Source organism: Siphateles boraxobius, unplaced genomic scaffold (genome assembly GCF_051911475.1).
Source record: "Siphateles boraxobius isolate OS27281-9 unplaced genomic scaffold, OSU_SipBor_1 22, whole genome shotgun sequence".
Taxonomy (NCBI): domain Eukaryota; kingdom Metazoa; phylum Chordata; class Actinopteri; order Cypriniformes; family Leuciscidae; genus Siphateles; species Siphateles boraxobius.
The window spans coordinates 27,268,726-27,512,512 of NW_027508833.1; the positions used below are offsets into that span (position 1 = coordinate 27,268,726).

At 40.7% G+C, this 243,787-nt stretch overlaps 11 protein-coding genes and 1 pseudogene across 22 annotated transcripts; 5 read left to right on the top strand and 7 right to left on the bottom strand.

The window, feature by feature from the left end:
* Nucleotides 1-13,066: 13,066 nt before the first annotated feature.
* On the top strand, nucleotides 13,067-17,816 carry ikzf5 (IKAROS family zinc finger 5). 2 transcript variants are annotated; one of them, XM_077239399.1, is made up of 4 exons: nucleotides 13,067-13,440; nucleotides 13,770-13,950; nucleotides 15,610-15,783; nucleotides 15,900-17,816. In XM_077239399.1, exons 2-4 carry the CDS (start codon nucleotides 13,818-13,820, stop codon nucleotides 16,847-16,849), a joined length of 1,257 nt encoding a protein of 418 aa, XP_077095514.1. In that variant the 5' UTR covers nucleotides 13,067-13,440; nucleotides 13,770-13,817; the 3' UTR covers nucleotides 16,850-17,816. The 2 variants fall into 2 exon arrangements, with proteins under 2 accessions (XP_077095514.1, XP_077095515.1); XM_077239400.1 differs by having other exon boundaries at nucleotides 13,086-13,216.
* A 267-nt stretch (nucleotides 17,817-18,083) lies between these two features.
* ifi44e (interferon induced protein 44e) lies at nucleotides 18,084-20,648 on the bottom strand (the record flags this gene model as incomplete). The annotated part of the gene is given in 7 exon segments (XM_077238192.1): nucleotides 18,084-18,130; nucleotides 18,133-18,256; nucleotides 18,359-18,459; nucleotides 19,403-19,421; nucleotides 19,424-19,482; nucleotides 20,533-20,570; nucleotides 20,572-20,648. Coding segments are annotated over 7 exon segments (465 nt in total), but the record flags the coding sequence as incomplete, so codon positions are not given.
* A 3,000-nt stretch (nucleotides 20,649-23,648) lies between these two features.
* Nucleotides 23,649-30,506, bottom strand: LOC143746375 (CUB and zona pellucida-like domain-containing protein 1). Its single transcript, XM_077238193.1, has 13 exons — nucleotides 30,482-30,506; nucleotides 29,934-30,032; nucleotides 29,680-29,718; nucleotides 28,407-28,505; nucleotides 28,161-28,220; nucleotides 27,445-27,543; nucleotides 27,334-27,361; nucleotides 27,045-27,200; nucleotides 25,246-25,457; nucleotides 24,861-25,033; nucleotides 24,249-24,640; nucleotides 23,829-24,091; nucleotides 23,649-23,740 (listed from the first exon to the last, which is right to left on the bottom strand). The coding sequence occupies exons 1-13, from the start codon at nucleotides 30,504-30,506 to the stop codon at nucleotides 23,730-23,732; spliced, it is 1,656 nt and encodes a 551-aa protein (XP_077094308.1). The 3' UTR covers nucleotides 23,649-23,729.
* A 14,451-nt stretch (nucleotides 30,507-44,957) lies between these two features.
* On the bottom strand, nucleotides 44,958-56,329 carry LOC143746654 (CUB and zona pellucida-like domain-containing protein 1). The gene is made up of 8 exons (XM_077238612.1): nucleotides 56,251-56,329; nucleotides 55,144-55,268; nucleotides 46,954-47,111; nucleotides 46,390-46,601; nucleotides 46,075-46,250; nucleotides 45,559-45,950; nucleotides 45,138-45,400; nucleotides 44,958-45,049 (listed from the first exon to the last, which is right to left on the bottom strand). Exons 1-8 carry the CDS (start codon nucleotides 56,327-56,329, stop codon nucleotides 45,039-45,041), a joined length of 1,416 nt encoding a protein of 471 aa, XP_077094727.1. The 3' UTR covers nucleotides 44,958-45,038.
* A 27,197-nt stretch (nucleotides 56,330-83,526) lies between these two features.
* Nucleotides 83,527-89,072, bottom strand: LOC143746655 (CUB and zona pellucida-like domain-containing protein 1). The gene is made up of 13 exons (XM_077238613.1): nucleotides 89,061-89,072; nucleotides 87,938-88,034; nucleotides 87,789-87,830; nucleotides 87,593-87,691; nucleotides 87,083-87,127; nucleotides 86,803-86,901; nucleotides 86,522-86,563; nucleotides 86,256-86,412; nucleotides 85,010-85,221; nucleotides 84,641-84,816; nucleotides 84,125-84,516; nucleotides 83,665-83,915; nucleotides 83,527-83,573 (listed from the first exon to the last, which is right to left on the bottom strand). The coding sequence occupies exons 1-13, from the start codon at nucleotides 89,070-89,072 to the stop codon at nucleotides 83,527-83,529; spliced, it is 1,671 nt and encodes a 556-aa protein (XP_077094728.1).
* A 4,645-nt stretch (nucleotides 89,073-93,717) lies between these two features.
* plekha1a (pleckstrin homology domain containing, family A (phosphoinositide binding specific) member 1a) lies at nucleotides 93,718-110,237 on the top strand. 6 transcript variants are annotated; one of them, XM_077239414.1, is made up of 13 exons: nucleotides 93,726-93,832; nucleotides 98,519-98,711; nucleotides 98,799-98,855; nucleotides 98,942-98,987; nucleotides 101,109-101,206; nucleotides 102,689-102,811; nucleotides 103,280-103,420; nucleotides 104,010-104,078; nucleotides 104,652-104,716; nucleotides 105,465-105,528; nucleotides 105,785-105,874; nucleotides 106,745-106,815; nucleotides 108,907-110,237. In XM_077239414.1, exons 2-13 carry the CDS (start codon nucleotides 98,571-98,573, stop codon nucleotides 109,109-109,111), a joined length of 1,170 nt encoding a protein of 389 aa, XP_077095529.1. In that variant the 5' UTR covers nucleotides 93,726-93,832; nucleotides 98,519-98,570; the 3' UTR covers nucleotides 109,112-110,237. The 6 variants fall into 6 exon arrangements, 4 of the variants coding, with proteins under 4 accessions (XP_077095527.1, XP_077095529.1, XP_077095528.1 ...); XM_077239413.1 differs by having other exon boundaries at nucleotides 93,730-93,832; nucleotides 103,277-103,420; XR_013206647.1 differs by having other exon boundaries at nucleotides 93,738-93,832; nucleotides 103,277-103,420; nucleotides 106,745-108,708.
* Nucleotides 110,238-119,116: 8,879 nt separating this feature from the next.
* Nucleotides 119,117-156,556, top strand: htra1a (HtrA serine peptidase 1a). The gene is made up of 9 exons (XM_077239405.1): nucleotides 119,117-119,756; nucleotides 129,565-129,667; nucleotides 129,788-129,992; nucleotides 151,299-151,493; nucleotides 151,704-151,736; nucleotides 152,614-152,728; nucleotides 152,837-152,894; nucleotides 153,111-153,206; nucleotides 154,573-156,556. Exons 1-9 carry the CDS (start codon nucleotides 119,291-119,293, stop codon nucleotides 154,739-154,741), a joined length of 1,440 nt encoding a protein of 479 aa, XP_077095520.1. The 5' UTR covers nucleotides 119,117-119,290; the 3' UTR covers nucleotides 154,742-156,556.
* Nucleotides 156,557-158,362: 1,806 nt separating this feature from the next.
* Nucleotides 158,363-176,173, top strand: crip3 (cysteine-rich protein 3). Its single transcript, XM_077239406.1, has 7 exons — nucleotides 158,363-158,558; nucleotides 162,359-162,453; nucleotides 167,271-167,328; nucleotides 172,458-172,598; nucleotides 174,429-174,503; nucleotides 175,257-175,351; nucleotides 175,622-176,173. The coding sequence occupies exons 1-7, from the start codon at nucleotides 158,516-158,518 to the stop codon at nucleotides 175,754-175,756; spliced, it is 642 nt and encodes a 213-aa protein (XP_077095521.1). The 5' UTR covers nucleotides 158,363-158,515; the 3' UTR covers nucleotides 175,757-176,173.
* LOC143747002 (solute carrier family 22 member 7-like) lies at nucleotides 161,025-200,634 on the bottom strand. 4 transcript variants are annotated; one of them, XM_077239403.1, is made up of 10 exons: nucleotides 199,997-200,604; nucleotides 184,308-184,411; nucleotides 184,037-184,191; nucleotides 183,774-183,942; nucleotides 181,208-181,331; nucleotides 180,993-181,099; nucleotides 179,174-179,388; nucleotides 178,311-178,419; nucleotides 177,330-177,536; nucleotides 176,161-176,376 (listed from the first exon to the last, which is right to left on the bottom strand). In XM_077239403.1, exons 1-10 carry the CDS (start codon nucleotides 200,375-200,377, stop codon nucleotides 176,298-176,300), a joined length of 1,650 nt encoding a protein of 549 aa, XP_077095518.1. In that variant the 5' UTR covers nucleotides 200,378-200,604; the 3' UTR covers nucleotides 176,161-176,297. The 4 variants fall into 4 exon arrangements, with proteins under 4 accessions (XP_077095519.1, XP_077095518.1, XP_077095517.1 ...); XM_077239402.1 differs by lacking the exon at nucleotides 199,997-200,604 and adding an exon at nucleotides 190,750-191,280; XM_077239401.1 differs by lacking the exons at nucleotides 176,161-176,376; nucleotides 177,330-177,536; nucleotides 178,311-178,419; ... (4 more) ...; nucleotides 184,037-184,191; nucleotides 184,308-184,411 and adding exons at nucleotides 192,117-192,298; nucleotides 192,425-192,631; nucleotides 192,726-192,834; ... (4 more) ...; nucleotides 194,967-195,121; nucleotides 199,809-199,912 and having other exon boundaries at nucleotides 199,997-200,634.
* Nucleotides 200,635-201,790: 1,156 nt separating this feature from the next.
* Nucleotides 201,791-211,592, bottom strand: slc22a7b.1 (solute carrier family 22 member 7b, tandem duplicate 1). Of its 2 annotated transcripts, XM_077239409.1 has the most exons (11): nucleotides 211,156-211,592; nucleotides 210,608-210,711; nucleotides 205,819-205,973; nucleotides 204,895-205,063; nucleotides 204,705-204,828; nucleotides 204,514-204,626; nucleotides 204,366-204,391; nucleotides 204,177-204,251; nucleotides 202,416-202,524; nucleotides 202,094-202,300; nucleotides 201,791-201,908 (listed from the first exon to the last, which is right to left on the bottom strand). In XM_077239409.1, exons 1-11 carry the CDS (start codon nucleotides 211,534-211,536, stop codon nucleotides 201,842-201,844), a joined length of 1,530 nt encoding a protein of 509 aa, XP_077095524.1. In that variant the 5' UTR covers nucleotides 211,537-211,592; the 3' UTR covers nucleotides 201,791-201,841. The 2 variants fall into 2 exon arrangements, with proteins under 2 accessions (XP_077095524.1, XP_077095523.1); XM_077239408.1 differs by having other exon boundaries at nucleotides 204,177-204,391.
* Nucleotides 211,593-220,118: 8,526 nt separating this feature from the next.
* LOC143747007 (solute carrier family 22 member 7-like) lies at nucleotides 220,119-228,216 on the bottom strand (annotated as a pseudogene). The gene is made up of 10 exons (XR_013206646.1): nucleotides 228,098-228,216; nucleotides 224,637-225,015; nucleotides 224,424-224,546; nucleotides 224,121-224,279; nucleotides 223,732-223,896; nucleotides 223,328-223,451; nucleotides 223,119-223,228; nucleotides 222,797-223,011; nucleotides 220,425-220,520; nucleotides 220,119-220,305 (listed from the first exon to the last, which is right to left on the bottom strand). The product of XR_013206646.1 is annotated as a solute carrier family 22 member 7-like (transcript).
* Nucleotides 228,217-234,615: 6,399 nt separating this feature from the next.
* On the top strand, nucleotides 234,616-237,697 carry LOC143746408 (E3 SUMO-protein ligase ZBED1-like). Its single transcript, XM_077238215.1, has 2 exons — nucleotides 234,616-236,366; nucleotides 236,732-237,697. Exons 1-2 carry the CDS (start codon nucleotides 235,251-235,253, stop codon nucleotides 237,170-237,172), a joined length of 1,557 nt encoding a protein of 518 aa, XP_077094330.1. The 5' UTR covers nucleotides 234,616-235,250; the 3' UTR covers nucleotides 237,173-237,697.
* Nucleotides 237,698-243,787: the final 6,090 nt, after the last annotated feature.

Consider the following 243,787-nt stretch of genomic DNA (forward strand, 5'->3'; position numbering starts at 1 on the left):
TCACTAAAAAAACTATTAAAAGAACAATCACCGGAATTATGATTATTTTTTAAAGGTACATTTTGTTAATTGTGTGTACATTTAGGGAATAAACTCCAAATTTATCACATATATATATATATATATATATATATATATATATATATATATATATATATATATATATATATATATATTACGGATTGAAAAATGATTTCAATCCATTAAGATCTGTTGATCCATATGACCATTATTAGAGGTTTCAATAATGCCAGACTAATAAAGTGTAGGCCTTGAATGCACTACAAGTTGCTTTGAATAAAAATATATGCCAAATGCACAAATATAAATAGAGTAAGCTACAATGATTAGCATACACAGTTTAAATCTTCACTTTAAAATATCCTGATCTGTTTAACCGACTTGTACAAAATGACCACTGCATGCTCTTTCTCAGTGCATTAATGTCCGGCACTATTGAAACGAGGCATTAAAAGCTTGAAGGTCAGGCGGCTCGTCCCACTGTAATACACACAATGGATTTAAACATGGCATTTAAGTTGTAAAGGACTGACTGTGGCCTGGCCCTGACCTGGCCCACCTTAATTGGGATGGTGAAGCTATTGATTGGCAGAGAGATAGTTAGAGGCTCTGAGTTACAGCGTGATTAGCCAAGTATCAGTGAGCTGCTTTTATATGCTTATGGGGGCCACAGAGAAAAGAGCAGAATTCAATGTCACTTTGAGGGTGAGAAGAGGCTCTTGCTAAGTGGGTTACAGGTCAGTCCATGTCCGAACACTGGATTAACAATAGACCATCAGGACCAAGGTTGTCCATCTTGGCACATAAAACACTATCTGCAGAAGATGTTGTGGAAAGTGGGAAGAATTGAGTATAAATCTAATTCTAACCCCCCCCCCCCAGGGTTGTTCAGCTAAAAATGCAAATGCCATAATTTACTCACGCTCATTTCACTCCAAATCTGTTTGACTTTCTTTCTTCTGGGGAACACAAAGGAAAATATTTTGAAATGTCCAAGTTTCTATTTTTTCTTTTTTCCATCCATACAAAGCTGTTTTGGTCCGTCTGTCTTTCATTGTATGGACAAAACAATTAAAACATTCTTCTATTATAATTGTTTTGTGAACTAGCCTTTAAAAAAATGATAAAGAATTGAGAAGGCATGCATGTATACAGGAACTTAAATACTTGTAGGGTTAAATATATGCTCAATGATGATATATTGTCTATGTAATCATTCTCATTGTGCTAAAGTTATGAGTATTGAGAATGTTTGGTCTAATGTACCACCTTGGGAACCGTAAATGTTGCTTATAGGTACAGAGATGTCCAACAGATTCCCTGACCCTCAGTGTCCTACATTGATGCAATGATCTGTGTCTTCCTTGTGCCATCCAAGAACTAAAAGACCCCATTCATTCTTTCTGACATGGCTGAATCTGTGGAATGGCTTTGCAGCACCTGTCCAGGTTCTCACACACAGACCAACACACACACACACACACACACACACACACACACACACACACACACACACACACACACACACACACACACACACACACACACACACACACACACACACACACACACACACACACACAGGTGATGTCTTCCGTAGAATATAGCCAGGTGTGAGCGTTCTTGGGCCAAGCGTTCTGACCGTGTGTCATTACAGTGCTGTAATCGGGTTGAGGCAGCAGTGGCTTCTCATCAGTGTCTGAAGGGAGATAGAGATATGGAGCCCGTTACAAATGGCCAAATGCTCAGGCTCTGAGGAAGCCCATCAATAAAGCAATTTCTGGTGTCATAACAGCAGCGCTTTTGCTAAAGCTAACCTTTCAAAAAAACTTTTCCCTCTGCAAAGCACTGCAGCCCCACCATTAGAGTCCTGCCTTGTGAATTTAATGGATTCCGTACAAATAATATTCCACCATAATGGAAAAGGTTGAGGTGGCTGAAGACGGATGAAGTCATAAACACCTATAATTGAGAATCAAAGACCGATAAATTTTAAACTGCTATCCATTTTCCTCTTTTTTTACTCCAGATGATGATCTATGTCATTCTGGCTGCAGGAAAATGGAGGAGCTTATGGGTGGAAATTATAACAATAAATTTTCTAAACATACACCTTGATTATGCTTCGATTTTTTGGGAAGGAGAGCAAAGAGAGAAAGAGGGAGAGAGGGAGAGAAGGAGGGAGAGAGGGAGAGAGAGAGGGGGGGGGGGGCCTCATTGGCCTGGTTGGCTGAAAGCTTGCTGGCTAAATGGCGCCATAAAATAGCTTCTGTGTGCTGTTTCGCCCGGAGAGGCCAGGCATGCCTGGAGGTGTCATTTTCTTCCCCTAAATGGGGGGAAATGAATTGTGTAATTTATTGCAAACTGAAGCACAGTGAGATTAGATCAGCATATCCCATCAAAGGCTCAACAATCAATCTGCTCTGCTTTAACAGCTTGAGACGCATAAACCAGGGCACCTAATGGCTTTCCAATCTAACAGATTGATAGACTTATCTGCTCCCAGGGGATGTATTAAGAAAATCGGCTACTTTCACACTCTTCCCCACCACTTCTGACAGAACCCACTTTTTCTCTCCCTTTCTTTCCCCACTCACAGCCTCGATTGTAGATATAGAGATATAAATACATTTCTATGAGATGTGGTTCAAAGGAGGGGGGACGGAGAGGAGAAAAAGGCAGAATGGAGAGAGAGCCTGTTATTTGTTATTTAGATGAGCGTGGGGTATGAGGGGAGGAGGGAAGCTCTTTAATGAGCTGATTATTGCTCGTTGTTTGGAGCAGAGATGGTGAGCAGTCACTCAGGGCCACTTATGAACACATATAAATGTGGCCATAGCAACCGACTTTCCTGACTAAAGGAAACAGAGAGACGAGCTGTAATGGGGTGGATTAATCAAACAAACTGAGTACAGTAATTAATACAGGTCATTTATAGAAGCTTTAATTTCATTGTCATGTCCTCAGATATAAGCTTAAATACTTCAACATTATTCATTTAATAGCATTATATAATTTGTATCATTAGCTAAATTAAATATGCATTTTAATTAAAATGAGAACAAATGCAAATAGCAGCTGTCATGATCAGGAAAAGGATTTTTATGGTAGCCTACCTGTCAAAAGTTTGGAAACATTCATTTTTTTAAAATGTTTTTAAAAGAAGTCTCTTAAATACAGTAAAAACAGTAATATTATTACAATTTAAAATAACTGTAATACATTTAAAAATGTAATTTATTCCTGTTATGACAAAGCTGCATTTTCAGCATCATTACTCAGTAAATCAGTAATATTTGGTGCTCAAGAAACCTTTATTATTATGATTAATGTTGAAACCTTTTGCAGCTTAATGTTTTTTGTGCAAACAATGATAACAATATTCAGACAATTGTGGACAGATTGAAAAAAAAAGACAGAAATTAATACTTTTATATATATTCAATGTATGAATATATTATAAATATAAATATATTCAAAAAGAAAACAGTTAATTTATTTATGTAATAATATTTCCCAATAAATATATATATATTTTATAATGTGATAATTTGCAAGTATTCATTTAAATCTATTAAATATTAATTAATTGTATATTAGTTTATATATATATTTTTTTTTTTTATATTACTTTATAATTTATATTAATTTATAACTATATTAATTTCATATTTATATACATATGTGTGTGTGTGTAATATTGATTTATTTACAATTCTTCATTTAAATATATACATTTATTTTGAATTTAAAATAAATGTATACCAGTACGGGTTCCCAGTGCAGGTGTAGGATGACTCCTATTTGTCAGCCAGCCTGTCAAGATAAAATCTAAACCTCAAACACCGAGAGTGAATAAGATGCTATCAGCATGGACACAGAGAATAAAGATCTCCTACCTCCCTACATAATTAAGCAGCTACTGCCAGCGCAATGAGAGGGGGCTGTCTTAAAGCAGAGAAAGAGAGAAATAAAAGACAGAGATAGACTTCTATGAAAAAGTACTCATGACTGACATTCACAGAGATCTTATTCTAAAAATTAAACTGGCTAAATAAAGCCTACCACACTTTTACTCCTTAATAGAAAAATCGAATAGAGAATAGATAATTCAGGAGAGAAAAGAATTCATCTTGAATGAAAGATTAAAAGCCCTTGTTAGTGTCACCACACAAATCCATTTGAGATAAGACTCTTTTTATTCGCCTCACGTCATCCGTTCTTCATGACGGCCATATTGGATCTCACATCTGATTTGTACCAGAGTCCTGGGGGCAGAAGGGCATTTTCTCCCCATAAATATCAGTCTAGCCCCACATGGACCACAAATCAGTGGCAAACAAATTTAGATGCTGTTCACTCCCCCTACTACACTACACCTACAGACACACACACACACACACACACACACACACACACACACACACACACACACACACACACACACACACACACACACACACACACACACACACACACACACACACACACTCTGAAGAATGCGTTAACATTTTTATGAAAAACATGACATAGGTTATGCAGAGTATGCAAGCTTAAAATTAGCAAATAATGAGCACAGTGAGTGATTCCGATGCTACAGCCGTAGGTGTATTAATACGACACAGGCACTTATTTTAATTATCTTAAATTTGAATGGTAATAAATGGCGATAATAGCCCTGATGTAGGTGGCTATATCGATGACTCGCTGGATGATGATGATGACAATGAGCATAGATGACTATGACGATAATGAATCTTTGTAATTGTGTATTTTCTTACACTTAATTAAGTATTTCTGAAACAAAAACAACTCTACAGAAAGCAACATGAATAAAACAAATAAAGTGAATCCAGGCCATTTTCTGATATCTATCTGTTTGTATGTCAATTTCAAGCTGTCGGTGTCTCCAAATGAAAGTGTACTATACGAGGCACGATCTGTTGCAGTCAAAATGAAGCATTGATTATTTGTAAAAACATAAGTGCAAATCAAATCAGTGCTCCTAGGAAGAGATGTATGGCCACACACCTGCACACACATGAGAAGTGAGCCAATTATCGACCAATTGATTTTATGCACAGCACATATTTCCCCCTGCTTTAATTCTTTTTGTTCAATGTTAAGATCGTTTTTTTCTTTTCTATTTTCAACAGTGACTGTATCCTATGCTGCCATAAAGCCCCTATTCCCTGGTTACAAATGAAACCTTTCCCTCGACCTCTTATATATTTTGTTCTCTATTTCGCTTTAATAGCACTAAAATTGGTTACATATTCTTTTACAGTCCCCAGATGCCATTGCGCCCATGTTGTCATTCGATTATTTATAGAAAACTATTACATACATTAGCGGCTTACTTCCCCCATGCGGCCAACAACTTTTTTTTTCTTTTTTTTTTTAGAAAACCACAAAGACGATTCTTTAAAGGTCTACAGGCCTGATATTGTAGTTTTTACTGGACAAAAGATCAAGGTGAATAAAAGTGCATGTGTGTCTGATAGCAGAAAGATGTAAAAAAGAAGCAGAGTTGTGAAAGTGTAGGAAGTGATCTAGAAAAAAAAACAGTGTGATAGACCCATGCAAAGACAAGAAAAGAAGCCTCACAAGATAACAGAATAAAAAGAATAAGAGTAAAACAAAAGGGAGAAACATAGAAAGAGAGAAACAGAAAGAGTGAAAAAGACTGATGCTTATAAATTGGCAAAAAGATCTGTAAAAATTAAATGACACACACATATTACACAAAGAAGTCAGTATAAGCAAGGATGCATTACATTGATCAAAAGTGACATTAAAGACATTAATAATATGTTTTCTAAATAAATGCAGTTATTTTGAACTTTTTATACAGCAAAAAATCCTGAAAAAGAAAATCCTGAATATCCAGCAGAGTATTAAGCAGTACAACTGTTTTCAACATTGGTAGGAAAAATAAATGTTTTTGAGCACCACATCAACATACTAGAAGGATTTCTGAAGGATCATACGACACTGAAGACTGGAGTAATGATGCTGAAAATTCAGCATTACCATTCAGAACCGCATACTTGCATACTCCTCTTACTATTAGAAAAATATGGGGAAAATAGTAAGAGTAGTATGCTAGTACACTGTAAAAAAAAAGTTGAGAAAACTTAAAAGTTTAAGGCAACCAGCTGCAGGTTGGTTGTACATAAGTTGTACAAACTTTTTCATGTTAAATAGTTGAATAAACTTTAAAAACAGAATTTGTCAAACAAAATGTAAGTAGGATTTTTTACAGTGTTATGGTTCCGAATTTGAGTTCTGTCATGAAACTCTAGGTGGCACAGGCTGATGGGTCCTTAACGCAACCTGATGTTATTTACATTGTTTACATGGCACAAGCTGATAGGTTCCTGTCTCATTAACAGCCAATGAGCTTGCTTCTAAACATTTCAATAGATGGTTAGACCCTTCACCTTCCCCAGCTCCACCTGTAAAGGTCTACTTCAAGTAATTTATATATGTTATTTGTGCAGCAGTATATGTCTTACATACCACAGCAGCCTAGTGTTTGTATTGGCAGTAAGCAATAACAACAACAACAGAAATAGTCAACAGCAGCAGCATCATCAGCAGCAGCAACAGAGTAGCAGATCGATTGGGCCAAGATCAAATACATTCATATTAATCATTGATTTGTCATATCCATTACCATGCTAAAAATCTTCAGAGTCACACACACACACACACACACACACACACACACACACACACACACACACACACACACACACACACACACACACACACACACACACACACACACACACACACACACACACACACACACACACACACACACACACAAACACACACACACACACACACATATATATAATATTAATATAAGAGGATGGTCAAAAATTAAAGACACAACTGCTTAAACCAAACTACTCCTCTGATTAAGGTGAGCATGGCAGTTGAGGTTATTCAGTCTCAAATCCATGAGAATTCAGACAGACAGAAACATTGATTTATTGGGTTTTGTTTATCTACAGCTCTTTATCCATTCTTTTCAATGCTTCTTTATGTGAGCCCCAAGTTTGTGTTCATAAACTTGCTGCTTCTCTGTGCTCTGGTTGGTTTGTCACTGATGTACAGGTAAAATGCATGTTATTAATGATCTCCCCAACTGCACGCTGGCATGGTACAGTGAGTGTCGTGTTTAAACTCCTCCCCCTATGCACTGGAACACAGACTCACAGAGGCCCAGCTGCACTAGGCCCAGAGATCGATAAGAGGTCAAGGAGGTCGAGGGTCATTCCTCCCTCCCATTATGACACAGCCACTCACCTCATATAGTGACTAACGAGGCCTACTGGGTACAGAGCAAGATAAGAGCAGTGTTCAGGGAAAGTGAATAATACTAGAGGGCCTATTCACTCAGAAACAGAATACAGAGGTAATGGAGTACTTCCTTGTTACAGCGTCAACTTCTGTGGAGTATAAATAAAACATACTAAGTACTGTGATGTGGAAAGCAAACTGGACCTTTGTTTAAAAATGATAGAGACTGGGCTACAGAAAACACAGGGCTCAATGGTAAAATATCATGTGGTGCTATAGAAAACAGTTTCTAAAAGAGTAGTCACTGAAACCAAGAAGAATGGAAATGAACAGGTATGGAGGTTCAGAACATCTGCTCTCTAATGAATAGTTATAGTCTGAAAAAGAGATAAGGAGTCAATTAGACATGATTATACCAATGATCAGCTGTTATCAATAATCAATACTCTATTAGATCTCTTTAACCTGAGATGTCCTCTGTGCCACCTAATACAGACAGTCAACCACACAAACAGCATGTCCATACAATAATACATTAAGAGAGCTTCATTTTAGTTTTACTTCTGTTAAATCTTTTAGAAACTGTTTTTTTCTATAGCACCACGTGATATTCATGACCTGTATAATGATTTTCTTTCTTCTGCACTACCCAAAAAAAGATTTTGAAAAAAATGATTAGTGATTTAATTTAGTCAGTATTAAAGTAATTAGGGTTTAATGTTGTTTGGAACAACATTGGACCCCAACATTCTTAAAAGATTTTATTTTGTGGTCAGTAGAAAAAAGTCATGCAGGTTTGGAATGACATGAGGGTGAGTAAATGATGAACTGAGTGAACTGTTACTTTAATATAATGAGTACAAACATATACTTAATCTGCCAAGGTAGCCTACTTGCAAATTTCATGGAGAAAGCCATCTTCACTGTGAACACATTTACATAGCCTACACTTTTATATTTGCGCACAGGAAGACTAAAACGAAGCTAAACATTACCCAAATTCAGCATTAAATCAACTGATCCTCACCTACTTTTTGAGAATTCAAAAGCCATTTCACATGAATTTCCCTGGTTCAGTGCCCCAAAGTGGCAGGGGGGCGCAGGGGTCGTGCCGCTGGATGCACTCCACTGTATCCGCTGGCTTGTGTAGAGCCATGTGTTTTAAAGATTTGACAGAAGATGCTCTAAATTATCTGCCTTCAGACAGTACTATCCATTAGTTTCCCTCTCAGTGCCGAGCATGAAATGCGAGTATTGGGGCAACTGTGCGTTGGGAGATATCATTCAGTACTATGAGCTATTGCCAAGCGCTGACAGTCAGGATAAATGCCCCCACTTTTCAGGCTGTACAAATGGCATTTGGCCACAATAATTCAGCAAAGGACAGTTCATTCCCCATCCAGAGCGACTGGACCCAGTCAAAAGCTATTACAGCATCTTCTTTATTAGTGCCTATGGTTTTGGTGTAGAGATCCTCAGATAAATACAGCTAAAATGCCACTTCACTCAGAAATATTGGCCCATTCCTCTGTTGCCTGACTGGGCCCGAATGGCAGCCTGTTTCAGACATTATAAACCTTTCTAAAGTCACACATTGCTCCTGCCAGCTATCTGTCATGATGTAAGTACCATCATTTGCAGACCAATAGAAGTGATCAGTAGTTTTTCCCCCAGGCTCCAAGCGAGGCATCATAGTCAAAGGAATTGATTATCACTTTATCATTTAAGTATAGCTTGCTTTAAAGAATAATAACTCACATTTAAGGTGCCAAATGGCTTTGCATATAGCTCAAAACGCCAGCCATTTAAGAATAATTGTGTAATTCATCATTTGTGACGTTGCTTTATAGTTTTTTTGCATCTCGGCGGGGCTAAAGAGCTCGACGAAATAGAAGCGTGCTGTCACCTGTGACGTTTGAAAATCTCTCCAGCGAAGCTTTAATACTTTGCCAGAGGGACGCGCGCGCGTTCAGACTTCATAAGGTGACAGCGGTTTTATCGTGCGTCGCCTCGTAAAGGCACGTCATCTGTAGGACGAGCCCGACACTTTTATTAAACAGCTACACCGCGTGCGCGCCGAGAGATGTGCAAAGATAAATCCTCATGAATAACTGAACTGTCTGTTTGAGGTTCGGTGTGTCATACAAAAGTTAGAACGTGATCCAAGCAGCATATATGATGAGGTAAGCCTACAATAATAGCTTTTAGGATATTTGACTTTGTATTGTGCTATTTAAATTGATACAATGGCTATAAATAATAACCCATTCAGATAGATAGATAGATAGATAGATAATAGATAGATAGATAGATAGATAGATAGATAGATAGATAGATAGATAGATAGATAGATAGATAGATAGATAGATAGATAGATATACTTTTCTCAGATTTCATATAGGCTACATGTAAATTAAGCTATAAAAAACAGCATAATATGAACAGTCTTCTACTTGCACTTTTCTTAAGGGAATAAATAAAGTTTACTTTACTCGTTGATTTTGTACGGGCATTCCTTTTTATTCCCTTTAGGCCCTTTAGGCCATATTGCTTTGATTCCAATCCAATATTCCAATCAGCCAGATTGGCCCGGACTTTTAGAAAAGGAGATCTGGCATTCGACTAAATGAGAATTTCCTGTACAGAGACATTCATTGGTTCACGCAGGAAATTAATGATAAAAACGCCCATCTTTGTGTGTGGCGTGCGTATCGCTGCTAATCTGCGCCTTTGTGCAAATGTAACCAAGGCTGCTCTTTGGCAATCGAGCGCAACGCCACGGCTTTGAGAAAAAACACTTGTTCTGTCACATAATTAGAGATCTTATACCCGCTTTGTGAGGTGGGGGAGAGAGAGAGAGAGGATGGAGGGGGCCTTGTTTGCCCATTTAAAGTGTGATTCAGATAATAGTGTTCTCATCAAAGGTAGCAATTACATTCATTACAGAGGCGGCCACGAGGAAATTAAGTGGCAGGAAAATGAAAAGCTTAATATGTACTTCCTTTATCCTATTTCTTTCCCTTTCTCTGCTTCTACACACGCCCCGTGTCGCACAAGGGTGGGGGGTGTAAGATAGGGTCTCTCCAGAAATAAATAGTCTTGGGGGCGTGAAGAATAAATCCAGCAGTGATCCTCCTTCACCCTTTAGCAGTAATGATTTGGCGTTGGGGCAGCCGTTTCTATAGCTGCGCTCTTCAGGCAGGATTAAAAGCCTTTCTTCGAGGGCTAATGTCCACGGCAGCCTTTAAATGACTCCAGCATATGATTGGAGTCTTAAAAAAGTGCTCAGGGGCCTTCTCCAAATTAATACCCAATTCCTTTTCAGGAGAAAATGAATTGTTTCGCGTTCTATAAAACCACAAACAGCACATAAATCAAGCGCTTTGGAGGGGAGAAGGGGGTCCGCTCATTCAAAGGCTTTTAAATGTGAATTAGGGTGCAACGGGGGGACTTGGTCTGACTTACCCCCGAGCAGGTGTCGATGGAGCGGTTTCAGACACTCTGCAGATGCTAAATTAAAATGGAGAGTGAGAAGGGAGGAAACTAAGCCAGACAAACAAATTGAGCTGATACTCATTTGTGACCGAGTTACTTCAAGTCATGAAGTTTGTGCGGAGTTCGAATGTTGGCTATATAAAGGTGTAATCAAATATTTGGACACTATAAATGGTTGTCAAAACCAAAAGGAAAGAAAGAAAGAAAGAAAGAAAGAAAGAAAGAGAAAAAGAAATGTCATTGGCATTTATAAAACATATTGCAAAATCGTAAGATAGGCCTACTGAAACAATATTTTTCTAGATTTCCGGAATCTCTTAATCTGATGTCGACCAAGCTGATAGACAGCTAAGAAACAAATTAACTGTTATCAAAGCAACTAATTTTCGCCTGTAGGCCTACTGTTGCTCCCCGGCTTTGAAAACAATAACGCTTCATGAAAAGAAGCCCACTTGAAACCCCAATTAATCTTTTTCAACTGACAAATTACTGTCACCCTGCTTGAATTATTTAAGGGGAAGTGGCTTCACGGGAAACCTGAGCATAATTAAATTGCTATAAAATAACATTAGTGTGGACAGGCCATTAGGAAGTGTTGTAATTGACTGCTTCAGGGGTCGTAGTTCAACCCCACAAGGTCAGGCTGTCATGCTTGCCTTTTGATCAGTTTACTGCGCTTTTCACTCAAACCCACATACTGTAAATAGGCCTACTGCACCTAGTAACTGTCTAAAGTCTATTTATAATTCTCACTCAATAATGCTAATATAACAGTCCACTTTGCATCAAGACTTCTCAACTTATTCATAGGCAACAATCAAAATACTGACAACTCTCATTATGCTTTGTGCATAATAATAGAAAAAGAAAAGGTGTAAAAAAATACAGGCCTACCTTATTTCCCTACATGGTCATCACAACTTGACACCCTGCGCCATCTAGTGTCCTAACTGTGAAATAAAGCTGGATTTAGCCCTATTTACAGTAGAGTATAGACTTAGACATACAACAGCAAAGACATGCTTTTGGTAAGAAGAATTGTCTGTTTGAGATGCAGTTTCTGTGGAAAAGTCTAAAGAAAAACAGTGTAGAAATTAAATAATAAAAACGAACTATATATATATATATATATATATATATATATATATATATATATATATATATATATATATGTGTTAAGGCTATCTGAATATACAGTTTGTTAACATTTTAGTCTACTATGAAAGGCAAGTTGTTCTCTGGTCATCTGAACCATGATCACAGGGAATGAATAACCGCATGTTACACTAGAACCCTCTCATTACAACTCTGAAGAGTGTCATAAGGATCCAAAGCTCTTGCTTTAACTGGTCATTTGTCACACCCTCTTCAATGGTTTTCCTACAACCCTGACACAAATGGGGCAATGCGATCTTCGGCTAACTTCCCCTCTTGTTAAATATTAAACGCTATGAAACATAAATGAGCCAATCCTGCTATTTAAAGTAATGCAATTGGCTCAAGTACTCATCAAATTGGCCATGACATTTGAATATGGAAATTATCCATGTATTTAGCTAATCTGGTAAAAGGTGATGAATCATCAATGCACTTGATGCAGAACTCTAAAAGTTTATTTTTATTTTTTATGGATCAAGGCTTTTTTGCAGTAGGCTACCTTTTGGATATGCATATCAATTGATATGATTAAGATGTAATTTAAGAAAGTATTAAAAAGCAAAAATGGTACACAACACTTTCAGAAATAAGCTTTCAACTAAAACATAAAAAGAAAATGAACAGGGTGCCTAACAGGATGGAAATAAAGATAGTCATTGCTCAATGAGGGTTTGAGATTGAGAGTTAGGACTCAGTTACAAGTTGAGCATCAATTAAAACAATATTCAGAACAAAACATGATTTGATTAGAGGAAGGGAAAAGCTGAAAACGTCTTAATTGTTATACAGTTTGTTATTTTAACAATAGTGGGCTACATATAGGCTAACAACTAAAGACATGGCAAAATAGCAACACCTGCTCAAATCAAGAAATGGAAATTATGTAATTAAATACTGTATTCGCACATTTTAGGATACTGTGTTAGAATACATTAATTTTGAAAAGTCTAGTTTGCTCTGTGCAAAAGTCCTGTATAACCATAGACTGTAAAAAAAAATAGTTTATACCAGAGAATGTCTAATGAGGTGTGTATACTCACAGTGACACACAGGAACTAAATGTTAATTTATCGGAGCCAAGTCGGAATCATTTCAGCAGCGCACCTCATGTTTGAACTTTCACCCCTTCGTTTTCTTTTGTTTTGATGTCGCTGAGCATCATTTAGGCCACCAAACACCGGTTTTTACTATCTGTTTACTTATGGTACAGCCCTAATGGACACACTGAGTATGTTTCAAATACGTCGATTCTAACTGCTGCTCAAATGTAAAGCTCGTTTAAAATCTATTTTCAACTGAATCAGTCGCGCTAACTCGCTGACGTTAGCTACCCAGCTTCAACATGAAGCTTTATTTACTCCCATTTTTCTAATATCCCCTTTAAGAACGGGTCGACAGTCAATACATTCAACAACAGAGTGTGGTTTTAATTCCTCTAACGTCTTTGAGAAGGTAACTGTTTATTGTTGTTTTAATGATAGCGTAAATGTTGAGAATGCTTAGCAACGTCAACGTTCACTCGCTATCATAGCAACGCATGTTACCTTGTCAACTGTTTAATAGCTAGACTATACAACTGATTAGTACAACTGTCACAAGTTCCACTATAACTTAAGAGTTTAAGATTATGTTCACCGCCCCCGTTGGGCTGTGGTTGCATCTTATTGTAGAAGAATCGACTGGATTCACACTTTACATATTGCTTGAAAACTTGAATTTTGTTTCTGTTTAAAGTGGGTATCATGTTACATCTGTAAGATCTTCTGGTTGTATATTCACAGCCGGTTTCGTAGTTTAAGACAACAGAGCACGACGGTGTAGATCTTTCAATGGGCGAGGAGAAGCCAGAACCACTGGATTTTGTGAAGGACTTTCAGGAGTACCTGAGTCAACAGACCCAACATGTCAACATGATATCTGGCTCTGTCATCGGAGGGAAAGACAGCGAGGATCTCCAAGGGGGTAATGCTTAGATGACCTTCCAGTGTGTTGTTTTTAGACTTGACTAAATATAATGTTCCCAAAAAGAAAATTCTGTCATTACTCCCCCTTATGTCGTTTCAAAAATGTAAGACTTTCGTTCATCTTCAGAAAACAAAGAGAGATTTCTGTCCCTCCATTTACAGCTACGCATCTGAAACTTGGCCACTTCAAAAAGTTCATAAAGAAATTGTAAAACTAATCCATGTGAATTGAACGGGTTATTCCAAAATTCCTGAAGAGACTCGATCGCTTCATATTCTTCTATAAAATATTGAATTTAGGCTTTTATTCACAGAAAAACATTTACCAGCAAACATAAACAGAAGCTCAAAGGTGCTGCTGAGAATGAACCTCATTGGGTCTCGCATGTCAAGCGAACAGGTTTGAGCTTCAGTTTACCACAACTGATGTGTGAGTTGATACATGTTTAATATGCGAGTAAAAGCCTAAGTTTCATCTGTACATCATACAAGGCGATTGGGTCTCTTTAGAAAATTTGGACTAAACTGCTCAATTCACATGGATTAGTTTTATGATCTCTTTATAAACTTTTTGAAGCATCAAAGTGTCAGTTGCAAAGCTGTCAATGGACGGACAGAAAGCTCTCAGATTTGATTAAAAATATCTTCATTTGTGTTCTGTGTGTAAATAATGACAGAATTTGTTGGTGTCTTAAACCATCCCTTTAAGCTCTCATTCGGTAGGTGCTAGTTTGAGACCAAATGTTGGTTTGTAGTTATTTATAAACTTTTAAAGTTATTTATTTATTTTAAGTATTTAAATATTTATTTATTATTTTTTTTGAATTATTTGTCTCCTAGTTCAAACCATGCTGTAGGGATCCCAATGTTGTTACCTTTTTGTTATTTTGGAATGAATTAAACAATAAATTAAAGGTACAGTAAGTATGACATTTTTTGTTCAAAATTAATAACATTTTAATAATTTGTCAATACATCATCATTCCTTTCAAAACGTGTTTTTGTTTACCCTGATTCACTATGGTAAGGGCAGGATGGTTTTCACAGGAAATTGCATACATACGTCACTCTCCGTGGGCGTGTAGTCATATCCATAGACAGAGAAAAGTTTCTCCAGCTACTTTGGCATAGGTTAGTTTTCACAACGAGCGAGAAAGGATGACATGGAGCAGAATAGAATCTGCTGACCGTCGAAGAGCTTCTATTAAAATAAGAATCAACATTGGGTTGGCTTTTTGGAGATGGCGAGAACTCAGGGATTTGAAATGTTGTAAAAGTGAAGCGGGGATGGTGTTTTTTACTCAACAAGTAAGGCATTTTATTGAACAGATAAATTGCCATGTGTAGCTCTAACATAGTTCATTGTAAAGCATTATCTATTGTGAGCAATTTATTACAATTAAAATAAATACAAAAGTTACATAGTTTACCTTTAGGTTATTTTATTATAGATTAACATGTCCAACAGTTTTCTCAGCATTTGGATTTATGCCTCTAATTCTTAAAAAAAGTGGACCTTATTTGTGGAAAGTGTCTGCTGATTCTAGTGTGCTGAATGCAAACCTCTATTATAACTTATCTTTAAAGTTATAACTTTAATATCTTGATGTATGTCTTGATCTTAGTAATTTTCTGTTCTTGTTTTCTTACCTTAAAGAACTTGGCCAGAATGGCCTGGAGCACCCAGCAGTGGACATGTCCTTAGAGGATAGTTCAGGGATGTTAGTGGATGGCTTTGAGAGAACATATGATGGCAAACTCAAGTGCCGCTATTGCAACTACGCCACTAGAGGCACTGCAAGGTTAATCGAACACATTCGCATCCACACAGGTAAGACTGTAAACTGATCTTAAACTTTAGTTGCACTCTGACTACTTATATAGATGCTCTTTGGTCTTTTCATCAGCTTACCAAGTACATAAGATGCTCTCTCTCTCTTCCTCCAGGTGAAAAACCCCATAGATGCCACTTGTGTCCTTTCGCCTCAGCGTACGAGCGCCACCTGGAGGCACACATGCGCTCTCACACGGGTGAGAAGCCCTACAAATGTGAGCTGTGCTCTTTCCGCTGCAGCGATCGCAGTAACCTTTCTCATCACCGGCGTCGAAGACACAAACTCCTTCCCATGAAGGGCGCACGCTCTGCTATCTCACACCGAAAAATGCTCAGTGTCCTCCAGAAGAGAGGAAACTCTCTGGGTTATGGCCGTCGGCTGCTTATCAACCTCAGCCCGCCATCCATGGTATTGCAAAAGCCCAATTTAGAGCAGCATCACTTGGGTGACTTCGGTCATGATCTGCCTCCTCACGCCCATCTCCATCAGGAGGTCTTTAACAGTCTAGGAAAGGATGCGCAAGTTGGTGGAGCAATTGGAAGTGGCTCTAGGGAGGACCAGGACATGGTTTTGGACAACCCGCTGAACCAGCTTTCGACTTTGGCCGGTCAGCTTGCAAGCATCCCGTCTGAAGCCCAAGGTGCACCGGTATCTCCCGGAGCAGAATCTCTACCCGACGAAAAACCCACATTCCTCGTCCAGCAGCCTGTGATGGCACCCGCTGCCGTCTCTGTCAGCGCGGCTCAAGCTTCTTCTCCCATCACCCCCGAGCCCCGACCGGCAGCACACAGTGGCTGTAGCCCAGGGGTGGGACCCTGCAGCGAGAGAACCAGCACTCCCAGCGGTACCAACAGCCAGCCAGGGACGCCCACACCAGTACAGGACCCCCAGATGCTCCACCACTGCCCCCACTGTCACATATATTTCCCCGACAACATCCTCTACACCATCCACATGGGTTGCCATGGATACGAGAACCCTTTTCAGTGTAACATATGCGGACACAGATGCAGAAACAGCTATGACTTTGCCTGTCACTTTGCAAGAGGCCAGCACAAATAAGGACACATGGGTGTTGCTTGGCCCTGTTTTACATCATAATACAATTATAGTATCTGGAACCTTCCAAAGACAAAATTGGTTGACTATTTTATTGGAACTGTTATTGGTATGAAGAAGTCAGTAAGCCACATTTAGAGTGTACATTTCTTGGTCTTTGAAAAGGCAAGAAATGTGAATGCTAATGGTGTTCTCGCATCAAAAACTACCATCCCATTTTCCCAACTTCACAATCATTCAGAACACAGATTTTGCCTCAACTCTCTTTTATAAGTGCCAGAGTTCAGTAATCAGTGCCTACAGTTATTTTCTGAAAGTTGACACTTTACCTTTTTTTGTATTATTATTATTATTATTTTTACATTTGGAATTCAGTGACATGAACGACAGTAAATGTTATGGCTATTCTTACGCTTTAGTTTAAATGTTGTAACATGACATTGCCACATTTAATATTTCTTTCCTCTTAATTTATGATAAATTATCGCAAATTATTACTTGCTTATTGGTTGAGAGAGCTACATTATTTTGGCTTGACTTAAATCAAAAAGGTTGAGATTGAAAAGAAAATGTATAGCACAGATAGGTAACCTGGCTGTTTAGCAGTGAGAAATAGTGTCCTGTAGGGTTGTTGTTCAAATTGATCATTTTAGTGACCTGAGGTCTTCTTACTTAGCACCATAGCACATGGCTGTATACACTGTTTTTTTAAAGCAGTGTTAATGATTGTGTTTGAGCAGTGTGGGCACACTGTTCTCTCTTTCATTCTCTCGCCCTCATCGCTACCACCTGTGCCATGCTGTATTTGTTATTTGTAATGTTTTTGGAAATGTCTGTGGTGCTACTATTTAAACATTTCATATTTCTGTCTGCATAATGAACTAAATTATCAGAAAAGTATTGAATAACTTGTTTTGGTGGATTTGATGTTGAATGTCAATAAACCTGACTTATGCGACGTGTACTTTAATGATTGTTCGTTCTGTCATTTCATTCTCAAAACCAAAAAGGTAGGCCTTGCATTTCTTTCTGGTCCACATCTGACAAGTTGCCTAAATATCTTCCTGCTAATAAACCTTGAAAAGTCTATTGACTATCTTAGATCCACCCGAATATTTAGATTAAATCTCTAATTTAAATGTGTATAAAGAAAAACTGTAAATATAAAAACCTACATGTCTACAATGTATACAGTAAGGATGAAACAATTTTCTCGTTCACATCCCAGGTATGTGAATTATGACTGGTTAGCTGTATGGTCCATTACATTGTCATCAGCAACATAATTTGAGTTAATGGCTGTAAAATTAGAACGTCCATGTCATCATTGGTTTCAATGTCCTCGTGGTAGTTCTTCCCTGGAAAGATGTGACGCATTGGAACACCCACTGTAATACTGCACCATTCCATCTAAGAACAAATCATTTAGAAGGTCAAACTCAAATTTAAACTCAATGTGCAAGTCAGCAGCAGAATATGGAGCCTGGGGCTTATTTAAATATCATAATTTACCTTTTCGCTGATGTTTTTGCTGTAGAAGATCCTCCGTAAATTTGTTTTCACCAATGAACATGCTTGATCCACATTTTTCATGACAATGACCAGGGGCAACGCTGCAAAATATGCAGAAAATCAGGTTAGTAGGCTATATTCTGATTGATTTATTTCTATTTGGCAAGGATTAGGCAATAGTTTAATTAGGGCATTTAAGTAGCTTTTATAAACGTGGTTTAGGGTGAAAAAACACTGGTACTGTGCTTGTCCAACGCGTTCTCATCCCAATGCGTCATATACGACGCTTTTGCCAAAGCGTACATATCCTACGCACATGGCACCCTTTAGCGTAAATATAACACGCACAGAGTATGGGTAGGTTTAGGTCTGGGGTAGGGTTAGGGTTAGACCACTAGGAGGCGCCTTCGGCCCCATATATATCTGCGTCTCATATTTACGCTAAAGGGTGCCATGTTCGTATATATGTACGCTTTGGCAAATGGGTCGTATATGACGCCTTGGGATGAGGACGGGCTTCGCTTGTCGCTTGAGACAAAACAATCGGCACCGATATGTTATAAGATATTTCAGTGCAAATTGATTTCAGTTAAAATAGCTCAAACGTGCATTCTAGTTTGACTAGCTTAAACCTTGTCTGTGAAACCGGGGGATAAAGTTTCATATTAATCTGCTTTCATTTTCTAATTAATCTTTTTGAAATTTCATTTATTTGAAATGTTTGCACAGTGCCTTTTTTGTTTTGTACAGTTTTAACAGTTACTATAAATGTGCTTAAGATGATTAAATGACCTCAAAGGAAATGCAACATCTTAAATGCTCATGGCATATAGGTTATGTTGTAATTGTCTCTAAACTGCTAAATCTGGTTTTATTTCAAGATGATGTTTGAATTAATTTAATATTAACAGTAATAATAGTAGTAAATTTGGTTTTGATGTAAGTCTTTAGACTGTTGATGAAAGAGCAACCAATGTCTTAGACTTTTGACTTTCTAACGAATATTTTTTTTTTTTCCAAAAACACTTTAATCTGTGAGTTGGATTCTATCAACTATAATGTAGCCTACACTATACAGTAAACCTTATCAGAGAGTATTGGCTCCTTAATGTAGCATGTATCATCTGAGGATAATGGTTTTGTTTTTGTGAAGCTATTTTTTTTTTTAAATGCACCTTTTCATCTGACAGGGATTATGTTATAAATAAAACTGTGTAGAAGGCCGTCTAACTCGACCCATTTTAGTTAAATGCAATACATTTCTCATATGTATTTTCTCGTTATTTCATCTGACTCCATAAATGAAAAAAGGCTTTAATGATATCTGTGCATCATTAAATGTGAGCGAATGTTTTACTATTCTTCTAAACTCTTGAATGAAAATAATGTCAAAGTCAATTAGAATAATCAAATGTCACAATTTAATATGTCAGGTAAATGTATCATTATAATTTCATAATGAATTCAAGGATAATCAATGCAAAACATCAAATGCTCTAGATTAAAGAGGAAAAAGTTTACCCGACAAGAAATGCGTGAGGCTGAGAGTCTTGTAACTCTCAGCCTCACGGGCCGATCTCAGATACACAAAAGGCCCCGAGCTCTCGCTGCGTTTCATTATATACCCAGACCTCATTTCAAATCTAAACATCATCCACAGTGGTGAGTCACCATTTGCTAGCAGTTGAAAATTAGCATTCAGTCAAATGGTCAGAAGGTGTTAACTCAAAGACACACACTCCATTGTGGAAGATGTTTCTAAACTTCCTAAGAACTTTATTACCTTTTGGTTTACTTCTTTGGGAATGAGACATTTGTGCCAGGCGCAGCGAGACCTTTCAAATAATACCAAACATGTATAAAACTCGATGATAATCATTCACATTAAACCATTTAGATTCTTGTGTGGGTTTGGGAGATCTCTGCCAGGATGAAGAATGGGGGAGAGAAATGTAGATTAGGATGAGGGAGGTGAGACCTTCGTCTCAATAGTGCATGAGGGGGAGTTCAAATGTTAATTTCCTTTGTTTTCTCAGAGAGTGGCCCTCTCTTAAAGTCCTTCCAGGTTTTCCAGTCTTACAACTGCAAAATAAATATTTAGCTAGTCTTCTCTAATCACTCTGCAACTAAAACTATGGAAATATGATGTGAAATATAAACTTTGAAACTTTTACCACCAATTCTGTCACCCACACCACCAATTCTGTCACTCTTCACTGCTTGTTATCCATCATTTGAAGGCATTGTTAACAGAGTTTATGAAACTTGATTTACCTAAGCCATTTGGACCAATTCATATATTTTTGGCATGGATTGATTGCTTTTATGTCTTGTATTAAAGAGTCTTTTGAAAAGTCTATTTGCACTCTTCATCATCTTACCAAGTTCATGAGATGTTCTCTATTCTTCCAGGTAAAATCCCCATAGATGCCACTTGTGTCCTTTCGCACATGCGCTCTCACACTGGCGAGAATAGTACCATGCCTCCGCAATTGCAGTAACGTTTCATTAAGCCACATTTGAAGTGTAAAGATTGGACTTTGACAATGTTAGAAATGCTGATGCAATTTGTAACAGAGGTCAGTGTGTGAAGGCCAAGTAGGCCTATATTTTTTTAAATACATGTTTTCTTTTTTTTATCCAGTTGAACTCTTATGATTCAACAAACCAATGCCAGTGTCAAATATTCAACAACAAAAAATGTATTCAGTAAGAAGTGTAGTCTATTTTCTTATTTTCAATAAAATATTAGAAGAGTATAATCATGCTTTTAAATTCCGGTCAGGAATACTGTTGGGTAGATGCTTATTGTATCATATAGCTACTAATTCTGCAGAACCACGGCCCTATACGTGACAGCAGTTTCAGGCCAGCAGTTTCAGACCAGAATTTGGTTTTGCAGAACCATATATGACAGCTTTATTGTTACAGTTAAGCCTTTCTGGTGGAATAAAGTTGTTCAGAGTCAGAGCAACCACAAAACAGATTCAGTAAATTGCACATGATCCACATAATTGTAAATTCAAGATTTGTTAACTTAAATATCACAAAATGAGGAAGTCTCTGAACTTTGGGGGTCAAATGAGCAAATGAGGTTTACGGAATTTAGCTAACCAAAGTCTATTCAAAATTATAAATAAGCAATGATGTAAATAAAGAAACAATTTAAAACACTGCATATATTAAATTATAAGCTATAATAAATTAGGCCAAAATGAAACACAGATTATAAAGACATAATGTAAGAAATAAATTGCAGCCTGTGGCATCAAGTTGTTGCTGGTAGTAATTTGCAGAAACAAGTTTTCATTGAAATTTTTTTTTTTTTACATTTTATTTTTTTACATTTTTACTTTTACATTTTTCTGTTGTTTTTTATATTAAACATATTTTCTACCCTCTAAACCCTTTTGCAACTTTACATTTTAATTAAAACACAATTTAAGTCACTTTCCTCATTCATCAAACAGACTCCATGCACATTTTGTTTTGCTTTGTAAAATATATAACTGTAATTTCCTCATCCAACACTTGATTTAGAGCAGTGGTTCTCAAACTTTTTGGTCAGCTTGAGATGCGGTCCGCTGAAGGTTTGGCTTAAGAGGTGCTTATATATATATATATATATGGCGAAGATCTATGTCGGGCTTGTTCAGACGGTATGAAATTCAGAGGAACTGGCATTAAATCAAATTGTAAAACAGTCATTTTACCTCTTTCAATATCTGAAAATTATATCAAAGAAGAAATGGTCTTGTTGTTATTTTGTAACACGCGTTGTGTCCTATTGGACAATGCTGTTAAAATCCTGTTCTTGTTATATATCCACAAATGCTTTTGCTCTGAGTTAAATAATTTTACTGATTCCTTGTCTAAATTACAAACAAACTATCACGTTTAGTTAGTATTAATTTAATTTTCATGGACTTTTAGTTTGTTTCTCTTCAGTTTCCTGTTTCCTTTGTTCTGGTTTCCCGCCACTATCAGTTGTCATAGATATTAATTTAACGAAAACACCTGTTTGCAATTAAGTTTGTCACCTTGTGTATTTAAGTTTTTCAGTTTCTTGGGGTCATTGTCCGGTATTGTTTGTACCGGACAGTTGTTTTTATTGTTTTGCGCACTGCTTTGTTTGTGTTCTTGTTATTGCATTATCTAAGTTGTCCATGTAAATAAATCAAGTTATATATATGAGTCTACTTTGCTCACCTTCTTCATCCCTGGGATAAAACATGACACAAACAAAAAAACAAATCCCTTACATTTAGATAAGATATATGATTAAGGTGTCCATTACAATATAGCCAGTATTTTGGTTTAGTTATTTTTTTTCCTCTCTCTCTGTACCTTCATGTCATCCCTGCATCAATCCAGTACAGTCACACACTGGGTTGGTTTCACTTTAAGTTCAAATGAGTACAAGAACATATTTAAATTCTTAAAATCAGAATTCTTAATGATGTCGTAGATATCAATTAATTCCACTTTCACATATGATGCTGGAGGGCGTCGCATTTAAGAATTAAAAGGTCTCACCATTTCACACAGGTTTTAAAGATTTAAATATGGATATTTTTCTTACACAAAAGCATCGTTTCACTTCAGAAGGCCTTTATTAACCCCCTGGAGTTGCGTGGAGCACTTTTATGATAGATAGATGCACTTTTTGGATGGATGCATTTTGACGGAAAATATTCAGCAATTCACTGCCATTATAAAGCTTGGAAGAGCCAGGACATTTGTCCACGTAGAATCCGACTTCTGGGTTCTACGTCTGAATGGCGGCTCATTACTGGCCGGCATTACACGCATCACACACATGACCATGAGAATGACGTGGAAGAGAAGAGATTGTTGAATAATGTTGTTATTTTTTTATTTTTTATTTTTCGGACAAAAAGTATTCTCGTCGCTTCATAATATTAAGGTTGAACTACTGTAGTCACATGGACTATTTTAACAATGTTTTTACTACATTTCTGGGCCTTGACAAAACAATGGAGTTTTGTAAAAAAATAATAATAATAACTTGTGTGAGAGAGAAAGAAATAATTAAAAAAGTTTATGCTAAACTAAATGTATCTCCCTGATATATATATTTTTTTACTTCAATCTTCAAAAGTAAATAATTTAATACAGAAATAATTTTTATTGTCTTTTGTACCTTACATGATCTTGTTTCATTTCAAAGAGGCACAATGAATGCAGACAACAGTGACAAGAACAGCTGTTTAGAAATGCTTTATTGAATTGCAAAAATACAACTTGTCTTTAGATCCATTTGCTGATTGGTTAATAAAGATTGATTGGTAATGATTAAGGTGATGATGGAGAAGATGATCAGTTAATTCCTTTGACTTCTCAGACTTCTTCACACCAAGCCTTGAATGACAGTGACTGGACAGTTGTTAGTTAAAGGCTCCATGTTAATAAATCAAAAACTGGCAGATAAATTAATTCGAAAACATACCTGCTACTGGCCTCTGACCTTTGAGTTTGATTGGCCCCAGCGTCATAGTATTGGTGTGGTAGGTGCTGTCAAGGGATCTCTTGCGACGGAAGCGGCAACCTTTGCGGCAGCGAGAGTTGTAATCGTTATCGGGGCAGATGATCACTTTACACTGCAGGTACACGTAGGCATGAGTCCGGAGGAACTTGAAAGCCTGGAAACGGAACTGAGCATAATAGTGCTGACCGCTGGTGTAGGAATAATATGTGTTGTCTCTGGGACATCTACAAAAGATAAAATAAGAGAAATTACTTGGATTTGAAAGATAAATAAATTTGGACTACGGTCAAACTCAGTCACATTGAGTTAGTTTCACTATTAATGCAAAGAAGTACAAGAACTAAAGTAGGTAGAACATAATTCTTACTAATACTGTCTCACCCGTTACGCAGCAGGTCATAGGAACGATCTTTGAAGTCATTGGGATTTGGAGATGCTACACAGGTGTCCAAGAAGAGATCCAGGCTGTAGTCAGGCCTGTTTAGCTTCACTTGAACATACAGAAACTGGTTCAGGTTCACTTCATATGGAGAGTCATAAATTTGTTGGTAGAAACTGCTGGAGGTGTAGAAGGCTATGCTGGCATTGAAGCGGCCCGTTCCTGTGATGTTGGCATTGATGTTCTCCCTGGCCTTGTAGAATATCTGGACCATAGTGTCCGGCTCCATTCGGCAGCCCACATGTAGTAGGAACTGTGACTGACGAGTGATCTCACCCGACTGAGACTGAGATGCCCGCACATTGTTGGTGTAGGACACATAACCGTTCATCATCTAGGAGAGAGAGACAGAGAGCAGGTGATCTTGTGTGGTAAACATGCTACTCAATGATGCTTACATTTATGGTTTCTAACTAATCTGACACAGCATATTCAAGCATTAAAAGCTGACAGCTACTGACAAAATTTTTCAATTTTGGCAATAGAAAACAGAAGTAACGGCATTTATATCAGCACTGGAGCCATGCTGCATCTGACACACATATAGATCATACCTCTTTGGCGGTTCCACATGTATTGATATTGAAGCTGAACACAACCTCAGTACTGGTAATACTGGGTCTGCAAAGATGATCATCCACATAAATATCATTTCCACTGAATCCAAGTGAGTTCAGGTAAGACCGTTGAATGACAATGACCATATTGTCTGAGCAAGCCACACGACCTGCAAAGCAAAGAGTTTCATCCCATCAATGTAATTTTGCACTTTTAAAGTATTTATTTCATTTCGGGAATTACAAAAGGTGATTGTTTATACTTTTTAAAAATTATTTTGTTTAGCAAAAATGAAAAACAAATATGGTAACAGAAGGGATCAAATACAAGTTACAGTGTAGCTGTGTAACATAGTTATTTCAAAAAGAGACTTTGAAGTACCTTCATTTGCAGTCAGAGAGCTTGTGAAAAAGGCCTTAAAACCATGGCTGACACCAGAATAGTCACTTCTGAAGACAACAGTCAGGTAGCGTGAAGAAGAGTGAAACACCTGGTTGGTGGTGTCATTGAAGCAGACCTTTCCCAGCTGTGAATGACCAGTGGAAGAGCCGTCATGTACAGAGATGTAGTCACAGTTACAGCAGCGCTCCAATCTGAAAGAAACAGAAACAGACAAAATGTTAACCCAATCAGAAAAGAGGAACCCTATTGAACAATGTTGTTCATCATCCGTACTTCGGAGGACAACACCAACCCTACTCCAGTCCCAGAGCCCAGTCGCGGACAATGAGCCAGTAGAGCCATCTGAGCCTTACCCCGACCCGGAGCCTGAACCCAGCGATACATCTGACCAGGTGTGCGAGTCGGCAACATTGCCTGTCCCAGAGGGAGCACGAGGGCATGGAATGGAGCCCTCGTGCTCCATTCCAGCTGCTACTGGCCTCTGACTGTGAATTGGAGGTAATTGAGAAGGTGATACCCCTTTTTCTCCTGACCCTGCTGGTCCCTCCCAGCTTAAACTTCCTGTGTCCCTAGAGTTCCCTTCCAACCTCCCTCTCCAACCTCCTCTGCCTAAGCCAGCCAGTTCCCCGACCCTACCACTGCTTGTTCCTTTCAGTCCCTCGGTGCATCCTCAGTTGATTCCATCCAGTAGTGTGGATCTGCCTCGGACCAGCTCTGCCTAGGCTTGAGGATCCCCTGTCTCCGCCTCCTGCCACCGAGCCCCAAACTTCACCTCGGGCCTTCTACCCATTGGTTCCGCCTTGGCTCCATGCTCCCTCGTCTCACCGTGGCCTGTCATACCACCAGCTCCACCGGGCTCCCTTGTCCCTCTGGCTCCGCCTAGGTCATGCACAGTGGTGACTGCTGGTCTTTCAAAGAGGGGAAGCTCATTTTCAGCCTACATCATAAAAATTGTCTATTTATTTATAGCCTAGCTACCCTAGCCTACTGTATGAATGAATGAATGAATGAATGAATGAATGAATGAATGAACAAACAAGCTAAAAAAAAGTCAACGGACTCGACGGACGAAATGTGGGAATTAGGTTAAACTGAAACAAGGAATGTGGTGTATAATTATGTGAAATGTATGATGAAAATTGGCTAGCAATTTCTCCAAGCAAAAGACAAGAAATAGGTTGCAGCTGTTTGTCTTTCAACTACACTTGCAAAATCCGCGATGGGACTAAGCTTGAATAGCTTCAGCACCAGCGACTTTTTATGGTACAAAATCGCTCCCAATCAAAAGGAGATGCAGTCTTTCGACAAACCCTCCAATCATCACGCAGAAATCCGGAGTTCAGGCCAGCCCACTCCCACATTCACCCCCAGAGATGCTGAGCGTCCGTGGGCGGGACATAATCTCAGTATTTATCCAATCACTGTCTAGTTTTGAAGCACTGAAAAAAAAAACAGTTTGAAGCAGCCCTATTGAAGTCAATTGACGCTAGGCTTCAACAGGGAAATGCACTGTGATGGTATGGGAATGTGTGAGAAGGAAATCGAGTCAGCCGACCTGCTATATGTAGCTGATTCTGAACAAACTCGTCTTCGAGATGAACGTGGCCTAGGTTCCTGCCTGACTACTCCTGCTCCTGGCTCCCCCCACACTCCACTCCACACAATTTTTGAGATGTACTTTGGAATCAGTAGCCGGCTACAATTTGTAAGTAATCTACCCAGCATAAAGATACAGACTGATGTCTAGCTAGATAAAGAGATAGATGCCTCTCACTTACTGCACATCAGCAAATGACAGGAAGATCCTCTGTCCTTGCTGAGCAGAGATATACCACACACAGTAGGCATTGTCATGGTAATAGTTTGGGTAGTTTGGACTGGAAAACAGCCCAGAACCATAGAGGTGTCCTCCACACTGAGGGTGAGAAACTGGTAATCATGAAGAAACAAAATGTGCTCAATTTTACAGGTTACAAATAAGTTTCATAAGAATCAGATTATAATGTTATCTGAATTTAGCCTCAGACGTTACAAAAACTAGTGACAGTTGTACCTGCTGTCAAGTCTCTCCTCGTTGTATACGATGGACAATACCCTGATTGAAGGAAGGAAGATAAAACTGAATGAGTATGAACCAGAAGTGTCATGTCTGAGTCTTCAAGAGTGGTTTAGACTTACAGTGAAAGTCAGGGCAACACTTGCCATAGTACTGACAGTCGTGGGTGCATGAGCAGCTGCTGAAGTTGTGTCCACAGTTATACATGCAGGAGGAATATTCTGTATCAGAGGGAGGAACAGATTTTTACTCATAATGTCATCAATATATGGGTGTGATTACACACTATTGGGTCACATATTGGTGTGTATATTTAGTTAGAAAAGCAAAACTGATTACTGCTTTTAAGTAAATGGTATTACATTCAACTGATCAATTTCATGTCATTAATCTCATTAGTGTCCCTTAAATTCAACTAAATGGCTGCAGCACCTGTTGTATCTGACCAGTAAGTTGTTGCTGTTGTCAGTTCAGTTGTTGAGCACAAGCCTGTTTAAAGAGAATAGATAACCCTGAAAAGGTAAGAAACAACACTACGATTCTCCTTTGATTTAGCAAAATCCATTTTGTCACAAAAAATACACTGACCCATGTGCTCACTACAGGAAAGATTAGTATTTTTGTTTACAGTATTTTATCTTAAAGTGTCTGACAGATCAAAGGGAACTCACTTTTGTAGTCAGGGCAACAGTTGCCATAGTTATGACAGTTGTAGGTGCATGAACAGCTACCCAGGTTGTATCCACAGTTATATCTGCAGGAGGGAGCTAGAGAGAGGAACAGAGTTTACTCATGATGTCATTAATGTATGATTAATGTAACTGAATGGAAGCAGCACCTGTTGTATCAACCCAGTATGTTGTTTCTGTTGTTGTTGCTGTTGTAGTTGAGCAGTAGCCTGTGAAAAGAGAATTGATAAAACTGAAGAAAAAAAGTAATTCTACATTGCCCAATTTGGCTTACCAAAGTCCATTTCATCATAGTAGGCTAAATACAATGAATCATCTGATCATGGCAGGAAAGGTTTGAGTTTTTGTTTATAGTAGGCTATTTCAAATGAAATTGTCCTGATGGAGGAACTCACTGTCGTAGTCAGGGCAACAGTTGCCATAATGTTGACAGTGGTCGTCACATCCACAGAGAGGAAGACTTTGGCCACAGTTATTCTCACAGGAGTATACATCTGTTGTTGAATGTATAGATATATGTTTTTGAGAAATTATTGCACTTTTCAGATGATCATCCATTGGCATTATAATGTCATATAATTACAGGCAGGTCTTGACTGCTTTAGTTATTACTTCGCCAAACGATTTCAGTTATTTCAAAGGTCCTTACAGCCAACAACAGCAAAAGAACCGAAACCCACAACGACACTGAACAATCAAATAAATATAGTAAACATAGGATAAAAATGGCAAATTATTTCCATGCTTTTTTTACATTTTATTATGTACGGAAAGCATATGCTGTCTTCTCCCTCTGTCTCTTCCATTCAAATGCACACACATTCAGTAGCCTACAGACACACTCACACAGAAACGTGTAGTCAACTCCTGCTCTCAGTGGCTCAAGCCAAGCAGTAAACAAATTAGGCCACGTTTAGAGCTTACGGCTTGGGTTTAGATGCGTACACTCAATTGCGTTTTAAGGTCAAAAACCGGACTCAAAAATACATAATCTGAACATGTTTTGAGGTGTGGTAACCTTAGTAGCTAAGCGGAGTAATTGACTCCAGGCAGTTAAATTATTTGAAAATTAATGCACAATGTAAATTCGCATTACCACCTCGGGTACGTGCATTATTTTTCTAATAATTCAACGGCCTGTCGTTAATTATTCCTTACATAATGTCTGGTTAGAACTGAGCAAATAGAGAAAGGAGTTATCAAATAAGAGAGTCATTGGTGTACCTTCTGTAGGTGGCCATGTAGTTGACACAGAGCAGTAGTCTGTATAAAGGGAAAAGATGTGAAAATCAATTCAATATCTGGAAATACACTGCATTACCATATTTTCAAACCGTATACTCAGTATACAAGAGAGATTTGTGTATAGTATTTGTAACTATCTGATCAAGAGGAACTCACTGTCGTAGTCAGGGCAACAGTTGCCATAGTTATGACAGTTGTAGTTGCATGAGCAGCTGCCGAGGTTGTATCCACAGTTATACCTGCAGGAGGGGAAATCTAGCAGAGAGAGAGAAACAGATATTATCCATGAAGCCCTTAATACATGTATGACTACAATAGCCATATAAATGTGTGTGATCTTTGACTACAGGGACATCAGCATCTCTCAACCCAGGAAACCAGTAAAAGGTTTAAATCTGATAGACAGATTAGATGTAGGTGCACCTGTTGTAGTTGGCCAAGCCGTTGTCTGTGAGCAGTAGCCTGTATAAAGTAAAGTGATAGAGTTTTGTTGTACATTATTTATTGTAAATCTAAAGTTACATATGTGAACGCATGGATACAGAGCAGTAGTCTGTATAAAGGGAAAAGATGTGAAAATCAATTTAATATCTGGAAATACACAGCATTTGATATTTTCAAACCGTACACTCAGTATGCAAGAGAGATTTGTAACTATCTGATCAAGAGGAACTCACTGTCGTAGTCAGGGCAACAGTTGCCATATTTATGACAGTTGTAGTTGCATGAGCAGCTGCCGAGGTTGTATCCACAGTTATACCTGCAGGAGGGGAAATCTAGCAGAGAGGGAGAAACAGATATTATCCATGAAGCCCTTAATACATGTATGACTACAATAGCCATATATAAATGTGCGTGATGTTTGACTACTGGGACATCAGTCTCTCTCAACCCAGGAAACCAGTAAAAGGTTTAAATCTGATAGACAGATTAGATGTAGGTGCACCTGTTATAGTTGGCCAAGCCGTTGTCCGTGAGCAGTAGCCTGTATAAAGTAAAGTGATAGAGTTTTGTTGTACATTATGTATTGTAAATTTAAAGTTACATATATAAACGCATGGATACAAGAGAGATGTATGAATACTGATTGATCTGTAAGTGTCTGATCAGGAGGAACTCACTGTCGTAGTCATAACAACAGTTTGTATTGTCCTGGCAGGAATCATCACATGAACAAGTGCGAAAGGAGTATCCACAGTTATACCTGCATGAATTGGAATCTAACAAACAGAAAAGTAGATTTTAGCCATTAGATTATGAGTAGGAATGGGATTCGTAATGATTCAAACAATTCTGCTTTCTTAACTGTTATAACGATTCTTTAGTATTAGGAAACTAATTGTAAATTTATAAAAGGTGTTTACACAGGCTTTTAATGACATTAATGATAAAATACTACTGACAATATTCATATTTAGCCTATGAACCAGTCAGTAAGCACATTAAATTAAGCCTTAAATACATTTTAATATGTGCATCTGATTCAATAAACAGAAGCTGTTCATAAAAGTAATTCGTTTAGCAATTAGACTACACTAGTTGCGCTGTATATTTCTGAATCATTGCGCTAAATATTTTTGATTCAGTCTGGCATTGTATTAAAAATGAAATTCGTTTTATTCATTTTATTTAATTGCTTACCTACAAAGACCCAGCTTGCATGAAATCCTCTTCTTGATACACTGCTATCACTGTAGAAAAGCACAGTCAGATCATTGTTGCTGGAGTTGTAGCGTTTGTTCTTGTAGTCTCGTATTTCTTCAAGTAAGGGGTAGAGGGTAGAAGGACCATCATATACTCTGATGTAATCACAGCATGTTTCCAAACTAGCAAATAGAGAGGAGAGAGAAAACAAATGCAAATTAATATATTGTCTCAGAATATTTGAAAACATACATTTAGTGTTCACAAAATACTTCACAAAATCTTTATTTTTGCTTGAGAAGATGAAGGTACACACTTCAGGTGTTCTGTTTCATCTGATAAATTAAGAAATTAAATTACACAAATTCCTTTGACAAAGATAAAGTGACAACACGTAGAGAGATAATGGTAGATAACGAATGCTTACAAAACATCGGTGAAGGTCAGTTGCACAGTTGTCGCCCCTGTGCTATGAATGGTCCATATGCATCGTGCGTTATAAGGGTAGTTATTAGGGTAACGGGGGCTGAAAAATTCACCCATCCAGTCTGTCATAGAGCCACCACATGGTTCTGAATACAAAAGGGGAAACCAGAGAATAATAATAATAATTTTACAAAATCACAACAACTTAATGCAGAGACTTACTCCTGACAAAAACTATAGACAGACAGACAGACAGATACCTGGAGAACCTTCAGTGGAATACAGCCAGTCATCTTTAAAAACAAAATAAATATATCATGCAAATTGACGTTTCAACATTGTATAAAAAATGCATAAACACAAACAGCCATATTATACACTACATAATGTATAATGTTCATTGATTTACCTGTTGTCCATGACCATGACCCAATGGTATTTGCTGTAATATGACATATAGACATATCGTTTAATCTAATGCTTGTCTTTCCAATGTATGTGTATGTATGTATCAATACATGTATACATGGTTTTATCGATGATTACTGTCAGCATATGAACTAAGAAATTATATATAATTTAAGCTAAACATATGATGTTAAAGCAAGCAGATGATTTTCATATATTGTACAATTTTCTCCAGTGAATAATATTCTTACCTTGATAGACAGTTAGAAGTAGACAGAAAAGGAAATTCATAGCTTCCATCTTTCTCTTCTGATCAAGTTTGTCTTCCAACCTTCAGTCATGACTTTTATAGTCAAAACCATCCTAAGACGGATTTCCTTATGACACATCAATATCCTGGAGCCTGTGCTGAATAAAAAGTATGGCAACATAATCGTGGAAAAGACACAGCTGAATATTATGCAACTTTCATTATTACTATAGACCGTATGATTTTTTATAGATATATCTGTTGACACAAAGTTTAGCATTATGGAGTGATCATGTTAATGTTATATTGTACGCATACTTTAAAAAAAATGTAGCCTATGGGTTCACACTCCCATCCTCTGTTCTCTGATGCAAATGCCAAAGAAAGAAGAACATTGTTTCAGAATAAGTAGAGGAGATAAGTAAAGGAGTAGATTTCAAAATATATTTCTTGATATAAAAACAAAAATGTGTTTTGATGCAAAGTCGCATTGACACAGCACTATTTGAACAAAATAGTGTATTAAAAAGGTATAGGCTACATTATCTTTACTGCTGTCTGGGATCACACCACTATCACAAACGTTGTGTCTACAGATTTATCCATTGATAAACAATATCCAGCTGTGTCATTTCCACAGTTAGCCTACGTAATTTCAGGCTCAAGGATATTGATCTGTCACAAGGATATCCTCCTCTAGCTAACTGTTCTATTTATTTTGCTTCTAACAAAAATCTTATGAAGTATACTATCGTGAGCTTAGAATTATACAGTTCTATCTCCGTTTAGGGTAGTTCTGAGAAATTGAGCATCAAAGTTTTTACATCCCTGCTGTTTTGTGATATGGAACCTTTTTATTTTATTAATAACTACTAACAAAATATTTTTTTTTTACAAAAATAACCCCACCTAGGCATTAATAAACTCCCAGTGGATAAGATTATGTCAAAAACTCAATTTCGACCAAAAGTGGAGATAGAACCGTATAATTCTAAGCTCACGATATTTTTTATAAGAATAGAAACCTCTGCTCTAATTTTTGAATGCAATTAACAAATTACATTATTGGAAACTTATTGCATGGATCTATGTTTTAAAGTTGTCGATTCATATTTTGGTAGGGCTTTGCCCTGCCTGCCTATATAGCCTACACGAGCCCCACCTGCATATAATCACAATTTATTTCCATATATTTACCATAGTAAAAAGCTTTAGCAATAATTCGTGTATAAAATACTAGGGATTTTTGTTTGTTGTTGTTTCTGAATTTTGACCCATGTATACTGCTTCAAGGATGTTAGACACATTCTTGATATTAGGCTGTACCCATATTGCACCGACGGTTTGGAAAATGGATGGATGGATGATTCAGCTGCAGGCGCCATCTTCTGGCAAGACACGGGAATTAATTCAGTGCGACCCTCACAGCACATTATGGGTATTCTCCAGCCATTGTGTGTAGGGATGTTTGGATGCTTTCATTGTTAATACTGGCTGTTTACAAGAGTTTATAAAATTGAGAGCATATCTTTGGCATTCGTAAACACAGCTTGCCTCTTTTCCAACTGTAATCGCTGGTATCTGTGATGATTATATCACCCGTGTGGTGTGAGTTTTACCACTGTAACCACTGTACCACAGCCCAGCTTGAGGGCGTTTCCACTGAGGATCAGTGTAAAACCCACCTTTTATCGACCGGAGCGGGTCCATTCAATCGTAAGTCTTTGTCCCGTGTTATCTTGAAGTTCGTCTAATGAGGAACCATACCGGCCTACTCACCTCGTCTGGCTTGAGTGTGTCCATCCAGCTGTACGCCCCTGTCCTGTCACTTGAAGTTCGTCTAAAGAGGAACCATACCGGCCTACTCACCTCGTCTGGCTTGAGTGTGTCCATCTAGCTGTCCGCCCCTGTCCTGTCACTTGAAGTTCGTCTAAAGAGGAACCATACCGGCCTACTCACCTCGTCTGGCTTGAGTGTGTCCATCCAGCTGTGCGCCCCTGTCCCGTCACTTGAAGTTCGTCTAAAGAGGAACCATACCGGCCTACTCACCTTGTCTGGCTTGAGTGTGCCCATCCAGCTGTACGCCCCTGTCCTGTCACTTGAAGTTCGTTTAAAGAGGAACCATACCGGCCTACTCACCTCGTCTGGCTTGAGTGTTTCCATCCAGCTGTACGCCCCTGTCCTATCACTTGAAGTTCGTTTAAAGAGGAACCATACTGGCCTACTCACCTGGTCTGGCTTGAGTGTGGTACCGGCCTACTACCTCGTCTGGCCGAAGTAGGCCCATCCAGTTGTAAGCCTCGTCTACCATTATCTGGAATTACTCTAACGAGGAGACAGGCCCTTCGGACCGAGCTTATGAAGGACGTTCGGGAACAAATGGCGGAGATGTCTAAAACTCTCCTGGAGGAGTTCCGACGGGAGCGTATTCCTCCGTTGCCTTTACCTCGGGAAGGGGCTTATTCAGACGGGGGCCGGCTTCCCGAGCGAGTCCACCCCGGCCGGCTGGCCCACGATTTCAATGGGACAAACTGGGTCGCCCCATTTGTAATGGCTGTGGGGAGCCGGGGCATTATGTGCGCCAGTGTGGCTCTCGCCCCATCAATTGGCCCCTCTTCCTTGCCTGCCTCCCAAGATTGCCTGGTTGGACGTTGCCCTCTTGTGGTAGTCCAGGTGAATAGTATAAAAGTCCAATGCCTGTTGGACACCGGGTCCCAGGTCACCTTATTCTCCGAAAGTTTATCCAAGGAGTTGTTTGATGTTCAGAACTTACCAACAGCAGAAGCCCCCTGGCTGACTCTGCGAGGAGCCAACGGTCTTGACATCCCATATGTCGGTTACCTGGTCACGGATTTGGAGATCCATGGGATCACGGTACCCCAGAAAGGAGTGGTAGTCATCCGGGATGCTTGCTTGGGGACCCATCGAGCCCTTTTGGGCATGAATGTTATTGCCGACTGCTGGGAAGAGCTGTTTCAGGGCAGGCCCATTCGAACTGCCCTACCTTCGGAAAGGCGAGAGTGGGACCGCATCGTGGAAGATTGTCGACGGGTCCGTATGGCAGACGCCCGGGGAGATCGCGAAAGCATCGGGAGGGTCGCTTGTCGCTATGCTCTTTCCATTCCAGCTAGGAGCGAGACCATAATCTGGGCCCGATTGCCCCCACAGCTCTATGGGCCCGAGGAGTGGGTCCTAGTCGAGCCTCACCTCGATTGTCAGAAGGTGGAGGTGGCCCGAGGGCTGGCCCTTACTCGTTGGAGCCGGGTCTTGGTGAGATTATGGAACACAAACCCCTATCCTGTCAACCTATACCGCCACCAGCGACTGGCTCGAGTTACCTTGGTAAACCCCCAGCAAGTAAGAGAAAATGAGGAAGTTAGATTCTGTCAGGTGAGCCCGGCTGTGGTGGAAGTGGCCCTGGCACAAGCGAATCCGCCCACGGGCAGGTCGGAGGGGGGGATGCAAGCTCATCTCTTGGGGGAGACTTTGTGGGGCGAAGGGTTGAGAGGGGATCAGACCCAACAGCTCCAAGAATTCTTGGTCAAGTGGCAACATCTATTCTCTATGCATGACGAAGATAATGGACGCACGGATGCCGTGAAGCATCAAATTCCAACGGGGGAGGCCACGCCAAGCAGAGAGCGGTACCGTCCGGTGCTGCCCACCCTCTACTCCGAGGTCCCACCTTGCTACGTGGAATGCTGGATAAAGGCATTATCCGGGAAAGCTGCAGCCCCTGGGCGGCCCGAATCGTCTTGGTGCGGAAGAAGAATGGGGCTTGGAGGTTTTGTGTGGATTACCGAAAATTAAACCAAGTGACTAAAAGAGATGCCTTTCCGTTACCACGAGTGGAGGACTCCCTCACCAGCCTTACTCAAGCTGCCTGGTACTCCACCTTAGATCTGGCCAGCAGGTATTGGCAGGTGCAGGTGGAGGAGGGAGATCGGGAGAAGACCGCGTTTACCACCCCCTATGGGCACTTCGAATGGGACCGGATGCCGTTTGGCCTGTGCAACGCTCCTGCCACTTTCCAACGGCTGATGCAGCGCTGCCTGGGCGGCCAATTAATTGATACCACCTTGGTCTATTTGGAAACGTTATCGTGTACTCTCCTGACTTCGGGTCCCATCTACAACATCTGGAGCAAGTATTCCGGTCCCTAGAGAAGTATGGGCTGAAGCTCCAACCAGACAAGTGCCAACTGTTTAAGAAAGAGGTGAAGTTCCTGGGCCATTGTGTGAGCACCTCTGGGATCTCAGTAGATTCCGAGAAAGTGTCCGCCGTCCAAGGGTGGAGTGCACCGAAGACGGTGCGGCAAGTGAGGTCATTCTTGGGGTTCGTGGGTTACTACGGCTCTATATTTAGGACTTCTCCAAGATCGCTAAACCATTGAACCAGCTCCTTGGGGGTTCGGGACGTTCCCGGGGCCGTGGGTCCCCTTTCGGTTATCTGGGACTCTGCCTGTGAGGCGGCCTTCCAGAGGCTTAAACAAGAGTTGTTATAAGCCCCGATCCTGGCATATGCCAATTTCTCTCAGCCCTTCATTCTGTACACCGACATCAGTTACTTGGGACTAGGAGCGGTGCTAGCCCAGCGACAGCAAGGGGTAGAGCGGGTCATAGCCTATGCAAGCCGAAGTCTACACCCAACCGAGCGGAACGACTCCAATTATAGCTCCTTCAAGCTCGAACTACTGGCCATGAAGTGGGCGTTGAGTGAGAAGTTCAAGGACTACCTGTGGGGAGCTAAAATACTTGTGGTGACAGACAACAACCCTTTGGTCCATCTGCAGACTGCAAAATTGGGGGCGGTCGAGCAGCGATGGGTGGCCCAACTGGCAAACTACGATTACCAGCTCCAGTATCGACCAGGCCGAGAGCATACTAATGCTGATGTGTTGTCAAGACTCCCTGAGGCCTAAGCATAAGGTCCATCGCCGATGCCCATCTATGGGCGCGAAGGAGGGCTTATGGTGGGAATCGTGGAGGCACCCGGCCTTCAGCAGGAAGGAGTCCCCTCTAGCTGGGGTTGGGATCCACAGCGGTGGAAGGAGCGACAGGACAGAGATGCGGGTCTGGTCACATTGTGGTCCTCGTTGGCACAAGGAGTATGGCCCGAGGGCAGAGAACGCCGGGCCCAGACACAGGTGGTGAGAACGCTCTTCGGACAGTGGGAGAGGCTCTTTGTGAAAGAGGGAGCGGTCTGTCGGTTCATACGATCCAGCTCTGGGACAAAGGGTGTGTCAGGTGGTGGTGCCAGAAGGTCAGACTCAGGTCCTGTTACAGGCCTACCATACTCAGTTGGGACATCAAGAGCCTGAACGAATGGTATCCTTATTGCGGAGGCACTTCAATTGGCCAGGAATGGAACGGGCAGTGAAATCTTTCATCCGGGAGTGTCCGCGTTGTACCCTCTTTAAGACCAGGAAGGACGTGCGAGATCCGTTGGCCCCCATCCGAGCAAAGGCTCCGTTACACATCGTGGCTATGGATTATTTGACGTTGGGTCAATAGACCGCGTCCAGAACATCCTTGTGGTGACTGACTTGTTTTCCAAGTACACCTGGGCCATCCCAACTCTGGACCAAACCGCGGCCACCACTGCCCGCGCCTTATGGAGGACTGTATTCCAGCCGTTCGGGTGTCCCGAAACCCTCCATTCAGATCAAGGGCCGAATTTCGAGTCCAGGGTGATCCGCGAATTATGCCAGCTTTATGGGTGTAAGAAGACTCACACCACACCCTACCACCCGCAAGGGAATGGGGGGTGTGGGAGGTTTAATCAGACCTTGTTGGGCTTACTGGGGACCCTAGATGTGGATCGACAGGGCAACTGGGTGGATATCCTCCCCACTTTGGTCCAGGTCTATAATAATAGCGTGCATAGTACGACTGGATATGCCCCAACTTACTTGATGTTTGGGAGACATGTGTGTTTACCTACGGATCTGTTGCTGAGAGCAACTGTGGCAGAGGGAGGTTTGAGTTTGACGGAGTGGGTGGGTGTGCACCACCAGCGACTTCACTCGGCGTACGAACGAGTCTCCGATCGGATCAACCAAACAGCTGTTAAGAACAAGCGGTTGTTTGATCGGACGACACGGGAGGCCCTGCTACTACCGGGAGAGAGAGTATTGGTCAGGGGTAAACGACTCCAAGGAAAGGGAAAGTTGAGTGATCGGTGGGAGTCTCTAACCTATGTAGTGCAAGGTTAGCTACATTCGGACCAACCGGTCTATACCATCCGCCCGGAGGGAAGAGCGGGTGATACAACCTGATCCGCCCCTGTCCAAACAATCCACGGCTTACAGCAGACACTCCCCCTGCCGAGGTGACTCCGGGGCCTTCCTTGGTAGGATGGGCAGTGGTTCCAAGGGGCCCAGGTGTGGAGCCGAGAAGGGCAGACCCCCCTTCACCCCTGCGGCGGTCCCAGCGGGACAACCGGGGACGCCCCCGATAAGGTACGGAGACTGGGTCTCGGAGCCGCGTTCTAGGGACTAGAATGGTTTGGTGGGGGAGGATGTCACGGGGTGACCTGAAATAAGCGGAACTAAAATTTTGCGGTAAATGTTTCCCCATCGGAACGGCCCCGGTGTAACACCAGGCTGGTTCCGGCCACTTGCAAGTCATCGGGAGAGCGGCCACTGATGAGGAAATACACAACAGGGGTGCACGAGAACCCCGCGATCAATGATTGGGACACGTATGAGGAATCCGGCTGATAAAAAGGGATTGCTGAGACTGAAGAGGGTGTCGATGCGGCTGGAGAGAGAGGACGATACGGTCTGAGTTTTGTTCATGGGCTGGCTACTATTCATCGTCTCCAAGGAAGATCATTGAGGAGTGTTGCTCTAACTGGAGGGAGAGGAATTGGGTGAACTGGAAAACGTTGTTGCACTTTAGAAAGATAAGTACTCATTGACTTTATCTAAACCTTCAGTACTGCTGTTATATGGATAAGGGGAATGGAAGATGTGTTAATGGAGAAAGAAATACAGCGTAAAATTCAGTCTTGGGGATAACTGGCTCATGATCTTTTGCTCTCTTCTCCCAGTATTTTTGTGTGTGCATCACCTCTATCCCAGACCGCTGTCCCAGTGCGCTTGGACAAAGTGCTGTAAAGTAAACTGTAATTGTGTGTCTCCTGGGCCTCCAGTTCACCCCTTGTATACCCAGACCCCGTTCCGGATTGTGGCAGAGGAGTCAGGTTAGAGTGTGAGCGATGGCCTTATTTCACCCTGTGTGCGGATTGCAGTGTTGAAGTTGATGTGTGTCACGGAAGTTTTGTTGAAGTGGAAAGTTATTGAGTGTGGAACATAACCTTGCTGTTGCTCACAATTCTGACCCTCACGGTGCTGTCCAGTCAAAGGGGAATGGAGAAGATCAGCCCAGCTTGAGGGCGTTTCCACTGAGGATCAGTGTAAAACCCACCTTTTATCGATCGGAGCGGGTCCATTCAATCGTAAGTCTTTGTCCCGTGTTATCTTGAAGTTCGTCTAAAGAGGAACCATACCGGCCTACTCACCTTGTCTGGCTTGAGTGTGTCCATCCAGCTGTACGCCCCTGTCCTGTCACTTGAAGTTCGTCTAAAGAGGGACGATACCGGCCTACTCACCTCGTCTGGCTTGAGTGTGTCCATCCAGTTGTACGCCCCTGTCTCGTCACTTGAAGTTCGTCTAAAGAGGAACCATACCGGCCTACTCATCTGTCTGGCTTAAGTGTGTCCATCCAGCTGTACGCCCCTGTCCTGTCACTTGAAGTTCGTCTAAAGAAGAACCATACCGGCCTACTCACGTCGTCTAGCTTGAGTGTGTCCATCCAGCTGTCCGCCCCTGTCCTGTCACTTGAAGTTCGTCTAAAGAGGAACCATACCGGCCTACTCACCTCGTCTGGCTTGAGTGTGTTCATCCAGCTGTGCGCCCCAGTCCCGTCACTTGAAGTTCGTCTAAAGAGGAACCATTACGGCCTACTCTACTCGTCTGGCTTGAGTGTGTCCATCCAGCTGTACGCCTCTGTCCTGTCACTTGAAGTTCGTCTAAAGAGGAGCCATACCGGCCTACTCACCTCGTCTGGTTTGATTGTGTAGATCCAGCTGCATGCCCCTGTCCTGTTACTTGAAGTTCGTTTAAAGAGGAACCATACCAGCCTACTCACCTCGTCTGGCTTGAGTGTGTCCATCCAGCTGTACGCCCCTGTCCTGTCACTTGAAGTTTGTCTAAAGAGGAACCATACTGGCCTACTCACCTGGTCTGGCTTGAGTGTGTACATCCAGTTGTACGCCCCTGTCTTGTCACTTGAAGTTCGTCTAAAGAGGAACCATACCGGCCTACTCACCTCGGCAGCTTGAGTGTGTCCATCCAGCTGTACGCCCCTGTCCTGTTTTCTTGAAGTTCGTCTAAAGAGGAACCATACCGGCCTACTCACCTCTTCTGGCTTGAGTGTGTCCATCCAGCTGTATGCCCCTGTCCTGTCGCTTGAAGTTCGTCTGAAGAGGAACCATACCGATCTAACCACCTCGTCTGGCCGAAGTAGGCCCATCCAGTTGTAAGCCTCGTCTATCATTATCTGGAATTACTCTAACGAGGGGCTGAATTAGGCTTTTAACAGTAATCAGCGCACCCTGCTGAAAAATCCAGCATAAACCAGCATGGATTCCTGGCCCAGGCTGGTTTATGCTGGTATAGTGTCGGTCCAGGCTGGTTTATATGCTGGTACAGTGCTGGTCTAGCTGGTGGACAACCATATTCATGCTGTTCTCAAGCAAACTGGAGCTGGTGAAGCTGGTTCACCATGGTCTTGCGGGGTTGAGTGTGTGAAGGCCAGCTGTCCGTATGCAAGGAGTATTTTGGGTTTTGAATATTTCTATATTTAACACATTAATGATGTAAAGGGAAAACAATGTAAGGTTAAAACACAATTAAATTAATTATATAATTATAACTTTGTAATTTCTTTTGCACCCTCTGCTTAAAGCAGAACTGAACATTTTAATTGTTACATTATGTAAATTCCAATAGATTTCCTGACTCACATATACTTACCTACTTAACTTTAATCAGTAATATAAAATATATACTTCTTACTTTTTTTTCTCGATTGCAGGGTGAAAATAACAAGTTACTCAATTGTTTGAGTGACGCTTACTTTAAACAAGCAAGTAGCAACAAAGGATGCAAGGACGTAACTAAACCATAGAGGCAGCAGTGCATTAAAGTGTGCCTAACGTGCAGAAAAAACCTGGAATGCCTGAAAAGTTATTTAATTGTCCCAAATGTAATATGAATTATGGTTTTCTATTTTACCAGTTCACTGGTGCATTCTCCTCTGTTGGCATTGGTTAATAAATTATTAAGGTAACAAATCTGGTGAAATGGCGCACATTTACAGTTATAGGTAACGTTAACCTGTAGCTTATGCAGAGATTAAGTTTGTGATGATTTTTGACAGTATTTGTGATTTCACAACAGCATTATACTATTATTTTTAAATTTATTAAATTCAGAATGTTATGGAAGCCCGTTTCCGCCATAGTTGAGTAAAAAGTAAAAAGTTTATCTAAGTCATAATAATGAGAAACTTTCTCATAATTATTATGACTTAGTATCTCATTATATTGAGAAAGTTTCTCACAATAATGACTTAGTACCCTATCTCATTATAATGAGAACGTTTTTCGTAATTATGACTTAGTATCTCTTAATAATGAGAAACTTTCACATGATAATGAGAAATTTTCTTATAATAATGAGAAATTTTCTCATAATAATGACTTAACATCTCATATTAATAAAACTTTCTCGTAATAATGACTTAACATCTCGTAATAATGAGAAACTTTCTCGTAATAATGACTTAACATATCATAATAATGAGAAACTTTCTCGTAATGACTTATTTTCTCGCACTTCTACGCATGCGCAAAGCAGTGGAGCAGAAGGGAGTGCCACGCTAGCGACATCCGCTGGTCAAAGCCGTGTAAATGCATCACAGCAAACATGGCACGATCTGCAAACCAGTTGTTTTCATTAAAGTCAATGTGAACAAAGAAGTGCAATCTGTAGTATCATTAAATAACATCAATTAAAAACCATCAGTATCTTCCATACTTTTCCATGCCCATGAAAAGGTGTGGGCAGGAATGGGTGTAAATGCAGAGTGAAATGCAGGTGAAAGTGAAATGTTACGCCTGCTTGTGCACACCGATGGAAATTGTGTTACGTGAATTTACAAAATTTATCAGATTAAAGTTGGAATATTATGTTTATTCGTTAAGTTTAAGTGTAACATCTTCATAAAATATATGGGTATATGTGTTAATATATCACGTATTTTGCCGATGCGTCTAGGATATTTGATGTGCAGGTTAATCTGGAAGATATCAATACGATATCAATTAAGATGTTTATGACTTTGGGGGCATTTACACATAAGTGGGCTGTGGGCAGTGGAATGGGGAAAACGCAAGGTCTTGAGACGTGTTTCAATACGATATAAATAAGATATCAATAAGCTGCAACCTGTTAAACTGCAACCCCACTTTTGAAAAATCCCCAGAAATGGCATAGCCTACCCAAACTGAAACAGATACAGTTCATGAACCCTTTGCACTAAAAGCACAAGTATGATCTCATTTGAAAGCGGACACCTGACAGTTTATTGTAAATGTAGAATTAATTATTGTCATAATGAAAAAAATAGTTATAAATAGCTTCAAAGTTTTGTAAAGTTATTAATTTTTTTATGAAACATCTTCATGAAAATAAAATTGAAGTTGGCATTGTATCAATCTATAAATGCACTGAAACTGTATCACAAATTTGAAACTGTATCAAATGACCTTCTTGAAAAAAGAAACATTTTAGTAAGCATTCCTATTTAGAGAAATTCATAAAAATAACAGCTAGGTTGCAACCTGTTAAGCTGCAACCCCACTTTTGAAAAATAGCATCTGCTTCTGAGGTGCATCTGAGGGCTAGCTAGCATGTTAGCTTAGCACACCATCAATACACGACAATTTATGAGATTAAAACCATGTTTGTGCTCCAAACGTACTTTATAGCGCAAGTCGAGTGTTTTAAATAACCTTCTGGTTTGGCTTCAGATAAAAAAATCTCAATCTCAAGCTTGGGCCAGTTGTACTGTTAGAGGGGCCAGATTTAGACCTTATTGTTGTCATATAATTTTCTGCATTGCACTGCAGGCATTAACAGGCAAAATACCATGTTTATTATCATTCAACAATGTATTTGCATTTCCATTATATTTTTACATTTGCATTACATATTCAGTAGTCACATGTAACTGTAATTGACATGATGTCCTTCTTTCTCTTCATTTTGGAGAACTATAGAGCAAAAGAAGATTATTAATTAATTTACTGAAAATAACTGACTTGGTAACTACGTCTAACCGTTTACAGGGTTCCTGCACACTTTTTAAAATCAAATTTAAGGCTTTTTAAGACCTGAAGAAATCAAAATGAATACCGTACATTAGAGGTGTGCAATATTGACAAAAACATATCTTAATATTTTCAACGTTTTGTTGATAAAAATTAGATGATATTTTACTGATTGTGTTCTTGTGCTGGTGCCATGGCTGGTTTAGGCCTGTTGTTGACAGCTGACTCACGAAGATATTCATATTTTTCATATTCTATGCAGTGTTCAGTTCACAGCACTGACAGAAATTATTTTTTTAATTTAAGGTCAATATTTGCCACCTTAAATTGATTTCGAGGGGCATTTTCACCTATATATGGACATACTTTCTAAACTTATTTAGAGTTATGCATCACCTTTTATGTCAAATACTAATATTAAAATTATACAGTAATTATACTTATTTATAGAATAATACTTATTCATACAATAATTATACAGTACCACTGTTACCAGTCAAATTAATTAATTCAATCAAAATCCATCCTTGCAGTGCAGAGGTGAAATACTCCTTAATCTGTATTAATTCATCATGTGTCGGGTCGCGTCAGAACAATGAGCCAGTCCGAAAGTCATAATTTCGATTTTTAAAGTCATAATTTCGATTTGGCATGTCAAAATTTCGACTTTTTATCTCATACTTATGGCTTTTAAAGTCATAATTTCGATTTAGTAAGTCATCATTTCGATTTAGTAAGTCATAAATTCGACTTTTTATGTCATAATTATGCCTTAAGAATGCTCGATTTTTTTTTCTTATGTGGCGGGAATGGGCTTCCATAGAAACGGGCTTCCATGCACCACAGATCTGCAGACTACAGAGTAACTTTTACTTGCTGTGGATCGCTACACACCACGCTTTGTCACAATCTTCAAGTGTTCAAGAAGCATTGGAGAGATATTGGATGAGCTTATGCATCAAATTAATACTGGGGTGAGTTTACTGCAGCCTTCGTTTTTTATTATTATTCTGAGTTGATCATGGTTTTGCGTACAATCTATCTAGCTGTTGTCTAAAGTTTTGTGGGGTTTTGTTGATAAACCATTTAACTGTGGACTGTAATCAAAAATAATCATGTGCACAAAAAGTATTCTCGTCGCTTCATAATATGAAGGTTGAACTACTGTAGCCACTTGGAGTATTTTAACGATGTTTTTACTATCTTTCTGGGCCTTGACAAAACAATGGAGTTTAGTAAAAAAAAATAAAATAAAAAAAAAACTTAAGAAAGAAATAATTAAAAAAGTGTATGCTAAACTAAATGTATCTCCCTGATATATATATATATATATATATATATATATATATATATATATATATATACATATATATATAATTTTTTTTTACTTTATACCTTAAAAATATATATTTTAATACAGAAATAATTTTTTTATTGTCTTTTGTACCTTGCATTATCTTGTTTCATTTCAGAGAGGCACAATGAATGCAGACACCAGTAACAAGAACAACTGTTTAGAAATGCTTTATTGAATTGCAAAAATACAATTTGTCTTTAGATTAATTTGCTGATTGGTTAATAAAGATTGATTGGTAATGATTAAGGTGATGATGGAGAAGATGATCAGTTAATTCCTTTGACTTCTCAGACTCCTTCACACCAAGCCTTGAATGACAGTGACTGGACAGTCGTTAGTTAAAGGCTCCATGTTAATACATCAAAAACTGGCAGATAAATTAATTCGAAAACATACCTGTTACTGGCCTCTGACCTTTGAGTTTGATTGGCCCCATTGTCACAGTATTGGTGTGGTAGGTGCTGTCAAGGGATCTCTTGCGACGTAAGCGGCAACCTTTGCGGCAGCGAGAGTTGTAATCGTTATCGGGGCAGATGATCACTTTACACTGCAGGTACACGTAGGCATGAGTCCGAAGGAACTTGAAAGCCTGGAAACGGAACTGAGCATAATAGTGCTGACCGCTGGTGTAGGAATAATATGTGTTGTCTCTGGGACATCTACAAAAGATAAAATAAGAGAAATTACTTGAATTTGAAAGATAAATAAATTTGGACTACGGTCAAACTCAGTCACATTGAGTTAGTTTCACTATTAATGCAAATGAGTACAAGAACTATAGTAGGTAGCAACATAATTCTTACTATTACTGTCTCACCCGTTACGCAGCAGGTCATAGGAACGATCTTTGAAGTGATTGGGATTTGGAGATGCTACACAGGTGTCCAAGAAGAGATCCAGGCTGTAGTCAGGCCTGTTTAGCTTGACTTGAACATACAGAAACTGGTTCAGCTTCACTTCATATGGAGAGTCATAAATTTGTTGGTAGAAACTGCTGGAGGTGTAAAAGGCTATGCTGGCATTGTAGCGCCCCGTTCCTGTGATGTTGGCATTGATGTTCTCCCTGGCCTTGTAGAATATCTGGACCATAGTGTCCGGCTCCATTCGGCAGCCCACATGTAGTAGGAACTGTGACTGACGAGTGATCTCACCCGACTGAGACTGAGATGCCCGCACATTGTTGGTGTAGGACACATAACCGTTCTTCATCTAGGAGAGAGAGACAGAGAGCAGGTGATGTTGTGTGGTAAACATGCTATTCAATGATGCTTACTAACCTGACACAGAAAATTCAATCATTAAAAGCTGGATCTGACACACATGTAGATAATACCTCTTTGGCGGTTCCACATGTGTTGAGAGAGAAGCTGAACACAACCTCAGTACTGTTAATAGTGGGTCTGCAAAGATTATCATCCACATAAAGGTCATTTCCACTGTATCCAAATGAGTTCAAGTAAGTCCTTTGAATGACAATGACCATGTTGTCTGAGGAACAATTCACATGACCTGCAATACAAAGAATTTCATCCCCTTAATGTAATTTTTGTGCAAGTATATATGTTAAATCTGGGTATGACAAATGTGTTGAATAGTTATAGCTGTTTAGCATCAGTTGTAATATTTTAGTTATTTAACATGGTATTACCTTCATCTGCAGTCAGAGAGCTTGTGAAAAGGGCCTTAAAACCATGACTGACACCAGAGTAGTCACTCCTGAAGACAACAGTCAGGTATTCTGAAGAAGAGTGAAACACCTGGTTGGTGGTGTCATTGAAGCAGACCTTTCCCAGCTGTGAATGACCAGTGGAAGAGCCGTCGTGTATAGAGATGTAGTCACAGTTACAGCAGCGGTCCAATCTGGAAGAATCAGAAAAAGATCTTTAAAGACATTTAACCTAATTTGAATTAAACAAGCCATATAACTGGTCTCACCCACGGGTCATTAGTGGTACTGCACAAACTTAATAAACGCCAAATAATAACACTGGTCGTAACAGTACACAATAATTTTTGTAATAATACATTCAATTATAGACTATAAAAGTAAATTAAATTATTATATATGTAAAATATGGTATAAATATGATGTTTTCATCAATCAAAAGTTATGTTTGCTTAGATGCAAACATAAGTACCACTAGTAGTTCCACCAGAAAGATCCACCTACTTCCACCACAATTCAATCAATCACAGCTGATCTCTCACTTACTGCACATCAGCAAATGACAGGAAGATCCTCTGTCCTTGCTGAGCAGAGAGATACCACACACAGTAGGCATTGTCATGGTAATAGCTTGGGTAGTTTGGACTGGAAAACAGCCGAGATCCATACAGGTGTCCTCCACACTGAGGTTGAGAAACTGGAGATTATGATGCCCCAAAATACATGGCAAAGCAGTAATCATCAGTGCCAAGGCATGTAGGAAAAGAGGAGAAAAACACCAAAATTGGAACATTTTGCACAATAGATGCTGTGGAGAGAGTTGTTGATCAAATTTTAAAGGTTATGTGTGGCCTTGCACATATATTTTTAAAACCATATTTGTTAATTTGTCCTGGTGATATTTTACGAAATTTAACAAATCTGTTCCCTTTCGAAGGGAACTCAACAATACGTCAACGACGCTATGGGGAACGCCTCAGGCGTGACAGGTGTCTGAAATCACTATCAAATCACGTCAATCATATTGACCGGCGACAGCCCGTGAATCATTAGCGTGAATGATTAACATGCGACCTGGAAGTATAAAGGGGCGCCTTGCAAACATGACAAATCATCTCATCGTCTTCAGGGACTGTCTGTTTGAAAACGCTACTCAATGAAACGGTAAGAAAATGAAATGTACAGCACACGAGTGCGTTTTTTCCTGCCTGGGAGAAGAGCGCGCACGAGAGGTTCTCGAGGGAATCCTCTGTGTGAACTGTGAGCATTTTTCTCTTAAAACGCTCCGCTCTCGTCTGGCCCTCTTCTCGAGTGAAGGGGGTTCAACATCTGGTCCGCGTGGTCCCGCTCGTGCTGAGGCAGAGCGGCGACTTGCATCATGGGCTTCCAGATAGAGCTCATCGATCATCTTGAGAGTCCTGTAAACCTCTCAAATGATTCGACGGCTGACGAGGGCGAACTGCAGGCACCAATGGTTTCCTGCAGTTGCTGCTCTTCAGGACGAGCAGGAGATGGCTGAGGAGGTTTATAATCAGGTAGATCCTGAACCCTCTCAGCCACCCTGCCCCGTGTATGCAGACCTGGTGGATGTTGTGGAGCGCGCCGCCAACAGGCTGTAGCTGCCATGGCGACGCGCTAGAGGAGAGACCGGTCGCGGTAGGCTTGGCGATCGGTTTCTCCCCTGCCATACACACCAGCTCAGGTGAGCCTTCCATTCCTTCCTGATCTTCACACGGAGATCGAGAGGGCATGGAAGAGCCCATACTCTGCCCGTATTCACCGACATCAGCGGGTTAATTTCGCTGATGTTGAGGGGATCGCAGAGCATGGGTATGTGTCGATGCCGCCCATTTGACGAGTCGTTTGCGAACTATTTCGTGTCTGGGCAGGCGTCGACACTGAGAGCTCCAACCCTGCCATCCAAACCGCTAAAGTCAACAGCACGTTTGAATGGCAGAGCATACACGACAGCGGTTCAGGCTGGTGCTTCCCTGCACACTATGGCGGTGCTGCAGGCATATCAGGCCGACCTGCTGCAGGATCCTGCATACCGCTGAGATCCGGTTCCACACCCAGGCAGGCGGGAGGGCCTGGCCCTTCACGGTCCGAGGACCGTAGACAGGGCCAGAGAGCCAGTGTCGCCTCTCGTGCGCCCCCTCCGTGGAGGAACAGGGCGCAGAAGAGGCGTGACTCCCGCAAGAAGAGGGATCTGAGGGAGGTTATCCAGCACAAGCGCACACAGTGTCGCTGATGGATAATCTCCCCGGAGGGCTTCATTAAAAAGAAATCCAGCCCTCTCCTCTCTTCTGACTCCCCAGACGTTCATTACATCAGGCCTGGGGCTGGGCCTATGATAAGAACGATGTTCCAATGGCCCGCCTAGGCTTGGCTAGTAGAAACGCCTCTTTCAGGCATGTAAAGTGGTGGACCCCAGGGTCATAAAGAACTATCTGGCGAGTCTTCACTCCGCACGCCGCAGGTGAGCTGACTGGTCTTTTAAGAGTAATTTTTTTGTGAATTAAAATTCCGAGATGTATCTCTCTACAGACCTCGTTCCCTGTATAGAGCTACGGGGTCATGTCAAGGTAATAAGGTAAGAGAAGTTTCCTGGATCATTAGGGCCCTGAAGTTCCCCGTTAGGTGGCCAGAACGATAACTATGTTAGCCTTCGGGCTGTTAGCCACCTCAGGGTAGAGTAGTTGGTCTCTCTCTTAGAATTTTTTACTTAGAGTGTTGACTGACGCTAGAGCTTCAGATAGATCTTATGTCCGGCCCACGGGTCCGTTGACTTCTTCCTGAGTATTTCGCCCCTTGAGCTCTGTTTGGGTTTCATTAGGCTGAGCGATTCTGCAGCCCTTTGTATGGAATAATACAGACTATATTCTTTAGTAAGGCTGTGGCTCCTCCGAGCCCTCAGATTGATCTATGCTTGCAGGCTGGCCCTCACCAGGGCCGCCTCTGTAGCTGGCCTAGGCTGTGCCAGGGATAATAGAGGCGCTCTGCTAAAAATTTTAGCATTTCTTCCTCTGACCCTTCACTGTGTGAATGTTGGTTTCTAGCATCCCTGTATAAACAGCCTCCTCCCATGGGAGTCGTTAGGCCAAGGCCCGCCCCCTTCTCTGCATTCTGGGGTGCCTAGAGTAATGCAGCGTGGTGCTGAGGATGGTTTGTAAGGACATGGTAGGCCTCAAACAGGCCTCCGTGGTATATATGTCTTTATTGAGCAGGGTTAGGCCGTCTTTCGCTTCACGAAGAAGACTGGGTTTCCTGCCCGACTCTGCCATGCAGAACTGGCCTACGGATTTAGGCCGCCAGTTTAGGCTTCACTCACCTCGCTGAGCTACTGCTCGAGCGCTAGGTTGTAGGTGGTTGGCTTTCATTCAAGCCCCACTCCCCTAGGTTGGGCACAGATACATTTCTGTCACCCCTAGAGCCGCTGGCAGGCCCGCACCCTGGTAACCTCAGGGTGAGGTGTGAGTATTCCCCTGTGATACAGGGTAGGTCTGAGCACTTCACTCCCAGTTCTGTTTTATCCCACCTCGCACCACTATGGCTCGGGTCGAGTATGAAGTAAGCTTCACTTCTTCTTTGGTCGAAGTACGCTCCCCTGAAGCCAGAGCATTGCCCTGAGCTGACGCCCATGCATAGATGGTAGGCCCCTGACTAACTGGGGCCTCCGTTGAGGCAGAGTGGCGTATGTTGTACTCCCCTTGTTTTAAGGGTGCTGGCTTTCTTGCGGAGTACACTGCCATGGGCAATGTGATTAGGCACCAGGATGCTGTAGGCGCTGTGTAAACAGTTTTTCTGCCAACGAAGGCTGCGCCATTAGGTAGTAGGCCTCAGCAGGCCTCCTTGATTGGACAGCCCCCCAGAGGGCACTGTAGGCCAGCTCACTTTACGTGGTTGGCCTTGGTGGTTCGGGCAGTTGACTCACTGATGGGTAGTAGGCCTTAAACAGGCCTCCTCGGAGGTGAGTCCCAACATTGTGGGACATACCTTATAGCGCTACTGGAAGCCCATTAGTGAATTATGCTGTGTAGTATGGTTTCCAACAGTGTACTTTATGGCAGAATATGACTTGCTATTAGCTAGTAGGCCCGACCAGGCCTCCCTGATAGGCGAGTCCCCAGCTGGCTGGCCTTAGCAGGCCACCTTATACTTTCACCCGGACTCAGGGCTCAAAGCTACCAGTGGTTATCAGGTAGTAGGCCACTCAGGCCTCCCTGAAGGTGAATTCCCACTTAAGATGGTTATCAGGTAGTAGGCCTCACCCGGCCGCCCTGAAGGCGAATTCCCACTTACGTTGGCTATCAGGTAGTAGGCCTCTCTGGGCCTCCCTGAATGTGAGCTCCCAAATATTGTGGCTGTCAGGTAGTAGGCCGCTCTGGGCCTCCCTGGATGTGGGCTCCCAAATATTTTGGCTGTCAGGTAGTAGGCCTCACCAGGCCTCCCTGAAGGTGAGTTCCCACATGCTGTGATTATCAGGTAGTAGGCTCCTCCAGGCCTCCTTGAATGAGAACGGTCAGGTAGTAGGCCTCACCAGGCCTCCCTGAAGGTGAGTTCCCACAGATAGTGGTGACCAGGTAGTAGGCCTCACCAGGCCTCCCTGAAGGTGAGCTCCCCACATACTGTGGTTGTAAGGTAGCAGGCCTCACCGGGCCTCCCTGAAGGAGGAGTTCCCACGTACTGTGGTTATCAGGTAGTAGGCCTCTCTTGGCCTCTCTGAAGGTGAGCATCTCACATACTGGGGTTATCAGGTAGTAGGCTCCTCCAGGCCTCCTTGATTGAGAACGGTCAGGTAGTAGGCCTCACCAGGCCTCCCTGAAGGTGAGTTCCCACAGTTTGTGGTTACCAGGTAGTAGGCCTCTCCAGGCCTCCCTGAAGGTGAGCTCCCCACATACTGTGGTCGTAGGGTAGCAGGCCTCACCGGGCCTCCCTGAAGGTGAGTTCCCACGTACTGTGGTTATCAGGTAGTAGGCCTCACGTGCCTCCCTAAAGGATCAGGTAGTAGGCCTCTCCGGGCCTCCCTGTAACGCTCCCTAGTGGTGCTGGGTTTATGAAGCTAGTGGTCTCTTGCTATCAGTTTCAGCTAGCCTTAATAGGCAGCTGCTGAAGGCGAGCTTGCGCCCTGGCTCGCTAAAGTGTTCATTCTCTGCTAAAGGTTCCCTCCCGGAACCTTTTTTGCCTACAGCCTGGTTTGCCTACCAGGCAGACCTTGTGCTCCCCTCACGAGGGTCTCTTTGAGCATGCGGCTTCCTGAGTCTGGTCAGACGGTCGTAGGCCTCTCGTGAGGCCTCCCAGTTAGATCAGCCCTTAGGCCTTCACAGGCCTCCTCAGTGTTTTGAAACACAGACACTGGGTTGATCCGTGGATCGAGTAGAGAAACTCCCCTCACTAGCAAGGGTCGGAAAGCACTATGCTGAGTCATACTCTCCGGGATATCCCGTCTCTGAGATCCGGGCCGAGTGGTTCACTGCCAGCTTCGCAGTCCCTCGGGTTGGATGCCTTACTTAAGGCATTTGTCCAGAGGCTCTGTCTTCAGACAGACAGGATTTGGCCAGACTAAGTGTCTATGTACCGGCGCCAGATCAGGCCGTCCTGGTGGCATTTCGGGGTGAGTACGTTCCCCTGAATAGTGACTGGCTGGGGTTCCCTTGGGTTCCCTAGCCACATTCCCTAGAAGGGACCCCTTCTAATTGGAAGCTGAGGTTCCAGGCCCGGAGCCGGCCCAGGTAGACCTTTCATTTAACCATGTTTATGAAGGTTTTTCTGTGAGGCTGTAGCTTGGGCTATGACCGTAGGGAATGCTGTCACTGACAGCCCAGTGTGACCTGAGGGTGAGTGGTTCTAGCGTTTCATTTGAAGTTGCTGGTTCTGACAGTTGTCACTGCCACTTGGCATGCACTCCCCTTAGCATGGCGGCGTTGGTATATCGTTCCCCATAGCGTCGTTGACGTATTGTTGAGTTCCCTTCGAAAGGGAACGTCTCAGGTTACGACTGTAACCTATGTTCCCTGAGAACAGGGAACGAGACAATACGTCTCCCTGCCATGCCGCGGGGCTTGCCTACCGTACAGTCCCTTCAGACGATAAGGTGATTTGTCATGTTTGCAAGGCGCCCCTTTATACTTCCAGGTCGCACGTTAATCATTCACGCTAATGATTCACGGGCTGTCGCCGGTCAATATGATTGACGTGATTTGATAGTGATTTCAGACACCTGTCACGCCTGAGGCATTCCCCATAGCGTCGTTGACGTATTGTCTCGTTCCCTGTTCTCAGGGAACATAGGTTACAGTCGTAACCTGAGACGTTCTACAATAAATATGAAATAGCTTATTGAGACACTACCCATTCCAATTATCTATGGCACTTCACAGGTGATAATTAAAGATACTCTGCATGTGACACATTTCACCCATAATCTTTACCTAAAGGCACAAACACACTCATACACCTATTCAATGCTATGTTCTACTCATGCATGTATTAAGGTCACATTATAGACATTTATCTACACAGTAACCCAAATAACAGCTACTTGGCCCAACAAACTAGCATTCACGAGTTCGCACACAATCAGAATAGAAATGATAATGTGTGCATATTTGCCGTGCTGTCCAAGGGGAGGGCTCTGAGCTCGGAATTTGGCCCAAACCCAGAGTACTCTTCCCATCTTTGACGGGGATAGGAACCAGCCAAAGTGAGGTGTTGGGGTGGAGGAGGGATGCTGCAAAACTGTCATGGGACAGAGGTGAGGGACGGCTATATAGACAGGTCTCTTCTCGCGCTGATTGGATGGATTACCTGAATGTTCTAATAATTATAACGTGCTGATAATAATTGCCTGGACAGGCATTCATTATAACAGGAGAAGATTTAAAATGAGGAATTCAGGAGAATTATCTGTTCTGAAATCAGACTAAACTGGCAGTATATTTTTGTTCCATCTGTGTAAGAATCCAGTATTTTTGAATTTCGAATATATATGGTTTACCAAACATAATTATATGATAATATGAGAACCATAATTATATGAGAATGACTAGTAATATAACATTGATATTTTGTAGCAATGTTTCCTTGGAAAAGGAAAATCTAAAAGATAAACTGTTTCACATTTACACATTTTCAGCATCTCCAAAATTAAGAAATTCAAATAGTGAATTTCATGTCCTTTTCCCTGTGCTATGAATGGTCCACGTGCATTATTAATGTAGTTATTAGTGCAACAGATACTAGTTACTAGCCACCCCATGATTCTTCCCATAGAGATGGGAAACTGTAACAACAGTAATTATTAACTTTGACATAGCAAAAAAGGAGATGTTGAAATTCATAATATTATATAGTTCAAGTTCATGTCAGTATTTTGCTTGTGTACGTTTTGGCATCTATAGGTCCTCATTGTGCTCTCGTGTCCAGCTTACTCAACTTGTAATTAGTGTTAGTATTTTCACATGTGTCTCATTCAGCTGTGTTCATTTAAGTGACCCTGTCTCCTAATTTCTTTGCTTCGTGTTTAGTTGTTCTGAAGCCAGTTGCCTGAGTAGATGTTCTCAGCCAGTAAATGTATGGACTTATGTTTTGCTAAGAGTCTCCAGATCCCCACTGACTCACTCGCTACCCCTTTGGCAGTTACTGCACTGGATGGAAGACCTCTGGGTCCTGGGAAGGTAACCCTTCTTACCTTTGTCCTTCACCTCTCTATTCACCAACACCAGGAGGAGTTGTGTTTACATATGATACAGTCTCCAGAGTTCCCTTTTATCTATGATCATCCCTGGCTTCTTCACCATAACCCTCATCTTGACTTGTCCACGGGCACTATCCTCAATTAGGGTGCCACTTTTCATGTCACCTGTTTGATCCAGAGTTCCCCTGACCCTATTCTTGAGTCTCAAGAACCCTTACACCTATCTCAAGTCCCCACTCAGTACCTCCACCTCAAGGCAGTCTTCAGTAAAAAGAAAGTCGCCAGGTACCTGTCCCCCAGAGGCCGCATCTTCTCTTTGTCTTCTCCCGAGCGAGCAGCCATAGGCAATTACATTGAGGAGGCCCTCACGGCAGGGATCATTCGTCAGTTCATTTCTCCTGCTGTTGCTGTTTTATTCTTTGTGGCGAAAAAAGATGGATGCATGGATGCATAGATTACCAAGGCCACAACAAGATCACTATCCAAAACCGTTACCCATTGCTGCTTATGGCCACAGCTTTTGAGATACTGCAGGGAGCTTCCATCTTCACCAAACTTGACTTGCACAATGCGTACCATCTTGTGTGCATTAGACAAGGGGATGAGTGGAAGACTGCATTTAACCCATTGGGCACTATGAGTACCTTATGTCCTTCAGCCTTACCAATGCTCCCATGGTTTTTCATGCTCTGATAAATGATGTCCTTAGAGACATGCTTATGTCAAACCTGAGAAGTGTGAATTTCATGTGACCCACGTACAGTTCCTTGGATTCATCATTAAGCCTGGCCATTTTCAAATTGATCCCCGGAATGTTAAAGCAGTCACGGAGTGGTCCATCCCCTCGTCTGTGAAGGTGGTGCAGCGATTTCTTGGTTATGCCAACTTTTACCGCAAATTAATTCTGAACTTCAGCTCTGTGGTGGCTCCCCTATCAGCTCTCTCTAAAGGGAATAATGCTAAGTTTTGCTGAGGTCCTGAAGCAGAGTCGGCCTTCAGTGAATTCAAACTCCACTTTACTTTAAAGCACCCATTCTCACTCTCCCAGACCCAGACAAACTCTTCGTTGTTGGGATGGATGCTTCCGATGTGGGTGTTTGGAGCAGTGCTTTCCCAGATGGGGGAGGATAACCGATTTCATCCATTTGTATTCCTTTCATACTACCTTACACCAACAGAGAGGAATTACCATGTGGGAGTTACTGGCTGTTAAATTGGTGCTGGAAGAATAGAGACATTGGCTAGAGGGGGCCAAACACCAATTTCAGGTACTCACCACATAAATCTAGAGTACATTCAGCAGGTCAAGCGACTCCACCCTCATCAGGCACGCTGGTCTCTATTCTTCAACCAGTTTGTTTATTTTATCCTACCGCTCTGGCTCCAAAAATATTAAACCTAATGCACTGTTTTGAGTATACACAAGCAGTAATCAAAAAGATCCTATTTTACCCATTATCCCGAGCTGGCCCCTGCATGATGGGAACATGAAAATACAGTAATACAAGCACAGGCCCAGGAACCAGACAAGCCAGCCAACCCTCTTGTGTGTCCCTAAAGCTGTTCCAAGCACTACTCCCACCCTTGAATTCTTCCAGGGACAGTTTTGGTGATCGATCATCAAGGAGGATACCAAAATCTTTGTAAGCGCCTGTCCCACATACAGTCAGAAGGCCTCTCATTGCTCAATGTGGCGAGGGGGCGTGGTCTCGCGAAGTCTGTAGCTAGAGACGAGTCAGCGAGCTGTGCGATGAGTAAGTAGGTCAAGTGCAGATGATGAACACCTGTGTCTGATTGCAGTGATTGGTGTGGAGACCGCATATAAGCTGCCAGGAATGAGTGAGCGGGGAGAGAGAGGCTTGGGACTCGCACGCGACCTGCAGCACACGCAGCACACGCTGGCATCGGACTGAGTTTATTCAAGTGGAAAGAGTTGCAGATCAAACGGACTGAGTTTTGCTAAAGTGGAAAGAGTGGTCATCTGACTGAACTGTGAGAGCTGGAGACATACAGCGTGAGCTGGTACAGCAGGCAGAGTGTTTCATATATTGTGCTGTAGTGTTTCACTACGGTGAAGGCACACAAGCGCCCCTTTTTGTTTATTATATTTTGTTTCTAAATAAAGTGCGAGTCCCAATTCCGCCGACCCTGTCTTCTTCCTACACCCACGCTGAGTTTCACTACACTGGTGCCGAAACCCGGGAAGAAGAAGACTGCCGCCGCCATGCAGAACCCGCCAGGAACGCCATTTGCGGACCTCATCCAAACGCTCGCGGATCTTCACAGGGAGCAACACCACGCCCTGCTGGCCATAAAGGAGGAGCAAGAACAGCGGTTCCACATGCTTCTCCAAGGCCAGCAAGAAGACCGCGAGCTGTTCCGGAGCTGGCTCGACCGGGAGATTCGGGCCGTCCTCGATCCAGCTACGGCCTCGGCCCCGCCCCTGCCCCTCAATAAGATGGGACCCCAGGATGATCCGGAGGCATTCCTGGACCTTTTTCGGAGGTCGGCCGAGGGCCGGGGATGGCCCCGAGCGGACTGGCCAATGCAACTCATCCCACTGCTATCGGGAGAGTCGCAGATAGCCGCCGCCCAACTGCCAGTCCAGAATCTCCTGGTCTATAAAGACCTGAGGCGCGCCATTCTTCAGCGGGTCGGCCGGACCCCTGAACAACATCGCCAGCGGTTCAGATCCCTGAGCCTGGAAGAGTCCGGCCGGCCCTTCGTCATGGCGCAACAGCTCCAGGACTCCTGCCGCAGATGGCAGATGGCCGACGGAGGCGACGTCGAGGACGTTATGAACAAGGTGGTACTGGAACAATTCATCTCCAAACTGCCCAAGAAGACTGCCCAGTGGGTCCATTGCCACCGCCCGACGTCGCTGGACCAGGCCATCCACCTGGCGGAGGATCACATGGTGGCGTGCTCAGGGGTCGGCGAGCCCCTTCCATCTGTCTCTCTCTCTCCCTCTCTCTCTCTCTCTCTCTCTCTCTCTCATCCCCTTCTCTCCCCAAACCTGTTCCCCTTCCCAGGTCTTGTGGGGGGCTGATGCCCCGGCCGGCGCCGAGATGGAAAACTGGGGCTCCGGTGGAGCCTGTCCCCGCATTCAGGGCCCCACCCAGGGGGGCTGCGTCCGTCGACCACTCCGCTCCGATTCCGCCAATCCCTTCACCCGCTTCCTGCCACTGGGGCGGTGGGGAGGCCTGGGCCGGCCTGTTGCCGCTGCGGGGACCCGGGACACTTTATCGACCGGTGTTCGGTGATGGAGGTGGGGACACTGATTCGGGTTCCCGACGCGCCACAGGCTGCCCCCGATCGAGCTGGCCTGTACCAGATACCAGTGATTATCAAGGGCGGTACTTATCAGGTTTAGGTGGATTCAGGCTGCAACCAAACCTCCATTCATCAAAGCCTGATTCAACCTGGGGCATTGGATAACAGCCGCATGGTTAAGGTGCGGTGCGTGCACGGGGTGGTGGTAGGGTTTCCGTTGTCCGGTAATTACCGGACATTGGCCGGTAAAAAAATGAAATGTCCGACAAAATTAAATCTCCCCGGTCAAATTGTCCGATTAAAATTGCCTAATAATCCCGCCCCCCTAACACAATCTGAATTTGAGAATAAGCCTAAAAAGTATAAAGCAAAAATACACCGATCTTTGGCTATGTTATAAATATAAAGGAACAGGCTCTACCATTTTAAAGTTATGAAACAACATCGCATGCTGCATTTCAAATAAAGCGCACGCCTAAAACGGCTGTAATATAGGCCTAAACAACGAACGATTGATTGAGACGTTTAAAATATGGTCAGGCCCAGGCAGACTAGCCTTAAAAGCTTTTTTCCAGAGGCCTGACAATGGTGAATCAGAAACATCTCATTATAGCCAGTGGTTCTAATCCGCGCACTCGTACAGTTTTTTGTTTTTTTTCCTCTCTCATCAAAACTGAATAGCCTAAGCCTATTTTCACCAGTGGTTACAGTCTATATCAAGCAGGGACACGTTTGTGTGCATTTTATTTTGTGATTTCACCGGAATGAATAGAGAGTCTCCGCAACGGCGATAGATTGAAACGCGCGTCCGAGTGAAGATTGCGCAACCCGCGCGGCGCGTCGTCCATGCAACTGATAGCAGCGGACACGAGCGCTCAGCTTGATTTCAAAAACAACAGATTTTAGCGCTAGATCTCTTATTTAATAGCGAACTAAAGGTATGATCTGCTAGTTAACTGGATATGTTTTATTTATTTGTATTAGGTACATCCGTGCCTCAATGTTTCAAAAAGTGAATGTGTGTGAAACCATAGTAAAAAACAATTGGCGTTGATTGACGCCAATCGTCTATTTGAAAGTTAAGCTAATAATAACATGTCGCATTCTATACAGTCTGATTATGTATTTTTTTAAGTTACATAGACTGCCTCCAGTTTTCCTCAACTTGACTAATTAAGAGGCGATATTTGACCGGCATATCATCAAAATGTCCGTAAAACGAAACCTCTGCCGGTCCCTTTGACCGGCACCATTTTTTTCTAGCGGAAACTCTGGGTGGTGATAAGTTATCCTATAATGCCTGTGGTAATTCTATTTAGGGGACAAAAGCATAGCGTAGAGGTAGCAGTTAACCCGCACCTCCGGCATCCGCTAATTCTGGGAACGAATTGGCCTGCTTTTAGTAAATTATTGGGGTCTTTATGTGCAGATGCCCCTTGGGAAAAGAAAAGCGAGGGAAAGACAGAAGTTGTTCAGGTGGGAGATGCTGAGCCGGGACCTCTGGCGTCTGCTGCAGGGGAACGGAGTACTCTGGAGAGAACTATCCTCACAGAGCGCGATGATTTTCCCCTGGAGCAGTCCCAGGACGAGACGTTAAAACATGCGTTTAATCAGGTCCGTTCTATCGACGGCCAGGTACTCCACCCAGACCAACCACTCTCTTATCCCTATTGTGCTATTTTAAAAGATAAGTTGTATGGGGTGACCCAAGACACCCAGTCAAAAGAGGATACAGCGCAGTTGTTAGTTCCTAAAAGCCGCCGGGAAATGCTTTTTCAGGCGGCTCACTGTAATTCCATGGCCGGGCATTTAGGTCAAACGGCGACACTAAACCGTCTCATGGCCCGGTTCTTCTGGCCGGGGTGGAGGGAGGCTGCAGGCCGGACGGCTCCCCGGCCTGAGTCGGGCGATGGGGGTATGTGGCGAGGGGGGCGTGGTCTCGCGAAGTCTGTAGCGAGAGACGAGTCAGCGAGCTGTGCGATGAGTAAGTAGGTCAAGTGGAAAGAGTTGCAGATCAAACGGACTGAGTTTTGCTAAAGTGGACAGAGTCGACATCTGACTGAACTGTGAGAGCTGGAGACATACAGCGACATACTCTTGCCTTTGGATTATACCTTTCTCTGTTTATTTTTTGTGGACTTTCTCTAGAGTTTTTTTACTTTAAGATCTTTGAAATGTTGGAATATTTTTTGTGGAATGCCCTTTTTGGACCGGTTTTGTTATTTGAGAATTACATTTAGCTATTTTTTTGTTGTTGTTGTTGTTGTTGTTGTTGTTGTTTTTGTTCCAGCTGTGGAATTTTGATGCTTGAACTTTTATTTAAATGAATTATGCATCTCAACTTCTTCTAAGTGTATCTTACTAATGGGTTCACCATTCTCCAGTGGCTCAAGGATTGAGAGTTTGACTCTCATGCTATTATTTTAATCACATACCTACAAAGACCCAGTTTGCATGAAATCCTCTTCTTGTTACACTTGCATCACTGTAGAAAAGCACAGTCAGATCATTGTTGCTTGATTTAAAAGACTGGTTCCTGTACTCTCGAATTTCGTCCAGTAAAGGGTGAAGGGTAGAAGGACCATCATATACTCTGATGTAATCACAGCACTTTTCTAAACTAGCAGGTGGAAAAGAGAGAATGCAAATGTAAATATGGTTTGTCCACCATATTAGTATTTTGTAGCAATGTTTTCTTGGAAAAAGAAAATCTAAAAATGACAAATTTTTAGTATTATCTGTTCCAAAATTACGAAGTTCAAATAGTGTCTTACTCAACATCGGTGAAGGTCAGTGACACAGTCCTGTTCCCTGTGCTATGAATGGTCCATGTGCATTTTGAATAATCAGCGTAGTTATTGGGGTACCGGGGGCTAAACAATTCACCCATTGAATCTGTCAGATTGCCACCACACAATTCTTCACCTAGAGATTTAAAACAGTATAAAAAAGATAGTCACGGCTGTTATTATAAGAGAATGACTAGAAATATTACACAGCAAACTAGGAAAGATTGAAATTCAGGTTTCACTTTATTTTCATGGTCCCTTTATCACATTCTGTTGACTATAAGTAAAGTTGCACCTACAGTACATGTCTACAAACTCTCATTAAAGTGTCAGTAGAGTATTAGTAGACTGGTAGGGTTAGGGTTAAAATAAGTTGACATGTACTGTAGTTGCAAATTTACTCATAGTCAGTAGAATGTCTGTTAGAGGATAATCACAATAAAGAGTCGGCAGATATTAAGCAGACAGTCTTCTAATACTCTAATGAGAGTTAGTTGACATGTAGTTGCAAAGTTTCTTATAGTCAACAGAATGTTCAAAAGGGACCATCTAAATAAAGTGTTACTGAAATTCATAATATCATTGATCAAGTTCTATTCATCTCTTTGAATCACATACCTACAAAGACCCAGTTTGCATGAAATCCTCTACTTGTTATACTATGATCACTGTAGAAAAGCACAGTCAGATCATTGTAGCTGGATTTGAAAGACTGGTTCCTGTACTCTCGTATTTCTCCCAGTAAGGCGTGGAGGGTAGAAGGACCATCATATACTCTGATGTAATCACAGCACTTTTCTAAACTAGCAGGTGGAAAAGTGAAAACGCATGCAAATGTAATTATGGTTTGTTCACCCATATTAGTATTTTGAAGCAATATTTTCTTTGACAAAAGAAATCTGAAAGTTACACATTTTTAGAAAATTAAAATAGCCTAGTGTCCTACACAACATCAGTGAAGGTCAATGACACAGTCTTGTTCCCTGTGCTATGAATGGTCCACGTGCATCGTGCATTATTAATGTAGTTATTGGGGTAACGTGGGCTGAAAAATTCACCCATCGAATCTGTCAGATTGCCACCACATGATTCTTCACCTAGAGATTGAAAACAGGATAAAAAGTTAGTCACAACTGTATGAGATAATGAGTAGAAATTTCACATCGCAAACTGAAGAGGCTGAAATTCATGGTACAGTATATCATAGATCAAGTTTTATTAATTTATTTTAATTACTTACCCAAAAAAACCCAGTTTGCATGAAATCCTCTACTTGTTACACTAGCATCACTGTAGAAAATTACAGTCAGATCATTGTTGCTTGATTTGAAAGAATGGTTTCTGTACTCTCGTATTTCTCCCATTAAAGGGTGGAGGGTAGAAGGACCATCATATACTCTGATGTAATCACAGCACTTTTCTAAACTAGCAAGCAGAGAGCGAAAAACACAAACAAATGTATTACTTTCTCCACCATATTTATATAGTGTAGCAATGTTTTCTTGAAAAAAAGGGAAATCTGAAAGTTAAAGATTTTTTGGATTCTCAGTTCCAAAATTAAGAAAACCAAATAGTGTCCTACACAACATCGATGAAGGTCAATGACACGGTCCTGTTCCCTGTGCTATGAATGGTCCATGTGCATCGTGCATTATTAATGTAGTTATTAGGGTATCGGGGGCTGAAAAATTCACCTATCCAATCTGTCAGATTGCCACCACATGATTCTTCAAATAGAGATGGAAAATACAATGAAAAGACAGTTATGACTGTAACTATGAGAGAATGAGTAGAAATCTCACATCACAAACTAGGAGATATTGAAATTCATAATATTATAGATCAAGTCCTATTCATCTCTTTTAATCGCATACCTACAAAGATCCAGTTAGCATGAAATCCTCTATTTGTTACACTTGCATCACTGTAGAAAAGCACAGTCAGATCATCGTTGCTTGATTTGAAAGACTGGTTTCTGTACTCTCGCATTTCGTCCAGTAAAGGGTGAAGGGTAGAAGGACCATCATATACTCTGATGTAATCACAGCACTTTTCTAAACTAGCAGGTGGAAAAGTGAAAACGCATGCAAATGTAATTATGGTTTGTTCACCCATATTAGTATTTTGAAGCAAAGTTTTCTTTGACAAAAGAAATCTGAAAGTTACACATTTTTAGAAAATTAAAATAGCCTAGTGTCCTACACAACATCAATGAAGGTCAATGACACAGTCTTGTTCCCTGTGCTATGAATGGTCCACATGCATCGTGCATTATTAATGTAGTTATTGGGGTAACGGGGGCTGAAAAATTCACCCATCGAATCTGTCAGATTGCCACCACATGATTCTTCACCTAGAGATGGAAAACAGGATAAAAGGATAGTCACAACTGTATGAGATAATGAGTAGAAATTTCACATCGCAAACTGAGAGGCTGAAATTCATGGTACAGTATATCATAGATCAAGTTCTATTAATTTATTTTAATTACTTACCCAAAAAAACCCAGTTTGCATGAAATCCTCTATTTGTTACACTTGCATCACTGTAGAAAATTACAGTCAGATCATTGTTGCTTGATTTGAAAGAATGGTTTCTGTACTCTCGTATTTCTCCCATTAAAGGGTGGAGGGTAGAAGGACCATCATATACTCTGATGTAATCACAGCACTTTTCTAAACTAGCAAGCAGAGAGCGAAAAACACAAACAAATGTATTACTTTCTCCACCATATTTATATAGTGTAGCAATGTTTTCTTGAAAAAAAGGGAAATCTGAAAGTTAAACATTTTTTGGATTCTCAGTTCCAAAATTAAGAAAATCAAATAGTGTCCTACACAACATCGGTGAAGGTCAATGACACGGTCCTGTTCCCTGTGCTATGAATGGTCCATGTGCATCGTGCATTATTAATGTAGTTATTAGGGTATCGGGGGCTGAAAAATTCACCCATCCAATCTGTCAGATTGCCATCACATGATTCTTCAAATAGAGATGGAAAATACAATAAAAAGACAGTTATGACTGTAACTATGAGAGAATGAGTAGAAATTTCACATCACAAACTAGGAGATATTGAAATTCATAATATTATAGATCAAGTCCTATTCATCTCTTTTAATCGCATACCTACAAAGATCCAGTTAGCATGAAATCCTCTATTTGTTACACTTGCATCACTGTAGAAAAGCACAGTCAGATCATCGTTGCTTGATTTGAAAGACTGGTTCCTGTACTCTCGTATTTCTCCCAGTAAGGCGTGGAGGGTAGAAGGACCATCATATACTCTGATGTAATCACAGCACTTTTCTAAACTAGCAGGTGGAAAAGTGAAAACGCATGCAAAAGTAATTATGGTTTGTTCACCCATATTAGTATTTTGAAGCAATGTTTTCTTTGTCAAAAGAAATCTGAAAGTTACACATTTTTAGAAAATTAAAATAGCCCAGTGTCCTACACAACATCAGTGAAGGTCAATGACACAGTCTTGTTCCCTGTGCTATGAATGGTCCACGTGCATCGTGCATTATTAATGTAGTTATTGGGGTAACGTGGGCTGAAAAATTCACCCATCGAATCTGTCAGATTGCCACCACATGATTCTTCACCTAGAGATGGAAAACAGGATAAAAAGATAGTCACAACTGTATGAGATAATGAGTAGAAATTTCACATTGCAAACTAGGAGAGGCTGAAATTCATGGTACAGTATATCATAGATCAAGTTATATTCATTTATTTTAATCACTTACCCAAAAAGACCCAGTTTGCATGAAATCCTCTACTTGATACACTTGCATCACTGTAGAAAATCACAGTCAGATCATTGTTGCTTGATTTGAAGTCGCTTGATTTGTTCCTGTACTCTCGTATTTCTCCCAGTAAGGGGTAGAGGGTAGAAGGACCATCATATACTCTGATGTAATCACAGCATGTTTCCAAACTAGCAAGCAGATACGAGAGAGAAACACATGCAAATGTAATCTTTTTTTTTTAAATTAAGGATACAGTATTTAAGTGTTTACAAAATACTTCACAATAAAATTTTGAAACATTTTCACAATGCCAATGACAAATAAGAAAAAGGGAATATCGATGTCCTACGCAACATCGGCAAAGGTCAATCCCACGGTCCTGTTCCCTGTGCTATGAATTGTCCATGTGCATTGTACATTATTAGAGTAATTATTGGGGTACTGGGGGCTAAACAATTCACCCATCCAATCTGTCAGATTGCCACCACATGATTCTGAACATCAACATGGAAAACAAGAGAATAAAAGGACAGTCACAAATTAAAACATAATATTATCTAGAATGTTATATGATAGTACTCTGATAGTGATAGATAGATAGATATATAGATAGATAGATAGATAGATAGATAGATAGATAGATAGATAGATAGATAGATAGATAGATAGATAGATAGATAGATAGAAAGATAGATCGATTTACCTGATTTACTTGTTGTCCATGAACCAAATGTATCTGCTAGAATGTGACATATAGACATAACATTTAATGTAATGTAAAACTTGTCTTTCTGTACAGTATGTGCAATGTATTACATATATTCTCTGCAGAGCCAGCTCAACAAACTGAGAAGTTCTACATCTTTTAAGCAAAACACATGTTCAGGCAGGTGTTTTCCATAAAAAGATTTCTCCAGTGAATAATAATCGTACCTTGATAGGCAGTTAGAAACAGACAGAGAATGCGAGTCAGGGCTTCCATCTTTCTCTTCTGATCAAGTTTGTCTTCAAAATGTCAATCATGACTTTTATAGTCAAAACCATCCTAAAGGGAATTTCCTTATGACACATTTATATCCTAGAACCTGTGCTGCAATAAAGTCTATAGAGCAGCAACATCGTGGAAAAGACACACCTGAATATTATGCAACTTTAATTATTACTCTTGATTGTATTAATTTATGGATATTTCTGTTGACACAAAGTTTGAGATTATGGAGTGATCATGTTAAAGATATTATAAACATACTTTCAGTCAAAGTTTCCATTACCTTACAAAAATACTTACAGTTTTCCAAAAATATGAATAAGGAGATAAGTAAAGAAGTAGGTTTCAAAACATATTTCTGGTTATAAAAAAAAAATGTTTTGAACAGCAAAGAACTGCCACAGCACTATTTGAAGTAAATGCAATTTTGAATTATCTGTAAGGCCTATACTGCAATCTCTGATCACACCATCATCGCAAACTTTGTGTCAACAGATAGGCTATATCCATAAATTAATACAACTTTCAGCTGTGTCATTTCCACAATATGTAGTTTCAGGCTCCAGGATATTGATCCATCATAAAGATATTCTCCCATTACCATGTGTATTACAAATAGATACGTATACATAATAATTTTAGTTCGCGCCTGTTGTCACCATTATGTTCAGTTAGTTAGTTTCATTATCATGGAGGGCTTTAGTTTGTTTTCATGTTCATCATGTGTTCATTTGTTCAGTTTTCCTGCTCCTCATTATTAGTTCGTCTGTGTCAGCTGGGTTCTATTAATCATCCTCATTTGTTTTTGCTATAAGTTTATCCCTTACATTCATTCTCTGTCTGATAACTGTTACCCTAAGTGTGTCTCCCTACCTATTTGCATGCCTTTTGGATATTTGTGACCCTGGATGACAAAACCAGTCATATGGGTCATTATTTTGAAATTGAGATTTATACATCAAATGAAAATCGAAACATTGAGAAAATCACCTTTAAAGTTGTCCATTTATGTTTGCGATTGTGCTGCATTCACTCACAAAAATAAATATTTGATACATTTACGGTAGGAGATTTACAAAATATCTTCATGGAACATGATCTTTATTTAATATCCTAATGATTTTTGGCATAATTTTTTTTATAATTTTTACCCATACAATGTATTGTTGGCTATTCACACAAATATACCCGTGCTACTTAAGACTGGTTTTGTGATCCAGGGTCACATTTGTTGTTAAACAACTTCTTCTTCTTCTTCTTCTTCTTCTTCTTCTTCTTCTTCTTCTTCTTCTTCTTCTTCTTCTTCTTCTTCTTCTTCTTCTTCTTCTTCTCCTTCTTCTTCTCCTTCTTCTTCTTCTGTCTGCCTGAAACCACATGTGACACATGTAGAGGATTCCTCTCAAAAGCTGCGCCCGCTATTTATGATTGCAACATGCGGAACGATTACCGGTGACCGGTACGAGTAAAAACAAAGATATGATCAGTATTTTTAATGTCACATTTGTTTTACTTAGAGGAAGCTATAAATAAGGGAGGAGTCTAGGATTAACCTATTCACTAGAATGAATCAGATCAATATTATGCAGCGTCCAGCGCCGTCACTGATCCACACGGATAATCTGTCCACATTAGAGTGATGATTTCTTCCACGGTAATAACAACATAGCCTTGAGATCTGTGGGTAAAGAGCTTCTGCAAGATTCAGCTTGTGGTGTATAACACAAAACACTGTGACGGTGACACTGCAACCACATATAGATTTGAGAAGAGAAGCTTCTTTAAAAAACTGTTTTTAACAAGTTATCAAGCTACTTTTTGCAACGCTTAGTGTGTAGCGCAATGATCTTGAAAATGGAAATGAAAATGTTTTTTTTGCAATTGCTAACATCCTTTTGTCCAATCAGTCACATTTTTAAAACTCTAAACACAATTAAGCACAACATCCACCTGTTGTGACAATAACATTGAAACAATTCATGATTTTTCACACAATATGCAGTCAATTAACACGTTTCTAAAATATTTACATTTTCTTGAAGCTTACTCAATACCAAAATCATGATCTTTCTTGCCTTATTTACAAATTAGTCCCAATGTTCCAAACCCTAAATATAGTAGTTTTCAACAACAGCAGCTCAAAAGTATAAAAAACTTTAATATAAATATATAAAAACTTTTCAATACTGTGCATGCTGTCACACGACGAATACAGTCAGCCACGGGCGATCCACACAATCCGGCATTCTTCCTCCTCTGTCCTATCTAACTACTCTACCTCCATCAACTACTCCTCTCCCTCCATCAACTACTCCTCTCCCTCCATCAACTACTCCTCTCCCTCCATCAACTACTCCTCTCCCTCCATCAACTACTCCTCTCCCTCCATCAACTACTCCTCTACCTCCATCAACTACTCCTCTCCCTCAAACAACTACTCCTCTACCTCCATCAACTTCTCCTCTCCCTCCATCAAGTACTCCTCTCCCTTATCCATCTACTCCTCTCCCTCCATCAACTACTCCTCTCCCTCCATCAACTACTCCTCTCCCTCCATCAACTACTCGTCTCCCTTATCCATCTACTCCTCTCCCTCCATCAACTACTCCTCTCCCTCCATCAACTACTCCTCTCCCTCCATCAACTACTCCTCTACCTCCATCAACTACTCCTCTCCCTCCAACAACTACTCCTCTACCTCCATCAACTTCTCCTCTCCCTCCATCAAGTACTCCTCTCCCTTATCCATCTACTCCTCTCCCTCCATCAACTACTCCTCTCCCTCCATCAACTACTCCTCTCCCTCCATCAACTACTCCTCTACCTCCATCAACTACTCCTCTCCCTCCATCAACTACTCCTCTCCCTCCATCAACTATCACTCTCCCTTATCCATCTACTCCTCTCCCTCCATTAACTACTCCTCTCCGTCCTCCATCTACTCCTCTCCCTTCATCAACTACTCCTCTCCCTCCATCAACTACTCCTCTCCCTTCATCAACTACAGTTCTCCCTCCTCCATCTCCCTCCACCATCCACTCATCTCCCTCCATTAACTACCCCCCCCACCTCCATCTACTCATCTCTTTCCATTAACTACCCTTATCCATCTACTTATCTCCCTCCATCAACTACCCTTATCCATTTACTCCTCTCCCTCCTACAACTATTCCTCTCCCTCCCCAGATATATATTTTTTTAGTTGTTTGGTATCCACATTTTACAAAACCAATTCAAAGCCAATTCAAAACCAATGTCCATGTAATGAAAAGATCCTCAACACCTTACTATGCATCTGACTGAGATTGGAATCAGCTTTTTAATCCTCACAAGGATTAACAAGGATTTTTCTAACTCTGCTGCTCTGTGCTTCACTGAAACCTGGCTGAGTGAAGCCATACCGGACAACGCAATACATCTGCCGGGCTTCCAGCTGTTCCGAGCGGATCGCATCGCAGAGCTAACGGGGAAAACGAGAGGTGGTGGATTGTGTTTCTACATTAACGAAAATTGGTGTTCAGATATAACAACACTGAACAAGATATGCTCCCCTAACTTAGAGACCCATTTAATTAATTGCAAACCTTTCTACTCGCCACGGGAGTTTTCCTCTTTCATTCTCGTGAATGTTTACTTCCCTCCAGACGCGTGCGTGAGCGCGGCGCTACAACAGCTGGCTGAAGAAATATCTGAAACGGAACAAAGGCACCCGGAGTCGCTTCTAATAATTATTGGGGATTTTAACGAAGCAAATCTTTCACGTGAACTACCAAAATACAGACAGCACGTTACATGTCCCACCAGAGACATTAATATACTGGACCACTGTTACACCAAAATAAGGAATGCGTATCACTCCGTCTCACGGGCAGCTTTAGGGCTCTCTGATCACTATTTGGTTCATCTTATTCCGACCTACAGGCAGAAACTGAAATCAGCTAAACCTGTGTTAAGGACTGTTAAAAGATGGACTAATGAAGCAGAGCAGGATCTACAGGCCTGTTTTGATTGCACTGATTGGACTGTTTTTGAAGCTGCTACCAACGATCTGGATGAGCTCACAGATACTGTAACATCATATATAAGTTTCTGTGAGGATACATGCATTCCTACCAGGACATTCTTATCATTTACTAATGATAAACCATGGTTTACTGGGAAACTCAAACACCTTTGTCATGCCAAAGAGGATGCTTACAGAAGTGGGGATAAAATCTTGTATAACCAGGCCAGAAACAGACTGACAAAGGAGAACAGAGTTGCTAAAAGGAACTGCTCTGAAAAACTGAAAAACCAGTTCCCTTTCAAGGGAACTCGAGCTGCGTTTGAGACGCGGTGGGAACACTCTGCGTGATTACGTCGTGAAGCACGTGTAAAATCAGTCCAATGGAAGCCCGCTACGACATAGGTGACGTCATAGACCAGGAAACTATAAAGCAACCCTGAAATCAGACCGCGATAGCTTCTGCACCTTCAGCAAGCGCTCTCTGTATATCTGTCATTGTCTATTTATTGTTGTCTGTCAAGCCCCTTATATATATATATATATATATATATATATATATATATATATATATCACTATGGGGAGCAAGCAAAGTTATAAACCTTGTGTTGTGCCCTGCCCTCGTTATATCACGGGTGGGGACACACATCCTATGTGTATTGCTTGTTTGGGAGTGGAGCATGCCCAGTCAGTCCTCGAGGGGGCTGACTGTGAGCATTGCTTGAGTTTGTCTATGAAAACTCTCCGCTCTCGCCGAGCGTTCTTTGATGAGGACGGTTCGGTTCGCGCTCCCCGAGGTGCGGGTCCCGCTGCTGCCGAGGCACAGCGTCGAATTTCATCTTGGGGTTCGCAGATGGATCTAGTAGCGGGGTTTGAGACGGGCCCCGCCCTTTCTCAGCCCTTACCTACTGGATTCGGTGTCTTTGCCCAGGAAGGAGCCCGCTCTGCGGCTTCTCCTTCCCAGGCTGAGGCACCAATATTACGGCTATCCAGTTCTGAGGATCTGGATGTCGGTAGTATGGGAGATATTGAGTGTTCGCCAGCTCATACCCCTGCTGATGAGGAGCTTATGGAGGTTTTATCTTGTGCTGTTACTAAATTAAATATTGAGTGGCCAGCCGATGATTTCGATGTTGAATCTAGAAAGAGTCTTTTAGATGAACGTTATTTACCATCTAGATCACGACCTCCTCGTCGGGAAATCCAGTTTTTTCCCGATCTCCACGCCGAGGTTTCGAGATTGTGGATTAAACCGGCGTCTTTCAGAGTGCATAACCCACAAACTAAGAATTATAGTAAAGTTCAAGGGATTGATCATTATGGTTATTTGACTATGCCTCGTGCTGAAGACACACTAGCGAGCTATCTCTCCCCTGAGTCTTCTTCTTCTCTGAAAGCCCCGACGTTACCCACCAAACCAGTAAAAAATACATCTTTGTTGGTGGGTAAAGCGTATTCGGCAGCAGGTCAGGCCGCAGCATGTTTGCACACTATGTCGATTCTCCAAGCGTACCAGGCTGACCTGCTGAAGGACATAGACGATAGTGAGGAAGTTAGTGCTGACGCAATTCGAGAATTCTTCTGGACGCACCGCTGTCACCTACAAGTCTGTTCGGCGATGCTATAAATTGTGTCGTCGATAGGTTTCAAGAAAATAAGAAACAAGCGGCTGCGTTTCAGAGGTTTCTTCCTCGCCGGTCTATTGTCCCCGAGGCTGCTCGTAGTATAAAGTCTGAGCAGCCTCATCCGTCTACGAGCTCCGCTCACAGAGTTCAACAAAAACAGAGCGTCGCCGCTCGGGCACCTCCTCAATCTACGGTTCCTGAGTGGCGCTCGCAGCCCAGACCTGTTAGGGGTAGACAAGATCTGAGGACTGTTATCTCTAGGAGAGCTTGGGCTAAGAAGAAGTCCTGACGCCAAGGCTATCAGGCTTCTGAGGGTGGTCCCCTCCAGGGAGGAACGGTTCCGAGGAACCGTCCCTCCTTGGCACCCTCCGGGGGGCGACTCTCCGAGGAGAGCCGCAGCGCTGCCACTTCGGTTGTTCCCTGCCGGTTCGCCGCTTCAGGGCACCGAGGTGTCAGCGTCCCCGTGCAATCCTCTGAGGAGGGTTGTAGAACGGTCAGTTCGGTTGTTCCCTGCTGGTTCGCCGCTTCAGGGCGCCAAAACGATTGTTCAATCTAAACCAAGGGCCAGTCTCGAGAGACTGGTTCCCTTATCGGAATTTCTGGCAGCGTGGAAACTTCTGCCAAATATTTCTCTATGGGTCCTGCACATAATAGAAAAGGGTTACAGAATTCAGTTCGGTTCTCGTCCGCCCAGATTTCAAGGAGTCCTCCCCACGGTGGTGGACTCACAGCAGGCTCTGGTAATGGAGCAAGAAGTACTGACACTTCTTCGAAAGGGAGCTATAGAAAGGGTTTCTCCTCCCAGCAGAGAGTCAGGGTTTTACAGCCGTTACTTCATTGTTCCAAAGAAGGATGGAGGGCTGCGTCCTATTCTAGACCTGCGCCAGTTAAACAGCAGGGTTCAGAAACTCAAGTTCAGAATGCTTACACTCAAACAGATTGTATCACAAGTTCAATCCGAGGACTGGTTTGTCACAATAGACTTGAAGGACGCGTACTTCCATGTATCTATCCATCCTCATCACAGGAGGTTCCTGAGGTTCGCTTTCGGGGGCGAAGCATACCAATATCGGGTTCTTCCATTTGGCCTAGGTTTATCTGCCCGCACTTTTACAAAATGCGTGGATGCAGCTCTGGCTCCGTTGAGACTCCAGGGCATCCGCGTATTAAATTACATCGACGATTGGTTGATTTTAGCTCAGTCAGAGCAGGTGGCGGTTCAGCATCGAGATGCTGTTCTGTCCCACATAAAGAGTTTGGGGTTGCGGCTAAACACCAAAAAGAGTGTGCTCCTCCCTGCTCAGAGGACCACTTTTCTAGGTGTAATTTGGGATTCGACCACAATGCAGGCACGACTGTCTCCTGGTCGTATTTCTGCGATTCTCACAGCCGCAAAGAATGTGAAACTAGGCCAGTCACTCACTGTGAAACAGTTTCAGAGACTGTTGGGTCTCATGGCAGCTGCGTCCAACGTTATTACTTTTGGCCTTCTGTACATGAGACCCCTGCAGTGGTGGCTCAGGACCAAGGGGTTTTCTCCGAGGGGAAATCCGTTCCGCAAGATCAAGGTCACGCGGCTATGCCTTCGTGCCTTGGCCTTGTGGAAGAAACCTTGGTTCCTCGCCCAGGGCCCAGTGTTGCGGGCTCCTTGTCGACGCGTCACGCTTTCGACGGATGCTTCCCTCACGGGATGGGGGGCGGTCATGAGTGGCCGCTCGGCGCAAGGTCTGTGGCAGGACCATCAATGTTCCTGGCACATAAATCGTTTAGAGTTGATGGCGGTATTTCGAGCACTCAAATATTTCCTGCCAGACCTGAGAGGCCATCACGTGTTGGTCCGCACAGACAACACTTCGGTGGTCTCCTATATCAACCATCAGGGGGGTCTGAGGTCACGTCACCTTTGCAAATTGGCCCATCAGATCCTTCTATGGGCCCAGGGGAAGTTACTGTCGCTCAAGGCGGTATATATTCCGGGGCGTCAGAATGTGGGAGCAGATATTCTGTCGAGACAGGGGCTGAGGCCCGGGGAGTGGAGACTTCACCCAGAAGTGGTGGAGTTCCTGTGGGAAAAGTTCGGTCGTGCTCAGGTAGACCTTTTCGCATCATCAGATTCAACCCATTGTCCCATGTGGTTCTCTCTAACGCACCCAGCTCCTCTCGGTCTGGATGCTATGGTGCAGGTGTGGCCGAGGCTGCACCTGTACGCCTTTCCCCCGATATCTTTGCTTCCGGGGGTTCTGGAGAGGGTTCGCCGAGAAGGGGCTCGTCTGCTACTAGTAGCCCCTTGTTGGCCGACCCGAGTTTGGTTCTCGGACTTGGTGTCTCTTCTGGACGGCTCCCCCTTGGAGATCCCAATCAGGGTGGACCTCCTGTCTCAGGCCGGGGGCACGATATTTCACCCTCGGCCGGAGTTGTGGAAACTGTGGGCCTGGCCTCTGAGGGGGCCAGGCTCAGGGAGACCGGTCTTTCGACCGATGTTGTAGAAACCATTCTTCAATCCAGAGCTCCTTCCACGAGAAGGCTGTATGCGCTAAAATGGAAACTTTTCACCACGTGGTGTGTTGAACGTCAGTTAGATCCTGTTAACTGCCCTGTTGGTTCAATTCTTGATTTTCTGCAAGACCGTTTCTCGGCCAGGTTATCTCCTTCCACCCTAAAGGTTTACGTGGCGGCTATATCTGCCTACCACACCCCTCTGGGGGGTACTTCTATTGGGAGAAATCCTCTAATTACTCGCTTTCTCCGTGGTACATTGAGGTTGAGACCTGCACTGCACTCTAGAGCACCGGCTTGGGACTTGGCCATTGTACTCGAGGGTCTGGCTTTAGCTCCCTTTGAGCCCATCGAGGAGGTTTCTGAAAAGTTCCTCACTCTAAAGACTTTATTTCTCCTTGCTATCTCATCTATCAAGAGAATTGGTGATTTACATGCTTTGTCGGTTGCTCCTTCATGTCTGGAATTTGCACCTGGTATGGTGAAGGCATTTCTCTACCCCAGGCCGGGTTATATTCCTAAGGTCCCACTGAATGTTGGATGCCCAATAGTGCTGCAGGCCTTTTATCCTCCACCCTTTAATACCCCTGACCAGGAACAGCTTAACCTGTTATGTCCAGTCCGGGCTTTAGATGCCTACGTTCACAGAGCTGCCCTGTGGCGTAAATCTGAGCAACTATTTGTTTGTTTTGGGTCAGTCACGAGAGGATGCCCTGCATCTAAGCAGGTTATGAGTAAATGGATAGTCGAGGCTATTTCATTGGCTTATGAAGCGGCCGGACAGCCTTCACCTATGGCTGTGCGGGCCCATTCTACTCGGAGTATGGCTGCCTCTATGGCCTTAATTTCGGGAGTTTCCCTTCTTGACGTATGTAATGCGGCAGGATGGTCCTCTCCGCATACATTTGTCAGGTTTTATGACCTTGACCTCTCCACTCCTGGGGCGAGGTTGCTTGCTTCTTAGTGTGCGCAGGACCTCACACAGAACGGGCATTTGTCATTATGGCGTAGTGGGTATAGGGTTCCCACCGCGTCTCAAATGCAGCTCGAGTTCCCTTGAAAGGGAACGTCTCAGGTTACGTATGTAACCCTGGTTCCCTGATAGGGAACGAGACGCTGCGTTTGCCTGCCATACTTCCTACATGCCCTGATCGACTTGCTTCAGGTTTTTCAGAAGCTATCGCGTTCTGATTTCAGGGTTGCTTTATAGTTTCCTGGTCTATGACGTCACCTATGTCGTAGCGGGCTTCCATTGGACTGATTTTACACGTGCTTCACGACGTAATCACGCAGAGCGTTCCCACCGCGTCTCAAACGCAGCGTCTCGTTCCCTATCAGGGAACCAGGGTTACATACGTAACCTGAGACGTTTTCATCCAACGACCCATCATCAGTCTGGAATGGCCTGAGGAACATCACAAACTACAAGTCACCATCCCCCCGATCTGTGGACAATCAACACCTGGCTCACGATTTAAAATCATTTTTCTGCAGGTTTGAAAAGCCCTCATTCACACCACACAACGGCTCTAACCTGCACTTCACACATTCACCATCACCTCCTGCACTCCCATTACTCCCCCCTCCTGCCATCCAACCTGAGCTTAAGGTCTGTGTGGAGGACGTGAGCAGAGTCTTCAAAAAACAGAAGACTAGGAAAGCCTCAGGCCTAGACGGCATCTCATCTGCTTGTTTAAAAGTCTGTGCTGACCAACTGGCCACGGTCTTCACACAGATCTTCAATAGATCATTGGAGCAGGGTGTGAAGTTCCCTGCTGCTTCAAACGCTCCACTATCATTCCGGTCCCCAAAAAACCTAAAATCACTGGACTTAATGACTACAGACCTGTCGCTCTCACGTCTGTGGTCATGAAGTCGTTTGAAAGACTGGTGTTGGCCCACCTGAAGGACATCACTGGACCCCTGCTGGATCCCTTTCAGTTTGCTTACAGAGCAAACAGGTCTGTGGATGATGCAGTCAACATGGGACTGCATTATATCCTGCAACATCTCGACAGACCTGGGACTTATGCAAGGATCCTCTTTGTGGACTTCAGTTCGGCCTTCAATACCATCATGCCTGGTCTTCTCACAGCCAAACTGACCCAGCTCTCCATACCATCCTCGATCTGTTAGTGGATCTCCAGCTTCCGAACGGACCAGCAGCAGCGAGTGAGACTGGGGAAACACACATCCAGGACTCTCACCACCAGCACTGGCGCCCCCCAAGGGTGCTTTCTCTCCCCACTGCTCTTCTCCCTGTACACTAATGACTGCACTTCTAAAGACCCCTCTGTCAAGCTCCTGAAATTTGCCGACGACACCACTGTCATCGGTCTCATCCGGAATGGTGACGAGTCTGCTTACAGACTGGAGGTTGAACAGCTGGCTGTCTGGTGCAGTTATAACAACCTTGAGCTGAACACGCTCAAAACAGTGGAGATGATCGTGGACTTCAGGAGGAACAGCCCAGCACTCCCCCCACTCACCATCATGAACAGCACTGTGGAAGCAGTGGAGTCATTCAGGTTCCTGGGCACTATCATCTCTCAGGACCTGAAGTGGGACAATCACATTGACTCCATTGTAAAAAAAGCCCAGCAGAGACTGTACTTCCTTCTTCAACTGAGGAAGTTCAACTGCCACAGGAGCTGCTGATTCAGTACTACTCAGCCGTCATTGAGTCTGTCTTATGCACTTCCATCACTGTCTGGTTTGGTTCAGCTACCAAATCAGACATCAGGAGACTACAACAGACAGTCCGGACTGCGGAGAGGATTATTGGTGCCCCCCTACCATCCCTCTTCCAGACTCTTCCAGAGTGAGGAAGAGAGCAGGTAAAACCATCACAGACTCCACTCACCCTGGACACCACCTGTTTGAACTGTTACCCTCAAGACGGCGACTCAGATCACTGGCCACTAGAACATCTCGGCACAGGAACAGTTTCTTCCCACAGGCCATTTCCCTCCTGAACAGTTAACACTCCTCCCAAGGCATATGCCTTTAAGTGCAATACTCCCACTGTTTAGTGCAATATCCTACAGCTCAGGTGATACATATATTTAGATTGATTTATTTATAATATTCAAAACACTGTAAATATGTTCATAATCTGTAAACCTGGAAATGTCTATTCTGACTAAACCCAACTGTGATAGTTTTATTCTCATATATTTATATTTTTATTCTTTATTCTTATAAGTTGTAGTATTATGTTTCATGTTTCTTGTTGTATTTCTATATGTCCACTGGAAGCCTCAGCACCAAAACAAATTCCTTGTGTGTGGAAGCACACTTGGCAATAAAGCTCTTTCTGATTCTGATTCTTTTTCTCAAAATTTCAGTGATCTGTTACCCAAAAATGTTCAGTTGTTCAGATGTATCAGTTCTTTCAATATTTTAATATTTATTTTACAATACTTTTGAGCTGTTTTTGTTGCAGAAGTAGAGACTTTATGGTTTGGAATATTCGGGGCCCTATCATATACCTAGCGCAATGCAGTGCCAGGCACGAAGCAAGTATTTTTTGCTATTTTCAGACTGCCGCAGTTATCATTTTCACGTCCTGCGCCACGTTGTTTAAATAGCATATGCATTTGCGCCCATGGGCCAGTTGGTCTGAAAATGTCTATGGTTACGTATGTAACCCTCGTTCCCTGAGTAGGGAACGGAGACGTTACGTCGGATGACGACGAATGGGGTTTCGCTTAGAAAGCCTATCAACTTCGAGTATTACAAAACGAGCCAATGGCAAAGAAATGCCATGGGTCTGCAGAATTTGCATGGCGTAACTCCGCCCCACCTCGTGGGTATAAAAGGAGGAAGCCGGCAACATGCAGATATGTTTCTTCGCTGAGGAGCCAAGACTGAGCTCAGGCGATCCCCGCGGTACAGCGGAAAGTGGCAGGCAGACGTAACGTCTCCGTTCCCTACTCAGGGAACGAGGGTTACATACATAACCATAGATGTTCCCTTTCGTTGTCACTCCGAGTTACGTCGGATGACGACGAATGGGGTTACCTGTCTAATCACGCCACCTTCTCAGCTGTCTTCCAGTGCCCTGCGTAAATCGAGATCCCTGTCAAGACTGGACGAAGGACTCCATTTATCACAGGAATACCAAGGTACACTGTGAAGCATATCCCAAGCTTAGGGGAAGTATGCAATTAATGCCAACCCGGAGGGGGGGGGGGGGGGGGGGCTTAGAGAATACACATATGACCCGAAGGAAGCATATGGAAAAACACTGGGGTGTCAAGCCGCAGGTGGAATATTTCAACCCCAGGGGTGGCAAGGTGGCTTGCCAAGGGAAGACACATGCTCCGAGAGGCTTACAGTGGAAATACACATGTGGTGGTCACTCAGAGGAGGGACCAAGCACACGGGAGGCACCTAGCCGACACGCAGGCAATAGACACTGGCGCCGACGTCAGGAGTGCTGGAGGAGCTCAGGGCTTTCGGGGAAGCTCACCAGAGGAGAATATCGCACGTATCCAGTCCGTGGAGTGGAATGGCGAGCAAGCGAAGACACCTGAGCGGGTCCGGTACTAGCTGGTTGAAGCGATACATGAGAGGACACAGGCTCCACTCGGAGATTATAGAATCTGGTGAATGTGTTAGGTGTCGCCCAGCCTGCAGCTCTGCAGATGTCTGTTAGCGAGGCGCCATGCGCTAGAGCCCAAGAGGACGCCACACTCCGAGTGGAGTGGGCAGTCCCACCAAGGGGGCACGGTCAACCTTGCTGCTGGTATGCCAAAGCACCCACTATCCAGTGAGACAACCTTTGCTTGGAGAGAGCCTTTCCCTTCAGCTTCCCACCACAACAGACAAAGAGCTGGTCTGATGTCCTGAAACACTGCGTTCTGTCTACATAGGCGCGGAGAGCGGGTACTGGACAGAGCAGTGCCAAGGCTGGGTCTGCCTCCTCCAGGGGCAGCGCTTGCAGGTTCACCACCTGGTCCCGGAAGGGAGTGGTAGGAACCTTGGGCACATATCCAGGCGGGGTCTCAGGATCACGTGAGAGTAAGCCGGCCCGAATTCCAGGCACGCTTCGTCAACGGAGAATGCGTGCAGGTCCCCTACCCTCTTGATGGAGGCCAGTGCAACCAGGAGCGCTGTCTTCAAGACAGGAATTCAAGCTCGACTGATTGCAGGGGCTCAAACGGAGCACTCTTCAGGGCAGTTAGAACCACTGAGAGGTCCCAAGAGGGAAAGAGAGGAGGGCGAGGCGGATTTAGTCTCCTCGCTCCTCTCAGGAACCTGATGACCAGATCGTGCTTCCCCACCGACTTACCTTCGATGAGGTCATGGTGTGCGGCAATGGCGGCAACATAGACCTTCAGGGTGGAGGGAGACAGCCTTCGCTCCAACCCCTGTTGAAGGAAGGAAAGCACAACGCTGATCGAGCATCTCCGGGGGTCTTCTCGGTGAGAAGAGCACCAGCTGACGAAGAGGTTCCACTTCAACGCATAGACGTGTCTCGTGGACGACGCCCTAGCGGAAGTGATGGTAGCCACCACCGCTGGTGGTAGGGTACTCAAACCTGCCTCGTCCCATCCCGGAGCCACACGTGGAGGATAGGGTGCCCCGTCTCTGAGAAAGAAGGTTCTTCCTCAGAGGGATCGGCCAGGGAGGTGCTGTCGCGAGGAGTACTAGTTCGGGGAACCAGGTCCGGTTGGGCCAGTAAGGGGCAACCAGAATGACCTGCTCCTCGTCCTCCCTGACCTAGCGCGAGGTCTGCGCAAGAAGCCTCACTGGGGGAAACGCATTGCGGCCCTGCGGCCAGCTGTGCGCCAGAGCATCCGTGCCGAGCGTGCCCTCGGTCAGGGAATAAAACTGGGCGCAATGGGTCGAGTCGTGAGAGGCAAACAGATCTATCTGTGCGTCCCCGAACTGGTCCCAAATCAGCTGAACCGACTGGGGATGGAGTCGCCATTCTCCAGGGAGTGGCTGAAGCCGTGAGAGCTCGTCGGCTGCACAGCTCAGAGCTCCGGGAATGAAAATGGCTCGAAGCGACCTCAGATGCTTCTGACTCCATAGGAGGAGATGGCGAGCGAGTTGTGACATACGGCGGGAGCGTAGACCACCTTGATGGTTGATGTACGCTACAGTGGCGGTTTTGTCTGAACAGACTAGTACGTGTTGACCCCTGAGCAACGCCCGGAAGCGGTGCAGGGCAAGGCGTACTGCCAACAACTCGAGGCAATTGACATGCCATAGCCGCTGGGGTCCTGTCCAGGAGCACATGGCGCCCCAGCCCGTGGTGGAGGCATCTGTTGAGACAACAACATGCCGGGAAGCTCGTTCCAGGGGGACACCCGTCCTGAGAAAACTGAGGTTCGACCACGGGGTGAAGAACTGACCACAGTCGGAGTAACTGGTACTCGGAGCGTGCTGTGTTGCCATGCCCACCTCGGAACTCGGTCGCGAAGCCAAAGCTGAAGCGGTCTCAAATGAAGCAATCCGAGCGGCGTGACCGCGGCTGCAGATGCCATATGCCCCAGGAGCCTCTGAAAGAGTTTCAGTGGAACCGCACTCCTGCCCTCGAATTTGTCTCAGGCAAGTCAGCAGTGACTGCGCGCGCTCGCTCGTAAGCTGCGCGGACATGGCGACCGAGTCGATGTCCATACCGAGAAAAGAGATCCTCTGCAAGGGCAAAGTTTGCTCTTCTCCCAGTTGACCCGAAGGCCCAGACGAGCTAGGTGCCGAAGCACTAGGTCCCTGTGTTCGCAAACCTGAACTCGAGAGTGAGCTAGGATCAGCCAGTCGTCGATATAACTCAGGATGTAAACCCCGTGTTCCCGAAGGGGAACAAGGGCAGCCTCGACGACCTTCGTGAAGATGCGAGGAGACAGGGCTAGCCCGAAAGGGAGAACCGCGTACTGGTTTGCCTGCCCCTCGAAAGCAAACCGAAGGAACGGTCTGTTTCGAGGAAGAATGGAGACTTGAAAGTAGGTGTCCTTCAGGTCGATCGCTGCAAACCAATCTTCGGGCCGTATGCATTCGAAAACGCGTTTGGCGGTGAGCCTCTTGAACAGCATCCTGTGAAGGGAGCGGTTCAGCACGCGCAAGTCCAGGATTGGCCGTAACCCACCGGTTTTCTTGGGGACAATGAAGTAGGGGCTGTAGAAGCCGGACCTCATCTCGGCTGGAGGGACAGTCTCGATTGCACCCTTCGCCAGCAGGGTGGCAATCTCTGCTCTCATGATAGGGGCATATCCTCCGACCAAAGTGGAGCGGACTCCCCAAGCGGGGAGGAGACCGTGCGAACTGAATCGCATAGCCGAGCCCGATGGTCCGCGCGACCCAGCGGGACAGACGGGGAAGCTCTAACCAGGCTCCCAGGAACTGAACCAGCGGGATCATTTGAACCATAGGCGTCCCCCCGGAGGGGCAGCGAAGCTGAGTAACTGGCCCAGACGTGGACAGCATAGCGGCCCGGTGTGGGGGCACAGTTAGCAACCGTGCCCTGGCAGAGGGGGCCAGGGGAGGACCAGGCTGGTCGTCCCGCAAGGGGCCAGCTCTGCCAGGGTTGTGGCGACAGAGGGGGACAGGGGCGAAGCGGTCCGTGGACGGCACGCCGTGTCAACCAACTCTGGGACAGAGGGGGACGAGGAGAGCACGGCTTGTGGGCGGCGCTCTGTGACGTCCGAGAACTCTCTGTGCTCAGAGACGGGAGAGTCAGTTCTTTGGAAAATAAGGATTCTTCCCCGCCCCTACCCCGGGGAAAGGAGTGGTCCTGCTACCAACTCCTGGAAAGAACTGAGTCCCATCTCTGAGGAGCCCATCTCAAGAGCGCCGCTTAACCCGGCGTGTAGCGGGGGGCGGGGCTGGAGAGGACTGTGGCGTCCGACCGCGGCCTCCAGAGCCGGCCCGGGTGAACGGGCGGGGTGGGAGCCGCAGGGGGGCGCCCTCGGCGGTGGGCAGACTGAGGGATCAGAGCGGACAGCGGGGCCGTCTCCACCGAAGAGGCCGACCTGGGATATTGGAATGTCGGACAGACGGGTCCGCGCGACATCCAGTACATCAGACAGGTTCAGCCACAGAATGGTGAGCATCACCTGACCAAGGGAGCGTACGGCCACTTTCGTCGCTCTAGGAGCAAGGTCATTGGCGGCGCGCAGCTCAGTGAAGAGCCCTGGGTCAATCCCGCCCTCGTGCAGGTCCATGAGCATCTGGGTCAGGTGGACCAGCAGAATGACCATGGCATGCAGTGAGGCGGCTGCCAGTCCCGTGGTGCTATAGGATCTCGCCACAAGCGTAGACGAAAAACTACAGGCCATGGGCGGGTGCTTAGGATTGCGCCGAGAAGAAGCACTCTGAGGACACATAGCATCGCAACAGAGCGTTCAGCCGGGGGGACCCCATTGTACCCATGGGCAGCGGCCCCATTGAGGGGAGGAAAGGCGGATGAGATCAGCGAGCGGTCCCGAGAAGACAAGGGGGTCTTCTAGGACTTCGAGTTCTCATCATGCACGTCCGGGAAGAAAGGTATTGGGGTTTGCCGTGGACGAGGGTCGGCGGCCTTACCCAAAAACCAATCGTCCTGGGAAAGCATGGCCGTCATCTCTGGATCAGACTTAGGCACAGCCGTATGCACACCGGAAGGTGGCCGCTGTGACGAGCCCTCACTTCCAGAAGACTCAAACCCACCTTGTGATGCTGCAACAGACATGGCATCTTCCTCTGTAGCTTCAACTGAAACACGCGGGGGGATGAGGGGACTCTCACTCTTGCGAGTTCATGGAGTCTCGACCGTAATGACGCGATGGTCATGTTCCCACAGAGAGAACATGAGTCATCCACGAGCGCTGCTCTAGCATGATCAATGCCCAAACATACTATGCAACGCTCGTGCCCAACAGAGTCCGATACCAATCTGCCGCAACCAGAAGTACACGGGCGAAACATCTTTAAAAAGACGTGCCACGTGTAAGCTCTTTTAGTGAGAGAAAACTCAAGTGTTGAAGCACCCGGTGAGAAACGCACCGACTGGCAGACCACTGCAACAGATCAGCAGGAAGCACGCTCTCGCCGTAGATCGCCGTCACACCAACACTCGAGGTACTCGTTTGTGAAGCTGACAATTCAGAGATGGCTTGTGGAGAGAAGAATACACTTGGCTCCGAAGCGAAAACATATCTGCATGTTGCCGGCTTCCTCCTTTTATACCCACGAGGTGGGGCGGAGTTACGCCATGCAAATTCCGCAGACCCATGGCATTTCTTTGCCATTGGCTCGTTTTGTAATACTCGAAGTTGATAGGCTTTCTAAGCGAAACCCCATTCGTCGTCATCCGATGTAACTCAGAGTGACAACGAAAGGGAACTAGGTGTGTTCAGGTGCATTGTTGGCAGGTTACTATTTTGAGGCAACTGAAATAGACTGCGCCATTGACTAACAAAAACCTGGTCTAAATTCAGTGGCGCAATATTTTTTGGTTATTTATTGAGTGCATTAGTAATGTGCGCCTATAGGCGGGTCCAACACGAGTACACTCTGCTTATTACACACAGAGGGACGCACAGCAGCACACTAGCCAAATATTAAAAATGAAAGGATTACAATGTAAAAGATTAATATTGTGTACATAAAATATGGTTGAATCCGGCTTGTCCCGTAGATGGTCTGCTTGCACGCTTTTACCTTGCACACGAGCAGATCCATTTGCTCTCTGGAGAAGCCTTCAGTCTTTCCGCTTGCAAATTCTGCCATGTAAATAGCGAATCCGCCACGGCGCAAGCACAACTGGCTTTTAAAGGGAATGGGAAATTACACTCTGATTGTTTTTTTGCACATTACACCCTGAACTCATTAAAAGAATAGGGACAACCTTTTTAGACCATGTGCTGGGCACGCCAACCATTTTTCCAATCGTTAAAATAGCAAATGTGGATTCGGACACGCCCTAAGTGCACTTGTGCCGTGCGCTTTAGACCATGCGCTTAGATCGTTAAAATGCGGCCCTAGGTCTTCATTTCTGTCATGCTGTGTTTAAGTATTTGTAAATAAGACCAGAAAGATCCATGATTTTGGTATTTGGTAAGCTTTTGTGAAAAGAAAATTTAAATATTTTACAAAAGTGTTAATTGACTGTGTATTGTGTGTAAACAACATGATTTGTGTTAATGGTATGTTCACAACAGATGGATGCTGTGCTAATTCTGTTTACAGTTTTAAAATTGTGACAACAGATTGGATAAAAGTATGGTAGCAATTGAAAAAAAACTGTAATTATTTATTCGTGGCAGCAAGATAGGCTAATATGAAGGGTCCTTAGGTTTGCCATATCCCCAGTGCCCTTCCTTAATCCGGGCCTGACCTTGTTCATCTTTTGTTCATTTCAGAATGGAAAGTAAATATATAAACCATTGCAGACACCAGTGACAAAACCAGCTGTTTAGAAATGCTTTAATTGAATTGCAAAAATACAATTTGTATTTTGAATAATTTCCTGGGTGGTAATGATTGATTAATAGTAATGATTAATCAGTTCATTCCTTTGACTTCTCAGACTCCACATCATGCCTTCGACCTTGACAGGCAGAGAAATGAATGTCATTAGGAAAGGCTCAGTATTATTACATCAAAACCTAGAACGAAAATTCATTAGAACAAAACCTGCTACTGCCTCTGACCTTTGAGTTTGATTGGCCCCATTGTCACAGTATTGGTGTGGTAGGTGCTGTCAAGGGATCTCTTGCGACGGAAGCGGCAACCTTGGCGGCAGCGAGAGTTGTAATTTTTATCGGGGCAGATGATCACTTTACACTGCAGGTACACGTAGGCATGAGTCCGAAGGAACTTGAAAGCCTGGAAACTGAACTGAGCATAATAGTGCTGACCGCTGGTGTAGGAATAATATGTGCTGTCTCTGGGACATCTACAACCAAGGAAGGGAAATTGAGATAAAAATTTGAATTCGGAAAATAAATGAAGTACAGTCACAGTGAGTTGGTTTCACTATTACTTCAAATGAGTATAAGAATATATTTAAACTAAAAGCAACAGAATTCTTATCTCTGAACTCAATTAATTCCACAATTAATTCCATTCTGGAGGGCGTCACATTTAAAAATGAAAAGGTCTCACCCGTTACGCAGCAGGTCATAGGAACGATCTTTGAAGTCATTGGGATTTGGAGATGCTACACAGGTGTCCAAGAAGAGATCCAGGCTGTAGTCAGGCCAGTTTAGCTTGACTTGAACATACAGAAACTGGTTCAGCTTCACTTCATATGGAGAGTCATAAATTTGTTGGTACAAACTGCTGGAGGTGTAGAAGGCTATGCTGGCATTGAAGCGGCCCGTTCCTCTGATGTTGGCATTGATGTTCTCCCTGGCCTTGTAGAATATCTGGACCATAGTCTCCGGCTCCATTCGGCAGCCCACATGTAGTAGGAACTGTGACTGACGAGTGATCTCACCTGACTGAGACTGAGATGCCCGCACATTGTTGGTGTAGGACACATAACCGTTCATCATCTAGGAGAGAGATACAGAGAGCAGGTGATGTTGTATGGTAAACATGCTCCTCAATGATGCTAACTAATCCAACACAGCAAATTCAAGCATTAAAAGCTGGATCTGACACACATGTAGATCATACCTCTTTGGCGGTTCCACATGTGTTGAGAGAGAAGCTGAACACAACCTCAGTACTGGTAATACTGGGTCTGCAAAGATGATCATCCACATAAAGATCATTTCCACTGTATCCAAGTGAGTTCAGGTAAGACCGTTGAATGACAATGACCATGTTGTCTGAGGAGCAATCCACACGACCTGCAAAGCAAAGAGTTTCATCCCCTCAATGTCATTTTGCACTTTTAAAGAATTTATTTAAATTCATGGAAGACAAATGTGCTGCATGTTTTAACTTGCTTGTGTATATTTGTTTTTAAAGCACATTTAATTTTATGAAGAGAAAACTAATATGGTCAGAGAAGGGATGGAATGCATGTGACAGCTATTCAACCTTTATCTGCAGTCAAAGAGCTTGTGAAATGGGCCTTGAATCCATGGCTGACACCAGAGTAGTCACTTCTGAAGACAACAGTCAGGTATCGTGAAGAAGAGTGAAACACCTGGTTGTTGGTGTCATTGAAGCAGACCTTTCCCAGCTGTGAATGGCCAGTGGAAGAGCCGTCATGTATAGAGATGAAGTCACAGTTACAGCAGCGGTCCAATCTGGAAGAAACAGGGAGAATGGTACCTGATCTGAAAAAGAGGAACTTTTTAAACAACACTTAAAGGGATAGTTCACCCAGAAATGAAAATTCTGTCAGTATTTACTCACCCAAATGTTGTTCCAACCTCGTAAGACCTTCGTTCATCTTCGTAACACGAATTATGATATTTTTGATTAAATCTGAGAGCTGGATCACTCCTCCATAGGCTTCTTAAGGGATTGAAGCTTGCCAGCCCCTAAAAGTTATTAAAGATATCGTTAAAATAGTCCAAGTGACTACAGTGACTCAATCTTAAGTTTATCAAATGACGAGAATACTTTTTGTGGGCAAAAAATAAATAAATAACGACTTTATTTTAACTATTCATTTCCTTCTCAGTTGGCCTCGAGTCAGTTCACTAGTGATATAGCGCAGTTCTCCTGTTGTTGTACGTCACACGTATCACATACATGACCAGCGTCGGCCAATGAGCCTACGTGTGACGTAGCTCGACGCTATCACACTACGTTAACTGACTAGAGGCCCACAGAGAAGGAAATGATTAGTAGAAATAAAGTCGTTATTTTTGGGGGTTTTTTGCGCACAAAAAGTATTCTCGTCGCTTGATAAACTTAAGATTGAGCCACTGTAGTCACAAGTTTCAATCCCTTAGAAGCCTATGGAGGAGTGATCCAGCTCTCAGATTTCATCAAAAATATCTTAATTTGTGTTCCGAAGATGAACGAAGGTCTTACGGGGTTGGAAACAACATGAGGGTGAGTAAATACTGACAGAATTTTCATTTTTGGGTGAACTAACCCTTTAATTTAAAAGGGCCATTTGGAATTGGTTCCACCTGCAGGTTCTTAGTGGTTCTGCAGGAGAAAACTGCAAAAATTAAAAATTTCACATACCTTTTTTGTAAACATTTTTGGAATAAAAAATATGTACATTACTTTAAATCTTTACTAAACTCATCTACTTCTTATATAGCAAACATCAAATGCCAAATTTCATCAGCACTGGATTTATCACCGCTGATCTCTCACTTACTGCACATCAACAAATGACAGGAAGATCCTCTGTCCTTGCTGAGCAGAGAGATACCACACACAGTAGGCATTGTCATGATAATAGCTTGGGTAGTTTGGACTGGAAAACAGCCCAGACCCATACAGGTGTCCTCCACACTGAGGGTGAGAAACGGGATCTAAAGCAAGAAATGTGTCTTAAATCTTAAACGTTACAAACAAGTGTAATTAATATCAGATACAAGTGGTATGAGAATTTAGCCTAAGGCATTACAAAAACTACAATACCTGTTTTTATTTCTGGCCATGTTGTATACGATGGGCAATACCCTGAATAGAAGGGAGAAGTTATTACTATATGAGTACGAACCAGAAGTGCATTATTTGAGTATTATAATAATAATTTGCATGAAGCCTCACAGCCTCACAGTACAATCTGACTGTGCACTGAGCACTGTGAATATTCTTCAAAACATAATTCCTACATTAATGCATTATACATAATCTACTGTAGTATCTTATACTGGTCTGTGGTTGGGGGCTGATGCATCTGTTTTTGGAGAACTTACAGTGAAAGTCAGGGCAACACTTGACATAGTACTGACAGTCGTGGGTGCATGAGCAGCTGCTGAAGTTGTGTCCACAGTTATACATGCAGGAGGAATATTCTGTATCAGAGGGAGGAACAGATTTTTACTCATGATGTCATCAATATGTATGTGATGTACACATTGTTGGGTCCCAACTGGACTCAATGCCTTTTATGGAAATTGTTATACATTGAACTGATCCATTTCATGTCATTAATCTCATTAGTGTCTCTTAAATTCAACTGAATGGCAGCAGTACCTGTTGTATCCGGCAAGATTGTAATAGCTATTGTTGAGCAGTAGCCTGTTTAAAGAGAGGAGATAAGTAGGAGTAAAATTAATGTCACAATTCCATTTCATCAAAGGAAATACACTGACCCATCTCATGAAGGAAAGATTAATATTTGTGTTTACAGTATTTAATCTCGAAGTTTCAGTTGGTTGTTTCAGTTTGTTCTGGTGTTGTCGTAATTGAGGGTTGCCAGGCCTGCGTAACAAAACTAGCCCAATGGCCAATCAACAATATACCCCAAAAGTACCATATCCCAAATATCAAAATACAAAATCAACCCTTGGCAACAGTTTAAAAGTATCCCAACTTGGCAACCCTGATTGAGCAGTACCCTTTTTAAAGGGAAAATTGACTCAGCAAAATCAATTTAATCACAGGAAATGCAATGACCCATGTACTGACTATTGGAAAGTTTTGTATTTGTATATAGTAAGCCTATTTGATCTTGAAATATCTGTCTGATCAAGAGGAACTCACTGTCGTAGTCATGGCAACAGTTGCCATAGTTATGACAGTTGTAGTTGCATGAGCAGCTGCCGATGTTGTATCCACAGTTATACCTGCAGGAGGGAAAACCTAAAAGAGAGAAACAGGGAGATCAGCTTTCGTCTACACTCAGGAAATCAGAAAATGGTCTGAATCTGACAGAAAGATACAAATGATGTAGGTGCACCTGTTGTTTCATCTGGCCTGCTGGTGGTCATTGAGCAGTAGTCTATACAAAGGGAAGAGAAATAAACTTCAGTTCTGAAAATATGCTCACTACCGGAGAAGTTTTTTTATAGTATTTGATCTTGACATGTGAGATAAAGAGAAACTTACTGTCATAGTCATAGCAGCAGTTTCTATTGTCCTGACAGGAGTGTACATGTGCACGTGCCAAAATATTTTCCACAGTTATTCCAGCATGAATGGGCATCTAGAGAACAGAGAAAGGGATGTTAGCCATGATGCCATAATAATGCAGGGTGGAAATCATAATGATTTTAACAATTCCTTCTCTGGTTTCAATTCCTCTTAATGGTTCTATTTATTTAATGGTTAACTTTTATTACTGTAATGTGACATAGACATGACATGTAATATAAGTGTCCAATGTACTAAAGGTTTTAATATATGTCAGCTTAATGAACTGAGAAAGTAAATATAATTTAATCATAGATAGATGATAGATAGATAGATAGATAGATAGATAGATAGATAGATAGATAGATAGATAGATAGATAGATAGATAGATAGATAGATAGATAGATAGATAGATAGATAGATAGATAGATACATGAAGGATCCTCCGTTGAATACAGCCAGTCATCTATAAAAAAAATAAAATGAAAACAATTAAAATATATAATGTGAATTGCTGTTTCAACATTATATGAAAATATGAATAAACCCATGTCCCACAATAATGTTTACATACAAAGGATATTTACATGTTGTCCATGACCCAATGGTATTTGCTGTAATGTGACAAACATACATGACATTTAATGTAATGCAATGTATTAGAAAGTCAGCTCTTTGAACTGATCAATTATGTACGTATATCTGAGTGAAACATCTGATGTTCAAACTAACGGTTTTCCATAAATTGTAAATTTTCCAAAGAATTTCCATTTAATGATAATCTTACCTTGATAGGCAGTTAGAAACAGATAGAGAAGGAAATTCAGAACTTCCATCTTTTTCTTCTGATCAAGTTTGTCTTCAAATTTTTAAGTCGTCATTTATATAGTTAAAACTATCAAGGAGGATTTCCTTATGACGCATCAATATCCTGGAGCCTGTGCTGGGAAAAGCTTTAAAGCAGCTTAATTGTGGAAAAGACACAGCTGGATGTGTTTTATAACACTTTGTGTAATGTATGGACATATTTGTTGGCACAGTTGTTTGAGATGATCATAGATTGCAATAGAACCTAATTAAACATTTGCATATACTTACTCTCATTACCATTCCTTGCAGGATTAGGGAATGAGAATATGAAAACTTACTTATTGTACATGCTATGGTTAAGAGATTTTCCTCAACAAACCTGAGACGAAAGAATGTGGCTTACTTTCCTATCATAACACACATAAAGAAATTACACAAAGAGACATATGCAAATGTGTATATATAAAAAGAGACATGAAAATACAGCTTTATTATAGCGATAGGTAATTGATGGTCCAAGAATCCCAGCAGACATTCTCATGAACCTAGAGTTCTTGTACATGTATATATCTTTTAGCAGTATCATCTTTTGCTCACTAAGCATCGACACTTACTGAATTATAATATAATTTGGTCTTATAATCAAATTAAATCTTTTTTTTTTTTCATATAGCAGGGGAGGGGCACTGCATGATTTTTTGTCATAATTATAGTAATTATAACATAATTATATATAGCATCTTTAATAAAAGTCCAAGTTTTTTTATGCACTCATGGCACGTTATTAGGTATAGCTTGCTAGTACTGGGTTGGACCCCCTTTTGCCTTCAGAACTGCTTTAATTCTTCATGTCATATTCAAAAGGTGCTGGAAACATTACTCAGAGATTTTGGTCCATCACTGAAAAAAATGGGTCAATATATATTGGCATGATAGCATCGAGCAGTTGCTGCAGATTGCCCAAATCTTTGATTAAATTATGAGAGAGAAATAATTGAGTCTCTATAGCCCATACCCAAAGCCAGACTAGTGAGGACAACAGTTTAAAAATTCTGAATGACACATCATAAAAGTTTATACAACTAGGCACTGGTGTAAAAAAAAAAAAAAAAAATTTGACAAGAACATAAATGTAGAAGCGTGGAAAAGACACAGCTGATTATGTTGTAAAATAGGCTCCTGGTGACACATCAAATCTGATGCCAATTTGCATTAATGATGTGGCTAAAAGGACACGGCTGCACTTCCCTGTGTGCCCAGATCAGTTCTAACCTATTTTTTGTGTTTACATTCAAAATATTTATGTTCCTAGATCTAAGACACTTCCCAGTGCAAGAGTTTCAGAACGAATTACAAATGTTTTGATTAATTACTCATTCAATGTTAAACATCAGGTACCATTCTCCCTGTTTCTTCCAGATTGGAGCGCTGCTGTAACTGTGACTTCATCTCTATACATGACGGCTCTTCCACTGGCCATTCACAGCTGGGAAAGGTCTGCTTCAATGACAGCAACAACCAGGTGTTTCACTCTTCTTCACGATACCTGACTGTTGTCTTCAGAAGTGACTACTCTGGTGTCAGCCATGGATTAAAGGCCCATTTCACAAGCTCTCTGACTGCAGATAAAGGTTGAATAGCTGTCACATGCATTCCATAATTACTAATATATTATACAGTTGGAAAACACATATATGTAAATGAAACATTACAAATTCTCTAAATTCAAATAGCTAGTAAAAGAACATTCTGAACTTATATTATATATATATATGCTTATACTGTGTTCAGATCTGTGATCTGTCTCCATCGAATTATGGTTTACCTGTAGATCTGTGTAATCACTGTTTTTTCCTTAATTTTAAGTAGGCTGTGTTGCAACACCAGGAAAAAATGCCTATTGCCTTGAATGCCCATGTAAACATGTTTAAAAATGTATTCACAATAATTTGATACATAACCTTTTAATCAGGTTTGCAGCCTGTTTTGTCCCATGTTTCAAAAATCAATGCATTAAAAGCAGCACTAAAATAACTAGATTTAGAACATCTAATTTTAATGCTGAGGACATTTAAAGCCAACATCTAAAGAAATAAAAAGTGATTTTTCCACTTGATTTATCTTGGTGAGAGAATTAATAAACATTGAGAAGCCATTAAAATAAGCCTAATAGGCCCTATTAGTAGCTTAAACAAAATAAATATTATCAGTCATTTATTTTATTTATATTTGATTACCGTGGGGGCCAGGGACGTGCAGAGAGTTCCTCAGGGGCAGGGGCTCAAATGTAAAAAAGGGGCATATATATATATATATATATATATATATATATATTAGTATTAGTATTATAAGTATATACTACTATTTTTAATGTTGTTTAAAGAAGCCTTTTATGCTCACCAAGCCTGCATTTATTTGATCTAAAATAGTAATATTGTGAAATATTACAACAATATGAAATAATTGTTTTCTATTAATATACTTTATACTATTATAATATACTAACCTTTGATACTTTTTTCAGGATTCTTAGTTAAAAAAAAGAACAGCATCTTAAAATAGAAATATTTTGTACCAATGTAGCCTACACTACCGTTCAAAAGTTTGGGGTCAATCATTTTCTTTCTTTTTTTTTTATAAAAGAAATGAATACTTTTATTCAGCAAGGATGTGCTAAATTGATATAAAAAGTGACAATTAAGACTTATAAAATAATTTCTATTTCAATTTAGTGTTGTTCTATTTAACTTTTTATTCATCAATGAATCCTGATCCTGAAAGTATCACAGGTTCGATAAAAGAAAAATGTTTACAACATTGATAATAAATCAGCATATTAGAATGATTTCTGAAGAATCATGTGACACTAAAGACTGGAGTTATGGCTGTTAAAAATCCAGCTTTGCATCACAGAAATAAATTATATATATTTTTAAAGTATATTAAAATAGAAAACTATTATTTTAAATTGTAATATTTTTTAAATATAAGTAATTTTTACTACTTACCATTAATGCTACTTTTGGTGCTGTTTTGTGCAGTGCTTTGTAGTCAATTAGCATCCACTGTTTCAACGACGCAGATTCAGATCGCTTCATAAATGTAATTTTCAAACGAGCCCCTTTTGATGTCTATGTGTGCACGTGCCTGGTGGGGTCTAATATTCTATTATTGCTAAGTTCCCTTTAAAAATCCCCAGATAGCATGTATGGTGACATTGATACAATGTCAATGGTAATAGTATTGATTCAACATTACAAAGTGATATTTTATCAACATCACTTAATCACTGCTGTTGAATCAGCTCTGAAATTAACAAAAATAATCAATGGTAATATTGTTGAATCAACTTTACACTATGATGTTGAATCTAAACACTGCTGTTGAATTAACACTGAAATTAACAAAAATAATATTTGGTAATATGGTTTGATCAATGTTACAATGTTATGTAGAGTCTACATACATTTTGTTGAAACACTGAAAATACAACTGAAAAGGAATGTCAAACAATGTTGCCATCTGATGTACCCAGTTAATGTTGAAACAACATTAACATTTCAACTACACTTCAATGGTGTGTCAACAAATTCCTGACCATTTTAAAATTTGGCGAAAACCTTTTAAAATATAAATGACACCTTTCCAGTTGTTGAGTCAATTTATTTTATTCGATCAATCAATCAATAACAACAATATATTAAAAGATTATTCTTTAAAAAAGAAAGGGGGAGAAATAGGACAAAAGCATGTCAACCTTTAAAAATAAAATCTTATAAAAGCTTCAGAAGTCTGATGTCATAACTACGGGTGGTCCAACGGTTTAGGTTTTTAAAAATCTGTCTTGCATCAGACTACTTTTTTTATTGTCCATCTTCATCTGCCTTCACTACTAAAGGAGCAATGTGCTCTCCATGCAAGCACTGACGGATGCAAGACATGGGCTATGTTTGCAGTGTTACATTCTTGCTCATGTTCATGTCTCCTGCACTTCAAGAAATCTGTTAAATGATGTTAGAACTTTATTCAGGAAATTCCTAATAAACTTTACTTAAGCAAGATGCATCTTTTAAAAATGTAGAAAAATAGATGCTTTATTCAACTGTGAGTAACAACACAAATAAGCACGCAAAACATAGGAACAGAGAAATAAGGTAGATGCACCATTGTTTGAAACTGTGCTAGAGAAGTCATTTAAGTATGTCAGGTGCTTCAACAAACAAGAGGTCTGTATAGGATGCTTGCACCTATGTTTTCTATCTAATCAGGAAGCATTAGACTACTGAGAAGTGCACATGCAAAACCAAAATGGGCATTCACCAATCAATGGCCAATTTCAAACTACAATAAATGTTTTTCAACCATTTTTCAGACTTGCTAAAATCATGAAGGCCCACCACTAAACCAAGCCTCCAATGGATTAAAGCAAATCGGTTAAAGCGGTTGAAAATGCCCATTGTGGTTTGAAAACGCCCCACTAATTGAGAAACAGAAACAACCACTAGTGTTCTGCAGATACATGCCTGAATGATCTTGTGCTCATCAACTACAAATCACTGTTCAATGTCACTGTCTCCCACCCATGTGTGCTGTTGGCTTTCATCAAAATCTCAATGCTGATCCAGGCAGCGCACTTTAAACATTGAAATGTCAATCTCAACCAAAATTATGGTTTGGATCAAAACTCAACATTGTATCAATGTCATCATGCTATCTGGGTCCGCTATTTTGACGAAAACTATGGTTTCCATGGGAATTTTTCATAAGGTCATTTTGTACTGATGAAGATATTTCAACTTCAGGAATATGACAAAAATATAAAGATTACTATTTAAAAAGGTCCTATATGAAAGAATGAAAATGAGAGAGAGAGAGAGAGAGAGAGAGAGAGAGAGAGAGAGAGAGAGAGAGAGAGAGAGAGAGAGAGACGTTCGTTTAACCTGACGCAATGACGTATACAGCCACTTCCGCTCCTGCAGGAAAAACACTCGTGAAGTTTGTGAACGGGGACACGAGCTGGAGATGGGCTGAACCGAATCACTTCAGCGATAATAAACCGAGTGAGTAGTTTGAGAAATTAGCCCTTTTAGCACATCTGTCTCTATATGAGTGTGTTTATGGATATGGGGTTATGTTAAAATGTAAACACGGATCCTGCTGTAGAATGGCAGGATTAAATGGAGACAGGGCGAGGTTGGGCTTTTCCGCGCTGTTGCTAACTGACAGACGTGGATTTTACCCTTGTAATACAATTACAATGTTTATCTAAATAAAGATAATATACGAAGAGCATCATTTAGAGTTCATAACTGTGTCCACGCTTCCATCGCCACAATAATAATATCATATCATAAACGTTATTCTCTTCAATCAACGACACATTTGGTCTCGTAACGCTGTGTTGATGGGTTGATTGTCAGTTGTAGTTCTGTCTTATCAGTTGTAGTTCTGTCTTATCTGACTGATTGTGCCTTTTGTGACTTATCTCATTTAATCTGTATGTTTACATTCATTTTAACACTTAAAAGATGGCAGTTTATGTAAGTATTTGTAAAAATGAAGATTTTTTTGTTATGCTTGTATTGTATACATCTATTATGTAATATATTTGAATAAATTATAGGCTAATGTATTTCAGACATTTTATTGCTGTTTGTGACTACAGTTTCTGTTGAATATTTTACTAAAATCCTTATCCAGTAATCACAAACAACTGAAAATATGGTATATGAGAACTCAACCATTTAAATCAACTACTGTGGCAACATCTTCGATGTTGTACCGAGTTATGGTTTTGTGTTATTATAAGCATTCTGTTTTTGACTTGCCCTTACCGCAGGCCAACCAATGGACACCTGACCTAAAATGTGTTTAAATGTTGCATAACAGCAGGTCATTGTGTTTGGGGACATCACTTGTTGTTGGTGTGTTTGTAAACGGACATGATGAGTGGATCGGTCAGCAAACATTAAATTGACTTTGGTTTACAGACAATATGGTGAAGAGTGAAGACGTCCAACACGACTTTCCATGATCATGCTATTTTATAGATGGAGATTATTAGACATGACTTGTAGATGTATTTGTTAGGTGCATTAATTTTAAATTCATACTGTATAATGTGAGAAGCATTCTTTGGTTTCAGTATATTTTTACCACATTACTCTAGTCTTCATTTGTTTCCATTATATTAATGTTTGTTTGGTTAACCAGATAAATCAGGGAAAGAAAGAGAGATTATTTATCTTGTGCATTTCCTTGAGATATGTTTACTGTACAGATGAAATATGCACATGTTGGTATGTTTATGCCTGTTATGGTATACTATAATTTAAAAATTTATATTCGTAAACTGAAATAAAATTATGAATGGAAGCAACTAGAAAACTAAAATTGAACAAAAAAAAAAAGAAAAATACAACTTCTTATCCAAGAGCTTTTTCTGATTTTAGCAACTGTGTTAGTTCCTGAAACTTAAAGTATAAAATGCAATTGAAATGTAGGCTATCCATACCAAGAAATCGAATCTGAAACTGAAACTAACCAAAATGAAACTGGAATGTAAAGTCAGTTTTAAAACAGGATTAAAGGTGAGGGTGAGTAATTGATAAGTTTCATTTTTGCATGAACTATCTCTTTAAAATAATCCAATTTGAAAATGTAAAACTATGTGTGTGTGTGCGTGTGCATGTCTGCATTTGCTGAAACTAGCTCGAGGGCAAGAGCTTGGTGCAACCTCTCTGACAACTTTATCTGCTTCACAACAAATATTAGGTGTGTGTGCTTGTCTTTTTTTGCCTGAATCGCTGCACAAATATACCAACATATAGTTTCTAATAATACGAGACTGAATTGCATGTAAACACACAGTCTGTGTTAAACTGGTGTTTCGCCTGCCTTATCTAAGACGTTCGTCTTTGTCAGTGAAACAGCAGATTTGTTTTCTAATCAGAGATTCAAAGGAGGATATGTGCATGCAAACAAACCCTAAACTTAGTGTAGTAAGTTTCTTCCTGTGCGTGTGTCTGCTTGTTAAATTTCATAAACAAATTAAGATCAACATGTAATTCTAATCTTGTTAACAGACACTTAAGACACGTCTTAAGATCCAGAAATAAGGAGTTCTGTCATTGTGCGCGTGTGTGTGCGCGTGTGCGCGTGTGCGTGTGTGCGTGTGCGTGTGTGCGTGTGCGTGTGTGTGTGTGTGTGTGTGTGTGTGTGTGTGTGTGTGTGTGTGTGTGTGTGTGTGTGTGTGTGTGTGTGTGTGTGTGTGTGTGTGTGTGTGTGTGTGTTGTGTGTGATGCGATTGGCCTAGTCTAGAACAAAACGAATCCTGTCTAGAACGTGACCAGACCTGTCTTGACGATTATCTGCCCAATCTAAAATCAGGAGGAAGAGAGCAAGAATGAGGGATCTAAAGCTGCGTTTGCAAACTCTGATAAGCAGCAGATAGAAGCTCAGAATGTGATTTCTGTGTGCTTTTGTTCAAACCTAAATGCTGTATAGGTCATGTTTTGCTTTATGACAGTACGGTCCTGCATACTCTAAGACTTAGAAGAACAGTGCTCCTCTAGAACCTATGAGCATTGCAGAACAGAAGGCTGATTCTATGCTCTGGAACTCAGGGCGGGGCTGAACAGCGCTTCATGCTAATTGGTCAAGTGACTCATGGTCATTGTTGCCTCTGCTGACCGATGACACAGCAGGCCTTGTCTTCCTTCACAGCCTTTGTCTGTTTATGATTTACAATCACGCCGTTAATGCCCCGTCCTCAGAGTAGAAGAGGAGAATTGTGGATTTATTCTTGGTTTTGCCATTCCGGCACATTATGTCCCATATTCACATGTTGACTCAGAATATTTTTGAATGTTATATAATACTGCTCGAGAGTGCACGCTTCAAAAAAAATTAAAAAAGTAGTAGTTCTCTACTACACTACCATTCAAAAGTCTCTTATGTTCACTAAGGCTGTATTTATTTGATCAAACATAGTAAAAACATTAATATTGTTAAATCTGAAAACTGAATTTTCAGCATCATTACTACAGTCTTTAGTGTCACATAATCCTTCAGAAATTATTCTAATGATGATTTGGTGCTCAAGTAGGGATGGGCCGATATAATTCTTTATTTTTGAAAACCGATATATTGGCCGATAAATCTAAATCCAAATTTTTATATAATTTTTGAGAGCCTGATGACAAAACAAGTCTCACCATGAAAAGCCATGTCCTAAGTACACAACTATATACCAGTCATTAGAGTATTAGTAGACTGTCTGCTTAATATCTGCTAGCATTTTATTTTGATTCCCCAACAGACATTCTATTGACTATAAGTACCTTTGCCAGTACAGGTCAACTTAAGCCCAATTTATACTTCTGTGCCGAACTCACACCGTAGCTACGTCGTAGGCTGTGTGTAGCGCGCGTACCCTTCGGCGTACCCTGACGTGCACCTCTCCAAAAATGTAACAACGCATCATTTCTACGCGGACGCAAGCGCTGTGATTGGTCTGCTCAAACCGCTCCCTCGGGTTTCACATGCTCCCTCTGCGTGCGTCAACGCGGACAACGACACAGAAGTATAAATTAAAACCAATGCGTAGTCTACGGCGCAGAGGCTCCGGCGTAGGTCCGACGCAGAAGTATAAATCAGACTTTACTCTTCTAACTCTTACCCTAACCTAACAATCTTCTAATGTTCTAAGAGTTAGGCTGGCCACACACTTGAAGATTTTGAGCCCGATTTTGGGCCCGATTTGCAACCCCCAACGATCTGGGGGGTGTGGCCCGATTCTAGGCTGCTTTTTGTCCAAAAAAATCCTCAATTGTGTGGTGTCATTACGATTATTTGACTTTAAAAATGTTACTTTTACTTTAGTCTTGATTGTGCTGCCTCTGTTGGTATAGCCGCGATATAGCCAACGAGAGCGAGCAAGCTTCACTAGCCACAAACATGCCACGAAAGTGAAGTATTGAGAAATATCATCCATATTCTTTTTTTCACCTTTGTTTTTATACCTCTAAAACAAAACTCATGCCGGGAGAACCAGCTGACAACGTCCCTTGTCCTCCATTTGTTTTTCTTCTCATGTCTCAAGTCCAGAGATGGAAAGTCCAGGGGTCAGAAAGTAAAAGTCCTGTCATAAGTTTATTCCACCCATGAACTCAGCCATCTGATATCACTAATTAGTTCTACCTCCTGGCTTAAAAACTGCTAATTAACAAATCCATGTGATTGGAACAAACTACTGAGGAGAATTTTTACTTTCTGAACCTGGACTTTCCACCTCTGCTCAAGTCAAGACTGTGGTCTCGCGGTGCGGACGAATCTTCTAGTGTGTGCATTCGGAGGATTATAATGCTAAAAATCAGTCCTTTTGTCTGTGGTCTCCCAGTTTTAAAATAGTGTGTCCCAGGCCTTAGTTGACATATAGTTGCAAATTAATGAGAGTTAGTTGACATGTAGTTACTAAAGTCAGTTACTAATGCAGGGGAAACCGGTGATTCAGATCCTGTGCAGAAAACTGAGACATCAGAGAAAGAAAAATAGTTTCAGCTGAAAGAGCGCAAGAAAAGAAAGAGTTAGGGGGTCATCAAGGATAGAGGGGATTTTTACAACCACAAAACAGCATCAGCTCATTTACTGTTAGTCTGACTAACTCCTCTCTCTCTCTCTCTCTCTCTTAAATCTTTGTATCCTATCCCATGCTCCTCCCTTTCTATCTCTGTCTCTGTCCATAGAAGTTTCTCATATCAGAGAGAAGGGGAATGAGTAGTGTGAAGAGAGGGGGACATGCCTTACGTGGACCGGCAGAACCGCATATGCGGTTTCCTGGATATCGAAGATGTGGAGAACAGTGGCAAATTCCTGCGACGGTATTTCATCCTGGACACGCAACAGGGGAGTCTGGTCTGGTACATGGACAACCCTCAGGTAGCATCTACCTAAAGTGCAAATGCTTTCTGTGTAATGTAGTTCTGATTAGCTATCTGAGAGTGATATTGTTTCTTGGCCTCATAGAACCTGCCTGTAGATGCCAAACATGTGGGTTCCCTCAGTCTCACCTACATATCCAAGGTAAGCTTCCACCTTTCCACATGTTCTGCTATTTCTGCATCATTGCCTTTTGAGAAGTTACTACAAAGCCACCACTCTTCTTTTAGGTCAGTGATGCCACCAAACAGAGGCCAAAGGCTGAGTACTGCTTTGGTAAGACTTTTTCACATCTACACACACTATCAGTTCACAATCATTTTGATACAAAGTTATCAGATTTCTGATTATAGTATAAATTACCGTCTTTTGGAATGTCATGAGTTAGATGTAGTTTAGCTCATTTTTCTGTCCTTTTTGACTGGGTGTAATCCTGATATTTTTTTGTTTTATTTATTTTTTGTCTATACATAACTAAATGTTTTTTTCTTTTTTATATATTTTTATTTATTTGTTTTCAAATTGCTTAGAATTTGTGAAAAGCTTTCTGAGAAGGAAAATAATGTACATTTTACAGAATTTTTATAAAATATTTTATTTATATAACACTCACTTCATGTTATTTTGTACATATTACGTAGTGTAAACAGTACTTAAAGGGATAGTTCCCCCAAAGATGAAAATTCTGTCATCATTTACTCACTCCCAAGTTGCTCCAACCCTGTATGAATTTCTTTCTTCTGCTGAACACAAATATGTTTTTAAGAAAAGGAGTAAATTATGGCAGAATTTTCATTTGAGTAAACTATCCCTTTAAAGGAATAGCTCAAGCCTCAATTGTTGACTAAAAGGTTTGTGAGTTTAATCCTGGCTGGGCGCTATATAGAAAGCTTATAAGTTTGGTTTTAGGTCAAGTTTTCGCTTTAAGCACTGCTTTTGTACTTATGTGAATGGATTGTAATAGTATGTTGATGCAGTGAAAAGCAAAAAAGTATTTCCATTACTTTTTTTTCCAAGTACATTTTGAGATTATTTTGACTCGTTCTTACAGCTTATACACACACACTTCTGTGTTGCTTTGCATGTTTAGTTACTGCACTGCACATGGTAACCTTCTGCACAACATGAGTGGAAACAGGAAACGGTGGTCTGGTCACTTGATAGATGAGTGTTAGTGAGTTGGTGTGCGTTCTTTTTGCAGGATGCTTCTGTAGAAATCTGAACTTCATTTTGAAGTGTTTTTGAAATCCTGTTCATCATTTTCTTTTCTTCAAAAATAACCACCAGTGCTTCTTGGCAAAACATTTTCATTGCTTTTCATGCGTTTATCCAGATATAGGTTAAAGAATAGTTCACACATTATTTACTATGTAGGAGTTATTTATTTACCCTCTTGTTAAAACCCATATAACTTTATTTCTTCAGTGGCATGAAAAATTAGATAAAGAAAACAAGAAGTAAATACTTGCCACTCTGGGGCTGTCAAGCTCCAAAATGACAAAAATGCCTCATCAATGAACATAACTTATTTTGGGTCAGGTGAATCGGTTGATCCTAAACACAAAACCAGTCTGATCTGGTTTTCAGGTTCAACTCAGTTTTCCATTGGAAACATTTAACAACTGGAGATAAAGATTATTAGAGAACAATTACTTATATTTTGTTTTGAGTCGCAAGACACACAAACACACACACAAAGTAATAATTTTCAAATTCTCATTGACAGAAAAATTACATAAACACCCAGAAATATTTTAAATATAGTTTTAAAATGTTTAACCCCGAGGTGTTCAGTCCGGTTCTTGGAGGGCCACTGTCCTGCTGAGTTTAGTTCCTATCCCAATTGAACACTACTAGGAAGAAGCTTCCAGGCAGGTGTGTTAAGGCAAGTTTGAGCTAAACTCTGTAGGACAGTGGCCCTCCAGAACCCAGACCTCTTGGACACCCCTGTTTTAATACGAGGACACAATGCAACTTACATGAGTGAGAACTATTGGTGGAAGGCAGACCATTTCAGTACAGCTGCACATAATGAACATTGCACATGCACAATGGAGTTTATTGTGATGCAGTGATTTCTAGCATTCATCTTTTCATTCAAGAAATCTGAATTAACCGACATTGTGGGAAAAATGAGTCAAGCTCCATTTTGCTGTAGCTTTTTAGTCTGAAATTGATTTTGCACTGCCTTATTGACTTCATGAGCTGAGTATGGTAATCCATAAAGTCTACTAGGCTCAAATAAAGGCTATCTGTGTGCTTTTGGGATTAATTGCCAGTTTTAAAAGACACTGACACATTCCTTCTGATATACGGATAGTTCTCAGAATTACGCAGCAAAATTGCCATTGAATTATGGGAAATGGGGTTAAGCTTGTTCTCTCTGTCTGTGTACAGTCATCAATGCAGGAATGAGGAAATACTTTCTGCAGGCTAATGATCAGCAGGATCTTGTGGAATGGGTCAACGCGCTCAACAATGCAACCAAAATCACAGTGAGTACACGCATGCAAAATGCAAGTGTGAATGTCCTGTACGCAAGCATCTATATCCATTGAAACCCCATACAAAATGTTACCATTGTAACTCCCCCAAATTTCATGGATCTGGATGTTTTAATTATCAAGGTTGTTTTGTGTGCGTGTGTGTGTGTGTGTAATTCCCATCTTTCTCAAAGGTGATTCTCATTAGTGCGACACAATAGTATATTGTAACCAGTCACAGCTTGTTTTAGGTGAAACAAAATAAATGTATAATTATAATATATTTATAACATATTTTTACGGTATTGCAGTATAAATGTACTGTAATATAATAATTTAATTATATCAGAATAAATAAACAGTGCTAACAATCCTACCATGATGTTTGAATACTTATTGATACTACAGTTGAAGTACAATATTAGGCGTTATTTTTCTTTAAGCAAAATGTCATTTTCTCCTGTTGATTTTGGGATGAAAAACTTTAAAGTTGGTAAGATTTTTTTTTTAAACGTTTTTGAAAGAAGTTTTTCATGCTCACCAAGACATCCTTTTTTTTTAGGATCCTGGATTGTTTGCATTAGTTATCTAGCTATTAAACAAGCTCGCATGCTAATCTGATATCCCTGACTACTGCATACAGGAACAGTTAAAAAAACAATGAAAGCATTCACTGAGTTCATTCAGTCAGTGTCAGTGGTTCTGTCAACACTACAGATTTGTTCACTGAAGATAAATTATTGTTAGTGTTCTCTGCGAGTTTAACAATTGAAAGTAACCCAAATTACAAAGTACAAGCAGTTTATAAGCAAATTACCATAAGCAAATACACCCCCACAAAAAAAAGAGCAAGTTTCCTTATTGGAGTTGCAGTCTTCGTCCCCTCTCTGAGTACATGTGCAGTCAAACACATACAAACATACGCACGGGAAGTTGAAAGTTTCTCAAAAAAAAAACCTGTCCTGTTTAAGCCGTGTGTTCCTCTTCCTGATAGCTTTTTCCTTGTGCGAGTCACTTGGCTGACTAATGGGAAGTTGTATTGTTTGAACGACCTTCACCTCTGAGTCATCGGCGATTCAGAATGCCCTCACTCACATCGCATCACATGTACGCGTACAAAAACACACACACACACGTACCCTACAATGTCTCTGTCTCTCTTCTACTCTTTTTCACTCTCCCTTTATCACTAATATATCACACTTCCACATGCAATGGCAGGAAGTGCTCTGTCTGTAGGCCAGACACTCTTGGAGCATGGGCTGATGGATTGAAGGGCTACACAATAAGCCGTTGTTTTGTTATCCTGTGAGTCTCACAATCGATGGTTAATTTGTCTGTGCCTCATTCACTTTTTTTCCCCCCTCTATCTTTTCATTACGTTGCATTTTCAATCTTTTGCTGCTGCCCCAATTTTGTCTCTGAAAACCCCCTCTCAGTCTTTCCTGGTCATTACTTTCTCTCTTTTTTTGTCCCTCCCTTTCTCTCCCACAGGTTCCTAAGTCTTCTGATACCGTTCACTCTGAGAGTCAGAGGTTGGCTTCAAATGGCAACAAGAAACAGGTCCCATACAAGACCGAGATCATTGCAGGAGTGGCTGTCGTCACACAGACACAGGTATTAGGTGCTACAAATGTTTTCTTCACGCTGCGCATCAACAGAAAACCACACACTAAAAGATTTTAGATTCAAGAAACCATATCATTACTGATAAAATCGAAAAATGAATATTGTAAATATTAAATTTGGAAAAACGGTGTTATATAACTTTAATACAGCTTTTACAGCTGATATGCTAATAGTTCATGTTTTATTTGAAGAAAAAAAAAATATATATATAATGTATTAATTGTTATTTTAATAACAATGATAATAATAATATATCTATACAATTATATTAATAAAGGTTAATACATATTAACAAATTAAATGAAAACAATGGCATGTAGACTCCCAGTATTCCTCAATTAAGCAAGCTGTTGTATTAAGAACAGAGAAATTAAACATGGTCTAGTTTTTAATTTGCTGAGCTCTTTTTTTTCTGCATGTTTTTCTGCATTTACCCCTTTCTCCTTCTTTAAGCAGGATGGAGAGGTGGGACACAGTGTTGGAGGAGAGAAGGTGGGCTTGAGGAAGGCTCAGAACAATCCGCCATATTTGCACACTAGAGCAGGGCTGGATCAGACCGTTATTAAAGCAGGATACTGCGTCAAACAAGGGGCACTGGTAAGTCTGAGAGGCTGTTTTTAGCGTGGGGTTTTTTGTAACCCTGGTCAGGGTTCCCACTGGTCCTTGAAAGTTTGTGAATCTGAAAAAAAAGATTTCGAGGCCCTGGAATTTTTTTGAAAATAAACATCCATAGATGCAGGTCCTTGAAAGTGTTTGAATTTATTTTGTACAAGAAGTTTTCTGTAAAAAGTCCGGTCCGCTAATGTGTTATTTCGCCAACACTTCGTGGCCTATGCATACTAGCTTGCTTTATTTACATTAGTTATGCGCACTACGTGAGGTACTTTGTGTTGTACATTGCCATGAAGTTCACGCGCAAAACTGTAACAATGTATCTCACATGATAACATGATGTAACCTTGCTCTCACTTGAAATATGTTCCCACAGTAAGTTCTTGAATTTGAGGGTATTGGACCTGGAAAGTCCTTGAATTTGAAGTTAACCAATGTGTAGGAACCCTGCCTGGTTGTGCGTTCGAAAATGTCCCAAAAATATTATATTTAAAATCTAAATTGTAAAAATGTATGAAACTTTGTGTGACTACTGGAGAGAATTAATTACGTTACCGTTTTCCTCTTATATCAGATGAAGAACTGGAAACGGAGATATTTTGTTCTGGAGCAGAACTCGATGAGTTACTTCAAGTCTGATCTGGTATGTTGTATGTTAATTTGCCACTTATGCAGTAGTGATTTGTATTGAATGAACATCATCATCCCTGGTCAGTGGAGAATTCTGAAACAAAGATTCAGGTGCCCAATAAATCATGTTAAAAATGTGGGTTGAATGGTTGCATTCACTGAATTGATCCTATTTATTGGAGGAAAATATGGCTTTTTTTAATGCCAGATGACCTTGAATTGATATTTTATAGAAGAAAGAATATGAATTGAAAGGTTAATCACTTTTGCATTTTAAGGTTTTCTTTTTTTAAATCCGAACTAAAGATAAAGCAAATACCAGTGGTCTGTCTCAACATGAACGGCACTATACCTGTGAAATTCCAGGCGGCTACCTGTTGTGTGTGATTCTGCTGCATATGTACATGTGTGCCTGCTTGTTAGAGAGTGAAACAATATGTAAATCACTGCTCTTGCAGTGAGAAAAAAAGCATTCCTGTCCAGTCCAGGCCTGAATAAGATCCAAAGTGGACTGCACTCCATCCCAAAAGATCTGGCTCTGTGAGACTACCACTAATCTCTCTCTCTTCTTTCACTTCTCTTTCAGGAGAAGGAGCCTTTGAAGATTATTCTTCTGAAGGAGGTCCATAAGGTGCAAGAGTGCAAACACGGGTACAACAAACAGAATGTCTACCAATCATATGCTTTGAATTCTTGACTGAAAATTCCTATAAATAAGAATCATTCTGTACTTTTTTTTTCAATAAGAAATGATTACATTGTGCATTCACAATAGCGTTCAAAAGTTTGGGGTTGGTAAGTTTTTAAAAGAAATTTCTTATGCTCACCAAGGCTGGTTTATTTGTTCAAAAATACAGTTAAAACAGTGATATTGTGAAATATGATTACAATTCATAATAACTGTGTTATTTTTTTATACATTTTTAAAATGTAATTTATTCATGTGATTGCAAAGCTGAATTTTCAGCATCATTACTCCAGTCTTCAGTTTCACATGACCCTTCGCTGCTCAAAAAACATTTCTTGGTAGCATCAATGTTGAAAACTTTTGTTACTTCATTTTTTTTTTGATGGAAACTGTGAAACTGTGAACCTGTTTCTCAGGAGTCTGTTATTAATGAAAAATGTAAAGGAACCGCATTTATAGCCAGCAGCCATATCACCATGTAGCCCAAGACTGGTTGCCCACTGAAGCTAAGCAGGGTTGAGCCTGGTTAGTATCTGGATGGGAGACCTCCTGGGAAAACCTTTTTAAATAAAATTATTATTTTGTTTAAAAAATATTAATAAAATGACCCCAAACTTTTGAACGGTAGTGTATATTTAGATTTACAGTGGTGCATTTATTATAGTTATTGATTTAAATTACGACTTATTCTCTTCCCGGTTTCACTTTCAGTGAAATAATGATGCGAGACAACCTCTTTGAAGTCGTCACAACCTCCAGAACATTCTATGTCCAGGTGAGAGGTCAGGTCATGTCATGCATCAACATGCGCTTCTAATGTGGCCCCACAGTCCAAAAATCGAACTATTGAAAAGAGTGGTTGAAAATATTAGTTATTATATGTGAGTTTTTAGGCAACAATCTATCTCAGAACCATAAGATGTCAGTAGGCTCAGTTTGTGTGCATTTATTACCTTTGTAGCATTTTATCTCTTTATGTTTCTCTTAGAATATTTAAAAACTTTCCATTTCTTTCAACCATTCTGTTCCAGGCTGATAGTCCAGAGGAGATGCACAGCTGGATCAAGGCTATTTCAGGAGCCATTGTGGCTCAGAGGGGCCCAGGCCGGTCCGCAGCTTCTGTATGTACACACACGCACACATGCATTCAAAAGCACGTACCAGGAATTCTCAACCTCAGGAAAGACCTCAGGAGTTTATCTGTTCACATATATCCAATCATGTGCCTTTCTTTCTCTCTCACACGTGCACAAACAAACAAAAAGAGGAGTGAACAAAAATATGACTGCAGTGGTTTGGGTTTAAGATTGGTAATAGTTCAGAAGCGTTATAGCACTCTGGAATCAGAGTGCACTCATTTAAACGTGGGCAGCAATCTGTTCGTTTCATACTCTTTCTCCCACTCCCAATGAACCTAGTCACCTCAAAAGATATTTGGACACTTTAGTTGCACTTAATGTATGGTCGTCATTGCATTTAAGGACAAATGTCAAGTTAAGTAGCATTTATTTAAGATGGAAGAAGTCTAGATTTAAGGGAAGTAGTGACAGACCTTTTCTTTGTTATTGAGACATACATCTGAGTAAACAAATTATCGAAGAAGAAGAAAATAGAGCAGGGGGTTAATTCTATTCGTTGGTTGTTGATTAGATGTGAATGATCTGAATTCGAGTTTGCAGTCAATTGTAAGATAGAAGCGGCTTTAAGCGGACTGACTGATTGAAGAAGTCTATACATGATTTATGTTTGATTAACATATACATGAATTAATTATTTACATAAGATCAGTTATATAGATTTTTCATGCCGACTTTAAAATAATAAGACAATGTATGTTGGTGGATTTAAAAAAAAAAATTTTAGGTTTAATATTTTGTTATATATATTTAAATGAAATGACATTCTTATATTAAGTGTCCAAATACTTTTCGGGGCTCCTGTATCACTTTCTCCCTTTCTTCCACTAATGTAGCTTTGCACTGTTGTTTCAGATGCGTCAGGCCAGAAGGCATTCAAGCCCCTGTATTCAGAGATATACACCACGTGTCACTCAAGGCAGCACGTATGTGATCTCCGCCCCCTTTGACCCGCCCATTGTTTCCTCTTCTTCGCTTCGCTTAGAGTCGCTAACGCAAATACGCACACAAACGTACTTACCTAGCTTGATCTTTTCCATTTCGCATTTTGCTTTTCCAGAATAACTTCACACACAAATGCACACCTAACAGTTCGGATTCAAATGCAGAATATAAACGTATTCAACAGTTCATTAACGAGATGCATTCAGTTTTCCGCTGACCTGATGTTTTCCCCTAATTCTCTCATCTGTTTCTTCTCAACACTGTGGCTCCCTCATTTAAACTAATGGTTAATATCGATGCACTTCTCCATTTCTAATGCTTCTGCCTCTCTGCCAGCCCACTGCAGTCTCCTGCTACACACCCAAAAACGCATGTTTCACATGTTTCGATTTGTTCATCTGTTAATTATTCTTTACTGTTGTGTGTAGCATGGTTCATAAAGTTTTTTGACAAAGTATTTTTGTTTTACCATCCTAAATGGCGCAAACTTGTAATTACTAATTTAAAATAAACACAAAAGATTCCCCATAGTCAGCCCATTTTACTTAAAGGATAACTTTTAAAGGATATTTATTGATATAGAAGTTTAGAATAGAACTTGATCTTACACTTTGGAGATTGATTGTGTAGAATCAACGAATTTGATTATGTAATAAAGCAATGTTATTTTTCCAGCATGTTAATTGCTTTGTTGTTTACACATTTTCAAACCGTGTGTGTGTGTGTGTGTGTGTGTGTGTGTGTGCGTATTTACGTACATACGTACTTGGATAGTTGTCTTTGTGAGTACTTGTTTGAGTTTTAGACCATTAGAGTGAAGACCTTTTGGCCGGTCCTCACTTTCTGACACCCCTTTAACAGAGTTAGAGGGTTAAGATTTTGTAGCCATACAAACATGTTTGTGTCAATGTTATGTTTGTGTTATGATGAGGTTACACATGCTTTAATGTTTGAGAGTTGCATTGTTGTGCCTGTGTTTAAAAAAAAAACATTATCCACATTTCCCAGTACTGACTTGCAGTAAGGTTTTTGTTTTGTGAGGTGAACCCTCGAGTCTCCGACGTCAGGTCCTCAATCACTGCTGTTATTGGATTAGACATGTCTGTGCTTTCTTGCATGATTGTTAGGTAAAATGTTGTGGACATTCTGGAGCAGTGATTAAGATGCTTTTTTTTTTTTTTTTGGTTTTATTGCAGTTCTCAAACTAACGATAATATATTTTTATATTGTTGTAACAGTTGTAACTGTCACAATATTTGTCGTCTTTCCCTTACGTTCATTCTGGCGTTTAATATTCTCTCTCCACTCTTTTCTTTCATTATATTACTCTTTGCCTCTGTCTCCCATCTTCTACCTAGGGCTGGGCGATGTAGCTTAATAATAATGCTTCAGTATTTTTCAGGCTTTAACTTGATTTACCAGTAATAATATGCATCTTTATTTGTGTATTTCCTCTTAAATAGTTTAAGGGTCATTTTATTTTTTTAAATGATTGTTTATTTAAAGTCAGATCAATGATATTCCTGTGATGGCAAGGCTGAATTGTCAACAACCATTACTTCAGCACACATGATCCTTACTGAGAATCTTCCTGACACCAAACCTTACTTTTGACCAGAAGTACAAGTTTACTACAACATTATATGTAAACTATACGGTCTTTCAGAAACTTTTCCTCAGGGTTTCTTTTTTTTTTTATTGTCAGGTAAATATAAAATGAATATTTGATGTATCGTCCAGGCCTGCTTCTACCCCTCTCTCTCCTTCTCACGTTCTCTCTCATGTTGTGTTTTCCAGTGAGGGGCATAGCTGGGCTCTCTGAGTACTAACACTTCTGATCTGGTGATCTGGTGCTCTGCTGGCTCTGGTTTCTGGTACTTCTTATCTTCTACTGCTAAGCTCATCCAAAAAAACCTGTTTCTCAGATGTTCTTACTCACAGCTGAGACTGCTCTCCATCTTTACCGCACTGCATAAGTCTTAACGCTTTCCTGAAAAAACCAAAAAAACGCTTTATTCATACCAGAACTTTAAACATCTTTAAACTTTCTCTCCCTCTTTCTTCCCATTTAGGAGCACATTGTTGGCAGCTCCTGTTTCTACCGCCAGCTCACGAGTCACGCCATCCCCTGGACGCCCAGCCCTGCCGTGTCAGCCTACTCAGAATGCCGTGGTCCCACGAGGTCTGGCTTGGGACAGCGAGCACTTCATGAGCCTGCTGCCCCTGCCCCGCCCACATGCCCGCCTGTCACTGCAAGAGACCCGCCTCTCCAAGTGACTCACGAATCGCCTTGGCGGCGACGCAGCAGCTTTGGAATGTGCGATGCTCCTTTGCCCCAACTTGATCTGGATAGTGCAGATCTTCCTGTTAGTGAAGTGTGACTGTTTTACATTAAACTTTTACCTCTGACCCAGAAATATTAAGATGGGTATGCAGAGTTTAGGGGATGGAAGGATCTATGGAGGAAAGATAACCTGGACGTTCGGATCCAAACTGATTCGACCCGACCTGTCAAACAAATTTTGAACTTTTAAAAGAGCTTCAGTCTTGTTCATCTAGATCAGAAACTCTACTATGATTCCAAAGAATCTCCTAACCTCCTAACCTTTGAGCTTTTACCGAAAAGTGCAGAAAGAAACTCATGGAATATGGATTCAATGTTACCTAAACTCAAGTGGTTTCTGGGACTGTGTTGGAGGATGCAAAGTTTCGCCCTAACTCACGGACTGGAGTTGGAAAGGCTGTTCGAGTGCTTGTGAGAAGAAGTGATTCCTTTTTTAATATCCAAAAATTCCCCTACACTGAGAATTAGAACATACTTCATTTGTGTTTCTTTTTGTACAGTTTCCTATTTTTAAAAGGTTTCTATGTGCTGTTAATGTGACTAATTGATCCTGTGGACTAAGCCTGTGTATCCGCATGTATACATATGGGTGAATTTTTGATGCTGTAATATTGTTTTTTCTCTATTGCTCCACTAAATGACTGATCAAATCCACAGCTTAATAACTCAATGGTTTGGATACAGTAAAACTGAGCAGACTGTTGCTGTATAATCTGCATACATCCCTGTAATTTACTGGCATTCTTGGTATTACTGTATATGTCTGACCAGATAAGTGAGAGTTTGTTGTTGAATTGTTCCTTTTTCTTTTCTTTTTTTTTGCTTTTGGGATTTGTGAATGACTACTATGAAATGCTTTTCAGTGTGTTTGTTTTTACACGGATTCATTTTAGCCATATGTCTACAAAAAGTGCCTGCATCTTTTTCTTTTAAAAGTTCGGCAGTTTTAACCCTCAGTTGTTTCATTTTTTTGGTGTCATTTTGTGCTGTAACCATTTTTAATCTTGTTTGTTTATATTATTTATTATAAGAAAAAGCAATAAACCAAGTTTGAATTTATGCTGTTGATTGAATATCCCATTTTGGCTTTCCCATACAAGCTAGAAAATTATTTGGTATATGAAATGTTTTGGTATTGTTTTTTTGCTGGACCGTCAGTTACCAACAGAAAGCAGAGGCTTTATTGCCCTCTGTTGGACATTTAAAGTTACTGTCGAACTGCTAAATAGTTGTTTTGCTCATTGCGGCTCTGAAAACACCTGCTAAACTGATATAAATATCTTAACACATGACTCGCTAATTGTAATACTATTCAAACACATTAGGTAATTCACCCAATACATAAAAACTGTTAATCTTGGCTCTATAATATGTCCAGTTGTCAAAATACATCCATGGTTTTGCATGTTCTGTGTGTTTTGTCTCATGTAAATTTTCACTGACCTAAACTGAGACTGTCATATTAAGGATGTGATGTCACCAACTATTAGATCATGACATCATCTGGTATGGGTTTTTAAAGTAGAGCAGCAGTCCAAATAACAGTTAAAATGACTGTTCACCCAAAAATTTAAATTCTGTCATTATTTACTCATGTCGTTCCAAACCGACTCCTGTAATCTTCTCTGAAACTTTCTTCGTTGAACTATCCCTTTGAGTCACAATCATTGGCCTGAATTTGTAGTGTAAATGTAAATTGACAAATGAGAAGGTGTATTGAGTTATGGAAAGTTTTTTTTTATGACATCATGCGATATGCTCTTTAATTCTTTGTATTATTTTTGCAGGAACAAAACTGCGTCAGAAAACCAAAAACCAAGCTACACTGACACTGAAATTTAAAAAAAAAAAAACGGATTTGATGCTGTTTGTTGTTACTGTCAGGTTGTTTAAATTCATTTGCATGAGGTATAGCTTTTTGCAACATTTCAAAAATATCAAAAGATCTTTTGGTAGTTCCAGTGTTGTTATTGTTAACTAAAACTATTATATTTTGAAAAAATTTAATTAAAAAATTAAATATAAATATTAGATAAGCTTACAATAAACCTTCAAATTAGAACAATTGCCTGACCGAAAAAAATAAGTTGAAGTAGTAAAATTACTAAAACTAAAATGAAGCTAAATAGAAGTATAAAAAAAGCTATGATAAAAACAACAAAAGCACTAAATAACTAAAGCGTAAAATAAAAATTTGGAAAATACAAAGCTAATTCAAAATATGAACAAAGAGTATAAAAATAATAGAAGAATAACACTGGATGGTTTAAGCACTTTATGTTGTAATTATTTTAGAGGCTCATGCATAACAGTTACTATAAAACAACTGTTGAGTGAATCAACAGATTCACACAAAAAAATGATTGGGATATACAGGTAAAAAGTACAGGCAATATTTCTCTTCTTTACTCATCATCTGCAGACAAAGTCTTTTCAAGTTTCTTCAAGTTAGTTCAAGCTAGTATAGCGCTGACCTAACATTTTGTTTTTGTGATTGAAATTGAAAGGATAATTAAACCATTAGTCAGACCTGTCCAACTTAAAAGGTTTTGTTCATGAGGAAAACCATAAAATCACACACTTTGAGTTTCTCAGTTCCATTTAACCACAATAACAACCCAGCCCTAGTCCTCAGGCCTCACCCCTCATAAAGACACTAGCACTAAAACAGCCCAACAGTCTGGTCAGTCAAATTTAGAGTCAGTATTTAGTCTAATTATTTTTATTTTTTTTAATCAATTTTCTTTTCTTTTTTTGCATACAGCATCATAAATATATAGACCTACCACTAACATCTCAGACATGAAGTTTGTGTGCGAACAAGTTCTGTGAGACACATAGGCCTGTAAAATTCCTGGACTCACTCTCATCCATGAACGCTGCAGTCCGTGTTACCACAAAAATGTTTATCAGGCTTAATTCAAGCGCCTGTAAATTATGGCAGGAAGCTGAAACTCAGCACGGCCACAAGTAAGTGACTCTGTTTGATGCATGGTTTAATTATGGGTTCAATTAATTTGCTATTTGGATCATGGGGTCTGTTTACCATCAGATTCATAAATGTGATAGTTTTCCATAACAATGTAAATACATAGAAAGAGGCCCAAATACACATTCTTACTGTGTGTATGTGCTGGTTTGTGGTAGATAAGAATTAGTTTATTTGTCTTCCTGTGGGTTTTTATACACATTTAAATATAGTGGTACTTAAATGTTGAATCAGATGTCTCCTTTTACACATTTTTCAATATAGTTTTTTGTAGATGCTTAAAGTTTTGGGAGATTGCAAAGTTGAAAAACTTACTCCATTAAAAATTAAATTTTTGCTACTTTCTTTTAGCTACTCCACACTCTTTTCCTAAGTCTTCCTCTTTGTTCCCTCTGAAACATTTATTTTCTTAGTTTTATATAGCTGGTGAGAATTGGCAATATGTGAAGCAACTCTAAATAACAGCATCATAGTAGCTAATACTAGCCAGAGGTGGACAAACACAACTTTCTTACTTGAGTAAAAGTACAGATACTACTGGTCAAATATTACTCTGTTACAAGTAAAAGTTGTAAAGACTGATTTTTACTTAAGTAAAAGTACAGAAGTACTCGTTTTTAAAAGTACTTAAGTATCAAATGTAAAAAGTAAATGTCAATGCATTGTTTTATTATTGTTGTATGTAATACTTACAGTACCTTATGCCTCCAAAGCAACCTATAATACACCTACCAGTTAGTAGTATCTGTGGAATTAAGAGCTTTTAGAATGTTATAAAACCTATAGAAATTAACTAAACAACAGCCATAATCATCTTTTTTTAACACTCCTACTACCCCAACAAAAGAAGTACACATCTATGTAGTGCAGTAAAAAGTATGATATTTGTCTTTCAAATGTAGTTAAGTTAAAGTAAAAAGTTTCCAAAAAAAATTATAGATACTTTAACAGATACTTAAAAAGTGTACTTAAGTACAGTATTCAAGTAAATGCCTGGTTTTCTCAGTGACTCACTGCAAAGTTTTGTATCAGAATCAGAATCAAAATAAGAATCAGAAAGAGCTTTATTGCCAAGTGTGCTTGCACACACAAGGAATTTTCCTTGGTACTGAAGCTTCCAGTGCACATGTACAAATACAGATACAACAAGAAACATAGTAATACAAATTCTACAAATAAAATTATAAAAAACATGAAAATACTATAAAAATATATGGTCACAGTTGGGTTTTGTCAGAATAAACATTTACAGATTATGAACATATTTACAGTACTTTGTATAGTATGAATAAATATAAATATAAATATCACCTGAATTTTTAAGATATTGCACTAAATAGTGGGAGTATTCCACTTACAGGCATATGCCTTGGGAGATATGTTAACTGTTCAGAAGGGAGGCCTGTGGGAAGAAACTGTTCCTGTGCCGAGATGTTCTTGTGGCCAGTGATCTGAGTCTCCGTCTTGACGGTAACAGTTCAAACAGGAGGTGTCCAGGGTGAGTAGAGTCTGTGGTGATTTTACTTGCTCTCTTCCTCACTCTGGAAGAGTACAGGTCCTGGAGGGTTGGCAGGGGGGCACCAATATTCCTCTCCGCAGTCCGGACTGTCCGTTGTAGTCTCCTGATGTCTGATTTGGTAGCTGAACCAAACCAGACAGTGATGGAAGTGCATAAAACAGACTCAATAACGGCTGAGTAGAACTGAATCAGCAGCTCCTGTGGCAGGTTGAACTTCCTCAGCTGGCAAAGGAAGTACAGTCTCTGCTGGGCCTTTTTCACAGTGGAGTCAATGTGCTTATCCCACTTCAGGTCCTAAGAGATGGTAGTGCCCAGGAACCTGAATGACTCCACTGCTTCCACAGTGCTGTTCATGATTGTGAGTTGGGGAGTGCTGGGCTGTTCCTCCTGAAGTCCACGATCATCTCCACTGTTTTGAGCGTGTTCAGCTCAAGGTTGTTATAACTGCACCAGACAGCCAGCTGTTCAACCTCCAGTCTATAAGCAGACTCGTCACCGTTTTGGATGAGACCGATGACAGTGGTGTCGTCTGCAAATTTCAGGAGCTTGACAGTGGGGTCTTTAGAAGTAAAGTCATTAGTGTACAGGGAGAAGAGTAGTGGGGAGAGAATGCACCCTTGGGGTGCATCAGTGCTGATTGTGAGAGTCTTGGATGTGTCTTTCCCCAGTCTCACTCGCTGCTGCCGGTCCGTCAGGAAGCTGGTGATCCACTGACAGATTGAGGATGGTATGGAGAGCTGGGTCAGTTTGGCTGTGAGAAGATCAGGCATGATGGTATTGAAGACTGAACTGAAGTCCGCAAATAAGATCCTTGCATAAGTCCCAGGTCTGTCGAGATGTTGCAGGATATAATGCAGTCCCATGTTTACTGCATCATCCACAGACCTGTTTACTCTGTAAGCAAACTGAAAGGGATTCAGCAGGGGTCCAGTGATGTCCTTCAGGTGGGCCAACACCAGTTTTTCAAACGAATTCATGAGCAAAGACGTGAGAGCGACAGGTCTGTAGTCATTAAGTCCAGTGATTTGGGTTTTTTTGGGGACCGGAATGATAGTGGAGCGCTTGAAGCAGCAGGGAACTTCACACTGCTCCAATGATCTGTTGAAGATCTGCGTGAAGACCGGGGCCAGTTGGTCAGCGCAGGCTTTTAGACAAGCAGATGAGAGGGCCTGAGGCTTTCCTAGTCTTCTTTTTTTGAAGACTCTGCTCACGTCCTCCACACAGACCTTAAGCTCAGGTTGGATGCTTGGATGTTGTTGTGCTGCATTTCTGAACATTCTCCCTGGTTTCATTGTCTCTTGGTTCTTGGATTTTTGCCTCTGACACCTGCCTGCATCTGCCTGTATGTTTGGACTGCCTACCTGTGTTTTGACCTGTTGTCTGTACATTTGATAACGTGTCTGGATTGCCCCATTATTAAAAGCTGCATTTGGATCTCAACCTTGTGTCTCAGAGCAGTTCGTAACAGAAAACTTCACCATGCACAGATCCAGCAGCCGAGTAAGACCCAGACTCACGGTTGAACCAGCAGTTCAACTTATCTGTTTACAGCAAGGTAATAGACCACTCGAAGGACCACACCCGAGGCTTTCTGAATCTGGCTAGTCTCACAGACTTCCCTGATTTTGCACTCATTGACTTTTTTTTGTTATGGAAAAAATTAATGGTGGCCCACCACGGTCACCAGCATCTCCAGCCATAATGATCGTTAGTCCTGTGTTTCCATTGCCTTCCCGTCCTGAGGTTTCTACACCTGAGCTTCATGTTATGCCTGCCGAGACTGAGCTTCACGTTAGTCCTGCCGAGCCTGAGCTTCTTCATGTCAGTCCTGTCGAGCCTGAGCTTCTTCATGTCAGTCCTGTCGAGCCTGAGCTTCTTCATGTCAGTCCTGCCGAGCCTGAGCTTCTTCACGTCATGCCTGCCGAGCCTGAGCATCTTCACGTCGAGGCCGCCGTGCCTGAGTCAGCTCCGGATGATACAACGCTGATCAGCATGCCCACGGCTTTTTTGATGTGTGTGGGCAGAACACACACCAACTCCATCCCCTGACCCCCTCAGCCAAGATGGCCTCCGCCCTTCCAGAGTCTCGTCCCGTCCTGGCAGCCTTTCCAGAGTCTCGTCCCATCCTGGCCATCCTTCCAGAGTCTCGTCCCGTCCTGGTCGCCCTTCCAGAGTCTCGTCACGTCCTGGCCGCCCTTCCAGAGTCTCGTCGCTTTCTGGCCGCCCTTCCAGAGTCTCGTCACTTCCTGGCCGCACTTCCAGAGTCTCGTTGCGTCCTGACCGCCCTTCCAGAGTCTCGTCGCATCCTGGCCGCCCTTCCAGAGACTCGTTGCTTCCTGGCCGCACTTCCAGAGTCTCGTCACTTCCTGGCCGCCCTTCCAGAGTCTCGTCGCTTCCTGGCCGCACTTCCAGAGTCTCGCCGCTTCCTGGCCGCACTTCCAGAGTCTCGTCGCGTCCTGGCTGCCCTTCCAGAGTCTCGTCGCGTCCTGGCCGCCCTTCCAGAATCTCGTCGCGTTCTGGCCGCCCTTCTAGAGTCTCGTCGGATCCTCCCTGGACGCCCCTGCCCGGCCTACTCCGCCCTGAACTCATGCTCTGCCCCGGCCGACTGCTCAGCCTGCTCTGCCTCAGTCTCCAGGTCCGGTTCCGCTCCACGGGCCTGACCATCCATCCCGCCCCCGGGTCCGCCTCCGCTCCACCTCCCTCTTGGATAATTTTAGGGGGGCTACGTAATGGTCACCAGCTGGAGTGCCCTTGAGAGCCACCAGAGGACACTCCACATCTGACTGTTGTCAGTCCCGCACAAACTACATCTCCCATAACTCACTGCCTGGACTCTTCATCCATTATCACATTCGCCTGTGTCATTATCTTGTTTAGCGGTTTTCTCATTCACTCACTGCGAAGTTTTGTATGTTGCGCTGCATTTCTGAGCATTCTCCCTGGTTTCATTGTCTCTTGGATTTTTGCCTGTTTCGTGGATTCCCTTTTTAACTCTGACCCCTGCCTGTTTGTTTGTTTGTTTGTTTGGACTGCCTACCTGTGTTTTGACCTGTTGCCTATACATTGGATTACTTGTTGGGATTACTCCATTATTAAAAGCTGCATTTGGATCTCAACCTTGTGTCTCGGAGCAGTTCGTAACACCACCTCAGGGACCCCGTTGTAACATCCTACAAGGTAAAAAAAAATATTTTTTTTGCCATTTAGTATGAATATGTTAGCCTTACTGTTATCTATAAGCTTGTGTGCTCCAAAACAATGACAAAATTTGCATTTAGAAGAACAAACCCAAATTTGAAAATGAAAATCAGGTTGATGTCAGAATCCAACGTCAGATTGATGTTAATCTCCAACGTTGAACAGATGTTGTATTGTGGTAGAAAATGAAAATTGGGTCGACGTCAGAAAACCAACATCATTCGGGTCAACCCGACTTTCATTTCCAACCAAAATCATGTTGAGGTCAATCTGACGTCAACCCGATGTGGGTTTCAGACGTTAACCCAACGTCGGCTTCTGACATCAAACCTACGTTGGGTTCTGACGTCAATCTGACGTCGGGTTTGATGTCAACCCGACTTTCATTTCCAACCAAAATCCAACGTCTGCAACCAAAATCATCCCCTGACTGACGTTACTACTTTCTACTCAAGGACCTTGACAGAAATTTAGTGGAGTAAAAAGTACAATATTTGTCTTTCAAATGTAGTGAAGTTAAAGTAGAAAGTTTCCAGAAAAAATTATACTCAAGTAGCTAAAGTAGGTTACAGATAGGCTACAGATACTCAAAAAGTGTAGGCCTACTGTCACCCCCCCTTTTGATAATTGACATTAAAATGCACTATACAAACGTAAATGGTTGTAATTCAAGAATGCTTTGGAATACAGACCTAAGTTTGGTCTTGTTTTAAAGAAAACAATCAGCAGATTATTACTGAAGTGAAAGCACTTCAATAAATTAAAGTATGAAAAAGTTATGGAAGTTATAATTTACAGTAAATCAAATATACTTTATTAATATATTTCTTTTAATATAAAATAAATATTTTACAAAATATTTTTACTATAAAATTGCTATAAAATGAAAGCTATATATCTAACCAAGTGGTGTTCCAAATTTCAAGTTGATATCACAGAAATTGAAGTTCCCATGAGATTTTGTTTAGGCGTAGTACCAAAAATAGCCACCGGGTGCCATTGCATTCCATTGAATTTAATTGTATGCAATCTGCTGTAACAAATTCATAAATTTCTGTCCAAATATCACTTCTGTCACTAAATATGGAACCTTGAGACTCAGACCTTTCTGACAATATGTGTTTTGTCAATATTAGAAAAGATTTTGATAATAAATTATGAAAGATGATGCCCAAAAGGGGAGGGGCCTAATAAAAAAATACCATTCCTATGGTAACTCAACATCCAATTTCAAAACGGTTTTCGCAGGATGAATTCTGAGTTCTTAAGCTTTCAAATGATACCTAATTTATGATAACTACTGAAATATGTGATATAATAATAATAAAAAAAATATTTATATATATATAATATATATATATATATATATATATATATATATATATATATATATATATATATATATATATATATTATACTTTTTAGAGGACTACTTACTTTACTTTTTAAAATATAATTTTATCTTTTTTATTGACAAATACTAGATTCTGTTTTATGATGAACTTTTAGCATTAAAACCCAAAGTTTCAATTATTAAAAGTGTGTGCGTCGACTTTTTGTGACTAAGGTCCGAAACTCCTGTAATGACGTCGATTTTTTGAGGCGCACTCTTGTCAAAAATTCATATATTACTGTTCAAACATAATTTGCAAGAAAAAAAAATTAGGATTTAATAGTAGGCTAATATAGCGAAGTAAAGTTAGATATCCCGTATACGGGATCGTGACAGTAAGTAGCCTACAGTAGGCTAGTCAAGTAAATTTACTCTGCTACTGTTCACCTCCGATTCTAGCTAATATTAATACCACTGTTCTGTAATAGTAATAGTTAACTTACAGGTATTGAAACTGTTACAGCATTCCCTGGCCTCCCGAGTGCATTGCGTCATCAAACGCCTCATTTGTTTTAAACATTTAGCATGGTGATCATACTTTCCCATGTTGTAAAACTATGGCTAATTAGTAGGCTTATTAGACATCACAGTCGTCAAAAATGGCAAACACAATTACAGAAAAATCCTAATATATCCCATTATAATTTAAGTTTTTCATCGGAACTGTTAACATAGGCTAATGTACGTTTTTGTGAGAGGTAGCCTAGTTTCACTACAATTTCAAGATCTGAATCTGAGAGATCAGTCTGAGAGAGTTTCCCCACATCCAGACCAATCGCAGCGCTTGTTGTCATTGTGAAGTGTGCGCGTGGAATCCAGTGCGCTTTTATAAACGCTGCGCCAGCAGAAACTCAAGAGACGCGCATTGTACTAGCTCCCGCGACGCACCAAATTTACACAGCTCGGTCCAAAGATTATCTCCGCCAGGAGGCAGCTCGGTTGGTTTTAGAAGAAGACATTTAAAGCCGCATAATTCTCAATTGACATTCCTTATTTATTTAACGTTGACAAATATGATTTCGGTAACTCTGTTCTGCATCTGCGTCTTGGTTACATCGTTGCAAGCCGATGCGCGCCTCAGTAAACGGTATGTGGTCGGCGGATGTCCGAGTCACTGTGATAAGTCCATGTGTCCGACAATGCCGAAGGACTGTCCAACAGGGCAGACGATGGATCACTGTAACTGCTGCGTGGTGTGCGCATCCGGAGAGGGAGAGGCGTGCGGCGGGGTGGGTAAGCTGGGGGACCCGGTGTGTGGAGAGAGTTTGGAGTGCTCCGTTACCGGAGGAGTGGGCTACTCCGCTACCGTCAGGAGGAGAGGGAAACACGGAATCTGCGTGTGTAAAAGTAGCGACCCGGTGTGCGGCAGCGATGGAGTCTCCTATCAGAACATCTGCGAACTGAAGCGGGTCAGTAACCGAGCGCAGAGCCTGCAGCAGCCGCCGGTGCTCTTCATACAGCGGGGAGGGTGTGGGGCGGGTGAGTACATCATCAAATCTAACTGTGCACACTTTACATGTTCGTTTAAACTCTTTACATAGGTAGGCCTACATCATTTAAATGAGCAATGTCCACCTTAATATGTAGTTAATTTAACTTAGACAAAGATAGATAGATAGATAGATAGATAGATAGATAGATGGATAGATGGAATGATGAACTGATTGCATGAAAGAGAGAGTCCAGATGTTGGCAGCAGATGCAGATCTTTGCTGGATGTTATATTAATCATCGTCTGCAAAACACCCATTTTTATGATCGTGACTTATTCCTTTGTAAACCCTCTTGTTTGAGGATGTTGCAGTAACAGAAATTAGTTTGAGTCATGCATGGGTTTATTGAGCTATTCTTGCTACATTATTAAACTGAGTGCTCTTTTTTGTATACAGTATGTGTGTGTGTGCTCTCAGAATACAGTTACACCTCTTAAAATGAAGCCCCTCACATCTTACTTTGTGTTTGTGCATATTTGTGTTAGATAGGTTTTTAGAGTTGAATTTGAGCAGGTTGCAAGGGGTCTGCTTTTATGAGATAGCTCTTTAATGAAAAAGGTCCTTTTTTACGTTGAAATGTGGTCTCTCTTTATCTTTTTCCTAGCTTCTTCATTATTCCTACTGAAAGAGCCTCAATGTATTCATTTTGGCACACATTGAAACTTAAATTGTGGCTGAAAGTGGATAGTTGCCTTGATCTGGATAGAGGATTTGTGATAGTGAATCATCACACACTTTTTGGCTCACAAACACTTCTTGCGTCAGCTGTTGAGTATCAGCACTCCGAAGCCTCTTCTTTAGAAGTTTAAATATTAAGGATATGTTTGGCGTAACCAATGACATGTGTCCTGTCTCTGCATATTGGACTAATAAAGGCTCTAAGCAAAGTGCCAAGCTGTGAGAGGTCTGTGGCTTCCAAGTCCTGGCCTCACCTAAAGAAAACACACTGTGCTGCAGAGCTCATGATGTCATTTGCATCTGGATCTGAAGGCCTGCCTGCATCTCTGCACACTTTTCCTTCGTTGGCTGCAGATTTAGGTCATTATTGTGAGTCTTATGCATTCAGCAGGAAAAATATTTTTACTGAAGCAGAAAGAAAGTCATCTAGACCCTCCTGCAAGACCAATGTTTTAGCCTGTTTTGGGTTTTTCATAAATGTGATTGAAGGAAATGGCCTGCACACGGTTAACCCAATGAGAGGAATGGGACCTATGCCACCAAATGCTTTCTAGACTCACATTGCACCTTGAGCTATTATATTAGCACTGTTCTAAAACACTGTTCTGACATGATTTGAAACGCTCTGCAGAGGCAGCAACTCTACTCATGAACACCGCAGTACTTTAATAATCATTAAAATACATAGTACACATGCATATTGTGTAAAATAGCACATTTTAATTACACAGCTATTTTTTTAATCTAGTCTAATGTGAATTGAATAGAATGTTTAATTGACACTTCTCATGCTTTTTCTTCTTAGTCTGCAATCTTGGGTTTATTTGTTTGCTGCAATGTATTTAACAAATAACCTCACCTATCTCACCGCGAAGGATATATGCTTTAGACTTTGTCTGATATTAGGCATCTTAAAACATAGCATGATTAAGTTTTGTTGGCAAATCATTGGAACATTTTATATAAGGTGTGAGAAAAAGGAGTTAGAGTGAGAGGAAACATGTTTGTAAATGTGTGTTTTTGTGAGAAGTTTATTAATATTGGATCTTTGGGATCAGCTGTAATACTGAAATCTCTACACAGGCCCTGCCCTGAGCTGAAAAAACTAGTGGGCAGTGTGTGTGTTTAAGTTTATGTCACTGTGTTCTCTGTTCTTCTTTTGCATGGTTTTCATTAAAGCTCCAGTAGGTAGCTTTTGTAAACAAATATTTGTTAAAACTCTCATTATGTTCTGAAAGTAGAATATGAGACAGATAATCTGTGAAAAAAATCAAGCTCCTCTGGCTCCTCCCTGTGGTCCTACTGCCATTTGCAGAAATACACCGCTCCCGGTCAGAAACAACCAATCAGAGCCAGGAGGAATGTCTTAGCAGTGTCAATCACGCTCCTGTACGCGCTGATCACCCCTCTCTTGCACAGCGCGAGCGCGTACCGTCGTTCGTGACTCTCCTGTTCAAACTCGTTCATCCAAATGAACGAATCTTTTTTCGAGTCATTTCGTTCATTCAACGAACTAAATGACTCGAAAAAAGATTTGTTCATTTTCAACGAGTCTTTTTTGGAGTCATTTTGTTCATTCAACGAACAAATGACTCGAAAAAAGATTTGTTCATTTGGATGAACGAATTTGAACAGGATCACGAACGTGCATCACAGAACAGAGCAAGGCGAGCATTTGTGCTTATAAAACTTAAAGTTTTTTATTTATTTTTGAAATGACCGATCGTTTCACTAGATAAGACCCTTATTCATCGTCTGGTATCGTTTAAAACCCTTTGAAGCTGCGCTGAAACTGTCATTTGGTCCTCGAAACGTTTGTGTCCTATTGAAGTCTATTATATGGAGAAAAAGCCTGGAATGTTTTCATCAAAAAACTTAATTTCTTTTCGACTGAAGAAAGAAAGACATGGACATCTTGGATGACATGGGGGTGAGTAAATTATCAGCAAAAGTTTTTTTTTAAAGTGAACTAATCCTTTAACGTTATCTTAGTAGCTATAACTTATAGAAAGAGTGCAACCTTATAAAGTTACATGTATTGCAGAATTCATAATGATTTGAGGACCAAGTTTGTAGTCAAAGTATGGGCAGGCCATAGTCAATGTAAAGCATATTATTGATGTTTATTAGTGAATGTTCCATAACTGTTTATAATCCGCCGTCATCGGTGGTCCTGCTTACTAGCCTTCGCGTTCACGGCAGGCTCCGCTGTGGGGGAGGAGCTGTGGAGGGAGGGCTTTAGTGCAGCAGAGAGCAAGGGGGTTGGACCTGTACGTTGTGCTTGTTCAAATTTTCAGGCTAAGTCAACATTTTCTCAAAACTCCCTACTGCAGCTTTAAGGATTTAAGGATTTGTTTAAGATTTGTAAAAAATTTAAGGCTTGTTTCCCAGAGTGTTTTGTATGTTTTGTCTTGTGCGTTTGTTTGTTTTCTGCTGGCAATTTTACATTTGTTTTATCTTTGTTCTTGCTCACGCCAGTGTATTTGTGTGTATGAGGATCCAAGAATCACATAACCAGAGCATTACAATTCTCCCAGGATGCACACACTCAGCATATCAGGCTTTTAATTGCTCTTTGTGGTACGTCTGTGCAGTGATTAAAGTACTTTTATCTGTTTTTATATGTTGTTTGTGTTTGTTCCGTGGTTTTCATAGGCACCCAGAGGTTTGTCCTGTCCAGACTTCTGCAGATTTGTTCAGTAGCCTTACAAATGCTGATGAGGCACATATTTCTCGAGTCTCTGACTTCTCTTACATTCTCTTTCTCTTTCTCTTTCTCTTTCTCTTTCTCTTTCTCTTTCTCTTTCTCTTTCTCTTTCTCAAATCACATTTCACTTAAAAAAAAAATCATTAATAAAATAAAGCTTCTAGTAATGGGAATTTGACTTAATTTACATCAAGGTAATACACATTTTTTTACTATTGTTCACTGACTGAATTTTTCACTGACTTTTATGCTTTACTTCGTCTCTACTGTTTTATATTCCACTGTCACTGTCTCCACCAGTCTGATTTATGTTCACCCATCCCTATGTATATTTTCGGACTCTTTCCCTCACATCCTGCTGCTAACTGCAAAATAATGAATCACAGTCTCTCAAATCCTTTACTGATGACCTTTCTCCAAAACTCTAAACAGCAGTGATGGTATGCATGTTGAGGTTAAAGATCTCATCCTTTATTCGCCTCATTGTTCCACTAATGTGTATTGTTTAAATTCTGAGTAAGGTTTTGTTCTTTGTATTTATGTATGTGCACTCTGTTTGTGCAGAAGCGGTCTTTGTTTAACTCTTTTCAATTAGCATGTTATAAAAGGCATGTTTGTTTATGAGTCCAGTCAAGTGCTTGAACTCTTTTTACTTATATTTTACTTATACATACATGTGGATGTTCCGTCTAGGAATTAACATATCTGAGAACAAGAACAGACAGGCACGTAAGTATAAATGAATTCTGTTATGAACGAGAAGGGACTCATTATTAATGTTTCATGATTCGTCATATTAAGTGATGTCTTTCTCACTGCCCTGGAGCTTAGAGCTTCTAATTTTCCTTAAAATCCTGCCATCTCTTGCAAATACATTTTCTCCAGTTATCTTTCTCCAACAGCCACCTCTCCCATAATCTCTGTGCGTTTGTAGTGTAATATAGGCCAGTAAGACTTTCCCACAATAAGGACTCGTTTCCTTCTCTCTGCTCACCTATAGGCCTCGACTGAACTCAAATAAACACACTTCTCGAGTCTGAAGCCTTCACAAACCCCGCAGAGAGGCCTCAGACAGAGCTTGCACAACTGTAACTGGACACCATAACTAAAACTCGGAGCCACAGGCATGATCACTTCATGTTCACAAGGGTTTTTGTAAAGTTTTGTTAGCATTGTGGTAGCCATGATTGAGCTCTCCCTGAACAGAGCAGAAACTGTTTCAGAGAATAGAATAGAATAGAATAGAATAGAATAGAATAGAATAGAATAGAATAGAATAGGGCCGGTGTGCTGACATTTCATCCTATCGGTTAGATTGCCCTACTAGGGCTTACTGCGCATGCACACATCAATATTTAATATTTATTTTAAAAACATTTGCATTATTTTAATGGTAGGTTTAGGGTTGAGGTAGGTATGGATAAAGCCTCGAACCACATGAATATGATGGTGGTAGCACAATCTGATAGGTAGCATTTTTCGTTGTCGATTTGTGCTACTTACTGTTTTAATGGGAGGTAGCAAAATCTGAGAAGTTAGGACAAATCGACAGAACACCGGATTTACCTCATGTTGTGATGTAGGCAAAAAAAAAATTGGCCCCCCAATACCAACCTATATTGTTGCTGTTCAGCAGAAACCTCAAATGCCCAAAACCGATACTTTTTTAAGACATGAAAAAAGAATTTTTTTTAAAAATAATGAAACACTTTGTTTAATTATTTTTGACCAGTGAATGTTGGACATATATGTTTTATCCGCCATTGAAATGGACACACCAAGGCAGTAAGTGCATTGCATTGAGTTTGAATCAACTTACAGGTTAAAGTTTATGTAGCTATGTGGCCGCTCGTTTTTTTAAAATTTTGCCCAAAATCTTATGTTATAAAAGATAAAGTGCTATGCACAGGCTAAAATAAGCAGAGACTTCATTCATGATTTGACTGACAGTTTGAGGATCCAATGTAGTTACAAGGTTTAGTCACAAGCTCTTTATAACATTCCATTGGTTAAATATTTGCAAAACCCGCAGACAGATGTAAAGGGTGACCAATAGTAATGATGGGAATTATTTGTGCTGCAACAGTGTCTTGAGTTCACATGAGTATTATTGATATATTGAATGCAAACTCTTTGAACATCTGGGTTAAAGAATTATGCTCTTAGAGTCTTCCAAATTCAGATGAAGCTATTGGAACTTGTTCAATAAAATCAAACTGTTCACTGAACACTCTTAGATGGCATTTCATTTGTGTCCAAATGTCTTGCTATTTCTTTTTTTAAGTATGGAATATGAAGAGTTTTATGTATATGCTAAATTTCAAGATGACTTATTCTGAAAACAAGCTGAAAAGTGGTGCTATTGATGGTGTAACCTGCTTTCTTGTGTCTGTATGTCTCCACCCCCCAGGAGAGACACCCAGGATCTCTAGGACAAATGTAATTCAATTCACTCAGACCATATGCTGTAATCTGGCAGCGGTTCAGTAAAAAAACAAAGGCCTCATATTTCTGCAGTCTAAACGTAGACTTTGATGTATTTAGGTCAGAGCTTAGCAAATTCTTGGCAGGTTTGGATACCAGCCCATATAGTCTGTAAAACCGTAACTTTACTGATATTTTACTAAAGAAATTAGCCAGGTTGTGCATTACAATGATTGTACCACAGGAAAGGTGTGTAAGCATGTGGCTTTTTTAAATTAAATGTTAAATAAATATAAACATAAATAGTTACATTTATTATTGACAAAAATCAGGACAAACAATTGTTCTGCCATGTAATATAGTTCATTAGCCTAATTGCACTATGTTTATGTTTGCATGAAATGGAAGTTGCCATTAGTCTCGCCTAGCCAGACCTTCAGACTGACGGCAGAAGCCAACGGTTCAGCCAACGGTTCGTGGGCGTGACGTCTGAGGCTGAGACTAAGTTTCCACAGTCTGTTCTTTCGTATTGTGACGCATATCTATGTGAAACCGCTTCTCTAACAATAGAAAAATTAAGATGGGACTTGATTCTGTCCATCGGGAATTGATTGGATTGTTGAATTATTGTGGTTTGTGATTGGTTTGCAATAGTTATTTTGATTATGTTTATGAGTTTATGAGGGCAAATAAAATTCAGGGTGACTTTAAACAAATAGCTCGTTCAATCAGAATTTAGAGTCAGAGCTCTCCATTTTATAATAAGGTGTTTTGCATTATTGGATTACTGATTCATCTTTTTATACTGGCAACATGAAATCATCTTCATGTGAAAGGTATACTTTGTCCATCTTGACCATGAGCTTTTTTTTATTTTGTTTCATTTTGTTTTGAGCTTTTCTCAAAACATGTGATTATAGATTGAATGATGTCCCTTGTTTAATGTTGGTTTGGAGCTGGTCTGTCTCACCACACTGGATATTCTGTCACCATAAAATAAACTTTTGTTTCCTTTTCCTCTTGGTCTGAAGTGGATGGTTAGTTGTGATGGTTTAAATTTTGTGCTCAGTACTGTGTGTTCAAGCATATCATCAGATGAAAAGTCCAAAAGGACAAAACCATGCAGGTGTGAATGTCAACTGTGATTTTGGTTCTGTCAGGGTTGGTAATGTGATTAACTGTCAGATGTTTCAGTCTTACAGCACAGTGAGCAAAGGTTATGGAGTCTTAAACCATAAATGCATCAACAGTAGCACTAGTTAAATCATTTTGATGGTTATAGTAAAATTGTGGCCAGAATACACACTAATAATTCATCAAAATGTCCAGAAAGGTTTTGTTCTGTCAAAGATAAGAGGTTATGGATTTGTTTAAATCTTTGTGATCCTCTTGGGTTTCAGGACCTGAGCTTGGGCCAAGATGAGACAAGCATGTCTGATTCTATTGTCTCTGCCAGTGCGTTTGACCTAATCATAGGTCTGTCTTTCAAAGAGGAAAAAAAAACCCAAATGCCTTTCCATCGCATGGCTAAAGGGAGGATTTGTTTAGAATTCTTTGGCCTTTAACTTCCCAGAGTAAATTTCCAGTCCAGTCAGAGTGATATAAGGTAAATTTAGACAGTCAATGACAGAGAGTTTATTTGCAATCCGGTACATACAGTTGCCCTTCTACAGCACAATTTAGTGTCCTAAATTCTTTTTGGCAGAATATGATGGCATTTTATGATGTACATTTACTGTACAATTTTGAGGTCAAAAGTTTTGTTTTTGAAAAAGAATTTTAAGACATTTATTCAGCAAGCAGACAGTAAAGATGTTTTTAATGTTAAAAAGGTTTTTCATTCCCACAAAAGTATTAAAGGGATATTTCACCCAAAAATAAAAATTACCCCATGATTTACTCACCCTCAAGCCATCCTAGGTGTATATGACATTCTTCTTTCAGACGAATACAATCGGAGTTATATAAAAATATGTCCTCGCTCTTCCAAGCTTTATAATGGCAGTGAATGGCCGTTTATGTTTTGAAGTCAATCAAAGTGCATCTATCATGATAAAAGTGCTCAACGCAGCTCTGGTGGGTTAATAAAGGCCTTCTAAAGTGAAGTGATGCGTTCGTGTAAGAAAAATATCCATATTTAAAATTTTTGCGAGGGTTCCGGCAGATGGCCTACGCAAGTCAACTTGCGCCAAAAGAGTAACACTTGACAATGTATGATGTAGGATGTAGTAGCGTAAGCTTTGACGCCTCTACAAACAAACAGGGTTGGGCAAAAATCTCAAGCTCCTCCGACATTTCTCTTTAAAAATCCTCATTTTAGACTTCTTATTCATGACTGGTGTTTTGTTTTGCTCTATCTCTGTTTGTCAATGCGTCATGCGTCATGTCAAAGGTTACTCTTTCGCCGTAAATCGATGCGTACGTCCATCTGCCGGAAGCTAGTTATTTTGGTCGAGTCTATGAAGTTTTAAATATGGATATTTTTCTTACACGAGCGCATTGCTTCACTTCAGAAGGCCTTTATTAACCTGCCAGAGCAACGTGGAGCACCTTTATCATGGATAGATGCACTTTGATGGACTTCAAAACATAAACTTTTTTTAATAAAACTCTGATTGTATTCGTCTGAAAGAAGAATGCCATATACACCTAGAATGGCTTCAGGGTGAGTAAATCATGGGGTAATTTTCATTTTGGGGTGAACTATCCCTTTAAGCGGCGCAACAGTTTTCAACATCGATAATAATAATAAATGTTTCAGTATATTAGGATGATTTCTGAAGGATCATGTGATACTGAAGACTGGAGTAATGGCTGCTAAAAAAATAAGCTTTGCTATCACAGGAATAAATGAAATTTTACATGGAAAAATTATTAAAATAGGAAATAATAATAATAATAATGTAACAATTAGGTCAATATGATGATGAAAATGAATGCCAAAAGGATGAAAATAATACAAGGTCTATTAAATAATTCAATAATGAGGAACTAAAAACAGAGAGCATTATACTCAAGATAACGAATAACGATAAATTGTCAAACAGGTGTGATTGTTAAAAAGTGTCCATAATGGTGAGAAACTAAGGCTAAGGAAACAGGAAAGTCCATGAACAAACTAAATGTCCATAATGAAACAAAACGAACAAATAGCAGAGTATCCCTGACAAATATAATGTAATAAAAAATGTATCAAATAAACGCAGCATTGTTGAGCATAACAAACTTCTTTCAAAATCATTAAAAAGCTTACAGACTCTTTTGAATGGTGCTGTTTTTATACATATATATATTTATTTGAGGAAAGTGATCCGGAACATTGTCATCCCGCAAAACTGAGAAGACTTGGTGTTAACTATAATTAGGTTGAATTTCTCAGGTCAGAATGCATTGAAGTTCCACGCTGGATGTGACTTTAATTACACTTGAGCAAACAGCATAACTGTTCATAAACCACTCCACTCTTTAAAATTTAATGTCCCCTTAGCACAAACTCATCTGGTTTAATAAACTCTTTTGGTTGAGATGGAAAAGAATATCTCTCACTTCTTTTCCCTTCATGTTGAAATTACAGAGGACGAGAGTCAACATTTCCAGACATGTCCTCCAAGAGACTCATCAGATCTTGCTCCTCACGTGTGTGTGTGTGTGTGTGTGTGTGTGTGTGTGTGTGTGTGTGTGTGTGTGTGTGTGTGTGTGTGTGTGTGTGTGTGTGTGTGTGTGTGTGTGTGTGTGTGTGTGTGTGTGTGTGTGTGTGTGTGTGTGATGCTGACTTACGTAAGCAACAGAAGTCCCATATATACACAGAAAAATCCCACCACTTGTCTTTTTTTAGTTAATGACTAGTCTCATATTCCTTTCCGTGTCCAGTTTAAGTGATGTCATTTGATATTTTCAGATGTTTGTCCTCTACTGTCCATTTCTTCCATTATATTCCATTATATTCATCTAATTTTCTGTTTTTTTCTTTCTTATTTTTCTCCAGCTGTCCATGATAACCCCAACAGCCTGAGATACAAGTACAATTTCATTGCAGATGTTGTAGAGAAGATCGCCCCTGCCGTGGTTCATATTGAACTCTACCGAAAGTAAGGTTCTCATTTAAGCATTCATTAGTCCATAAGATTGACAGAGGAACATTTGACCAAATGTATTTTCTTTACCTCCATTTCCATCTCTCTTTCATGCCCTTTGCCTCTTTTTTTTAGGATGGCATACTCAAAGCGTGAGATGGCAGTGGCGAGCGGGTCAGGGTTTGTTGTGTCTGACGATGGCCTCATTGTGACAAACGCCCATGTGGTAGCCAATAAAAACCGTGTGAAGGTGGAGCTTAAAAACGGAGCCTCTTATGATGCTAAGATCAAAGATGTCGATGAAAAAGCAGACATCGCCCTTATAAAGATTGATCCACCGGTAAGAGGAATCAGCACAACACTGCTTTTAAGTCACCATCATTTTGCCCAGTAAGACACGTGTATAATATCAACATATTTTGTTGTTCCTGGAACAGCATTCCTGTCCAAAAATATAGAACTAACCCTATCCCTATCCCTACCCCTAAATCTAACCCTACCGATAACAATCAGAAAGAAATGACTGGTGAATAAGAATGATGCAGAAGCCCTAACTCTTGTTGTAAGCCTAAACTTGGCATAAACTGTAAACTTGTCTCTCTGATCTGATTCATTGATTGGAATGTTATTCCAGGATCAACAAAGATGTTGATCCAAGAACGGGTACTTCGTGAAATCACGTTCACCGATTTGGTCAGGCACTTTACGGTACACATTGCTTTTTTTAGCAGTAGAATGAGCATTAGAAGCACCAATCTCATGTTTGTTGTTGTTGTGAAAACTATTGTATATAACCTACTATTTTTTGTGCATTTTGAAATCTATTTAGTTAATAGTAATTTAGACACATTTTTTACCCTTTGTCCTTGCAAACCCTGTTACACATTCTTACGGAATTGTTTTTTATGTGTTTAATGTTTATTGCTAGTATTGCTAATATTTAATATTTATATAATATTTATTTATTTATTTTTAATATAAAATATTAAATTTTACCTACTGGGGTTGACAATCAATGTTTTCTGGAATCTCCTTTCACTAACAAAAAGTAAAGAGTTTCAGATCTTATTTTGTACTCTATTCATGGAAAGTGCCATACTGTATATTCTTCTACAACAAATCTAAACTTCTTACTGGCAACAATAATGGCAACATTCAGGTTGACTTCCCTTCAATAGCATCCTTTAGCTGTTCTCCCATTGTAGGTTGACCTGAGGGAACGGTAAACGAGGTTGAGGAAGGGTGACTTACAGAGAGAGGGAAAGTTTACTAGGCCTCAGGAACAGATGTTGTACTCTCTTCATTAGGCATAAAAGTGTTTTTAAGCACACACATTCACACAGAGACTCGAATGCTAAAGTAATGCTGCAGAAAGCAGTTTACTGTTTTAATGACCATTATTCTCTCAGCAGGCACTTAGCATGTTTAGCCTACCACAGACCAAACATCAGTGTGGTTTGTGTACTGAGGTGGACAGATTGAACAGCTTTATAATGTCTTTTTTACACAGGAAGCCACCTCACCGTGGTTTATAAATGAAAGCGAAGGTTTTATTTTTAATCCTGATTGTTTATACTGAAAAGGTTTCAAGAATGAATACGTACTGCACTGCAGCAAATACGCCAGGCTCTGTTTTAGAATATAGTTTCTATTAGTGCAACATCAAAAACCAAGTCAAAATAAACTAAGAGTGTTTCATTAACAGAAGAAAAAAACAGATGGGCAAGCTAGAGATTGCAGGAATTCAAACTTGACTATATATCAGCAATTACCACATTCACATAGCGTAGTAATATTTGGAAAGGAGACTTTTCATGTAACCAAAATAGGAATATTACTGACCCCATAAATACAGAATGACCAACGCAATCCTTATAAGGCGTCTTTGGCGAAATTTTCTATTACCCACAACCCCCGCTCACTCAGGTCAGTGCAGTGCACTGTGTAGACTCTGATAATATGTCAATGCGAGCTGATAGACACCAGGCAACATGTTTGGCTGACAATCCTAACCTCACAATCACTCAGGCTCTTAAACATATGTTCTCCAGAGAAATAAACCACAGTCAAGCCCAGACTGCAAGTTTAATCTGATCCGGTGTTCCCAAAGAATGCATACTGCTCCAAGATCAGATTTCTCGATTGCTTCTTATCCTGATCCCTGTAGTCAAAACTTATCCAATGGCAGTGCCTACAGTCTAAGAAGTTTTATGTAGCTCTATCTCTCTCTCTCAGCTGGTGTTTCGGATGCTGCTGGATTGAATCAGTGACTCCTTAACGACCAGCTGCTAAAGAGTTTGCCCCAGTTTGAGTGAGTGATCTTGAATGATATCATGGCCATGTGTGTATGTGTGAGCTACAGTGAAAGAGTTTAATAGAGACAGTTCGGTTCTTGTCTCTGATATAAGACTCTAACTAACAGGACATTGGGAAAAATAAAAAGAGGATCAAAAAAGGGCATTGGCTAGAATGGCACAACAAGTAAATTAGAGTTCATGCTCTGGAAAAGGATCAGGCACTGCAAAGATCCTGGGGAGACTGAGTTTGTGTGCGTGTGCGTGTGTGTGTGTGTGTGTGTGTGTGTGTGTGTGTGTGTGTGTGTGTGTGTGTGTGTGTGTGTGTGTGTGTGTGTGTGTGTGTGTGTGCGTGCGTGCGTGCGTGCGTGCGTGCGTGCGTGCGTGCGTGCGTGCGTGCGTGCGTGCGTGCGTGTGTGCGTGTGTGTTTGAGAGAACTTGTGTGTGCCTGCATCCCTGTAAGCAATTACTGCAATTTCTTCCCTTTTACTGATGCATGTTGTGAGGTTTTAAGTAGGTCACTACTTTCAGTAAGTATGCTTACATATGCTTTTATAATCAATTTTTTGAGTAGTCCAGCTACAGACTGCCTGCGTCTGATTAACGTGTATACATGTTGGATAAAGCTGAGCTATATCTATAGGTTTGGTAGTCTGTGTTGGAAAAAATTATGAGGATGTTGTAGAAGAACATCCAAATCTCAAACCTTTTTTACCCTGTTACAGTTTACCTCTCTTAATGTAAATGAAGCTGCTCCTGTTGCAACAGCTGTGTCATATGTTAATGAAGTTCTGATACCCCATTGTCTGAGATGGTTCTCTGTGTCCCACACCGATTCCCATTCTACAATTGATGATGACCATTTGCTCAGGATGTGATCAACCCAAATGGTTCAGAAACAATATAACTTGACTTTCTTCTTCTCTATGATAATTAAGCCATTTTAGGGATGAGCTCATACTAAAATATAATTGGAGTGGAATCTGAGTCGAGGCAAACTACAATTTCTTACACCTGACTGCATTGTTTTTCAGTTCAAGCATTCTCTGGGAATTGAACTCTTGACCTTGGTGTTGCTATATTATTTGAGCTACTGGAATGCTAGTTGGAAGTAGCAAACTACCTATGCTTTTGAAAAATATAACTACAAAAACTGAACAATTCAAATGAACTGATTCACAAATATAAATCAGGATACTAATTCATTTAATCGAGACAAAGAAACTGAGATTTGAGAGTTCGTATGAGTGAGAAAACAGAGAGTGTTGATTATTCCTCAGACAGCTCGGCTATAGCTCGGCAAAAAAAAAGCAGTGATGTAACATTCTGTCATGCTACTCCAATATTTGTTGTAGTTGTAGTTAAAATGTTTGTTCTATCAAAAAAAAATTCTAGTTACTACCAAACACTGCAAACTTCAGAGTCTAAAGTCACATTCACTAACATATAGTATGCTCATGCCTTGACTTGATGAGAAAAAATTAGCTTATATATCACACAACACAGTTTCACTTATGCAGAAAATGGGCAGCACATGGTGGATGAACTGAGAGGCGAGTCATCGAGCAGATTATTTATTTTCTTCCCAATCTTTTGTCCTCCACATAGTCTTTCTTCCTCCTTCTCTCTCCCTTTATTGGTGGCTGTCTGTCTCTTGGGAAATCATTACTCTGACTGCAGAAGCCAGACTTCAGAAACAGAAAAGAGGGGAAAGCTTGGTTCTGAAAATTTGGTCAGGGACTGAAAGTGAGTGTGTGTGTGTGTGTGTGTGTGTGTGTGTGTGTGTGTGTGTGTGTGTGTGTGTGTGTGTGTGTGTGTGTGTGTGTGTGTGTGTGTGTGTGTGTGTGTGTGTGTGTGTGTGTGTGTGTGTGTGTGTGTGTGTGTGTGTGTGTGTGTGTGTTTTGTACGGATGAGGAGCTCTGGAGGGTCCAACCTCCACACTCAGTTGAACTTCCCATCATTCCTGATACCGAACTCAGAAGCTCCAGGAAAATGAATCATTTTCATGTCTCAGACCATCACACATTTAATCAACTCATTTGTAAATCTCCCATTTGTCTTCCTTTCCATTCCTCTGCTCTGGTTGTGAGCCAAAGCAAAGAGAAAGGTTCCCGTTTAGCATAACAACATTAAGGCTAATACATGGTGTGCTTGCGCGCACACACAGTTTTCTTTGGATTATCGTTGTTCCAGTGGCCTAAAATGCAGTCCAGACTACTATAATGTGGCTGACTGCTGGTTGGGCCAATTGAGTCATTTAATATTACAGGGTAAGATGTGAATCACACGTGGGAAAAGAGCAGTAGTTTTGGGGTGGAAGTATGGAAAGGCATAGAGGATATACATGGTATAATCTACCATGTGTGACATTAACGTGGAAATAGAATGTCATTGAAACCCCTTTACCACCCCCTCCCCCCAAACACACACTCAGAAACTCAAAAGTCTGAACTCGTCTCAGGTTTGCAGTATACGGTATCCCATGGTCCCAGGCTGATATTTCCAGCTGCTCTGTGATTGAAAACACCAAAAACACATTGGAACATCGAGAGCAGCAAATTAAGCAAATAAGTCTCTAACTTCTCAGTTGGAGAAAAAGCCAGTTTAAGCATACATGTCTCCTATAGTTTTAAATAAGATCTTAACAGTCAGTATGTTTTTTGCATATAATAGACAGTCTTCATTTGTCCGAGTATACATTAGACAATACATATACGCCTACACAATATTAAAATTTGAAGCATTAAATACATAATGCACGTCTCCTGTCTTTCATCATACGATTCAGTGTGTGTGACCAGTTGTAGTTTGTGTAGGCCAGTTGTAGTCTGATTATCCTGTATACATGCTGGACAGTTAAATTATTGAGCTATTAATTGTCACAAAACAGGATTGTATGAATTCATATGGACTAAGCAGTATCTCAAACGTGAGCACAGTTTAGGAAATATTTGAGATTTCCAATTGAACAAAATCAATTTGATTCAAACATTTCTCATCATATTCTACCAACACCAAATTGAGTAAGTGAGCCAATAAAAGGGAAGCTATACTCTTTACTGTATGTCAGTAATTGTCTCATCTGTGCCTATTTTTATTACTCATAGGGACTTTTTGGAGAAATCTCAAAGACAAAGAGTGTGCTATACTTACATGAAACATAATTGCAACTCTATTAAGTCTACTGAGCTTTGATGGGGAGACCTCTGAGGTTTTCTTCTGGGAAGAACCTTCAATAGCTCACTCACTGAAAATATCTTGCAGCCACATCCAACACAAACCCACCAAGTGGAGAATCTGGTGCTTGCAATTAAACTGGCGCTTATCTTCTAAAGTCACTCACAACTCAGTAATTAGAGACACAACGTGGGAAGAGGTGCCTACTGAAGGGCACAATGATGACAGAGCGGGACGTTGATCTCAGTAACTCAGTTTTTACTGCATGAGTCTAATGGTGTATTTTGAATGCTTCTTTTTCTGCATTTGTTCAGAATGTGACTAACTGAAAACTGATGTTTAAAAGCAGACACACATGTTTAGTATACCTGTGGTAACTCTGTCACTCTAATAATGAACTAAACCTTCGTCAGACTGTTACCCATTTTGCACCTGCAGGTCTTATGGGGACAACAAAGTCTTATTTTTTCAAAGTTCTACTAGTGTTCCATTGGCATCGGGTGAGGGTGAGACTGTTTTTACATGTCCCAGATTGACTGGTATTTTCAGACTGCGGTATCATTAACAAAGACACCTGGGAAACTGGGTGCTTTTATAGGCCAGATGGATGCAGGTGTTTCTGCTGGTAAATGTTTATAAGGAACCGCTGACCTGTAGTCTCACATAGCAGAGCTTTATTAGAGTTCATGGCCTGTTATGGTAACCTCACAACCTGCTGAAATGACCAACGTAACTGGTCACCATCATATGTTGTATGTCAGAGTAGCTTGTCATGTAGACAAAATTATATAGGCTACTTGTCCTAAATATACACTTTTCATCTATGGAATCAGCAGAGGGTTAGTGACTTTTACGCACCATGCGCCTCACCACTCTGTAATCTCGCTCTGTGACTTTAAGTGGTATTCGGTTCCGCTTCGTGGCTGAGTGCTGCTGTCCCTAAATGCTTCCACTTTCCAATAATGGCACTTACCGAAGACTGTGGAATATCTAGCAGGGATGAAAATTGACTTATTACAAAGGTGCCATCCACATCACAGCTTGAATTCACTGAGCTCTTCAGAACAACCCTGTAGTGAAACTCAGCGTGGGTGTAGGAAGAAGAAGACAGGGTCGGCGGAATTGGGACTCGCACTTTATTTAGCAACAAAAATAAAGTAAACAAAAAGGTGCGCTCATGCGCCTTCACCGTAGTGAAACTCTACAGCAATGTCCAAACACTCTTCTCTGGTGGAAACAACTCAGTCCGTTTGCCAGTGTGCTCTGTTGCAGTCGCGTGCGAGTCCCAGGCCTCTCTCACTCCTCTCTCATTCCCGGCAGCTTATATGCGGTCTCCACGCTAATCACTGCAATCAGAAACAGGTGTTCATCATCTGCACTTGACCCACTTACTCACTGCACAGCTCGCTGACTCGTCTCTCACTACAGACTTCGCAAAACCACGCCCCCCTCGCCACATACCCCCACCGCCCGACTCAGGCCGGGGAGCCGTCCGGCCTGTAGCCTCCCCCTCCTCCCTCCCCCTCCTGGAGAGGAAGTCAGCCACAGCCATCTGTGCACCCGGCCTGTGGACCACCTGGAATTCAAAAGGCTGAAAAGCTAGATACCAACGGGTGATCCGCGCGTTGGTATCCTTCATGCGGTGGAGCCACTGCAGGGGAGCGTGGTCTGAACAGAGGGTGAACTCCCGCCCCAGGAGGTAGTAGCGGAGGGTGAGAACAGCCCACCTGATGGCTAAACATTCTTTTTCGATGGTGCTGTACATCGTCTCTCTCTTAGAGAGCTTCCGACTGATGTACAGCACCGGCCGCTCTTCACCCTCCACCTCCTGGGACAGGACCACGCCCAGCCCCCTGTCCGATGCGTCCGTCTGTAGGATGAAAGGGAGAGAGAAGTCAGGAGCATGTAAAAGCGGCCCGCCACACAGAGCAGCCTTTATCTGGGTGAAAGCCTGCTGACACTGCTCCGTCCACTGGACCGTATCTGGTGCTTCCTTTTTAGTTAGATCAGTCAGCGGGCTAGCGAGGTCCAAATAATTAGGTACAAACCTCCTGTAATATCCCGCTAGCCCCAGGAACTGTCTAACCTCCTTTTTGGTTTTAGGCCTCGGACAGGTCGCAACCGCTGCCGTCTTATCAATTTGGGGACGCACCTGTCCGTGACCCAAGTGGAAGCCCAGATACCTTACTTCCACATGCCCAACCGCACACTTCTTTGGGTTGGCCGTGAGCCCAACCCTTCTCAGCGTCTTCAGGACAGCCCGCAAATGCTGCATATGACGCTGCCAATCGTTACTATAGATGATAATATCATCCAAGTAGGCAGCGGCATATGCAGCATGCGGCCGGAGAATTTTGTCCATCAGACGCTGAAAAGTCGCCGGAGCCCCGAACAAGCCGAAAGGAAGGGTGACAAATTGGTGTAATCCAAACGGCGTTGTAAAAGCTGACTTTTCTTTGGACATGGGAGACAAGGGGATCTGCCAATAACCCTTTGTTAAGTCCAGTGTCGAATAAAAACGAGCAGTACCCAGCCGATCAAGCAATTCGTCAACCCTCGGCATTGGATAAGCATCAAACTTAGACACCGCGTTTACCTTTCTGTAGTCCACACAGAAGCGGACCGAGCCGTCGGTTTTAGGAACTAAAACTATCGGGCTCGCCCAGTCACTGCTGGACTCTTCTATTACCCCCATATCCAGCATAGCCTCTAATTTGTTCTGAACTACCTTTTTTTTGTGTTCAGGTAAACGATACGGGCGGCAGCGCACCACCACCCCCGGATCCGTCTCAATGTGGTGCTGAATGAGGTCCGTTCGACCAGGCAGGGGAGAGAACACATCAGCAAATTCAGCTTGTAAATTTTTTAATGTCAGTGAGCTGGGAGGGTGAGAGGTGATCTCCGCCAAGAGCCAGCACGAGAGATTGTGGTTTTGTGTTCGCTTCTGGCCCGAGATCCTCCTCTCCGCTCACTACCGTCGCCAGCATCACTGACTCTGCCTCAACCCACTTTTTGAGGAGGTTGAGGTGATAAATTTGATGTGCCCCGCCCCTATCTGTTCGAACTACCTCATAGTTGAGATTGTTAACCCGCCGTGTGACCTCAAAGGGTCCTTGCCACTTTGCGAGTAATTTAGAGCTAGAAGTAGGGAGTAATACAAGCACCTTATCTCCCGGTGCAAATTGCCGAAGTCTAGTCCCCCTGTTGTACAGCTGGCTCTGTCTGTCCTGGGCCCGTAACAAATTCTCCATTGACAGCCGCCCCAAAGTGTGGAGTTTTGTTCTCAGGTCCAAGACATACTGAATTTCGTTCTTACTAGCGGACGGTCCGTCCTCCCAAGTTTCTCTAAGAATGTCTAACACCCCGCGGGGCTGACGCCCATAGAGAAGCTCGAAGGGGGAAAACCCCGTGGAGGCTTGGGGAACCTCGCGTACAGCGAACAAGAGGGGTTCTAGCCACTTATCCCAATTTTTGGCGTCTTCGTGAACGAACTTTCGAATCATGGACTTCAAAGTGCGATTAAACCGTTCCACTAATCCGTCTGTCTGTGGGTGGTAGACGCTAGTGCGAATCGATTTAATGCCCAATAATTCATAGAGTTCGCGAATAGTTCGTGACATAAACGCCGTGCCCTGATCGGTGAGAACCTCCTTGGGGATTCCCACCCGGGAGATTAACGAAAAGAGCGCGCTCGCAACACTTTTAGCAGAAATGTTACGGAGCGGGACTGCTTCAGGATACCGCGTTGCGTAATCCACCAGGACTAACGCAAAGCGGTGCCCACGTGCTGACCGTTCCAATGGCCCGATGAGGTCCACACCAATTCGTTCGAAGGGGACCTGCATTAGCGGAAGGGGGCACAATGGTGCTTTTGGATTGGCCGGTGGATTCACCAACTGACATTCACGACAAGACGCGGACCACTTGCGCACATTCTCGTGAATGCCCGGCCAGAAGAACCGGGCCATGAGACGGTTTAGTGTCGCCGTTTGACCTAAATGCCCGGCCATTGGATTACAGTGAGCCGCCTGAAAAAGCATTTCCCGGCGGCTTTTAGGAACTAACAACTGCGTTGTATCCTCTTTTGACTGGGTGTCTTGGGTCACCCGATACAACTTATCTTTTAAAATAGCAAAATAGGGATAAGAGAGCGGTTGGTCTGGGTGGAGTACCTGGCCGTCGATAGAACGGATCTGATTAAACGCATGTTTTAACGTCTCGTCCTGGGACTGCTCCAGGGGAAAATCATCGCGCTCTGTGAGGATAGTTCTCTCTAGAGTACTCCGTTCCCCTTGAGCTGATGCCAGAGGTCCCGGCTCAGCATCTCCCACCTGAACAACCGCTGTCTTTCCCTTGCTTTTCTTTTCCCAAGAGGCATCCGCACATAAAGACCCCAATAATTTACTAAAAGCAGGCCAATTCGTTCCCAGAATTAGCGGATGCCGGAGGTGCGGGTTAACTGCTACCTCTATGCTATGCTTTTGTCCCCTAAATTGAATTACCACAGGCATTATAGGATAACTTACCACCACCCGTGCACACACCGCACCTTAACTATGCGGCTGTTATCCAATGCCCCAGGTTGAATCAGGCTTTGATGAATGGAGGTTTGGTTGCAGCCTGAATCCACCAAAGCCTGATAAGTACCCCCCTTGATACTCACTGGTATCTGGTACAGGCCAGCTTGATCGGGGGCAGCCTGTGGCGTGTCGGGAACCCGGATCAGCGTCCCCACCTCCATCACCGGACACCGGTCAATAAAGTGTCCCGGGTCCCCGCAGCGCCAACAGGCCGGCCCAGGCCTCCCCGCCGCCCCAGTGGCGGGAAGCGGGTCAAGGGATTGGCGTGGAGAGCGCAGGGCTGCCGGAAACGGGGTGGAGTGGTCGACGGACACAAGCCCCCTGGGTGGGGCCCTGAATGCGGGGACAGGCTCCGCCGGAGCCCCCGTTTTCCACCTCGGCGCCGGCCGGGGCATCAGCCCCCCACGAGACCTGGGAAGGGGGACAGGTTTGGGGAGAGAAGGGGACGGGAGAGAGAGAGAGGGAGAGAGAGAGACAGATGGAAGGGGCTCGCCGACTCCTGGTCACGCCACCTTGTGATCCTCCGCCAGGTGGATGGCCTGGGCCAGCGACGTCGGGCGGTGGCACTGGACCCACTGGGCGGTCTTCTTGGGCAGTTTGGAGATGAATTGTTCCAGTACCACCTTGTTGATCACGTCCTCGAAGTCGCCTCCGTCGGCCATCAGCCATCTGCGGCAAGAGTCCCGGAGCTGTTGCGCCATAACGAAGGGTCGGCCGGACTCTTCCAGGGTCAGGGACCTGAACCGCTGGCGATGTTGTTCAGGGGTCCGGCCAACCCGCTGAAGAATGGCGCGCCTCAGGTCTTCATAGACCAGGAGGTTCTGGACTGGCAGTTGGTGGGCGGCTATCTGCGACTCTCCCGGTAGCAGTGGGATGAGTCGCATGGGCCAGTCCGCTCGGGGCCATCCCCGGGCCTCGGCCGACCTCTCAAAAAGGTCCAGGAATGCCTCCGGATCATACTGGGGTCCCATCTTATTGAGAGGCAGGGGCGGGGCCGAGGCCGTAGCTGGATCGGGGACGGCCCGAATCTCGCGGTCGAGCCAGCTCCGGAACAGCTCGCGGTCTTCTTGCTGGCCTTGGAGAAGCGTTTGGAACCGCTGGTCTTGCTCCTCCTTTACGGCCAGCAGGGCGTGGTGTTGTTCCCTGTGAAGACCCGCGAGCGTTTGAATGAGGTCCGCAAATGGCGTTCCTGGCGGGGTCTGCATGGCGGCGGCAGTCTTCTTCTTCCCGGGTTTCGGCACCAGTGTAGTGAAACTCAGCGTGGGTGTAGGAAGAAGAAGACAGGGTCGGCGGAATTGGGACTCGCACTTTATTTAGCAACAAAAATAAAGTAAACAAAAAGGTGCGCTCGTGCGCCTTCACCGTAGTGAAACTCTACAGCAATGTCCAAACACTCTTCTCTGGTGGAAACAACTCAGTCCGTTTGCCAGTGTGCTCTGTTGCAGTCGCGTAAGAGTCCCAGGCCTCTCTCACTCCTCTCTCATTCCCGGCAGCTTATATGCGGTCTCCACGCCAATCACTGCAATCAGACACAGGTGTTCATCATCTGCACTTGACCCACTTACTCACCGCACAGCTCGCTGACTCGTCTCTCACTACAGACTTCGCAAAACCACGCCCCCCTCGCCACAAACCCATTTTTTTCGATGTTTGTAAATGCAGACTGCATTGCAGTACACTTAATTAGGCAATTTATGTAATAATGTGGACAATTTTATTTATAAATATATAATACATTCATACAAGCTTATATATATGTATATAAAGTATTAAAATATATTCAATTAGAAAAAAGTTATTTTAAAATGTAATAATATTTAACAATATTACTATTTTTGTTGTTGTTGTATTTTTAATCAAATAAATGCAGCCTTGGTGAGCATAAGAGACTTCCTTTAAAAACATTTTTAAAAAATCTTACCGATCCCAAATGTTTGAACGGCAGTGTATGTGTCACAGTTGTGGTGAGGGTCGAAGAAAAGACTGAGTCAAAGGCTCCAATTCAAACATTTACTGAATTCCACAAAAACAACAAACAGGTACAGGCAGGCAAACGAGCAAAGGGTACACACAGAGTTAACATTCACAAGAACACTGTAACATTAACAAGAACCGACCAAGACTGACTGAACTGAAGCAAACTAAATACAAGCACAAATCAAACATAACAAGATGATCACAGGTGACATGGATGATGAAGACGAGGAACAGGTGGGTAATTGAGGGAGTGAGTTCAGGTGTGGAGACAAGGAGGATACTGGGAAGTGTAGTGCAGACGAAGACAGACTGGTGCAGACGATGACTATGACATAACGCCCCCCTTCAAAAAGGTGACCTCACGCCATAGAACATCAACAGGGGTGGGGGTGGGTGGGTGCCCTGAAGGCTGATTATGGCGTGGCCAAACAGGGGCAGGAAGCCTTCAGGGCGGAGCAGGCTCCAGGGGTGACCAAGGCGGAGCAGGCTGTGCAGACGGGCAGGGCGGAGCAGACTGTGCAGGTGGCCAAGGCGGAGCAAGGCGGTGAAGACCCTTCGGGCGGCCATGGCGGTGAAGACCCTTCGGACGCCCATGGCGGTGAAGACCCTTTGGTCGGCCATGGTGGAGATGATTTTTCATGGCGTGGGCCTTTGGGTGGCCGCGGCAAGGACCTATGCCCCCCCCAAAACAATTCTTGGGGAGAGTGTCAGAGTCAGGAAAATGACCTGGGATAGGCTCTGGGACAGTCTCCAGCTGGGCAGTCGGGACGTGAACAGTAAGGCTCGGGGCTGGACGAGACCAGCGGTGAAGGCTCGGGGCTGGAGAGGGCCAGCGGAGAAGGCTCGGGGCTGGAAAGGACCAGGGATGAAGGCTCGGGGCTGGACGGGACCAGCGGTGAGGGCTCGGGGCTGGATGGGACCAGCGGTGAGGGCTCGGGGCTGGACGTCACGCCAGGATGAGACTCTGGGCTCTCGACGACTCCCACAGTGAGGGAGGATCCACAAACTCACAAGGTGTGGTCGATGAACTCTACAAAAGAGAGATGAATATCTCCCAACAGCAGCATCTGGGCGAGTAGATCGTCCATCCCGCTCCAGAGCTGCTGTTTGAGCGCTTCCTTATCCCAGCTCACGTCCAGATAAAGGTTGAGGTAAACCTCCACATATTCTTCCAACGAGCGACCGTTTTGGGATATCCAGTCTTCCACCTTCATATTAAATTGGTCAGTTCTTCTGTCACGGTTGTGGTGCGGGTCAAAGAACAGACTGAGTCAAAGGCTCCAATTCAAACATTTTACTGAATTCCACAAAAACAACAAACAGGTACAGGCAGGCAAAGGGTACACACAAAGGTAACATTCACAAGAACACTGAAACATTAACAAGAACCAACCAAGACTGACTGAACTGAAGCAAACTAAATCAAAGCACAAAACAAACATAACAAGGTGATCACAGATGACACGGATGATGAAGACCCTCGTCAACAAGTGGGTAATTTAGGGAGTGAGTTCAGGTGTGGAGACAAGGAGGATACAGGGAAGTGTAGTGCAGACGAAGACAGACTGGTGCAGACGAAGAAAAGTGATAGCTAATTTGAGTTATTTTTTTAAATGTTTGTTTATTTGTTTGCTTGCAGCTTTAGTTACATATGTATATATAGATACACACACACACACATTAATTACAAAGCTTGTTTAGCTCTTGCACCATTTGTGATATCCTGCCAATGAATAATCACTGCTCTAATATACTGATAATAGCCTAGTTTGAGTTAGGACATGATCACTGAGTCATCTTTGTGGTGAGGAGAAAGAGTGAAAAATAAAGAGAAAAAGCTTTCATGGTGGTTTTATCCAGTAGAATAGATGTTAAATGGAAACTATAATTTCACACAGACACAAAATGGTTGACCAAAATGCCACATTGACACAAAAGGGCTGACTTAACTTCATTGTGGCTAATAACTGGTGTGAGTTCTAATGTGACCTTTGGGTCTGAAGCATGATCTCATCTTTTTGCAATGGTAACCCAATAGAGCTCTGATGGGCAGTGTTTGGCTGATCTTTGATTCCGGCACACGCACATATTCATATGGATATATATTGTGCCCTTCTTCATTGGGGCGGTACACAATGTTGATTAGGATTGCTTTTTAAAATTGTACAGTTTATATTAAACTCTCTTTTGCAGTTTTTTAATATAAACTGTACAATAAGTGCAATAAACAACTATAAACTATATTTAATTGTTTTATATAACTTTATACTTATGCTTGCTTGAAAAGGAAATTAAGAGTATAAGGTTATGAATTAAAATTTCAAGAACACAGGATCATATTGTCATGCCATTAATTTAGCCCATTGATGTGCATCATTTTGTGCCTCTAGGGAGGAGGGAGCAAGTAATACATTTCTTTGTCTAGTTTGCCAGTCATCATCATCTTTATCCTCTTCTATTTTTAAAACCCCGGTAGCACAGGTCGAGTTCGCTGAGAGTTCACCTCGTGATAAATGCTCAGGATCAGTTTACTACCCTGGACTTCCTGTACACTGTAAAAATAAAAGGTGCCTGGAGAAACTTTTTGGGGTTCTTCACTTTGCCACACCGGTGGAACCGTCTGTAGATCCTCTAGGCACCCTTTAAAAAGGGGCTGTTCTCTGAGGAACCACCCAGTTTTCCTGAGGAACTCCTATATTAGGCACTGTGTGGAACCGCTTTGGGTGCCTCCGGGAACCAAATTTCAATTTATTTTTATTTAATTTCATGTTGTTACTACGGTTTCCATTAACTTCTATTATAATAAACAAACTGAACCAAATACAAAATAAGAATTGTTTATTACATATTTTTGATCCATTTTAATACATACACATCCATGCAAAAAAAGCTAGTAATAGATTAATATCAATGAATACACAAAAAATAAACAGTGTAATACATAAGCAATATGAATAATCATGTATATACAATAGGCTATACAATTAAAGACATCTCAACAAAATGCATTGAAACACATATGTTCCATGTAATAAATCAATGTAGAAAATTTAAATTTTGACTAATTAAAAATGTCCATCTTCACTCAACTTTAAAACATTTGTGTTACAGTCCGTTTGTTACGTCTGACGTCACTGTGCATGAAAAGTCCAAAAGCTCTATCAGATGCCAAAAACAAACAACAATCGGTGCTAATACACAATCATTGTGCTGTAATATTCCTGGAAAATATGATCCTAACCTTTATTTCTATACCGAAATCTCAGATGGTTAGTTATTCAGCTATTTTGAATTATAAAATGCTGAAGTCTGGGATGCCGTGAGACTGGAGACTGTAATGTACACTATGGCTTTTGAAAAGCTTCAAAATCAAAGATTCAAAGTGCTCTTGAATGGTTGTTGAGTATTCTCACTAGAAACAAGATAGAAGAAGTAGAAGTAGAGGCTTCGAACCGGAAACAGTATTCCTTATGTCACAACAAGCAGAGTTAAGGTGCAGTAAAACTATCTGTTGTTCTGTGAATTTTCACTGGTGAAATCCTGGTCGTTTCTATAATAATCCACACAATCAGCAATTTCGTATGTGGTCAAAAAATTCACTATGGGACCAAGTTGGTCGCTGGAATTCGCTGGATTTGACCAACAGAAAGCTGCTTGAAAGTGACTCCTGTGTGAGCTGTGCTTGATATATTACGTCGCTACACTGCTGACAATGGTCAATGGACTTTTTTGCCTGTGAAATTACACAGTTGTACAGAACACATTGAATTGAATGACTAAAACAATCTAAAACAATAAGTCAATGATTTCCATTAGTTCATTATTACAACCCCAAATCAGAAAAAGTTGGGACATTTTGTAAAATGCAATACAATCAAGAATCTGTTATTTGTTCATTCTTTTTAACCTTTTTTTTTAACTGACAAAAGTACAAAGAAAAGTTTTCCAATGTTTTCACTGACCAACATAATTGTATTTTGTAATTATGAACAAATTTTGATTTTGATGGCTGCAACACACCCCAAAAAAGTTGGGACAGAGACATGTTTACCTCTGTGTCACATCACCTTTCCTTTTCATCACACTTTTTTAATCATTTGGGAGTTGAGGATACTAATTGTTGGAGTTTTGCTAGTGGAATATTTGCCCAATCTTGTCTGATACAAGACAGCCGCTCAACAGTCTGTGGTCATCATTGCCTGATTCTCCTTTTCATGATGGGTCATACATTTTCCATGAGAGACATATCTGGACTGCAGTAAACAGGCAGGCACATCCCTTCTATGGTGCAGAGTGTCTAGAAACCACTCAGTTTTAGCACGTGCAGAATGAGGCCTGGCATTGTCTTGCTTCCCAGGAAAGATGTCATCTTGATGGCATTTTATGTCTGTAATGAACTCAGGCTGGGCGTTAGTTGAGAATCCATATGCAGAAGTTTTATTGAGGCAGAAAATCCAAATCGACAGGCAAAGCAATGGTCAAAGACACAGGCTGGGTTCAGTGAACAAAAATAGGCAGTCCAAGTAAGCAACCAAGGCAAAAACAGTAATCCAAAAACGTGATATCCAAAAGGCAGGCAAAAGGTCATAACAAGAGGCAAAAACAATAGCAATGGATAGAACACACAGTAAGGCATGGAAAACTGGCAATACTTCGCAAAGTGTTAGTGGAAAGCATGGCTCTTTATATATACCAAACAGGAAGTAACTGTAGAAGAAATTGAGTGATGTCAGTATTCAGGTGAGGGCTCCTTCTGTTGGTTGGAGGGAGCAGATGTTACAAAATCTCCCCCTCTACTAACACCTCCAGGTGTTCTTCGATTGGGGCGTCCCCATGGTCTGGGTGCTGGGTGGTCAGGATGAGTTTGATGGAAATCATGGATAAGAGAGGGATCCAGAATGTCCTTGGCAGCTGCCCAGGATCTCTCCTCTGGTCCGTAGCCCTCGCAATCCACCAAATTTTGCACCTGGCTTCCTCTCCTCCTTGACTCAACGATTTCCTTTACCAAGTATGCTGGTTCTTCATTAATCTCCAAGGGTGGTGTAGGTTCAGGTTCCATGGTTTTGAGGCCACACGCAGGGTGGACCAGTTTTAGCAATGATACATGAAATGAAGGAGAGATTCGGTAATTAGCAGGAAGCTCAAGTCTATAGGTCACAGGATTTATCTTTCTGATTATACGAAATGGAACCAACGTACCTGGGACTGAGCTTCCTACTAGGTAGCCGTAGACGCAAGTCTCGTGTGGAAAGCCAGACCCTCTGGCCTGGCTGATAGTTAGGGTGGGGACGCCTCCGTCGATTCGCTTGGATTCTCTGAGAATGAATGGCACGTTGAAGCCTCACATGACCGCTGTCCCACACCCATTCACTACTTCTGATCCAGTCATCCACCGCTGGTACTGTAGATGGTTCACCAGACCAAGGGAACATAGGAGGTTGATAACCCAGTACGCATTGAAAGGGGGTGAGTCCAGTAGATGAATGGGTTAGTGAATTTTGGGCATATTCAGCCCATGGAAGAAATTCACTCCATCTCTGTTGTTCTCGACTACAGAATGACCTAAGGTAACGTCCGATCTCCTGGTTCAATCTCTCCACTTGTCCATTCGCCTGTGGGTGGTAGCCTGAGGTTAAACTAACATTAATGTCAAACAGTTTACAAAATTCCTGCCATACCCTCGACGTGAATTGAGGACCCCGGTCCGTGACAATGTCCTCTGGCAATCCATATATCCGGAACACATGATGGAACAAGGCAGTGGCTGTTTCCATGGCATTGGGAAGAGCCTTCAGTGGGACAAGACGACAAGCTTTAGAAAAGCGGTCAATGATTACCAGAATAGTGGTGAAATTGTTAGACTTGGGTAGATCTGTGACAAAGTCTACTGATAGATGGGACCAGGGCCTCTGAGCAATGGGTAGGGACTCCAGTAGTCCAGCAGGTAGTTCCTTGGGGGTCTTAGACTGAGCACATACAGGACATGATTTGACATATGAAGTAACATCCTTAATTAAGTCTGACCACCAGAATGAGTTGCGCATTAAGGCTACAGTTCGTTGAATACCGGGATGTCCAGCGCTGAGGGAAGAGTGCACCCATTGGATCACACGTTGTCGAAGGATGCGTGGGACGTACTGCTTGGTTGGTGGGCAAGAAGGTGGGGAAGGATCTGTTTGCTGTGCTTGTTGGATCTCATCCATGATGTCCCAGCGAATGGTGGCTACAATCAATGATGAGGGGAGAATAGGATCTTGGTTATTTTGAAAAGACATAGGTTCATACCTTCTATTCATAGACAGAGCGTCTGCTTTTCTGTTCTTGCTTCCAGGGCGGTAGGTAACTGTGAATCGGAATCTGGAAAAGAACAGAGACCAGCGGGCTTGTCGTGGATTGATTCTCTTAGCACTCTTGATGTACTCCAAGTTCTTATGGTCTGTGATAACTTGAAATGGATGCTCTGCTCCCTCTAACCAATGTCTCCATTCCTCCATTGCAGCTTTCATAGAGAGTAGTTCCTTAGTAGTTACCTACATCGTAATTTCTTTCAGCAACAGTGAGTTTTCTAGAATAGAAGGCACATGGGAACATTCGTCCTGGCATGCCATGCCTTTGAGAGAGAACAGCCCCAATCCCATTATCGGAAGCATCTACTTCAACGATGAAGGGCAACTTTGGATCAGGATGCTTGAGGATGGGTGCAGTAGTGAAGCATGTCTTGAGGGTATTAAAAGCAGTGTTAGCAGATTCGTTCCATGGAAGTTTCTTGGGTTTGTTCTTGAGTAATGATGTTAGAGGTGCTGTGATGATGCTGTAATTCCTAATAAATCTTCTGTAATAATTTGCAAAGCCAAGAAATCGCTGAAGTTCTTTGATAGTGGTAGGTTGTGGCCATTCAGTAACTGCTTTGATCTTGGATAGATCCATCTCCACACCATGATGACTGGTTATGTAACCAAAGAAACTAGTACTAGTGTTATGAAACTCACATTTTTCAGCTTTGATGTAGAGCTGGTTCTGTTGGAGCCGAGTTAGGACTGTCTTGACATGTTGAATATGCTCCTCCTTTGTTTGGGAATAGATAAGGATGTTGTCAATGTAAGCAATGACAAAATGATTCAAAAGGTCTCTGAAGATTTCATTAATAAAGGACTGGAAGACAGATGGTGCATTGACTAGACCATATGGCATAACTTGATATTCATAGTGCCCCCTAGTGGTGACGAAGGCAGTCGTCCATTCATCACCTTCTCTGATTCGAATAAGGTTGTAGGCACTTCGAAGATCTAGTTTGGTGAAGAAACATGCCTGTCGGAGTTGTTCCAGTGCTGAAGGAACAAGAGGAAGTGGATAGCTGTTCTTTATTGTGATTGCATTGAGACCTCGAAAATCTATGCATGGTCTAAGTCCGCCATCTTTTTTCTCTACAAAGAAGAACCCTGCAGCTCCTGGAGAGGTAGAGGGACATATAAAACCTGATGCCAAGGCTTCTTCAATGTAGTTCTCCATTGCCTGAGTTTCTGGAAGTGACAAAGGATAAACCTTGCTTTTAGGAGGTGTAGTATTTGAGAGGAGTTCAATGGCACAATCCCATGGACGATGAGGAGGTAGTTGGGTTGCATTTGCCTTGTTGAAGACATCTGAAAATTCTGAGTATTCAGATGGAATCACTGTCTCTGTGGAGGTATCTGGGCTTTCCACACTCGTGGTGAGACATGGGAAGGTTATCTTTGAGTTAAAACAATGCTCTTGAAAATGGAGAGACCATTTGGTGATTTCCCCTTGATTCCAGGAAATACTAGGATCATGGATAGCCAACCACGGATGACCGAGAATGATCTGGTTCTTGGGAGAAGTAATAACATAGAATGAGATCCTTTCAGTGTGAAACAGTCCAATGTTTAGAGTTATTGGGAAAGTTTGTTGCAAGATGCCCTGTCCTATGGGTTTGATGTCAACTGCTGTAATATCAATTAAACGGATGCATGGCAGAGTGGGGATTTTTAGTTCTTGGAGAAGATCTTCATGTATTAAATTGACTGCAGCCCCAGAATCCACTAGTGCTGAAACATAGTGTTCCTTATTAGAAACCTCAATGGATACAGATAGGGTGAAATTCTGACGATGAACAGTAAGGAAATTTTCAATACTCACTGTTTTCCTTGAGGTGTTGTTGGCTTGATTGGGACAGGTTTTACACTGATGATTTGGTTGACCACAGTAAAAACATAGATGTTCCTGCAGACGGCAATGTCGTTCCTCTGGTGACACTCTAGTATAGCCAATTTGAATGGGTTCTGTGGATTGGGGCATGGAGAGAGTAACAGCTTCAACTGGAACAGGAGCCACAGAAGTGTCAGAGTCCACACCACAGCTATAACAATAACGATATAGAGGAACGATACCGTTGGGATAACTTTCAGAACGACTTTTTTCCAGCGGTTGAACATGAAATCACTGACAGCCAATCAGAATCCATTCAGATTTAAGGGCTTGAGCATTTAAAATGGCAGACGACATTGCGTATGTCATGGGTTAGCTGTGATGAATGAATCGCACGACGACAGGAATACAATTACAACAAGCTTTAATATAACATGCAGGAAAACTCAGAAGAGTAAGGGTACACAGCTACTTGCATAAACGAGAACAGACAAGGAAACTCAGGGTATAAATGCATGAGGCAAACAAAGGAAAGTAATCAGGTTCACAGCTGAACAGAATAGCTAAGAATAAGATAACTTATGTTAGCTTATGAATAGCTAACATAAGTTAATGAGAACTCAAACGGATAGGCAAACGGAAAAAAATAATCAACAGTTAATAGCCAAGGTCAGCCGTGTATATGCTAAATGAACAGCAAAACATGTTTAATGGCATGTTGTACATATACTTTTAAACTGCAGTGCGCAAGCTTAGAATAAACTGACTGTCATCGTTTGATGGTGTGGACACAAATATAGTTATCATTATAGTTATCTTTATAGTCATCGTTCTTGGTGTGAACGGGCCTTTAGGAAGCTTAGACAGACATTACACGACGCTAAACAATCCAATATTGAAAATTTCCCTCATTAACCTTTCAATTATGTTTTCTCAAAAAAAGATCTCACATCGCTATCCTCAAAATAGCCGCAATTCATAAAAATCCCATATATGCGAGGCAAAATGAGAATGTGTGTGCATATAAAGCTCAGCGTGTCTGTTATCAATTCTCTGACTCTATTTTTACTGTCAGTAAACAAACTAGACACCAGGGCAGTAGCTAAACATGCATATTCTGTTGTCACGTTGATCGTCCTAGTCAAGCCCCTGTGATGAGAGGGGAGATTCCGTAAATGATTCCCTACAGTAAGGGCAAAACTGAAGGGTAGAATTATGGAACGCCTGCATAAGCATTTATCACATGACTGACTTTGCAATGTCATAAAGTTGCTAGAACGTCAAAAACAGCTGTGTTGGGTGGCCACTATTGGATATCAATTAAAGTTCTTTTATAAACTTTTGCAGGTTTTAAGATTGTGAAAGTTTGGATTATTCTTGTTTTATGGGCATATTCTGAAATAAAAGCTGCATTTCCAATGTAATAGTTTTTTTCCTTCCCTTTCTGGCCAACAGGGTAAGCTTCCTGTGCTTCTGCTCGGCCGATCGGCTGACCTCAGACCAGGAGAATTCGTGGTTGCCATTGGCAGCCCATTTTCCCTCCAGAATACGGTTACCACAGGGATAGTAAGCACCACGCAGAGAGGCGGGAAAGAGTTGGGTCTACGAAACTCAGATATGGATTACATTCAGACTGATGCCATCATTAATGTGAGTGAATAATTGCACTATTTCTAACTGCAAATTTTATTTATTGCTTTATTTTAAATTTAAGTAATTTATTACTTTTTTATTATTATTTTTATGTCTGTCTTTCCATCTGATGGCCTTAACATGAGGCTCACACATCATATGCACTTACAAATCAAGATATACACATAACCCAAGCATATCCTAACACATAAAATGTCTCTTTTACAGTATGGCAACTCAGGAGGACCATTAGTCAATCTGGTGAGAATTTTCTCATTCTAAAACTGTTCAATAAAATCCCATATATGAATAAACACTAATGTATTTGCACAGAGCATGGCTGTGTGGTAATCATCAGGAGGACCCCATTTTCATGAATGTGTCTGGTGTTACAGTAATGTTACCCAGTGAGACCCAGTGTAATTTGACATAGTGCAACTCTAACCCTCAGTCAAATTTAAAGGGCATTTTTTTTAAGTTCATGTCCCAAGGATTACAGTAAAGAGTGAATAATGGATAATGTACATTATCGAAAGATAAACCCTGATAAGGTGATCAGGACCTACGGTGGAGGGGTCTTGTATCATCCCAAAGGTGTTTTTTGTGATAATGACCATTTGAACATATTACTTATTAAATGGCTTACCAAATAAATAAATAATTATAAATGAAATACTTATTTGAGTCATTGTTACTTAAGTATTATTTATGTACTATTATACTATTTATTAGTACTTTCTTTTGACTTCTATTTTCAGATTTATTTTTTAATTTTGAGTAATTATGTTATGTGCTTTTGTGTGTAATTATAAATTAAAAATCATAAGGCATCATTTCTAATTTTCATTAGTTTCAGGTAGTTTCAACAATTTTTACTTTCAGCTAAATTTAAATGACAGAAAATAACTTTTAATAGTTTTGGTTAAAATAACAATACTGTTTTAGAATCTAAAATATTATGAGAGTCGTGTTCTTGATTGGTTTCCAGGGACAACTTGACTTGAATGAAACAAGTTTATTTAGGTGTTACTTACAACATGATGTACATCTCCTACATTTTTGGACATGAAAAGTCATTTTTAAAGTATGTCATCAGCAGGATAATCCTGTGCATACCTGATCATTCCTTTTCCTGTAGGATGGTGAAGTGATAGGAATCAACACATTGAAGGTGACAGCAGGAATCTCCTTTGCTATTCCGTCAGACAAGATACGTCAGTTTCTCGCTGAGTCGTATGACAGACTGGCCAGAGGTACGTCACAGCACATGCATATCCAGAACTGATATATGACATAGAGTAGCAGTGTGTTACTTTATTCTTTATACTAACTTACATTTTGTTCATCTGGCTGTTTTACAGGACGAGGAGTGACCAAGAAAAGATACATCGGTGTTCGTATGATGACCCTCACTCCTGCGTGAGTACATAACCACTTCCAAGCATCAAACTAATGAATACCTAAGGTTAATGTCATGACCGTATGAAAGATTTTACATGATTATGTAATCCTATGAGATCTCTGTTTTATACTCGGCATGATTTATAGTACCATATTACACAGAGTATTAGTTTTAATATTTTCTTTAATTCTTTGATGGCAATAGATCTGATGTAGTTCTATTCCCGCTTGCAGACTGTCCAAAGAGCTGAAAGGTCGACTGCGAGACTTCCCTGACATCACGTCAGGAGCCTATGTGACTGAGGTCATCTCCAAAACCCCAGCTGCAGCGTGAGTCACCAAAACTCGAAGTCCCATAATGCCAAGCAGGTCAAGAGCACAGGTCAACTCGTTTGGCAGCACTCGCATGCTGTTTTTACTGGCCACATGCTCTCTGTCGTCATGCTTGGAGGGATATTGTCTTTGGCTCCATCTGTCTCCACATGTTTTAAATTTATGTTTGAGCCCCATCAAAACACACTCACACAAAAACCTGCTGATGTTCATCATTTCAGCCTGAGATGTTTATTGACTCTCACAAAAAAACTCTTCTTCAGTTTTGAAGAGCATTATGTGCGTAAGAGCGAGAGAGGCATCTAAAGTGCTGAAAATGCAAATGAATTAAAGGCATAGTTCACCTAAAAATGAAAACTTGTTCCAAACTTGCATGACTTCCTTTTTTTTCGGTGAAACTTTCTTTAGAAAGAAAAAAACAGCTAAAATATTCCTACAGAACCAAAAAAATATATATAAATATATATTATGGAACAACATGAGGATGAGTAGATGATGACAGATTTTTATTTTCGTGTGAACAATCCCTTTAAATTCGACTAACAACTTCCAGTTAGTCACCCAAATCATGTGACTCAGGTCCTGTTACTGCCACATCACATCCATTAGCATTTTTAGTGCATCTTGTCTTCAATACATTTCTGTTAAAAACAAAAGCAAACATACAAAAAGGCAAATTTATGGTCTGCAGGTTCATGTGATGAAATTCTTTGTGCATGAAACACTGTTTTGTTATAATTCCACAACCACAGTCCAATCCACTGCCCACCACATCCTGATCCAGGACAATTTTAGTTTTCCTGAAAGCTTGGACATGTTAAGAACAAACTCAGGTGGCACCCAGACACACAAACAACTGCTTCTTTCCTCTCTGTGCGACATCACTACGGTTATGATTCACAATTGAATAACAGATGATCACCAAATGTCACACTTGCAGTCCAACAAACAGGAAGTACTTGTGAAGTCTAGTATATAACCTTGGTGGTTACTCTGTCAGAGCATGTGGATACGATCTCAGTGTGTTTGGTTTGACCTAATCTAGATGTAGGAGTATAAATCTGTAATATGGCTTAAAAAGCCATTTGAAGTTATAAGGTCTGAATTATAGAGCCATTACGCTTTTGAATGTTGATGTTTTGATGAAGCGTACAGTTCTACAACAACTGTAAAAATATATTACGTACACCCTTCAGCGTTGGTTTTGGAAGCTTTTTTGGAGTAATTCTGGGAAATCCAGCAATATTAGATTTTTACTGGAGAGGTTTCAGTCTTTGTGATGTAAATTCTCTTAAGATGAAGAAACCTTCATCAAGTCATCCTCCTCAAATACTTTTCCCCTCTTCTCTTGTCTCTTCTGCAGAGGTGGACTTAAGGAACACGACGTCATTATTTCCATCAATGGTCATCGCATCTCTACAGCAACGGATGTGAGCGCGACCATCAAAAAGGACACCAGTTTACGTGTGGTGGTCCGACGTGGCAACGAGGACGTCATCCTCACTATCATTCCCATGGAGATTGACCCTTGAGCTGGTGCTCATCGACCCCACCAATAAACTTTCCGGGTGTGTCCTCTGCCCCGCCCCTACGAGGGACGTCTGGCCAATTGTCCGTGCTCTTGAAATGACGGGCATGGTGAAAGCTCAGCCTGAGATTGATGTAGACTCACATTTATTAATGTTTTTATTTTAATCATAATGAATGATTTAGGATGCTACTACTGTTTATTGTTTGACATAAGCCATTGGATAGGGTTAGATTTTCGAGAATACACATTTTCTCTTCCATTACCCAACAATTTAGTGCACAGCGGCTTAAAGAGTTTTATTGGACTTGTATGGAATTTTTGGAATATAAATTTTAATTTTTGTTGTTTAAATGATTAAAAACTTTTTTATATTGCGCTTCTAGAGCAAAATTGTTTCAAATGTTTTTTTAATAAAAGTTTTACTGGATAATTTGAAGACTACAATTGCACCTAAAACCATTAATGGCAGTTACTAGTGGTACTTTTAACATCTACATCTCAATATTAGATTCTGTTGAAGTCTATATACTACCATTAAACAGTTTGGGGTTGGTAAGATTAAAATAATAATAATTGTTATTTTATTCAGCAAGGATGCATTCAACTGATCAGAAATGACAGTATAGACATTTATAATTATTCAGAAGATTTCAGTTTGAAATAAGTACTGTTCTTTTGAACTTTGCATTCATCAAAGAATCCTGAAAGAAATATCACGGTTTCCACAAAAATATTAACCAGCACAACTATTTGTAACTTTGATAATAATACAAAATGTTTCTTGAGCACTACATCAGCATATTAGATAGTGACACTGAAGACTGATTAATGGAAATTCAGCTTTGCTGTCACAGGAATAAATTACATTTTAAACTATCTTATAAAACAGTTGTTTTTAAATTGTAATAATATTTCACAATATTACTGTTTTACTGTATTTATGATCAAATAAATGCAACCTTAGTGAGCAGAAGTGACTTCTTACAAAAACAGTAAAAAATCTCAAAAACATTTGAACAGTTGTGTACATGTATTTGCACATCCAAGATACACGGCAAAGAAAACACAAAGTCATTCTTTTTTCAGACAATAAAATTATTTTGTCAATATTTTTTTTTTTACTGTTTACAGTTCCAGCTGTTTTAGCCAAGCTCAAACTGTTTAAATGAAGAAAAAAAAAAATCAAATACCATCATGTTGTTCTTTTTTTTGCTGTGCATCTTACAGAATTGGCCGAAATCATGAACTTTCAGTGTGTCATGCATGGCACACAGCTTTCAGCTGGCACTAACAGGTGCCAAAAAAAAAGAGTCAGGAATAACAAGCCAGAACCCAAGACAATACTTCCAGATTGTTCACTCTACAGCATGAGAAAATAATTGAAAGGTTTTTATTAAGCTACAGTTTGTTTTATAACAATCACTCATAAGTAAACCAGCACTACTCTAAGTTGTCACGACAGTGTTGTGAAAACTGATGTAGAAATCACAGATTTTGTATACACAAAATATAATATATGCAGTGATTGGATATTTACCATGACATTAAAAAGAGGTGAGAACCACTGGCAAACCTCAGCTTTGTTTTTCCATAAATGAGCTAACTGGACCAGCGACCTTTTGACCTTATTGCCCTGTATATAGTAAACTCCAATGAACACACGCCATCTAGTGGTGATGGTGTGTAACAATACTCACATAAACAACAGGCATAAACAACAACAACATAATAAAAGTGAACTCCATGTGAATTTAATAATGATGTTGATGAGAATTTTGTGTGATAATCAGACAAATAATAAATAGTAAATAATAAATAGTGTGCTCTTTATTATTCCAACAACAAAATGATATAAAAAAAATACCAAGATAAATAAGGTAAGGGCAAACCCCCCCCCCCCCCCCCCTGCATGCAGGTAACATGATTCTGAATAGATACTGAAGTCATTTTACATATATTTGAGGGTATAAGGCCCATGGACCTTGAGACACAGTTATGTAATAGACCATATGAGATTTAGTTGTATCGTAGTTGGCACCATGGATGGCTGTCTCTCATTCGGTGACCTATAACCCCATCTAAGGATGTCTGTGTGAGATCATCTATTATCTCAGTGGTGATGCCAGTGCTGCAAGTGCATTTACTGAGGTCTCCATCATTCACAGCCATCTGTTTAGACTGTACTAATATACAATATCTTTACAGTAAACAGTCAGAAGAATGAACGAGAGCACTGGAAAGGCTTTCTGGTCTAGTAGACACTAGCATAACAAAGTTTTGATTCAACAGAGTCCATCCATAAATTAAGATTCTGTCATTATTTATTTATCCTTGTGATGTTCCAAACACGTGTCTTTCTTTGTTTGGTGGAACACAAAAGGAGATGTTAGGTGGAATGACAGCCTTTCACAGAATGGCACCATTCATTGTATGAAAAATAAAAAGATGCAATGAAAGTGAATGTTGCCCGAGGTTGTCGGCCCATAACATTTTGCCTTTAATATATCCTTTTGTATTCCATAGAAGAAAGAAATACACACGTTTGAAACAACGTGTGTTTTAATGTGGTTCATTTTATAAAGAACCTCATAATGTATCAAGACAGCACAGGTGAATATGGTAAAGTAAACATTTTAATAGATATTACCAACCTTTCCCAGTTGGTTAATCACATTTCATTAAAACAAACGCTTTATTTGCCAAGTTTTTTTGAAATGTTATGTTTAAATATGCAAATGATGCACTATCCCATTAAATGTGCAAATCATTTAAAAAGATTTTTTAACAACTTAAAATTAAACAAGATTTTGAACCTGGCTTTATCTACTGGTCAGATTTCATATGTGCAAAATAGTGCACATTTAATTGGATAGTGCATCATTTGCAAATGATGCACTATATGCACTATCCAATAAAATGTGCACTATTTTGCACATATTTCCGTGAAAGAAATCTGACCAGTAGATAAAGCCAGGTTCAAAATCTTGTTTAATTTTAAGTTGTTAAAAAATCTTTTCAAATTAAAAGCTCTGCCAGTTCTATCAGTGCTGTTTTGATTTAAAACACCAGGAGGCAGTATGAAACCTTTATCGAGATGATGAAAATAGAATTTAAAAAAACACACATTAAGACTCCTATCGTATTTTGTAACGAATATTAACGAACTCCTAACGAATATAATTTTTTGAGACATAACTCTTATATACTGTTTTTAATGGTAATCCCAGGAATTCATACGAAAAAAAAATTAATAGACTTATAACACCTTTTTAATTTTTGAAAAGAAACTATTCGGGAATAAAAAGCTTTGTACGTTTTTGTTTTGATTGACGAGTAAGAAACATATCTCATTGGTCAAGCAGGGGGCGTGGTGTAACGGTGCCACGCAGCTCTAGGCGAAATAACCATGGAAATAACGGATCCTACTATGGCGAAGGCAATGAATATTAATGAGGTCAAGCTAACGTTGCTTGGTAACCTTGGAGCGTACCTTACAGTCTATGGAGCGTACAGTCACGTTTCCTAATTAATATTTACAAGTCTTCCTTCGCCATAGTAGGATTAGCTTGCTTTCAGTAAATCAATTTACTGGTCGTCTGAACGTCACGCAACTTATTCATTATTCATGAGACAAGCACCGAGGCTTTTTAAAGTTAAATAAACGCCGCGGCGCGACTTGTGTTGCAGTTGCACACAGTGTGCAGAGGCGCTGAGAGACAGACAGAACCGAGACGAACAGACCAGAACCTGCGTGGCAAAAAGACTCTTCTAGAGAATGACGTCCATTTGTCCAAGATGCGATAAGACTGTGTTTTTCGGTGAGAGTTTTCCACTAGAATTATTATTTAAGTTAGCAGAAGTCTAAGCCAAGTTCATTTCATTGTTATCATATCATTGGATTGGACTAAAGTTAATTGACTCAAATTGCAGGGCATTTAAATTATGTTCTGAAAGGTCAAAGTCTTTTTTTTTTAAGGAATAAACTTCTGCAAATCTTGGCAGAGTTACATAACAAGTGTTTGGAAAGTGTATTTATTGGTTTTGGAGTCATTGGGTTAAAAGCAGTGGGAATTGAACACTTTGGCTATGTTTTCTTTTTGTGATATTGAAGACCTCATATCCAGTTTTATAGTTCCAAATATTTCATGGTGTAGCATCGGATAGATACTTTATGATGTGTGTGTGTGTGTGTGTGTGTGTGTGTGTGTGTGTGTGTGTGTGTGTGTGTGTGTAACTACTTATAACGAATTATGTTTTATAAGTAGCCTGCTTCATTGTTGTTCTTCGTCTGTTTGGGATTTATGTGAATAAATGCAATGTATTTCATATAGCCTACTAATATTATTACCTGTGCACGTCAGTACTTCAGCCCCTAACATTATGTGTCTGCTTTGTAAACGGTTAAATTAATGTCTAGTAGTTTTAACTTGGTCTGAGGAAAAGATGTAGGGTAAAATAATAGGTTAATTTCAAAATTGTTATTATAAATTTTCCCACATACGGCATAGAGATATATTGGACCCCAAACTGTCAGTCTCAAGAAGTTGTCTAATCTTGCAGCCTGTGCAGAACTAAGTATTGTTATTAATAGGTCAAGCACAAGTGACCCAGACGCTCCCACAACCGCATTGGAGGATGTTCTCTAGTCTGTCCCGTTTTTGTCACGTTATATGCTCCTGTTTAGTATTCTGTCCCGAAATCCAGTAGTCACAGGGTTAGTAAATGCTTTAGCCAATGCAAAGAGAATTGGGTGACAGTGTTATGTAAGAATTTGGCAAGGGACTCTTGAACAAAGTGAGAGGATCCGTTGTGCTACTGTTGCAGGTTAGCGGATGGAGTAACTGTCTTTCTGGCTGCGCAGAAGACGAGATGTCAGCTTGATGATTTGATATCCCCATTGAGCCTAGACTTCTGAAAATGTCTGACTCGGTGTGCTCTCTGTTTGACCTGACTAGTTTTGTGTGGTGGAATGTGTGTGTGAGAAAGACAGACCCTAGGAATGTTCGCTGGTTAGTGTGTAAGGTTCTGCGATGGTGGGTTTAGTCCTCCATATGCACAATGCACAATGTCAACCTGACAAATGTTTTTTGTATCATATTATAACTCTTTCGCTTGGTATTTTATCACTACAATCTTAAAAATGTCAGATGTTTTCGCAGCGAAGCCATAGAAGAACCATTTTTGTTTCCCCAAAGAATCTTTCAGTCAACAGTTTCTAAAAACCTTTTTTCTTAGTGTGAAGAGCAATCTTAATCTTAAAAGTATAGGATAGGCAGTTTTGTTATTTTGGTTTAAATTCTCTTCACATTCTGATAGCAATCAATAATGGAAATGGTCTACATATTAAAAATGTATGTATATCTTCTGTGAAAGTCTCAGAAACTTAAAATGTTGCGTTCACACCATATAGTAACCGTAATTACGAGATGGCAACCTGTGACGTTCTATCTGGAGCTATTCACGTTGTGCTGTGCTGCTTTGAAACGATATGTGTTGTGAAAAGCACTCTTTGAAAGGTGGAATTGAAAGGTTCAATGGATGTTAAAGGTTCTCCATTGAACCATCAATGCCAATATAGAACCTTTATTTTTAAGATGGCTGAAGATATAAAAGATATGCTTTTATTTATTTAAATTTTTTGTGGAATGCTGACGTGTGTCTTTCTCTAAATCACTTGTATTTCTCATTCCTGTGCTCCAAAGTCCATGGCTGTTTACTGTGTATTTGCTCATAGCAAACTATTGATTTTTTTTTTTTTTTGTAGTTATGTTAAATTTCGGAGTTGATAGACAAATGAGAGAACCGACTCAAGCAGTTTTGTGTTTCGGGTCCTTAAGAGGCTGCATATATATAATCAAAAATACAGTAAAAACAGTAATATTGTGAAATAATATTAAAATTCAAAATAACTGTTTTCAATTGAAATACTCTTTAAAATATTATTTATTCCTCTGATGGCATTGCTGAATTTTCATCAGCCATTTCTCCAGTCACATGATCCTTCAGAAATCATTCTAATATGCTGATTTTGCTGCTCAAGAAACATTTATTATTACTATGAATGTTGAAAATTGTTGTGCTGCTTAATATTTATGTGAAACCATTTTTAAAGATTTATTAATAAATAGAAAGTTTAAAAGGACGTTTAAAGTATTAAGTAAAAAAAAAAAAAAATCTAACTGACCCCAAACTTTTAAATGGTAGTGTTTCTACTTTTTCATTGCTTAGTTTCTTTTGAAATATCAGTTAAATGCTTGTTCATTTTGATTATGCACAATAACTGCTTGTGAAGATCAGAAGGTCAGAGATGAGATGCACTTTTCAACATCCTATTGATAGGAGCAGATCTGACTCAGCAGGGTTTGCGTTGTAACAGGATCTCTCTTTGGAGCTTTTCTTCAGATGGTCCAGTTTGTACTTCCTCTCCTTTGATGCTGCATTGTTCAGCTGCAAACACACACAGACCCCACCCATTAGAATTAGTATTTTGTGTGGAAAGTCTTTTTTCAGAGATCTTGTAAGTACTGTTTATTGATATCTCGACAGATATAAATGCTCAAACACGCACACAATTGTAGTTGTTGTGTTAAGCTGCATTTCAGCCTTTGCTGAGCTGGGCACACCTGAAAAGAACTATGAATTTATAGTAACAGTAATTATAAAAGTTATATAAATAAAGATTTTAAAGACCTGCTGTAGTCAATAATTATATTTTTGTAAACTCACCTTTGATCACCAAAATGAAAAAAAAAAAAAGATTCCGTCATGACTTGAATGTAACTCTACACACTTGCCTCATTTAGTATGCGGTTCTATGATTATGCAAATTAGCCCCACCTCCACTCACTCTCACCAGCTCAGAGATCCACTCGTTGTCGTGATTGGTTACAGTTGGTGACATCAGAAACAGCAGTGATTTCAAACCGCGTTTTTGAGACTGTCTTTGGTTCACTGCAGTTTTAAGGAGAAAATACTCAGCAATGGTGATGACTTATGAATTTGAACATGGTTTGTCTTAAAGCATATTAAAAACACCAGATTGACATATAAACAACATTTAAAAGCTTGATTTTTACCACAGGAGAACTTTAAGTACACTACCATTGAAAAATTTGGGGTCAGAAGATTTTTTTGAAAGATTTCTCTTATGCTCACTTGGTTGCTTTTATTTGATCAAAAATAGAGTAAAATAGTTATATTGTGAAATATTTGTACAATTTAAAAATAACTTTATATTTTGATTAATTATTTAATTCAAATATGCTGATTTGGTGCTCAAGAAACATTTCTTATTATCAATGTTGAAAAAAGTTTCCGCTTAATATATTTGCGGAAACCGTGATCAACTTCTTCTTCTTCAGGCTTTTGACTATTGACATCTAGTCAAGTCGACTTAGCAGTGTTTTTGGCCAAAAAACACTCACTTAGAAAGAACAATGTCATTTGACTGAGCTGTAATGTGGCCAAACATAGAAATATATCACTACAGGACGATTGTGATCTTATTAATTGTGTGTAATGTAGATATACATCATTGCAGTTAAAGCTGTTACCCTCAGTTATATATACGGTATCATACACTGTTCAGATAACACATTACACTCTCTCCCTGTTCTAGCTGAGAAAGTGAGCTCTGTGGGGAAAAACTGGCACCGCTTCTGTCTGAAATGTGAACGATGTAGTAAGATTCTGTCTCCTGGAGGCCATGCAGAGGTAAGCAGAACTAAAGTTGATACTGCAGGCTGAGATGCCATTAAAGGGTTAGTTCACCCAAAAATGAAAAATCTGTCAGTACAATAATTACTAACCCTCATGTTGTTCCAACCCCGTAAGACTTTAGTTCATCTTCAGAACACAAATTAAGATATTTTGGATGAAATCTGAGAGCTGTCTCACTCCTTCATAGGCTTCTATGTAATTTCATCTGCCGGCCCAGAAAAGTCTGTAAAAACATAGTTAAAATAGTCCAAGTGACTACAGTGGCTCAACCTTAAGTTTATCTAGCGACGAGAATAATTTTTGTGCACAAAAAAACCCCAAAATAACGACTTTATTCAACAATTCATTTTCTTCTGTCTAGGCCTCTGACGTGAGTCGACGAGAGCGCCACGACGCATGCGCGAGAACTGAGAATATGACACAGATGGGTCTCGATGTAGTGTTTAAAATAGTTCTATAGTGTGCATTTCCTGGAAGTCCGAATCGTGAGAAACCAATGAGAAAACGTAAAAGTTCCCTACCAATGCAGCAAAATGAATGGCTTCCCTTTCACACTTTCCCATCAAATGATCGTGAGCATCATCTTCTCAGTTGTTGCGCATGCGTCGTGGCGTTCTCGTGCTCACGTCAGAGGCCCACACAGAAGAGAATGAATAGTAGAATAAAGTAGTTATTTTTGGGGGGTTTTTGCGCACAAGTATTCTCGTAGCTTGATAAACTTATGGTTGAGCCACTGTAGTCACTTGGACTATTTTAACAATGTTTTTACTAACTTTTCTGGGCCGGCAGAATGAAATTACATAGAAGCCTATGAAGGAGTAAGACAGCTCTCAGATTTCATCAAAAATATCTTAATTTGTCTTAATGTTGTCTTACGGGTTGGATCAACATGAGGGTGAGTAATTACTGACAGAATTTTCATTTTTGAGTGAACTAACCCTTTATCTTTCTTTCTTTCTTTCTTTCTTTCCGTCTTAAAAAAGAACCCTAAAGAACTTTAGGTTCTTTCTTTCTTTCTTTCTTTCTTTCTTTCCTTCCTTCCTTCTCCTTTGATCAGACAGCACAGACATGATCCCTGATGACAGATACACGGGATTTTGGATGTCCTACTTCTTGGTCTGTATGTATGTTGGTCTGTAGAGTTTCAGGCTTGCACAACCTCCATGTCATAGTTTAGCAGGAGATCACACAACCGACTCTAAAAAAGCTCATTCCATTGGGCTGACACTGATTCTAGGTCATCCATGTGCTTGCCTATTTCAGTGCCCCTCACTGTACTTTCTTCTTCCTTTCTTCTTTTCTCTCTCCTTCTTATTGTCCTGACATGTTCGATGGTCTTGTCTGATACATTAGGAGACATTTTCTAGTTCAGTGATCTGAGTTGTCTTTTGTCCCTGTTTGGGTTAAATGATTGTTCATCCATCCCTCTGTAAGTCTACACTCCACCCGTAGACTTGTCACTCATCAGGAGTAGACGTTTATGGAGGAATTGAAAGTCTTACAATGACTGTAAGCACAGATGATCAGTATTTATAGTAGCCTCATTGGATCTGTCTGGAATGCTCTCTGACTGTCAGGGAGAGATTACAATTACATTTACTATTTATCTATTTAAAATTGAATGGAAAAAATGTAGCATGTTTGTTTTCTTGAAACGGTTACATAAAGCCATTCCCATACTCATTTGAACCCTAAACATCAAAATAGCTAAGAACGAAAAGGATAAGGAATAAATATCCTCGGTACTCCTTACTAAAAGCATTTGATTTTGCTTTATTCTGTCTTTTTTTTTTTTTTTTAACAGTATGAACAGAAAAGAGATTGACAGACACAGCAGGGTGAAGAATGACTGACTGTTAACAGGAAGCGAAACAAATTCTTTTATTCTTGGGCTGTACTAGCCTACTACTTGCCTCTTACAGGAAATGTAAATCATAATAAATTCATGGAGAAATGGCAGTAATCTGTAATTTTCAAATGTATGCTCAGTCCGGTACAGCTGCTACATTTCAAATAACTTTACTGAACATGTAGGTATCTGAAGCCTATGCACTTTCTCTCCCTCACAGTGTTACTGTGGGTCTTTACCAGAACTATTACAAGGACAATGTAGGGACAAAGATAGTGTTCATTCAAATCAGAAAACAATTGTCTGCTTTTCTGCTTCTCTTCCTTTCTTCCTTCTCCCCCCTTCTCTCTCTTGCATCACGCTTACGCTTGCACGCACACAAACACAACAGTCACAGACAGCTTTAGTTTAATTATAAGGTGAGTTTGGACTGGAGGAGGGTTTTTTTCTTTTCTATTGCTTTTTCATTTGTGTTGATAAAAATGGATGGACAAAAAGCTCTTCATTGTCTTACTGAAAGATATATTTAGTCTCGTTACTCTTCTATTATAGTTATTGTTTCCCCTTCTTTTGAGAACTGTGTGTGCTCTTTTTCTCTTATTGTGTTCAAAACAGCTGGAGGTTGTGTTGTTGGCACTCTCTGCAGGTGTCGACTGCCTTTTTTTCCTAACTCTATTCTTTGGGAAATGGCTCTCAGTGGGAACGCAAACTGTATTTTTAGCTTGTCACAACAGAGACACTGAGATGTGCTTTTAATATATATACAGGTCCTTCTCAAAAAATTAGCATATTGTGATAAAGTTCATTATTTTCCATAATGTAATGATAAAAATTAAACTTTCATATATTTTAGATTCATTGCACACCAACTGAAATATTTCAGGTCTTTTATTGTTTTAATACTGATGATTTTGGCATACAGCTCATGAAAACCCAAAATTCCTATCTCAAAAAATTAGCATATCATGAAAAGGGTCTCTAAACGAGCTATTAACCTAATCATCTGAATCAACTAATTAACTCTAAACACTTGCAAAAGATTCCTGAGGCTTTTAAAAACTCCCAGCCTGTTTCATTACTCAAAACCGCAATCATGGGTAAGACTGCTGACCTGACTGCTGTCCAGAAGGCCATCATTGACACCCTCAAGCAAGAGGGTAAGACACAGAAAGAAATTTCTGAACAAATAGGCTGTTCCCAGAGTGCTGTATCAAGGCACCTCAGTGGGAAGTCTGTGGGAAGGAAAAAGTGTGGCAAAAAACGCTGCACAACGAGAAGAGGTGACCGGACCCTGAGGAAGATTGTGGAGAAGGACCGATTCCAGACCTTGGGGGACCAGCGGAAGCAGTGGACTGAGTCTGGAGTAGAAACATCCAGAGCCACCGTGCACAGGCGTGTGCAGGAAATGGGCTACAGGTGCCGCATTACCCAGGTCAAGCCACTTTTGAACCAGAAACAGTGGCAGAATCGCCTGACCTGGACTGTTGCTCAGTGGTCCAAAGTATTTTTTTCGGATGAAAGCAAATTTTGCATGTCATTCGTAAATCAAGGTGCCAGAGTCTGGAGGAAGACTGGGGAGAAGGAAATGCCAAAATGCCTGAAGTCCAGTGCTGCTTCTCTGTAGCCCAGGTCAGGCGCTTCTGCCGCTGTTTCTGGTTCAAAAGTGGCTTGACCTGGGTAATGCGGCACCTGTAGCCCATTTCCTGCACACGCCTGTGCACGGTGGCTCTGGATGTTTCTACTCCAGACTCAGTCCACTGCTTCTGCAGGTCCCCCAAGGTCTGGAATCGGTCCTTCTCCACAATCTTCCTCAGGGTCCGGTCACCTCTTCTCGTTGTGCAGCGTTTTTTGCCACACTTTTTCCTTCCCACAGACTTCCCACTGAGGTGCCTTGATACAGCACTCTGGGAACAGCCTATTTGTTCAGAAATGTCTTTCTGTGTCTTGATGATGTTGGCCTTCAATGATGTGTCAATGATGGCCTTCTGGACAGCAGTCAGGTCGGCAGTCTTACCCATGATTGCGGTTTTGAGTAATGAAACAGGCTGGGAGTTTTTAAAAGCCTCAGGAATCTTTTGCAGGTGTTTAGAGTTAATTAGTTGATTCAGATGATTAGGTTAATAGCTCGTTTAGAGACCCTTTTCATGATATGCTAATTTTTTGAGATAGGAATTTTGGGTTTTCATGAGCTGTATGCCAAAATCATCAGTATTAAAACAATAAAAGACCTGAAATATTTCAGTTGGTGTGCAATGAATCTAAAATATATGAAAGTTTAATTTTTATCATTACATTATGGAAAATAATGAATTTTATCACAATATGCTAATTTTTTGAGAAGGACCTGTATATGAAAGGTTTATGAATGAAAGGTTTAATATATATATATATATATATATATATATATATATATATATATATATATATATATATATATAATATGCCTGATTAAGATGGTAATAAAAATAAGTAAATATCTGTTTGCTCAGTTTAGCATGTTATTTCAGAATTAATGGTGCGTGTGTGTGCGTGTGTGTGCGTGTGTGTGTGTGCGTGTGTGTGTGTGTGTGTGTGTGTGTGTGTGTGTGTGTGTGTGTGTGTGTGTGTGTGTGTGTGTGTGTGGGCTTGAATTTCAGTCTGATTTGAGCCTGACTGGGTCTTTTTATGCAGTCTGGGAGGAGCAGGAAGGAACAGAAGGATAAACAATGACCTCTAATGAATCCAGCACAACACAAGCCTCTTTCTCTCTTTCATTCTGTCTCCCACACACACTACTGAAAATATTATTTTGCTGGAAAATGTAGGTTTTAGTAGAAGAGTGTCTGGCACAAATTTAAATTTAATTTGCAAATACATGTTTTTATAGAAACAATTATTATTATTGGTAGTAAACTAAATATGTGTAAGCATATTAATGTGTAAGCAAGGACTAATAAAGATATTCTCTGTTTTTCTCTATCAGCATGATGGATTGCCTTACTGTCATAAACCTTGCTACGGAACTCTCTTTGGACCAAAAGGTATGTACAATAAATTGTATGTGGAGTTTGTAAGGTGTTTTGTGCGTACGTGTAAAAATGTGAGACATTAAATTTGAAATATAGTGTATTTTCATCTTCATACAAAGCTATGTAAGAATTTAGGTGGTAACAGGTATTTAATGGGTATTTGGATCTTTTGTTCTAGCTGCTCTCTGTGTTCATGTACAGGAAATAAAGGTTTGAATCAGGGCTCATTTTGAGACATCTGACTCTCAGTGACTTTTTTAGAATAACCTTCCAACCAAAGACCATTCACTCACCATTAGAAACCAGCTAGAAACCTAATCGTTTGTTTGTGTGTGTGTGTGTGTGTGTGTGTGTGTGTGTGTGTGTGTGTGTGTGTGTGTGTGTGTGTGTGTGTGTGTGTGTGTGTGTGTGTGTGTGTGTGTGTGTGTGTGTGTGTGTGTGTGTGTGTGTGTGTGTGAGAGAGAACAGAGAGGTCGTTTTTTTACCCTCATTTCAGCAGAGGTTGACCAGCTTTTTTGGTACTTTTTCTCCCTTTTGGAGCTTAACATCACTTGAAGAGATCCTCAAAAATATCATAAAGTCTTACAGGTTTGCAACAACAACAGTTAATGATGATTCAGTTTTGGTTTGTTTTCTGGGTGAACTATCATTTAAAGTCCCCATGAAATCAAAGTTGAAGTTTTTTGGCTTTTAGTATGAATAGGCTGTTGTCTATAAGCTAATGTTCTCCAAAACAATGACAAAATTAGCATTTAGTAGATATAAACATTCAAAACGTGCAGTCTCTCACTTCTGTCAATATGATTAATGATTTTGATGACATCACTCTGCACTTCAGCTTCTCATCAGATTTTCTGTCCAAACAAATGCTCTCTAGAATCTACAGTGTCCCACCCCCAAATAGACGCTGAAGCTGCAGTTGAAATCAGTCACTTGTTCACACATTTCCTATTTACTACTGAACAATTCAGACAGTCTAAATATGCTTTCCATTGGGGCGTATGAATGTGTAAGCCTGTTTATTGGTCCAATGAGGGTTTCCAATAATACAGGTGAAGGTCTCTGCGTGTTACTGTCTTTTCTCGTGGCAAAGTATTTTTGGTTAAATGCAATACATTTTCTCATATGTATTTACTCGTTACTTCATCTGACTCCATAAATGAAAGGTTTTAATAATATCTGTGCCTCACTAAAAGTGAGCGAATGTTTGACTATTCCGTTTAACTCTTCAATGAAAACAATGTCAGAGTCAGTTAAAATAATCAAATGTAACAATTTATTATGTCAGGTAAATGTATCATGCCAATTTCATAATCAATTCAAAGATAATCAATACAAAACATCAAATGCTCTGGAATAGAGAGAAGATGCAAACCCGACTTTAAGAAATACATGAGGCTGAGAGGTCTTCCTCTCAGCCTCACGGACCGATCTGAAGTACAGAAAAGGCCCTGAGCTCTCGCTGCGTTTCATTATATACCCAGACCTCATTTCAAATCTAAACATCATTCACAGTGGAAATTTACCTGTAAGTCACCATTTGCTAGCAGTGGAAAATTAGCATTCAGTCAAATGGTCGAAGGTGTTAACTCAAAGACACACCCTCCAGTATTGGAGGGTGTGGAAGATATTTCTTAACTTCCTAAGAACTTTATTACCTTTTGGGTTTACTTATTTGGAAATAGGACATTTGTACCAGTCGCACTGTGACATTTTAAATAATACTAAACATGAAAATACTCTGTGATAATCATTCACATTAAAACTACATTTTCTTGGGTGCATTCAGGTGGGGGTGAGGGGAGATGTAGATGAAGTTGGTTCGGAGGTGAGACTTTCGTCTCAATGGTGCATGAAGGCCAGTTCAAATGGTAATCTCCAGAGAGGTCCTTTTGTCCTCTCAGTGTCTGGTCACCCCCGAAACAGACTGTCTGGAATTTCCTAATTTATCAATTCTTACAAATGTCACGTGAACGTCTCAAGAAACTTCAGCTTTAACAAGCTCAATGGCTCTGGCCGAGCTGTAATATAAACAAAACGCTATTGGCTATTTTAAAAAAAGAGAGAAGGTGTTCGATATGTCCCACCCTGTCTTCCTCTTTCAGGCCCCATCCACACTACTACGTTTTAGTTTAGAATCGCAGACCTTTTGCTACGTTTTCACCTCCCGTCCACACTAAAACTGCAAAAACGAAGACCTAAAACGGACAAGTTTAGAAACGCTGCCTACCCCGTTTTGCGTTTTGAATCTCCGGAGGGTGTTTTAGTATAGACGGGTCAAAACGGAGGACTTTAGAAACGATGACGCAGAGGCTCATGCTCGGCTCTCTGATTGGATGTCATACAATGGAAGAAAACGCACAACAACAGCCTGGACTACCAGTTACGTTAGTGAAAGTAAATTCTGCATTTCACAATGCTATAACTGCCTACATGCGCCGGAGGCAAGCTATTATTCCAGCGATCTGTGACAGTTCCCGTGTGCAGCGGCGGTATCGACCGTACATGGAGCGTCGGTTTTGAGTTAAGCCGTGAAGAACCAGCGCATGGTGGGATAATTTTATCAATGAAGTTGTAGTTCCTGAAGAATGGTGCGAAAACTTTTGATTGTCCAGATCGGCACTTATCAACCTCAGCGAAATCTGAGGAATAGTCAATCCGTTTCCTGTTTACACCGGCACGTGCATGCCCAGTGTAGGTGAATGGTGACGTGATCCACGTTTTCAGTCGTTTTCATGTGGACGGAGATCAGTTCTAATACGCAGCTAAAACGCTGGTGTGGACGGAGATCGTATTCGTTTTAATTCTCCGTTTCTAAACTAAAACGCAGTAGTGTGTATGGGGCCTCAGTGTAAATTACGTCAACACATTGAATAATGCTGCGCATTTCAAAGCACTTCAGTGGCACTTTAAGGGGCCATTTACACAACTCCACTGAAAACGTTTTATGCATTTTGGCCGTTCATTTACATTTACATTGACATCGCCAATAACTGGCCTGCTTTTAGTCATTTTTGTGGATCCGTGTGAACGGCGATCGTTTTGACTACGTTGTCACCTGTATGCAAAAATCGCGTAGGAAAACTTTTTCTGTTTTTAGTAAATCGTTGTTGTGTAAACGTTCCCTTAATATCTGCTACTTTCTTGTTGATTTAAGCCAGATTAAAGCAGGTCTTCCAGGTTGGACCAGCAGATTATATCCGTAGATGGCGAAAAGTTGCTCCTGCTACTTTGTCGCGTATGGTATGTGAATGGCATAGGTTAGTTGGCCCAACGAGTGAGAAAGGTTGAGATGAAGCAACTAAATCTCGAACCTCCGGATAATCACCCGTTTTAAAAAGACCACGAACAGAGGAGAGTCTGCTGGCAAAAAGAGAACACAACAGAGCTCGTAATAAAACAAGAATCAATATTGGTTTGGCTTAAGGAGATGGCGAGAACTGAGGGATTTGAAATGTTGTAAAAGTAATGCGATGATTTTATACTGAACAAGTAAGGCATTTTATTGAATGAATACATTGCCATGTGTAGCTCTCTAACAGAGTTCATTGTAAAGCATTGTCTATTTTGAAGGGCAATTTCATTATGGTTGTTGTAGCGCTGTCAAGTCATCTTTATTCAGATAGCCTAACGCTTTTTACAGTACAGATTGTTTTAAAACAGCTTTATAGTGAAAACAGGAAAATAATCAACAACGTTTCTTTCGGCTGTACAGCAGCTCTAGAAGAAAATGGTGTCATTGTCCAGCTTAAGTAAGTTCAATGTTGATTAATTTCTGTTGTAAAAGTCATTAGTTATTAATTTAGTTTATTTATCTATTCAGCAGCTCTGGAGAAAACCGTGATGTCATCATCCAACTCAGTTCAGTTCTCATACAATAGTGTCAATGAAGTCAGATCAATAATATTGTTGTGTCCCCAACATAGCAACAGTTGTAAGGAACCCAAACTCCATCAGGTGACAGAATAGATTTTAAAAAAAACTTGGGAGAAACCAGGCTCAGTCGGGGGCCAGCTCTCCTCTGGCCAACAAACGAACAGTGTATGAAGCTGTGCTGGAATTTATTTTCAAGCAGGTACCGTGTCTATTAATGGGTGTAGCTACTGTAGTGTCTGTCAGCTTGAGATCCTTTCCATCCAAACTGGTTATATCTCTTAAGCTCAGTAGTGAATGTTTTTTGAGCAGTTGAATAATCTCTCTCTCTCTTTTGAAGTTATGAGAAAGAAACATATTCTGCTATACAGTCACACTGGGCCAAAGCACAGCCAAAACAATGTTCTTCTGCAAAATGCATGCAGTTTTGTTTTTTAACAATAGAGGGCCAAAAATTGCATAGTGTACTAAAAAAAAAATGTCACCCTGTCTACCTAAACACTTCAGACATCAGAAGAGTTAAAGCAGATTCTGTGACATCATAAGAGAGTCAAACAGACAAGAATGGCGTGTGTGTGTGTGCATGTGCGTGTGTGTGTGTGTGTGTGTGTGTGTGTGTGTGTGTGTGTGTGTGTGTGTGTGTGTGTGTGTGTGTGTGTGTGTGTGTGTGTGTGTGTGTGTGTGTGTGTGTGTGTGTGCGTGTGTGTGTGTGTGTGTGTGTGTGTGTGCGTGTGCGTGGCGTATTTTTATATCCAGGTGGGGATTTCCACATGGACTCGTGTCACTGTGGGGACATTAATTGAGGTTATAAATCATACAGAATTAGTTTTCTTGAAAATGTAAAAATGCAGAAAGTTTTGTGTGATTGGTAGGTTTAGGGGTTGGGTTAGTGTAAGGGGACAAAATATACAGTTTGGACTGTATAAAAACCATTACATCTATGGGGAATCCCCACAAAGATTGTGTGTGTCTGTCTGTCTGTCTGTCGCTCTATCTATTCGGTAAGATGCTAGGTTTTATTGTATAGCTTGTTAATGCACGTCCTGACTTTAGAATATGCTTGTTTCAGTTCGTATTATCGTATCCAAGTGATTGTGTAATTTGGAAGAGATACATTTTATCAGGATCTGAACAGGTTATTTTTGGCTTTTGTGTAATGCTATCTGCATTAGGAGATTCTGAACACTTAGATATGGGCTTTATCAACCACAAACACTCACTCACATACTAATGGAATGGTACTCACTGCTCTGCCCTCTCTTTGGTAGGTGTAAATATCGGAGGGGCGGGGTCTTACATATATGACACGCCTCCTCAAACACCGGTTGACAAATCATTTAACAGCCCTTCAGACGGAGCACCCACCACACCTTGGACCAACTCACAGATCAACTATAATCAACCCAAAGGTAATTTAGACACTACTGTTCAAAAGTTTTAAGTCAGTAATATATTATTATTTCATTTTTTGTTTTTTTTAATTAATACTTTTATTCCGTAAGGATGCATTCAATAAATCAAATGTGACAGTAAAGACATTTATAATGCTACAGAAGATATCGATTTTAAATGAATGAATACTGTTATTTTGAAAATTCTATTCATCAAAGAATCCGGAACTGGGATCTCAATGGCCACTTACACACTGCAGCTAAATTTGGCTGTCAACTCACCTGTGAGCGCTTAATCCTCTTCTGTAAACGCACAGTTCATTATTTTACAGGAGTGACACCCAACCGTATTCTACATCCAAATTAACTCCTGAAAAATGCAAGGTAGTGACAAACTCAAAACTTCTACACCATGTGTACAGAAGCGAACTGAGATTTTTGCATCACAAACACTCTTTTTAAGCAAACATATTACAAAACGATTATTGACAACTGCGAAAAAAGGTTAGAATAAAAGAGAAACATGAAAAAATTAATTATGAAATGGTTTAAAAGAAGAAAAAATTCACTTTGTGAGATCAATTGCGAAAAACAATGTCGCTCTTTTAAATTCATATCTCATTGTGATTATTATATCTCTATTATTAACTATTATTATAGTTTTGTTGTTTTATTATGTGTATCAATTTTGTAAATATTTTTTCCTGGTTTCCCTATTGAAGTTTTTATTATTTATTCTTTTACACTGAGGCTAAAATAGTTCCTGTAATATACTGTCAAAAATTAAAACAAGTATTTGAACACTTTTCGGTTGTCAAACGTTAGTGTAATATGTCATTAGATAATGTGGCTACTCTCCTAGGACATCAACTTGAGGGAAACCGACTTTATACATCTACTAAAATCTTGACATTAATTGGTTAAAAGTGAGGGAAATGGCTCATAAAAGTGAAGTTATTTCTGAGAAAAGTTTTAGCGTCATTTGACTGTAAATCCCACTTGGTTTGATATTTTGTCTTGTAATGAAATAACATTCAGACATGGTTAAGTGTGACTTAAGTGTCCATATGCTATTTTTAGCCACTGTATATATAGACACACTCTTCCAAGCTGCATTGTTCCACACATTCCTTTATATGTTAACACTTCCTCAGCACTTTTTAACACACACACACACACACACACACACACACACACACACACACACACACACACACACACACACACACACACACACACACACACACACACACACACACACACACACACACACACACACACACAGAGAGAGACACACACACAGAGATTCCCACACTGAGAGGGAGATAGAAATACTTAAATGTGTGTGTGTGTTGTAATGGAGGGGTGGGAGGATTTTTTTCTGAAGTGACCCCCTTGGGATTTTATGCAGTGGAATTTTAATGGCTTTAGTTGATTGGCTCCTTTCCTGAAATATTTCCCCTTAATAGGTGTTTTGCGACAGGCGGGACGTTGCAGGAATGTAAGGGGAGGGTTTTAAGGACTGCCGTGGAAACGTCTGGAGAAATGTCTCAGAATGTAACGTGTTTCCTGTGAGCCAAGCACCATGGGTTCACTTTGTTAAATATAACACAGGAGAAGACATTAGGATCTAAAACTGGTAACAGTCTGTCATCTTTGATGTGAGAGAGAAGTGTTGATTTAAAGATCCTTATCAAAGATGGATCATACAGAACAGATTTGGATCTGGCATTCAAAAGCAACAAAGCAGTCCTCCAACTATATTAAAATTTTAACATACATATACGAAAATAAAAGTTTAAACAAGTATGTATACAGAACCATAAAGTGTTTGCTTTTCATTTATAGCTTCCAATGCTCCTACACGAATGTTTGCTGGAGAAACTTATTCATGTCCTGGCTGTGGAAAGGCAGTATATTTCGGTGAGTCCAGTGAATCAAAACTATGACTTTTCAGACATTTGAGAACTTTCAGGAATGTCTGTGGTGTGTGTGAGTATTTGGAAGTGAGTGTTTCCTGGTATTCCCTACGTAATACCAGTAGTTGTTGGTCCCCATGAAGAAAACAGCTTATAAATCATACGAAATTAAATATTCTAAAAATGTAAAAATGCAGAGTTTTCTGTGATTGGTAGGTTTAGGTTTAGCGTTAGGGTATAAAATATTCACTTTTGTACAGTATGAAAGTCATTGTCTAGGGAATGTCCCCATAAAAAATGGAAACGTGAGTGCGTGTGTGGTTTTGTGCTTCTGTGGTAAATACTGTACGTGTGCAAGCGTTCTGTCTGACCATTCTGAGATTTTAAGTCTATTTAAAAGGAAACAGCAAGAATGTTTGATTTATGGTAGATACTTGTGCAACATTTGAACTTTTTGGTTCTTTCTAGTCATACATTTTTTGTCTCAAACACAAAGTGGCACTTACAAATTTTATTTAAAATTATATATTATTTTTTATTTATTACATTCATTTCAGATATATAATTTGATGTATAAAATAATATGTATATTTAAAATAAAAAATATTACAAATTGTAAATAATTTTTTATAATATTTGTTTTCTTTTTTTATAAAATGTACATATCTTATTTTGTTTTTAATGTATACTCGTTAAAAACAGCGCTGTGATAGATTGATATGATGTAATGTGGTGATGTCATGGTCTAATGCTGCAGCTGAGAAGGTGATGTCACTGGGTCGCAACTGGCACAGGCCTTGCCTTCGCTGTGTGAGGTGCAAGAAAACACTGACCCCTGGTGGTCATGCAGAGGTACTCATAAACGCATTGTTCAGCCTACTGCTTCAACTAAAGTGTGTTCAATTTTTTAAAGTTTATATTATTTCATATTAAATTCATATTCAAAATTTAAGTAGTAGCTAACGCTGGAATGTAACTCAAAGTTATGTGATCAATAGTTGAGTTCTTATATATAATGTTGATTGTGTAATATTTGTAGAATATTTACCATAATGTAATCATTAATTCTTCATTAATTCGGACTCCCTAATAATACTCTATTATTTTCTCTATTTTCTGCAGCATGAGGGCAGCCCATACTGCCATGTGCCCTGCTATGGGTACCTTTTTGGACCAAAAGGTGTGAACATTGGAAAGGTGGGCTGTTACATATACGAGAAAGAAAATGCAGAGAATGAAATCCCAAGTGAGCATTAAGTCATAAAGAAAAAGCTCTTTTTTAATTTGGTACTGAAGTGGGTTTTTTTTTCTTTCTATAAAATTGTAAGTTGTGAAGGTTCATTTATATGCAAATGTAATTGCATATGCATGTATTCTAATTGATAATCAGAAATGGCCACTGGCATCTTAAAAATGAATTCTTACTAAACAGTCCCCACACACACACACAGTATCTCTCTCTCTCTCTCTCTCTCTCTCTCTCTCTCTCTCTCTCTCTCTCTCTCAACTCATCTGTTTTTCTCTTTCACATCTCTTCCACAGATTCACAATTTCAGTGTATTCATTCACAACTCCATTTAATCTTATTTAGAAAATATCTAATTATTACATTGCACTGGAAAAATTTGTAAATCTTATAAAAAATATTTTTACCTAATAAAAAATATTTTCAAAGAACTTTAGAATTGTTCTTTCATTCTTGTGCACATTTACTGTCTTGCAACATGAACATGAGACTAAGCAACAGAACATCAGTCTGTATTATAAATTTGGTAAAAGGATTGAAACTACACAAATCTCAGTGGTCTTCAGTCGGTTCATTGATTTTCATTTTCTCCACGTCCTCCTGCTTGTCATGATGCGTAATGAGATTTTTCCTATTAAATATGATAAAAACACATGATTGATTTGGTTAATGAACACAACTTCAACTTTCCTTGTATGTTTCCTTTAAGTGTTTTTAATAGAGATTAAATGTACTGGTACCTATTGATCCTAATATTCAAGCTAATTCTCTTAAAGGTGCAGTGTGTGATTTTTAGCGGCATCTAGTGGAGAGGTTACGAATTGCAACAAACAAAAGTTACGGTGGCCGACAGGAAAATATGTCATCGTCTGAGACAGCAGAGAGTAGCCAGTTCAGCAACGAGGTTTCTTTACAAGGATAAATTAAGAAATTATGTTTACTTAATTATTCAGTAAAACTATATGTTATTGCGAATATTATTTTTAATTGTTCATCATTGTGTCAGTGTTTTATTCGCTGAACTAAGCTTGCTTCCTTGCACGAAGAGCAACATAGTAATGAAACGCGTTTGTCCATTTAGGGCTACTGTAGAAACATGTTGGCGCATTTCAATGTAAGGGGAGCCGCAGTGTATGTAGATAGAAACGGGTCATTCTAAGGTAATGCAAATATAACGGTTCATTAAGTAAGGTCTTTATACACCACTGAAAACGTTTTTTTCGAAGTAGTGACGAAACACGCTCTGTACCGCTGTTTGTTCTCTGTCAGCTACGGTAGAAACATGTCGACACAATATGTCGACCTCCATAGAAGGGGGTGCCCGCGGTTATGGAGATATAAATGTCTCATTCTAAGGTAATAAAAACATAACGGTTTATTATGCAAGGTCTTTATACACCACTGAAAACATAGTTATGGATCTTATATTGCATTTCTGCCAATAGATCATAAGAAATATTACACATTGCACCTTTAAAATAATTGAGAGGTTTGTGTTTTAAATGCTTGACTCGACAGAGTTACTCAAATGTTCAGCAGTGTGTCTTCTATAGCTGCTTTAACAAAATATAGGTTATGACTCACCCAGTACCCTCGACATCCTCTATAGTCTCGGGTAGACATCTGTCTCGTGTCTCAGGTAACTGCCAAGCCACCAGACAAGCGACGAATGCCACAGAACACAGGATGGTTTGAGAGAAGTGACCCCAGAAACTGTCCAATAGCAGGACTAGAGGAGCCACAGACACACCCAGACGGGCCAGGAACGAGTTATAGCCCATCCCATTTTGCCTATAGGACCCAATCAAATAAATTCTATATTTATATACTATGCATTGACATACATCTTGCACTTTGCGGTCAAAAGTTTGGAATAATAAATATAAATATATAGATATAATTTAATGTTGTTTAAAGAAGTCTCTTATGCTCACCAAGGTTGCATTTATTTAATTAAAAATAAAAACAGGAATATTCTGAAGTAGTATTACAATTTAAAAGAACTGACAAATTTAATTTGTCTCTGTGTTGGCAAAGCATTCATCTGTTTAGCATCATTACTCCACTTTTCAGTGTCACATGATCCTTCAGATATTATTCTAATTTGCTGCTCAAGAAACATTTGTTATTACTATCAATGTTGAAAACCGTTGTGCTGCTTAAGATTTTTTGATACAGTACCATTTAAAAGTTTGGGGTAAGAAAGATAAATAAATAAAAAAGCTATACTTTATTCAGCTCTGATAAAAAATTACAGTAAAGACATTTATAATGTTACACAATTTCTATTTCAAATAAATACTATTCTTTTAAATTTTATTACAGAAATTATTAAGCATCGAAAACTGTTTTCAACATTAATAATAAGAACCATTATTAAAAGGTAATTGAATATCAATATAAATAATGCAAAATAAAGTAGTGTGGTTATATTTATATCAAATAATGCAAATATGATTTCATTTTTAGATAATAATAGCCTAATAATAATAGTAATATAACAATTAAGTAATTTAAAGATTTTTGTTTGAAGTGTAAAATACATGTTTAATTATGTTCTGTTACCTGAGAACAGTGGGATAAAGCTCCGAGCTGTATAATACAATTGTAGAAAAAGCAGCAACTGCGAAACCTTTACCCAGTACTGCCACCACAGTACGACCAATCCACTGATCTGAGTGTGAAAGAGGTTATATTGAGCACAGTGTGTGTGTGACTGAAAAAACAAATGAAATCCTTCTAGTGGCCATACAAGTAAGTAGTTTCCCCAATGAGTTCAAGTTCTCCAGCTCTTATGCCGTTTCTACAGTGTCCATTAAACAATTACAGTGTTTTCGTAGGCTATACAGTTATATAATCTACTGAGCAGCGTACCATGTTTAGAATTTTTAAGTGACTGTCATTTAATTACATGTACATACTGTTCAAACGACTGTTGAAATTGCTGATTTATTCAGGAACAAAACAAGGTAATAATGAGTGAGGTTCATTTAAAAACGCTGATTCGTCGGCACAAATAGCCTCATGGGCAGCGCCGACATGTAGCGCCGTTGTGCTTTCCCAAACCAATCCCCTGTCTCACTCCCACCTCGCTTCCTGTCCACTCTATACTATTCTATCACAATAAAGGCAAAAATCACAAACAAAAAAAAACACTTTAAAAACGCTGATTCATTCAGGAACAAAACACCACTACTTTGCTCATGCGCAACATTTTACTTTGGCTTTGTTTGGAACTATTTTCGTTGGCGGAGCAAAAAACAACTAACTGTCAATATGGTGTCTAAAATATAGGCCTAATGCAATCTTGACGTCTTGTTTATTCATCTGTTGTATAAAACCAATCGTGCTGTTTTAGATATGCGAGAACAACAGGACTCTTGCTCGTATGATATTGTGCAATCATGGGTTGGCTTTGCTAGTCTCACCTTTGGGTATGAATATGTTGATCATAAGACTGATTCCAGCCAATAGATGAGCTCCTGCTTCAGTTTTACGTCTGCCAATCTTCTCCAGCAGGTAATATACGATCAGTTTAGATGGAACCTCAATGGCTCCATACACAAACTGAGTGAGGTATATATTTAGTCCAAAGCCTGTGATGTTGAGGCTTATACCATAGGTTATAGTGGCAACACAAAACCTGCAAGAGGTGAAAAGTCAATAAAGATCATTTATTATTCAAACAATAAAGTCTGTCCATGTTCTCTAACTTAGTGCGGCTGAAGGCTAATTGAGTTCAACAGCCAGGTCCCAGAAGTAAAAATCCAATTCTTTTTTTTTTTTTTTACAGGGAAATGGATTTTAAACAATTACTTATCAACTGCTTAAGGGTTAGTTCACCCATAAATGAAAAGTATCCCATAATTTACTCACCCTCAAGCCATCCTAGGTGTATATGACTTTCTTCTTTCAGCCAAACACAATCTGAGTTATATTAAAAAATATTCTGGCTCTTCCCAGCTTTATAATGGGAGTTAATGGTACCTTAGATTTTGAAGCACAAAACATTGCATCCATCCATCATAAAAGTAATCCATACGACTCCAGGGGGTTGATAAAGGCCTTCTGAAGCAAAGCAATGCATTTTTGTTAGAAAAATATCAATATTTATAACTTTATAAACTATAATCACTGGCTTCCAGTAACGGCCATACGCAAGTCGAGTTCCAGCAGAAGAGTGACCTCTGACCCAACGCATGACGTAGGATGTAGGAGTAGCTTAAGCTTAGGTGAGAGTAGACGCCTCTTTCAGTTCAAACAAATGGGGCTAGGCAACAAAAAACTCAAAACTGAGCTTAAGTTCCTCTTCTCTTATATCGAAATTTCCGACATTTCTTTCTAATTCATGGCCGGTGTTTTGTTTTGCTCTATACTCTGCGCTTCCGCGTTCATCAATACGTCATGCGTCGGGTCAGAGCTCACTCTTCCGCCGGAACTAGACTTGCGTACAGTCATTACCGAAAGCCAGTGATTATAGTTTATAAAGTTATAAATATGGATATTTTTCTTACAAAAATCCTTTGCTTAACTTCAGAAGGCCTTTATTAACCCCCTTGAGCCGTATGGATTACTTTTATGATGGATGGATGTGCTTTTTTGGGGCTTCAAAATCGAAGGTACCATTCACTCCCATTATAAAGCATGGAAGAGCCAGGATATTTTTAATATGACTCTTAATTGGCTGAAAGAATAAAGTCAAATACAAGGATGGCCTGAGGGTGAGTAAATTATGGGATAATTTTTGGGTGAACTATCCCTTTTAAAACAGACTTTCTGTGAACAACATGATGTTTTATTAACAAAGTTTGGGAGGAGCACGCACAGATAATTAACACGAGTGGACAGCACTCAGCAATCAACGATAAGAGGTGTATATATATTCAGCAGTCTCACCTCATTTCATTGACAGTTTAGCAGCATCCCTCCACCACCCCTTCTCCACACTTCTAGTCCTAACCATTTACTGGGGGGAGTACTCTGGGTTTGGGCTGAACTGCGAGCTCGGAGCCCCCCCCAAGGATAGCACGCCAAATACACAATAAACTTACTCCCTCTAATTGTATGTAAGTGTGAACTCGTTAACTGGTTGTTAATCGATGGTATATGCTTTGTGTTAACGGCGGATTCTATGGGCTTTTAAGGTAATCAGCTAACCTAGTTATTTTCATTGTTGGTGTTTTCTTCAATTTCAATATCCGAATTTTAGAATACAGAATACAGAAGTTTGTTGCACCAGTTACACACCAAATGGTTCCTGTGAGCATAGCCAGTCTCCTCATCTTAGGGGTTCTGACAAGGTCCAGGTATGAATAATTTTTCTTTCCTTGATCTGTTATCATGATAGAGAGAGCCTATAGAAGAAAGACAGAGCTATAGTTAGCCTACAGACAGTTGTTTTAAAGTGACCATTTGTCCATCCAGCATGTACTGTAAAATTGAAAATATATATTTCCTCTCACCTCAGGTTTGATTCTTGAGATAACTTCCTCCTTGCGATTCATGACAGCACATTTATGAAGATAAAAATGAGCTCTTTCTGCCTTCCCATTGGCTATAAGCCACCGAGCCGACTCTGGAACCCACCTATAACATTATTCACATTAATGATTATTTCATATTGAGAGTGTAGATAAGATAACATTTAGAAAAGAAACATTTGCTCTATAAAACATTGTTAGGGGTCGTTCAGACAGAATGCATTTTTTAATTACACTCCTCTGCTTTTTCATTGTTTTCTTAGTAAACATGCACTACTAGACAGAAGCTATGGAAGCTTGTTTCCGCCACTAAATAAATAAATAATAATAATAATTGCGACTTTTTATCTCACAATTCTGACTTTTTTTCTCACAATTTCGAGTTTACATCTCACAATTCTCACTTTATTTCTCAGAATTGCGAGATATAAATTCAAAATTATGAGATATAAAGTCAGAATTGCGTGATATAAAGTCAGAATTGCGAGATATAAAGTCGCAATTGCGTGTTATAAAGTCAGAATTGTGAGATATAAAGTCGCAATTGCGTGTTATAAAGTCAGAATTGTGAGATATAAAGTCGCAATTGCGTGATATAAAGTCAGAATTGTGAGATATAAAGTCGCAATTGCGTGTTATAAAGTCAGAATTGTGAGATATAAAGTCGCAATTGCGTGTTATAAAGTCAGAATTTACTGTCTAACACTTGATGGCTGCTCTGTCAAGTCTTTGTTGTTGGTTAGGAACCTGGGTGCGCTCTTTGATACCAATCTTTCATTTCAAAGTCACGTGTCTAGTATCTGTAAAACCGCATTTTTCCACCTTAAAAATATATCTAAATTGCGTCATATGCTCTCAATCACAAATGGGGAACAGTTAGTTCATGCGTTCATGATATCAAGGCTAGATTATTGTAATGCTCTACTGGGTGGTTGCCCTGCACGCTTAATAAACAAACTCCAGCTGGTCCAAAACGCAGCAGCAAGAGTTCTTACCAGAACCAGGAAGTATGACCATATTATCCAGGTTCTGTCAACAGTGCATTGGCTCCCTATTAAACATTGTATAAATTTTAAAATATTGCTGATTACTTACAAAGCACTAAATAGTTTAGCTCCCCAGTACTTGAGTGAGCTCTTAACGCATTATAGTCCGTCACGTCTATTGGGATCTTCTGTAATTATAGACTTATATACTTTTATAGACTTCTATAATTCAATGTTAGGCTGCATAGATTAGGTTAGCCGGACCCGGGAACATTTCCCATAAATCCTGATGTACTTGTTAGATCATAAGAAGGATGGTGTCTACGCTAATATTATCCTCTCTGTTTATCCCGAGGTATACCACAGTCCGCCGGATCCAGGCCGTATCCGGATCTGATGAAGGACCTGCGCCTAGACACGACGACAACGCAGTCCTTTAGTGTCAAATAGTCTCCCCCCTGTGAAAGCCTCCTTCCCTTTACCTCTGTACAGATAAAACGTTGTCAGGATAATTCCGGTTCACATGGCTACGCGGAAGAAGCGATAAAAAATTCTGTATTATACATTTTTCAATGCTTGTACCTTGGAACCTATTTAATGGTTTGCGTTCTCGAGCCACCAGGCACTGTTTTGTGCAAATGAGCGGCCGGATCTCATTGATGTGATAGTTCACCCAAAAATGAAAATTCTGTCAGTATTTACTCACCCTCATGTTGTTCCAACCCCTTAAGACTTTTGTTTATCTTCGGAACACAAATTATTATATTTTTGTTTAAATTTGAAAGCTGGATCACTCCTCCATGGGCTTCTAAGGGATTGAAACTTGCCGGCCCCGAAAAGTTATTAAAGACATCATTAAAATTGTCCAAGTGACTACAGTGGCTCAATTTTAAGTTTATCAAGCGACAAGAATACTTTTTGTGCGCAAAAATGACGACTTTATTTCAACTATTCATTTCCTTTTCTGTGGGCCTCGAGTGAGTTCACGTAGTGTAAAAGCATAGAGCGTCTGTGTTGTACGTCACAGGCATCACACACATGACCAGCGTCGGCCAATAGTGAGCCTACGTGTGACGTACAACACAGACGCGCTAAGCTTTTACACTACGTGAACTCACTCGAGGCCCACAGAGAAGGAAATGAATAGTTGAAATAAAGTCGTTATTTTTGCGCACAAAAAGTATGCATTCTAAAATGGCATTCTAAAAACGTGGCACTCAAGTTAAATGTTCATCTTTTAAAAAACGATGTTGCGTCCGAAAGCGCATACTTATTACAGTAGGTACTACATTGGGTTTGAAATGTACTTAGCAACCGTTAAAAAAGTGTGTTCTATAGGATGATTGTGTGTAGTAGGAATGAAATTCAGATGTGAAATTCACTTGACCTTTGGCATGAGTTGCAGTGCTTCACTGCCATTTGTAAATCATCCCGTGGCCTCATGGGATTGTAAAGTCTCCAGTGGCATGTGCACTTCAGACACAGGGTATGTCTTTAGACATAGGCTGTACTGACTCATTTGTGCTTTAAATTAGACAGAAAGAATATGTAAGGCTCATTACCACCAGAGGACTGTGCACAGTAGTAAAGGTGAAGTGACGGCCACTGTCAGCCATCTCCAGTCTCTGATACAGAACGCAATAAGAGACAATGAGGTGCTCCCAAAAGCCCATGCCATACTGTCAATTATGCATACTAGTCTCCTGTGCTGAATGTCCACCCACTCCACATCTGGAGAAAGACACATAAATACGATAAGGCCCTTTGTTTTATATTTACTTTCAATCATAATCTGAGGCATTGAGACTGAGAGAGAGGTTCTTACTGAGTACGGTTGAGATGATAACGATGCCAGTGATGGTGAATCCACTAAAGAATCTCAGCACTGCAAACATGATGAAGGAGGAAGAAAAGATGCTGGCCAATGCAAAAGCCATTCCTGATATGTACGACACCAGCAGCATTGGCTTTCGCCCAAATCTACATGCCAAACAGAGTATGTTTTTTTTATACAGAACATTTCATGCTTTTGGGTGTGTTCATAAAATGTATATAATTTTTTATAATACACAGTTATATTTTTAATGAAACATCACCTGTCACTCAGGCCTCCAAAAAAAGCTGCTCCAAACATCACTCCGACGAAGAAGATGGTGGCCACAGCTTTATTCAGACCTCTGTTATCACATACTAGATCCCACTGTGAAATGAAGAGAGATGGGCAAAAACGATACTCGGTTACTAACATAACCTCGTTTCTCTCTAGAAGAGGGAACGAGTATTGCGTAAGCTAGCTTACGCAACGGGTAAAGTCATCTTTGCTCGAGATATTGAAGCCAAAAATTATCCTTAATTTTGTATTTATTGTCAACGCAGTGCAGCAGCTAGCAGACCTAGAGCAGGCCATATTGCGTGCTCATTGGCTGCCCTGTGGCAACTGCTGCAACCTACCACTGAGCCTCGAGCGTGACTTCGCGGAGCGTGAAACAGGCTCTGTTTCGTGGCGGCGAGACCCTTGGTGCGCCCACCAAACGAGACAAAGAGCTGTTCCGAACGCCTGAAAGAGGCGGAGACCTTCGCTCTGAATAGGGTGCCCAATATTTTAGGGACATAACCATGTCTTGGCTTGAGGATGACTTTAGAGTCAATTGGCCTGAACACAAGACACGCAAAGCTAACAGATAGCGCGTGTAGATCCCCCACACGTTTAACTGATGACAGAGCTGTCAGAAAAACGGTTTTGAGCAAGAGGTACTTTAGGTCCACGGAGTCTAACGTTTCAAAGGGGAAATCTTTCAGGGCCTCTAGGACCAGTGAAAGATCCCAGATGGGAACCGAGGGGGGTCGCGGGGGGTTCATCCGTCTAGCTCTTCTAATGAAGCGAATGACGAGCCCGTTCCTTCCTATTGACTGGCCGCGCGTCGACTCAGCGAACGCTGCAACGGCCGCCACATAGACTTTAAGCGTGGATGGGGACCTGCCCTTATCCAACAGCTCCTGAAGGAAGCTAAGCAACTCCGGGACCCCGCACATTCGTGGGTCTAGATCTCTATCAGCGCACCATTTGGAGAACACCGACCATTTAGACGCGCAAAGCCGCCTCGTAGAGGGGGCTCTGGATTGTGTGAGCGTGTTCATCACTCCCTCTGGCAGTACAACGGGTATCCGTTGATCAACCATGCATGTAGAGACCAGCGCTCTGGATGGCGATGCCAGATTGAGCCTGCGGGCTTGAGAGAGGAGGTCTCTCCTCACTGGAATCGGCTAAGGGGCTGTGTGGGACAGCCGCATCAGTTCCGGGAACCCAGTTTGATTCTCCCAGCGCGGGGCTATAAGGAGCACCGAGTGGCGCGTTTGCCTGATTCTCTTGATTACCTGTGGTAACAGAGAGACCGGAGGGAAGGTATAAAGTGGGAGGCTGGGCCAGATTTGGGCCAGCGCATCCTGGTTCTTTGAAAAGAACAGCGGGCAATGAGCGTTGTCTTTTGACGCAAACAGGTCGACTTTCGCTTTGCCGAAAAAGCGCCATAGTAACTGGACTGTTTGGGGGTGCAAGGACCATTCCCCCAGGGGGATGTGGTTCCTGGACAGTGTGTCTGGACCGTCGTTAAAATGGTCTGGCACGTGCGCGGCTCTCAGCGAGCGCAGGCGGCCCTGAGACCACATAAGAAGGCGTTCCGTCAGATGGCAGAGGTTTCTGGATCTGACGCCGCCCTGACGGTTTATGTAGGACACCACCGACATGTTGTCCGAGCGGACCAGTACACGGTGGTCCTGTATGAACGGGAGGAAGTGTTTAAGCGCGTTCTCGACCACTATCATTTCCAGACAGTTTATGTTGAAATGTTTCTCTTGGTCTGACCACAGGGCAAAGGCCGGTCTGCCCTCGAAGACGGCGCCCCAACCCAGATTGGAGGCGTCCGTCGAGATGACCAATCGGTGTGAAACAGCCCCCATCGTCACTCCCGACTGGTACCAGTCGGCCGCTAACCAGGGCTGCAGAGCCGAAACGCAGCTCTGAGTCACTCTGATTCGCCTGTAGCCTGAAACCCAAGCCCGGCGAGGCACTTGGGAGTTCAGCCAGCGTTGTAGCGGGCGCATGCGCAGCAGGCCCAGCTGAAGCACAGCCGCAGCTGATGCCATACAGTCTAGCATCCTCTGGAATGTTCACAAAGGTATAATGCTGGCTTTCTGGAAAAGGCAGCAAGGTATAATGCTGCCTTTCTTACGCGGCTAGCTGTCGAACACGGTGCGTGCGCTGTGACGATAAGCAGGCCGTCATAGCCACCGAGTCCAGTTCTATTCCTAGGAAGGAAACTGACCGTATCCATGGATTTCGTAAATGTACGGGGTGCTAAGGATAGGCCGAACGGGAGGACGGTGTATTGATATGCCCGACCGAAGGCGAATCTCAAGAATGGCCTGTGACGCGGGGCTATCGGAATCTGAAAGTATGCATCTTTCAGATCGAGAGAAACGAACCAGTCTCCCGGGCAAATGTGCGCGAGGATTTGTCTGGTCATAATCATTTTGAAGGGCCGTCTCATGAGAGCTTTGTTCAAATGTCTCAGATATAAGATAGGTCCGTCCTTCTTGGGTACGAGAAAATAACGGCTGTAGAAGCCTGACTCGCTCTGAGAAGGAGGTACCGGTTCTATGGCCCCTTTGCAAAGCAGTTTGGCTATTTCTGCGCGGAGTAGATGTGCTACATCCGCTTTCACTTTCGTCTCGGTCCGAGCTCGAAAGCGAGGGGGGCGGCGAGCGAACTGAAGCGACTAGCCCTGACTTATCGTGCTTAGCACCCAATCTGTCACACCTGGAATAGCCTTCCATGCTTCTACATGTATGGCTAGGGGCAGAATGGACTCCGGGTTCCGTTGGCCGCGCAGCGCGGGCTCGGGAAACTGTACCGGAGGCATGAGCGGGGTGCGCGCGCTCTCTGATCTCAGTAACGGCAGCTCGCCGACAGCTGTAACTGCCTGAACCACTTGATATGACCCGATTACTGGGAATGGGGAACATTTCGTGGCGATATTTATTGCAAGCGGAGCCTGGGGCAAGTGTTTGTCCGCAAGCGTGAGTGCTCGTGGGCGGTCACGTGACTTACGTTCATAACATGGCCACTGTGAGGCTGTTGCCGTGTAACAGAGCGTGCAGTGAGTAGGTGTGAGCACAGATTTGTGGGCACATTGTCTACATCTAGCACTCTTGCGGCGTTTGCCATTTGGGCAGAATAGCCTCCGGGTTCCGATCGCCATACTTCGTGGGCTCGGAAAACTGAACCGGAAGTATGGGCGCGGCGCGCGTGTCTTCCGTGCTTGAATACGGCGGCTCGCTGACAGCCATGGCTGGCTGTTTCACATGTGACGTCCCGACTGCTTGAGTGGGGAACGTTTGAGATAACTTTGGGATGCGCGAGCAACGCCGGGCGTTTATTAGTAAGCGTGAGCACTCGTAAGCGGGCTCGTAACTTACATTCATAGCCATGCGCGCACCCTCGGATCTCGAATACGGCGGCTTGCTGACAGTAATGGCTGGCTGTATCACTTGTGCCGTCCCTATTGTTTTGAATGGGGAACGTTTTGTGATAATATTGTGTGCGAGCGGAGCCTGGGGCGAAGCGTTTGTGAGTAAGGGTGAGCACTCGTAAGCGGTCACGTAACTTACATTCATAGCCATGCGCGCGCGCCCGCTGATCTCAATAACGGCGGCTCGCTGACAGCTGTAACTGCCTGTATCACTTGAGATGACCCGATTACTGGGTATGGGGAACATTTCGTGGCGATATTTATCGCGAGCGGATCCTGGGGCGAAGGGTTTGTCAGTAACCCCTAAAATCCACTGGATCCGTCTACGGCGCGGAACGTCAGCTCCACGTTTTTGATGCGTCCCTAGCTCGGCGTCAAAGTCCACTGGAAGCGTCTCAGACGCGTTTCAGCAGCGCACCGTTGGTCTCCACAGGGTGTTTTATTTTGAAAATCGACCGGATCCCCTATGCCGTTCTGTGTCTGACTTCCTGCCCGGTACGATGTACTCTGTGCTGCTTGACGCGGCAAGCGGCGAAAATTGACCTGCTACCTATTCTCTGCGGAGCGAAGAGACGCTTCTGGGGCGCTTCTGAGACGCGCTGCATCCGCAGCTGGTGGACTTAAGAGCATTGACTATAATGGCCGCGATTAGCTCCGGCATCCGCGGCGCTGACGTTACGCGCCGTAGACGGATCCAGTGGATTTTAGTTGTTAGGGTTAGAGCTCGTAAGCGGTCACGTAACTTAAGCCTTGTTTATTCTCGATGCGTCTGCAAGAGCGTGAAGGTGCGCCATTGCGGTGTGACGTCATTGCGGTGTGGGCGGTCGTGCGCGTTGGGTGCGCAAGACCCCATTTCGCCTGGCGGTGTCCACGGCACGTTTTGTAACATCGCGCGCGGCGCCGCATCCGAAGATTAACGACTTCGAGCCGAATCTGGCCGAACTGGTACGTCTGTACCAGCATGTTTATGATCCTTCTATACACAGATACATTTGCATTGATGGGCGACCATAAAAGCCTCTCATTTTGTGAATAGGATCACATTTGCATTAATGACCCAGTTTGCACTTGTCTCACTGACCGCTGTAACTGCCTCTATCACTTGAGATGACCCGATTACTGGGAATGGGGACCATTTCGTGGCGATATTTATCACGAGCGGAGCCTGGGGCGAAGTGTTTGTCAGTAAGCGTGAGCGCTCGTGGGCGGGCACGTGACTTAATTCATAAAATGGCCCCTGTGAGGCTGTTGCCGTGTAACAGAGCGGGCAGCGAGTAGGTGTGAGCACAGATTTGTGGGCACATTCTCTACATCTAACACTCGAGCGGCATTTGCCAGCTTTATGAGAGTGGGCTCTGTGAGTGTGAGAGACACGGGGGTAACGTGCTTGCGTGTAGGGGTGAACACTGAGATGTGGGCATAATACTACACTTAGAGCACCACGGCAAGAGCCGGATAACCAGACGTTACACTCTTGAGATTTTGCAGGCGAGCGGGTAGCATTACCAGCTCATTGGCTGCCGAATACATTGCTGCAGTAGCCTTTTCTTAGGGGACTGACAAAGCGAGATGTTTCAATGGTGATCCGGCCGCGGCGGGTTTCCTCAGGCTCTTTCCTCTGCTTGCTGGTGGCTGGTATCAACGGCGGCGGCTTCTCTCAGAGTCCAGCGATGCGGAGAGCTTCGCTGAAGATGATGAAATCAGTGAGGCAACCTAGGAGCCTGGCTTTTATACGCTAAGCCAACCCCATTTTGGCGGGCTATGACGCGTGAGGGTGTGAAGTCACGCGCGAGGCTCAGTGGTAGGTTGCAGCAGTTGCCGCAGGGCAGCCAATGAGCACGCAATATGGCCTGCTCTAGGTCTGCTAGCTGCTGCACTGTGTTGACAATAAATACAAAATTAAGGATAATTTTTGGCTTCAATATCTCGAGCAAAGATGACTTTACCCGTAGCGTAAGCTAGCTTATGCAATACGAGAGAACCTCTCGTAAGAGAACTTTTCCTAAACAGTAACTGTTGTAATGAACTGCTTCATGATCTAAAAGACTTGCAAAACTAGATGTAGATGTGCATGAACTGGCAACCATTAATTTGTCACATTGCCCCTCAAATTCCCCAACTAACAGATTCATTTATTTATTTATTGGTTGTATGTCAAGGGCAGGGGGGGAAAACTTGTCAGGTTAATGTGCAAATGACTGAAAAACAGTTTTTTAGCACTGTGCACATGTGCACTTCCACATGCAGAATTCCTTGCCAAGAATTACCTACTACTAACTTGCTTAAGTTAATTTTATTTTTACTGATTTTGCTCAATTTGGACACAATGTATTTGAGTAGAGTTTATAGTGTCTTATAGTAATAGTAAGACAATTCTCTCTCTCTTCACAGTATTCATACAGTAAATATTGTTCCCTTTCGAGAGCGGTAACTCAACATTGCGTAGCTATGCTGCGGGAACTCCTGTGTAGAGTTACTACACAAAAACATACTTTTTAAAAGATTTAATATGGTTATGTATTAAGTGTTTGCTTTTGCAAGAGATGTGTAATGTTTTGCGTGCTGTGTTTGTTTTGTGTGTAGAGTTTAGAGAAAAGGAGCCATAGTTTGAGAAATTGTGTTAGCAATTAAAAAAAAACTGCATTACCATTTGTTAATGTTAGTGAAAATACAATCGTTCGTTGTTTGTTCATGCTAGTTCACAGTGCATTAACTAATGTTAACAGATACCAATTTTCATTTTAAAAATGTATTAGTAAATATTTAAATTAACATTAAGGTTATAAATGCTGTGAACGTATTGTTCATTGTTAGTTCATGTAAACTAATGTAATTATCTCTAATGTAATCATTATAAATTAAATGAAACATTTCATTATAAAATGAAACATTATAAAGTGTTACCCCTCAAATGATTTGAGTTAACTCGTTGGATTTTTCAGTATGCAGGCACATCCTAGCAAGTAAGGGTAAAAAACTTTGAGTTCAACCTTCTTCATTGAAATCTCACCTGTGTGACGAGAGTGCTGATGAATGTGCTGTTGTCATACTCCCATCCATTCTGACACTCAACTACAGGACGTTCTGTGCTGTTAGAGGAGTTTGCCAACAGATGTAACTGAGGATAAGAAAACATGTGACAAGAAGCAGGAGTACCGTCTTCCTGCGCTGGAATACTGGCAGCCAGTTTCTGCTCCTGACTCAAATTCCAAAAAATTCCCTCAGCATCCAGAGAGCTAATGTCACAATGGTGAGACGGGATGGCGGCGATAAAGTTGCTTAATAGAAAGTGGCATGGTATAGTGAATCGTCCTACAAAACTGATGCAAAGAATCATCTTCTGGAACCTGCCGAAGCCATTGATCTCCGTAATTAGATCATCAAACTTCATGCTTTTTATTGATGCACAGAATTCCCTCTGTGTCTTCTTACAAAATGCTTGGTTTAAGTGCTGAGTTTGTATGGGATATCAAAGGTTGGTAACCGGAAGTCAGATGCAGCTTGTACTTTGGTCATTAACAAAACTGCTGTGGTTGTATGTCTGTGTTTGAAATGTGTGTGTGGGACCATATCTTCATATGATCTTTCATCCATAGTAGCTTGTCAGTAGGGGTGAATGATTAGTTAATGTGTGTGGACATTGACACCTTTCCTTACTAATGATTGTCAGCAACTGGCATTCAAACTAGCAGTTTGGCTAGTATGCATGATTTGTTTTGAGCATACATGAGTCAATATGTCATAAACAATCTCAGTCTGTTTTTGATACATTTCCTCTTAAATGGAGATTAAAGAAAAAAGGCAAACTTTGTCTCTGATTGCAAGTCATAAAACACTATCTCATATTACCTTTGCTATTATCCAACATGCTTATTGTGCAAAGAATTTGTGGTTCACAAAGATTCTGTATCAAGAGGATTAAATCAATATTGCAGCCTTTAATTGGACATTAAATAAACACTTATTGATAACCACTAGGGCAGGATTCCAAATTACTGGTTAACAAACGGTAAACTCAAGCTTCAAGTTGTGTAACATATCTTCCGCAATTATACCAGATGAAGCATTTTGACTAAACTACATATGAAGTTAGTAAACCAGTGCCAAGCCTTGATTTTATTAACCACGTTTCTATAGGCACAACATTATTTGTTGTCCTGTAGAAATTTATAGGGGCAAAATTTAATAATTAAGTTCTCGCTTTGTGAAACCAATTTTTGCATTAAAGCAAATTATAGTATGTTGATAAATTAATTATCAAAATAAAGGTGTGAGAATGACAGACCGAAAAGCCTTTGAGCTATTTCTAATATGAGCTATTCTACTGTGATATTGATTAAAACAGTAGACACAATGAGAAAACATGCAACACCTCCCTTCAAATTTCTCTTAAAATTGTTTAATCGAATGATACAGAAACACATAAATAGGAAATGTTATGGATCAATGGATGCTATAGTTATGTGTTCTACAAAATTAAATCATCTTTCCATTTCACTCTACTGCCTTCTTTTTCCTCCATTTTTCGATCGTGTAGTGGTGAGCCATCAGTGCCCTTCCTGAGATTAATTCAATTCAATTCAAATTTATTTGTTAAAAATATTAAAAGAAAATGTTAAATCTTAAGGGCTCAGTTTCCTGGAAACACTATATATAGACTAGATAGTTTTTCCACATAACCTTACCTGATTCCCTCAACATCCTCTATAGTCTCCGGCAGACATCTGCCTCGTGTCTCTGGTAGCTGATAAGCCACGAAAGCAGCAGAGAGTGCAATAGAAGACAAAATGACTTGTGAGAAATGGCTCCATATATCATCCGATAGCAAGATCAGAGGAGCCACAGACACACCGAGACGTGCCACGAATGAATTATAGCCCATCCCATTTTGCCTACAGGCATAAATAATATACATACATATTTTTATTGTTGATGCTGGATATAGTTTCACTTGCATACAACTGAGCATGAAGTTAGTTTTCCTACCTTAAAACAGTGGGGTAAAGCTCAGAACTATATAAAATAATTGTACCAAAAGACGTGGCGGAGCAGCCTTTTCCCAGCACGGCTATTACCGTACGAACCACTGTCTTATCTGAATGGCAAGAGAAATCATTGTTGCACATTGTTGGATCTTTTCATCAAACCTACATTGTCATTTCATTCTTCATGTCAAAAAGTCAATAAGTTGTACAGTATGTCTCTCACCTTTGGGTATGAATATGTTAATCACAAGGCTGATTCCAACTAATAGCAAGGATCCAGCTTGAGTTATGCGTCTTCCAAACTTATCCAGCAGATAATAGATGCTCAATTTGGCAGGAATCTCAATTGCACCATACACAAACTGAGTGAGGTACATATTTAGTCCAAAGCTTGAAATGTTGAAACTAATTCCATAGGCAACAGTGGCGACAGAAAACCTGGCAATTAGAAAGCAGCAGGAACGTGTTAAATTAGATTAATCTGAACCCTTTTACTGATGCCTGTGGAGTGTGTTTGTGATTGTGATTTGACACACCAAGTGATTCCTGTGAGTAAAGCCAGTCTCCTCATCTTAGAAGTCTTGATCAGATCCAGGTATGAATACTTCCTGTTTCCTCTTCCAGTAACTATGATTTTAGCCAACTCCTAGACAGAGAGAAAAACAAAGATGTTCAGATTCTATGTAAGTAAACTATGCTAAAGTAAAAGCAAGAAAACAAACACAGACCCTATTAAGACCATTGTAAACAATGGTTATTTTATTTTTTAGAAATGACAGACTCTCTGATGCTGTATGCTGAACTTCCTCAATTATTTCGTAAGCTTAAACCTGCCCCTTTCGACTGCAAGCTTACATTCAGATCTGCCTCCATCTAATCAACAACCTGCTCTACATTTTTCCCTTTTTAATATTCCGTTTCACTGCTTTGAAGACAAACATAAATAGTGACGAAAGACAAAATATTAAATGTCACAGATGTATATTTACTGAGTAAGAACAAACATTATTTGTTCATCAGATATTCCTCTTTAAAGAAAAAAAGTATCAGCTGTATGGAAAGTATCCTAGTTTGTTTTTTGACCACTGAAGGTGTGTACAGTTTACCAATTTACTCATGGAGCCGCATTAAGATCTCCATATCTCTGGGATTGAACCATTGAGGACCTTTAAAATGAAGATACCAAAAGGAAAGTATGTGAAGAACCAGAAAATTTAGAAGTGCTTTTTGACATTTTTGAACTGTCATTGTTGCCATACAATGCAACAAAGCTTGCTAAAGTCTACAGATTTTACTAACAAACCTACCAATCTCTGTGTAAAAATAAAATGATGCTGCCATCTTTCTAACGTCATTTTTACCCCCCTCTAATTTGGTTCCAAATCTCAGGTGAAAATTGTCATTTTGATCCCCCTCTACAAAATAGTGGAGTACTCAGTACATCTGTGACTTTTAATTTTTTGTCTTTCATCACTATTTATGTTGGTCTTTCTACAGAAAAAATATGAACAAAATCAAAAATCTGAGTTGGGAAAGTTTCTGAAATTTGGTTGATTTGACACAGAATGACCCTGCTGTACCATCCATTGCAAGCAAAAATATGTTACTGATATTTTTACTGACATTTAAGATCTCTTTCTGGAATCTCTCACGTCAGGTTTTATCCTAGCAGTGCCTTCTTTTTTACGATTCATGACAGCACATTTATGAAGATAATTATAAGCTTTATCTGTCTTGCCATTAGCAATCAGCCACCGAGCCGACTCTGGAATCCACCTATAACATTATTCACATTAATGATTATTTCATATTGAGAATATACTGCTTTTGTGATCTGTAAGCGACTTTCTTGGAAAATGCATATTTAATGTACCAGATGACTTACAGATATTTTAAGACATCTACTTAGTATTGGTTTATTTATACTCACCACCAAGTGATTATGGCAATAATGGTGGGCAATGAGATGGAAACTGTCAGCCATCTCCAGTCTCGAATAAAGTATGCAATCAGTGAAATGCTCATGAAGGCGAATGTCCAAGACAGGCTGTCAATAACCCCTACAAGCTTTCTGTGCTCAATGCTCACCCACTCCACATCTGATAAAGAACGAATGAACAAAAGAACCAATACACACACTCATCACTTACATTGACACGTCTTCGTTTTAGAAACACTACTGTGTGCTGTTTTAAAACCACAACAAAAACAAAAAAAATTAAAATAGAAAGGTTCTCCTCACTGAGTACAGTGGAGATGATGACACTGCCAGTGATAGTGAATCCAGTGAAGAATCTCAGCACTGCAAACATGATGAAGGAGGAAGAAAAAGAACTACACAAACCAAAACCCATTCCTGATATATGCGACACCAGCAACATCGGCTTACGCCCATACCTGTTTAGAATAAGACATGTATCCATTTAGAATCACTCCAGTGCTAGTACAAACGCCACCAAAAAAAAAACTTACTTTTTAAGCCAGTGTGTTTCTAATGCAACTGGACTTTAAAGGGTCACCAAAAGGCACCCAAAAATGTCAGCATTTACTGTCAGAATTTATTTTATATATTTATTTATATATATTTACTGGATGTATAAAAAGGGCGCCTTGAGACCGTGACAACATCCTATCATCTGAAGGGACTGTTGCAGGCAGGCCCCGAGGTATGGCAGGGTGACGTATTGTCTCGTTCCCTATTCTCAGGGAACATAGGTTACAGTCGTAACCTGAGACGTTCCCTTTCGAAGGGAACTCAACAATACGTCATCGACGTTATGGGGAGCGAAATACCCACGCCGCCATAATGAGGGGAGTGCATGCCCAATGGCAGTGACAACTGTCAGAACCAGTAATACAAAGGACACTAAAACCACTCACCCTAGTGTCAGTGACAGCACTCCCCACCGGTCATAGCCCAAGCTAATGAACCGAGAAAACTGCCAGAACATAGTACATGGGAAGTATATCTGGGCCAGCTCAAAGGCTTAGGACCACAACTTCCTAATAGAAGGGGTCCCTTCTAGGGAGTGTGGCTAGGGGACTCAAGGACTCCCAGCCAGCCACTAATCAGGAGAGCATGCCTCCTGACTTGCCACCAGGCTGGCCTGGTGATCTATACTAAGATGCACCGACTGGCCATTGCCTGTCTGTCCGAGACAGAGCCTCCGGAAATTGCCTTAGATAAGGCATCCGAAAAACCGAAGGCCTGCGAAGCTGGCAGAAACCATTCAGTTCCGGATCACAGAGACGGGATTCCCCGGAGAGTGTGACTCAACCTCAAGAAATGACGGAAGACGTCCACTCAATCCATGGGCCTACCCAGTGTTCGTTCTGAACACTGAGAAAGTAAGAGGGATCAAAACCAGGAAGGTCTTCTGAAGCCTAAGACCTGATGTGACCTATGTGGGGAGCTCCAGTACATGAGGGCTCATATCAGGAAGGCCGGTGAGGCCCGAAACCTGGCAACCACAACCTGTGGGAGCTTACTTTCAGGAAGGCCTGGTGAGGCCTGTAACCTGACAACCACAACAAGTGGGGCTACTTCCAGAAAGGCCATAAATATGGATTTTAGAAAGTACATGAAACAAAGTGCATGAACTTAGCCATTCTGAGTCCAGGAAGGCCTGGATCAAAAAGTGGAAGTTAGGAAGAGAAAGGCGTCTGTCGTAGCATACTTAGACGACAGGACGCATATAGAGTGGGACCCAAGGTGAAAGACCGGGGTCAAGCCACATAGGAAGGGACTGTAGCGTACAGCGCACGACCCTTACCATAAAAAATGGATTTTAGAAAGTACACAAGACGTTTCGTCATGTGACTTACCATAATTATGGGTTTAAGAAGGTACGGAGCGTACAAAGAAAATAGATGAAGTAAATGTGCATGTACTTCATCACTCTAAATTCAGGAGGCCGGTTTGGAGGCCTGAATTTACCCATGATCAGGAAGGCCAGATGAGGCCTGTAACCTGATAGTCATAGTGGGTGGGAGCTCACATTCAGGAAGGCCTGATGAGGCCTGACATGTGAAAGCTCACAACTACACCCTAGCGACCACAGTGAGTGGGAGTTCACATTCAGGAAGGCCTGGTGAGGCCTGTAACCTGGCGACCACAATATGTGGGAGCTCGTAACTAGGAAGGCCGGGTGAGGCCTGTAACCTGGCGAGCACAGCATGTGGGACCTCACACCCAGGAAGTCCTAAGAGGCCTAAAAACCTGGTGACTACAGTGTGTGGGAACCCATATTCAGGAAGACCGGATGAGGCCTGTGACCTGACCTGTAGAAGCTCATGGGGGCTCATACTCAGGAAGGCAGGGTGAGGTATGTAACCTGGTGCCCACAATATGTGGGAGCTTATATCCAGGAAGGACGGGTGAGGCATGTAACCTGGCGACTACAGTATGTGGGAGCTCACATTTAGGAAGGCCGTGTGAGGCCTGTAACCTGGCGACCACAGTAGGTGGGAGCTCATATCAGGAAGGCCAGAGAAGCCTATAACCTGGCGACCACAGTAGGTCGTACTCAGGAAGGCCGGTGAGGCCTGTAACCTGGCGACCACAGTATGTGGGAGCTCATATTCAGGAAGGCCGGGTGAGGCCTGTAACCTGGTGTCCACAGTATGTGGGAGCCCATATTCAGGAAGGCCAGGTGAGGCCTGTAATCTGGCGACCACAGTAGGTGGGAGCTCATCCACAGTGCGTGGGAGCTCATAACCAGGAAGGCCGGATGAGGCCTGTAACCTGGCGACCACAGTATGTGGGAGCCCATAACCAGGAAGGCCGGCTGGGGCCGGTCACCTGCCACAGAATGTGCCGGGCCACAGTATCTGGGAGCTCACATTCAGGGAGGCCGTGTGAGGCCTGTGACCTGACATGTAGAAGCCCGTCACCAGGAAGGCCGGTGAGGCCCGTAACCTGGCAACCTCTGTACAGGAGGCGAGTTCTGAAAAAGAAGAAAAACATTTTATTTGCGCAAAAGAACATTTTCACTCAGCATAAAAACCTGCAGCATGCGGAATGAGTCACACCGGGAGTCAGAAACTCAGTAACCCCCTCTTTCTTTTTTTTTTCTTTTTTTTTACTGTTTCACAAGTAAAGGTAAGGCGCTCCTATCAACCAAGCTGAAGCGGGCCATCAGAGAATTCATGAGCTCATCATGGGCCCCGCCCCAGGCCTGATGTAGGAGGAGCCTGGGAGCGATGGTGGATAGGAGACAAGATCCAGGGAGGTTAACGTTTGGTCTGAGAACGTTTGCTCTGGATCACCTCCCTGAGATCGTGCCTCCCGCGGGAGTTACGCCTCCTGCACGCCCTGCTCCCTCTGCTAGGAGGAGGGTGTGCACGGGAAGCGACACTGGCCTTCTGGGTCCGTCTGTGATCCTCAGACCACGACGGACCAGGCCCTCCCGCCTGCCTGGGCTGGGCCGAGGACCTCCGCGGAATGCAGCTCTTAAACGCCGCAGAGCGCGCCCTCGCCTCCCTGAATTTGTCGACCACCGTCTCGACGGAAGGTCCGAAAAGCTCGGAAGGCGAAACCGGCGAATCGAGGAGAAAGGTTTTTTCTTTCTCCCCGATGTCAGCCTGGTTGATCCACAGATGCCTCTCCGTGGCCACCATAGCCGCAAATCGAACGACCGATGGAGGCAGCAGACTGTTTGGTGGCCCCGGAGAGACAAATCCGTGGTATGGCGCAGCTCTGCGACCGCGTCAGGGGACAGACCGGCCCCCTGATCGAGGTCCCGCAGCAGGTCGGCCTGGTAGGCCTGAAGGACCGTGAGGGTGTGCAGAACCGCTCCTGCCTGACCTGCTGCTGTGTACGCTCTGCCATTCAAGCGTGATGTAGGCTTAAGCGGCTTGGGTGGCAGGGACGGAGCTCCTAGTGACGAAGACCGACCAGAGACGAGATAGTTGGCCAACGTCTCGTCCACTGGCGGCATCGACACATACCCGTGCTACGAGGCCCCATCCACAGCAGCGAAATTATTCCGCTGATGCAGATGAAGACGCGCAGAGAAAGGGGTTCTTCCATGCCTTCTCGATCTCAGAGTGGAGATCAGGAAGGAATGAAAGGCTCGTCCGGGCTGGTGGCTTATGGGAAGGGAGGAACCGAAAGTCCAAAATACCACGAGCAGGTTCCTCCCGGACGCGCCTCCACTGTAGCTGCAATCTGTTGGTGGCGCGCCCCATAACATCCACCAACTCAGCGTACACTGGGCAGGAGGGCTGAGATGATTCAGTCTCAACCAGACTGACATCATCAGCAGCCAACTCCTGCCCGGCCCGAAGAGAACCAGTTACAGATCCATCAGAAAGAGAAAGAACCTCTTCAACATCGACCTGTAACTCACCCTCGTCAGCTGGCAGATCATCCGCGAGGTTAACGCCCCTCTCCAGACGATCTGCCAGCTCCATCTGAGAGCCCCACGAGCTCACGCGCCGCTGAGCCTCAGCCCGAGCGGGACCAACACCGCGGGGTTCAGATGCCGTGCCCACTTCCCTCGAGAAGTGGGACAGACGAGAACGGAGCGTTTTCAGAGAAAAGCGCTCACAGTTTGCGCAGGAAGCTCCCTCGAGAACTTCCCGCGCGGGCTCTTCTCCCAGGCAGAAAACGCACAGATCGTGTGAATCCTCCGGTGTCAAATATCTGGGACACGGGTCGGCACACTTGCGGAAAGAATTTCTCCCCTTCTCTGCACGCTTCATTTTTGTTGACTACTCAAAAACAGACAAACAGTCCCTGAAGACGAAAAGGATGTTGTCACGGTCTCAAGGCGCCCTTTTTATACATCCAGGTTGCGTGCTCATCATTCGAGCTCGGGCTGTCGCCGGTCAACATGATTGCTGTGAGTTGATACTTAATTTCAGACACCTGTCACGCCTGAGGCGTTCCCCATAACATCGATGACGTATTGTTGAGTTCCCTTCGAAAGGGAACTCATATACTGTAGGTTTGGAGTGTCATAAGTAAATTATGACCGAATTTTCATTTTATGGTGAACTATGCCTTTAAGAAATGTATTGAGCTAATTTTGAGATGGTAAAAACTCATAACAATGTTTATATCCAGTTTAGTTGCACTGACATTGCACTCAGGCTCCCATAAGCAGCTGCTCCAAACATGACCCCAATGAAGAAGATGGTAGTTGTCAATCTGCTCAGTGCTCTGTTGTCACACACTAAATCCCACTGAACAGAAAGAGAGAGAGAGAAAGAGGCCACAACTAGAATAGAGTACAATAAATCAGCGATACTTAAAAAGCAAGAGACTACCTGTGTGGCGAGAGTGCTGATGAATGTGCTGTTGTCATACTCCCATCCATTCTGACACTCCACTACAGAAACCTCTGAAGGTCTGGAGGAGTTCATCAGCAGGTGGAACTGAGGATATGAGAACATGTGACAGGAAGCAGGAGTCCCATCCTCCTGTGCAGGAATACTGATAGTCAGTCTCTCTTCTCGACTCAAATTCCCAAGGATCCCGTCAGCATCCAGAGAGCCGATATCGCAGTGATGAGACGGGATGACAGCAATGAAGTTGCCTAACAGGAAATGACACGCAAGACTGAATCGACCAAAGAAGTTGATGATCAGAACCATCTTCTGAAACCTTCCGAATCCATTAATTTCTGAGAGGAGATCTTCAAACTTCATCTTTGTGCTCTGTTGTGCTTGACCTGGTTGTGGATCTGTCTCACCTGGACATTGAGTTCATACCTCAAAATAATAACATTCTAAGGGAAGAAAATGGTTAACAGGGATGTCTAAAGCTTTGTGGAACATTTGTAAAAATTAAACCCTGTGGTTGAAACTTTACATTATGGTAATTTTATAAAATAAGTTAATTCTTGCTTTGTCATTCTGAGCTCATGCTAACTTTGCACTCAGACACAGATTAACTGCTTCTTTCAAATTCTTTGGCAGCCATATTTTGTTCACTTTGATTCTCTAAACTGACGAATTGTGTAACATGAATTTTTTCATGAATCTTATTCAGCAATACTGCATTTAATGATCAAAAGGCATTTATCTTACAAGGTATTTATGTTGGATTTCTATTCCAAATAAATGCTGTTCTTTTCATAAAATCTTAATATAATAACAGCACAACTGTTTTCACCATTGATAAGATATGTTGAGCACCAAATTAGTATTTTAGAACATTTTCTGAAGGATCATGTGACTGGAGTAGGGTATAAACTATATTTAAAAATATACTAAAATAAAAAAGTTGTTTACAAACTACATTGTTGACCTTTTAGGAGCGTACAAATCAGGCAGGACACTAAGATCAACAAATCAACTTTTGCTGACAGTCCCTTACTCCAAAAAGAAGACAAAGGGTGACCGAGCCTTTTCAGTTGCGGCCCCCAAGCTGTGGAACAGTCTTCCCGCCCATATCCGGCTAGCTCACACAATAGAAAGTTTTAAGTCCAAATTGAAAACGTATCTTTTTAACTTAGCTTTTAGTTAAGTGCATTGTACAGTGTAGATAAAATTTTGTCACTTTTAGTTTTTATTATTTTAAATCCTTTCTACACTGTCCTCACTATATTGTTATATGAGGGAGTCTGTCTCAGAGTGTATGATCTACTTTCATACATGTTTTTTATACATGAATGTCTTACTGTTTTGAGTTAACTGTTAAGCACTTTGGGCAACAACGTTGCTATTAAATGTGCTATATAAATAAATAAAAGTTGAAGTTGAAGGCATTTGTTCTCAAACAAGCCTGGGAGGACATATACATGTGGTTTGGCACTGCTAGGACGATCAGCTGTTCTTGCTGTTTCCCTGTAGTACTGTCTTAAGCGTCTTACATCACGGACATTGCAGTTTATTGCTCTGGCTATATCTGCAGTCCTCATGCTTATTAGTTTTTCATGGTTCATGGAATAAGCATGAAAAACATTATTTAAACCCTTTTAAAAAACGTACATTTACAAAATCATTTTTAAAGTACAGTACTGAAAATGGGACATTTCTTTTTTTGCTGAATTTATATACAGGAGAAGGCATTGTAGATTGTTAGAAGAGTAAGTTGAGAGTAAGTTAAGACCAAGAGACTTCAGTGATGAATTTGATTTTAATTAGATTCATCTTCTCTACAGGTTAGATTCATTTAGTCTCCTTGTAGAGCTCATTTCCAAGCTGATATTCAAGTTGTGAACACACTGATCTTTTCCTGAGAGAAAAACATAGTGGTTTAAGTTAATTAAACAAAAGTATGTATTTAATATTTTTATATCAAGTTCCCTTTAAACACAGTGAGATATTTTAAGTATCATGAAAACTATAATATGACAAAAAAAATTATTATCTTTCATTCTAGTAGTAGTACTAGTAGTATAGTAGTAAATGATCAATCACCTAGTTTTCTCAATGTCCTCAATAGTCTCAGGAAGCCGCACGTTGTGGGTCTCAGGGAGGAGCAGCGCAACGAAGCCTGCAATGACGGCTACGGAGCAAAACAGGATCTGTGGCAGAGGGAGCCACACCTCGTCCAGGAGGCTCACAAGAGGTGCTAAAGAGACACCAACACGACCAACAAATGAACTATAGCCTAATCCATTCTGCCTATGTTCGAAAGAGAAAGAGTGTTAATAAACCATTTCTTTGCTGAACAAATTTGAGCTTATATCGCATTTTATTATGCACAAACATCAATAGCATTTGCAAATGATAAACTGACCGTAACACAGTCGGGTACAGCTCAGTGGTATAAAGGAAAACACATGTGAAGGAGGCCTCTGAGAATCCTTTACCCAGCACAGCAATGACTGTACGAGGCAGCAACAAATCTAGAGACAGACACAGAGAGAGCTGGAGAATTTGTCTCTTATATAGGTGAAGTTCAGTGTGAAATGTCTGTGCCATCACCAGAGCCATTCACCAGTGACATAACTGAAATGTTTAACCAAAATGTAACTAATATTTTGAGAGCCACAGGAAAATGTATTTTATTGAATATGCAGCTTCTGTACTTGGCATAAATTGGAGAGAAATGCTTTTTGTGACCATCACTGTAAAAAATGATCGTGATTTTAACGGTAAAAATGCTACAGTGAAAAACTGTTAATTGGTTAAAAGAAAGTTTCCTTACTATACAGTATATGGTAAATAACTATGATATATATAATGGTATATTTAATGTAATTTTACTGTAAAATACCATTAAATTTACAGTTTTTGGAAGGAAAAAGAACAAGTCATTGTATAATTTACAGTGAAAAAATGTAAATTGAAATTCCCACAATTCACATTTAATGTATTTTTTTTAAATAACTGTTTCTTCATAATTTTCTTACATTTTTTTTCTAATCAGTTATGTACATTAGGGTTTTATGTTACATTTAATGTTGTTAAATTAATGCTTATTGCATTTTTAAATTGAATTTAAATTGAATTTACAGTGAATGACACTGTGCAGCTTCTATATATTAGTATTAACTTTCTTGTGGAAGAGCTACTTGTGATGAGCTTTGATTGATCATTTGACTCTCATTACTACTGTGATTGTTGGCTGTAAGTGTATTACAATGGAACAAAACAGATATTAATACTTCAAAAGATCAGTAAATTAACATTATATCAGATAATGAAATACGGTTTATTGCTGTAGAATTATATACGGTTAAAAGTCTGTAAAAACTAAAATGTTGCTACCGTATTTTTAACAGGAAAACTCTGGTAACCACAGCTGCCAGTTTTTTCCCGTAAATTTAACAGATTTTTTTTTACAGTGCAGGTGGTGTAATCACATCTCCATAATAACCTGCAAAACCTTGTTAATACAATTAAATCAGAAGAGCAATGTTTTGATTTTGTTGTACATTGTGTGGAAATCAGCCCATAAATGGCTCAATTATATTTGCCTTTTTAAATTAAAATGGGATAAGATAAAGCATTTTAACACTAGAAAAAATACATACTTCAACGTTAACTTGACACAATTGATTTTGACATCAAAAAGCCTTTTGAATAACAAAATGGACAATTTCCTTTTTTAAAGGAATATAGCAGGGTGTATTATAAATTATTTTTCCATGCACATCATTATTTAAACAAAAGAAATTCATGTGCCCTAGCTTAATCAAAATAACTTCCCCTCCCTCTTGCAGCGACATCTCTTCTCTTCTCCAATGATGTTTTTACTCGCATGAGATTACAGCAATAGCAAACCACAACAATCCAATCAATTCCTGGTAGAAAAAATCAAGCCCCGCTCTACATTTTTTCTTGTTCAAAAAGCCGTTTCACTCACATATAGAATTTTAAATGATTTACATGCTGAACACATGACTGTGATATCACAATGGATGACTTTTAGTATTTTATGACTGTGGCATTCCAATATATTGTTGTTCTGTAACTGAATAAACTAAATAAAACAAACATTCACAGTCACACATGATTGTGGTATCCTAATAAATGATTGTTCTATATCCTTTACCTCTGGGAATAAGAACAGTGATGCCAATGCAGACCCCTGTTGCAATCAGCATTCCAACCTGACTGTACCTGCGGCCTAGTTTATCAAGACACACATAGGCCACCAGTTTTGATGGCATCTCTATGGCACCATAAATAAACTGGGTGAGGTACAGGTTCAGCCCAAAGCCACTTATGTTCAAACTGATACCGTAGTAAGTGAATGCCACTCCAAACCTGCAAAAACAATTTACCTCAATATCTTCTCTTAGTAAACCAGATTGTTCAGATTTGAATTTAAAGAGCAAACCATAATTTTAGCCATCATAAAGTCTATAACCTAGGTATAACATTCCTACCAAGTGATTCCTGTAAGCAGAGCCAGTTTCCTCATCTTAGAAGACCTCACAAGATCCAGATACGAGTACTTCTTGTCACCTCTGTCCTCAGCAATTATAACATTAGCAAGGGTCTGAAAGTCATGATCTCAAAAGCTTTAGGAAAATGTCGAAAATTGGATCTTTCTCAATGTCACATATTAAAAGGCTACCTCTGGTTTGATATCTCTGAGGTTGTGTTGCCTGTTATTAGCGGAGGCACATTTGCTCAAATAAAGATGGGCCTCTTCCAGTCGTCCATTGGCTATGAGCCATCGTGCTGACTCTGGGATCCACCTAGCAAACAAGAATTATGTGATTTGGGAAAACTGGACATGAGAATCAATCATAGTAACATCTTACCTCCATGTGATCAATGCCAGTCCGAGGGGAGCTGTTACCGTGATGATCAGAGTCCTCCAGTCATTGACGAGATAAGCAATGCCAGGCAATATCATAGTGCTGACAGACCAATCAAGACTGATTAAAACACCAGCAATCGTCCTGTGTGCAATATCAGCCCATTCTACGCCTGATGAACAATAACAATAATGTTTTATTATTTAAAATAGACTGTTAGTTAGATATGACATTAGAGATGAAGATCTTTAAGTGACTTTTTACAAAGTTACATCTTTAGACCAAGTGCCTTTTTGTATGAATGAGTCATTCAATAATTCAATCGACTCATTCAAAACACTGATTCATACAGAAACAAAACAAGTCATTGAATCATTCATTCAATCAATTTGTTCAAAAACGCTGCTTCATTCAGATATTTAACAAGTGTCATGGCGTCTGAAATTGCATACTGTCTAGTAGGTAAAACATTTAGTTTGAAACTTACTTTTGAAACTTTCCTTACAACTCCTTCATGGCTGCATGGAATACAGTAGTAAAGTGTCCATCAAATGCACACTCCAGAATCTCAGCAGGAGTATTAAGTCATCCGCTTATATTTGCCTACTGTTTTTTCCAAATTCGGACATACTACTCTCTTTTGCTGGACTGTATTCACATATTATACAGTATGGAATTAAGCATATTTGGATACAGTGACTGTCTTTATGAGCAAGTCTTTATGTCTTTCATTCATACAACTGACCTGTTAAAAAAATTTGATTCATAAGGAGCATAAAGAACAAGCAAATTAGAAACAAAGACAGAGCCACTGTATACTTAAGAAGTAATCTGGTAATTGTGATTGTGAATAAATTTACCGAAATAACCATATTCATTATAAAATACATATTAATTACAGTAGTTGCGCAAGTCCAGAGCACTCACACAGGACAATGGAGATTATGCTGATGCCTGTAAGGCCCATTCCAGTGAAGAATCTCATTATAGCAAACATGATGAAGGACTGAGAGAATGCACTGGCCACTCCGAATGAAATGGATATCAAGTAAGACATCATCAGCATTCTTTTCCTACCGTACCTAGAATTAGGGAAACAGGATGTCTTGGTTACTGATGTAACCCTTGTTCACTGGTGGAGGGAACAGAAACATTATGTCGACTGACAAATGGGGTCTCACTTGGGAGTCCCAATCACCTATACATTTGTACAAAAATGGCCAATGGAATTGGTGAGTGGAATTTGCATCCTGAGCCTCTGTGGTAGGTCCTGCATAGACAGAGATGGAACTAATACAGACGCGGAGACGGGGCATAGTATCTGCCCAGGGAAAGACAAGGGTGTAAAGAGAAGGAAACTGTACCGTGGAAGAATACACACATGGGATTACCAAGGGGGAATTACAACACATGGGGCATCTAGTCCAGTACAGGGGCTGACTGATCGGGTATGCACTCAACTACTGGACATGGCGTTGGACACCTTCGCATCTCCCACGTCTGACTGCCGAAGGATGCTCTGAGGAAACTCAATCCAGGGTTTGCCAAGCGCAGAAATCAGCTGGAGAGTCAAAGGCGCTCGTATCCCCCCTTAGATGGAACCGTGGCTGCAAGCTAGACACCGAGCCAGCCTTCCTGCACATAACGTGTTTGTACCCAACACACAAGAAGAAACCAGCTCCGCCCCGAGATTGTAGATGCTTGCGAAGGTATAAGGTGTCGCCCAGCCGACAGCTCTGCAGATGTCTTCCAAAGAGGCACTGCATTCCAACGCCTAGGAGAAGGCTAGACTTTGAGTGGAGTGGGCCCTCACTCCGAGGGGGCATGGCTCACCTTGGGATTAGTAAGCCAAGGTGATTGCATCCACTATCCAGTGGGCCAACCACTGCTTGGAGACAGCCTTTCCCTTCTGCTTACCTCCAAAGCAGACAAAGATGTGTGTGTGGTCCACGTAAACGCACAGGGTACGTAAACGCCACGTATCTGGGCCGGGGAACTCAAGGCATGATTTGCTGACCAAAATGCCTGCATTTCCCCCACCCTCTTGATGGAAGTGAGCGCGGTCAGGAACGCTGTCTTTAGAGACCGGTTCTTAAGCTCATCTGCCTGCTCAAAGGGAGCTCTCTGTAGACCAGAAAGGACCGCAGAGAGATCCCAGGAGGGAATGAGCTAGACAACCTGACGACCAGGTTGTGCTTTCCTAGTGACTTACCATCAACTGCCATGTGATGTGCCGCAATGGCGGCAACATACAGCTTCAAGGTGGAGGGGGACAGCATCCGCTCCAACCCTTCTTTCAGGAATGAAAGCACAGAACCGATCAGGCATCTCCGGCGGTCATCCTGACGGGAAGAGCACCACTTAGCGAACATACTTCACTTCAAGGCCTAGCTCTCCTAGTAGATTCAGCTCTGGCTTGAGTGATAGTATCTACCACCGCCAGTGGTAGGCCACTTAAGTCTTCCGCGTCCCATCCAGAAGCCACACGTGGAGGTTCCAGAGGTCCAGACGTGGGTACCATATGGTGCCCCGTCCCTGAGAAAGAAGGTCCTTCCTCAGGGAAATCTGCTAGGTTGGGTCTGTCGCGAGAAGCATCAGGATCGAAAACCAGGACTGTGTGGGCCAGCAAGGCTCAACCATCCTGCTCCTGCGAAGGGATGGCCAAAGATGACCATAGCGTCACTTCCAGACCGTGACCTGTATACTGTGCCCTGTATGGAGATTGAGGAAACTGCTATTTTATAAAAACATTTTTAAAAAAGACTTCAAAGAGTCAAAGGTGCTTTCAACGACTTCTGAACCTCCTCATGCACTTCTGGGAAGAAAGGCATTGGGGCAGAACGTGGCTGTGAACCGTGCGTCGCACCCAGGAACTGGGCTAGTATGGCCGTCAAATCTGTATCCGACTCGGCCTGAGTGACCATGTCCAAAGTGGGAAGCTCGGCTTCATTTTGATAGTATGTTTTTATTTGGTATATTATCTTTTTATGTATTTCACTTTCATTAATGTATTGTTTGTATAATTGTATGTTTTATTTGACCGATTCTTGTGAAGTGCTTTGAGATGCTACGCTTATTATTTTTATTATCATCTTTCTGATAATAAAAAGGCAGCATGCTGGGTAACAGCATAGGGGATTCCAGCCTTCATGAGGAAAGAGAGTCGCAACCACAGTGTCAACATCAAGGGCGTAGGAACCGGGGGGGACGTGTCTCCTCCAATATTGGAGACAGTCGCATTTGTCCCACCAAAAAATTACACCACAGAGAAGAAAAATATTTGATTTTGAAATCTTTAACTCGCATGCTTTTATTTTGAAAGTGCAACACAGCATCTTGTCACCGGCCCGCCCCCTTAACAGCTCAGACTGTTTGGGAAGCGGGAGTCTGCAGCTGGCGACAGCAGCATCTCAGTTTAAGTGATTTCTTTCTCATGGGGAAGAAAAGAAAGAAAGGAAATGTGAGTTGGTAATAATTTTGTCCAGAAGAAACTCCTTTCCTCAGATTTATTTAAGCTTATATGTAAAACGCATTGCAACTGCATAGCGAGCACAGAGAGTGATTGACTCACCGATTGGCTGTGCTGCAGCAACTGCACATCCAATGGCGAATCCACCTGACAGATCCATTAATGGTTAATGGTTTGAACAGAAATATGTCATAAATTAACCACACTGCAAAACATTCACCCTTTATAGGTTCCCTTTATAGTCGCTCATCCAATGGCGAAGGCGCCTCTGACGTGTGCGCCAATCAGCTATCAGCGGCGCCTTCGCCATTGGATGCAATATAGTTTCCGATATGTGTTCCCTCCAATGTTAAACTTATTCCTACGCCCCTGGTCAACATGGTCATGCCCTCCCAGGTAGCCATCCATGAATGCTGCCTCAGCATGAAGACAGGAAGCAACCGCATCCAGAAACACACGGACAGAAAGATATCTTTAAAAAGACGCTCACCGAACGTAATTGCTCTTTTAGGAAAATAAGCTCTTTGCGCTGAATTGCCCACGGGAATTTCACTGCACTTAACTGTGCACTGCTCTTTTAGAATGGCGAAACCCACTGAATGCCCCCTCTCCACCAGCATAGAATGATCTCCTTAACACTCGTTGCATGGTCATTGGAAGAGAGATCACTGTGCAACCCCTCGGTTCCGAAGAAAATTCCACTCACCAATTCCATTAGCCATTTTCCTAAATCTCAGAGGTGATTGGGGCTCCCAAATTAGACACCATTTGTCAGTCGATATAACGTTGTAGTGACTGACAGATGTGGAACCCATGAGATATGCCACAATACTTAAGTAGCCTACAGTGGTGAGAAGTGACTAACAAAAATACATGCTACCAATTATGTTTTTCAGTAGCTTGACAGTAGTTCAGCTGTTCTGTAGTGTAGCTTTTCAAGAACGAGTTACCTTTTCTAATGGGCTGCATTTTTTAAATAGCTTTAAAGGTGCTTTAAGCGATGTCGGGTGACATGACTTCTTGTTGACGTTTAAAGTATTGTCAAACAAAACGAAGGCTAGCTAGATCCTCCCTCCTCCTCATCCGCGCACTAACCCCCCTAACCGCACCCCCAAACCAACGCATTCTCATCCTTTGGCGTCATGTAGATGACGCCATATGACATTTCGTCGAAATCTTACGCACATGGCATCCTTTAGCGTCAATATAACACGCACTGTTATGGGTAGGTTTAGGTCTGGGGTAGGGTACGGTTATGACGCCTTGGGATCTGCGTCTCATATTCACGCTAAATGATGCCATGTGCGTTGGATTTAGACGAGCGTCACCTGTATGACGCCTTGGGTTCTGCGTCTCATATTGATGCTAAAGGATGCCATGTGCGTAAGATTTCAACGAAATGTACAAAGCGTCACATGTATGACGCCAAAGGATGAGAACGGGCTGCCCAAACCCTTCTTATCGGTTATTGGCTGGAACAGTTTGTTATGTTTCGTGGTGCGGGTAAGCCCAGTTTGTTTTTGTTGCCGTTTGTTGAGCCTGGGGTGTCTGCAGAGATCGTGTTTTTTTACAGTGTGTTCAGGGGACAGGCAGCTAGCGGATAGTGAGGCGATGTTTGTTGTATGTGACAAAAAAATGTTTGGCCTAAAAAACGCATGACATCGCTTTGAGGACCTTTAAGGAAACAACAAAGCTGTCACCTAAACAGTAAATTCATTCCGTAAGAATGTAATTCTGATTCATTATTTTAGTGAATAGGCTAATCCTAAAAGTGCTTGCATTGTAGTGTTGGAAAGCCTGATTCATTTCAGTGAATTGCTCTATTCGGATGATTCATGTGATCCACAAAAATCAGTCATTTGAATTCCAGCAATATATCTAGATTTTCATTTAACTCAACATGTTAAATAAAGCATTTTTGTTGCATAAATGTATAATTCAACTTTCAACCTTAATTGAGATGACCATTTATTAAAAACCTCTCATTGTGTTTGTGCAAAATATTTTTCTGATTAAATTGTAACTAAGAACAGTTATTTTTTATGTATAAACTCATATTCTTCTTTACTAACAATATATCTATAAATACTTAACTAACTTCAATGTACGTAGATACTTTTTGTTTGTAGTTTGTGGTGTGGCCTTTACAAAACAATAGACTGTAGTTGAACTGCTTCAAATAATAATTATGTGACATCGCCATTTACTTCATCTCTTGAAGGGCTAGAGCTTAGTTTAAGGTCTCACCTGTCACTCAGCCAGCCAAAAATAGCTGCTCCAACCATCACACCAACAAAGAAGATAGTGGCTGTGGCTTTATTCAGACCTTTCCTGTCGCACACCAATTCAAACTGAAAAAGGGACACACAGTATTAGAGAGATATAATTTTCCTTTTGATCAATGATATAATTCTGCTTAATGTCTAATTCAGATGTACAACTCTCCTCTATTCAAAACTTACATTTGTCATGTTTTTTTTTAAGCTGATGTAATTCTTGCACTGCTATCATCACCAAACAGAATTTAAACACTCGTCATCTGCCATTGGCCAGAGATAGAAAAAAGTCCCGCCCCAAACTCATTCCATTTGTTGAGCCAATATTTTAGGGAAACCCCCAAAATGGCTCACTTATAATTTTAACATAAAACAAATACACTTCAGCTTTAACATTGATTTAGGCCTAGAATGACTGTGAAAACAATATTTAACAATCTTCAAATAAACGTATACTGTATATAATATAAAATCATTTATAAAAATGCATTTGAATAAAAAACCTATGAAGTGAACTACCTCAGTAGCCAAGGCTGATTTAAATGTGCTGTTGTCATACTCCCATCCATTCTGGCACTCCACTACAGGAAGTTCTGTGCTGCTGGAGGAGTTCATCAGCAGGTGGAACTGAGGATACAAGAACATGTGACAGGAATCAGGAGTCCCATCCTCCTGTGCAGGAATACTGACAGTCAGTCTCTCTTCTCGACTCAGATTCCCAAGGATCCCATCAGCATCCAGAGAGCTAATGTCACAGTGATGAGATGGGATAGCAGCGATAAAGTTGTTTAACAGAAAGTGAAACGGCAGTGTGACTCTCGGAATCACCAAAAGGGCAATGATACTGATCTGGTATTTTCCAAACCCCCCAACCTCAGCCAAAAGGTTCTCAAACTTCATCTTTGCTGATATAAACTTCTGATGTGGCTCAAAAGAAGCAATGAGGGTGATATGGACTTGAGCTCATCCAACCATAAGTCTATTACACATTAACTGATTTGATGTAGATTATTAAGCATGTAGATCATTAGCATTTTCCTTTAGTAAATTAGCATCTAACACAGACAGTGTTTAACCTATGGTGGAAGGCCTGGCCTCATTTGGATGGACAGCATGTCTGCTTCATAAATGACAACACTGTTAAACAATACATACAGAAACGGGGGACAAAGGCAGATATTATATTTATTACATTATACTATTTTATTATAGTTTAAGATTTAAACGGGGTTAGATACATTTTTGTCATTGGTTGTTGCGTTAAATCTTACCCAGATACAATAGTGCTATTTTCTGATTGGCTATTGTGTAGCTCGACGAACAACACGAGAGGAGACGCGCTTGATTCCTGCCCATATGGGGAGGCTGCAGACCTGGAGCCGGCAGATATACGGTACTGTACGCCCCTGGCAGTTTTACGCCCCTGAAAATTTTACATCCCTGTTGTTCCTGATGCGTCCAGTAGAGGGAGGCTGTACAGCGAGACGAATTGAGTTATGTTAATCTTCCTTTTTATATATACATTTATTTATTTTGTATTGCAAATGAAAGAATACAAGACATTAACAGTGAGAAAGAGAAAAAAATAACAAGTGGGACATCAAAAGAGATTGAGGCTACACAAATCAATACAATTTTACATTTTGTCAATATAAATAATTAAAGATTCTTTACAACAGACTCAATGATATAATTTATTTTAGAAACCTTTGAGTTTAAAGGTTTTGACATTTTCATAAAAGAAGAAAAAAGGGACTTTATATCAGAGGAGAATATTCTTAAATTAGGATCATTGAATGGTTCTGTCTTTATAAGGATGAATCTTGCCCAGAAGACAAAGTAATAATACCGTATAATCAAGATTTTTATCGTTAGAATGAAAATCTGACAAAAATGTTTAGATTCTGTCATTTGTGTTAAATAATCTGCTAAAGTTATTGTTGTTTAGCAATAATTCAACATTTATTATTTATAAACGATTAGCTTGGTATAGGTACCCTAGATATCATTAATTTCTATATCAATGGATGAGTCTATAATTTATTTTGAGAGACAAAAAGTTCTTGACGGTCAAGTTTATGTTCTATCTGGCTTAAACTTAGCTAACCACGTGTAGGTTTAGCTCCCCCTATTCTTCTCTACCCACTTTAAAATTCATTTTCTTTTAAATTTTCTAGTGTTGCCTGTCTTTAGCTTGCGTGAGATGGCCTCTTCTGGTAAGACCCTGTTCACTCCTTACATTAAAACATACTCCACATGGTTTCTGGGGCAACATTACAGTAGATATTGGAAATATATGAACTTTTTTTTTAGTCTATGGTGTGAACACACAAAAGACACATTTATAATAGGCATATATGTATACATGTATGTAAATCTCAAGTAAAGAGTTGAAATGCACACTCACTCAAATATTTGGATATTTCCAACATCATTTCTTAAAATAGCTCACTGGTCTGGACTAAAATGTAGGGTATGTGCACTTATTGTGGGTTTTATCATACTCTGTCTTTACCAAATTCTTTTTAACTTGCATCTCATAAAGGTGTGTGTTTGCTTTAGCTACAAGAAAATGAAAATCTCTCTCTAAACTTATAAACACCCATCTTTTTTTACGACTTACAAAATAAACTAGACAAAATAGACATACATGGACGTGGTTTTAATGTCATTTTCAATTTTCTCTGCACAGTCCATCATTGGTGGCCAAAAGAAATCAAAAGCAAATTGATGCAATCCACACACACCTGACATTAATTCTGCACACACACACACACACACGATAAAATCACCATGGATGTCCTTTTTAAAATAGTTAAAGAAGAGGGGCAAACCATAGGGGAGTCATGGAATTTTAGAAAAGGGATAAATTGTGTTTGTCTTAATAAAATGCTGTGTAGGACACTGTTTTGTAGCTGTCAAAACACAGCCCAGACATCTAGGCTAAAACAAGGCTTATTTTGGGCTGTCAGTGAAAATCTAATAGACGTCTATCCAGAGCCCAAGAATAGACTAGTCGTCAATTAGACGGCTATTGAACGACTACATATAAACATCTAATAGACGTCTAACCCCAGCCCAAGACGGTGAATATGGGTCTCGGCTAAAACAAGGCTGAATTTGGGCTGTCAGTGAAAATCTAATAGACGTCTAACCAGAGCCCAAAAATAGACTAGTCATCAATAACATAGCTATTGAAGAACCACATCTAATAGACAACAAAATTATGGCTAAAGGATTAAAATCCTTTTTCACTCAAATATGTCAGGTTCTCATAAATGACAATCCATCCAATCAAATTAAATATAAAAGTTTTATTTAGAAAAAGTACATTAACAACTTAGATAACTTACAAAAAGATCAAAACATAAAAATGACCAAATAAAATGTGGAACAACAACTTAAGATAATACAAATATTAAGAATGATAAAATAAAAAGTAAAATAAAACCAAAATTTTAAACAACGACAAAAAAGTATTATTGACATCATAATTTTTAACTTTAATTACAGTAATTGTGACTTTTGCTTGGATGGTCACTAGAGCTGGCCAATATAGAGTTAAGATGCATGTATATATTTTCCACAGCAATATAGATTGAGATTTGAGACTATATCATGTATATCAATATAGCCTGTCACATTAAAATAAATTATTCAACCAGTTCTAATATATATATATATATATATATATATATATATATATTTGAGTTAAGGCTAAATACTTTTAGTTTTGTTTGCCAGTACCTTTTATTAATTGGACACATTATTATTATTTTAAAGTGTTTAATTGTTTTCTTATATTGTATTTTTATATTGCCTTGCTGTTGAAATGTGCTTTACAAATAAACTTGCCAAGTTAAAAAGTTCTATTTTCATATCATAATGATAGAAAAGAGTAAAATATATTTGTGGCTTTCATATTATAATAGGTTGCACATGGACACATGCAGTTACAATACACGTGCATGTACCGTGTTAATATGCACAGGCTTACTCTAGTCTACACTGTTACCTGCTAAAATGTCACAATTCCAACAACACATGATAACAAATAATTTAGTTACAAAATGATCACGTCAAAACGAAAACACAGATACTTACAAGACAAAAGTAGGACTTTATTTTACCTCTTCTCTTCGACCGACAGGTAAGTGAATGCAATGCTCTGTCTCGTTTAAAATGTTTAAAAATGGTGGAAATGTTAATGGAGCGATCGCGAGAACAGTGATCTCTACTAACTATCAAGTCTCGCGTTGCCAGTAGTTATGTATCAGTGAGGCTGTTGCCATCTAGCGGTTGAGAAATGTAATTGCATTTTTATTTAATTTAAAATTAAGGACAGTCAAATAATATTGTAGATTGTGTATAAATGTTATGTGTGACAGCAAACATGAAGCTGCGTGTGCGAAAAATAATTGTAAGGCTATTTTGGCTATACTAATCGCTGGTCTAAATCAGGGCTATAGCCAAGCCGTTGAGTGTAGACGCTCGATTTCGCCGGGTGGGCTAAAAGCAGACTGCACATAGCCCGTCTAATTCAGAGCTAAATCGTCAATACTTTTGACCATTTCATGAAATAACCCTTGCACCTTGTAGATATTATTACCAATGCGAACATGATGGGACATCAGGCTATCTCATGCGCTGCCTGGCCACAAAACTACAATTAATCAGTTTTGACTATATTTGGGCTGCAATAGCCGGTCTGACTACGAGCTAAATAGTGGCTACGCACAGCCTTTATAAGAATATGTCAAAGAAATGAAACCAAACACCTTGTAATCACAGTTGACTTTGCTTATATGATGGAATACCATATCTCGCAAATTATTTTGGAAAAAATTACATGTAACCAGATTCACTGTTATTTTGGCTAAAAGTGGGTCACACATAGCGGGACTATATCGGGTCTATATTTAACCGAGACGGTGAAATGACGGCTATTGCTTGCTGGGAACTGAAACTCACATAAATTATGTTCAGGTCCACCAAAGCTTCATCAAAGTTTTTAAAATGCAGAAAGCTATATGTGAAAAACACAATATCTGCTCTCACTCCCTGCCAGGAACATTAGAACTGAAAACAATCTAATTAAACAACTGTGTATGACTGCATACAGTTGGGTGCATGTTTGGCCTGTCTGCTTGCATTCAGGACTTTTCTCTATAATTTCATATTTACAGCAGTACTACTTGTTATAAAGTTTAGATAACGAGCAAAAATTTTTTGGTTTTTTTAATGACAGGTGTGGCACCTTCATTTTAAGTAGAAGACTGGATGATACACAGTATGTTTTTTTTCTAATGATAAACATGGATACATGAGCTGTGTTCACTCTGTATAACTTATGACTTATCCAATAAAATAGCGACTGAGAAACTCATTCTATCTATAATCATATATTTGCTGCCAAAAATATAAATATTGAAGAGAACATGTGTGATGTATTGGTTTTCGGTGGCAGTTGTCAATTACACGAGAGTGTTGCCACTTCCACAGCTCATTAAAGCATCACCAAGGAACTTTTCCTCTGCGGTCGCCCTACAGGTTGTAAGCGGAATTGTCCATTACCGCTGCCGTAAATAATTTAGCCTACCAAAGCCTACTGTCACACGCGCACGCTCGCTGTTTATCCAGCACCGGCTTTGGAATCAACAATGGCCACAGACAAGGTAGAGTATGATGCATGATTTTATGAAAGACATCACAAACAAAGAAAAACTATGTATGCCGTAAAGCAGTCAAATTTTGTAGTTCTTTTTGTGCTCCGGTTACTACCCGAAACCCGAAGTTACATAGTGCCAGTAAAAGTGATACAGACCACGTCAGGCTATGGCAGACGTGTCATTTAACCTATTGTAAGTCGATGTACCATCACAAGGGTCTTGGAAATGTATTATGAAGGTTGAAAAACTACATAGTGTTACTTTAACTAATAGAAGTCAGACTCTGGAAAACGTAGAGCTGTCCAGGGTGCTGTTTGTCACACAGAGTCCAGATACTAATCGTCATGAATCGTCACCATAAATCGTCATGAATGCGATTTTCATTTTTTTTTGGTTCGTTCCAATGGTCAGACATGTATTTATCATTGAGTCCAGAGAAAATTTAAGATTTTGATATTAAGATAATCTACTTCTTTTTCAAAAATATAATGCAGTGTTAGTATGCCTAAGTTTATTAGTCACATTCTTCCACATGAGTAAACTTAGAATGAACTATCGTAACTTAGCCTACTGCATGCAAAATGGCTACAATGGTGTGACTATACATGCTAATTTAAAGATTTAAATTGTATTGGTTTTATTAAATATGATACACAAAGCAATTTGCAGGTGGAAGCAAATCACAAATGGCCTGAGAAGTTTTGAGGTCTGCATCTGAAGCTTGTTGACTAAACCTGCCTGGAACTACACGATAATGCGATCCATTATCATGCATGTCCAATTCTCTGAATTGTTTAAGTACAATCTGGATTAAAGTAACAATATCTAGTAATCAACATCACATGTTCCAATGTATTGGGAATGAAATATTAGAACATGAGCTAGACAACTTGGCTTATATTAGTCTCTTAAACTGTTGGTTTCCAGTCTTGTGAAACAGAATCACATTCATACAGAACCCTCCTCCCCCCCTTAAATCAGTGTAGTGTTTCAGGGACTTGCCTTGTTTTTCAAATGCTATAGAGTGCATGTCTAAACTCAACACACTTCTATATTGATTTTAGTTTCACGTTCGTGTGAACATCCATACGCAGCACAAAAGTCCGCATCATCCATGAATTCGAAGTAGAGGCGGAGATAGCAGCATTACCTAGCTACTTCCTATGACAAGACCCCTGTTCCAAGATGGTGACGGTTTTGACGTATGCTTAGAACCCCAAGGCGACATTTAGTGTATATGTCTATGTGTTTAGTTCATGTCTCCATGAAGCCTCTCCTTCTGAAAAGCGTAAAGTGCTCTGATTGGTCAGCCGGACCAGTATGTTGTGATTGGTCAACCACTTCGAGCTATTTCGGGAATGCCACACCCCTTACTATAACCGCTAGTTTCAACTATAGACTGTAAAAAAAAAATATGGGCGTAGTGTCCATGATGTCACCCGTAGGTTTCTGAAGAGCGTTTTTGAAGCCTAAAGTGGGCGGAGTCGACCGTCGCCATCTTGGCAACGCATCACCGTGCGTCAATCCCGGATAAACGATAATGGGCAAAAAGGCGGGTTTTGGGTGGAGTTGAGGTGACTGGGTGCTGAAACTATGCCCGCCTAGCTCGACATGATCGAGTTTGCTCAGGCTAAAGGCCTCATTATGCTTCTGCATCAACTCCACGGCGTAGCTACGCCGTCATTCGTACGGCGTCGTGGCCGTTTTATGGTTCTGCGTCAGGTTGGGTTGCATCGCGGTGCATCTGACCAATCACAGCCCTTGCGGTCTGCGTCGCCTCGAAGTAGTTGTTAACGCGTATTTAACATTTTTTGGAGGTGCACGTCTAGCTACGGCGGAGGGGACGGAGAAGGGGTTCGCGGCGACGCAGAGGGGTCTGCGGGGCTACGCCGTCGATGCGACGCAGAAGCATAAAACAGGCTTAAGGAGCTAAGGTGCTACTGGCCTTGCACTAAAGTGACAGCTGACTTGAAGAAGTAGGCCTAAAGTCAATAGTTAAAGTTCATGTTTTTGCCCTTCAAAATACTATAATTGTTAAAAGACATAACTAAACGTGAGACTATGTGTATTGAGATGCATTATTATTCTGCTAGATAAAATGTATTATCATTCAGTAACTTACAATATTTGCTCTGAGCGTGTGTTTGACAGTGATTCATGCGCATGTCAGTCAGCGCGGCATCGCTCGTCAAGTTCGTAGAGAGCTTTATTCAGTCCATTTTAAATTCTGATAGATATTAGGGCTACCTAAGAAGTTCAAGTAAATGCATTCCGTTCATTTCGAGTGAAAGCACTGACAACTGCAGAATTTCATCTGACGGTACTTTTTATTCAACACTAAAAAGTTAAATAAGCATATTATAGTCTATCTGTTCCGTAAGATCAACGGTACCGCAGAACGAGTGAGGCCTTTATATCTTAGAAGTTATATCTGAACTCCAAAAAAAGCAACGAAATTGTCAGACATCCATGAGGGCATGTTCACAGAAGAAAAAAACTGAAGAACAGCGCTGGTTGTTCTCTCGATACTCGACAACGACGGAATCCAACGGCGTGGGCGAAGGTATACACGGGTTTCTTGTATAGCCAACAATAGCGGATGCGCGCGCATCCAGGGGGCAAAAAAACGCTATCTCTTATGCCGAGTTCTGTAAAAGAACATTGAAATTAACGTAGATTTCGCATTGTTTGTAATTTCTTGTTGACTCAATAATAAAATGCAATTTCAGAGTTGGATCTGTTTGTTTGTGTTTCATTTTAATATAACATTATGTAAAACGTCCAACTGTTTACGAATCAAAATCCGTACATACTGTTATGCATGTATGAATTATCATGTTAGACTAAGTTAGTAGCCTATAATGTAATAGCCTCTATAGAGCCCGAATTTGCTTTTATAAGTTAACCTTGTTTACGTTACTTTACGACCTGCAACATATCATGACTGCACACATATAACGTTACTTAACTGTAAATCAATTGATTTGACGATGGATTGTTGGGAAGTAGTAGCCTACCTCCGACCGTGGAGATTATATTAAAAAACTTACTCTCAGCAATGGTGAGATCTTGCCGGATCCCTACGCAATACCTGACGATCTTTGGATTGTGGATGACAAGAAGTGGACAGCAATGTATGGCCTGATATATATAATTATCTAATTCAGACACCAAGTGTGTATACAAGAGAAATGATTACAGTTGTCATGAAGGGCAAAATTAGCTGTATAGACCAAAACAACTTTAGACACCAGGCTGTAAACATATTTTTTTCTGCTGTAAAGTTGGGCATTTTAACATGGGGGAGATACAGATTTGACTCACTGTTGCTGCCAGCCTCAAGCGGCCAGTCGATGAATTGCAGTTTAATTCACTTCCATGTTGGTTTCAAGAGAGACAGGGAGGTTGCCGCTTGGTTTCAAGTGTAACACAACTCAACCAGGCCTCCCCTTTTTTGCGTATGACTTAGGCAGGAATTATTTAAATGAGGGATATTGTGACGTGTATGTTTCCGGAAGAAAAATCTGGAAGAAAGACTACAACAAAGCATTGCAGAGAGTTCAGAAACAATGCTCCCTGATATAGAGATTAATTCCCTATGGAGTGGACTTTGTGCTTTGTAACGTTGACCTTTTTCCTGCTCAAACAGGAACATTATACACTTAAGAAAGTTGAAAATGTAAAAAAAACCATAATAGGTCCTCTTTAAAAAGAAAGAGATTAACTAAATATGTAGATAAAGTAAGGTAATGCATGGGCAAAAAAGACTGAATCAAGATTTATCAATTCCTAGAGGTAAGTAAAACAGTATACCATGACTCAAGTTTTATTAGTTATATACAAAATGTGGGATATGGTGTAAAGTTCAGCTTATGAGACTTGTTACTATAATTTCTGCTTCTGAAGTGATTTGCATATCATTGCGTAGTGTCTGTAGAGATGTGCAACTTTAAAGGAATGTTACTCTGATCCTCTGTTGTGAAATAGACAGGTTTTTTCTGCAATAATAAAGCAAATGATTGTGAATTTAAAAATGAGAACAACAAACAAAATAACAGAATACAATACAACAAAATAAAGCTGAAAACATTTTGTCTTGTATTTGCTGTCATTTCTTTGTCATCTCTTCAACATCTTCTATTGTTTCTGGCAATCTTGCATTGCTTGTTTCAGGGAGAAGCCAAGCGATGAGACCAGTCCGAAAAGTCCAGAATTCTAAACCCACAGACATTCACACAGAATCAAATCACACAGACAACCAAATCACATGTCATACTATGCCATTCATAAAAGATGGACATAACTGTTTTTGGGCAAAGTAGTGGTTCTTTAAGACTACATTTTACGTTGGATCCACAGTGCGACCCAAAGCAGTATCCAAATTTGTCCGTAAAAAGAAAATGTCCTTGAAATTAATCATTTCAATTGATTAATATACCTGCAACATCTTAAGATTGCATTTCAGTGGTTTCGAAGGCAAATAATTCACCATACAAAAAGAACTGTGGTCATGATAAATGTCTATCCTTGTTGTGAGTGTACCTGTGTTTAAAGATGCAGTATGTAAGATTAACAGCTAGGGGTTGAAATTGGTACTGCAGACCAAATTCAAAATATTGGAGAGAGTTGTTTCCCCCGCCTCCTCCTCCTCAGACCCGACGCTCACGCAGGTTGCCAGTTTGTGAGGACATGCAACAGGAGCAAGCGCAAACACGAATAACACTGTGAGGTAAAGTATCAGCAAACGTTTGTTTTTGACAACTGTTCTCAAGTTTATTATATATTCACAAAATTACGGTAGGACTGTGCAAACAAAGTATCAATCTAGCATTGCCATGTCAGTGTATTGATTCATTGTCCCTTCATAGTTTGCAAGAGGCATTTAATAAACTGTGCGTTTTTAATAAAATGAGACGTAGGCTATTTAATAAACTGAGTGTATTTAATAAACTGAGACGTGGGCTATTTAATAAACTGAGCGTAGCCTATTCATCTGTCAATATGAAACGCGACTTGGTCATTCTAATTAGTAATCGGAAGAACGCGCATCGACCATCGTTACTGTAAAATATGTACGTATGTTTATTTAAACTCGAGTTTGGTCAAATGTGGATTATATCATTACACTGGCAAGAATATGGTTACATTTAAAGATGCCGTACGAAGTATGCAACGCTACGTACAACTGCTTTTGAAATTACGGTTTTTTTTTCACTTCCTGAAAAGTAACCGTTTTGGACATACATGAGTTTCATCGGGCAGCGACGATATGCTCTTGTTCATAGAGATTTTTGGATGGGTGCTGAGGTGCCGATCTCTGACCCTGTTTGTTCACTGGCTTCCATGGCTGCAATATGCTGTGCTTTCCGCCAACTGAGAACCTGTGTTGGCCAAATACTATTGGGTAAATTGGCAACGTGCAATATCGCACAGACCAAAACAAAAACAGACATTCCGACACAGAACGCACATTTCAAAGTAGAATAACTGGCTGTACCATTGTTTTTCTGAGAAACAAGTATGTGAAATCAGCATGTTTCCTAAATATCTGCAAACATATTATGGTATTGTTATGCTTTAGTAAAGTCAAAAACTTACATACAGCACCATTAAATCTAGGCTTGTATAATTTCGTACATGATTTTCAAGATGGACAATCATTCCATGTCGGCACCTGCAGATTTGGCAGTTTCTATGATTTGTATCAAAATTAATAGTTTGACTGCTGTATGACTTTTGACATCATCAACAAGTGTTTTTCTCACCCCTTTTAAAAGTATAGACAGTTGCAGCTCATACAGAACGCTGCTGCTAGGATTCTGAGCAGAACCAGAAAATATGAACACATCACACCAGTCCTCAGGTCTTTACACTGGCTGCCAGTTACATTTAGGATTGATTTTAAAGTATTATTACTGGTATATAAATCATTCAATGGCCTAGGACCTCAATACATTGCAGATATGCTCAGTGAATATAAACCCAACAGATCACTCAGATCATTAGGATCACGTCGGCTAGAAATACCAAGGGTTCACTCTAAGCATGGCGAGTCTGCTTTTAGCTACTATGCCAGCCGCAGCTGGAACCAGCTTCCAGAAGAGATCAGATGTGCTCCTACGGTAGTCACATTCAAATCCAGACTCAAAACACATCTGTTTAACTGTGCATTTACTGAATGAGCACTGTGCCACTGTTCGTCCGACTGTTTGCACTGTATTTTATTTTATGTTTTAATTATTCTGATTTCATTTGCTAAACTGTTTTAATTATTCTGATTTCTTTTGATTATTTTAATTTCTTCTATGTAAAGCACTTTGAATTACCATTGTGTATGAAATGTGCTATATAAATAAACTTGCCTTGCCTTGCCTATTGTGGTATCCCAAGTTTGGTATCTTTGGCTTAACCCTATTGCAACCATAGTCGTGAAACAATTTTTTGATAAGAACCACTTATTTAAAGTGTACTTGCAACTAAAGGTGTTCAACCTGTAGGTGTGATGATATTGATGAGTATGCACAATCCTGTGAGCACCAGTGTCCCGCTCTGAGTGTCTCTACGGCCGACCTTGTTGAGACAAAAGTAGATGAGGATTTTTGATGGCACCTCTATGGCTGCATAAATGAAGTGCGTCAGGTAAAGATCAAGCCCAAAGCCGGTGATGTTTAAGATGATGCCATAGTACGTAGAAGAAACGCCATACAAAAAGGGAAGATGAAAATATGCTCATTGCTTCCATATATTCACTAAAAAGAGGCACTTTCTTCAATTCTAAAATAAAATACTTAAATTACACACACAAGAACCTACCACACTATTCCAGTAAAAAGTGTGAGTCTCCTCTGCTGTGGGGTTTTGACTAGGTCCAAGTAAGTGTAACTGTGACCCTGTTGATCCATAGTTGCTCTAGTAGACAGAGACTGAGATAGAAACAGAAATAATGGTGTTACTGTTGAAATTAGTTCTTTGCAAATATCTAAATGATGGCAAACATAGATGGCAAATGAGACCCTGTATACCTCTGGCTTGACTCTAGCACTGAAGTCTCGTCTTTTGTTAAAAGTAGCACACTTTTGCAGATACTTGTATGCTGTTTCTGCCTTTCCATTGGCTATTAGCCATCGTGCTGATTCAGGGATTCACCTTTTAAAGTATTAACCAATCTCTTATATATATATATATATATTTATATGTACAGTACCTGTCAAAAGTTTGGAAAACATATTTTTTTTTTATGTTTTTGAAAGAAATGCATTAAATTTATCAAAAGTGACAGTGAAGACATTTTGTTTATGACTTTTATTAAATGTAATTAAAAATAATTTAATGAAAAAAGAAAAAGAAAAAAAGACATATTTTGCAGCTGAGGAAAAACATGTCATGACCTTACAAACAGGCCCTGACTTTAATGGTGTTCCCCTACCACCAGGTTGCTGTAGCAAGAAGAAGATGAGAAGTGACAGTAATAATCAGCATCCTCCAATCAGTGACCAGACAGGCAAAACCGGCCAGAAGCATGTTGCCTAAACTCCAGGAAATACTGCCGAATACCCCGATAATACCGAATACCACGACACATTTGATTCAGCTATGAAGCAGCTCTACAGGAGTGTCAACATCCAGCTCAATTCACTTATCTGATAATGTCAGTGCAGTGATTGACCTTGTTAAGATTGGATTATTTTCATTTTGGACCCTAAAGTGTTCGGACTGGACAAACGACTTAATGTCTCTGAGTCCTAGGAAGGGATACAATGGAGAGGAAAAATACAGAGCAAAGAAGAATTAAGGCAGTTGGGTTTCAGAGAAGACCTACTGAGCCCAACAGATATGTTGATGATTCCCGTCAATGCCAATCCAGTCAGGAAGCGGAAGGCAGCAAACATGATGTAGGTGCTTGAGAAAGCACTAGCAACACTGAACACTATAGATAACACATAGGACACCAGCAACATGCTCCTACGGCCATACCTGAAAACAACACATACATGAGCAATGACCCTTCAGAGCATTAATACTGCATTCATAATATAAAATGCTTCATTAAAATATCTCTCTGTGTTACTGCTATCACACTGCTGAAAGATTCTTAAAGGAGAATATTGTTTTTTTTACTTATCACAGAGCACTCCAAAGAACACAGCTCCAGCCATGACGCCCCAAAAAAATATGGTGACTGATGTTTTGGCCAGTCCTCTCTTGTCAACTAAAACCTGTCAAACTAAATCAAACTGATTGAGAAATTAAAGACATTAAAATTGTGAGTGGTGAGAGAGGCAGAGAAAGGTCTATTTATGGGATACACCGTCATGAGAATTTAAGTGTATGGCGAGAGTGCTGATGAATGTGCTGTTGTCATACTCCAATCCATTCTGACACTCCACTACAGGAAGTTCTGTGCTGCTGGAGGAGTTCATCAGCAGGTGGAACTGAGGATACGAGAACATGTGACAGGAAGCAGGAGTCCCATCCTCCTGTGCAGGAATACTGACAGCCAGTCTCTCTTCTCGACTCAGATTCCCAAGGAACCTGTCAGCATCCAGAGAGCTGATGTCACAGTGATGAGATGGGATGGCGGCTATAAAATTGTTCAGCAGGAAGTGACATGGGATAGTGATGCGAGGTATTACCAGCAGCAAGGCCAGTGCAATCTGGTAACGGCCAAACCCATCTGCCTTGTCCAGAATGCTGTCAAACTTCATTGTCACTTGGAATATCAGACAATAAAACATCAACACAATATGATATAACTGATAAAAAGGTTCACGTTATTTGATGACATTTACACTACCATTAAAAAACTTTGGAATCAGTGAGATAATTTATATATATATATATATATATATATATATATATATATATATATATATATATATATATATATATTATATATATAAATATATATATATATATATATATATATATATATTCATGATGCATTAAATCGATCAAACGTGACAGTAAAGGCACTTAAATGATATAATATTTCTGTTGCAAATAAATGCTACTCTATTGAAATTTGTATTCATCATAGAATCATGAAAAAATTTATTGTGGTTTCTACAAAAATATTAGGCAGCACAATGTTTTCAACATTGATAAAAATAACAAATGTTTCTTGAGCAGCAAATCAACATATGATTTCTGAAGGATCATGTGACACTGAAGACTGGAGTAATGATGCTGAAAATTCAGCTTTCCCATACAGGAACTGACATCTTAAAATAAAATAGTTATAGAGACATTTTACAAAAACATAACAATAATTCACCAACCCAAAACATTTGAACTGAAGTGTATATTTATTTATATATGCATTTATGTGTGTGTAATAATTACAACAATAACTTGTTTAACCTTTAAATGCATGAATGTTTCGCCAATCATTACAATTACAATACATATTTGGGTCTTTATTAACCCGGATCTATATTCAATTATGGGCAGATTTCTACCTGTCACAATGATATAAAATTCTCCTGATATTGGAGTAACAATTACAGAAGAATATGGATCTTAGAAAGGTTCAGTTTGAGCAGATGTTTTATACCATCGTCACTGACCTCATCAGAGCTCATTTCCCAGTACATTTTGCATCTGGCTCATATTTTTAAAACTAAAATCTTCAAAATCAATATTTTGATCGCTGACAGCTTCTTCACCAGATCCACCATCAAGTGACAGTGACACTTATATTTGATTGCGTTCAGTACTTGCTCTGCAGTAAATCGCTGAGCCATTTTTCAAGTTTTGCAGATGATACTTCCTAGTCTTTTGTTTTCTGCCTGCGGTAATATGAGTGAAACATCACTTCATCATTGTGTATCAGACATCGCCACCTTGTGGACATAAAAGTGATTTGCACTTATTCAGTCATCAAAGATTCAATTATTGTTTTGCAGAAAAATATAGACTTAGGCTACACTGTTACACACCTCGGGACGTTCAAAAACATGCATTCTTTTTTAAAAAAAAAATCTTGTTATTTTGTTTATAATGATTTGATTGACAAATACTAAGATGGTTGATGTCTATCTTTAAAAAGATGATTGAGGGGAAGGGCAGTGCATGATGTCTGCAGAGGTGTAAAGTCCAGGTTCAGAGACTCAAACTTCTCTTGGGTATTTTGTTCCAATCACCAGGATTTGCTAATTAGCACAGTTTTTCAGCCAGGAGATCTAATGAGTGAAATCAGCTGGCTGAGTTCATGGGTGGAATAAACATATGGTAGGACTTTTACTTTCTGACCCCTGGACTTTACACCTCTGGTCCCGGGTTACTAAAGACCCGAGGTGTGCATTTAAGGGTTAAAATAATATTTATTAATAGATATTTGTAATAACAATTCAGAGCAAGGATCATTGCTAGATGGATTCTTAAAATATACTCTAATCCCAAATATAGGTTACATCATTGACTATAAAGAGAGACAAATAATTTTATCATAAATCTATTAGTAAATCGCTGCGACTGTTTGTGATACAACTTCATCACAGACCATTTCAATTATTCTGTGGTAAACATATGGGTTGTTGGACTCTGTTACCCCTTTTCCACCAAGGCAGAGCTGGTGCTGGTTCGGAGCCAGAGCCTAGTTTCAATTCGGTTCTTTGGTTTTCCACACGCAAAGCACCAGCTCCGAACCAGGAAAAGTGGTTCTTAAGTAGCACCAAATCATTGCTGGTCTAGAACAGAGCCAAGTAAGAACCACTTGCGTCAGGGGCTGGGGGCGGGGTTACCGTGACCAACAAGACGAATAGAAACTTGTGACCGCCATTTTTAAATAGCAGCTAGTCGAGCTAATAGCAGCTCGATTATAAATATCCGTCTATGTAAGTTACGGCGAGCTGCACAAACGCGTTGGACTCCGATGTATTTTGTAAACCCATGAGCATCCATAGTATTGCAACGTCCGTTATTGTTGATGGCTTGTTCGAGATGCATCGGAGCGGCGCGGACCGATCGGAGCTGCGGGAGTGTTTGGAGAACATACGACTCCTTGTGCTTTTAGATCGCTATCGCAGTGCTTTGATGTCATGCGGAGATCGATCTGCGAGAAGCCGATGCATCTCGAACAAGCCTGGCGTACTGTTTGGCGCTACCGCACTAGCGTTGCTGGGCAACATGAGACGTATACAGTGACGTAAGATCTGGCTCTGTTGTGGCTCTCTAGCCGGTGGAAAGGCAAATCGGTTCTTATTAAGCTCGTCAGTCGAACCCTCTCTGAACCAGCTTTGGCTCTGGCTCTGAACCAGCACCCGGTTCTTGTTGGTGGAAAAGGGGTATGTGAAGCATGAACTCTTTTTAAGTCCATTCCTTCACCCTACATTAGCCTCAGCAGGCAATGGACGCAGGGGGTACAGAACTCTTTTTGAATGCTGAGAACAGCTGTTGAGACACACACCAGCTGGACACATTTGATTAAAGTTTAGAATAGAATAGCTGTTCGATGTAAATGGTTTTAATTCCATTATTTATAATGGCAGACACTGCAAATATGTATTAGTTTTTTTAATGTTTCCATTGTCCAGTTGCTTATCCTCTCAACAACAACAAAAAATCCTCACATTAATCAACACTTTCAGCTTCCAGTCAAGACTTAAAACGAAAAGAATATTTTCTAAAAAATTATGAAGATGATGACTTTTATTCAATAAATGAGCACACTGATTAAAAAATATATGGGTATTTTGTTTCAGACTGTTGTTTTGCTTTTAAAAGCACTATGATACTATCCATCAGTGTTAAACAACAAACAAACAAACATCCAAGATGGAAAAGACACTCACCTCTTCTTCATCTTGACTATTGAAGTGGGTGGATGATCTTTGTAGACTGCCGTGATGGTGAAGAGCTTCAACAAGCAGAGTTGAAACACAGACAGAAGGATATTGGAGTATAACAATGAACAGCACTTTAAATAAAGGCTAAATGAAGTCCCTCCCCAAACTCCCTTTTATCTTTCCTCCCTCTCTGGATCCTTCAGTCATAGAGTGATAAGCTGTTTTTTTGGCTGTTGAGTAACTTTTTTCCCCCCAGTCATTTCTGCTATAATGTACGGTACAATGTCTCTACAATACTGTCATGATATACAACACCAAGCACAATCAGAATTTAGAATTAGAGGTTTTGCTGTAAAATCCTCAGAGGAAACCGAGAAAGACATTTGACCACAGGGATTGGCTGTAGAAACCCTTCACACTGAAATCCCAATCAGAATAATCCGACAGGAGTATGATGATGAACTATAATCACTAATGTGTGTTGGGCAAGAAAATGTAGTGAGCTAAGCTAGCAGTTACTCTACATTAAATGTAGCTTCACGAAGCTACCACCCTGGGAAATGTAGCAAGCTAAGCTACAGAAATATGGCAAAAGTACTTTACTACATCTATTTTTTCAAATTAAATTTGTATATTGAACCAATTTCATTCCAAGTCAATGCTATCTCAGTGATCAATAAAACTGTCAATCAAACATATAGGCAGTCATAATTTGTCAACTACTGTTGAACTACTGTTCCAAACCAATTTGGCAAAAAAAAAAAGAAAAGAAAAAAGAAAGAAAAACATAACTATATAAAACCATATAACTATATAAAACTATAACAAAACGAGGTGTCGAGAGTGTGTGTGTGCATCTTTTTCCATTAAGTAGGCCTACATTTCTCATGTATCAGCCCAAGGATTGATATTGGTACGTGATGTCACACATTACGGAGCAGAAGGTGGTGGTAATGCACCAAAAAGCTGGTTTTTATAGGGCCCTATGAAATCCGTTTTATTTTTTCCCACATTCCAAATTCAGTTTTATTTTGTTTTCATTTTTCTGGACTCCCATTTTATTGGTTAAATACAAATTTAGTAATCAAAAACATGTGTAATTAATTGAAATCATGAAACGTATACAATTTAACAATAATTTATTATTTATTATTTAATAATTTATTATAAATTTTCAAATAAATTACATTTTAAGGGCACTATGAAATATGTTTTTTTTAATGGTTTAAATTGTAATGACCAATTATTTAAAATGTAGGCCTAATGATTTAAGCAAAACTTTCTTCAAAGGTTAAACCAACCTTTTATTTTGACAGGTTGCCATGCAGACCTTTGAGTCTCTCTGTGTTTTTTTTGATATGACCATATTTTTTCTCAAATCAAGCTAAAATGCTGCTAAAGTTACTCTCAGAGTGACTGTGTAGATGAAGTTCATCCATTAATGGCCTCATATAGGCTGAAAACATCGCAAGCGTCATGAGCCCCTTTCACAAAGAGATTCCGGAAAATACACGGATAATGTGACCCGGCATTTGTCCCGGGATTGTTTGATTTCGGTTCATTCACACTGCCAGTGATTTGCCGGGATCTGTGGCCCTGTCCCAAATGGCACACTCCGGACTTGTGGACTTCCTCAGAGTCCACACTTCGGTGACGTCATGTAGTGCAGACCTATAGGGCCCTTAGAGCGAGTCCGCTCTTTACAATCTTTAGCATCGAGAACATGATTTATTTTATTTTCCCAAATCTTATGTCCATGTGAACTACACAGCCTGCTTTTACAGTTCTAGAATTGTATATGCCACCTGGGCATTAGAATAGATCTCATGGTTATCTAAATGATCAATACAGTTGTACATTATAATACATAATGTTCAATTTTGACACAAAATTAAAATGTAAATGAGTTTAAGAAAAAATATATAGGTTTCAATATGCATACTATGTTTATATGTCTCAGTAAATCCATGACATTGGGTTCTATTGTAATGAATCATAATACGATCGTATCATTTAACACGCTATTATTATGTTTGAGATATCAACCACTGGTCGATAATGTTTGTATAAACTGTAAGTAACAACTGGTAAAATGTACGCCTATATCATAAAGCCATGTTAACAGTCCGTGAGCGAAATCTCCTCCCATCCGTTTTCTGATTGGCATTTCGCAAGGATTCCTGGGTAGTTAAAGTGTGTGGAGCCTGCATCTATAAGGGCTTCACGGAAGAGTGCTTCAAGGGTACAAAGGGGGCGCTGCTGAGCACACTTCAGAGCGTTAAAATGCTAAATGGGACGGGCTACGGACTCGTAGACTCGGCGAGCACGCGTAATTTAAGTCCACGAGACCAAAAGTCCGCATGAAGTGCGCCATTTGGAACAGGGCCTGTGAGTGCGTTCACACACAACCTATACAGATCCCGTAAAGACACATGACGTCAGGATGAGACATGTAGCCTAACATACGCATCGAAAACATGTACACGCGCATACCGTTACACAAAGCTGGCGAACAATCTCAGCATTGGTCCTCCTGGCATTACGGCATTGGTCCTGGCTTTTGTTCACACAGCGCGCGTTCCGGGACTGATTCCGGCAATGTTACTAGGTCCCCAACCCGGCATCGATTCCGGTATCAATCCCGGGTCGTGTTTGTGTACACACAGAAGGCGCTCTGGCAATTTCCCGGGATCAACGCGCTGTGTGAAAGGGACTCTAGTGGGATCCGCTTGGGTGTGGGATCAAGCGCCTATGATCCCCGCGCCTGAGCCATTCATTCACATAAGCCCCTTTCACACAACGCGTTGATCCCGGGAAATCGCCAGAACGCCTTCTGTGTGAACGCAAACAAGACCCGGGATTGATGCCGGGTTGGAGACCTAGTAATATTGCCGGGATCAGTCCTGGAACGCGCGCTGTGTGAACAAAAGCCGCAATCAATGCCGTCGTAATGATGACGCTATAGTAAAACAGTAGGCTACGTAGCCTAATGCGCTAGTTTATTTATGATAGAATCAGAGAAAAAAATGCACAAGCGTACCCAGCAAACATGTAACGTTTTTACAACGTTTCACAACGTTGTTTTTTGGTTGCAATTAGGTAATGTTGCAGTGCAACGTTTTAAAAACGTTTAAGAAACCACACCTAAATAAAAAAAAAATAATGTAACCAAAATAAAACGTTTTAGAAACGTTGTGAAAATACCAACCAGGTATGTTTTCTTTGGTAGTCAAAATACGTAAATATCACGTTTGTCTACTACGAAAACAAAACCAGACCAAAATGCAACTTTGGCGAGACGTTTTATTTAGGTGTTAAAATAACGTAGTCTGCACGTTGAAATAGGTTTTAAAAGAAACGTCACGACAGTATTATAATACAACCATGCCAAATCTCCAATGGTACGTTCTGTTTGTGTATAAAATATAATAACATTTTAAAATCAAAGCGATTCTTCATTGACCGAGTAGCCTAACAGACGAGACCGCTGTAGGCAGCCTGATTATCAAGTATCAAAAGGACTTTGAGGTGATATGTGAATGCTTACTCTCAGTTGTCTCTTCTCATTTAATAGCATATTAATTTTATGATAACATTTTTTACGCTAATCATCACTGAACACGTCATACACACTTTTGGAAACATAATGTCCTTGCATTCATGCAGCCTGAGGGTGGCGCTCTAATGATGATTGACATACTTTAGTATTACGACAAACGCATAAAATGTCTTAATGTAGGCCTATTGCGTCCGAAATGTTGTTTTCGAATGTTGCAAGTTAAGAATTACAGTGAGGAAAACTATTGAAGAAACATGGAACAAACGCAAACAAATATGTAGCCCTGCAACAAGCAAAAAATGTTGACCTAACTTTGTATCTGTTTTTTATACATATTTATACATGTTTAATGTTTAATTCAGATTGTTAGTGTTGTAAAAAATAAAGTGGCAACATCATTAGAGCAAGTACACCAACAATATTGGCTTCCATATACTTGATAATTTAATCGTAATTTTGTTTTTTAACAAATTATCAGAAAGCTCTGGTTTACCTAAAGCGTGCTGAGGAGCTCTCCAATGTTGAAACGGATGGAGACTCCCAAATGAAGAAAAGAACACACAGGCGACCAAGTCGTTTCGAAAGTGATACGGAGGATGGTAAATAATTTAAATACACTGTTACTGTATCTAAATATCAATCGATCCTCTTTACGCCGTGGATGATCTGAAAACACAGATAAGCTGGAGTTCAGCGATCTTCATTTGAGATTTTCTACTTAAAATAAAGTGTCATTCAGTCGGTCTGTGTTCTGTCACGAGCCGCATACGCTGTTTGTGCGACTAAATCTGCGATCAAAATGCAGGCTGATATACAGCAGTGCAGGCCCGGGGTGGGTAATCGGGAGAATTCCCGGTGGGCCTCTTCACTTTTGGGCCGGTCGAGGATTTTTTTCTTCTTCACATTTGTCACGTTAGTTACATTAGGCTACACACGTTTCGCATTCTTCTGACACCGCGAGTAGCATCTGCCTGCAGACACGGAGGCTGCATTTTCAGGACCCCACTTCTAGGACCGCATTTCTAGGACCCTAGGTTTTTAGTGACAACGCCACCTATCGAATTAGAGGACCAGCGAAGATGAATGACATTCAGAGTGTGAGTATCAAATGCGAATCAATTTTTATTTGTTTAACTTTAAAAAACAATTTTGATGCATTTCATTGGAAAGTTAACGTTGCCAACGTGCTGGTGATTTGCTAAACAGTCTTGAATGCATAGCCATCATATATTAGCCTCTAATGCTGGAAAATGAATTGTTAGCACGTTCATTTAACGGAACTGTTGCATGATAAGCCTGTGTTGACTTATTTACAGCACAATAAACTGTAGCATGTTTGTTCTGAAAGCTTGTTTATTACTCATTGTTTTTCCATTTTAATTCAGTTAAAATAATCTTAATGTTTTCACTGTCACCTGCTCACAGTCAGCCTGTTTAACGTTACCCACAATACAGGTCCTTCTCAAACAATTAGCATATTGTGATAAAGTTCATTATTTTCCATAATGTAATGATAAAAATTAAACTTTCATATATTTTAGATTCATTGCACACCAACTAAAATATTTCAGGTCTTTTATTGTTTTAATACTGATGATTTTGGCATACAGCTCATGAAAACCCAAAATTCCTATCTCAAAAAATTAGCATATCATGAAAAGGTTCTCTAAACGAGCTATTAACCTAATCATCTGAATCAACTAAATAACTCTAAACACCTGCAAAAGATTCCTGAGGCTTTTAAAAACTCCCAGCCTGTTTCATTACTCAAAACCGCAATCATGGGTAAGACTGCCGACCTGACTGCTGTCAAGAAGGCCATCATTGACACCCTCAAGCAAGAGGGTAAATAAATAAATTGGTTAAGCACTAGGCTTAGGCCAAATTTATGTCTATTTATTTATGTGAAATTAACTTAAAAATGTTTTTCAAGAAACGACATGAGTGTTTCTAGAACCTTTGTTCCGAGAACATCAAAATCATTTTTTTTTTCAAATCTTTGAACAGTAGGCAATAATTGTATTATGAAAATTAATTGGTATGGAGATTGATATCATTATTTATATCATTATCATTACTCTGTGGTAATAAGATCTTTTAAATATGAAATTTAAAATTAGAGAGTAGAACATGGTCAACTAAATGTTCCTTATTTAAATCACTTCTCTTTCTCTCTCTTAGGAGTCAGTGATGATGTTGTCCATGTGTTTGTCCATCCATTGAAGTTCTGTCTATGTGGTTCAGGTCATGATCAAATTTGTTTATTTGTGTGTTCAAGTTCAGTGGTTATATATTATTTTGTAAAATATTTTGTGTGTTCAATTTCAGTTTTTATATATTATTTTGTAAAATATTTTGTGCGTTCAATTTCAGTTATATATTATTTTGTAAAATATTTTGTGTGTTCAAGTTCAGGTGTTTTATATTATTTTGTAAAATACAAAATCTTAAATCTACCCCCAGTCATCCTTGTCTTCCCTCTGTACTTGAAAATGTGGTCCATAGTGACTGAAAAGACTATAAAATGATTCCTTGTTTATTTTATTTTGAGTTATTATATGCTACTTAGACCCAATAATTTCTCAACATTCCTAGGAACCTGGTTTAATTGCAATAAAGAAAGTAGTATTTGGGTGTAATAAAACTTGAAAGAAAAAAAAACACTCTAATGTAGTTAAAACTGGGTGGAAATATTGCATTGGTGGCACTTTTTTCGGTCCTCCAAAACTAGGGTCCTGGAAATGCGTTCCTGGGACTGCGGTTCTCCGACTCGGTAGGTGGCGCTGTCACGTAAACTAGGGTCTTAGAAATGCGGTCCTAGAAGTGGGGTCCTGAAAATGCAGCCTCCGGGACTGCAGACAGATAATATTGGACACCGCAGCGCGCAGCCTCTGCATGGGTTGTACCATGTGAGGGAGTTCTCCTCCCCTCCCCTCCTATTAGGGGTGGAACGGTACATGTACTCGTACCGAACCGAATCGGTACGGGGGTCACGGTTCGGTGCGTACATTTAAACGCAGAATACACGGTACGAAAAAAAAAAACGTGCGTGCAAAATAATTAATGTAATGCGGAACTACCGTTAAATACGCGGGTTCTTTAGGGACACCTCAACTGTAACCCCGCTTTAGCTCTGAAGCTCTGATTGGCGCCGATGCAGCCGAGCTCCGCCTATCTATTCGCTCTATCAGAGCCCGTCTGCATTCTCTGGCACTCTGCCGTTTTTGAGTGAGTGAGAGAGATATCAGCGACAGCGAGAATGGCAAGTGGCGGTGTTCCACAAGAGTTAGAGGATCCGCCGGCTTCTTTGAGATCGCAAGTTTGGGAAAACTTCGGTTTCCCAGTCAGTTACAGTAGTACAGGCGAGAGAGTGGTGGAAAAGACGAGGACTGTGTGTCGGCGTTGTTCAGCGGTTGTTGGGTATGTGAATGGAAATACATCTAACATGCTAACGCATATCCGACGCCATCACCCAGATTTGAACATCACTGGAACGAGAAAAAAAAAACTGTTCAACTCCTCCTCCCTACAGTGCTTAACCAGCCTTTAGACTCACATACAAATAAGGCCAAAAAAATTACTGAAGCAATCGGAATTTACATGTCATCTTCAATGCGCCCGTATTCACTCGTAGAGGAACCTGGCTTCAAGTATTTGCTGCACGTACTCGAACCTCGTTACAACATGCCATCCCGTACACATATGAGGCAAACTGTAGTCCCTTCCATATACAACCAAACACGTACGTTGATGGAGCACGAGTTGTCAGCTGCACCCTCCGTTTCACTAACAACTGATGGTTGGACTTCTCGTGCTACGGAAAGCTATTTAACGGTGACTGCTCATTTTATTGACTCTGATTGGAAAATGAAAGCATCAGTTCTACAGACGCGACCCCTGTATGAGCAGCACACAAGCACTCTCCTAGCTGAGAAGCTACAGGAGGTCGTGGCAGAGTGGAAACTAGAGAGGCCAGGAAAAACTATTTCAGTGACCACAGACAATGCAAAAAACATTGTTAATGCCGTCAGAGAAGCAGGGCTGGGTCCGCATGTAGCATGCTTTGCCCATTTCCTAAATTTAGCCGCACAAAAAGCACTGGCAGTCAACCAGGTATCTAGATTATTAGGAAAAATCAGAAAGATTGTTACTTTTTTTCATCGTAGCACAACGGCTGCGTATGTTTTGGAGCGTAAACAGCTGGCCCTCGACTTGCCAAAACACAGCCTCATACATGATGTGTCGACACGCTGGAACTCCAGCTACGAAATGGTCGAGCGCTATTTGGAACAACAAGTTGCAATTTACTCAGCATTAACAGACAACTCCGTAAAGAACAAGCAGGACGGCTCACGTCTGTCAGATCAGGAGGTGAGCTTCGCAGAGAGTGTGGTTAGGATTATGAAACCTTTGAAGACCATCACAACAATTTTGAGCACAGAAACAACTCCGTCGGTTTCAATGATCCTACCACTCAAAACTATGATAATGAAGTCTATGGAGCAAAATGACGACGATGCTCCCATCGTCAGGGAAATGAAAAATGCCATCAGAGAGAACTTGCAAATCCGATACATTGACCCAGATCTCCAAGATTTCTTTAATAAATGTACTGCATTGGACCCCAGGTTCAAATCGCTCCCTCATTTGGATCCTGCCCATCACCAGAATGTCTTCGATGCTTTCATCGCAGAAGTTATGAGCAGAACAGAGCAGGTATGTATTTAATGCATATTTCTAAGTCTTTTTTAAAAACGTATGTTTTCTTTGGCGTATTGATTTTTTTTTAAATAATTTGTTACACACATTTTTCTTAAATGTGTATATTATATTTGTGTGTATTAAAGTGTGTATATTTAGCATCTGCATTTAGTTGTGTTGTACAGCACTTTGGTCAGTCTTGTGGCTGTTTTAAATGTGCTATATAAATTAATTAAACTTGAAACTTTAATGCTAAGGTTGTTTTTTTTTTTATAAAAAAAATCTCTCACTTCTGTCATGTCTTAAACTGAATATATTGCTGTTACAGTGTTCAGTCACTGATAAAACCCAATCATTGTCTTTGTTTTATAATACTTCAGATTGAGACAGAGACAACACAGGACAGGCCATCAACATCACAGGCTACTTCCTTTGCAGAGATGCCAGAGTCTGAGACATCATCCTCCCCACCTCCTCCAAAGAAGTCAGCCATGGCAGAAGTCTTTGGCTCCCTCTTTGCAACTAGTCAGATGGACCATACTGATTTGAAGCAGAAGGTGAAGGAGGAGGTACATGCCTACATAGCCAAGGAAAGCACTTCTTTGGAATCTGACCCACTTGACTGGTGGAGGTCCAATGAAACAATATTTCCAAACCTAGCCAAGTTGGCCAAATGTTACCTGGCAGTACCTGCCACCTCCGTCCCAAGTGAGAGGGTTTTCTCAAAGGCAGGTGACATAGTCATTGCCACAAGATCTACCCTCACTAGTGAAAGTGTGGACATACTTGTGTTTCTGAAAAAAAACTTAAAAATACAATGAAGCTACCTTTTAAGAGGTACATTTTGTGATACAGCACATATTGTTCTTTTCTTTATATTTTATAGGAGATGGACCACATATTTATTTTTACTTCACCCATTAGAAATATGGACTATGGGACAGTTTATGTTTACCACAGCAAGCCATGGTGTAAATGCATTTAACTATAATGTGGTCATATTTAAATTTTTTTTTTTTTTACTCCTTAATCTTTATTCTGAAGTTACCAAATTTGCCAGTTGGCATTTGGCACAGGTATGCCTGTCGTCACACTTATTTTTTTCTTGTTAAGTATTTTACACTTTCAGAAATAAGAGATGCTGTATTTTCTGTTTTATAGCTGATTGTCCTAGTTTGTTTACAAGTTACTGATGGAGTCTGGAGATGATGTGAGGTAGTTATTGTTTACCGTGTACATCTCATCTTACACACTTAAGGCTGTTGTATCTATAGCTCAGGGGAGAGACTGTATGACCACTAGGTGATACAGCTGAGACATGTACAATAAAAAAATTGCCTTCTGCATTTTTGTTTTGCTTTTCCCTCCATTGTATCGAACCGAACCGTGACGTCTGAACCGAGGTACGAACCGAACCGTGACTCATGCGTACCGTTCCACCCCTACCTCCTATAGAGTTGGTTGGGTCCATAGCCCGTCTTTTCCAAAACGTTTTCTCAGGTAGGCTACCGCGGCACCGCCTACCGATAGCTGGGCCGGCCCTACCGTAACGGTACGCGTCAGGGAGGATGGACGGGAGGAAGAGGCCAGGAGGTATGGAAGCTTGTTTCCGCCACAGAATAAAACATTTTAAAAGATAATTGCGACTTTTTATCTCAGAATTGCGAGATATAAAGTCAGAATTGCATGAAATAAAGTCGCAATTGCTTCTTATAAAGCTTCTTATAAAGTCTAAGTGAATTATTATTTAACTTAACAGAAAATGAATGTCCACGGTGACTGTCTGTGACAGTGTGAAAATGAACTGTCTGTCAACTAATTAGAATCAGGCATTTAGAAAAATTTGGAATGATAACCGTTTCAATATATGTGGTTTTCACTCACAGAATTGGCCACACCAGCAAAGCATCCTAGGTCCAAATGTATGGATGGAAACCTCAAGAGACTTCAAGCTCCTGTATTTATAAATAATAGGCCAATAATGAGCCATTGCCACAAGACAGTAAGTAACCTGCAAGAACAATTTGTTTAAAGTTGTTTACATCAAACTAACCAATAAAAATAGATCAAAAATAAATGAGCTAATACAAAATGTTTATTACCATTTAAAATTAACAGACAGGAATGCTACAACACCTTGCCCATCAAGTAAGTGTTAAAAAATATTCTGCATATATATATATATATATATATATATATACACACATACATACATACATACACACACATTAATAATTTTATTAATTAACAAACATTTAGAAGGAATGTTTTGGGATCAATATAAATTAAGCTCTATTACCAACACTTGAGCAGAAACGGGTACAATAGGACCTTCAGTTTCTAGTAATATGCACAATGGCAATGAATACATTTTATGCTCTGTCAATAAAATAAATCTTAACTTTCCTTTGTTAAATGTGTGTTGTTGTTTTTTTTTTTTACCTCATAGCATCAGCAGTGGCCTGTCAGAGGACAGAAGAAGAGCAAAGTAATTACTTTTATGCTACACTGAGTTGTTGTGTTTACATGTTATATGCAATGTAGAATTTGAATGCATGTGTTGTATTTTTATGGTCAGACTACCGAACACTGAATCGAAAGGTTGATGAAATTATGGCAGAGCTGCGTCAGCTGCGAGAAATGATTTTGAAACAGCAGCAGCAGCAAGAAGTCATGGAAGACCAGGCAACATCTGTGGAACAGATGCAGACAGAGGAAGAGCTGTCTGCATTTTGTTTGAAGTTAAACAAAGAAAGGCCATTTAGAAAATCCATGGTGATTACCTTTCTGTATAAAAATCTAAGTACACAAATTTACATTAAATTATAGATAATATATTTATATATATTTATATATATTTATTTATAAAACGGTTAGTTCCTATCCTTGATTCTGATTGGTCAATAGCTGTGCTTTATTCACGATAAAACACGGCAATGACAGCTTCACCCCACGGTTCTATTTATCACTGCGCAACACTGCGGTTCCTATGTTGTTTCTATTTGAGCTTTCATGCATATTACACATTAGAGCGTTGTTGCTGTTCACGGTCAGGGACTATTTTTTTTGTAGCGGAAGGAAGGCTTTTTAGTGATTTTACTTTATGAAAGTTGCACAAATAATTTTTTTTTTTACTTTAATATTTTTATTGTGTGGTAACCGTTTTATAAAAGCAAAAGGTACTCGAGGCAAGTGCTTCACGATTACACAGCCTCTCGTACCTTATTGCTTACATATATATATATATATATATAATTTTTTTTCTTTATCGATAAAACTGTTACTTACATTCACAGTAAATATTGAAAAGGATAACACAAATAGATAAAGAGATAAAAGATAAGATAAAAAAAACAGACTAATTATTTTCGTGAAGGTATTAATAGTTGTGTTGTGTAAATATGTACATAGTGAAAGTGAGTTGGTGACTGTTTATTATAAATAACTTGTTATTTATAAACTTATCGGTGGGAGTGTTACGTCCCATGACGTAATACTTAGAGTTTGTGTGCTGGCGATGTTTTCTCCCCTCCTTCTGTGTCTCTCTCTCTCTCTCTCTGCCATGCAGCACCCCAAATCACCTGCAGCTGGCACTGATTAACAGGAGTGGGTATAAAGCACCAAAGACACAGTGTTCAGGAGGAATCCCTCTTCGGCTATCCCAGACGTTGTGGTGTTACATGTTGTTAAACCTTATCTGGGTGATCTGTGTTTGAGTAGCCTACCACGAGCTCTTAGACTGTGTGAGTTTAAGTTGTTCAACCGTGTAGGGAGACGGGTGCCAATTTGTTTGGAGTATCTACTCCTGAACTTTTCTCCTGTTTATTCTTTGTTAGTCAGGGAGAGAGGTAAGATAATTGTCTTTGATTTCATCTTCTTTTTGTTAGGAAATTTAATTGGGTTTAAACTTTAGGAAGCCCCCATTTTGTTTGTTATTTTGGCCTGGCCCTCTCCTGACGATTTGGTTATTATTTAAACTTGTTTATCTGTTTACTGATCCTTGCTTATTTTGTAAATATATTGAGCAAGCCTTTGTTGGCCTCTATTCAAGAAAATAAAAACTACTTAATCATTCTCTCTTAATTTCCTTTTGTGATCAGGTAAAACTCAAAGGGTGTTGTGTAAATCTGTTAAATATAAAAGTGAAACACAGATAGAGCTGGGATAGAGGAAAAGGAGATTTCTCACATTTATTATTTTTAAATCTTTCATTTATTGTTAGTCCCTCTTTTCCCCTAGACTGGAGAGGGAATGTAACAAAATATATATATATATATATATATATATATATATATATATATATATATATATATAAAATAGTCTATTATTAAATTAATAAAAAATTAATAAAAATACAAAAAGACCTTGAGATATGTTTGGTAATTGTACCTGAATGAATTTAAAATTAATTTGCTATATTTCAGATCAATATTTGTTTTCCATAAAATTTGAATTAACACTAACATTATTCTCATCTGAATTATAAATAATTTATTTCTCTGCAAAAATATCTACTTTATGACAAACAGTGTACAATAACAGCACTGTATACAAAGTATAGCCTATGTTGTAAAAAATATAACGCACAGAATCAATAAAGTCAGGGACAGTGTGCGAGTCAGAAGAGGCAATTTTATTTGTTAAATGATGGAGGCTGATGTCAGAGCCAAATGAAAACCGAAGTTACAACTCTGTCTCCTTAATAGATTGAATGAATGGAGATACTGGTCCATGAAGACTATTGGTCCCCAGTACCTTCTGCAGTGTGGGCCAGAATTAGCAATGGAACACTGTTAGACCTTACTAGGTTTTTTTTACAGTAAAATACTGGCAACACTGTTGCCAGCAATTTACTGTTAATTGTATAGTTCTTTACTGTAATCTACAGTATGTTACTGTAAAAATGCACTGAAACTCGAGTAAACTAATTTCACTTGCAGAAACCGACTGACTTAAATTGACCAACTGTCATTTAAATGTTTTAACTAAAATGTATAATGCATTAATAACGTGAGAAAAGTATTACTGTGAACTTATTTCATTTGAAACCACAAAAAAGCGTTTGTAAATAAAGAGATTTCCACTGGATCAGCAACTACACAGTCACTGCCTTTTAAATAAAGCAACATGCAGCAAATCATCAGTGTTTCTAAATCTTCTCCTGGACTGAAGCACAGGCTCTACTCTTCAGCACAATGGTTACCAAAAAAAACAAGATTTTACAGTAAACTATTGGCAACAGTGTTGCCAGTATAAACCTGTTTAATAACTTACAGTTTATTGATGTTAAAATAAATTTTGTGGGTGTTTTTTTTTATCTTACACTGTTAACCCTTTCAACCTCATTTCAGGTTGAAATTTTCAGGGAATTCAGAGTTTAATCAATCAAAAGTGTTACATTACCACCACTGTGAAACCACAGCAATAAATTACAATGACACTTTTTTTTAACACATCATGCATAAACCAAAAAAAAAACAGAGCTACACTGTTTTTTAGAAACACAGATGTGACAGAGATGTCATAATTTAGCACATGAATCTCAACAATGGTGGCTATATATATATATATATATATATATATATATATATATATATATATATATATATATATATATATATATATGCAATTCATGCAGCAGAGCATGCTGGGAGTTTTATACTATCCTGTAACCCCAGCATGCATTGCGACATGCAACTTTTGATTGTCACCACTGTTGAGATTAATATGCTGATTGTTGATGTCTGTGTGTGTCTAAGTCAAGCAGGAGATCAAAATGTTTTAATGCACTATATGATTTTCAATATCCTTCAGAATAACTGGTTACAGAAATATTGCTGGATTTTATGTTGTAGATTCACAGATATATGATAAATATGAAATGCACATAAATTCAAAGCTTAATACACATAGGATGAGATCAGTGAATCAGACATGTCCAGGATGATTGTAACATCATCACATAAGCCAAAAACACCTGATCAATCTCCTCTTGACTTTTTCTTACCATAACAAATGTGTTTTATAAACTCACTGTAACTGCAGCCAGAGAGAGATGAATGGTTAGTAGTTCAGGGACAAGAGACCAACTAAAGCAAATACTGATCTCCATCATGGTGACAACAAGCTTTATTATTAACGAAATCTCTGTTAATTCTCAACAATAACTTTTGTACATGTATTAACAATTCCTATATTACTTAATCTATTAATAATTTAGAATCTTTAGTTGCTGATGCAGTCAGCAGATCATTAATTAATGGTTTAGTTCTTCGTGAGTCATTAACTCATGATTATCTGTGGATTAGTTATAAAGCATGAATTAATGCTTATTAGTGCACCCATATTGTAAAGTGTTAACCAATTTGTTATTTCAATCCACATGGTCATAATCCATTTTGTGCAGTTTTAGTTAATTATGGACAGTTGAATGAAATACCATTTATGACATTTCACGGGATCGTTAAAATAGTTTGATTATCAGCTTCTAATCTTAAACCTTCTAATCTTAAAACAATGACTGTTAAATAACTTAAAACAATGTACTGTTATGGTGGGTTGCCCACAGTAAACCCTCATGGGGGCCCCATAGTGAAAAACATCTATGGGCCCAGCATGGGCTAACCAACTGGGGGCCCATATTGGTTTTCTACGGGGAAGCCCACAGTGGGTTGCCCACAGTAAACCCTCATGGAGGCCCAAATGGCTCTTGTAGTTACAAAAAAAATATTGTAGCATTAAGCAATCTAATGAGTCATATATCACAGTTACATTTTACAAGTATTGATTATGGATTGAGAGAAAATTCTTATTAATCATCTATCCACTTGTAACGGTGGCTGCCCCAAAAGCAAGTTTTGATTATTTAGAAACTTTAATTTTAATTGTTTGGGCACCAGACAAGTCAAAACTTGTCAAGTAAAAAAATATATATATATTGAAGTTCAGTTTCCCAGAAAATATAGCTCAAACCACTGTTACACAAAATAAATTCCTTTCAATACCAGAACCAGACTCAAATGACACATTCAGAGATTGAAGGGTTTCAAGTCAAAAAATATAGATATATTTCTTGTGCATATTTTATAGTTTTCACATTTTATATAATTATATTGATTGGCTTGTTTAATACACACAATATTCCTGTTATTACTGTATTATGTTTAATACAATATTTCTTCAGTTTAAACCATAAATGCATGCTGTCCACTAAAGTGCACATCTGAAAATCTATGTGTAAAAAAAAAAAAAAATCATATCTTGATTTTCATGCTCTAAGAGCAATAAAAACACAGGGGGAAAAATCCTGAATGAGGTTATCATAATTCATGCATGAAAGGGTAAAAAACCCCACAAACGTGCCAAAGGATTTGGTTCAGTGGCGTCATGCCCATTCAAGGTGAGGGGGCACGTGCCCATTCAAGGTGAGGGGGCAC

Bases quoted from the DNA above. Each gene is read 5' to 3' on its own strand.
- ikzf5 (XM_077239399.1), top strand. From the start codon at position 13,818: ATGGGCGAGGAGAAGCCAGAACCACTGGATTTTGTGAAGGACTTTCAG. The intron at 13,951-15,609 runs GTAATGCTTAGA...CTTACCTTAAAG, and splicing joins CAGCGAGGATCTCCAAGGGG to AACTTGGCCAGAATGGCCTG. The intron at 15,784-15,899 runs GTAAGACTGTAA...CTCTTCCTCCAG, and splicing joins ACACATTCGCATCCACACAG to GTGAAAAACCCCATAGATGC.
- LOC143746375 (XM_077238193.1), bottom strand. From the start codon at position 30,506: ATGGCTAAAATCTACTTTTCTGTTT. The intron at 28,221-28,406 runs GTGAGTTCCTCC...CTCTTTTCACAG, and splicing joins CTGTTGCCCTGACTACGACA to GCTACTGCTCAACTACAACA. The intron at 24,641-24,860 runs GTATGATCTATA...TCTCTCTCCTAG, and splicing joins CATGTGGAACCGCCAAAGAG to ATGATGAACGGTTATGTGTC.
- LOC143746654 (XM_077238612.1), bottom strand. From the start codon at position 56,329: ATGGCGGCGGCAGTCTTCTTCTTCCCGGGTTTCGGCACCAGTGTAGTG. The intron at 46,251-46,389 runs GTAATACCATGT...TTTGTATTGCAG, and splicing joins CTCTCTGACTGCAGATGAAG to GTCATGTGAATTGTTCCTCA. The intron at 45,401-45,558 runs GTGAGACAGTAA...TATCTTTTGTAG, and splicing joins TATGACCTGCTGCGTAACGG to ATGTCCCAGAGACAACACAT.
- LOC143746655 (XM_077238613.1), bottom strand. The intron at 86,902-87,082 runs GTACTGCTGCCA...CCTCTGATACAG, and splicing joins AATCTTGCCGGATACAACAG to AATATTCCTCCTGCATGTAT. The intron at 83,916-84,124 runs GTGAGACCTTTT...CCTTGGTTGTAG, and splicing joins TATGACCTGCTGCGTAACGG to ATGTCCCAGAGACAGCACAT.
- plekha1a (XM_077239411.1), top strand. From the start codon at position 98,571: ATGCCTTACGTGGACCGGCAGAACCGCATATGCGGTTTCCTGGATATC. The intron at 101,207-102,688 runs GTGAGTACACGC...TCTCTCCCACAG, and splicing joins ACAATGCAACCAAAATCACA to GTTCCTAAGTCTTCTGATAC. The intron at 105,529-105,784 runs GTGAGAGGTCAG...ATTCTGTTCCAG, and splicing joins CCAGAACATTCTATGTCCAG to GCTGATAGTCCAGAGGAGAT.
- htra1a (XM_077239405.1), top strand. From the start codon at position 119,291: ATGATTTCGGTAACTCTGTTCTGCATCTGCGTCTTGGTTACATCGTTG. The intron at 129,993-151,298 runs GTAAGAGGAATC...TCTGGCCAACAG, and splicing joins TTATAAAGATTGATCCACCG to GGTAAGCTTCCTGTGCTTCT. The intron at 151,494-151,703 runs GTGAGTGAATAA...TCTCTTTTACAG, and splicing joins AGACTGATGCCATCATTAAT to TATGGCAACTCAGGAGGACC.
- crip3 (XM_077239406.1), top strand. From the start codon at position 158,516: ATGACGTCCATTTGTCCAAGATGCGATAAGACTGTGTTTTTCG. The intron at 167,329-172,457 runs GTATGTACAATA...TCTCTTTGGTAG, and splicing joins AACTCTCTTTGGACCAAAAG to GTGTAAATATCGGAGGGGCG. The intron at 172,599-174,428 runs GTAATTTAGACA...TTTCATTTATAG, and splicing joins CAACTATAATCAACCCAAAG to CTTCCAATGCTCCTACACGA.
- LOC143747002 (XM_077239401.1), bottom strand. From the start codon at position 200,377: ATGAAGTTTGAAGATCTCCTCTCAGAAATTAATGGATTCGGAAGGTTT. The intron at 195,122-199,808 runs GTCAGTGCAACT...TATTCTAAACAG, and splicing joins TATGGGAGCCTGAGTGCAAT to GTATGGGCGTAAGCCGATGT. The intron at 192,835-192,947 runs GTGAGAGACATA...CTTGCCATTCAG, and splicing joins TAACATATTCATACCCAAAG to ATAAGACAGTGGTTCGTACG.
- slc22a7b.1 (XM_077239408.1), bottom strand. From the start codon at position 211,536: ATGAAGTTTGAGAACCTTTTGGCTGAGGTTGGGGGGTTTGGAAAATAC. The intron at 204,829-204,894 runs GTAAGATGTTAC...CTTGTTTGCTAG, and splicing joins CTGGCATTGATCACATGGAG to GTGGATCCCAGAGTCAGCAC. The intron at 204,627-204,704 runs GTAGCCTTTTAA...CATGACTTTCAG, and splicing joins TCAGAGATATCAAACCAGAG to ACCCTTGCTAATGTTATAAT.
- LOC143746408 (XM_077238215.1), top strand. From the start codon at position 235,251: ATGTCATCTTCAATGCGCCCGTATTCACTCGTAGAGGAACCTGGCTTC. The intron at 236,367-236,731 runs GTATGTATTTAA...ATAATACTTCAG, and splicing joins TTATGAGCAGAACAGAGCAG to ATTGAGACAGAGACAACACA.